A 288,358-nucleotide genomic window follows, 5' to 3' on the forward strand; every position below is an offset into this window, starting at 1 on the left:
GGGTGTCATCCAGTCAGTGGCGACTCTGTGCACAACAGGATGTCCTGTGCCATCCTCACAATAGTTTTGGATGTTTGGGCCAATTGTTGCAACCACTGTATGTTAATCCACCATTTGTTGAGTACCTTCCTCTTTCTCACTATCCCTCTACTAAGCATGATGTCCTTTCCCAGGGACTAGTCTCTCCTGAGAATATGAGTACATGAGATGAAGTCTCATCATCCCTGCCTCTAAAGAACACTTTGGTTATACTTCTTCCAAGACAGATGTGTTGGTCCTTTTGGCAGTCCATGGTACTTTTAATATTCTCCGCTGGCACTATAAATCAAATGCATCAAGTCTTCTTTGGTTCTCATTCCTTAATGTCTTACTTTCACATGTCTATGAAGAGATTGAAAATATTATGGTTTGGGTCAGAAGTCTTCAAAGTAACCATCTTTTCTTTTCAACACTTTCAAGGGGACTTGTGCAGCAGATACCCGGTGCAATGTGTCACTTGATTACTACTTCCAGGAGCATTGACTGTGGATCCAAGCAAGACAAATCTATGACAACTTCAATCTTTTCTCTATTTATCATGTTACCCATTGGTCTAGTTGTGAGGATTTTGGTCTTCTTTACGTTGAGTTGTATTCCATGCTGAAAGCTACAATGCCTGGCTCTTCATCAGAAAATGCTTTCAGTCCTCCTCACTTTCAACAAACATGGTGGTATCTGCTTCTTACAGGTGGTTAATAAGCCTCCTTCAAAAGCTTGATGGTATGCTCCTCTTCTTATTGAAAACACAACAAACGTCACCCACCAAAACCCACTGCTATCAAGTCGATGCTAGCTAAGAGAGGCCCTATAGGACAGGTCAGAATTTCCCCGTCAATTTCCAAGACTGTAACTGTTTATGGGAGTAGAAAGCCCTTTCTCCTCTGGTGCTGGCTGGTGGTTTTTGAACTGTTGATCTTGAGGATAGCAGCCCAATGCAAAACCATTATACTATCAGTATATAATCCAGCTTCTGATTATTTGCTCAGCATACACACTGAACTTAAGGATGGTGAAAGGATGCTGCCTTGAACTCGCATCTTTTCTGTTAACCACGCAACCTTCCCTTGTTCTGTTAGCACAACTGTCTCTAAAATATAAGGGGACCAGATTTTAGCATTGGTAAAGCAGGACCCTAGCGGGACACCAGTGATAAAACTCATATCCTGGCGAAATAGCCACATGGCAGCCGAAAACCGTATACCCTAGCTTGTCGTGCATTCTTTCCAAAAATTGGGACTTTAAAAAAATGTCGTGGGATGTGGGAAAAAATGTTAAAAACCGGGACGTCTGGTCACCTTACTCTAGATCCATGTACAGGTTTTGCAGGAGCACAGGAAGTGTTTCGGAGGTCTCATTCTTCTCAAGGCTGCCCACAGTTTCTATGATCCACACAGTTGAATGCCTTTGCATAGTCAATAAGACACAGGGAACATCTATCTGGTATTCTCTGCTTTGAACCAAGATCCATCTGACATCAACCACAACGATAACCCTCATTCCATGTCCACTTCTGAATCTGGCCATGGCCAGAATCTGTCAATGTACTGCTGCAACCACTGTTGGATGATTTTCAGCAAAATATTACTTGCATGGGATATTAATGATACTGTTGCATAATTTGAGCATTCTGTTGGGTCATTTTTTTTTGAATGGGGCAAATATGGATCTCTTCTAGTCAGTTGGCCAGGTAGCCATCTTCCAAATATCCTAGTATAGACCAGTGAGTGCTTCCAGTGCTTTATCAGTTTGTTGAAACATTTCAGTTGGTATTCCATAAATTCCTGGATTGTTTTTGGTCAATGTTTCCGTGCAGCTTGAACTTCTTTCCTTCAGTAGCATTGGTTCTTGCTCATATGCAACCTCTTAAAATGGTTGAATGTTGCTTTGGGTAGCATTACATTTTCACATAAAATCTTCCTATCCACGAGCATGCTATATTCTTTTGTTCATGTAGGTCTCTCTTGGTTTCTTGTAGTAATGTACTTTCTTTATACAGGTCTTCTGTTTCTCTAGCTAGATTTTTTTCTTAAGCATTTAATTTTGGATGGTTATTTTAAATGATACTATTTTCCAGATTTCCTTTTCAAGGCTGGTAGTAAAAAAAGAACCAGATCAATTTTCTATGTTGGTCCTGTACCCTACCATGTTGCTGAGTCTTTCAATTAGTTCCAACAATTTTCTTTTAATTCTAACAAATCACTTTATTGGGGGATCTTAACAGCTCTTATAACAATCCATACATCAATTGTATCAAGCACATTTGTACATATGTTGCCATCATCATTTACTAAATGTCTTCTTTCTACTTGAGCCCTTGGTGTCAGCTTTTCCCTCCTCCTTCCCCAAATTATTTTTATTTTCATATTTTACACCATCCGCTGTCTCCCTTCATCCATGTTTCTGTTGTTTGTTCCCCTGGGGTGGGGGTGGGGATGTACATCGATCATTTTGATCGGTTCCCCTTTCTTCCCCTTCTCCCCACCCCTCGTGGTGTCATTATTCTTATTATTGGTCCTGAGGGGTTTGTCTGTCCTGGACTCTATGTGTCAAGAGCTCTTATCTAGACCAGTGTACAGGCTCTGATCTGTAAGATAGAACTGGGGTCATGAGGGCGTAGGGAGGAGGAAGCACTAAAGAACTAGGGGAATGTTGTGTGTTTCGTTGGGGCTACACTGCACCCTGGCTGGCTCATCCCTTCCTTGTGACCCTTCTGTGAGGGAATGTCCAATTTTCTACAGATGGGCTTTGGGTTTCCATTCTGAACCCCCTCATTTGCATCAAAAGTTTTGTTTTGGGTCTTCTGATGGCTGATACCTGACCCCATCGACACCTCATGATCACACAGGTTGGTGTGCTTCTTCCACGTGGGCTTTGTTGTTTCCCTGCTAGATGGCTGCATGTTTAACTTCATCAGGCCTTTGAGACCCCAGACACTGTATCTTGTAATATCCTGGCACCATCAGCTTTCTTCACCACATTAGCTTATGCACCCACTTGTCTTCAGCGATCGTGTCAGAAAGTTGAGCATCACAGAATGCCAGTTATTAGAATGGAGTGTTTTTGTGTTGAGGGAGGCCTTGAGTAGAGGTCTAATGTCTGTCTGCTACCTTAATACTTAACCTATAAATATATGTACATAAACCTATATCCCTATCATTATATATTAATATATTTACAACTTTCTTTCCTACTCTGTTTTACTTCTTTGCCAATGTGTATTCCTTTTTCTTGGTTAACTGATATCTGTAAGACTTCCCGAACAAAACTGAATAGGAGTGGTGACAAAGGGCATCTTGGTCTGTTTCCCACTTGCAGTGACAAATGTTTTCAGCTCCTCTCCGCTGTCTTTGTACATATGCTCTTTAGTATGCGGACGATTTTCCCGTCTATTCCGGTTTAAGTGTTTTTATTAGGAATGGGTGTTCTGTCACATTTTTGTGTCAATTGATGGGATCATGTAGTTCTTTGCCTTGGTTTTGTGATGGATTACATTATTTTCTAATGTTGAGCTATCCTTACGTAAATCCCACTTGCTTATGATGTATTATATTTTTTGATAGACTGTTGGACTAACGGCTAGGAGTTTGTTAAGAATGATGACATCGATGTTCATGAAGGATACCGGTTTACTGTTTTCTGGCGATGTCTTCATGTGGTGTGGGTATCAGGATGATGCTCACTTCATAGAATCAACACAGGCGTTTCCCATGCTTTCCTCTTTGCTAGAACAGCTGTGTAGAATTGGCATCAGCTCTTCTTTGATGTTGGGTACAATTCTCCAGTGAGGTAACGTGGGCCCAGATTATTTTTGGTTGACTGATAAATTTCTTCTGTTATGGGTTTACATTAGTCCTATTGCTCTAAGTTTCCAAATTTGTTGGGAGGATAGTCCTTCATGGTATGCTATTGCTTTTTATTTGTTAGTTTTGTCGTGATGTTACCCTTCTATTTGTGTTGTACCTTTTTCCTATTTTTTCCATATTTGCCTGTGTTTGCACATTTTGAACACTTCTAAGAACATACTCCTTGCCTCATTGATTCTATTGTTGTTCTGTTTCATTTATTTCTCCCTTAGTCTTTTATCATTTCCTTTCTTCTGGGTTTGGATGTTTTGTTGAAGATGTTGGGTTAAAGGGTTGAATTTTGTCATGTTCTTGGATCGCTGTGCACGTTTGGTAGTATAAATTGCCCTCTTGGGTACTGCTTTTGCTGTGTACCGAAGGCTTTGTTATGCTGTATTTTCATTGCTATTTCAAGGATTTTAAATTTTCTTCTATTATTCAGCCACTTTCAAGCAGGGTTTTATTCAAGTTCCAGTTGATTTCTTCCTTGATCTTTTTAATGTGGATTTCGAATCGTAATTGTGATCTAATAAGATGCTGAGGCTTGCTTTGTAGCTTAACATATGGTTTATTCTGAAGAATATTCCATATGCAGCAGAAAAGAATATACACTGTATTCTTGGGTGGAGTGTTCTGCATATGCCCAGTTCTAATTGGTTGTTGTGGTAGTTACATAATCTGGTGTCAATTTGAGGATTCAGAGCGAAGGGATGGAGTCTAGCCTGTCAATCAGGTAGTTGTTTGAGGACCTCAATTGGAGGTGTTAAGGAGATAAACAGCTTGATAGATTACAGGTCCACTCCCTGCGAGACATCCCTGTGGAGAAGACACATGGAGCGGCTGAGCGAACCAGACCTCTGGAGTCAGAGAAGCCATGTGGAGATCCCTGCCAGCGCTGAGATGCTTACAATGCCACTGGATCCACAAGACTTCCCACCCACTGGCCTGTGATCTTCCTGCATTTGGCATCATTGCATATTTCGTGAGTCTGAACAGGATTTATAGATTGGTTTCAGACAAATGGGCTAATATCGGATTTATGGAATTGATCTGGACTGGACTGGGCTGTTTTCTCAATACTCAACTTCTCTTGTATATAAGGATCTTTCTTATATACATATGAATGTCTATGAATTCATTTCTCTAGTCTACCCACACTAACACAGTTGTGTTTAGTCCTTCTATGCCTTTATGGGTTTTCTTTCTAGTTGTTTTATGTTTCATCAGGAGTGGTGCATTCAAGTCTCCTAAAATGTAACTGTAGAGTTGTCTGTCTTCAGCTCTGCTAAGAGTCTGAGTAATATATATTTTGAGGCTCTCCCATTGGGTGGATAAATATTACGGCCATTTAATCTATTCTATAATGCTGTGCTTTCTCTCTTATGATGTTCCCTTAAGGCAGCCGTTCTCAACCTGTGGGTCGCGACCCCTTTGGAGGTTGAATGACCCTTTCACAGGAGTTTCCTAAGACCATCGGAAAACACATATTTCCGATGGTCTTTAGGAACCAATACACTGCTCCTTTACCCATTTCCTGGCCGGTCTTCCCACATGCAGATACACCCACATACAAGTACCCGGCGTGAAGACTGTTACCATTCTACAGCATGCTCCAAGACAAACTTTCACTTATTTATAATTAGAAATACATATTTCACAAGATATAATTACATATTTTTTGTGATTTAATCAGTTTTAATTATGTTCAATTTTTAACAATGAAAATACACCCCGCATCAGATATTTATATTAAAATTCATAACTAACAAAATTACAGTTATGAAGTAGCAACGAAAATAATTTTATGGTTTGGGGGCTCACCACAACATAAGGAACTGTATCAAAGGATGGTGGCATTAGGAAGGTTGAGAACCACTTCCTTAAGTTTTATTTTGTCACAAATTTTCATCACTTTTATGTAATATACACGTTAGCTATTTTTCTCTATCTCTTTTTAGTTCTATTTTTATTTTTGTGCATAAGTTGTGCCTCTTGTAGAGGTTTTTGATAAGCCTTTTTTTATCCATTATTCTGTCCTTTGGTAAATGTAATCCACTTACATTCATGCATTTATCGATGGAAATGACTTTATTGATGTCATTTTGCTGTGTAGCTGGCTTCTTTATTCTTTGTAATTTTCTGTGTTGAGTCCATTTTGTTTGTACTTTTTTGTCAATTTTTTTCATTGCTTGTTGTTTCAGTGTTTACTAAATTATCGTGATTTTATTTTGCTGAGATTAATTAATTTTCTTTGAGGTTACCTGTAATTTATTAACTTCTCCCTACATTTACGTCTATTATATCCTGAAATCCAGTTGGCTTCTTGTCTGTTTGAAAAGTTCTGTAATGAAACTGTTTACTTTGTAATTGTCTTCATTACAAATTGGTGTCTTTGGTTCTCTATTTTCAGGTTTCTAAGTTCTTCTCTGGCCATTTCTATACCTGGGTGGATTCCTAGGTGTGGTTGTCATGTATCTCAGGTTGTTGTCAATCGTTGATTCTCTGCCCAAAGAATTTCCTATAATATTTTTGGTACAGTCTTGTTTTTCACAAATTCCTTTCCTGTCTGTTTATCTGGATATGCTCTGGTTTTAACCTCATACTCGAGTGACAATTTTGTGAGTATCTGATCCCTGCTTAGCTTTTTCCTTCAGTCTTACCCGTCATCCCATTGCTTGCTTGCCTGCATGGTTCCTGTTGAGAAACCGGGTTGATCGTACTGGTTCCCCTTTGTATGCGATTTCTCACTTTTCCTGAGCTGCTCGCGTGATTCTCGTACCTGGTTTTGGAAAGTTTCAAATGTTTATGATTTTCTTTTGGGTTTAGTCAGCTTCTTGCATCCTTATCTCCTGTCTTTCATGATGCTAAGGAAGTTTTCTTCCAATAACTCCTTGGCGATTTCTTTTATGTTTTTCCTCCACTTCTTCCTGTTCGGGAATTCCTATCACTCATGTTAATCCTCTTTATGGTCGATCCATATAATTCTATTCTTTCCCCCACCCCCCAACTTTCCCAACCCCGGTAATCAACAAAGCATGTTTCCTTCTGTTTCAGGGTCTGCACAGACATGCAAGTAACAAATCCTTTTATCTTCTGTTGGTCTGAAGACCCTTTTTATTAACCTTTATTTTTGAAGGAATTTTTAGTTGTTTTCTTTCAAAAGTTTAAAGATTATTTCATTGTTTTCTGATTTTACCCTGCAGAGCCAAAGATTTTGTTGTTGCTTCTAGAGTGTTTTGCTTTTTGACTTTGTCTTTTGCTGTCACAATGTCTTTGGGTAGGTTTTATTTGTATTTTGCTTAGGGTTCACAAATTTCTGGATGTGTGAGTTAACAATTTAATTTTAGAAAATACTTGGCCACTACACCTTGAAAACATTGTTTCATATACGCTTTGTATAATATATGTCCTTTAGAATGTTGACAAAAATCCCTTGCATTCCTATTTTGGAGTTATTTTCATGATCCCCAAACTATAGATCCGTTCCTTTTGGGATTTCAATTATACATATATTAGACCTTGGATCTGTTCTATTGCTGCTGTGAAAAAGTACCACAATTCTAGCGGCTTAAAGAACATGTTTATTTTCTGAGTTCTATAGGTTTGGAGTCTGACGTGTGCTTCACCGAGCTATGATCAAGCGCTGCATCCCCATCTAGAGGTTCTAAGGGAGCATCTTGCTTCCCTGCCTTTTGCAGCGTCTAGATTGCTCACATTCCTGGGCTCCTGGCCTCCGTCACGTTCAAAGACAGGAACACCGGGCCAAGTCCTCATAGTTTCATCTCTGATTCTCACAGGCAAGAAAATGTCTCGACTCTTAAGACTCAGGTGATTAAATTGGATCCACCCAGATAATCCAAGACAGTTTCACATCTCAAGGTCCTAATAACATTTGCAGGGGCTTCTATTTTGTTTTTAAACTACGTACAATAACATATTCACTGCTTTTAGCCACGGGGATGTGGGGAAAGGCATTACTCTGCGTACCGCAGACCTTTTCAAAACGAGCGCAAACTTGCCACGCTGACTCTGATTCATAGCGACCCTGTAAGAAAAAGTAGAACACCCCTGTAAGGTTTACAAGGCTGCAATTGTCATGGGAGGAAGTGGACTGACAATTTCTCTTGCAAAGTGGCTGGTGAGCTCCAACTGCTTATCTTTTGATTAGCAGCTAAGCACTTAATGATCGAGCTTTCCCTACATCTCTTCATAGTGCCATGCAATTCTGTAGTGCTCTTTTCTGTACTTTGCCCGTTTAATCTGGTTATTTTCTATTTATCCTCGTTTGTAGATTCATTTTTCTCTGTTATTAAATGTAAGGATTTTTTCTTAAACCTCAGCTAGTCCCATCTCAACATCTTTCATGATTCTTTATAGATGCCAATTGTTCAAATTCTCTTGTTCATTAATTTTTTTGTTCTTGACTTCATTAACCATAGCTACTTAAAGTTCTTGTCTATTAACACCGATGTCTGAATCATATTTGGGGGCATTTCTACTATTTTTACTCTTGGTTTATGTTCTTCATATTGTCTGGCTTTTGACCCATCTGATTATCAAAGTCAAATATGTTCTTTCAGTTTTCACCCTTCCCTTGACCAGGCAAGAGTGGGTGCTGGTTACCTTCATCTAATCAGTCATCACGGCTGGGTTGTTGCCCTAATTTACCTTTAGGTTGTTGCCGTTAGTCTTCCCTCCAGGGCATTTCAACGTGGGCTGTTTCAGAGATTCATCCCCTTGGGGAATTTTAAAGTTCTAACATCTGATTTCATACAGTTGTGATAAACTGATCAGTGTTTTGAGATTTGTAGTGTTTGGTGAAGACCCCAAACCTGATAAATATCCTGAGTGGAAAACCAATGTGTGAGGTCCTCAAAGATCTCCACGAACTTCTGCACCGTACGGCCCTGCCGTCCTCCCCCACCCCCACCAGCAAGGGTCCTCCACAGGTGCAGATGCCCCAAGGTGCGAGTGAAGCGTACAAGCCAGTGTGCATGTCCACAGTCCCCACCACTCTCATTCTCACGGCAGTTGTGGGCTGCTGTCCAATGTATTGTATTTTTATTTTAAATATCACTTTGAAAGCCCAGGTGGGACTGCTGGTCTGCTGTTAGCTTCTCCATCCTGCCTGTATAGTTGGGCTTTAGATGTATCATGTAGTTTTGTTAAATGTAGTTTGGGAAATTTGTTTTAAGTGGAGCATTTAATGCATTTGAACACAGCACCACACTTCTTGTTCTACATCCAGAGACACAATCTAGGCACTTCTGCTACGTGCTTCTGTACTCTTCAGTCCAGGGGTTGGTAAAATTGAGATGGAGGAGCCAATCCTGCCCCTCACACAATGTAAAAATTATTCGAGGGCCATAAATATATTTTTACAAACAAATGAAATCACCATCACCTGAATAATATCCGTGAAAATTAAAAACTTTCCATTTTATTTCAGAGCCACATGTGCATACAAAAAGAGCCACACATGGCCGTGAGGTGCAATCTGCCGCACCTGGGCTAGCCCATTGCTCCGTCTCCCTGCCTGGCCACGCCCTGGTAACTGTCGCAGTCGGCTATTACCCTTCACAAAGAAGTGGCAAAGTGACAGCCAGTGTGAACATATGGTCCAAGCTCTCACTTACGTGATGTAAAAATAAAATAAGCAGACTACCTTTGTCAGTTAGTTTAAGTACTTAAGTCAAAATAAAACAGCTATCGAAAGCCTGCAAGCAGCAATCTCTCCCTGCGATGCCTCTGGTCCGAATGGCGACCATGAGCTTGTGGACAGACTGCAGCTTCAGAATCCCAATGTGGTAAAACGTCACCTAAACAACACTTGGCCGAAGACATTCAAATACATGTAAGAAAATGGGGTTTTGTGTCATGCAAACATAAGGAAAACAAAAATCTCCATTCGGCTTTGAAAATTAGGGTTTTACTTGACCACCTTATTTTAGTATATAGGTCAATATGGTTAAGATGATCAGAACCTTGGACAGCACCAAGTCCCCCCACCTCCCCTGCCCTTCCTCCACCCCTGGTTTTGTTTTAGGTCTGAAATACTTGGTTTCCCCCTCATCTTTTATGTTTCTAAAAACTATCTTAATTCTACTGCTTCACGTGTCAAAATGGATTCCTTTGTGTGCAGAAAATAATTTAGAAATATCCTCCTCCTGCCAAGAGATTACCTCTTTTGGGGGTAGTTATTCCAACATCTTTGTTTACTTGTTCAAGGATAGAAATTACGTAACAGCAGGGCATCCCAGTGCCGGGTGCTCTGATGAGAGTATTCGGTAGCAACGCCTTCTTAGCAAGGAGCCCCCAGATAAACATCTATGGAACAGTTTTTTATTTTAAATGTACTAATGGGTAGCTCAAATCCTCTCAATCCCCTTTTGGCAAAATGGACAAAGCTGAGCATATACACAGTCCTGCGGTTCTGAAGTTACTGCACGCCCAACATTGCCATCTGGGTGTCTGGTTCTGTAGTGGGAACCGTGCTGACCGGGACACCTATCGCAGATACCCAGCAGCACGGAACTGAAATGGGACAATGCGTGCCTTCATACTGTATCATCGTTCCTGAGGTGTTAACAGACGAGCCTGGGAACCTGTGGACTTGTTATCAAGCAGAAAGGCCTCCACTCCCCTCCCCTGCCCACCCCCTGGCGAAGGAGAGGGGCTGCCGTCACTGCTCTGGAAGGCAGCGCTGTGGTCACAATCGTGCTGTGCCCGCTCTCGCTCTCTTTACAGGCTTTGGGAGGCTGGCCTGCTTTTTCTTTCTTCCTAAGTGCCCGGCTGGGGTGGTGATTTACTCCTAGAAAGCACGTACAACAACGGCTCTCAGAAGGCCTGAGTGTCCCGGTCGCGGACAGGGAGCTGTTGTGTCAGAGAACTATCTATCCAGAGGCTTCGAAAGGCGGCCACAATGCCGCCATCAGCATGTTTTCACTGTGCAAGCCCCACATTTCCTATTTAGAAAACACATAGCAGCTCCCCCATTCTGTCCTCACACAAGGCTCCCTTTTATTTATCTGGGTTTGTTATTATATGGCTGATAGTGCCGTGTTTGTGCGATTCCACTGGTGTGCACTGAGGGAGGCAGCAAAGAAGTGTCTATTGCAAACTTGTTAAAAGGAAAAGGGGTCCCCGCTGTTCCTCCTCTGGCTGGGCTTCCACGTAGAGAATGGGATTTTAACTCATTGTGTCCCAGGGAGAATAGCTTCTTTGTGCAGTGTACGTTTTGTGGTGGCTTCTTTTTGGAGGGGCATCAGAGAGAGAGTGCTATTCACAGCCACGACCCTGACCCCGCTGACTGAAAGCTCCTCGGAGCCCTTGAGAGGACGGCGGGGCCGCGTGCAGACCTGCCCTTCAGCTTGCACATGCCGGGGCTGCCTCACAGAGAGAGCACCTGGAGCCCGGCGAGGAAACGCACCGCAGAGCTCCCCTTTGGAGCAACTGGTGTTTCTGTGAAACGTCTGGAGGAGCCTCTGTGACTGTTCTACTGCGGGGTGCAACCTGAGTTCTGCCACATCACTGCGTGGGGTAGGTTAGTGATGTGGCCGCGCAAGGACAGACTCCTGCTCTACCTGTGGTCCAAGTGTCCCCAGGCGGGTAGGGGCAGACAGCTCACACTACAGGTTACCCTGGAGAAGATAGTGAAGAACCACAGGTACACTCCTCCTTCCCCAGCGTCTGCAGCACCAAGAGGGCGAAGACTCAGGAGTTAACTTATGAGAGTACGGAGCGCAAGAAATCCAATTCAAGGACTGCTTAGCATGGGAAGAGTTAATGGTCCGAGTGTTCTCCCGCCCCTCTGGTCCCTGCCACATTCCAGAGGAGGGGAGCTCAATGACAAGGAGGCCCAGTCCCTAACATGAAGAGGTAGGGGTCTCTATTCTTCAGCATCTCTCAAATTAATTAACTGGAAATGAGTCTTGTCAATGTTTTGGAAAGGCAGAAAGGGTGAAAAGAGATTGCTAGAATTAATCACAGTGAGAAACTACTTCAACTGCCTGCCCGAGTTCAGAAAACCAGTGAGGGACGGGGGCGGGGGGGGGGGGCGTGGGGGAGGCAAGCTGACTTGCCATCCGAAGGAACACACTTGCAGCAAACACCCAGTCTCTGCCAAACAAGGGTGTGTCCCCAGGAGAAGACTTTATTCTCCACAGCCACGGCCAGTGCCATCTGTGACTGCAATGCACGCTGCGTCCACGGAGACAAAGGCAGACACACAGTCAGGTTTTCAAAGCAAAGAAGCAACAAAACACTTGTCTACTTACACAGTTAGGCTTATATACATTGAACTCTACTCTCTAAGAGATTACATGTTCCCGAATTTGTACTTGTAAAGCTTCACACACTTGGAATTTCACGAACTGTAGAAGATAAAGAATCAGTGAGACAGAGTCCAAAGCTTCGGGTCCATCTGGGTGGTTCACTAGGAAGACAAAAGAAACAAGATGGCAGGTATAAGCACTCTGTCTACAGGACGCACATCAGTCCCAAAGAACCCTTCGGTGATGGGGAACATCCGCGCCCGCGCGGTACACGTCTGCAAGGGTCTGTCTTTCTGTTTCTTGAAGCGATGACCACGAGTCATCACTGAGAGAGCTGACTTTGAAAGACACGCCGAGAAGCACGGATAAACTGTGAAAATGCATTTTATTCTTCTCCCTCAGAATAAGCTTGCAATTTTAACTCTCTAAGGAAATGGCAGCATAACAAAGAACTGCCTACAACAAAAAGTTAAGAGGGCACCTGAGAGCACTCCCTGGAGGGAGGCCTGGGAACACTCACCGGCTGGCTGGCATACTTCAGGATCAGCTTCTCACCCTGCTTTTCAACCTCGAAGCCCATCTTTGTGAGGGCAGACGCACTGGCCAGGCCCTGCTGCTCCATCTCTGCGATCAGATTCTGGTTCCGGCTGTTGTCCTCTGTGAGGTTTCGGATGGCATACACCACCCACTGGGTCAGAACTGGAGTCGGAGTGAAGGAATGGTCAGCACAGTGCCTGCCTTGGGAATTCTCTGGGGCATTTGGTACAGGGGATGAAACCCTGGCCAACGAATGTGGTTCTCTGCAGGATGTTCCCCAAGTGTGTATCCAGGGCAGGAAAACGTACAACAGGTGATCACATACGTGTGGGCGGGGCGACCTGCCCACAGTGGGCCTGACATCAGTGTACGATGGAACAGTGACTGAGCAAGCAATGGCTTAAAAGAAAGCTTCACACTGGCTGCCATTAGGTCAGTTCCACACGGGCAAAGAGCGAAGTCTGCAACCACAAGAACACACGCAGGTATACTTGTGCACGCACACGCGCACGCACACACTTTGCTGGGTCGTGATGGCACTGTCAGAATCCATCACAACATCCCATTCGAGTTAGACAGGGAGGCCACGGGGTCTGGCTCAAGCCGAGTTACAAACCAGAACGGGCTCCGAGGGGTCACTCCAAGGTGAACCATGAAGCCTCGAGCCTTAAAGGAGTTAGTGGGCTGGAGGGACAGTCTGTGCTCTCGGCCACTATTTGATCCTAACCCCCTTCCTTCCAGTGCTACCCCAGACCTTCTGGAAGGCCTCCTGTGAAGTGGACAGAAGATCATTTACAAGGAGCAAGCCGGTGTTGCCAACTTCTCACGGGCTTTCTTTACCGAGTCAGTAGACTGAACAAGAGCGGAGAAAACCTCAGGAAAGCCTGCGTTGCTCTGGTGTCTTCTCAGAAAGACTCGGTAAGAATAGCTCTCAGGCAGCATCTTCAGTGCTTGCGCCCACGGACCCCGGAGAGACATCGAGGAGGGGCCCAGCTCCCTGACCCAGAAAGATGAGCGCAGAGGGTAGAACACACGCTTTGCCACAGAAAGCCCAGGGCCCGCTGCTGGGGTTCTTTCTCCTGGTCTCTGCGGTTTCCCATCTGGCACTGCCAGGCTCTACACAGGTGAGGCTGTGTCCTTCTTCTGCTCTGGCATGGGTCCCCATCGCAGGACCAAGGGCCCACCCGGAGGGCTTTCGACCGCCCGGATGCGCCGGAGCCTGTGACTTCTGCTGACTTGGAAAAGAAAACACAGCCAATTCATGCTGTCATTGCTTTCCCTTTGACACGGTGACTTGCCCAGTAACACTCCACTGCTGTCGTCCAGGGGCCCCTGCACTGGTCTGACTCAGTGACCCAGGGACAATAGAAGGAAGCACACTGCTTCAGTCCTCCACTGTCCCAACGTTTAATCGGGACGTGGAAACACAGCCGCTTCTTCTTTTGAAAACTCTCTCCTGAGAACTGGGTTCATGTTTACATAGAAGCTCCTCAGTTTTATACTCAGCCATCCATACGCATTTTATTTCATCTCCTTCACTACACCATTGCGTGCCCGCACCCTCCCCGTTTCCATGCATCCTCCTTTCTCACCCCTTCTGGACTCTGACGTGGGTCAGTGCTGCCCCTTTGGTGGGTTAGTTACATTATGTGCAACACCCTAGTGCAGCAGTTCTCCACCTTCCTCATGCCGCGAGCCTTTCATACAGCCCCCCAACCATAACTTTATTTTCGTTGCGACTTCATCACTGTCGTTTTGTGACTGTTATGAATTGGACGACCCTTGTGAAAGGGTCGTTTGACCTCCAGAGGGGTCTCGATCCACAAGTGGAGACCCAATGCCCTAGGGTGTCTATTGCTTCTCTAGGGACCTGCCTGTTACTTGGCTGAAAACAGTGCCACCAGGGTGAGTTGAGTTCCAGACTGAAGGGTGCCACAGGGCCAGAGTCCTGGGGGTCCCACCAAGTTCCACCTGAAGAGAGAGCCTGGTCTCTCTCATTATTTGAGTTTTGTTCAAGATTCCTCCCAATCTATCCAGAGAACCTTCTAAAGGGACCCCTTTCTGAGAAGCTGTGGTGGTGGCTGGGCACCATCTAGTCCCTCTGGCCTCAGGGTTGTGGAGACTGGAGTGCATGCGGTCTGATCCATCAGAGGGCTGAGCCCGTCGTTTCCGGGGTCTTCAGTCTCTCCCGCTGTGCAGAGAGCACAGAGGAGCAGCAGTCTGAAGAGACTGCTAGTGACCGCAGCTAGTTTCACAGTCAGACCGCATCCCACCGTTTCAGGGCACTTGGGCCACAAGGAGCACTGCTGGGGGTGAGCACAGGAGGTACGTTTGTAGACCGGTTGTACCCTCTTTCTCGGTTGCTTGCTTATGGGAATGGCAAGTAGTTAAAGGGAAATCTCAGAACTGAATGGAAACGGGCTTGGGGTGGCTGCTGTCCCCACAGCTCAGCGCACCCCTCTCCCCCATCACATTCCCTCTGGCCCAGGGTGCTCTCAGTGCCAAGTGAGGAGCATGAACCCTCAAGGGCTTGGCCACAGTACCCCTGGGAGCCCCATCCCCACCCCTAGCCTGAGTCAATGTCCCCCTGTTTCTATTCATCTCTTGCCTGACAGGGTGTCTCTACCCTGCTCTGGGGCAGGGCCACGCCCATGTAGCTGCATCTGGCCTGGCAGCAGATGCTCTGTGAGAAGGTGTGCAGGATGAGCTTGCTAACAGGCAAGCTGGGACACCTTCCTTGAGGGCGGGGGGCAGGCAGTCTCATCAGCCCCACCCTGCCCCCAGTGCAGTGCTGGGCACTATTTGCTGGAGGTATAAATGGATGGATGCATCCCCACCTGCCATGTGGGATGGAGTCTGGGGCGTTGTTGCGGCCCCAAAGGCCTACGCACCCCTCTGGTCCTCAGGGTGGCTCCTGGACTTGGCCTCTTGTGGGCTGAGAGAGGAGGCGACAGAAAACGGAAAGAAGCACAGCTGGGCCAAGGAGCTGCACTCTGCCACTGAGGGGGCCGGTCAACCAAGCTGCATATGAAAGGGCCCTGTGGTCCAATACAGGGGTACCTGTGAATAAAAGACTCCCGACAACGGAACATAGGGAGCACCTGTGTGGGAGGGGGAAAAGCGGGCACCAAAGGGAGCGATGGGCTCACGGCATCCTGAGAAAAGGCTGTCTGCTCAGGCGCCTGATGTTCTGAATGAATCACTATTTCCAAGAATGTCAGGAGGTGTGGACTCTCGGCATAGCCACCAAGGTACACCTTACCCACCAGACACCATAGCCGACAGCACCATCATGTCTTCTCCATAGGTGATCTTCAAGGATGGGCAGTGATGGGAAAGCCACAACCACCTGAGTCACCACCTGCTTAGTGCTACAGACATTAACATGAAAACAATCAACGGCCCTAAAACCTGTTGAGTGTTTCTGAGTCCTAGTTCAGCACATGGTGCCTAGGGTCTCACATAGCTTGCAGGCAGCCATTGAGATACTGCAACTGGTTTCAATACACCTGGATCAACAAAGGAAGAGAGTCAGAAGAGGAGGAGGTAGCCTGTAAAGCTACTTGCCTGCTTTGCCATGAGATCAGAAGAACTGGATGGTGCCCAGCTACAGGTACTGAGTGTTCTGATCACAGGTTCTACAGAAGAATCCTGGTCCAGTGGGAGGATATCAAAACAGAACATCAACTTCTTGTGGAACTGGAGGATTTTCTGGAGCCATGGAGGCTAGATGAACCCCAGAAACGACTGTCTTTCTTGAGGTATGCCCCGATCGCTGTTCTTTCAACCAATGAGCAGATTAGCTTCAGTACTGAAGGAGGTCTGCCTGGAGTGCTGGGCTCCTTTCAGAGCTACTCAATGGGGTGGACTCAACAGATGCCTTAGGGGCAGTGAGTGTCTGTCAGGGCAGTGGGAGCAACTCAGGAGATGAGGGTAAAAAAAGTTTGCCCAGATCTAAGAATGTCACTGAATGGTATCAGTAGAAGTGGTTGAATTGGTGTGTGTTTTGCTATATTTTTCCTCAGCAACAACAGAAAATAAATGTTCCCAAGGGGCTTCAAAAAGATTGTGAAAAAAATTCCACTTTCTTTTAATTCCATTTGCCTACAAATCTTTCGAAGTCCTCTCACCTAAGAACAGACTGTTAAATAACCAATCAAACCCCAACGAGTCTCATTTCCTTGTGTACTGGGTGCCCTCGCTGGCTGGCCTGAGTGTTCCATCTTCTCCCAGGAGGTTTATTTCCACAAGCCAGGCTCACTGCTGCCAGCCCTCTCCTTCGGCAGGCACGGGCCAATGACCCCTCTCACCGAGTTTGCGGCCTGTGTTGTCTGGGTAGAAACGAAACCCCACACAAGGACCCTTGCGCCTGCCCGACCTCCGACGAGGACATCCAGCACGGTCATCCTGGACTCGGGTTCCACTTTTTGGAGTTGTCCTTTCCAGGCATTTCAGTCGTAAAGAAAGCCATCTTCCAACTTGGGTCAGTCCTGCCACACTGACCTCCTAGCTGCCCAGCCGGATCATGAATATGGATGACCTCCCTTGTTAGTGCTGAGAGAGGCCAGGACCTCGGATGGCGGGTGGGGACCCTGGCAGCCCTAAGTGTCACAGGGAGATTAAAGCTAGTCCCAGTTAATATTCACATTGCCCTCTTGTTCTCTCTCTAAAGAGACAAAAAGAGAGAAAGAGTGGGGGAGAAAATTAAACATCTTCTAAAGTCTCTAATCCCACCAACACTTGAAGTGTTTCATTGTGTGCTGAGCTTTAGAAAGGGCGCTTCTAACGTCTCCATAGCGACCACAAACAGAAGGCGGGAACCTGTGCACTGCAGGACTGGGGGTGGGGTGGGGGGCAGCCTGGGCAGCACAGGGAGGACCCATGGGGTCAGCGTTCCCCAGCACTGTGTCCCCACAGGCCCCAAGACCATGGAGGCTTTAATGAGCGTGTGGGGCGCCCTCACGTCTGAGCCTAGGGCATGTTTGTTGGCGAGATGAGAGTCAGCAGAACACTGAGCTGGGAGGCAACAGCAGAGAGGAGACATTCCACAAGGGCCTTACTGCTGGGCGGACTGACGGCCAAGCTCAGGTTGAGTCAGGTGAGCTCCAGCTTGAAGGGTCCTCGGAAGAGCCCGCAGAACTGTCCGTTATCAAAAACAGAGAGGTTGCTGGAAGGTCAGGTACTTTGCTCTACCCGCCACCCTCCCTCCTGTGGCTGCAAGACTTCCAGGGCCAGGGGTCAACAAATTATGGCTATTCTATATGGTTGGAAGCTCAAAATGGCTATTAAGTCTTTCCAATTTGGGGGTGGGGGGAGGAGAATTAAACAAAAAAAAATAGCAGCAACTGTTTTTTGGCACATGAAAGTGATTTTAAAATCAACATTTCAGGGTCTCCAAGGCGCTCAGTTGTGCATAAAAGCCTCTGCTCACTCTTGTCTCCCAGACACCAGTGTGGGGTTGAGCAGTGAGGCAGAGGCCCCACAGAGGTGGCCTAAGGCAGTCACAGCCTGGGCCTCCCAGAGGTGTGTCAACCTCGGCGAGGATGGCACGTTTGGGAAGGGCTGTTTCCTTGGAAGGGAGAGCCCTTGGCCGTTCATCAGAAAGAGAGGTTCACTCTCCGAGCCTCAGTCACTTTCAGCTGGAAATAGTCCGACACCACTCTGAACTTGGAAAAACTTCAGAGTCAAGTGCTCTGCTGGGGTCTGGCATCAACTCAGATGGGGGACACACAGGCAGCTCTGGGAGCCCAGAGGAGGCACCTGATCCCACCTGGAGGCCTGGGGCGGGGGTGGGAGGAGCGACAACTAAGATACGACTTTAAAGCTATAGGAGTGAGGCAGAGGAGAGGAACTGCCAAGGGGAATCACAAATCAGATGTTTTGCACCCTGGACCTGACTTAGTAACTCTGGACAATGATCGGTCCACTCTGAACCTGTTTCCTTGTCTGTTAGGGTGAGAAAGAGGGACACCACAGACAGCCCCAGGGCATGGAAAGTGCGAGTCAGTAGCTTAGAGGGGCTGCGCGGGTGGGAGCGACATGGGTGGGAAAGGGGGAAATCTGAACTGGAGACTCCACAGAGCACAGGAAAGGCTTGCCTTTAGGTTGTTGGAAGAATAAATAAGCCTTTAAAAAGCACTGGAAAAACTGATGATGTCGGTGAAAACTAGTTAAACATATGAAGACTGCACTTTGTGCCAACTTCCGAATTTGCATCTCTGTAAGTATCAGGCATTACACGTCTGTTTCCAGGGCACATGTTTACACACAGCACTTCTCAGGGGCCCGGCGCCTTGTGAGACCCTTCATGCAGCTGGGACACCCGGGAGCAGGGAAGCCCACTTCCAGGGGCTTTTCCAAAGGCATGCACCATGGCCTTCCAGGAAACAAGGCTTCCTCAGCAAAGTGTGTGCTTACCAAAGTACCTTTGCCAAACTCTGAAAGTGAGCTCCTCAGTCAATGACACAGCTGAGGGCTCTGTCAGAGCCCAGAGCAGCTCGCTGTTAAACGGCGCTGGCAATGTCTTCCACGGCTGACGACCAAACAACCTGCCCATGTGCCATTTCCTGGCAGCCGAGCAGGAGGAAGGGGGCCGAAGGGAACTGATTGGGCCTGGCTCCCGCCAGCGGCTCTCCAGCCCGTCCCACGGGTCCTCCCACCAGATGGCAGCCACCCTCTACAGATATGCTTTCTGAGGAGAACAGTGAAAGAGGCATTCCCGACCCACAGCCCGTGACCCCCCTCCACGGAGGCCCAGGCTGGAGAGGCTGGGGATGTGGAGCAAGAAGGGAGCGGGAAGAAGCAGGAGCGAGGGTGGGTCACGTGCACGATGGGCTTCCTCCCAGAGTGTCTCTTGACTGCCCGCCTGGGCGGTGTGCTTTCACTTTTAAGCTCATTTTATCCTGCCTTCACCAAAACCAACACCAAACTCGCTGCCACAGGCTCGATGCTGACACACGACGACCCTGCAGGACAGGGCAGAACTGCCACGGTGGGCTTCCGAGACGTTACGCCTCATGGGAGTAGAAAGTCTTCTCTTTCTCATGAGGAGTGGCTGGTGGTTTCGAAATGCGGACCTTGTGTTGAGCAGCCCCACTCCTGACACTACTCCACCAGGGCTCCTCCTGCCCTCACACATCCTGGCTCTCTCTCTCTCTCTGCTCTGGTTTGTCACCGAGTCAGTCCCTACCCTTCCTTCAGGGAGCTGCAGTGGCTGGCACACACCACCCTGGCTCTTCTTGGGGTAGCTGCACACCCTCAGGAACCACAGCAAACGACCCAGCATGGTGTCCTCTTCCCCACCAAACTGCTGGGCTATCTAGTGAATCTCCTGCCACGCCTCTAATGGAAAGGGAGGGAACACCCACCGTCCAGCCATTGCTGTGTCGGCCCTATGCTTGGCAGGACGTTGCAGAAATACCAGCTGTGTGTGTGTGTGTGTGTGTGTGTGTGTGTGTGTGCCCCCTCTAACTGCAGACACCCCAAATTGGTTTTAAAAAAACACCTAACAAAACACAAAAAGAAGCGCGTGGGGAATACCTGCCACGCGAGTGACTGTCGCAGGTTAAGCCTGAAGCATCGAGCTGGTCTGGTGCTCATGTTTCACATGTGCTGCATCAGGAGGAGAAGCGTCCCTGCCGGGCTGCCTTCCCCTGCCCGCAGAGGCTAACGGCCATGGCAACTAGAGCATCACCCTCACGGCCTTGCCATGAGGCCATTGGCCCCGTCTGCCCCTCCGTAAACTGACAGCTGGCAGTGAGGGAGGTCAAGCCTGCTCCATCCGTCGTTCCATCTCACACAAGTGTCGCCCCAGTGTCCTCATGCAGGCCTGCCCACCCTCAGCCCAATTCTGGCTGGCCACCCTTTATAAGCCCCAGATGTCCACAGCACGCACGCCAGCTGTCCCCCACTGCCCGCCTGCTGGGGCCATCGCTGGGCTCCCACTCCAAAGGCTCTGTGGCCGCGCAGTGGCTGTGCAGGTACCTCATGTCCACGGGCTGTTTTGGTAGTGAGGTAGCCCAAGGCACTGAGGCTAATTTTGTCTACGGCATGTTCTGGAACCACTTTACTGACCACTTGAAAGCGGAGCGTGGCACACAGCAGTCACAGTCTGGCATCGATGTCACATAACAGGTCTCAGGGTCAGAAACAACCAAGACCACTTCTGACTCAAACCACAGCAAAGGCTTCGGCAGAGCAGCTGCTCCAGCTGCCACTGAGCACACCGCAGCCCTGCTCAGGGTCACTGCCGAGTCTCCCGGAGGAGATGCCACAGGAGAGGCTCGTGCGCAGCAGGGGATCACTAACAGGGACCTGAGGAGCAACTCTGTCTGGGCCTCACAGACCCCTCTGTACCCAGCCTCCACCACAGCCTCCTGTCTGATCCAGCCTCCACCCTGCACCCAGCCACCACCACAGCCTCCATCAGACCACTCCTCTCTGTGGCTGGCATGCCTCTTCTGACTCTTCCCAGGGAAAACTTGCACACCTGCAGGCTGGCCTCCCCCAAGGTCCCCTGGCACACACAAGCAGGCACATTTCACACAGGAGCTGGGTGAATGTCACCTTGGTGCCTGGTTTTAGCCTCCATATGACAGGGAGAGACCAGAAGACCGGGGCGGGAAGTTGGACATTACCAAGTCAATGCCTGCAGGGGTCCGGCACACATGCCCCATGATGGCAGCCCACACAAAGGGGGTACTCTGAAAGCATCGCCTAAGGAAAGCAACAGTGCCTGTGCTGCCACCACAGGTCACTGCCAGGTGGGCTGGCCGAGAGGCTGCTGTGAGACCTCTCCCATCCCTGGAGCCAGAGCTCACGCTCAGGTAGCTCAGGGCCTCGTCACCAGGCACGAAGGTGATGAGCACTGTCCAGGTGGACGGTCAACCGCCCAGGCCAGGCTCCATGGAGGAAGAGGCAAACCAGGTGCTTGCCCCCACACCAGCCAGGTGACAGTCCACAGTGCGGGGATGTGTCTTGAGGTAAGGTCATGGCGTGCTCCTCTGGGTAACCCTGGTGCCCGTCTCCAGGCCTGCAGACCAACGGCTCTGTGGGGGTGGAGAGTTTCCCTTTTTGGTCACTGTGCCTCAGCAGCCTGGACAGTGTGGTACACCCAGGGCAGGCCCTCCCTAAGCAGTAGCGGATGGACAAAGGACACCAGGAAAGAATCCAGCATCAGACAGGGACAGTAGATGGAGGTGCGCATGGGAGAACCCCCGACAATCATCTCCTCTAGACCCGAGACACCAATGTCACGGGTCGAAGATGCTACAGCATCCGAGCAGAAGGAGGCTGAAGAGGCAGGAGGTCGCTTTGGGGACTAAGGTGTACCTGACTCAAGCCACGGCCTTTTCAATCACGGCATCTGCACGTGAAAGGTGAACATCAACAAGGAAGACTGCAGAACTGGTGCACCTGAACTGTGGTGCGGGGGGAGAATCCCCAAAGCACTGTGGCCTGCAAGAAGAACAAACGTATCTTCTCGGAAAAAGTACAGCTAGCACAAGCCTCAGAAGAGGCAGCGAGGGAGACGGCCCCACACATCTCGGGCATGTTTTCAGCAGGGAGGGGCCCCTGGAGAAGGGTGTCGTAGTTGACGACAGTAGAAAGCCCGTGAAGAAGACCCTCGACAAGATGGACCTGCACGGTGGCTGCAGCAGTGTGTTTAAGCATAACAATCGTGAGGATGGTGCAGGACGGCCACTGTCCCCTGGGTCGCTGTGGACTCAGCCGCCTCGGACGTCAGCAGCTGGCAGATGTCCAGCTGTGCTGAAGTTGTAGCAACAACATCACGTAGCCAGACTTCTAATCCATCTTCCCAGTGACATTCTGGATCCCCAGAGAATGCAGGCAGCTGGTGGCTGGGTGCACTCCTTAGAGAGCACCACTGGGTCCACCCACCAGGGGAGCAGACCAAATTGGGTCCTTTGGGGCACAGGAGTTGGAAGCCACAAACCTGGCAGGGTCCACTTCACTCCCCCACCACGGTGGTTCTGCTCACAGCAGCCCCGAGGGCGCACAGTTGGGAGTGAGATGGAGCGCATTCTGTGGGGTCATCTCAAAGGAAGGCTGCTCAGGAGACAGCCGGAAAGCTGTGCCCACATTCTTCCTGTGAAGACAGATGGCCATGCCCTGCTCTCAGCCAGGGGCTAAGTGACAATGAGCCTGAGGAGTCACCTACGCCCTGATGTGCACTCATGGCCTCACCTCGGGAAAGGGCAGCGTCCTCAGTGAGGACCAACCTGGAGCGGCCCTGCAGCCCATGGCGTGTAGGGATGGAGACTGAGAGTCTTTAGAAATGCAGACCTGCAGGTGGGACGACACCTCTCAGCTTTACCTCGACTTCTGAGTGCAGGAAGTGAGGGGCACCCCCATGGCAGTCCAGCAGGTAGCCCCAGAAGCAGCACAGAGGGCAGGGTATCCCTTTGAAGTCTCCCTTCAAGTCGGCTGGCTCTTTGCTAGAACACAGGGACGAGGCAGCAGCATTTGTGTGAGGGGCTGTTCAGACCCTCGAGTCAGACCCCCTGTCCTTCTGCTCCTCGAGGGGGTGTGGGGCCAGGGGCAGGGGCAGGAGGGGAGGAAGCAGTTGCTAGGAGCCGGCTAGAACAGGTCTCCTCTGGCCTATGGGGTGGGGGTGGGATGTTTGGTGATGCTTGGACCCAGGAATGGCACCAAGACAGCCCCTGATCCTCCAGCACTTCCTATTGACTTTTATCGGCAAGTAATTCTCATATCATACAATTCACTCGTCAGTCATGACCACAATCAACTTCTGAACAGTTCCTTTTTCTTGCACTCCCTCTATTGCCCCTCCATCCCCCTGAAACCTCCTCAGCGGAACCCCTAGGTCAATATTAACCCAGTGCCTGACTCCATAGGTTTACCTAGCTGGATTTCATGTGCCGAAAACCATAAAAAACAAAATCAGAACAACACCAAGCAAAACCAAACAGCCAACCAGGAGAAAACAGAAGGTAGCCTCAAGTGAAAAGAGAGCCCAAGACCATGAACACAGCCAGCACGCGCGGCTCAGAGGGAAGACGGCACACCAAGGTGCTACAGTTTAACCTGGCCACGCCACAGGCTCTGGCACTTGACCGATGACCAGGCTGGGCTCAGCTACTCCATCCTGGGGACACTGCAATCACAGGCAGCCAGATGGACAGCGAGCCAAGGGGCGGTTCAATGTGACAGTGGGGAGCACTGATCACCTCGCTCTCTCTGGCTGCCCCTGGGCCTCAGTTACCCCCTTGGGTCAGAGCTGGACACACTCTACAACAGGGGTTCTCAACCTTCCTAAAGCCACAACCCTTTCACACAGCTCCTCATGTGGTGGTGACCCCCAACCATAACATTATTTTTGCTGCTCCTTCATCACTGTCATTTTGCTACTGTGATGAATCGGGCGACCCTGTGACAGGGTCGTTCAACCCCTCAAAGGGGTCGCGACCCACAGGTTGAGAACCGCTGCTCTAGAAGCTCCAGGAGTTCACTCCGGGCTTTGTACCCAACACTGACACAGACCTCCCCCCAAGAAGCATGTTTGAGACAAACCCTGCCAAGGATGGGAAAACACCTGCAACTAGCCTCACACTGGAACAAGGGCCATGGGTGGGGACTGACCCCCATCACCCACAGCAACAGTCAGACGATCAGGAGGAAGCCCTCTCGGTGCCTATAGGCCATCCGGAGTCCTCTCCTGGGGAGAGTCCCCAGGGGCTACCCTTCAGAAAATCTCAAGTGTCTCTGTTCCCTGCTTGTGCTGTTTGCAGATGTGTCAGGGAGGAGCCTCTGTGGACCCCACAGGTACACGTCACAGAATGCGAACATCACCCCCGGTCTCTTTAGTGTAAGTACCTTTGAGTTAGGCTTTCTGTGCCTCGATAAGAAGTCCTTGCTGACTCCAGGATGAAGTCTTCTCTGGGACTCCTAGAAGGCCTTTGTTCTGTCTCTCCCTTGAAGGTCGAGCATTCCCTGTGAGTCCGAGTCAGTCCACAGGGTGAGCCGGGGGTACAGGCATGCACTGAGACCAGCCCAGCTTGTGGGGAAGAAATGCCCGTCCTTTTCTGTAGTGTGTGAGGGAGAGCTTCTGGACTCTGCTGTTGTATTATTACTTTCATTTGAGTTTTGTCAACCATGGGTAAGCATGTGCCTTTCTCACAGGATCGGAGCCCTGGTGGTGTAGTGGTTCATGTTGAGGCTGCAATCCGAAAGGTCAGCAGTTTGAAACCACCAGCCACTCCTCTGGAGACAGACAGGGCTTTCTACTCCCATCAACAGTTCAGGCTCAGAAACTCACAGGGACTGTTCTACCCTGTCCTATAGGGCCTCTGTAAGTCAGGACTGACCCACATGGCAGTGAGTTTGGTTCATTTTTTTCCTCATTGGACTAACAGTGATAACCCTATGAAATAATAGACTATCTGCACAGGAACACCAATTTGTTGAGAAGCCATTCGCTGGGCGCTTGGTAAACTTGGCATTTCACATCCACGGGGCTCCTGTGGGTGAAGGTCTCCTTGTACATATGGCAACAAAACCTGAGACCTTGCGTGCGAGTGGCAGGAGGTGGCCCTTGGTGTAGAGTGGCAGAACTTGAATCCGGGTCTCTCTGGCTCCAGAGCTGACTCTTGCTACCACACAACACTTCCTCAAACAGAGGGTGGCTGCGGTCAACACAGTTGGTTGTTATTCCTACGAACGGCTGCATTTCTCCAGGCAGTTACGCTGCTGCTTTCTTTGAAACAGGGCTTTAGATGCATAAGTAGAAGGGGGGCGGATAAAATAAGGGGAAAGAAAAAAACACCCTGCTTAGGCTCCTCTTCTCCCCCCACACCAATAAAAACAGTATATATTAAAAAAAAAAACCTCCAAAAAAAAACCCCACATCAAGGACAACCGATGGAAACACAGATCAAAAAGGAATGGCATGAAAACACTTCAAACAAAGTTCAGCTGTTCCTCTTTGGAAACAACAACAACACAGAGTCCCACTTGCCACAGTGAGCTGACAAATAAGAAGTGGCCGTGGGAGTGGAGCTGGAATGTTCCGGTGGCGTCTGCTACACTGTCATTACTGTGAGTGATCCCGAGCGAGTGGGGTGAGGCGGCAGCTGGGCCCTGGCTCAGCTCGTGGCCTGGCAGCAGCAGCGGCAACCTAGGTCCTCCTTCACACACGCCCCCCCTTCCCTGCAACCACAAGGACCTGTCAGTTTCCAGACACCTCTTTTCGGTGGGCGTTTTCGGCTCTCGTGTGCTCCGCTCTGCCAGCCTGACACTCCCAGACTCAGAAGCAGTGGTAAGGGGATGCCGGGTGGTTCCAAAGCAGGAGAGGTGTGCGTCAAGGAGGTAGCCTTGCACCCTCATTCAATCAGTACATGAGAGAACCATCTGAGAAGCTGGACCAGAGGAGGTAAAACACAGCATCGGGACTGGAGGAGGGCTTGTTCACTACCTGCAGTGTGCAGGTGACACAAGCTTGCTGGCTGAACACCAGGAGACCTTGAAGCACTTCCTGATGAAGCTTGAAGACTGCTACAGCCTTCGTCAGTCACATGACTTGGGGAGAAAAGGTAGGGTGCGATGGGCGCTCCGAGAACAACTGAACATTTCCACATTTGATTTGCACACTCAAGTGAGAGTCACATAGGATACGGTTGGCATGCGGGGTGGGGTTTGAGCCAACAAAGGACGTGGAGGACGAGGAGCCAACAAGACAGGAGAACACCAAGAGACAGCACAAACAAGAAAGCTGTGGATGCTAAGCAGGTGGAAGTGATTCGTTCTGTGGAATGGTTTTGTAGGCTGAGACGTTAAAAGTACCTGCTGCGTTCGGCGGTCCAGTCAACAGCAGCAGATGAAGGAGCCTCTGGACACAGAGATTTAACTCCCCTCCCGAGAGCAGAGGGATAGCTGACCAATGGAATTCCAGAAGTCAAAGACACACGAGAGGAAGTACTAGGCAGGGCTGTGATTCAGGATGGTGCAGGGGCTCTAGCAACTCCACGTCTTAGCAAACCCAAGGAAGTTGGTCCTCAGCTGGCAGCAGGATAAACAGAGTGTAGATCCTTCAGGAGTGGTGGTGAAAGTGAACAGTAAAATAGAAAGGTTGATTGTAGAAGTAGTTTACAAGTAAGTAACTTATCTCCCTATTCACAACCCCAACAGATTCCGGTGAAGTGGGGGGGGGGGGGCTCCAGTCAGAAAACAGGAGACGTAGGTGGGAGGTCAGACATCAAATGCTGAGATCACAGCCCAGTAAAGCACTGCACTGGGCACAGTCTCCCGGATCTCAGGAAAAAAGGGAGAAAAAAGATGAACATTCCCAAACAAGAACTGGCACTTCCCCACTGATGGGCTAACGTTAAAGGAAACGTTACAAGAAGGCCTTCAGGAAGAAGAAGGGACAGATATGGGGGTGGGTAGGGGTGGAGGACTATAAAATGTTAGTGGAAAACTTCCATTTTCTATTAAGATTATTTTTCACAAACTTTCTGAAGCCTTCTCATACATGTAAGAAGTAAAGTGAATGTGGTATACATGTAGGTAGATATAAGCCAGCATCAACTATATAAAACAATACTAGTAATATGATTGTTCTAAAACAGAATTAAAATTCATAAGAACAGATAAATTATAGGTCCTATATAGAATCATGTATTATCTGGGAGAAGGGGAAAGGGTTGAAAAACATTACACTTTGCTTAGGTAAGGATACATGCTGCAATTTCCAAGGGAACTATTAAAAGAATAGAAAAAACAAAACATAATTTTAAACCAGAAAAGAACCAAAATTAGATTAAAATAATCCAAAAGAAATTGAGAAAAGAAAAAAGTAAAAATAGAGAAACTTAAACATAAATGACATTAAATATGAAGGAGCTAAATGCTACAGCTGAAAGGAAAAGATTGGCCAAGTGGATTAAGATAAAAAAAATTATATGCTGTTTATAAGAGGCACATTTGATACAGAGAGGTTGAGAATAAAATAAGTGAAAAGGCTGTAAACAGGTAAATGCAAATGTATTGAAACTCGATGTCATGACCCAGTCAACTGATAAGACTTCCGTGACTGACAGCAGTGACTGCAACAGTCGTGAGGACCACGGGGTCACCACGGAAGAGACAGACATCATTGGAACTCAGAAGGGACCCAGCACAAACGGCTACCTGGCTTGTGACACAGAAAGCAGCCAAATACCACCAGAGCTCCCATTAATACGCAGGCCGCAGTGATCTATGTCATTTACATGAACAGAAACCAATACGAGAAGGCTGAAAAGGATGGAGGGTGGGGCAGGAGATGTCACTGCTCCATTAAATATCTTCAGCATTAAGAAAAACCAAAACAGATAAAACCCCGCAAAGAAGCATTATTTTTGATGAATAACAAACAGCCCAACATACAGAAGAAAAGACTAAAAAGAGTGACTGGGAGGGGATGAGGAGGAGTTGAGCAATGAGAACACCTGGCTGTGAGTGGGCCGAGAGTCAGGACCGGCACAGCCAGCTGCTGGTGTGGTTTCAATCTGTGTACAGGGGACTTCTGTCATGCTCACTTTGCCCCTGGTTCTCATGGTTACTAGGAAGAAGATGCAGGACAGGGTAGATGGCTGTCACTCTAGAGTCAGAGCTGACTCAATGGCAACCAGCACCAGGTAGAAACCCCAGGTAGTCATTTATGTCACACACCTGAAAGTTCTATATCTAAGCTACAGTGCACCTTCGTTGTTTACCACTGACCATCGTCCTTCCCTTGCTCTGATCCTAAGAATTAGGGATGACTTTCACATCTTACTGTACCTCGTTCATATGCCTTTCAACCCTGGGAGGCTTATACACAATTCCAAAGAAGGACAATCCTCATACCTGCTGTAGTATTTTACCTTTTTGTTATGATTCAGAGGGGACCCTGGGATCTCGAGAGCGCTTTGCTACAAACCAGCTATGTGTACGAATTCTGTCAAGCTGTCACTGCTGCCCAAACATGTCGCAGCTGCTTTTCTGACCGAGCTCGGCCTCCGCGCAGTGTCTCCCAGGAGACAGACAGACACGAGTTCAAACTCTGCCTGGCACTGTGGACAAGCCATAGGCCTTTCGGCTCACTTCCTCACCTGTACCTCAGGGTGAGGACAACCACGTCAAGACGTCCTGGGGGTGCAATGGTCCAGGGCCTAACTAGTCGAAAGGCTGGCAGCTTGCGTGCACTCCTCAGCGTCACAAGGGGAGGCCCCCTCCTGAAAGTCCATTCTGGGAGCAGAACAGTGAAGGGGATGCATGCTTTGTCCCTAAGAGCTCACCTTGTTAACCAGCAAAGGTACCACCGGCAATGGCATCTACCTATTCTGAATCTCACTGTTTTCCTGGGAGGCTAGGACTTTCCTGGGATGGTTTGGGGGTTGGTGGGGAAAGTATTCCAGAACTTCTCTGAGAAGCCAGGCCTACAGAATCTGATTTGAACGCTGTCACTGAACCTGGGGTGGCGCCGTCAGAGGTGCAGTCCTCTTTCCCAGACTGATCTTACAAGCAGCTGGGTTCGAAAGTCAGTTCGCTTCGCTCTTGCTCGTCAGATGGCACCAACAGTCAGGCACTCTCTGGCGAGTGACTTGGACACAGTTTGTCCTTAGGCCCCTTTCCCTCTTTGACAGAAAAGGCAGTGAGGCGGGCTGATTTCAACCCCCTCTCCCCTGCTCTCATTCTCCTCGGTCATCAGCTGGGCCCCTCACTGCTTCCAGGCGAGACGGCCCAGGCCTCACAATGGCCTCATTCATCCCTCCCCACTGCCAAGAGTACCAGGCCATACAGAGGCCGAAGGAGGCTGGAGCTCAGCTGGTCTCTCCCGAGGGAGGTTACCCTGAGACCATGAGCAGCAGGCAGGCTCTAGAACCTGCACAGGCCACGTGCCACTGGGACTCATTAGTTGGAGGGCTACTGGGGGCATGGGAAGACGTGAGCAAGCTCTCGTGGACACCACCAGCCAGGTAGGCCAGCCCAGGGGTCCTGCTTCCGCAACAGAGGGTAGTAGAGAGAGCTGCTCACAAACAAGCCCTCAGTGCACCAGGATGCTTCTCCCCTCTCGTCTTGCCGACCTGTCCATGGAGCTGAACACTCGATCCCCTCAAACTTCTCCCATGTACCCCGTGCTCCGCAGACACTGTGTGGGGACAGGGACGTGTTGTATTAGTCCCTGAGTTTTAAGGCACATTTTAGTAGCATGGAGGTTTGGAGGACACTAAGCATCTTGAAAACTTGCATAGGAGTGTTACTTCGGCATGAAACAAACGCCCACTTAGTTCTTGGAAACAGTCAGCCAGCCAACAAACATGCCGACCCCTCAGCAGGAGAGGGACTCACAAAGCAGAGGCCCGAGGCAGGGCCACGTGTAAGGATACAGGGGTTGTTGTCGTCGATGCCACAGCTGTCCAGGATCAGCGGGATGCCATCCAGGTCATTCACCTGGAACAGAGGAGACAGCGTTACCAGGGTGGCGGCCACAGCTCCTCCCTCTCTCCTCATGGCTACGGCGCCGCTGGCACACCCGTCAATCCCAGCACTGAAAAGCAGATGGTTAAGCAGAAAGTGATACTTCAGTCTCCTTTTCACCTCTCTGCACAACCGTGGAGGCGACTGGATAGAAGGCTGAAAGGAACACGTTCCACCATTGTTCACCGGGCTGAGTTTCAAGTGGCTCTCACACCCCCTATCTGAAGAATGAAAACACCCCACGGGGAGGCGGATTCCCTGTAAATGCTGAAAGAGGAAAAGCTTTCCTAATCGTGATTCAAAACCCCAAAGCAGTAAGATAAATGTTTAAATACGACTGCCGATTTCCCGGTTTCAAACTGGGAAGAGCATTTATAGGCCACCAGAGACAGAGGGTGCCCTGTTTTCAGGTGCCACCGGATCATGTCCTACCCATAGCGACCTTATGCACAACAAAACAGAACACTGCCCGCTCCTGCACTCTCCTTGCAATTATTCCGACGCTTTCAGCGGCCAAGGGGCCTCAAACTTTTTAAAACAGGGGCCAGTTCACTGTCCCTCAGATCTGTTGGAGGGCTGGACTGTAGTTAAAAAAACAAAACAAAACTATGAACAAGTATGTGAGGCACACTGTACATATCTTATTTTAAAGTAAAATAACAAATGGGGTAAAAACACCGGGCAGGCCAGATAAATGTCTTCAGCGGGCCGCATGTGGCCTGGGGGCCGTAGTTTCAGCCCACGGTGGCAGCCACTGCGTCCGTCCATCTTGTCGAGGGCCTTCCTCCTCCTTGCTGGCCCTCCACTCTACCAAGCATGGTCCCTCTCCGCGGACTGCTCTCTCCTCGACAACTTCAACTCTTCCTCCATTTAGCATGATGTTGCCTCTTGGTCCAGCTGTGAGGATTTTGGTCTTCTGTACGCTGAGTTGTGATACATACTGTGAGACACACACACCGAAGGCTGCAGTCCTTGATTTACCAGCAAGTGCGTCACGTCGTCCTCGCTGTCAGCAAGATCTTGTCACCTGTTTGTCGCAGGTTGTTAATAAACCTTCCTCCAGTCCTGACGCTGCCCTCTCCTTCATGTAATCCATCTTCTCTGAGGATCTCAGCGTACAGATTAAACAAGTATGGTGAGAAGATGCCACCCTGACACACGTTTTCTGATTGTAAGCCACGCAGTATTTCCTTGCTCTGTTTGTGCGATCCATGTCCGAGTTCCGCAGGAGCACAGTGAAGTGCTCTGGAATTCCAGTGCTTCTCGAGGTGATCCGCAGTTTGTTATGGTCACACCGTCCAGTGCCTTTGCACAGTCAATAGAAGACAAGGGAACATCTTTCTGGTTCTCTCTGCTTTGAGCCAAGATCCATCTGACAGCAGCAATGATAGCCCTCGTTCTACGCCCTCTTTTGACTCGGCCTGACCTCAGTAGTTCCCGGTCAATGTGCTGCTGCCGCCACTGTTAGATGATCTTCAAAACAATGTCACTTGCATGCGACGCCAGTGAGATTGTTCTCGTTTGAGCCTCCTGTCGGGTCACCTCTCTTGGGAATGGCCGAGCAGCTGTCTTCCGAATCTCCTGGCACAGATGAGGGAGTGCTTCCAGTGCTTCTCAGCTTCCTGACACATGTCAACGGGCGTTCTTGTCAATCCCTGGAACCTCGTTTTGGCTGATGCATTCAGTGCCGTTTGAACGCGGGCTATCAGCACCACTGGTTCTGGTTCACGCGTTACCTCCTAAAATGGAAGAATGTCAACTCATTCTTTCTGGTACAGTGGCTAATGCATTCTTTCCATCTTCCCTTAACATTTCCTGCATCATTCAATATTTTTCCCCATAGAATCTTTCAGATGGTAACTCCAGGTTTGATTCTTTCTAGAGCTCTTCCCTGGAAGTGCTCTTCCCTTTTGGGTTTCTAATTCCAGGTCTTTGTAACCTTCACTATAATATTTAGTTTTGTCTTCTCAAGCTGCCCTTTGAATTTTCTAGTCAGCTTTTAAGTTAATAATTTCCTCCACTTGCTTAAGCTCTTCTTTCTCTCCTTTTCAAGACCATTTGCTATCTTCATGACTGATGGTCCTTTTTCTTGTATTCATTTTATTGGGAGCTCCTATAGATAGACCATTCCACAGGCAATCAGTCAAGCATTACTGCACGCTTACTACCACAGTGAAGGACAATCGTGACGGCCCCCACAGCTCGTCAGGCTCTGTCATCAGTGCACAATGCTTCAAACCTGGTCTTGAGATGTTCCTGGAATTCACGTGGGATAAACTCATGGTTGCATTTTGACTCTCATGGACTTGTCTTAATTTTCCTTCAGCTTTATCTTGAACTTACATATCATTAAGTTGGTTTTGCAAAATTCTACCATGCGCTCTCCCTTCATTTCTATCATCAAGTGTGTATTTTCCAACTAGTGTTCCTCTCTCTCTGTTTCCAACTTCTGCATTCCAATCACCAATAATTATCAATGCATCTTGATTCCCGTTTGATCTGATCAATTTCTGATGGAAGACTTCTGTAGAATTCTTCAGTTTCTTCATCACTAGATTTTGTCGTTGGTACATCAATTGAAATAGTAATTTTACTGACTGCATTTCATTGAAAGCGGATAGGTATAATTCTACCAGTAGAGAGCATTGTGCTTCACGATTGATCTTCCGGTGTCTTTTTGATAATGAGCGTCACGCCACTCTTGAAGAGTGAGCCATGTGATTTTTGATTCAAATGTCTAATAGCAGTGCATTTCAGCTCACTAAGCCCGAGGATGTAGACCTTTATGAGTGCCATTTCAGTTTTGATCGCTTCCAATTTTCCTAGACCCATCCTTTGCACGTTCCATGTGCTGGTCATTAGCAGATTTTTGTAGCTATTTCTCGGTGTGGGATCTAGTAATAAAATTTGGGCCTGGCTTTAAAATTTGCTTAAGTAATCCATTTATATTGTAGTTCATAAAGATATTGGAGGATGATTTAAGGGGGAAATGGAAGGGAGCTTTAAGCATTGTGGTGAGAAGTAGAATGAAAAGCCCCCGGGTAACTGGCTTGTCGTCAGAGCACACGAACAGCACTGGCACCCACGGTGAGCGCCCCAGAGGAGGAGGTCGTGTGCTGAAAAGGGCACAGCGGGAGCCTCTACGGTCTAGTCAGCTGCAGCCACCCGAACTGGCACCCAAAGCACCCTGATACAGCCCACAGCCCCCACTTCGCCTCCAGTAAGCCACCAGCAGGCTCAAGCGCCAGCAGTGAAGTGTCAGAATGAGAAAGGGGTGGGAGTGCCAAGAATGTGCCCCGCCTGCAGAGGAGGGATGCAAGGACCAGCCTAGCACACAGGGATGATGGAGCAGTACCAACCGGCCCTGCAGTGCATCTCCAACACCAGCCCAAGCCCGGGCGGTGCTAGAGGCTCGCGTCTGTTGTAAGCACCAAGCGCGAGGCCTTCCTGACAAAGTGCCGCCTACCTGGACATGAGAGGAATGAACGAGACTTACACAGACAGGCACGCGGAGAGATTGACAAGCAGGTGTGGGAGTCCAAGTCTGGCTCTACCATGCATGAGTGGAAGGCAGAAGGGCCGACACTTCAAGGGGTGACTGTGGGTCTGCACAGTCTGACTAACCATGGGAGGGTGGTGTGAATACTTAATAATGGAGAGCAGAGGCCCAGGGCCAATGGTTGGTAACCTCTGTGCTCACTGGGGACAGTCAGTCAGTTGGCTGGAGCTAGGAGTGGAAGAGCAGCACCTCCCAGCATGAGGAAACCAGAAGGCAACTTCCACAGAGCTGAAGAGACCGCTATCATGTGTAGGAGGCCCAAATATAAGGTGATCAGACGTCAAATTGTATCCCGCTTTTGGCGGGATAGTCCAGATTTTTAACAATTTTCCCATGTACCACAGCATTTTTAAAAAGTCCCACTTTTTGAAAGAACGCACGACAAGCTAGGGTATGCGATTTTCAGCTTCCATGTGGCTATTTTACCAGGATATGAGGTTTATCAATGGTGTCCCGCTTTACCAATGTTAAAATCTGGTCACCTTACCCAAAAAGCCATTAATTTTCCTCTTATGACAGTGAGAAATAGAAGCATTCAGAATTTATTATTCAACGTAAAAGAACCATCGCACTTTCAAAAAACAAAATCTGAGAAATGCTGACTGGGTAGGCTGTCTTTGAAGGACAATGAAGGGATACTTGGCATGCTGAAACGTAAGCGGGCACTGCGAGCGCATTAATGAGCCCTTGAAACTCCTGCTCTGTTAGGGTTGGGGCGGAACAGAGGGAATGCTTTCATGAATAAATATCTTTTTGTCAAGTCACATTATAAAATACTAGGCAAGACCATTTTATAGAAATTCCTCAAATGTTTAGAGCACAAGCCTACTGCTGGTGAGTCAGTCCATTCCGACGCACAGCCGTCCTACAGGACGGGCGAGCAGACCGCCCGCTAGGCTCTCCAAGGCGGTGACCTCTGCGGCAGCAGGAAGCAACCCTCCTGTGGAGCAGCTGGCTGAGGGGTTCAAACTGCTGACCTTTCACCCTAAAAGACGAGTCACAGGGCCAGTCTCTGTTGAGGAGCCAGCGCAGCCAGCGCTCCTCTACCGGACAGCAAGCTGCGTTCACAAACCGCCATTAGCCTGCGCAAGTAGCATGTGAACAGGCGGAGAATTAATGGTCTGGTTAACTGTTTTGGCACGTCCTTAGCCAAGAATCACAAGGTTGGACAAGCTGGTCAAGGCAGACAGGTGCAACTCTAAGGATCCTTTCTAAGCTCCTGGGGGTGGGGGCAATATATAGGAAAGGGGGGGAGTGCGGGTGGGGGACATGGTCAGAACCCAGAACCTCAAATCTTCTGGTTGCTCTCAGGCTGAATGGCAGATACAAAGATCTGAAGGCAGGCAGGAGCACAATGTCCACACAGGACAGAATCTCGAGTTTAAAGGGATGGGGAGTCACTTCTGACATTTGGTAGAATGTGCTCAAAACACTACCAAGGCCCAATCCAAGCCCACTGTCTTTCAGTGGATTCCAAATCACAGTGGCCCAGGAGGGCAGGCAAGAACTGCCTGCAGAGGGGCCACAGACTGCTGTGCCTTCCTCCCACAGGCTGAGCGTACGTTCAAACCACCAACCTTTTTGGTTAGTAGCCAACTACTTGAAGCACAGCACTACCAAGGAACCTTCCAAGAACATAGTTCCTGGGGGACAAGAGAGAGATGGCCCTCTCCCTTCAGTCCCTCAACACCTTGGAGCTTGAGGCCCAGCGAGGTTCCTAGGTGAAATGGATAGTTCTGGATGGAACAGAACCCCACATCCACCAATGGCACCCCATTACCATGCCGCCCCACTTTGGAGGACACAGCCGAACCTACAATTTGTTTCTAGCTCGCCTTTTCACTGGTGACCTTGGGGCTTTCTGCCGTCATTAAAGCGGAATTTCTTGTGTTAAGAAGTTACGGCCCACCTTGTAGGCTTGTCATGAGGATCAGAATTAAAATTTATCACGGCACCCAACATATGCCTACAACACAAACAATGCCGTCTGCTTGTACAGCTACTTTTAGTCAGTTCCAAGACACCACAGACTTCCTTGAACACCACTCCTCAGAAGAGAGCTGGACCACTATTTGTTCTCTCGTTTCTAAAAAAATCATTATATTGGGGGCTCGTACAACTCTTATCACACTCCGTACATCCATCCATTGTGTCAAGCACATTTGTTCATCTGTTGCCATCATCATTCTCAAATCATTTGCTTTCTACTTGAGCCCTTGGTATCAGCTCCTCATTTTCCCCCTCCCTCCCCGCCTTCTTTCCCTCAAGAACCCTTGATAATTTCTAAGTTATTACTATTTTGTTATGTCTTACAATGTCTAATATCTCCCTTCACGGACTTTTCTGTTATCTGCCCCCCAGGGAGGGGGTTACATGGAGATCCTTGTGATCGGTCCCACTTTCCACCCCACTTTCCCTCCACCCTCCCAGTATCACCACCTCATCACTGGTCCTGAAGGGCTCAACTGTCCTGGATTTCCTGTACCATTGTACATCCTCTGGTCTAGCCAGATTTGTAAAGTAAAATTGGGATCATGATGGGGAGGGGGGGGAGTTGGAAGCATTGAAGAACTAGTGGAAAGTTGTATGTTTCATCATTGTTATACTGCACCCTGAATGGCTTGTCTCCTCTCCACAACCTTTCTGTAAGGGATGTCCAGTTGCCTATAGATTGGCTTTGGGTGTTCACGCTGCAATCCCCCTTATTCACAATGATATGATTTTTTTTGTTCTTTGATGCCTGATACCTGATCCCTTCAATACCTCATGATCACACAGCTGGTGTGCTTCTTCCACGTGGGCTTTGTTGCTTCTCAGCTAGAAGGCCACTTGTTTATTTTCAAACCTTTAAGACCCCAGACGCTCTCTCTTTTGATAGCCAGGCACCATCAGTTTTCTTCACCGTATTTGCTTATGCGCCTGCTTTGTCTTCAGCAATCCTGTTGGGAAGGTGAGCATCATGGAATGCCAGTTTAATAGAACAAAGTGTTCTTGCATTGAAAGAGTACTTGAGTGTAGGCCCAAAGTCCATCTGCTACCTTAATACTAAACCTATAAATATATGCACATAGATCTATTTACTCATCATCATATATAAATATATTTACATATGTACATGCCTGTATTTAGACCGCTATAAATGCCCTTTGCCTCCTAGTTCTTTTCTCTATTTCCTTTTACTTTCCTCTTGTCCCACTATCATGCTCAGCCTTCATTTAGGTTTCAATAATTCCTCTGGGTTACATTGCCCTTGATAAAGCCCTACCAGGTCTCCTACACCCTCCCTCAGCACCGATTTTGGATTATGTGTTGTTCCCTTGTCCCTGGGTTTGTTAACACCCACTTCCTTCCCCTCCCCCACTCTCCCATGTCCCCCTGGCACCGTCAGTCCCATTGTTTTCTCCTCCAGATTGTTTATCCAGCCTACCTTATTTAGATAGACTTGCAGAGATAATAACATGCACCCAAACTAGACAGAGCAAAACACAACCAAAAAACCAATGGCAAAGCCTCTGGGGTCTTAAAAGCTTGAAGGTAAACAAGTGGCCGACTGGCTGAGAAGCAAGTAAGCCCTCATAGAAGCAGCACACCAACCTGTGTGATCACGAGGTGTTCAGGTTCAGGGATCAGGTTTCAGGCATCAAAGAAGGAAAAATCTTATCATTGTGTGTTCACCTTCAAAATATGATCATGGAAGACAAATGGGTGCATAAGCAAATGTGGTGAAGAAAGCTGATGGTGCCCGGCTATCAAAAATATAGCGTCTGGGATCTTGAAGGCTTGAAGGTAAAAGTGGCCATCTAGCTTGAGAAGCAACAAAGCCCACATGGAAGAAACACACCAGAATGTGTGATCATCAGGTATCGAAGAGATCAGGTTATCAGGGATTAAGGGGAAAAAAATCATATTATTGTGAATAAGGAGGAGTGCAGATTGGGGACCCAAAGGCCATCTGTGGGCAACTTGTCATCCCCTGCAGAGAGGAGATGAGCCAGTCAGGGTGCAGCGTAGCAACGATGAAACATACAATTTTCCTCTAGTTCTTAAATGCTACCCCCCCCCTCCATCATGATTCCAATTCTACCTTACAAATCCAGTGGACCAAATGATGTACATTGGTACAGATAGTGACTGGAAACACAGGGAATCCAGGACAGATAAACCCCTCAGGACCAGTGGCAAGAGTGGTGATACCAGGAAGGTGGAGTGAAGGTGGGGTAGGAGGAGGGAGCTGATTACAAGGATCTACATATGGCCTCCTCTCTGGGGGACGAACAACAGAGAAGTGGGTGAAGGGAGACATCGGAAGTATTAGATATGACAAAATAATATTATAAATTATCAAGGGTTCATGGGGTAGAGGGGTGTGGGGAGGGAGGAAAAATGAGGAGCTGATACCAAGGGCTCAAGTAGAAAGCAAATATTTTGAGAATGATGATGGCAACAGATAAACAAATGTGCTTAACACAATGGATGTATGTACAGATTGTGATAAGCATTGTACGAGCCCCCAATAAAATGATTAAAAAAACAACACCACCAATGACAAAAAATGAAAAGCCTGTAAATACTTCAAGGTCTGTTTGTCAATCTTTAGGAGCATTTTCCAGTTGAGTCTGATGGCTTCAAAGTCTAATTTTGGTATTCCCTCAGGACTTTCTTGCTCTGTTCCCCTTGCTGTTCTGTTGCATGTCCTTAGTGTTTTGCCAAGTCAGATTGGGGGCCATTCCCACACTGTGTCTCCAGAGTTGTCCTCCATAGGGCCATGGGTCAGTCGTGTCTCATAGTGGGGCTGGCCATATGGTCCTTTCTGTGCATTTGTTGCTCTGAGCAGAGATAGCATCCTCAAGGCTTGGTGGGCCAGGATGTGCTCCAGTCTCTCTTCCTCCCCCTTTCTTTGCTCCCATGTGCTCTGATCAGACCTGTCCCTCTCCCTCAGCTGTAGCTTCAGTGCTATCCTCTGAAGTCAATTCTTTTGGGGGGAGGGGCGCTGTCTACCACTTGTTCTTAAGTGAGGCTCGAGTATATGAGGATAGACTTCTATAATCGCACTGGGACAGTGAAACCTGAGCAGCAAGGTGACCACTTAAGTCAATGCTGTGCTTTTTCCTGACTGTCCCATGAGTCGAGTGGGCCCTGGGGAGACCGACTGCCAATGTACTCTCCTCCTGCCTTCTTCCCTGGCAGGTGTACCCCAAGTCCCATGGAGAGAGGTCTTTGTGTTGCACTCATTTCCAGGGTACTGGTGCAGAGCTGGCTGCTCCTGGCCCCAACGCCAGAAGAGCAATTAATGTCCTGATTTAAGAGGCACAAAGTGTGCTGTAGGACCATCTCTCCACAGATTCACAAGAAGACGAGGCTAGTGCTTCTCAGCATGGCTTTCCAAGAGACTGATCAAGCCTCGAACAAAGGACAATGCTCTGCTTCCAGTCTGTAGGTCTTCAGTATCTGACAATGTTCTGAAGCTATGCAGGGTTTTAGCAACTCCTTTCTCCAAAGTGGGGAGCCAAGTTCTTCTTCACTGTCTGTTCTTAGTCTAGAACTGTGTTTCGTAACCTGTGGGTCCAACCTCTTTGGGGGTCGAACGACCCTTTCACCCGGGATGCCTGATTCATAACAGTAGCAAACTGACAGTGATGAAGTAGCAACAAAAATAACTTTATGGTTGTGGGGGTCGTCACAACAGAGGAACTGTACTAAGGGATCACGGTATTAGGAAGGTTGAGAACCAGTGGTCTAGAAGCGCTGCTGAAACTTGTTTCAGAAGTTTTAGGATTGCTAAAAGGACAAACTAGTCTGTCTTGGAAGAAGTATGGCCAGAAGCAAGGATAGCAAGACTCCGTTCTACATACTTTGGACATGCTCTTGGGAGAGACCAGTCCCTGGAGAAGGACATTGTGCTTGCTCAAGTGGAGAGGCAGCAAAGAAGAGGAAGGCCTTCCAGGAGATGAACTGACATCGCGGCTGCAACAACGAGCTCCGCGTTAAAATCCACTCGACAGCCAACAACAACAGAACAAAGGCATTAGAATGGCTGGGAGAGGCCTGGATATCAATCAGGGTGGAAGAAACTTCTCCAGGTGACTCTAACAGGCCGCTGAGATGAGGCGGAGCTTGAGAGAGCTGCCGGTGTCAGTGCTTACCACCAAGTCCATTCCAACTACATGTGTCTCCCCTTCAGGAGAGCTATTTCCAGCCCCCAAAACAATTCTCTTCCTTGCTCCAAGTGGTGGTCTACTTTTACAATGAACTTGACCGAGACATCGTCTACTATGGAGCCAAGTTCTACTCATGGCAACCCCTTCTGTTCAGAGAAGACGGCTCACAATGTTCCCAAGGCAATGACACGCTGGAAGCAGACTGCCAGCCTGTCCTGCCAAGGAGGCTCTGCCGGGGTTTGACCTAGCAAGCGTTTGGGGAGTACTGAAGTGCTCGATCGGTTGTGCCACTTGGATTACATTCCTATGTAATCACCATCAAACCAAGACAGGGACTATTTCCATCCTGCCCCCGCCCTTGCCGAGCACGGATCTGCCCTGTGTCACGGGAGGTGTACTGTCAGCTCTACCACCACAATAAAACCATAGACAGGAAGACTCTGCGTCTTTTCTTCGCACGCTGCTTGGGAGAGTCACCCATGTCGGGGAGTGGGATTGTGGTTTCTCTTCATTCCTGATCAGGAGCACACCAATGTGTGCATCCAGTTCTGTGTTGGTGGACACGACACGAGTTTTTCTAGCTTTATTTTTATAAAGCTAGGCACGACTAGCACTGACATCTACGTCCTGTGGTGGGCACACAGTTCCAGCTCTCGTGCGGGGTCCTGAGCAGAATTTCTGAGTTACAGGTTAAGTGTATGTTTAATGTTACAAGCGCTCACAAATCATTTGCTGACCTGTTTGGCCACTGCATTCCCTCTAACAATGCATTTATTTGTGTTACATCAGATTCTGCCAGCTTTCTGTTACTAGGCATTTGAGGCAGTACCTCATTGTGATTTTCACCTGCGTCTCCCTCATGACTAATGTCGAGGAGCATATTTCCAGGTGCTAATGGGCCCCCAAGGAGCCCTGGTGGTGCTGTGGGTTACCTACGGACTGACCTGCTAACCACAGAGCCTATGGTTCTTGCAACACCAACTCAGACACCTCAGGGAGGTCTCCTCTGTCCTTTATAGCACCATGAGCTGCAATCAACTTGACAGCAGCAGGCCTGGTTCCATGAGCCGCTGCGGCCTTCTTTTATCGCGTGCTGTGTGAGTATTTTACACATTTAATCCACTGTGTTGGCCTCTACAATTATTGAGTTATACACGTTCCTTCAACATCTCGACCGTTAGTTCATCCTACCGTGGTGGTTTGTGTGCTGCTGTGATCCTGGAAGTTCTGCCATTTATATTTCAAATACTAACAGGGCCACCCTTGGTGGACAGGTTTACATGGTGCTTCCATACTAAGGCAGATAAGAAAGAAGGAAACGGGGTTCTATCTTTGAAAATGTAGCCACTGAAAACATTACGAATAGCTACAGCGAGAGCACTGTCTACGACAGCGCTGGAAGCTAAGCTGCTCCGACGGAAACACACTCAAGTTTGACTGGAGGAGAGAGCTGCCTCCACAAAGGAGAAAATAAACCCTGAGGCCCTCAGTCAATGCCGACTCAGAGCAGCCCTCCAGGACCGGCGGAAAGGCCCCTGTGGGCCTCTGAGACTGCAACTCTTTCCAGGAGCAGAAAGCCTCCTCTTCTCCTATGGAGCAGCTGGTGGTTTCGACCTGCTGACCCAACATGTAACCACCAGCGCTTCTCCCACAAAGTAAGAGTCAACCTGAATGACACGGACAGAGCAAAGCCATTTGGGAAATGCATCTGGGGATGCGGCACGTCTCAAAGTGAGCTGAAACAGCTGCACGCATCCACTCACAATGAATGAGTAAGAGTGGATCCAGGAACAAAGCCATCAAGACTGCCATGGGACTCACAAAGATGGCATCGGGGCACTGGCGAGCTGCTGTGGATTGGTTTTGGCCAGCTGAGTAGTACAGCCATGTGGGTTACTGTGCCAGGAATGACAAATTGAAGAGCCAATAGTGTTGTATTAATAATCATCAAAGAATATTTCAAGGTCTTTCCAGGTGTACCGTGCTGTCAGTGATAGGATAACATACACATATATGTCTACGAAGATCAGTTAACATGACTGTCATTCCAATTCCTTCAACAACTAATGACAAAGATAAAGCAATCGAAGATTTTTACCAACTTCTCCTGCCTGAAACTGACTGAACATGCAATCAAAGAACACACTCATTAAGAAAATTAAGGCTGCAATGGTAGAAATGATGTCACAGGTAACACGGCATAATTTTGCAAAGCCAACAACTTATTCATCGCACATACCTTTTCCCAACAACATAAATGATGACTCATACATGTGGACCTTGGATGGAACATTCAAGAATCAAGTTGACTACGCCAGTCAGAACAATAGCAAGGTTAAGGGCAAAGTGGGGAACAGATGGTCAGCTGCTCCTAGAGAAATTCAAGCTGAAATATTAAAAATAAATAAATAAAACAAGTCCATGAAAATCAAAGTACAAACCTGGGTTTATTCCACCTTAACATTGAGACCATCTCTAATTCTTCTGTAATAGACCTGATGCGCTGAACACTGCTAACCAAAGACCAAAAAACCCGTGGAATGACATCAAGGACACCACACGTGACTACACCACACGTGACTACACCACACGTGACTACACCACACGTGAATACACCACAGGATCACTTGAAAGACAGAATGAAAGAAAAGGCCAAAATAACTATCAGAAAAGACTAAGACATTTACTCTTGAAGGTACAGTAGCTAAACCGAATAAAAGAAATGAAGTAAAAGAACTGACCAGAACATTTCAAAGGGCCGCTGAAGAAGATAAATGATTATAATGAAATGCGAAAAGACCAGGAGCTAGAAAATCAAAAATCAAAAAGGAAGGGCATACTAGGCATTTCCTAAGCTAAAAGAACTTGTGCGTGTGTGTGTGGGGGGGGGGGGGAACTAAAACCCCGAGTTGCATTAATGAAAAGATTCTAGTGAACAAGCGGCCATCTCGCTCAGAAACAAATAAGCCCACATGGAAGAAGCACACCGGCCAGTGCGATCACGAGGTGCCCAAGGGACCAGATATAAGGCATCATGCAAAAAAAAAGAGATATAAGTGTGTGTATGTATGTGTATATATGTGTATATGTATATATGTATGTGTATATATATATTATATTAAATGAAGGGGGAAGTGCAGAGTGGAGACCCAAGGCCCAAGTGTCGGCCAATGGAGATCCCCTCATAGAGGGGCTTAGGAGAGGAGATGGGTTAATTAGGATGTGAGGTAGTATCGATGAAGAACACAGCTTTCCCCCAGATCCTGGATGCTCCCTCCCCCCAACTACCATGATCCGAATTCTACCTTGCAGGGCTGGATAGGACAGAGGCTGTACACTGGTACATATGAGGGTTGGAGGTACAGGGAATCCAGGGTGGATGATACCTTCAGGACCAAAGGCGTGAGGGACGATGCTGGGAGAGTGGAGGGTGAGTGGGTTGGAAAGGGGGAACTGATTACAAGGAGCCACATGTGATCTCTTCCCTGGGAGAGGGACAGCAGAGAAGGGGGGAAGGGAGACCCCGAATAGGGCAAGATATGACAAAATAACGAGGTATAAATTACCAAGGGCATATGAGGGAGGGGGGAAAGGGGAGGGAGGGGGGTGGAAAAAGAGGACCTGATGCAAGGGGCTTAAGTGGAGAGCAAATGCCTTGAGAATGATTGGGGCAGGGAATGTATGGATGTGCTTTATACAATTGATGTATGTATATGTATGGATTGTGGTAAGAGTTGTTTGAGTCCCTAATAAAATGTAAAAGAAGAAAAGAGAAAAAAATGATTAGGGCAAAGACTGTACAGATGTGCTTTATACAATTGATGTATGTATATGTATGAACTCTGAAAAGAATTGTATCAGCCCCAATAAATTGTTAAAAAAAAAAAAAAAACCCAAAACTTTATATTATGGAAATTTCCTAACATAGGACATAAAAAAATAGCTGGTTAGTGTTATAAATTCCTTACCTGTTTCAACAATAATAAACATTTTGCCTGTCAAAAAAAAGAAAGTAACTGTTTAGAAAATAATGATGGCAACATATGTACAAATATGCTTGATACAATTGATGTATGAATTGTTATAAGACCTGTAAGATCACCCAATAAAATGATCTTTTAATTAAAAAAAAAAAAAAAAAGAAAAGATTCTAGACGCAGGACAGTGAAAGATGTAGGAAGCACAGGAGGAGGCAAGGAATACATAAAATCACTGTTCCGCAAAGAAATGGCCAGTGTGCAGCCACTCCAGGAGGAAGCATACGATTAAGAACTGATGTTATTGAAGAAAAATCCAAGCTGTACTGAAGCATTTATGGAAAATAAAGTTCCAGGAATTCACGGAAATCTTTCGACACTGAACAGATGCAATGCTGGAAGTGCCCATCCCTCTATCTAACCAACCAGCTAGAAGAGAGTGGAATTTGTGGCCATCCTAAAGAACGCGACTGAAGGAACGTAAAAACTACACAGTATCATTTACATCGCACAAGTAAGATTTTGCTGAAGATAATTAAATAATGGCCCCACCAGAGTACACCACTGCTGTCACAGGGATCTTATCGGAAAGCAGAGAGTAGCAGAAAAACGTTTACTTGTGCTTGATTGACTTATGCAAAGGCACTCAACTGTATGGATCATAAACTATGGATAACATTGTAAAAAATGCAAATTCCAGAACGCTTCATTCCGCTCATGCAGAACTTGCACACACACACCAGCACAACGAGGGTGGCTTCCCCTCAGGAAAGGCCCATTTCTCCACACTGAGACAATGTGCATGCTAAGCAACTGGTCTTCTGCCAACCCAGACTCTGTGAAGAACAACACAGCATCGACATTGGAGAAAGACTCATTAACAACCTGCAAATATGCAGATGGCCGACAGAAGAGGACTAATAAGCACTTAGTGATGAAGATCAAAGTATGTACACGGATTATACCTCAACATGAAAGAAAGCAAAAATTCTTCCAACTGGGCCAATACGCACCATGACAAGATGACTGAAGAAAAGATGAAAGTTGTCAAGGATTTCCTCTTACATGGCGGCACAATCAAGGAATCAAACCACACACGACACTGGGCAAGTCTACTGCAAACGGCCTCTTTCAAGTATGAGGAAGCTTCTAAAAGTTCACGAAAAATTGAATAAAAAGATAATCGAGTCTTCCCACAAAAACGTTGAAGGTTCTTGAGATCACAAAGCAAAGACAACCATTCAAATACTAAGGTGCACTTAACCAAGCCGTGGCATTCTCCATCACCTCATACACACGTGAATAAGGAAGACAGAGACAAACTGATGCCTTTGAATTATGGTTTTAGCAAGAAACATTAGACAGACCATGGACTTGCAGAAGAATAAATAAAGTGGTCTTGGAAGAAGTACAGCCAGAATAGTCCTTATAATTGCGCACGGAGAGACTATCTCCCGTACTGCAGACACGGTATCAGAGGCACCACGAGCCCCTGGAGAACAATGATTGATAAAAGTAGCACGTCGGTGAAAAAGAGGACGGGATGGAGTGACCCAGTGGCTGGACCACAGCAATGAACATGAACATGGCGGGGACCAGGTAGCCTTTCGTTCTGTTATGTAAAGGGTCCTTACGAGTTGAAACCAACTTGACAGCAACTAATACTAACAGGGTTTAGCAATAGTAATTTTATGGATAGTCTAGATTAAGTAACTAACTGAATCGTGCTGTGGATAATGAGTGCCAGGAAAGGAAACGGCCAGAGTCAACGCTGCGGTGCTGGAAATGCTGGACCAGAATCAGCAGCTGCCAGTAGGCAAAACTCATACTGTGACACAGAGACACCATCACTTCCGTGACATCCGTACCCAAAACGGAAATGCTGAATTTAATCACAGCAGGGAATGCTACAGAATAACTACCAATTGCACCTCAGCATCAGGTTGCTAAAGACAAAGGAACAGTGAGGACTCTCCGGGAAACGAAGAACAGCGCGGGTCTCTGATTGATCCTGCAATGGCGGGATACCGGCATACCTGGAATGAAACCTGCAGACTAGCTAACAGTATGTAGTATGATGCTGATGTTCTCCTTTCTGTAGTTGTACTAGCGCTATTTGCTATGTTCATGTGTAGGACTGTTTTGTGAAAGAGAATTCCAGAAGAAAGCCGTGGAGATCTTCTTCTGAAAGATGGCAGTCACTTTTTTTTTTTAACATTGAGTCTATCCCATCTAAATTTTTTTCAGAGAAAATGGGTTTTGTTTTTTTTAATAAATCATTTTATTGGGGGCTCAATACAACTCTTATGGCAATCCATACATACATCAATTGAGTAAAGCACCCTTATACATTCTCAAAATTCGCCTTTCACTTGGGTTCCTGGAATAAGCTCATTTTCCTTTTTTCCCTCCCCATCCCTCCCCGCTCCATGAACCCTTAATAACATAAATTATTACTCTATCCTATCTTACACTGCCCGGCGTCTCCCCTCACCCACTTTCCTGTTGCCCATCCCCCAGAGAGGAGGTTACATGTAGATCCCCAAGATCAGTTCCCCCTTTCTACACCCCCTTCCCTCCCGGTGTCGCCACTCTCACCACTGGTCCTGAGGGGTTCATCCGTCCTAGACTCCCTGTGTTTCCAGATCCCTACTGCAGCACTGTGCATCCTCTGGTCTAACCAGGTCCGCAAGGTAGAATTGGGATCATGGATAATTAGGGGGGAGGAAGCGTTCGAGAACTAGAGGAAGGTTTTGAGTTTCATTGTTGCTACACTGAACCCTGAGTGACTCATCTCCTCCCCACTACCACTCTGCAAGAGATGTCCAGCTATCTACAGATAGGCACTGGATCCCCATCACGCACTCCCCTCATTCATGGTGATATGTTCCCCGCCCCCCGCCTTTGTTGTTTGAAACTGGTCCCCTCGGCCCTTCATGCTCACACAAGTTGGTGTGCTGCTTCCATGGGGGTTTTGTTGCTTCTGGGCTAGATGGCCACTTGTTTACTTTCAAGCCTTTAAGTCCCCAGACGCTATATCTCTCAATAGCCAGGCACCATCAGCCTTCTTCACCACACTTGCTTATGCACACATTCGTCTCCAGCGTTTATGTGGGATAGGTGATTACACAGTGATGGTTTTTGTTCTTTGGTGTCTGCTACCTGGTCCCTTCAGCACCTTGTATTCACTTAGGCTGTGGGCTTTGTTGCTTCCAAGCTAGATGGCCGCTTGTCTGCCTTCAAGCCTTAAAGACCCCAGACGCTGTATCTTTTTGATAGTCTGGCACCATCAGCTTTCTTCACCATGTTTGCTTATGCACACGTCTGTCTTCAGTGATCATGTCGGGAAGGTAAGTATCATGGAATGACCATTTAGCTGAGCAAGGTGCTATTGTATTGAGAGAGTGTGAGCGAGGAGGCCCAATGTTCACCTGCTACCCTACTACTGAACATATAAATACATGCACATAGGTCTATTTCCCCCATAATCATAAATACATTTACATATGTACATGTTTGTATTTAGGCTTCTATGTATGCCCTTTGCTTCCTACTCCTTTCCTCTATTTCCTTACGCTTTCCTCCTGCCCTACTACCATGTTCAGCCTTCATTCTGGTCTCAGTAATTCCTCTCAGTTACCTTAAGACGGCAGCCATTTTAAATGGCCCAGCCCAGAATACATGGACTGCATGGGAACATAATGAGTTGGAGCCAATTGGATGGCCACTGGTCTGACTTCATTTTACAAAAGCCAGACACTTCCAGTCTCACAAAAAGGACCTATTTAAAAAAACCCAAAACACAACTCCACTTTACACTAAGGTAAATCACCTTCAATTAAAAAATGTACAAAAGCACTAAATAACTATATTCCCAAAATAAATATAAAATCGTCAGAAAGCCCACAAAGAAGCCCCTCAAGGTCTTAGCCATCAGAGAAATGGAAAGCAGACCCATGGTGAGGTGCACCGCTTCAATCCCACTAAGTGGCCACGTCAAAGGGCAGAGACTGGAGACCGGGTCACACGCACTCGCTGCCTATCGGTCCAGGATGCGGGGCTGAAAGCGGCCTGACTGGCCTCTGGCTGGGATTGAGTGGAAAGAGAAATCGAAGGCATGAATGCAGAACTTCAGGGGTTTTTATTGTTTTTTGTTTTTTTTATAATTTGAACTCACAGGCTTGAGAGAATTTGACTTTAATGTCTTTGGACTTTAATTCAAAATGAAATTTCATTTTTGATTTTAATACCTTCCTGGGAATTTAATAATGAGATAGTCAATATTCGAATATGGAATATCTCTTGTGGGCATTATTATTACAATGAATTGGGGCCCGTGACTGGAATTCATTACAAATGGAATACATTTTCTGCCTCGCGGTCAAAGTGATTTTGGAATTAATTTGATTCTGGCATATCATGATCCACTTGGGAGTCTTTGAGGCGGAGTCCCCACTTCCCACTATGCGAATTAGGGGTGGTACTGGCCGGCTGGTAGCTCCCACAGGCTAGGACTGGGCCCAGGCAATGCCTAAGGCATCGGCAGCAGGCAGGTGGCATTTTGAAAAGGCGACGATGCAGGAGTGGGGGGCCCAAAGTACCTGGCAGCGGCTGGTGGCTGTCTGCCTCTCTCTCAAGATCCTGGGTCTCCAATGGTGAGATAAATACCCCACCCACTCCTGCATCCCTTGTCCTAGATGCTCAATGTACACGTGCAAAGGAGGCCACAGAACTCCCCACCCCCATCCACCCACCTACTTTGGCGGGCAACTGACCCACCAACTAATAAGTCATCACTGTGAGGTAGCCCCCAACCTGCTGGGGCTGTGACACTTGGCATGCAGGGAGGGTGATGGGCATACATCCACACTGGCTGACAGGTCATATAACCAGGCCTCCTTATCACATGGGGCTCGAGTGTCCCTGGAGCAGGGCTTCCCACTGTGGGTGGTCCTGCCCCTGGGGGTGGGGAAGCATTGGAACCATCCAGAGGGGCCACACAAGCAGATCTTGACCTTTTTACACAAGTGTCCTAGGCAGTGACAGGATGGGACAGAGCTCCACTGTAGGCAGGTGGAGGTGGAGGAGGTGGAGGTGGTGGTATGCGTATGTGTGTACTGAGCCCTGCACAATGAGAATGAAGAGGGGTCAGCCCCTCAAAGGTTATATGGGCAGATCATTCACATGGAAGGAGCCAGAGGCCAGTGGCAAAGAGTCCAGCACAGAGTGACAGGAAGGGTAGGGATCTGGGAGAGCCTTGGGATATGTGGTGGGGAGAGTAAAGGGCAGTGCCTCCTCCAGTGTGGGTGCTGGGAGGCACCAGCCAGTCCCAGGGCATCAGAGTGGATAGGGTGGAAGGGGTGTCTGTGCTTCTCCATGACCAGGATGCAAATGGCTGTGGTGCTCAGCCCTTACTGTGACATGCAGCACCTGGGAGCTTGAGACTTCATGGAGGGGACGGGTCAGACAGCGGAGGATGAGGACTGAGTTGGGGGCATCCAACAAAGAGGCCTCAGGAAAGATACCACCTGCTGCTCCTAGGGTCTCGGTCCCTTCAGGAGAAAGTGCACAACGCCAGACAGTGAGCATTTCATCCCAGAGCTTCACAGCTCACCGCTACCGTCAACCCACTGAAGGAAGTCACCAGTAACTAAAACCACAGTGACACAACTTTGTTTTACAGTTACACCGGTCATCAGGTTCTGTGCACAGACAGTTCTTCAGGGTGACTTCCTTCCACAGACCCCTAACGACACTGTGAGCTGTGAACATTACACTCCAATAGCTCAGGGACACTCACAGACAGACAGACAGACAGACAGATCTCACCAAACTGAATAAAAACAATTAAAACGCCAACGGACTAATTCTGCCCCAGTCTGGGACATGAGCAGAACCTAGAAGACATGGAAGAGCAGCACACGAGTTCAGCTTCTCAAAGGCTGATGTTCAAACTTAGGTGCAGCACGTCTACCAGGGAGCCAAGAAAGAAAGAAGCCGGTGCAGCCTTGCACATGGGAGCTGGGAGTGGAGGACCTGGGAGCCCCTCAGTCCCCACATGCCCGCAGAGTCCAGGAACCAGAGAAAGGTTCTGAAGCCAAAGAGACTGAGAGTCCACTCCTGCCAAGGGGATCACTACCCTCAAAACTCCCTGCTGCCCAGAGAGTGGTGCGGACAAGCCCAACCTGAGAGCACTCTGGTGGGTGGATTCCCAGTCCCTCCCCACAACAGACACACACACACACACACACACAGTCATACAACTCAGCAGAAAACAAAAGCACTCTGAAAGCATGATTTGGAACAGTGCCTCCTGTGACTGCTACCCACGTGTCTGAACCTTCACCTTCAGTGATGCGCATAGACATGCGGGCATTGCTTACGACAGTACTGATGACTTCTGTTACCAGAGAAATTCCCCACAGAAGTAGTCTGCAAACGTGGTCCTATCTCTCTGACACATACCGCCAGATCGCATGCACACACACACACACAAATTGTGCTCTTCCAAGTTTTACAGGAGCTGGATAAGCACAGTGATTTTTAGTGACATTCCTTTGCCTTTTTAGTCTTGGAAAGGGTGAGCATTTTTTTAACTGCAGGTTTGGAAGGCAGCGCTTGCGGAGAAGGTCCACGGTGGGGTTAGTGTTGCTGGGTGGCACTGGCCTGGGCCCACCTAAGCACGCAGCATTTCCTCTACAGCGAGGGCATGGGGTCCTCCAGGACACTGGCCCAGGATGCCTAAGAGGACTGGAAGCAGGGTCCTAGGGAAAGCTGGTAGAGCTCTAGCATCGCCATGAAGGGGACCCGTGGGCCACCAGGGCTCTGGGGACCTCATGAAGCTGAGCCCTTGGAGAGTAGAGCTTAAGAGGAGATGAATCAAACACTGCTCATCACCTCTGAGAAAAGAATTTGGAGACGACTGATTGATACTAAGATCCCATGGCAAAAACCAGCAGGGTGATGTGACGATACTGACAGCGTTTACTGGAAAACCAAGCTCCCCAGTGTCCCGAAGTATGAAGAACAACACAACTAATAAAAATACCTTCTAAAAAAAATACCTTCTATACGAGCCAGTCAGGGTGCAGTGTAGCAACAACGAAACATACAACTTTCCTCTAGTTCCTAAATGCTTCCTCCCTCCCACCCCCCACTATCGTGATCCCAATTCTACCTTATAAAGCTGACTAGACCACAGGATGTACACTGGTACAGATAGGAACTGAAAACACAGGGGATCCAGATGAGAGTGGTGAGAGTGGCGATACCAGGAGGGAGGAGGGAAGGTGGGGGTAGAAAGGGGGAACCAATTACAAGGATCTACGTATAACCCCTCCCTGGGGGACGGACAACAGATATGTGGATGAAGGGAGACGTCGGACAGTGTAAGACATGACAAAATAATAATAATGTACAAATTTTTAAGGGTTCATGAAGGAAAGGGGGAAGGAGGAATAAAATGAGGAGCTGATACCAAGGGCTCATGTAGAAAGCAAATGTTTTGAGAATGATGATGGCAACAAATGTACAAATGTGCTTGACACAATTGAATATATGTATGCATTGTGATAAGAGTTGTATGAGCCCCCAATAAAGTGATTTTAAAAAAATACCTTCTATTTTCAACTACCAAATTCCACGAAGATCAACGAAACTTTGGAACATAACTAGCTCCTCTTCAGCCAGCACCTGTCTCTGAAATGAGCACAATTTTCTTGTGCATCTTTCCCCTGGCAGCTGGCTGAAAACATGGTTTAAATGATGAATGAAAATTAGCTGGTTTTTAATAAAGGGACGTGAATTTCTCCTGGCAAAACTCTTATGTGTGTGGGAGGGGGCTGTGAGAAGCTAATTCTTTTTCAGTGAGAAGGAAATGCCTGACACGTGGTCGAAACTCCCAGAGACACTTGGCGAGAAAACATTAACTCATGGCCTCGCTATGGAATTTGTCTGCTTCTGCGCTGACCAATTACGAGCCGCCCAGAAACAAGCGGGCCGGGTGTCAGAAAGGTATCCTCATCTGATGTGGAATGCAAAACATCTTCAAGTGCTTGGTCCAGGAAACAGGGCGAAGAGGCTGCCAAGGACGTCCTCCTCCCAGATGGGGCATTCCCTGTGCACAGGCCTGTCCCGCTCCCGGCCTCTCAGCCGCCAGGCACCTCCACCGCTGGTGATGACGGCTGAGGGCCAGAGTGCTGGAATCGAACCCGAGCCTGGCACTGCCAGCAGGTCCGTCACGAGAACTTAAGCAAGTCACACTGGTCTCCCAGGAGAGGGGAAAGAGTCAAAGGCTCCCTGTGAGCACAGTGTCCCTAAAGCAGGGGTTTTCAACCTTCCTAAAGCCGCGCAATCCTTTATTTAATACAGTTCCTCAATGTGTGGTGACCCCCGCCATCGCTACTTCATAACTGTCATTTTGCTACCGTGATGAATTGGGCAACCCTGTGAAAGGGTCGGTCGACCCCCAAAGGGGTTTTGACCCACAGGTGGAGAAGTGCTGCCCTACAGGGGCACAGTGAGAAGACAGCCTGTTTGTGCAGAGTGTGCCCAGTGCAACAGTGGGTCTCTACAGAACCTCACCTACCCTCCCAAATGGGAACTGGCCCCATTCCTTGTAAAATGGGTTGACTCACAGGCAAGGGGGGATGGGCACCATGTGATCGTGCCATTTCTCACATGGCTTTAACATTGTTCATCTCAGCAGAATGTCAAAAGCTGACAGGGAGGTATTTGGAGAGGCCTCTCTTTGGGGCAGAGGGTTAGGGAAAACGTGCAACTCGCTGGGGACGCCTCTCACGTCCTGGGTACACACCACGCCCTGACCCGAGGCGCATCCCCACTCCCCACGGACCGACACAAAGAACCTCCGTGCCCCTGCGCCTTCCACCTCTGCTACCTACAATGTGACTCTTCCCCACACCCATTGCAGTGTCACACTCCAGCGCCTGGACAAACAGAGCTCGGTCCTAAATATATTCTGCCTTTAATTTTTAACCTGGGATAGAGTCTCACCTGTGAATCCTGAGCATGGCCTTAACCCACTGTCGTTGGGCAAGTCTGACTCCCGGTACTTCTGGGGGGTCACACAGCACATTTTTTATGGAAGCAGATAGCTTCATCTTTGTCCCAAGGAGCAGCTGGTGGGCTTGAACCATTAACGTTTTGGTTAGCAGCCCAACACTCAGCCAACAGGACTCCTTAAAGAAAGCCTTTGAGAGCGTCTACTGGGGAGAGGGGTGGCGGGACCCACACACAAACTGGCTGTCCCTTGTGAGCCGCCCCTTGTACAAGGCCAAATGTGGTGCTCGGGACCGTGGTGCATGGCGGGCCACACTGCCCAATGATGGCAGAGCTCAGACAATGGCAAAGGTCTGGTCTGCTGAAGGGGAAAGGCCGGGGTATTTCCTGCCCCTGTAAAAGAACAAACGCCAAACCAGAGGCAGGAGCTGAGCTGACCTCAGGCACCTTTGGAAGACGGAGGGAGCTGCTCCCCGGGGTGTCCAGACAGCCCCATCTTTCTCCCGGATAGTACCTGCTGGATTTGAACCACTAACCTTCTGTTAGTAGTCCAACTGCTTAACCCGCTGTGCCATCCATGCTTCCCTGCTCGCCTTACAGCACCATGCAAACTGCAGGAGGGACTTTCTGATTCCCAGAAGGATAGCGGGAAGTGTGCTCGGGCCTGAGTATGCGCGGTGGAGAGTGCAAGAAGAGGCCCTGACACAGCTTGTCCTGGAGATGGCCCCTCACTGTGGTCGCCTCAGCCTCAGCACCCAGGGGAAAGAGGCTTCCAGCACGCACCCTGACTGTCTGCCCTTCAGGCAAGGCTGCCACCATGTCTCAGGGGCCTCAGGAGCTTCGTCGGTGGCCCACGTGACCAGGACAGCATGTCTCAGACCCTTGTTCCATGCGGACTTGTTTGCTCACAGCCACAGCAACCTGCCCATAGTGTGGCCCTTTCGTCTGTCCGCACAGACTCCAGAGAAAGCTGCTCAGTGCCACAGTTACTCCTCGAACCACAGTCAGGGTGGAGATGGGCTAAGGGAGAAAGAAGGTCCTGGGACGAGCAAATGCCACCACTGGTGCCCAGGGTTAGCAGGAAGCTCAGGGCATCTTGGGAAACAGGTGAGGGAGGCCATGTACAGTAGAGGCGGCCAGGGAGGCCACACTCAAGCATCCACTTTGTCTCAAGGGCAGCACGAAGGTTGACACAGAAAGCTGTGCTTTGAGAAAGCACACATATACCCACATATCTTATTTAAATTTTAATTGCTCATTTACCTGAATCAGTAAATAAGCAATTACTGACTCCAGTATTGTGTCCATTTACGAATCTTCAATGCACGGACGACTGAAGTTTCATGTGTGTGCACTTGTCTAAGTACCACCTAGAATAAAACTGGGAATATTCCAGTGGCCCGAGGCTCCTTTCTGCCTGCCCTGTCAAGAGCCCCCTTGGGGCCCCTCATATTCTAACCTCTGACCCCTTTGGTGGGCTTCAGGCCGCACAGCAGCCAATTGTTCCTCAGAGCTGCGCACGAATCCACCAGCAAGCAACCATGTGCCCCTTCACTGGCCCTGAACTCACTGTCACCAGAAGGGTGCAGACCCTGGGCTGCCCCGAGCACCTCGGAAGGACGGCCTGGCGAGCTCCTGCTGGAGGAGTTCACGGACAGCTCTGGGTGGGGACAGGACGCAGGGCCAATGCTGTCTCAAGCAATAATCTATTCAGACATTTGGGCTGCTTTTGTCCCTTATCATCCAGGGTGCTTTGGACACCCTCCGACATGTCTCTGGGCAGGCACAAGTACTCCAAGCTACAAACTTACTCAGGTGATTGTCACTTACCAAAATAAAAATTTGGCAAAAGCAAACAAACACCTCTTTTAATAATTTTATTGAAATTATTGGTGAGATAAGCTAGACTAAAATAAGACAAATGTTGTTGTTGTTGTTAAACTAAAAAAACCTCAAGCTCACTACCATGGAGTCCAGGTTGATTCAGGGCAAGGTAGAACTGCTTCTGTGGGTTTCCCAGACTACAACTCTTTATGGGAGTAGAAAGCCTCATCTTTCCTCCAGTGACTGGTGGTTTCTTCTAAATGCTGACCTGAGGTCAGCAGCCCAATGTGTAACCATGTGTCCTCAAGTCACTTCTGACTCACGGTGACTCCATGCACACAGAACAGAACACTGCAGATGACTCTGCACGTTAGCCGCATAAGGAAAGAACCTCCGTGTATCAGAATGAGTGACTTCATGGAGCACGGAGGTGCCCAGAGAATGAGGGCCACTGATGGCCCACAGGAGGCATGCCCAATACCGACCCACTTGAGTCTGTGGGTTCCTGCTTTTCACCAAACAGGGGCAATTATTTCTGGAGATACCATCTCCTCTCTCTGGGACCCGGAGAGCAGAGACTGGCACTCTTTCTAAGAGCCCCGCCTGTCCATTTGCTGGGCCGTGTCCTCCAAGGTTGCCTGTCTCCTTCCTGCTGCTCGGTAATCTTCCTTCTGCCTTCCAGCTGCCAGTCTCTCCTGCCCGCAGTGACTCTGAGCGCTATGTTTCTCCGAGGTGCCCACTCTGTCCTCCTGGTGCCTCCTGGCTCTTTGCTGACTTTTCATCTCTGCGCTCGTTGCAGTCCTGTTTTCGATGGCAGCTTTGAATCCTGGCCAGAGAATCCCCAAACCTATGTCTTCTGGGTGTTGCCAACTGATGGCTTTCTCCAACTCAGAGAGTCCTGGTGCTTGGGTTTCAGCTCTAGCCTCCATGCTTCGGGTATGATGCTACTGTACCTGGACCTGACATAAACCCCTGTCGGCAGCTCTACTCTAATGCCAGGGCAGTGGGCAGTGCCAGCTGGGGTTAAGGAGCAGGCTTGCCCCTCGACCTCCTCTGACACAGGTAGAGAGGCCTGGCTACTTGTGTGGGGTCACAGCTTCGTCTTCCCACTCGGCCTCCTCTGGCGCTGCACTGTGTGTGTGTGCCTCCATCATCCTATGCAGGTGAGGACAGGCTGTTGATGGGGTGCAGCCACATTTTTTCCTCAAGGTCTCTGGCTAAAGTAGGGCTGTTATTGTTCAAAAGCTGTCTGTCTTGTTCAACTGCCCTTCTCAGTCTGGGGCCCTTTCTGTCTGCACAGTTCATGTTCACAGGTAGCCGGCACCTGGAATAAGGACGTACAAGGCAGGGTGAAAGCCCAAGGCCGTCACCAGGGCATGGCTCTGTGGGCCCAGAAGTCTGAGCTGCTGGCCGCCTTTTGCCTCAGGGGTATGGTCAGAGTACAAGGAAAATTCTAGAATCCCAAGTAATTAGGAGTTGGGAAGGAAGGAGAAAAACTTAGTCCAATCTCTACAAATGAGGAAATGAGTCAAAAAACACTATCTCTGCCAAGGTTGGTGCCCACCCACCCCTACGCCACCCCGGGGCTCTGGGCCCTTTGGCACACTGTAGCCATTCGACCAACCTGGGTTGACCCACTGAACCCCTTAATTTGGCAGTGCAAAAACCTACTTGGCTCTTAGGCCGAAACACAAACACTAATGTAACTACATGAACAATACTTCTTGGATACAAAGAAAATGACTGGCTGCATATCTTGACAGGTTCAACTTTGTTCTTAAAACACAATCTCTGTTTCCCAGATGTTCACCAAAGCCTGGGGTTCTGGTCCTTTCCCTTCCTCTGCACACAGGGGCCCAAAGTTCCTCAGAACTTCAAGGGATCTTGGTTCTCGCTTACGGTCTAAGGAGAACTCGACACAAAATGCCAGGCGGGAACTCCGGTTCACACAGGACTGAGGATGGCAGTGGTGGTGCACCTCCTGCTCTCATCTTCTGCAGCTGTCGGCTTCCCATAAGGCCACAGAGGGGCCAGCATGTCACTTTTACTGAGCACCTTCGTGGAAAATTGTCATTACCTGTAAGCCATCGCCTCCTCTTTTTCAGGCTGACTGTACATTTACTCTGCGTGACATCAAGGACCCACTGCTCCCTAAAACCACAGGGAGAGTAAACATGGCTTTACAGCAAAGGGTCCAACTCTGATTCAAGGCTCTACACGGATTACACACAGACCACCCTCATAGGGTCGCCCACAGCACACAGCCCCACTGGGCTTCCACACGCAGGGCCCCGCTGCTGGTCCCTAAGAGGAGCATGCGAGGCTATCCCTCCCCTCACGGGACCCACCGCACACAACGTCAGGCCCATGAGGGCAGGCGTATGTGTTGCCTGAGACACAGTAAGCACATGATACGCAATCCTAAAATGACGGGGTATGACGAGGTGAAGGATTTTCACCAGACACACAGCACAGTGGTGGGACTGAGGTCCAAACTCCTGGCTGTGGGCTATCAAAACCCAAGCACTCGCAGCCCTTCTCCGTCAAAGACCAGGGAGTAAACATTTTAGGCTCTGCAAGCCTTCAGGGCCCATCACAACTACTCAGTACTTTGGGGAAACTGCCCAAAGCAAAACTGAAGAATGGATAGGGCTGTGTGCCAATAAAACTTTATTTACAAGCACAGGCCTGCAGGCTGACCTCAGCTATAAATACTTACAAATAGTCAAGCAAGGAAGACAAATAAAGGAGCCAGAGGCCACGGTTACAAAGTGGAGCGGACAGCCTTTGTCACCTCTCCCCCAGTTAGTCAGGGGATCTTTGTCTAGGACAAGGGGCCTCCAGGCTGCGTGTGTCCTGGGAACCTGTCAGGAGAGGCGCACAGGGGCAAGTCCACAGGAAGTTCATCCCTAAGCTGTTTTCACAAGAACACCTGAGATGACACGAGGCTGCGTGATCTGGGGAGAATGCAGAAACTCCATCTGGAGGACAGACCGCTGGGATCAGCCATTCCTGGGCTGGCAAGGAAAACCGCCTAACCCAAACTAAACACTCACCTGGTTACACGTGAGACTGCACATAGCTGAGCGCAGTCATCCCGGGGCAGGGTCATAAAGGGAACTATGCGCGCACTCCCAACTGGTGAGCACGCGTGTTTTTCTTGGAACAGAAGTGTATTTTATACATGAGATGAACCTGTGAGAAACACATACCTGGGGAAGTGTCTGAGCACACACTCCGCGTGACGAGTATTAAAACATGAAATATTCCATCATCATGAAAGAATTTGGGGTTCACAAAGGTTTAAACACCGCCCGGCTCCAGCTATGGCAACGACTACATAACAGAAACTAAACAGGACTTGAAGCTAACTGGATTAATCTCGATAATTATAGGCTAGTTCATCTAGAACAAAGACTGACACAGGCTCCCCTGAAGGCTGACCAGTTCCCGCCTCGGGCGCCAGCGCGAAGCCCCTTCCCTCAGGAGCCTGCTGCTCCTCTGTCAATAGCATCACCAGGTGGAGAAGGATACCAAGTCAGGGTTGTCTAGGACACAACTGCCACAACCATATTTGGCTCAGGAAGTTCAGCTCAGCACAGCGACTAAGAACGTCTGACTAAAGTGGCACGTGCAAGGAAGGAAGCCAACACCTAACTGCCTGGACCAGGGTCTCAAGAACCTTCCGGAGCCTCACACCTACCCCAGAGCCGCTGCTACACAAAAGACGGTGATCAGAAGGCAAACACTTCAAACGGTTTTAAAAACCGCTCAGCAGCAGCAGCAGCCGCGATTATTTTGGGGTAATGGCCGTATCTGTGGAGGCTCTGGTGGTGCCATGGGTTACAAACCAGGCCACTGACCACAAGGTTGGAGCTTCAAAGCCACCAGCTGCTCTAAGGGAGCAAGAGGAGGCTCCTACAGGGCTGCGCTTCTGCAAAGATTTCCAGGCCCGCCCCTCGGAGAAGAGGCGGAGCCTGTCTCCTAGGGCAGCTGTGCTCCAGGCAGACGCCACAGAGCCCCTGGGTTCCACCCGGCACAATCTAGTATGCATGCATACTGTTTCTCCAGCTTAGAACACTGGGCGGGGTGACTCCTGCCCCAAAGCACACACAGGTGAGCCCCAGCAGCAACATCAAAACCAAGTCAGTGAGGCCTAGCGTGTACACTCTCCCACCACGTCCCAGCTTCCAGGCTGGCAGCAGGGTCCCCACCCCGAGCACCCCAGGGAGGGAGAGCAAGCTGAGTGAGAGCTTCGTAGGGCCAGAGGGATGTGGACTTCCCTGGAAAGGGGGAAGCATGCAGGAAGGCAGACACTATCCCAGGCTTACGTCACAGCTGCGAAATCCAGTGACTGCTCCTGTTGGTGCCTACAGTTCTGCAAACGGAGCCACTGGTCTGCTTTGACCCCCAGAATGGGGCACTGCTAAGGCCAGAGTGGGGGCTCCCTCTGCCACCAGAAGGGCAAGAACTGCCACTCTCACTTCCTCCAGGTACCCTATGGCCACAGACAAATGCTGGAGAAAAGCCTCGACCATCCCTGATGCAGCCTGGGGCATCCTGAACCCCAAACCTGAACACTAAGCCCTAACCCTAATTCTAAGGCCTAAACCCAAACCCAGGAGAGGCACAAGAACCATGACGGCTGAAAGGACGCTCCAGCACCAACCTCAGTCAGCGGCAGCGTACGAAGACTCGACTGTAACGGATGCTGGCGAGAAACTGATAGCATGTGGAAAGCTCTGTGGACAAACGGAGCCAGCCCCGAGCCTTTACTGGGTCTGTCCAGCAGTCAACAGGGCCATTCTGGCGCAGAGCGTAACTGCTCCGTCGAGCTTTGGAGATGTAAATCGTTACCGAGGCAGCAGGCCTCAACCTTCTCTCATGGGGTTCTGCCGGGCTCAGTTGGCAGCCCAATACTTAACCCACAGACACCCCCAGGGCTCCATGCAAAACACCTTCTGTGCTTCACCACAGGTTACAGGGTGTACCCCGCCCTGGAGAAGGGCGTCATGGTGAGTAAAGGAGAGGGGCGTCACAAAGCGGAAGGTCCTCAAAGCGAGGGGCTGACACCATGGCTGCAACGATGGTTCACACAGGGGGAGAAGTGGGAGGAAGGCACAGGGCCGGGCAGGGCTTTTTCTACTGGGCATTATGGTCACTATGGGTGGGAAGTAACTCAATGGCAGCTAACAACACCACCCCTGACCTGATTCTAAGGGCAAGGGAAGTGGCCTTCACGAAGACCAAGGACATACCCAAGGGAGAGGCGGGCCCAGGCTCTGGAGTCACACCATGAGCCTGCTGGGGAGGCCTCCAGGCAGGCTGGCCACAGACAGGGTGCCCCACATGTCTCCCAGCTTCCAGATTCTAATCATCCCTTCGTTCTCAAGCTGGGAGTGAAGTGACACATTAGAGGCTGCGTGTGTTGGTGGTGTCGCTGTCCTGAATACACTGCAGACCCAGGCATAGGCAGGAAACATTTGCCAGAAGCGGAATCTTCCAGCACAGATACCAAATAACCTGTCATGTGACACAGATTCCACGTATCATCATAAAGTCACAGGAAGGAGAAAAAGGTGTCACGACACAGACAAGAACGGATCAGGCCTATCTGTGGCCGACCCCTACCTCGAACCGTCTTTCCAACACCAGTTTTGTTTGAATTAAACAAAAGGATTACTTCTGGCTATAATTCAAAGAGCAAATATACCAATGTTTGAACAGGGGGGAAAAAGGTAGTTAAACGGGGGACGGATGAGAAGCTTTCGGCAAGTACACACCCTTTCCTCACACCTAATTCCCAGCTTATCTTCCTCTCTCCTCTCTAAGAAGTCACTTGCACCCACAGAGGTGGTGCAGAGCTGGGGAAGGTGCAGGCGGCACAGGCCCCACCCAGAGCCCCACCTGGCAGGAAAATGTAGCCTTCCTGTCTCAGACTCCAGCCCTCCTTTGTCTAGAGAAACACACACACACACACACACACACACACACACACACACACACACACACTTTCTCCTGTCATCCTCCTCCTTGGCCAAGGATTCTAAGGTCCCTTGGACAAAAATGGGACCTCTGGGGACTGTGGGTCTTCACAGCTGCCTGTCAAGGAAGACTGAGAAATTCCCATGAGGAAGAGGGAGGCAGGAGGAAAAATAAGAAACCTCTCTTTGTGTGGGCCTCTCTCTTGTAAACCCGATGAGACTCCCGTTTCCCTTTTCAGGAACTGACACAGAGACTGCCTGCTGAGGGCACCCCTGCCACACAACACTGGGGCTGGGCAGTAAATGAGTCCCCCAAAATATGAGGGGCCTCACACAGCTTGTGGAAATGTCCTCAGGAGCTGGGAAGCGGTGCTGTCAGCCAGGCGCTGCTGAGGTTCAGAGAGCAGATGGCTGCAGAGAAGCGCATGGCCGGGGAAGGGCAGACTGCGCAGATTGCTGGAGAAGCCAAGAGGGTGGTGCCCAGGAGTGAACCGTTCGCCCCTTGAGCTGCGAGGAGAGCCTCCCTGTGTCTGCTTCAGCAGTGCGACGAGATGCGGTGGGTGAGGGGTGTCTGCCAGTGTGACTGCCTCATCCGGCTAGGCAGTCTTGCCCGCTCAGAAGTCTGCAGCCACCAGGAGTGTGCCCTCTGAAAGGCTAGCTAGCACATTTTCCCCGTGCCATCCTGGGAGAGGGCGGCTGGCCCGGAGGCCCCAGAAAAGGGAACAAGAGTCACAGTCTCGGAGCCCCATGGTCACACACAGCCCTGGCAGCAACGTCACGAAGGAGGCAGGTGACTCGCCTACTTTCTAATGCAACACCATGGGCCAGCACGTTGCCCGTTGAGCGGCTGACAGTGAGCACACATGCACATACATTTGCATTCACCCGCCCCTGCCCTCAGAAATGGAGGTGGCCAGGACACATGGAGTGTCCCCACAACAGTCAATTCTGCTGACCAGCTTCTTTCCCCAGAAAGAACTAGAAAGGAAACCAGCCGCTGCCAATGCACAGAAACACCCTGTGCCTGGACTTGGCCTGCTGGGAGCCGGGCCATCTCTGCCTGTCTGCTTGTGACTTTCTAAATGTCCTCGTTGCAAGTCCTAGTCAAACCTCCTCCCACCCTGAGGAGAGAGAGGGGCAGGGCAAACATCACAGCAGCATCCCTGATGGGCAAGACAGGGGCAGGGGGCTAGGGAGGACAGACTGGGCAGTAGGAAGCAGAATTCTGTCCAATGCCAATGTCCACCCCCCAGAAATCTATAAACTATACACACACTGGCTTAAAGCTAATGAGTGCGCTTCGCACGGCTTCAAGGTATCAGCACAGGCCCACAAGTAAGATGTATTTCTGTTTACAGGGAATGACCAACCAGAAACTGAAATGCAAAACACTGCTCGCCAGTTAAAAGAGCACCCCCCCAAAAGCTATAAACCAAGTACACACCAAACAGAGCCTGTGTGCCGCAAACCACAAAGCACTGGTGGAAGAGATCAAACTCAAACCGCTGCCAGTGAGCCGGCTCTGACTCACAGCGACCCTACGGGCACGGCAGAACTGCCACTGTGTGTTTCTGAGACTGCAACTCTTTATGGGAATAGGCAGCCTCATCTTTCTCCTGAGGAGTGGCTGATGGTCTCAAACTGATGACCTTGTGATTTAACAACCCAATGTGTAATCCACTATGTCACCAAGAACCTACGTAAATGGATTAGAAGGTTCAATGCAGTTAAGGTGCCAATTCTTCCCCAAAGTGTGCAGAGATAAGGCAAATCCAATTCAAACCTCAGCCAGATTCTGTACAGTTAGAGACCACTGTTCTAAAATGTAGACAGAAAGGCAAAGCAAAAGAGAGCATCTGCAGTAAAGCTGAGAGGATCACAACATGCCATTTTAAAGCTAGACTATGACTCTGCAGTAGAGTGAACTAAAAGTGACTTGGATCCAAATGAAAACCGTGAAACTACAGGAATGAGGTCACTAACACGCACAGCCATGCACACTGATGTCCACAATAGCAAAAACATGGAAACAACCAAAAACCCCAACTATAGAGGACTGGATAAACAAGCTCCGGTCACCCATACTGTGGAATTTTACATATCAATCAAAAAACAAGGATAACTCTCTTCAATACCACAGACATGGACAAAACTATAGAATATTATGCTTAACAAACTCAATCTTACAAAGAGAAATATTTATCATCACCATTGTTATAAACAAAAACAAAGAAGAAATTTGGTTTATACATTAAAAAAATAAGACTTTAATGACTATGAGGAGGCCTGGGATAGAGGTGGGAAGAGGGAGAGGGGGCTGAGGGGAGGGAGAAAAAGAAAATAGGGAAGGTTTACATGTAAAAAATACAATAGATGCATAGATAGATAGATACACAGATAGATGTTTCATGAAAAACACCAAGAACAAAAAACAAACCCTCCAGATTCCTTACCCCACAGATTTAAACATTTGTCTAAGTGGCTAAAAAGGAGGAAAATTAAACTTGGGAGTCTACTAGTTCATTACAAACAAACAAAAAAGAAAACCATGAAATGATAATAAAGCCTTTAAAAGAAGACCTTCATGCCCACAAGTTAGGCGAAGAGTTCTTGGAATGACATGAGAATAACAATCCAGAAAGAGGCGGGCGGGGGGAGCTCATAGAAACGTCACCAAAATTTTTAAAACCCTTTCCCTCTATGGGAGAACACTGAGGGGGACAGAGGCAAAACTGACTCGGGCACAAAAATGTTCAAATAAATACACAAATCCTTCTTTGACTAAGGGAAACACAGCATGCGTGGAGAAAACACTGCTTGTCTTATAGAAATTATATCTTGTACATAACCAGCCCCAAAAGGTCAACAGGAAGAAAATAAAGAACCCAACTTAAAGATGGGCAAAAGGCTGGGCCTAGCCACTCCCCAAAGAAGACCCGAGGGTGACCCACGAATACAAGAGGGCCCCACACTCACCAGCCACTGGCCCACTCTCATTCCCGAAAAGCCGAGCTCTTAAGGCTCTGACCTTTCAGACACAGACCACCTCCTAGACTGTCTTCAAGACACCTCTGGGTGGGTTTGAACTGCTGTCTTCCAACTAGCACATGAAAAGATGTTCGATATCATTGAACAATTAAAAAAACGAAACACCTTCTTGCCGTCCAATCCGTCAGAGCCTGTAACACAGAGCAGAACTGCCCTGGGAGATTTCCAAGACTGTAGCTCCGCAAGGGAGCAGAAAGCCTCTTCTTTCTGCTTCAAGGCAATGGGTGGCTTCAAACTATTTACCACGCAGTTAGCAGCCCAACGTGTAACCCACTCTGCCACCAGGCGCCTCTCGTTAACGAAGGTAAATGTAAACTAAACCACCCGACACCACTGCACACCTGTGAATTGGGGAGAATGACAGCAGTAAGGATGGGAGCACACAGAAGTCTGACTGCCTTACTGGTAGAAGTACCAAGTGGTACAGCCCTATGGAAAACAGCTTCCTGTAAAGTGAAGCACACACTTTAATTTCCAGTGCAGCCATCGCACTGTGGGATAGTTACCCAGCGGCTGCCAGGTGCTGTCAGATCAGTCCTGCCGCACAAGAGAATGAAACACGGCCGGGCCTGGGCCATCCTCCCCTTCCTTGCTGTTACGTTGCACCGTTGTTACAATCACTGTGCCCGTCTAATCTGTTCATTCCAGGCCTACTGTACGATCCTTCAAGTTGTGTGTGTATACATATGTACTTTAGAAAGGTGCAAGAAAGAATGAGAGAGAACTCGGACCCCTAGCTTTGCTTCAATCGATCCACAAAGCACGATGGGGAATAAAAATCGCCAGAAGGGCCCCTGGTGAAAGACAAAAGCCGGTTTGGAAGTCTGCAGCAGAGGTAGGGCCGAGCACCTCTAGATTCGCCCAAAGCGAAGCCCACGACCTGAGAGTCGAGTGAGGGGCAGGCATTCCACAGAGAAGAACTCTGGCTGAGGGAAGGCCTCCCACCAAACCCCAACAAGCAGTCCCTGGAGGGACTGAGCAGCAGAGTGGGAGCCTCCTGGGGGGAGAAGGCTCAGAGCACGCAACAGGCACTGAACTGGGTGTGTTCGGGGTGGGAGATGGGGCCCTGGAGAGAGGGATATTCCTCTGAAATGGAAGGAACGGGGAAAATGACTCAATCACGAGAGCCTGGATTTGGAAAAGCAAGCTGCTGACGTCTGGGTCAGATGGCTTCAACAGTGAAGGCAGGTGCTCTGACCACAGAGAGAGATTCCTTGTCCAACCTGAGAACTGAGGAAGACTTCAGATAAGCACTGTGAGGACTCAGGTGTACCTGACTCAGGCCTTGAGAGAGACATCACCTCAGATACAGCGAACGAGGAAGACCAGCAGCAGAAGCCCCGTGAAGCACGGTGTTGAAGAGTAGCGAGCCCGCCCTGGAGGCCAGAAGCACACACAGATCTGTGTTGGGAGAAGCACGGTCAGAGCTTTCCCTCCAGGCAAGGATGGCGAGACCGCAGCTCACAACGGTGGACATGCGACGAGGAGAGCGCAGTCTCTGGCGGAGGACGTCATGCGTGGTCAAGAGGAGGCAGACTCTAAAAGCAGAGGACCGACCCTGTGGCTGCAGGGCGGTGGCTATGGGCTGGACTCGACCTCAGCAGCAGCCTGCGAGAGAAGCAATGGGCTGCCTGTCAAGCACCGGGGCTGAGGGAGGGTGAAGACGAAGCCCGTTTAGACCCCTGACAAATTGGTCTTCACGCAGGAAGTTGGCACCGAGAGCCCATCCCATCAGTGGTACCATCTGGTCACGGGAACGTGCTTGCCCATGAATAAGTGTGACAGAAAGCAGTGTTTGGTGAAAATGGAAACAGGATGCTGAGGTCAGAGTGTAAAGGAGCAGGGGAAGGCAGGTGTGGGAAGAGGACCCACGTTACCCCTTTCCAGCCTCTGACCCAGCTGAGCCCACACCTGAAGGGACAAGGGTGACACCGAAGGCCAGACACAGGCCTTGGCGTGGAGTGCGTCCACTGGGTGTGCGGCCCGCAGGGAGGACTGGGAGGTAAGAGCTAGGTGGCCGGGCGGGGTAGAGCCCAAACTGCTCAGCGCACATGTCAGGCCTTCCGTGGCCTTGGCCAAAGTTTTATCCCCAACCTGACGCCTTGGAATCTCCTGGAACACCCCCTTCCCAGGAGCTCCCTCCTGACTCCTGGCAAATGCCTCCAGCCCTCCCCCAGGCTGCCCCCACTGGTCTCTCCCGGCCTGAGGGGCAGAGGTGAGGAAGGGTGTGTTACAGGCCCCTCCCACACAGCACAGCTGGAGCCATAGTCCCTCCTCCAGGAAGCAGCCCGCCCCACACTGCTCTCTCGCTGTGTGGCTGTGGCCCCCAAGTGGGACTGAGCTTCTTATCCTCCATGGAGCTTGGGAACACACAGGTTTTCATGCAGCTTCGGTCGAAGTCCCGGGTCTCCACAGGACCCATGGGAAGCCATGAAACGGCTCTGGACCCACGATGCACAGGGAAGCCGATCCCCTGGCTGTGGTCACGTCTGAGGCACAGGGCGTCAGGTCGGGGTGTGGGGGGGTGTCACATGGGCCCCTAAGCACGGTAAAGACAGGAGAAGACAGAGGTGAGTCGTCTCAGAGGGCAATGAGGTAGCCTCGGTCCTGACGGCCTGGGTGAGTCCTACAAGGAGCGTCGGTTCCTGTGCCCTGAGTCCAAGTGCTCACTGGCCTCCCATGCTCTGGGGCCAACTTGAAAAGCACCCGAGAGGGGCCAAGATCTGACGAGAGGGTGCTGGGAGTTAGCCCAAAGGCCCACCATTCCAGGAGGGCGCGTGGAACTAAGCTGACTGTGTCACGAATAAGAATCGTCTACAGACACCTATACATCAGATATGCAAATATGCGAGTCAAAGAGGTCCTGAAAAAATCCCACTCTCTTTTAATTTCAACTTTTCATGAATTTCTGAAACCCCACAATATGTGCATGTCGTTAGCATTTTGCTGACGGAAATAATCTACTTACCCATTATGTGGGTATTTACAAAGGTAAGTAAGAAACAGCACTCCTTTTCGGCAGCAGGAGAAATATCCATCAAGGCTCCTGGTGTCGTGATGCGAGATGCACTGAGCTGCTTCCCGAAACAGTCAGCAGTTTGAACCCATCCACTGCTCTGCAGGGGCAAGAAGAGGCGGCCTGCACCTGCAGAGACGTAGGGGCAGTCAGGCCCTCCAGGGCCCTTATGAGTCGGAATCAACTTGCTAGCAGTGGATTGGTTTTCAGTTCATACTCTGGGTAAGACCCTCTATTGTTAGATGCCATCACATCAGTTCCGACTCACAGAGACCCTGTGAACAACAGAGCAAAGCCCTGCCTGCTCCTGTGCCGGCCTCACAATTGTTCTCATGTTTCTGCCCGGGGCTGCAACAGCCCCTCCATTAGACACTGTCAATAGAGAGAAGTTAGAGAAACTACGCAACTACCAATTTGCCGGAGGTGTGCAAAGGGGACACAGTTCCTACAGCTGCTTCAGCAACGCCAGGGCAAAAGTTAGCCCTGGTACAGACGACAGGAATTGACTTCTCACTTCTGACCTTAAGTCTTCCCAAACCACATCTCAAGAGAGCTTCCTTCTCAGTTCCGTTTCAAGTGCCACTGCATCGTCTACAATGAATTCTCACTGCTCAGTCTCTTAGACCATCGAGTGAAAAACCCATTTAAATGGGACATCTGTTTAAAAAAAACTAAACAGAAAACTGAGCCAGAAGACATTTGGAGGCTCTCGGTTCCATGCACCATGTAAGAAAGGTGAAAGTGGGGCCACGCCTATCAGGTCTCCGACAGATTGGGTTCTTCTAAAAAGCCTGAAACATGAAAGTTTCAACCTCACTGCATTGAACTCGGCGACTGAGGAATCGCTCTGCCACATGGCCTAAATGCTCCCCCTTAATTAGACCGCGTAGGCACGCACCGAACGCTCTCTAATGACTAGGCAAAGTGGGGAGAGGGTAGGGACCAAACAAATCAAGAGCAAAGGGTTGCAGCGAATGTTCTGGTCTCAGGATTCACAAGGGTCCTCCAAAACGGAAGTTTGCAGAAAAAAAAACAAAACCCCACCAGCTGGTTTTCCGGGCCTGAACTCTCCTGTAAGGAAGGAGCACCGATGACCCTGGACTTTGACCTGCTTGTGCTTGTGTGGCATCTACTGTAGCGCACCGTGACTGACCCACTGGCACTTTTTCACTTACTCTCCTCCCTGTACAAGCCGGAGGATGTGTCACGTGAGACAATGACAGGAAAGGGACTGTTAAGCACGGGGCTGCTGACAGTTCAGGAACCAGAGTGGCCGGTGGGCTGGCACTAGGAAGAGATACAGCCTCAGAGACCCACGGGGCAGTTCTACCCTGTCCTACAGGGTCGCTGTGAGTTGAAGTCGACTCGATGGCAGTGGGTTGATTGGGGGATTTCATAAAAGTTACTATAGAAACACATTCCCACTGGAGAGTAGGCCTGTGTCCCCAGGACAGACACTCACTAAGCACCCAGCTCATCACTCAGACGCTGTGCAAACTGGAGCATGAGGGACAATAGGGCCATTTTAATCACTGCTCAAATACCCAATATCACTCCAAGACACCAAGAGTCTCTTAAGACATACTGCAGTGGTGATGGGACCTTTGTCCTCCACAGGGCAGCGGTGGGCAGGGGGGCTGCCAAAGGAAACGTCCCTCGCATTGCCATCCTCACTCACTCTCCCTTCATTCCAGTTCCTCTGGGGACACCTGTGGCAGGTGTCTACCTGGTGTCTCCCCCATCAGGGGACTCCTTTTAATGGGTGGGAATACCCTCAGGTTACCTTACCTGCCAGTAGGCACTTAACACTGTGCGTAACTAACTGGTGCAACATAGTCTTCCTCTAGCTTCTTACGCTGGTCTGACCTCCACTCTTTGGGGGTGGGGGTAGGATGGAGAGCGAGGGGGTTTGGAGGGTGGGAGGGAGAGGAAGTGAGAGTAAGAGTGAGTGAGTATGTGTGTGTGTTTCTAGACTATAACCTTTAGGAGGCTGATCGCCAGGGCTGCCCTCTGAGGAGCCTTGTGTGGGTTTGAACCAGTCACCTTGGGCCTCGGAGTCAAGTACCTAACTGTCTGCATCAACGGTGATGACATCATATTACTGCTATTGCTATTTTCATAAGCAGTAAGTAGTTATGTCTCCCAAGAAGGGTCTGCTGATGGTGCAAGTCTAGGAGAGACGCCATCCTTGCTGGGACCAGACAGACTGTTGTCCTCTGCCTGTCTCCGTGTCAGCTCCCCTCCGGAGGCCCCGGGCTGAAGAGGACAGCAGGGAGTACTAACTCCGGAGGCTCGTACTGCCTGTGCTCGGCTCAGCCGGGGACCCACTCTGCGGTCACTAGCCTGCAGCAAAGCCACCTGAGGGCCTGCACCCCGGGCCCAGACCACCAGGTGAGGGGTGGTCATGCAGGTTCCTGGGGCAGCAGGACCGCGAGGATGCGGCCAGTGCTCACAGGAAAAGTGGAAGGGAAGGCGTGTGGCTGTGTGAGCCGTCCCCGGTGAGGACTCCGGAGTCCACCTGCTCCTCGTTCCTTTACAGAGCCACTCTCCCAGCACACTGCGGGGCGAGCAGAGAAAAGACAGCCTGGGAGACGGAGTGCTCAGCAGGGGAAGTGCTGCGCAATACGCTGGGCACCTGGTGGTCCAAAGCCAACTGGCCCAGCCCCTCCGGTTGGGTTGCCCACTTTCCTGGCCTTCTCAGATCTCGGAGCCACTGAGGAGAAGATGTGTGACTGAACAAACACCACCCCCTCCCCCCCCATAGACACTGGACCCTGGCCAGGGAGATGGGACGGGATGAAAAGGGGTCGGATTTATGAACAGAGAACAAAGGGAAGCTGGTCCCATCCCCAAAGACCACTTACTCTACAGTTGGTTTGGCGGCAACTCCCCTGGCTCAGGTTGAGCAAGGGTAGGGAGCACTCTGGCCTGCCTCCTCAGACCCACTTTTTGTTGAGCACTGTGGAGGTTCTGGGCCAGACTGCCAAGCTTTTGTGAGGAACCTCTGGCTAGATATAATCCCCCAACCTTGTGGTTAGCTGCCAGAAACCTAACCACTGTGCAACCAGGCTTCCCACAGTCTTCTTCCACCTGTGCTCAAACCCCCACCCCCGATCTGTTCATCTGTAGTGCATCAGTGTGAGTGCTGGACTGCTAACCTCGGAGTCAGCAGCTCAAACCCAGCAACTGCTCCTCAGGAGAAGGATGAGGCTGTGGACTCCCACAGATTGTTGGCTGTGGAGCCATAGGCGCAGTTCTGCTGTCCCACTGGGTCCATGAGTAGCATGGAGTTGTTGGCAGGGTTTTGGATCAGAACACATCTGAATCTTCCTCATCAGCACCATGCCCCAGGCGTGGCGCTGCTCCTTGACGGGGCCGCGTCCTCCCCACCCCAAAGGCCGGCTCCCGGCATAGCACAGCGCTTGGCACTCAGGCCGCTTGATAAATGGGGTGTCCCTAACAATTGGGTTTGAAAGTTACCTTCCAAGAGAGGACATATACTGCCGATAAGCGAGACTTGGCAGTCTGAGTGATGTCTGAATTACATTCAGCCTGGCTAGCTCTGCAGAGATTGAAATCTCTTCTTGGACCCGCCCGAATCCCACTGTCATGATTTATAAGTCCATAAAAGCCCCATATCTGCTGGGAAGAAGAGGCAGTGAGCCTGGAATGCATGACACAGCCGGCAGGAGAATGCTTGTTATCAAGATTCCTGATGCCCCGAGCTCCAAAGAAAGGAGTTGTCACAGGAAGCTGTTCATCAGGCGCCTGCCCGGGAGACAAAGTGCTGCACCCGGCTCTGCAGGTGTCCTCAGCACTCGGCAGCGCTGGGTGTGCGCACGCACATACACATGCACGTACCAGCACACGGGGCTGGAGACCTGGAAGAGACCCAACTGATCATCACGCCCAGCTCTATGTAGGCACTCCCTGAGTGGCAGTATGTCATGACCACACAGCAGAACCACAGCAGGTCCAACTCCCTGGGGACTTCAGTGCCCACAGGCCAGGCCGTGCACCAGCACGGTCACACTGTCAGAAGGAAGCAGGACTTTCTGAGCTTGGGTATGGAGTGAGAGCAGCCCCATGGCAGGCATACTCAGTTCTAGGAGCTGCAGACAGTGGGTCAGGGGGTCTTCCCAGCAGCCCCTGCAGGGAGACCACAGCCCTTCCTCCTCTACGGATGAGGGAAGGGAGCCCGTCCTACAAGGTCATACCTGAGAGGAGCAAGCAAACCTGGACTCTGCTTTCACATCTGGAAGCTTCAATCTGAGCGTGAATGCATGTCTGTCGTCTGCAAAGTTGAACGTTACAATCTCCGACCAGTATTAATAAAATTAACAAACACTCTACAGAGTGCAAGCACTATAAATGTTAATGTAATGAACTTCCCCTAAGTAAGTACTGTTTGAAGACAGCGTCTCGGTAATTATCTTTCAAAGAGTCCAAGCAATACACCATATAAAACATGAAGTAGGAAAATGACTACTAAGAGAGCAGCACACTGTTTTACATAAGACTCCTAGTCATAATTTTAATGCAGGAACCAAAATTTCAAAGCAATCCGACTTAAGAGGTCAGTGCACTTAAAATGCTCTCATCTTGTGTGTGTGTGTCGGGGAGGGGGTACCCTATTCATGTTTGCAAAGCTAAACCAAAAGCGCTGCAATGGAGCGATCCCAGGCAGAGAGCCCACTGGCCTCAGGACTGCTCCGCAATCTACGGGAGCAGGCAACCTCATCTTGCTCCTGAGGTGCAGCTGGTGGGCCTGAACCACGGTCAGACCTCTCCTTGCCTGAGCAGTCCAGTGCTTAATCAATGTTTTTACTAATAATAGCTTTTCTTCCTCTAAAATGGTTAGAAATGGTTTTCAAGATTGAAAACAGATCCGTGGGGGGTGGGGGGCACCGACTCTGAAGTCTGACTTGATATGGGGGAAGGGTACACTCACTTCATCTGCACCCTTTCAGCCCAGGCTACCCCAGCCCCTCGGCACAACCACTCCATTTTTGTTTTTCAGGAGGAGGATTGAAATTCCAAAAACCAAGGACACATCCTCCCCTTCAGTGTATTTTCTCTGGCAGTCACCCCCACCACACCCCTCCACATCCACTGTCTCAGGATGTCTGTAGGCAGGGAGCTTCAGGTGACCAGTGAGGTCCTCCCAGACCACAGAGCAGATGAGGGTGCTACGGCCTGTCTCGGCCATCAGATTCCTCAGGGACTGGGATGCAGGGGCACTAGGAGCAGGAACAATGTGGTGTCAGCAGGATCCGATCCTCTGAATGGCCCTGGCGCCCAGGCTCTGGAAGCACCACTGCCTCCATCTCCGCCAGTCTTCAGGTGGCTGTTCTGTGGGTCCCCGTCTCTGACAAGGCCACCGCTCAGGGATGCTTGTGGCCCACCCAACCAAAGAGATGTTGTTATCAAGCAGGGCACTTCCTCAGCCAGGGGGCAAGGTCGTGGACTTTTCTCTGTGGCGGACGCAGTTCTGCCCCTCAGGTTCACATTGGCCACACGGGACTAGAAGGAAAAGCAACCCCAATCACCCTGCTGCCGTGGGAAGACCCGTTTCAAGTTTCTGCCAGAATTTTTCCAGTGGGGAAATTTACCAATGCTGCTAAAAAGGGCGCAGGCAATAGCTATGAATCATTCCCAGAAATCAATCTCCCGCTGAACCGATCATGCAAATATCTGAGAGTAACATGAGTTGAGTGCAGGTTGTAGAAGGATTTGTAACATAAGATATACAATAATACAAACAGCTCAAACTGGAATAGGCACACACACACACAAATGCTAAGAGTTGTCTCCTTTAAAACTGCAATCAAACCTCACTGGAAAGATTGTTAAAGCATTCATCACAACCATTTTCTTTAAATGCAACCGTTCATCTTCTCTTAATGACTAAGCACACAGACCCTCTCTGCACAAGTGAGCATACGCACAATCCACAGTTTTCCTGAATCAAGAATCCTTCTGGAAATGTCAGCAGTCGTGCAAGTCTGTACTCAGAATAAGAATTGTTCTGAATTAATCCAGTTAAGCACAGAATCGTGTTTTAAATTCACTGACAAAACCACCTTTACGTTCCAAGGAACACAGCTGTGCTCTGACAGACAGGGGTCACGAGCCACTGGCTCCGGTGGCCCGGCTCCTGCTGACAGCAAAGGTGGGCCCCAACCTTGGAGAGTGCAGCAAGAGATCCGCCAGCTTCCTGCTCGTGTGGGGAAAAGTGCTGAGGGCACTGCCAAGGTTCGCCTGGTGGGGGACTCGTGGCTTCCACTGACAACTGAGCACCTGAGCAGTGGGTCCTTTGTGGGCGCAACTGTTGCTGTTACTCTGTTGTTAGTGATGTATCTTTCCAGGTTCTGGAGTATGCTTAAATTTTTGTTTTTCTGGTCTAAACAAGGGGCCAACATAATTAATACCTTTCCTCCACACAGACGGAGTAGCTACGAACCTGAAGCTGATTAGGAACGGGAGCAGCACCAAGGGTGCCAGCACTCGGACTGCCTGTGCCGAGGAGTCATGCCTCCCGGCCCCCTTCTTGCCGGGAAAAAGGCAAAGTGCAGGAAAGGTCGTGAGGTGGGCAGCCTGGGGAGCCGGTGCCAAGCACGTTTCTCCAACCCCGTTGCATCTGTCTCCTGACCTGCCTATGAGAGCCGGCGCTCTGCAAGCACATTCACAGGACCCAGGAGAGGAGACTGGTGAGGCCTTCACACGGTTCCCCTCCAATGCATCTGCATGTGGACATAAATCGAATTAAAGGAGGGAAAGGACAGTTAATGATGCTATGTTAACATGCTGACACGCACCTGGGTGGGGTAGAGGTTGTGCTGCAGACTTTGTGGGGTGCTTGTCGAGAACTCCAGGGAGTGGCCCTGTGGGCAGCAGCAGAACCCCAGACAGTCTTCCTTCCTGGTATCTGGGTGCCAGTGCTCCTGAACATCAGCGTGCACTCTGGAGAGGGTGCCAGCCCTCATGGAGAGGCAGACAGAGTGTCCTGGCAGCACAGGGGCAGGGAGCTCACGCTCTCCGCCTGGCTCATCTCCAGGCCAGGTCATGGCCATCATCCTCTGCTCCAGGCGGGTCACCTCCTTTACCTGCCTGATGCTTCTAATTCGCCCGTCAGCTCTGAGAGCTCTGAGCCAGCACCCCCAGAAGGACCCCTGCTCCCCACACGCCCCTTGGCAGCCGTCTTTGCACCTGTTGCCCAACTTGCTGGGTCACATCCACGCCAGGAACACTAGCTGGTCCACAAGGTCCACCAGACAGCAACCCGCTGGCCAAGCCAGAAGTGTACACCATTCCCATCAGGGCTCTCACGCTTCCTCCTTCCCCTGTCCAGCAGCAGAGGATGGCTGTGAAATGAAACCCCACCCAGACGGAGATAAGCAACAGCCTCTGAAAGGTGGGGCTGGAGGAGGGATCAGATAGTGACTTTAAGGGCTGATGACAAAAAAAGCCTTTCATGAAACCTGACTTTGATCTTCTTAATTTTCACTTGCTGCTGAGAATTAAAACACACACACACACACACACACAACCAAATATGCTAAAGATCAGAACTATTTCAGATGTGTGACTGACAGTTCCATCAGATTTCTCCAGAAAAGGAGCGCGCCACTTACCATCACTTAAAGTGAGAACATTGCTTTTTTCTTCTCCTTTAACCAAAGAAATGAAGCCTGAGGAGACATGTATTTCATGAAACGTCAAAAGCACTTAGGCTGTCATGGGAGGGAGACAGAGAAAAAATCTCAGCCACTCAGGCACTCCTGGGAACCCCCCAGGCCCCCACAGAACACAGGACAAGCTATCAGTCTCGCCTTCACAGACGGTAAATAAAAAATGCCTCCTTCCTCCGAGGGGGACAAAAATTAATGCTCAATATACTGCACGAGACCCTTTCCTTCTCTGCTTCCTCATACCCAGGGGTGTGTCCGCACACCCCACCACCTGGCGCTGGCGATTACTCATTCAGATCAGCGAACATCTCCAGATCCAATGCTAACGCTTTCTCTTTCAGCCAGGACAGAGGCAGGCAGTGCCCCGTGAGAGCCCCCCACCCTGGCCAAGGGGCCGCACGGTGGACAGAGGAAGAAGTGGGCACACATCAAGCGTCCCGTCAGTCACGAATGAGCACATGCTCCAGACACAGGGGGAAAAGGAATCCCAGCCATGTGCCTCTTGCCTTCTGTCAGAGGCCTGTGTTCTTACCACTCGGACCAGCCCGAAAGGAACGCGTGGTCTCTGCAAAGAAGAGGAATTTTAGAAAAATGAAGCCATTTCTTCACCCTACCAGCCGGAGACCAGTCCTATGAACACTGCCATCTTCATGGCTCCACCTCTAACAGCTGACTCTTGAACCAAACCCAGGCTTGTTCTGGGACTGGTTAGAAGTGCGGGTCGCTTTCCTAACCAGTTAACCTATGGTCCCGGCTTCACCTTTAAAACAAGCTTTCTTTTCTTCTCTGGGTTATGGCTCACCCTATCAGATGCTAACTTTTCATCAACCCCAGGGGGAGCGCTTTGAAATGATCTGATTTCTACTACTAACCTACACCCTGTGCACGCTGTTTGGGTTCCCTTAGCTTTAACCTCTACTTTAATGTTATTACAATGATTCTCCAACCACTTCCTGTTCTTTGTCAGCATTCTTTTTTACATTTCTCACCCAGTAGGATTTTAATTGGTCTAGTAATAAGCAAGCGGAGCCTTGGTGGCGTAATGATTACATGCTGGGCTGCTAGCCACAAGGTTAGCAGTTTGAAACCAGGAGAAAGACCTTTACTTTCTACGTCTGCATGCTACTCCTGTAAGGAGTTATGTCTCAGAAATAGTGTCGGAGTCTGGTCCTACAGGGTCTCCACAAGTCAGAACTGCCTGGATGGCAGTGAGCCTGGTCTTTGGACTAATAAACATTGAAGTAAGTTTTAAAATATCATCTTTACCATATTGCATGTTCCTATTCAGGAACAAGGTATCTCTCAGCTTATGCACCTGAGCCCTGTACATTTCTAGGACAGCTACTGTGAAATGATTGGTCTCATAGTTAAGACACCCGTTCTTTCAAAATCTCTATTTTCCAGAAACAATAGCGGGGAATGCCAAGGAAAATGTCGCAGCCATGGTGAAAAACTGGATACTAGGCTTTTTACAAAGTGCTGAGTCACTTTAATTCCTTCCCCAATGTCTTAGCTGCTTAATATGGAATATAGAATGGTATTTCTCAGAAATGTGTGTGTTCATGAAGTGCTGCTGTTCTCGACCCTAATTTCTACAGAAATTGTACAACATGAAACCACCAGACCAGGATGACAATGAATGGTCCGGCAGTGAGGAATGGAGGGACCAATCAGGTCACTGTTAAGGCGAGCCCCTCTTCCCACCCCTCCAGTGTGCCCACGAGGAACTCACACTAAGTATGCCCACCAAAGTGGCCAAGTACTCCCAGAGAAAGTGTCAGGGGTCTCTCAGGGACACGTGGATACAGGTGGGCTTAGCCAGCCCTCCTCCAAGCAAGCAACTCAGCTCTGGTACACACTGGTCCCTCGGGGCTCTCCAGGAGAGTCACCCACAATCCTCACTTCAACCAACGAGGGGCTGGGTGCTGCTGGGTCTGAGACAGAGACGCTGGCCTCTGCTCTCCAGGAGCTTACGAGTGAGTGAAAGCTGCAGGGTATGACCGGGGAAGAGCGCCCCAGGGTCTGGAGCCATAGTGACCACAAAACTTACTGCACTAATTTCATATCATCACTCTAAGTCTTCCTTTCAAATAATTTTGTGCCTTTTCTGCAAAAGTATAAACAGAATAATCTATAACAAGACACAGAAAGGCGAACTTTGGAATAAACAGCAGACTATGTTCTATGTCTTAAAAAAATTTACAACAGCTACAAACAAGCCATGTTATGTGTCCTCTAGATAGGAATTTTAATTTCATTTACTGTAACAGGAACTGTAAGTTCAGGAAACTAATGGTGACAGCTTGATTTATGAATTTTGACATATTTCTGAACTGGGATTACATTACAAAGGTGTGGAATTCTATGCAAGCCAGATCTTGCCTACACTATGTTCAATCTTCATATCAATATGCTGAGATTCTGTGCAACTTGTTTCTGACAGGGAGAAGCACGTGGCCTGGTGGAGTCAGCCACAGCGCTGTAATTTACAAGATCTTCCCCCAGAAGAATTTGTTTCAAAGGACGACATTGAATCTGCAGCTCTGGGAGAAGGACATATCTGATTGGAGAACATGGCAGCAGATGAAGGTGGAGTAGGAGAGAGTGGAGCACATCCTGGCCCACCAGGCCCTGAGGATGATGGCCCCAATTATAGCAGCCAGTCCACAGAGAGGACCACATGGCCAGCTCCACTATGAGATATGACGTCCCTCACTGACCCATGGCCCTGCAGGGGACAGTACTGGAGTCACAGTGTGGGAATTGTGCCCAACCTGATCCCACCACACCGAGGCAGAGCACTGGGGGAATGCAGCAGAACAGCAAGGGTGTGGAGTGGCAAGGTCCCCAGGGAATGCTGAAAGTGGACTTTGGGGCCAGGGCATGATGCCCCAACAGACTGGACTGGAAAACCGTCCTAAGGGCCAACAAACAATCCTTGAACTAACTACAAGCTTTTCTTTCTTGATGTGTTTTGTTTTGTTGTCAGTGGATTGTTGTTGCTGTTTTGCAGTATACTGGTGCTTGGTTTTGCTCTGTCTTGTTTTTGTGCATGTTATTATCTCCGCAGGTCTGTCTAAATAAGATAGGCTGGATGAACTATCTGGAGGAAAAACAATGGGACCGACAGTTCTGAGGGGACATGGGATAGGGGGAGGTGGGGGGATAATGAAGTGGTATTAACAAACCCAGGGACAAAGAAACAACAAGGGATCCAAATTGGTGGTGAGGTGGGTGTGGCAGCCCTGGTAGGGAATGATCAAGGGTAAGGTAACGAAGAGGTATAGCTGTAACACAGGTGGGGACGGAGCATAATAGTGGGACAAGAGGAAAGTCAAGGGAAATAGAGGAAAGAGCTAGGAGGCAAAGGGCATTTACAGAGGTCTAGATAAACACATGTACATATATATAATATATATATATATATATATATATATATATATATATATATATATATATATATATATATATATGGAAATAGATCTCTGTGCCTATATTTATAGTTTAGTGTTAAGGTGGCAGAAGGACCTTGGGCCTCTACTCAAGTACTCCTTCAATGCATGAATACTTTCTTCTAGTAAATTGGCATTCTATTATGCTCACCCTCCCGACACAACAGCTGAAGCCAAAGCGGGTGAACAAGCAAATGTGATGAAGAAAGCTGATGGTACCCGGCTATCAAAAGATATAGTGTCTGGGGTCTTAAAGGCTTGAAGGTAAACAAGCAGCCATCTAGCTCAGAAGCAACAAAGCCCACATGGAAGAACACACCAGCCTGTGTGATCACGTGGTTCCGAAGGGATCAGTTATCAGGCATCAAAGAACAAAAAATCCTATCATTGGGTACACACCTCCATGATACGATCACTGAGGACAAATGGGTGCATAAGCAAATGTGGCAAAGAAAACTGATGGTGCCCAGCTATCAAAAGAGATAGTGTCTGAGGTTTTAAAGGCTTGAAGGTAAACAAGCAGCTTAGAAGCAACAAAGCCCGCATAGAAGAATCACACCAGCTTGTACGATGACGAGGTGTCAAAGGGATCAGGTATAAGGCATCATCAGAAAAAAAAAAATCTTACCATAGTAAATGAAGGGGGAAGTGCAGAGTGGAAACCCAAAGCCCATTTGTCAGCCACTGGAGATCCCCTTGCAGAGGTGTGTAGGGAAGGAGATGCAACGTAGCACTGATGAAGAATACAGCTCTCCTCCAGTTCCTAAATGCTTCCTCCCCGCCAACTATCATGATCCGAATTCTACCTTGCAAGTCTGGATAGAGCAGAGGATGTACACTGGTGCAGATAGGAGCTGGAGGCACAGGGAATCCAGGGGGAATGATACCTTCAGGACCAGGGGTGTGAGTGGCGATGCTGGGAGAGTAAAGGGTGAGTGGGTTGGAAAGAGGAAACCGATTACAAGGACCTACATGTGACCACCTCCCTGGGGGACGGCAACAGAAAAGGGGGTGAAGGGAGACATCGGACAGGGCAAGATATGACAAAATAATAATTTATAAATTATCAAGGTCTCATGAGGGAGGGGGAGCGGGGAGAGAGGGGAAAAAAAAAGAGGACCTGATGCAAAGGGCTTAAGTGGAGAGCAAATGCTTTGAAAATGATGAGGGCAAAGAATGTACAGATGTGCTTTACACAATTGATGTATGTATGGATTGTGATAAGAGTTGTATGAGCCCTCAATAAAATGTTTTTTCAAAAAGATTAAAAAAAAATTTTTTTTTAATTTACAAGATCTTGAAGGTGTCCTCAGAAGGGAGCGGAAGCAGATTGGGTATCCACACAAAACACACACTCTAGCCCTTCACTAGCGGACGATAATGGGGACACCGCCTCAGAAACTCTGTGGGGTTGCCTGACCCCCAAGAGATGCCAGTTCTTCAGACAAGTCCTCTGCTCTTTGCACTCACTCTGTGTCCTCCCAGACCCACCACCCAGAATATGAAGACCTGCGTTACACTTGGCAGAGACCTGCAAGACACTGCCCCCAGGTTTATCACAGGCACATGGAGGCATGGACATAGCTGCTCCTCTACAGAGACTGGTGGGGGTGGCGTGGGAGGTTGGGAAGAGGGATCAGGCAAGCATTAAGACACCTGAGGTACATCCTCCTGTTGGATCTCCCCAGCCCCAAGTAGGAGGTGCCAAACAATGAGGCAATCCTGTGTTGATCTAACTTGGAAGCCCTGTCTGGATCTCCAGGTATGTCCCAAGCTCCCTCTCTTTCATGGGCTCTTCCCCCACAGGGCACCAAGCAGACCACGCCAAGTCTAAAACTAAGGCTATAAAATCACAGCCAGCTTCATGAAGCAAAAATACCTACATGGGGAGCTACTGGTTCTCGACTCCCTCCTCCACTTCAGTCTACACACTTCTGCAGGTGGTCTTTCCAGCTCTCTAATCCTTGCTTGAAGACTCTTCCCCGGCACAGACAGCCCCATCTTTTCCCCATGGAGCAGCCACTAGCGGGCTTGAACCGCTGATCTTGCAGTTAGCAGTCTGACCAACTCTAACCTGACAGTGCCACCTGAGCTGCTTCTAAAAGTCTTCAAGAAATACTGTCAAATTCAAGTTTCATTCAAGAAATATTTACCGAATGACTACTAGGTGTCAGGGTAAATGTAGGAGGTGGAAACAATACAATGAACAAAAACAACTTTATAGAAAAGCTTGATCACAGAGCTTTTCCTAATGACTCCAGACGAGCAATGCACCGCAACGGAAAGACCTTAAGAACAGAGGTCCCACCTCCTGCCTCTACGGGCTGAACTTCTCCAGGAAGGGAGAGCTTCTCTCAAAAGGAAGTCATGCCCACCAGGACAGCGTGACACGGGTGTGGTAAACACACTAGGGTGGCCACAGGCGAGAGCCAGACACTGTCTCTCTCAGAGGGGGAGAAACCGAACTGCAAGTCACAGAGCCTCTGGCTGAATGGATTCAGGGGGACACTGTGTACAGGAGGGCCACCTCCCCCAGGACAAGCCCTGTGAGCCCATTTTGTTAAAAAGTGCTTTGCTTTATGGAATACAAAACAACAAACACGTGCAATTTTCTTTCCCTAGTCCAGCATTCATTTAAAGAATTTCTGACAAGAGTGTAAAAGGGAAGAATGGGGAAGTCAGAAGTGTCATACAAAGCAACAGCAGCAGCACACACCCAAGAGCATCGTACACTACAGGCCAGGCCAGCATCTCCATTTCAAGGCCACAGAGGATTCAGAGTAAATGGAACCAGAGACGCAGAGGGAAAGGTTATATCAGACAAACAAGGTAAAATTAGAAGTCAGTAAGCAGCTCAGATCCTCCCTACCCACTTTGGGAAAGGCCAGTCCAGTGACTCTGGTACAATTCCGCCCTGGAGTGGGGTTCCCTTCCACCAAGATTAAACCAAAACCACATTCACTGCCACCGTTCAATGCTGACTCACAGCAACACCATAGGACAAGGCAGAACTGCCCCAGTGCGTTTCAGAGACTGACACTCTTTTTACCACAGAGTGGCGAGTGGTTTCGAACAGATGACCTTGCAGTTAGCAGGCTAGTGTGTCACCACTGCACAGCTAGACGAGCTTAAGGGGAGACCGGGCAAGAGGGAGTTCTGAGCAGATGCCCAGTGTAAGACCAGACCTACGAGCACTAGTAAGTACTGCGCAAATGCAAAAGGAAAGGGAGATCATCGGGGTCTTTCCTCGCCTGATCCTGGATGTCTGCCTCTCACCCTGGCTCTTGCCACCTGCCCCTCGGGGAGATGAGCCTCCACATCCCAACTCTCTGGGGTGGCTCTGCTTGGTGTCTGTCTGTCTCTCTCTCTCTCTCTCTCTCTCTCTCTCTCTCTCTCTCTCCCCGCCTCCCTCCCTCCCATGGAAGTCACTGCCTCCCTCAGACCAGGAGCAATGCTCGCACAATAAAGGCCAGCTGAATGGAAGCCCACTCAGTCTCTTCGAGTCTCAGCTTCTTGGATTAGAACGTGATGAGGTCTCCGCACTGAGTTCCAAAGGTCTCCTGCCGGCGAGGAAGCTCTGTAACATGGAGAGAGGTGGACAAGTGCACTGCCACCATGGCCATCTCCCAGCTACAAAATGGAAAAGCCTCACGTGCCCCTGGAGACCCAGAAGGGCTTTAAAAGTTTCTGAGCAAACCTTGGCGGGTTCAAGACCTGTGCAGACCATAAGGAAGAGCCCAGCATGAACAGTTGTGTGGCTTTCGATTCAAAGACATTCCCTAAGTGCTCCTGGAAGAAGTCTCACAGGAGATATCCTACCTGTAGTACTCATACAAGGTCCCACAAGGTCAGGAAGGTGTGTCATGAGCTGAGAGGGCCACCAGAGTGCAGACTTGAACCATGGGGAGGCCTGCAGGGCCTGGCCAGCCCAGGTGGCCCTGATGTGTATGATCAGTCTACAGTCTTTAAAAAACCCATTTCACTGTTCCCCCAAACCTCGAAGAACCTCACAAATGAGCGGCACTGGGGGCAGGTGAGGTCTCACCTCTCAAGAGTGTGCACAGTCAGCAGACCCAAAGTTTACTTGGGACCGCCACCCAATCCTGAGGGACTTCTCTCTGCAATGTGGCTAAAAGAACCTGCACTGCAAAACTGACACAAGATGAAGTTTGTAAACACATGCAATACACTAAGTGCAACGCTGAACACATGGCAGATCCTAGACAAAGTGTCAGCCCTCCTTTTGATTCGCCAGCCTGAATGCGGTTTAGATGATACGAATCGCCCCTCCCTGCCAACCCCAAGTCGGCACTAACCCTGGCTAGAAGCGGGCCAGCCTACATAGAAAGTAACAAAAATTTTAATGGGCCAATGATGAAGACATGCTACCTAATCTTCCACTACCTCAATAAGTAGAACCAAAGTCACTTGAGCGCTAGTAACACCCACTTGGACTGAAACTACAAGAACAGAGAAACTTCCAGCACGTCCAGAAAGAGAATTTGATACCATCTTTAAAATCTTTGGACAAACAAAAAATTAAATAAATAAAAAAGAAGTAATGCTTTCAAGTTCAGGTCTTTTGTTAACGTAGGTGAGAAACGGGAAGAAACAGAGATATCCTCCGGCTCCAAGAACGAGCCCCTTCAGAGCCTCTGGAGTGTTTGCTCAGAGACCTGCGGGGCCATTAGCGACTGTGCACGTGCAGGCACACACCGTGGGCTTCCTGCGCTCAAGCCATGCTCACCTCCGCACAGCAGGCAGCACTGGGGCACACTCCATATTTGCTCAGGGATGCAACCTGAGCCTGACTCCACTGAGTGAGTTCATAAGCCTTTTAAGGGTGCCTACATTTTGTCCTTCTAAGTGGCCATCGAAACTAGCAACAAAAGAGCAGCTCAACCCGCACAAAAAACACCTCGCTTTTGTGCTCCTCAAGAAAGACAGACGTGGTCATTAAGTCATTGAAAAAGGTAAAGGGTTTCATTATCAACTTGCACTTGCAAAAAAAATGAGTCCAGTAATTTTCCAAGGGGAGATTAGGCGGCTCACTCCCCTATCTGCCTGGAAACGGCAAGCACTGCCTGCGAAGCACTCAGAGACCAAAGGGACAGACACACTGGCTGGCTCTGGGCCACGTACCGCTTCCTCCTGCCAGGGACTGGGAACTGGAGCACAAATTACCCCCACATTCGGTGTTTTAAAATGACAGCTTCATTCCTAATCTTCCCTGGATGGTTTCTGCTGCTCTCTCTTCAAGGACCTGGTTTCTGTTCCTTTTTGTCTCTCTTGAGTTGTTAAGCCCATTATTCAACACCACCAACAACCTTTTTTTTAATTTCAGATACTATGTTTTTCAGGCCTGAAATTTCCATCTGATTCTTTTATGGGATTTTCTTTTTTGCCTACTTGGATTTTCCTGTCATTTCACTCATTACAAGAATAGTTTCCTTTATATTCTTCAGTAAAAAAAAAACCAACAACAATCAAACCCACCACCATTGAGTTGATTCAGAATAACTGCTTAAAATCTTTGTCATTTTAAGATGATATCTGTCATCTTAATCATCTCCACTGGTTTTCTTTTCTCTAGAGATTCGGTTGTGTTTTCCGGTATGTCCAGGATTTGCAATGTCCTGGACATTGTGAAGGCTACAATGTGGTATCGCCCAAGAATACTGAATATATCAGACTGTCAGAAGAACACACTAATCTGTCTGGGAAGCAATGCAGCTGGAATGCTCTCTAGAAGAAAGGATGTGAAGACTTCCTATCATGTGCTTTGGACACATTATTACAGGGGACCAGTCCCGGGAAAAGGATATTACAGTTGGTCAAGTAGAGGGTCAATGGAAAGAAGACCCGCAGGGGGACAGACTGACAATGGCTGTAACACTGGGTTTGAACAGCAGTAACTCTAAGGACAGCGCAGGACGGGGCCGGTGCTCCTCTGGTTCTGTTGGACACAGGGGATGGTGAGTTGAGACCGACTCAACAGCATCTACTATAACAATGACAACGTGTGGAAACGCTGGATTCTATTCTATTCTGTTATGCATAAGAGTGTTGATGGTTTGTTTTAACAGGTACTTATCTTGAAGGTAAGGCTTAAACTGAAAATTCTGGGGTGGCAGTTCAAATCTCAGTTCAACTATTTCATCCTTACCTCAGCTGCGTGGGCCTGCCCTACGTGTGTGACTCAAGTATTCACCAAGGGAGTTGATACAGAGAATCTGGGACTTGCTCCCTCCTGCCCAGGATTCTTCCCTTGCTTCTTGATGGCTGAATTTGCCTCGAGCCCTGTCCTCTGATTCTTCACACTATAAAGATGGAGGTGCGCTCTCAGGACTGCACCATTCCCTTCTTCTAAGGGAACTCCAGCATATCCGCCTGTGTGTGTCTTTATGGAGCTGATTCTCATCTGGCCTTTGATGTGGTTATTTATAGGAGGATTAGTGCCATCGAAATTTAATGGAATATTAACAGAAGTAGATTTACCTTCTCCAAAGATTTACCTTTTTCTTTTCACAATGTGATAGATCAAGACTTTGGAATGACCTTGGCAAGGCAGGATGTGCCTGATCTGTGTGGCATCAGCTGGGACAACTGCTGGGAATCCACTTCCAAGATGGTTTCTTGCTAACATATTTGGTGCCTTGATATTCTTTGGCCAGTCTCTCTCTTTGACACACTTTGGCCATGTTGTCAGGAGAGACAGCCCCTGGAGTAAAGCAGGAGGGCAGTGAAAGAAGGAAGGCCCAAAGGAGATGGATGGGCATAGTCACTGGGACAATGGGCTCAAACGTAACAACAATTGTGAGGACCGTGTGTGTGTGTGTGTGTGTGTGTGTGTGTGTGTGTGTGTGTGTGTGTGTTTCATTCTGTACTGAACAAGATCACTATGAGCCGGAACTGACTCAAAGGTACCTAACAACAATGACAGTCTCTCTCTCTCTACTGTATCTCATCCTCCAGGGCTTTTCCACGAGAACTCAGCAATTCACACACTGTGTTCTCAGGAAAGCTACACTTCTCACACTGTGCCCTCGAAGAGGCCAGAAATAAAATCTAACAGAGCAATTACGGAATATGCCAACAGTGGTGCAGGCCCAGCCAACCATTTTTCTGGTCAAAGCAGTCAGAGGACCTGGATTCTAGGGGGTGCCAATGCTGTCTGGAAGAAGAACATGCAAAACAACAGGTATTCTTGTGGCCATTATTAAAAATTATAATTGGGCACAGACACATTCATTATCTGATAAAGCACAGCAAATGCTGCCGGAAAGGGATGCTACTTCAATGTGAAGCATGTGGCCTAATTCTCTTACCACATACTTTTACCATCCTACACATTATCAATATAATTACCTTTTTAGCTCTTTAGCACAACATAGGCTTCTAATGACAATCTACTTAGTTTCCAAAGACTTAATAAAAAAAATGAAAACAACTTTTGAAACACTAGACGAATAGGCTTATGATGATACCATCTAGAAGCATTAAGACACATGTAAATTAAGGATTTCTGGTTTTTTTGATATGATGATGATCAATAGTAATTCTGTGTGCTACACGATTTTTAGATTTTGTTTTTTTTCTGGTTGTTCTCTATGTGATATAAGAACACATTACAGTGCAGAGGCATAGGACAAATATTCACAATTTCAAAGAAAGGCGATTAGACAAACACTGGACAAGTGATAATAGGCAACAAAAAATTACAGAAATACAAACAGAACAATTTATTTATCTGTGGAAATAAAATGTGTATATGAACAATTAGCAAGCTACTTTCTAAGCATCTCCAACTTTCACCCCTCCAAAAGTGAGCGTATCGAAAATTCTCAAATGAAGCCATTTATGGCCACAGGCTACAGAATCATTTTACCTTATCTTGGTTCTCTTTATTCTTGTAGCACAGATTCCCAATCAAACGAATGAGATGAGACTTAAACCCATCGGCCACACTTGAGATGTCACGTTCCGCTTTGATACAGCCAGCAGCAGCAAAGAGGCTTGTAGTGTCTTTTCCAGCTATGTGAACCAGTCGTAAAAGATCTACAACAAAAAGAAACACCTTTTCTAAAGGAAAATAACTCTCCCAGACACAAATCTTTTCTAATGAATTAAAATGTGGTATTGAGAACTTTAGCTGATTACAAAAAAAGACCAGAATGATGAAGGCAACAAATGTACAAGTGTGCCCGATGGATGGATGATGGATGGATGGATGGATGGATGGATGATGGATGGATGGATGGATGGATGATGGATGGATGGATGGATGATGGATGGATGGATGGATGGATGATGGATGGATGGATGGATGGATGGATGATGGATGGATGGATGGATGATGGATGGATGGATGGATGATGGATAGATGGATGATGGATGATGGATGATGGATGGATGGATGGATGGATGGATGGATGGATGGATGGATGATGGATGGATGGATGGATGATGGATGGATGGATGGATGATGGATGGATGGATGATGGATGGATGGATGGATGGATGATGGATGGATGGATGATGGATGGATGGATGGATGATGGATAGATGGATGATGGATGGATGGATGATGGATGATGGATGGATGATGGATGGATGGATGGATGATGGATGGATGGATGATGGATGGATGGATGGATGATGGATGGATGGATGGATGATGGATGGATGGATGATGGATGGATGGATGGATGGATGATGGATGGATGGATGGATGATGGATGGATGGATGGATGGATGGATGGATGGATGATGGATGGATGGATGATGGATGGATGGATGGATGGATGGATGGATGATGGATGGATGGATGGATGGATGGATGATGGATAGATGGATGATGGATGATGGATGGATGGATGATGGATGGATGGATGGATGATGGATGGATGGATGGATGGATGGATGATGGATGGATGGATGGATGGATGGATGATGGATAGATGGATGATGGATGATGGATGATGGATGGATGGATGGATGGATGGATGGATGGATGATGGATGGATGGATGGATGATGGATGGATGGATGGATGATGGATGGATGGATGATGGATGGATGGATGGATGGATGATGGATGGATGGATGATGGATGGATGGATGGATGATGGATAGATGGATGATGGATGGATGGATGATGGATGATGGATGGATGATGGATGGATGGATGGATGATGGATGGATGGATGATGGATGGATGGATGGATGATGGATGGATGGATGGATGATGGATGGATGGATGATGGATGGATGGATGGATGATGGATGGATGGATGGATGGATGATGGATGGATGGATGGATGGATGGATGGATGGATGATGGATGGATGGATGATGGATGGATGGATGGATGGATGGATGGATGGATGATGGATGGATGGATGGATGGATGGTGCTAAGAGTTGTACGAGCCCCCAATAAAATGATTTAATAAAAAAGAAGACGACCACACTCGGGGCTATCGAGTCAATGCTGACTCGCAGTGACCCTGTCGGACAGGGTAAAACTGCCCCTGAGGTTTCCTGAGACTGTCCCTCTTGAGGGTAGTAGTAGGCTCCTCTTCTGCCCATTAAGAGATTACAATAAGTTACAAATATCTGACCTGTGTACAACCTGTAATTAGAAAGCTACCCTATTGATACTGAAAATTCCAAGTATAGACAATAGTTCGTAATAACATAGATGCTATTTCACCAAACAATGGAATTGTGACTGTATTATTATTTTAAGCATGTCCTAGTATATCTGGAAGTGTTTCTTTAAGGTACACTATCTATTGTTAGGCACAAACTGCACCAAACTGTCCTGACTGACATATTAATTCAACTGACAGATGGAGTGAAGAACAAAACTCAGTTAGGTTATTATACAGGCCTTCTGTTTCTGTATAAATTGTTTATTATACCTTTTCTTTACATATCAATTATGCAGCTATCAATTCATGTTTACAAAAAACCTACTACCCATCCATTTATGCACATCAATGACACACATACATCTGGCAGTAACGAACGCTGAGTTTCCAGATGAAACTAGCACTGGCTGTGATAGGCTAAGCTCGTGTGTCAATCTGAGCAGGCCCTACTCCTCAGCGGGTTGGCAGTTCTGTGATGATTTAGCCATCCTCCCTCCCTTTTGGTATCGGATGTAATTAATCTCCATTTTCACACATGCCCATTGTTGCCTACTGGCCTGGTCTTTGGAACTAAGCCATGTTGGCAAGTGCTGAGTGGCGGTATCCTATTTTTGAGAGATGAACCTTCGTGAGTGCACTAAACATGGCTGTAAGGCTTCTCTACAAAGGAAAGTTAGCTATCCCAACATCTTTACGAAGGCGCGCATCTAACGATGACAGCTCAGCTCAGTCTAAATATGATGGCCAACTGGAATAATGCACGCGTCATACTCAATGTTTCACACGCTCTCTCTTAACCCCCTGAAAAACTGATTACAGGCAAATATTATTGACCTTACTTTAGAAGAGCAATTGGTCTCAAAGAAGTTAGAAATTTAGTAGAGCTGAAATGGCAACCCAATTTTCTCCTGGCTCCAAAGTTCCTGTCGTTATATTTCATTTCCCAAGTTTATGGTGCTTTAATTTTCCCTACAAGCAATCATTCTAAATTTTAAAAAGTATATATGGTTCTAAATATTTTCACCAATAGCACATTGCTAATTCACCTATTAATCTAGATATAAAGTTATGTGAGGCTACACTACAGGCCCAGGCTACAGCTCATAGAAATACAGGGAGCTGAGAACAGGAGTGGGAGCTGGGGCTTCTGGGGTTCTACCGAAAGGAGCATGCTGTCTAACTGGCCCTGGCGCAAAGTGGGATTTTCAAAATGAGTACTCAACATCTTTGCCTCCTTCACTTGCATAGGAAAAATTTAATCATGTATATTAAAACTTAGAAAGGGAATGTGGCAAATGGCCATTATCACTTTAAGATTAAAACCTATTTTCAAATGTGTTTCGATGTAAAATGGATGTTCTTTCCTAGTGTGTGAGTCACCAGAATAAGTATAAATCTTTTTGAAATGGGAGAAAAAGGAACAATGAACACCATATTAATGGCTAACCACAGAGAGAAGACTCTACTTCAATTATTGTGCAAACAGACTTTTAGCAAACATGGTATTATTTCCAACAATAGCTTCCTGATACAAATACTTCATAAGCAGAATTTAATACATTATTACTATGCATCAGGTACTATGCAATATGACCTAACAATGTAACTAGGAACAATTTACAGACAAATTTTGGAAAACTCTGTTGCTGCGAGGTGCCATCAGAATCGTCCAGATTCATAGCACCCCCAAGCACAGCGAACAGAACACCGTTTGGTCCTGGGCCACCTCACAATTGTTCTTAGGGGTGAGGCCAGTATTGGGGGCATCATGTCAGTCCGTGTGGCAGGAGGCCTTGCTCTTTTCTGCTGACCCTTGACTTTCAATCAAGCATGAGGCGCTTCTCCAGGGACTGATCCCTACATGTCCAAAACACTTCAGATTAAGTCTTGTTGCCTTTGTTTCTAAGGAGCATTCTGGCTGCATGTCTTCCATGAATGATTTGTTTATTCTGGAAGTCCATGGTCTGTTGGTGGTTAGCATCATCGTTTTCTTGGCTGTAACGCCTAAGCTCTTACCACAACGCCATGATTCCACTGAAGGGATGCTGTTGGTAGGTGCCACCGTGCCAGTTCTGACTCAGAGTGACACCGCGTACACTAGACCAAGGCCCGCCGAGCTCTGTGCCAGCCATGCCACTGTCTTCATGTTTGAGCCCAGTGTTGCGGCCACTGGGTCAGTCCATCTTGTTGAGGACCTTCCTCTCCTTTGCTGCCCCTCTACTGAAAAAATGCCCAAAGCTCGTGAGATGAAGTCTCGACATCCTTGTTTTCAAGAAACATTCTTGCTATACTTCCACCAAGACAGACACTGATCTCATCTATGGTTACTGCAAATATATTCTTTGCCAGCAAAATTCAAATGCATCTTTAGTGTTTTTTATTCACATGCATATGAGGCAACTAAAAACAGCATGGCTTGGGTCAGGCTCACCTCAGTCCTCAGAGTAAAATCTTGCTTTTCAACACCTGAAAGAGGCCTTGTGCTGCAGATTCACGTCCTGCGATGCATCCTTTAATCTCGACTGCTGTTTCATGAGCACTGCTGGTGAATCCGGGCAAGATGAAATCATTAATTCCAGTCTTTTATCATGATGCTACCTACTGGTCCAGTTACTGGGATTTTTCTTTCTTTTAAGGTGTGATCCATACTGAAGGCTGGAATTCTCGGTCAGCAAGTGTGTTAAGTCCTGCTCACTTTCAGCAAACAAGTTTGTCACCTGCTTAGCGAAGGTTGTGAATAAGCCTTTTTTCCAATTCTGAAGGTGCGTTCTTCATGTAGTCTGGTTTCTCTGATATTTGATCAGCATATAGATTGAGTAAGTATGGTCTGACATAAATCCTTCTTTTTTTATTTCAAACCATGTATTATTCCGTGTTCTGGTCACATAACTGCCTCTTGAGCCATGTGCAGGTTCCTCCTGAGCACAATGTAGTTATTGTTCTGGGACTTCCATCCGTCTCAAAGTTAGCCATAGCTTAAGACACACGAAGTCGAATGAATGACTTGGCATAGTCAAAAACACAAGGAAACACCTCTCAGGTGTTGGCTGCATGCAGTCAAAGTGCATCTGCATCAGCAATGATATCCCTTGTTCCGCGTCCTCTTCCAATCTGGCCTGAGCCTCTGGCCGATTCCTATCTACGTACTGTTGCAACCATAGTCAGCAAAATGCTACGCAATGTGACATCAATGATGCTGTTCTATAACTTGTACACATTATTGGGTCGCCTTTCTTGGATCTGTTAGTCAGTTGACCAGCCCTCCCAACTCTCCTGGCACAGGGCAGAGAGGGAGTGCACCCAGGGCTTCACGAGCTTGCTGAAACATTTCATTCCAGGAGCCTTGTTTTCGGATAATGCCAAAACGTGCACCAGGATTTCTCCCTTCAGTACCACTGGTTCTTTTCCATGTTATTTCTTGCACTAGCTGAAGGTGAACTAGTTCTCTGTGATACAGTGACTTTGTGCATTCTATCTTCTCTTGATGTTTCCTACATCACGTTGCCCATAAATTCTTCTAATATTGCGATTCAAGGCTTGACCTTTTTCTTCAGTTTTTCATCTTGACATTTGCTATGTCCTTTCTTTGTTGTTTTCTAACTATATCTAGGCACATTTCATTATCGTACTTTCTTCTTCTTGGGCTGCCTTTTGAAGTTTTGTTAGCGCTTTGATTTCATCACTTCTTCCCTTTGCCTTTGCTGCTCTACGGCTACGAGCAAACTGCAGAGTGCTCTGCAGACACCGTGACCTGCTCCTTCTTTGTTGCCTCTGGCCTGACGCTGAGGTTGCTTCATGAGTGGTGGTCTTGATGTCCTCCCAACAGCTCCCCAGGTCGTCTGTGAATACTGTTCACCCTGTCGGATCTGCTCTGGAAATGCTGAAAGAAATTCCAGTGCGACACTCAGGGCTGAACTTGGCTCCTGTGGACCTGCTTTCCTTTTCTTCAGGTTTTCTTCGACCTGAATGTACGTGGACGCCATTGGTGGGCCGGTCCCACTCAGCCCCCTGGCCGTGTGCTGGCTGAGGATATTAAGTTTCTCCAGGGTCTCTTCCCAACAGACGTGGTCAACCTGATTCTTGTCTATTTCCTATCTGGTGCGGTCCATGTGTATAGGTGCAATGTACTTTTATTTGTAAAGGGTATTTGCAATGAAGCCACTGGTCTTGCAAAATTCTATTATGAGAGCTCGCTTCGTTTCTATCACCAAGTCCGTATTTTCCAACTTCCTCTTTTTTTCCAACTTCTTCATTCCAACTGCCAATCATTATCAGTGCATCTTGAGTGCATTGATTGCATGTTTGATCAATTTCAGACCAAATATGTTGGTAAAATTCTTCAAGTTCTTCACTACCAGCGCTAGTGGTTGGTGCATAAATCAGAGTAACAGTTGCACGGGCTGGGTTTCCTTGTAGGAAGATGCTATCGAATCACAGACAACATTATGCTTCAAGACAGATCTGGAAATGTCCTTTTGGACAACGCAACACCATTCCTCTTAAACATGTCATTCCCAGCATAGTAAACTGCATGACTGATTCAAAATGGCCACAACCAGTCCAATTCAACTCAGTAATGCCTAGGATATGATCTTTATGCAGTTTATTTCACTCTGATGACTGACAGTTTTCTTAGACTCATACAACGCACATTCCAAGTCTCAAGGGTTAACAGACACTTCCAGCGGTCTCATGTCCTTTTGACCCCCGCCCCGTCAGCAATGAAGGTCCTGAGGGCTTGCTTCTCTCCAAGTCATTATGGTCGACTCCACTTTGAAAGGCAGCTCTCCTTCAGCCAGATCTTGAGTGACTTCTGAGCTGAGGGGATCCTCATCCTCATCCGCTACTGTCTCTGAACAGGTTCTGCGGCTAGTCGCCAGGTTTTCCGTTATCTGACAACGTTTCGCTGCCATTCAAAAGGCTTTCCAGTGGCTAATCCTCAGAAGCGGACAGCCGATTGGTTCTTCAGTCTGCTCTTGGTAGGGAAACTCTGCCAAAACATACGGTATTCACTCCGAGTGACCCTGCTGGTAGGTGAAACACATCATCAGAGCGACACGCAAGCCACCTCAGCATCACAAGCTGAGAGGGAAGTGGTAAAAAAAAGTATTGAAAAATCTCAAAAATGTGGGGGGGCGGGGATGAGGAACTGATTCCAGGGGCTTAGGTGGAGAGCAACTGTTTTGAGAACGATGAGGGCAATGAATGTACAAATGTGCTTTACACAATGGATGTACGTATGGATTATGATAAGAGTTGTATGAGCCCCTAATAAAATGATTTTTTTTTAAAAAGGTACAAAATTTTTTTGTAATCTCAAAACTGTGTCGGTGAACTGAAAACTGAAGGTTTATGGAGCTTTAGATGTACATGGCTGTACAACACAATGGTTCTTGCTCCAAAGTAATCGTAAGTGCAGTCTGTCACTCACCGATCACTCTGTCCAGCAGGCCAGGGTAACCCTGGAGGTAGACGAGCAGGTCATTATTAGCAGTCATTTCACAAAGGACATCTAGAAGTCGGATTATCGCCCGAACCTCCTAAAAGAAAAACAGGCAACATAACTTTTAAGCATATTTGAAGCTAAGTGACTGAATTGGTAAAAATAACAACAGAATGAAATAAGAAATTATGAAAGAGCCAGTGCTTGAGCGAAATCTAAAAAGAGAAACAAAACTGTGAAAAACAAACCAGAAATGCTGCTCTCCCTGCTCACAGACATCTGCTAACAAGAATGCAAGACCGTGTATCATTATGTGTCGTCTTGGAACAAAGAGTCAAGAAAAGCTGAGTCAAGCAAAATCATCTTCCAACAGTGGAATGTTCAAAATTACTAGCTACATACATGACATTTATGCAAATATTTTCCTTTTAAAGCCTTGCCAGCATGTAAGTTCCACTTTAAAGATGCAAATAGCCCATGAAGTACATTAATTTCTTCTCCACAGGAATCCTGTAAAATGCTGAGCCTGAAGGAGCTCCGGCTGCAGAATGTGCATTCATTCTCCAAAACTCACAGCCACTTAGTGGCCAGCTCAGAAAGACCCTAGAAGACAGGGTAGAACTGCCCCTGTGGGTTACAGGCAATAGAAAGCCTCATCTAGCTCCTACAGAGCAGATAGTGGTTTTGAACCACTGACTTTGGGGTTATGCCCAACGCGTAACCTCTATGCTACCTGGGCTTCGGGAGTTGTTCATTAGTTCTGGGTAAACATATACAACATTCTGGTGGCTTTGAAGGATATCCTTACTAGCAAATCTTAATTCAAAAGGCTATCTACTAAATCAGAATCAGATAATATGACCAAATCTGCCAACAGCATGGTTTTTAGGCACCACCGCTACTGAGTAGACTGACTCCGAGCAATCTCCCCGTAGAGGGTTGAGGAGGCTGCAAATACTGACAGGAATAGATGGTGTCAACTTCCTCCCACAGAGAGGCTGGTGGATTTGAACCACTGACTCTGAGGTCAGCAGTCCAGAGCAGGCCCGACAGTGCCATCGGGGCTCTTCTTAGTAGCTTGTATATAACTTTTAAATGTGAATATTTTATAGACTCTGCACCCCACTTCTAAGTCCTCCGTATTGGGCAAAATGCAATAGAGACTATAAATACGTTTCAGTCATAAAAGGGATGTTAGTATCAACTGCCCCTGCAAAAATATATTTTTTCTTTTATTAATTTTAAATAAGTTTTATTGGTCTCTACTTAGGAGATTCAAATAAATCATTTTCTCTTGCTAATTCTGAACGAGCATTTATTGTTCACTATGAGATTTAACAGTGATAATCGAATATAACATTGTTACACCTCAGTCTAAATAGCAAGAAACAGCACACATTTTAATGCCTGTTACATACATTTTAATAACTTCCACTGGCTGATTAAAAAGTTAGAAAAATTCAGGACTAAGAGTTTGAAACTAATTAAAGGTTAAAAAGCCTCTTTCTACATAAAATGAAACCGTTTTAAGCCATAAAGAGAAATGAAGCTCGGAGACACCTTGGAAATACTGTGCTGGACCAAATGATGAAGTCAGTCAGACACAGAGGGATCAATATTGTATGGTCCCACGTACAGGTAGAAAATTTCTAGAAAAGACAAATCAACTGTAGAAACCAACGTTTATTCGTGATCCCCAGGCAGCGGTGGGAGGGGCATTACAGCTGAGGAGATGCTGTGCATCTTCTGTCTGGGATGGAAACATTGAGACACAGGTGGTGACGTGCTTCCAAGGCATGGTGGGTGTCATCAGCATCACTGACGTGCATGCTTACAAAGAGCTAACACGGAACGCTGTCTGATATACAGACTCTAGCAAAATGATATGGAAACTACACAGAAGTCCTCCTGGATAAATCAGTGAACTTCTCAGAGCTTCAGCAGCCCCTCTGTTCCACAGCAGGTAGGCCGGCAGCAGTGACCACCCCCTCTAACCACAGTCTCTGTCTCCAGATGCATGTGTACAGATGATCCTGGCTACTCTGTCACCCCAACAAGCAGGAAGCTCGCAAAGTCCAGCTTCCTGCTGGAGCATATCTGCAATATCTGAAGCTTCTTGAAGAGCCGCCCCAGGCCAAAGATGGCAATAACTGCAATGTACTGAAAACTCATCACGTTTTACACCCACGATTAAGTAATGAAAATTAAAGGAAATCATGATTTCCAATGCAAAGAGGCAGATTCCAGTAGTCCATTTCTGCTCACTAATGCCTATGCTACAGATCGGTCTTTATGAGTCCTATTTCATTTTCGATGACTTCTAATTTTCCTAGATTCATACTTAGTACATTCCATGTTCCGATTAGTGATGATGGATGTTTGCAGCTGTTTCTCCTCACTTTGAGTCATGTCCCATCAGTAATGAAGGTCCCCAAAACTTTAATCCATCCCAGTCCATTAAAGTCGATTCTACACTGAGGAAGTATTTGGCATCCCTTCCAACCTCTTTATAACAAGACAATACTCCACTGTTATCTATAAATATATCAATGGCTAATCCCTCTAAAGTGGACAGCCACCCATTCTTCCTAGTCTGTTCTTAGAATGGAAGTTCTGTCGAAACCTCCTCACCTTGGGTGACTGCTTGGATCTGAAATATAGCTTCAAGCAACACTCAAGCCACCACAGTACAAAGATGAGCGGTGGTGTAAGTACTATGCATGACTCGGGTTGTTCGGGAGGCAGTAGGGGGAAAGACACAAACATCACACAAAACTGAAGAGATTTTGAAATGAGGGAAAAACGCAACAACCGATTAGCCTCCTGTTCAGCTTGTCTATCTGGGTGCCTAGGCTTTTCGATGTCTTTGAGCGATTTTACACTTTGTAAGAACCCACTGCTGCAGCCACGGTGTCAATCCATCTTGTCCAGGGTCTTTTTTCTCACTGCCCCTCTACTCAACCAAGCCTGCCCTCCTTCTCCAGGGACTGTCCTCTCCTGAAAACATGTCCAGGTATGATGAAGTTTCGCCATCCTTGCTTGCCTCTAAGGAGCAGCACTCTGGCTGTTCTCCCAACACAGATGTTTGTCCTGGTGGCCGTCCAAATACTTTCAATATTCTTCACCAGCACCACAATTCAAGTACAGAGTCTTCTTCAGTCTTCCATCCAATGCTGAACTTTCACATGCATCTGAGGGGACTGAATACCATACCATGGCTTGGAGCAGGCACACCTTAATGCTCAAGGTAACATTTTGCTTTTCAATACCCTAAAGAGGTCTTATGCAGCAGATTGACCCAATGCAATGTGTTGTCTGGAGCTCGACACCCACTTCCGTGAGCATGGCACCCTTCACTCCTTCCTAGAAACCAGTTTCCTTCTAGTGTCACTGTCCTTCAGCATCACAAATTCCCATGAACAGTTCTTTTAGTGCTTCACAACAAGTCCTCTTTGCTTTAGTTAAAAATAGTTTTATCCCGCTTCCAGTTCTATAAAAACATTTTCTCTCTCCTTTTAACTAACACATCAACAGGTTTGATCATCCTTCACTAAAAGGAAGGCATTCCTTTGGATCCTGCCTTCCATGGTTTCTGATGAGAAGTCAGTAGTAACCCTTATCTTTGTCCCATGGTTATAGCAAATCATTGATTTCCGGTCTGCTTTTAGGAAGAGACCTCAATGAGGGTCCTTGGAGAGCTTTCCTTTGTGCTTATCCTGTTTGAGGATCACTGAGTTTCAGATCTAAAATGTTTTCGGCCATTGTTTCTTCAAATATTTTTTTCTGCTCCATTTCTCATTCTGGACTCCCAATTATACATATGTTAGACTGATAGTGTCCAAATGGTCACTGTTGAGAGCTGGTAATTTTTCAGCCCTTTTTTCCTCCATGCTTCCATTTGCAGAATTTATAGTTACATTATTAAATTCACTATCTTTGATTCTTATATTTGGACTCTTACAGACAAATGACTGGGACAAGAGAGTGATGTAAGTTAAGTATGGGAGAACACAGAGGTAAAGTTAATGAGGGGGAAAAAACCCTCTGAAATTAGTAGTAAAACTTGTATGGCAGACACTACACCTGCCTCCATTTTAGACAATACTAGTAATCAGTCACCATCGACGTGACAAATCGTGGTGACCCCATGACTGTCAGAGTAGCACTGTGTTTCATACGATCGTAATGACTGGGTTCTGTTTTTAGGAAGTAGATGACCAGGCTTGTTTTTCTGAGGTGCCTCTAGGTGAAGCTCCAACCTCTCGGCCAGCAGCCAAGTACGTGAACCACATGTACTACCCAGTACAGACTGAGCTTTCAATGAACAGGAAGGCAAGGAATGGAGGACCTCTATCAGACACCAATCTCGGAAGACACTTTGAGGCGGGATAAAAAATGATGGGAGATACATGAAAACATGAGAGTACACTGATAAAAACTCTGCAACACTCGTGTGCAAGAAGGAAAATGGTCAAGAAAAATAATCGCAATAGAACCGCCACTGAAGAAGCGGCAGAGACTAAGATTGTGGAGGTGAAGGGAAAAGCTCTGGCTACACCCTGCAGAGCCAGTATTGTCGAACACTACAGATCTAAAATGATACAGACCAGGGAAGCATGGGATTTGAGGAAACCACGGATGCTCTTGGAAAGACTGATTTCACTGGCCCAGGAGACCAGAGCCAGCAGGCAATGAGGAGTGACCATGTTTGAAGAAGTGAGCTGGGAAAGGAAAGAAAGTGAAAGCAGAGGGCAGTGAAACCAGCAGGCAGACAGGGCTGAGGGGAGACCTACACATGCTGGGCGCCGGTGATACTAAGTGCGACTGTGTCCAATAGAAGTTTCCATAAAAAAGAAAAGAAAATCCACCAAGGGAAAAATAGCATAAAGATGCCCAGAGAAGTTTACAAATTTACTGTCGTAGAGAAAGCATAAAGGCATGGCACCCGGAGGGTGCGAGAAAAACAACTCTAACTTCCAGACAGATGGAAAGAAGAAATCGATTTTTAAACCAGGGAAAGAGAGACATTCTGTATAAGGAGAAAGGAAACAGAGGTCACGTGCGCTAGCTCCTGTCCCTCAGGAACAGAAGATCAGAGTGATCCAAGGTAGGTTAACAGCATGACGAATAGCTGGGAATCTCCGTCGTGGACAGCATTCTGGATGAGGTCCCACGTTACTACTGGAAATATGCAGGGTTCACTATAAATACATCCACTGGAGCACAATTTATAAGTAAAAGCAAGCATCAGAAACATCCTATCACAGGGAATTAGACACATGTATTATGGTAAACTCTTTACATACAATGCAATGATGGCATTTTAAAAAGATAGTCATAATATACTGTTTGCTTATTCGTTCTGCAGGCATTTGCAAAGTGCCTACTATGTTCACAGTCCTACACGCATAAGTCAGAAATTCCTACCCTCATGAGGCTGATGGTCTGTTAAAAAGGACCAGGGGGAAGAAAGGAAATTTTTTTTAAAAAGCCTTGCCCTCAAGGAACTTACATTCTGCTAAACCGGAGAAGAAAACGGGAACAATCTGAAAAAAGTTTTATTTTTAAATGTGTAAGGAAATTTCAAAAAGTTCACATGAAAACTCCATTACCTTTTCATTCTATTTTTCCAATCAGGCCAATAAACACACGTGGGATTAAAAAAGTGGCAGTTTAATTGACAAGCAAAGAGATAAATGACTCAGTGAGCCTCGCCTTTCTGGCTCTTGCTCTCTGATGATCAGACCAGTGTGCAGCTGCCTTAGCTAGTGCTCTGCCTCAACTTGCGAGCTACACTACCTGTGGGACACCCAACCCGTGGACCGTGTCACTATAGTTTGAGGTTCCTTCAAGACCTGCTTCGCCACACTGCTGGTGTGTACATCACTTGAGCTGGGGACTGTCACACCCTGTCATCTGGCTGACTGTTGGTGACCCACCAGCTGTTTGTTGGCTGTGGCCAGACTGCCTATATTGCTCTACAGAAGACTCAGCTGTCTGCTTCCTTGACGTATACCCAGCAGCCCTTGTGAGTTGAAGGACTGCCTGTATATTAACTGTCTCATGGAACTAAGTTGAACTGAGCCCTCTGTACTGCTCTGTAGACTAATTAGCTGTTTATTTCTTCATGTTTTATCCATTTATCCATATATATATATATATATACATATTATCGTAAGTGTCCTGGTTTTGCTTCTCTAGAGAACCCTGTCTAACACACTCCCTTTTTGGCAAACACTAGGCTATAGTTAATTGTGTAATTAAAATAATAATCTTTAAAAGGATTCCACAGGCAAATCTACCCCTGGTCATTTGAGCCAGTAGCCTCTGTGGCCTCACCTCATCCTCAGTTTGATGCTCTGAGGTCAATTTTAGCACACTCCTGCAGTTGTCCACAAAGGCACCAGCCATCAGCTCTGCGTGGCTCAGGAACACGGGGACGTCATCTGTGGCCAGCGAGTCATCACTCAGGATCTTGGCTATCATGAGGTCCAGAAATGTCACCCTAGACACCAGGAGAGATTCCTACATGAGTCCGTGTTGCCCAACAGTACAAGGCTAGCAGTGTTTGCAACGGAGACTTTAAGGAAAGTTTTGTTTTAAATGCCTAAACTTGTTTTTAAGATTTAACTAAGAAAACTCTTTTTTAAAAGAAAATTACTGGGAGGGATGTGGGGTAGGGGTGGGGAAATAAAGGAAAATTATTATCAATTAACTAGTCACCAATTTTTAAATCCTGGTTTATTTTTTAGACTTGGCTGCAGAAACCAGAGATTTTTCCAACCTGTCCTTTTTATATACCGGTACTTTCAGAATGGAAATAATGCAGCATTTCTGAAATCATGTCAGTGGATCCTCTCACTTAATCCCCGCAGATGCTCCTCAAGGCAGGTGGCTGTCACCAAGTCTCCCGCTCTTGTTGCACACTATCAAATTTCCGACTCAGGGATCCTAAGGACAGAGCAGAACTGGCCCCCAACAGAAACTGTTCATCAAGTGTCTTCTTCCATGAGCCACGTGGGTGGATTTGAACTGCCAAACATTTGGTTAGCAGCCGAGCACTTAACTAATGCACCATCAGGGTTCCTTAAGCTTCTCGTAAGTAAGGTAAGAGCTGGGTACTACAAACAGACTCAGCTGCTGATTGGAAGGTCAGATGTTCAAGTCTACCTCGTGGTGCCTTGAGGGAAAGGTTTGGAGAAAGTCAGCCACTGAAAACCATGAGAGCACAGTCCCACTGACACACGTGGGCCTAACACGAGTCAGTTGCCTGGACAGCAGTGGTTTCCAGGGGAACCATGGTGGTTCTGGGGTATAGCACCCACGGTCCAGGAGGGGTGCCCTGACTAGTGCAGCATTAACCAGCTACAGGTGGGCTCCAGACTCCGGCTGGTGACTGCTTCCCCAAACCAGCCCACAGAATCCTCTGGATCCCAACAGTCCAATCTGCAGGCCGGGCGGGGTTTGGTCCCTCGTACATGGGGTCACCATCAGTTGTGAGCTGACTCACTGGTAGCTCAAAGCAACCCTATTCAAGACAAAGTCTCCACATTCTGATAGGAGTCTCCATCCTTAATGCCCGGCCTGCTCAAGCTCTAATCACCACCGGACACCATCCCTCTCCAGAGTCACCAACAGGACACTTGGTCAGAATGCAAATGAGAATACTTTCCGGAATCACTAACTGTAGTTGTACATCACAGTTCCCACCCCCTTTCCTAAGACAGAAAACAGGTGGATTCAACCGCAGTGAAGAGTCAAGCAAAGGGGCTATGCATGTGGACAGTTATGACGCCCCCCCCTTCTGCCAGTTTGGGTACATGGTGATAGAAGTCCCACCAATGCACCCTGGAAGACCTACTGGAGGAGGAGCCTAAGACACCCTACTCACTGGTTTAGTCATCTAGGCAGAAACCCCAAAGGCCGTTAGAGAGGGCCAAAGCCACGGCTGTGAGAGCCACGTGGCAGAGAAAAGCCACATTGTGGGGCCCCTCTGGCGAGTACCGCTCCAGACCCGGATCATCGAGTCTTCCTCCGGTGGAGTCCCGGGGGGTTCCAATCGCCAACCTCCCACTTCCGCGCTCTCAGGCCTTTAACTGCGATGGCCCTAGGGCTGCTGGTCAGAGTTCAGCTGTGTAACACTCTCACATGGGGTGTGAAATTCCGGCTTTCCACCTCAAGTCCAGTTCCCACAACTGCTCTTGGACACTGAACCACTAGGACACTGAAATTTCACTTCTAGTTCACACACTCAGTCTTTGAAGTTGGGATTCTGACGGCAAAGAGTACATGAAAGGCTTTAGGGCAGTGGTTCTCACCTTCCTCAGGCCACCACCCTTTCACACAGGTCCTCATGTGGTGGCCCCCCAAACATAACATTATTTTTGTTGCTACTTCATCACTGTCATTTTGCACTGTTTTGAATCGGGAGACCCCTGGGAAAGGGTCATTCGACCCCCAAAGGGGTTGCAACCCACAGGTTTGAGAACTGCTGCTTTAGGATAATATTTTACAGCCAAAAAAAAAAAAAAAACACTGTATTTTGAAGTTAGGTTACTGCAGGCTACCATTTTCAAAGGCAGACATCTCCCATCCTGGTATGGTGGCACTGTTATGAGAGGAGGTGGGTGGTGGGCCACAAAGACTGGAAGGGAGAAGGTGACTGAGCACAGTGGGTTGTATGCATATCCTGGGTTGGGATTGTAGAGATAAAGTATTCCTAATTCAATTCAAATCTTGACCTCTCCAACAAATGGTCGGCTTACATTCTAGCAATTACCAACACCATCTTTTCCAACTACTACTACTCCTTCCTCTGTTTCCGACTTTTGTATTCCAATCCCCAGTAACTACCAATGCGTCTTGATTGCACGTTTGATCAACTTCAGACTGAAGACATTGGTAGAATTCTTCCATTCGTTCTTTCTACTTAAGCTACTACCCATGTATAACTGGCTGAATGGTGGCCTACACAGGTCAAGAATGTGCCGATCCCTGGAGAGAAAGCTAAGTGGGAGGCAGACAAGTGTTAGGAAATGGACCTTGTGAGGTCTGAGTCATCAATGGGAAGCAGGAGACTGAGTTCAGGCGCCACTTCACGGCCTTTCCCAGGACGGACGCCTCCGCCCAGCAACCCCACACTCCTGACCTGGAAGCCGTGAAAGGACACAGTCAACTCCACAGGCCACTGCGAGGACTAAGTGACAGTGGCAGTTTGTTACCTTGTAACAGCAATGTTCTCGGGAGGAAAGGTTAAGGTCCTGGAAAGAGTACAACAGTTGGAGTGGTGACAGGAGTGACATTGACAGAAGTGGTAGCAGAAACATTAACACATGCACTCCTCCCCTATCGACCTGGTCAGGTTCCAAAGATGAGCTTTAAGCAAAAATCATCACAAAGGAATGCCTGTGTCAGATCACAAGATAGGAGGATAAATATGCCATCAGGCCAGTGCCAAATTACAACCACCTAGAAATGCCAAACCACCCGACACACACCTTAACTACTTAAGCAGGGCAGTTACTGTCACTGGGCACCTCGGAGTTGGAGCCTACAGGTGTACATCGCTAATGCCAAAACTAGTTGGGTGGATTTCCCCCTCTTGCTATCAAGGTGCCTGTAGGAGAAGGAGAAGGGAAGTGAGGAGCAGGTGTATTAGCAGCAGCAGCAGCTCGCACTGACTGGGCAACAGTCCCATGACAGGCACTGGGAACTTCATACGAATGCCAGGGAGCGAGCACAGCAATGTCTTGGGGTGGCAACTATCGCAATCTCAGGCTCCAGGTTAGCTAACTTGTCCCAAGTTGTGAACAGTGGCCCCACCAGCAGCAGCTGCTCTGAGCAACAAGGCTACACCTGCAAACCACAAAGGCTCTTCACCAAGAGCAGCTGGTTTGTTTGCTAACCGTCCTCCCACTCCTTGCAAAGGGGGCTGGGGCACTGCAGGCATGCAGGCTCTCATGTGCTGAATCACACCACGTCCCAAGTGTCCTCACTGAGAGATCTGCCCAGACAAGCTGGCAGCTCCTGGGTGAAAGGCTCAGCCGGCTCAGACTGCACACTGAAAGGAGCTAGCGTGACCACACGGCTCATTGGCCATGCACACTCAGGCCATCTGATGTGGCTGACTCCCACTCTTGCCGATGAGTCCAGCAGCCCACCACAACCAAAATCAACCCCCCTATTTACAAGTTTATTCGGACTCGTGGCGACCCTGGAGGACAGAGCTGGACAACCCCTAGTTGCCAAGGCGGTACTCTTCATGGGGCAGACCGCCTCCACTTTCTCCCACGAAGTAGCCAGTGGGTTCAACCGTCCACCAGAGGGTTATCAGCTTGACACCAAGCCCCCAGGGGCCCATTCTGCAGCACACAGCGCTGTTCTCCCGCAAGCATCCCCTGAACACTTCTGCATCTAACAGCTGGGCATCCTCCCTCAGGAGGTTGAGCCCGGGGCGGCTCTGAGACAGGTACTGCTGAGAAACAGCAGGGCAAACTTTCCCAGCTCTCCTGAGGGCACAAGGTGACACCATTCCAGATGCCCCAGGGAGAAAGGAGCTCACTGCACACCCTGCTGGGCAAGATGAGAAGCTTCAGTCTGCTCAAGAGTGACTCGGAGCCTGGCCTACAGCTCAGGCTTGGGCCTGCCTCTTCCCTCAGCACCTCACCTCCACGCACCAGCACCACCGTGCCTCCCTGGTGGCCCTGGGCAGCAGGGTCACCTTATCCTCTCCACAACATGGACCACCGTCTGGCACGTTTACCCACTTCTTTGCCCAGTTTTACCCTAACCACTCGGAGGAGCCTGGTGGCACTGGGATGAAGTGCCCATAGCCGCCCCAAAGGCCAGTGATTGGAAGCCCCAGCAACTCAATGGAAGAGAAGTCCTGGTGATCTCCCACAAAGGACAGCCCGGGAAAGGGGGCGGGGTTATCACTTGCAGCTCTACCGGTCTCATGGCATTGCTTGCAGTCAGAACTGACAGGATCGTACACAACTGCTACTCTCATGAGAACCAGAGGGAGTCTGCCAGGCGCGCTGGGTCCACACTCAATAAATCACTGTTGAAAAAAACAAAAACCCTTTGCTCCCAACCTCAGTGCTCTCTTGCCACGAAGACCTTTTATTCCAACCACGTTTCAGTGTCCCCAAACATGCCCAGTGACGCCCTCAGCTGGAGCATGTCCCTCTCTTCCTAACACAGCCTGGCAGAACCACGCCCCTCCAGTGGGCCTCCTCTTCCTGCAGCCCACTTACTGCCGGGACCCCAGTGGCTCCTCCGCCTCCCTCGTCATCCCCCAAACCCTGACCACCTCAGTCTAGGGGGCACCATTCTGCTTCCTCTCCCAAAAATTCTTCCAAGGTGTCAGAGTTCCAGTATCCACACACATCTCCCCTCCCATCTCCCCGGCAGGCGCTGAGGCTCTCAAGGGCAGGCACCTCCCTGAAGAACCTGTGAGTGGTCTGTCGTAGCAGACTGTACACACAACTGACTGAAGGAAGGAACCCACTGAGCAGGGACGAGTGTGGCTTCTCTCTGCCACGGGGCCCCATTTCCAGTCATACAACGGGGTCAAACAGATCCCCATAGTTGCCTGTAGCCTTTAAGTGCTTCCAGGTGTGAATACGGACAATTTCCAGGGCCCCCGGATCAAAAGCACAAGTGTTGAGCCAGCTCACACCCACTGCTGGGGAACCAGCCACACAGACAACTAAGATCAAAGCGAGGCGGAAGCACACAATTTTGTTCTTCATCATTTTTATGTTGCTGTTGAATGCGTCCTCACTGAAACATGGCACCCACCTCGTCTGCAGCCCCGCCCCGTGAATCACTGTGCTGCACCGTTGACCACGCAAGGAAACCTACCACCCACCCCTCAGCAAGCACTCGGAGACCCCGTGCCAATAGTGAACCCACCTGGCCTTTCAATCATGTGCACAGGACACTAGTCCACACGGAATCCCCCAACACTGAAAACCACGCTGGTTTCAGCCTTACCTTTCTTGGTTGCTCAGCTTAGCAAACATGGCTTTTACTAATTCCGGGTCTTTCAGAAAATGGTCCGTGACAACCAAGAACCTAAGAAAGAAAGGGGAGACATTTGGTTACTAAAAACACAGTCGAAAAGGACAAGGCATTATCGACTCAGCAGGCTTATCTCACACATCAGAAGACTATCATCTCAAAGGGTAGAGGGAAGTTTACCCACAAATTTTCATTATCAGCCAAAAGAATTGGATAACCCTCTAGCTATTTTTCTCAAATTTCACCTCTGAAAAATTTAATGCAATGATTCAAGCGTGCTCACGTGGCAGAGAGGGCCTATGAGCTTAATAGCTTTTATCTTAAGTTTTGGGGGAAAATGCATCACTGTAGTTTAAAAAGCAGAATAAAATTTAGTTACAAGATCAAGTACAAACAGAAAATCTATTAAACCTTTTTGGTGAGACTTTACCAATGAAATGGTCATCCTGATGCAAGGGGCTTAAGTGGAGAGCAAATGCCTTGAGAATGATTGGGGCAGGGAATGTATGGATGTGCTTTATACAATTGATGTATGTATATGTATGGATTGTGGTAAGAGTTGTTTGAGTCCCTAATAAAATGTAAAAGAAGAAAAGAGAAAAAAATGATTAGGGCAAAGACTGTACAGATGTGCTTTATACAATTGATGTATGTATATGTATGAACTGTGAAAAGAATTGTATCAGCCCCGATAAATTGTTAAAATGAAAAAAAAGAAATGGTCACATCTTCCCTTTTATTTGAACATGCCCCCCCCCCCCCGCCCACGGCAGGGACATGGTCTTGGTCCCCAGCTTGGCGTCTCGGGTTACCACACAAACACGCTTGCCGTCAAGCAGTGCTCTCCACGCCGCACTGAGAGATCAGCACACGGAGCGCCCGGAGGCAAAGATGACGGGCATGTTTTCTTCAAAGTGCCACTGTGACAACTAGACTGAAGCGTTTTATGAATTGTGAATCTCCTTTACCAGAGGGCAGCTGAAGGAAGGACCTCAACTCCAGCAGGAACGCCTGACAGCCAGGTCATAGTCCCACCAGGGCAGGGCACAGCACGCAGCGAGCCTGCTGCAGACACAGGAACCTGCTTAGCCGCTTATGAACAATTAAAATGGCAGTATACCGCTCTCAGACAGTCAGATGAAAGAGATTCACCACCACAACATGCTGGCCCTTCACAGACAGGCCAAATGGCCTCACACAGAGTGCACCTCTTGCTTCCGTCACGCCTAGAGCAGCTGACCACCATTTTGATGCAAGATGTCTAAGAATACTCAAAACTGTCAAACTGATCTCCCAACCAACTTAAGGTAGGAATGGACTATGGAACAAAATGGAGGTGGAGACACCAATGAGAACATCTCTCTCACCCACTGCATTTCCTCCTCCCTTGCAGACACAGTCAGGTGGCCAAGAGCAGGTTGTTATGTGAAAACCAGTAGTACGCAAAAGAGGCCGATGACTACATCACAGCACAACGTCGGGGATGGCTATAGTATTACATAATTGCCAAACCCCTGAGAATCCTAGCCAGGCCAAGCTGACACATAACCTTAACCATCCCAGCAGCGTCACTGGCACCTCAGCATCTGTCACTGCCAGATGCTGACGTACAGTCAGATAATAGATGGTTTACGGTCATAAACTCAAAATTCCAGATAATCAGAGAGTGGGTATCCAGCTATCAATACATGGATTGGTAGTTGTAGTTGTTGTTAGGTGCCGCCCAGTTGGTTCCAGCCCACAGCGCCCCTCTACCCAGCAAAGGCAACACTGCCCGGTCCTGCACCAGCCCCACAGCGGTCCCTATGCCCGAGCCATTGTTTCAGCCACGGGTCACTCCACCTATAGAAAGGTCTATTCTTCTGTCAACACCTGTATCAAGAAGCTTTCACTTTCCCCACTGAAGGGCCTTCTAGATCATCTTACTTCAAGAAACTGAGCTTTGGGGTGAAGTTGCAGTATCTAGTAATCTTCCTATTTAAGAAAAGAAAGAGGTTTTCTGCATCGTCACGCAGCAAAGGCCCATGGTGGAAATGGAAGAAACTGCATGGTCCTTTTCAAAAGGCTTGCCTGTTTCCCCTCTGGGTGTTTCTCCAAAGGGACGAGGGAGCAGGTGGGTCTAGAAGAGGTGAAGGCAAGGATGCCACAACCACTCCTGGCTCCAGCTAGCACGACACCCAGTCGTCCGCAGTCAGCAAGCAGCTTCTGCAGGGAGTCAGAGTCAACACTCTAGACTGACGGTCACACAGCCCCGCTGCGATTCCTCACCCCTGCCAGCACACGGCACACCAGCCACGGGCAATGCAGGGAGCCATGGAGTGGCGGCCCCATCAACCCTCATTTACACAGACAGGGGTGGGCTGGATTTGGCCCGTGGATCGCAGCCTGTCAACTCCCGTCCTGGAAGACCTAGATGGGCATGAGGACCAAGACAAAGGACAGGGCCTGGGGGTAGGGCCTGTTCGTTCTTTACACTATAGCTATAGATAAATCATAAACAAAATGCCCAGTTTCTGACAGTGCTCAATACAAGGAAGAGTGAAGAAATAGAAACTGGAGAGGGATGGGACACTATTTGAAAAGGCGCTAGGGAAGGGCTCTCTGGAGACACCAGCAGGCAAAGACTGAAGGGAAGACAGCTGTAAAGAGAAGGCAGTGGGAGGTAAGGTTCAGGGGAGGACAAACCCCGTGGGCATTAATGAGCAAGAACCAAGACAGAAGACCACAAGGTCAGTAGGCCCGCGGCCATGTATGGGCCCTGAGGAAACCACTGGAGGGGCTGTTTAAGCAAAGGAGTGGCATGATTCAGAGGAAAACTTTAAGAAGGGTACTCAGGCCAAGAGGAGAAGGCACTGCAGTGGTCTGTCTAGAGACGCCAGCCCTGGGGCTCTGTTGGCGGAGACTGTGTGAAGGGGTCTATCGTGGTGATGGGCTGATGAAAACAGGTGAATGGGAGCAAAAGAGAATCAGGGTTGACCTTTAAGTTCTGAGCTGGGAAGGTTCTAGAACCTCAGCAACTGGGCAAATGGTGATGTCGATTACTGAGTGGATACAGGCTGAGACAGCAGTTGGCTGCTCAGGTGTGGACATCAGAAGCTTGGCTGTAGCGTCGATAAACAGGAGGTGCCAATTAGAGGCATACACCAGCTGGAGGGTGAACATATGATGTCTGGAGCGCAGCAAGAGGTCAAGGCCAGAGATAACACTGGGAATCATCCACTTAGAATGTGGCATTTGACGCTGAGGCACTAGATGAGGTCACCCAGGGAGCGAGTGATGGCAGAGAAGCAGTCTGAGCACTCAATCCTGGCTTCCTCTCTGACTTCTGGCGGCCATGACGAACACGAGACCACAGGAGGCAAGAAGTCAGCGGGGCGTGAAACCAGCACAGGGGAAGAGCGGTGAGTCAAAGGTGAGGACTGATGGCATCTATGAAGCCCTGGGCCCATTATACTAACTGGGATCCACTATACCAAGAAGAAGAGGGCCCTCAGTTACGTAAGCCAGCCCATCAACTGCCCTGTGCCCTCCTGCTGTCTGAGCAGTGCACAATGTAACGTTTCATACATACTCTCCTGCCGAGGACACAGTAGCAACACTGAATCTTGCCAAGAGGCTCAGTATGCAGAGCAATGACCATTACGCTTATTTTGTCTAATGTCTGTACACTACTTAGCCCAACAGCAGACGTTAGTGTGCATAAAGCAAGAGCCATCCTGCAACCAAGACGATATTGGCCTTGGAGTGAAAATGTCGCATGGAAAGAAATGAGACAATTCAAGTGTTGCTAGGTGCCATCAAGTTGGTTCTGAGTCACAGAGAACCTGGATAAAACAGAAGGAAACTCCACCCCGGTCGAGCACCATCCTCCCAATTGTTGCTTCTGTCTAAGCCTATCCCGACAGCCACTGTGTCAGCCCAGCTCAACCAGGAGCTGTTGCTTTTTTGCCAATTCCTCTACTTTACCGAGCATGATGTTCTTCTCCGGGGACTGGCCTCTCCCAACAGCATGTCCCAAACTCGCGAGACAAAGTCTCACGATCCACACTTCTAGGGGTCACTCCGCCTGCCCTTCTTTCAAGACACTCGTCCTTCGTCAACACCATGATCCAGAACATCACCTCTTCCCCGGTCTCCCGTCGTCACGGTCCAGTTTGCTCATGCATGCGAAGTGACTTGGAAAGACGACGGTGCGGGTTGGCCTTCAAAGCGCTATCTGCTTTTTAACACTTTGAAAGAGGCCTTCTGCAGCAGACTTGCCCAACGCAAGAAGTCAAATACAACCAATGAGATCAACGCTTTATTTACGATTATAATGTTGCTTTTATTGTGTGGCCCTCCTGTCTGTCCCTGAAAATTACTGAATATAACTAACTCATGACATAATATAAATGTTTAAGCCTTCAGAACCTGGCTTCCCATCCTGTCTCTGCTAGACAGTGTTTGGGTCGCCTTGGTCAAGCTGGTTTACCGCATGGGGGGTCAGGTTCCTCGTCAACAAAAGGTGGCAAAATATAATCCACCGGAGGTAAGTTAATGTGGAAATGAGATCACACAGGAAAAGCTTCCATCTCAGAATCAACAAATCCCTCCTCCCTTTCCCCTAACGTGTAATTCAGAACTGACTCCCACCTATGTACCAATGCAACGTTACGGGCCTGCAGAGTTAGATGGACTCCCGCGCCCTCATCCCCAGGGTTATCTGAGAGCATGAAACAGCTTCCAATCCTACAGACTGAAGCCAGCCGAGCCTTTCAGAAGACTTCTACTCCAATCATTCAAACTGAGGCGTGCCAAGACCTTCTCGCCTACGCTTTCCTGTGGCTCTGGTGCACCTGGCGGCACCGAAACCTTCTTCCTCTCTACGGAAAATAAAACAAGAGGAAGGCAAAAAAAAAAAAAAAAACCAGACCTGTGGGCTGTGAGCTCGTGGAGTTCTGCACTGGCTGTGAGTGACTCCGCATTGTTGGGGAGGGTGAGCAAAGTGTGGGTTTTCACTCAGCTGAAGCGAAGGGTCGCTATTTAACACTGACAAATAACAATTTTCACTATTGACTCAATGCTGAGTTCCTCTCACCCAAGTCACGCACCTCGGCACCTGGGCTGGCTTCTGACATGAGTCAGTCACAGAAAGTTCCAGTCTTCTTCCTCTCTGAAACCCACTGGGTGAGCTTTGCTAACTTGAATTCCAACTTTCCTGAAGCAGCTTTTACACAGTGTCCACTGTGAGCCAGTGGCTATTATCCCATGCTGTTAAAACACTGCACACACTTAAAATGTAGATCCAAGCTAGCTAACAAATGTGGCAGATCCGCACAGAAGTCTTTTCTCGCTAAGCGATGCCGATGGCTGGTCCTGTGGTGTGGATGAAACGCTTCACCACGATGGAGATGTTCTAACACAAGCATGTTACTCTGATGTACCAAGTTCAGCGTTGGGGAAAATTTAAGTTTAAATACAAAGACATGTTCACAAACATGACAGGGCTTCACTGTGTTCATGGAAAAATTCCATTATCTTTTCGTTCCACTTTTACGTGAATTTTTGAGGGCCCCTCATTAATAATTGAAAAAAAACTACGTATAAGTTGAATAGACCGATAAAAGCTTACACTGAAGTAGGTCAAGTTCCTCATTCTGCTGTGAAGAACAAGTGAGATCCCGGTGGCCCCAGGCTCACAGGGGCCTGGGACAAATCTGTGCCCTAGCCACACAAGAGGGGTACTGACACAAAAAATGACTTTACGGACAACAAAAACCAAAAACCCCAAACTCGCTGCCACTGAGTCAATTGATGACCCCACAGTGACCCACACAGCAGCCAGAACTGCCCCGTTGAGTTTCCAAAGTTGTCCGTCTGCATGGAAGCAGACGCATAAAGCACTATGCTACCTGGGCTCCTGCTTCTGACATCCTTTCTTGAAGAAAACCCTAAAGAAGACTGGACTATAAGGGAAGTTCCTGAATAGATTCAGGGCACATACAAAAAGTCAACAGCCAATGTGAAATCGCTAAGGAGAAAGACTGAGAACATTCCCCCTTGAAATCGGAACAAGACAAGGGTGCCCGCTCCCACCACTTATATTCAATATTGTATTAGAAGTGCCAGGAAGAACATACGACAAGAAAAAGAAATAAAAGCTATCCAGGTTGGAAAAGGAGAAGTAAAATTATCTCGACCCATAGATGATATGATCCTAACTATGAAAAAATCTCAGAATATACTAAAAAAAAATTCCAAAGCTAAAAGAAGAATGGAGCAAAGTTGCAGGGCACAAGGTCAACAAACAAAAATCAGGTGGATTTCTATATACCAACAACGGAAAACCTGAGAAAGAAATTAGGGAAGCAACTCCATTTGGAATAGCTCCTAAGATAATAAAATACCTAAGAATAAATATAACCAGAAACATGAAAAATTTATAAAATAGAAGTATAAAACATTGCTAACAGAAATGAAAGAAGATTTAAGTAAGTAGAAAGATATTTTGTGTTCATGGGTTGGAAGATTTAATATTATTAGGATGTCAGTATTATAGAAAGTGATCTATAGATTCAACATAAAACTCCAACAGCCTTCATAAATTTGTAGAAACTGAAAAACCAATCCTCAACTTCATATGGAAAGAGGTCTTGAAACGCTTAAAAGAAAAAGGGACTGAAAGGGAAGGCCAAAGTAAGAGGACTCACGTTTCCTGATTTTAAAACATACAACTACAGTAATCCAAACAGCCTCGCACAGGTATTAACAACAAACACAGACGCACAGACCAATGGAACACAGTAATGAGGGCAGAAATAAGCTCATGCATCCACGGTCGATTGAGTTACTTAGTCCATTCAATTGGGAAAGACTCCCACATCAGAAAAACGAAAACAGGACCCATGCCTCACACCATGCAAAACGACGTTCAGAACTTCAAGGAACTACCTCAAAGTATACAAGTCTGAAAGAACAAGCAGGGCAACACTGGCCGAAACGCCCTAGCTTTCAACAACAGTCTCTGACAAAACAGCAGCACAGCAGCAGAGATACAGCGGGCTTTGGGAAACGTGTGTCCAACAGCACATACAAAAGAGTGAAAAGAAAAGCTTCAACTGAAAGAGTGACCACACGGCAGACATAAGCCTAATGGACAAAAGCTATGTAAAACCTTGACAACAAAAAGGGAAACAATCCAGTTACAAAGTGGGCAGAGGACTTGGACAGAAATTTGACTCCAAGACCATTCGAGTGGCCAGCAAACACATAAAGGCCACCTGTCCCCAGCTGTCTTCAAGATGCAAAGATCAACAACAAGGAAAGCTGTCACACTTTCACTACGAGACAACAAACTACGAATGCTGGGGAAGATGTGGGAAACCGAGAGCCTCAGCCATTGCTGGTGGGAATGTGAAATGGTAGCATCGCTGTAGAGGCAAGTGAGGTCACTCTGCAGAACAGAAACAAAATAACATTTAAAAAATCCACAATAACTGTCACCAAGTCGACATCGACTTATTTTGACCGTATATGACAGGGTAGAATTGCCGATGAGTTTGAGACTCTTAAAGCTGTTTAGCAGAGTAGAAAGCCCGGGCTTGTTCCCTCCGAGTTGGCCGGTGGTTTTGAAATGCCGGCCTTGGCAATCACAGGCCCGCGTTTCACCACTGTACTACCAGGGTTCCATTTGCAGAATCTCCTCCTGTTATTATTTTCAGGTAAGTTACACAACAGTGAAAAGTTGAATTGGCAAAAGTTGTGTGACTGATAAATTTTAAAATGCATAACAGATTAGCTGCTGGGCCTACTTATATACAACCAAAATCTTTGTGGGGGTTGGTGGCTTGGTCTGGAGGTTTGGGATAATGGTTTCATGTTACATCCCAATTACCAAACTCGAGCTCCATGCCATCAAGCAGGGCAGAACTGACCCTGTGGATTTCCCAGTTATTCTGCCTAATCGTAGATTCAGTGCTTTAGCTCAACTTCTGAGTTCATGGCAAAATGCCTGGGGCGGTCTTAAACTCCTCCAAGTGAGCAGCAGGCCACAACAACTCGTCTCTATTTATCTGGAGCAACAAAGGGAGGAGGCGAGACAGTCAGGACTAGGAGAAGGATATGGTTCGTTTGGCTCCCTGCCCCTCTGGCCAACCGCCTCCTTGGCTGTGAGAGCAGAGAACTGGAGAGTAACTGGCTACCACTGCTGAGCATCTTGAGCAAAGAGTCTACTGAAGAACCCTGGTCCAAAGGAGGAAATGACAGGACAGAATTTCACATTCTCATGGACCTAGAAGGTGAGTGAGCCCTGAAATGATTCTCCCTGAGTTACACTCTTCAAACCCTAGGCTTCTTAAAACCACTCATTGGCTTAAAGGTGTTCTGAACACTAAGCTCGATGAAGAATTATCTACATCGGAGTCACTGTGCTCTATGAAGGACTATCTATAGGGAATCAAACGGACAACAGATTAGGCAGGAACCTTGGGGGGGTGTTTACGTAACTGGGGAGGAACAACTCAGAAGAAGAAGGTAAGAATGGCTGCGCAAGCTGAGGACTGTACTCAACAGAACTAGATCTGACACTCAGAAACCGGCTGGGTATAATCTAAATAACAACTTATTAAAGTTTAAAAAGAAAACATGCTATGAATCTATGAAGAAGACCTCAAGTGTATCTTACTAAGGCAACAAAGTCCATCTGAAAAGCTACATGCTGTATTTTTCCAACTACATAACATTCTGGAAAAATAAGACTCAGAATGCGAAAAGATCAGTGGTTACCAGGAGCTCAGAAAGGGGGGCAAGAGGGGGTGCACAGGCCATTGTGAGGGCAGTGACTCTGTTACGCCAGCCTGGAAGGCTTGGTGAGCAGCCCAGTGACTGCTCCGCCCAGGACTCCCTGAAGAGTCCAAAGACACCCCCGCCAAGACACACCATAAATTACTCATGAAAGACCAAGAGGGAAATCTTGCAACCAGCCAGGGAAAGGCCACAGTAGCTACAGGGAGAACAACGTGAGCAACACTGACTCTCTCATCTCTATGAGCACCCACAAGGCACCCATTATCCTCTCATCTTCGATGAGTCATCAATTGCTGCCACAAGGGCCGAATCTGTATACCTGGAAGGGACTTTCCAACTTTGCACATCACGTTTTCAAATATCCTCCTCCTACTTCAAGGCCCAACTCAAACTTCCTCCTCTCCTCCTCTCCCACAAGGAACTTTACTGATTGTCATTCTGTGTTCAAGATCAGCGTTCAGATTGGTACTCGCGGATCCTGTCTCCCCAAGCCTGTCAGCTGTGAGGGTGACCACGAACAGTCTGCGTGCACACAGCAGCATACAGCAGCATGACAAGAATCTGGTTTTCTGAGAGAGGAGCGGCACCTCTGAGCAGAGGACAGGTGCTAGCAAGCACGTCTGTCAGGTGTAGATACTCACGGCCACTCTGACTCGGGCTGCATTTGGTGGGCTTCGATGACCCCGATGGCGACATTGAGGTTCTCCTGCAGCTCGCGCATGCGCTCCGCATTGAGGGTTGTGAACATGATCATCGAACAGTAGGCCACAATCTTTTTGTCATGATGGTTTAAGCAAGTGCTTCAAAGAAAAGAGTTACAGTCTTAGCCCCATTTAGCAACATGATGAACTGTGAATACAACATCATCATAATCGTCTCATGAATAATTCAGTACATGCTGACAAATTTTTAAGACTTTGATAAAGGATAACAATACTCTGAAATGGACACATTATATATGGTAAGAAGATCTCATATAAAACCAGACACAATTACAAATATTCAATATTAAAGTAGTGGAAACTGAGGACTTGGGGGGGGCACAGGGATTTAACTCTCAGAGAAAAAGACTACCGTATGTACTCAAGTATAAGAGGAACTGAGTATCCAACGAGGCACTTAATTTTACCACAAAAACGGCATTTTAAAATGTGCTAAGAAACTTGGCTTCTACACGCGTATATACGGTAAGTTGGTATCTTGATAAGGCAGGAACATGCTCACTCTCATTAAAAAGAAAACTCAAAAGATGAAAAGTGGTAACTCGGTGACTACAGACCTCCTCTAACTGAGACAAGAGGCAGAGAGCCCACAGCAATCAACAGACTGGGAGTCAGGAGGCTCCGTGAAAGCCACGGCTAATTCTCCAGTGTCAATTACATTTTGGGCCATGCACTTTGACAGGATTTTTCCCCCATTCAAACTTCTAACCCTCTTCTGAGCGGGGATATTCTCCTCACATCACAGACAAGGAACGTGGAAACTGAGGCTCCGAGAGACTGAGTATTCTCCTCCCAGGGGCACAGAACCAGTAGCTGCCACAGCTGGAATGTGCCTGCGATGCGGCCTGTGTCTCCCACACGTCAGAAGTACAGGCGCATCATCCCCTGTGATGTTTCCCGATACAACAAAAGGTCTGCAGTAGCAAGACTTACTCAGCCTGTCTCGTCAGCCCTGCCTGAGGAGCAAGGGAGAGAGCACAGGAAAGCGCCCGGGAACAGTTCAGACGTCCCTGACTGCCCCACGCTGGCTCAAAGGCCTCACCTCTGTTTTTCTAGGATGCCGGAGTTTGCTGCACTGTAGTGGTTCGTTTAAAAAGAGCCCTGGCAGCGCTCTAGAGGAAGTGTAGGGTTGCTAACCACAAGGTCAGCAATTCAAACCCACTAACCACTACCTTCCAGGGGTCATGTCAACTCCAAGGCTGTGCACTTGGGGGGCTTAGGGTGGGATTAATTGCTAGACCATGATATGCTGGTTGGCCCCTCCCTCTCTCCCCCAAAACAAGGAGCTAGGAATTCACCTCGCTTACCTCTGGGCTAGAGTGGACTCAAGGGCCCACGACCACCGCACTGAACGTGAAGTATGGTGGATGCCCAAATGCGTTAAAGAGAAAACCAACATCCACTGAGCCAAATCCATAGGAAGACGCCTTCAAAATGCAGTAACTGCTCTTTCTGAAGCTGAAACCCTGTCATTATTTTCTTCTGCCTGGTTCATTATTAACGTAAGAGTAACAGGTATTTATATGCCCTCAACCCTAATTATTTTGCAAGATCTTGAGCACCAATTACAGGCTACAGGGCTAGAAGTACCAAGAGGGCCCATCTGGCCCTAGCCCCATTCTGCCTCAGTGTGGCATCTAGAAAGAGAGGAGGCTGTGGCCCCAGGGAGAGCTTGGGGATCCAATGCTATGTCAATTACCTGCCATAAGCTTCAGCGCCCTCAACAAACAGAAAATGTCAACTCCAGGCACTTGGACAATAGCTGCTTCTACCACCACTGTCACCAGTGACTGGCAAAAGATCCTAGCTAAGCAGCCAGTCCTTCCACGCCTTCCCTGACTGCTGTTTGCCTGTCTTGCCTCCATTGCCTGCTGCCCTGGGCCTCTGGCTTAATTCCTTATGAACCACAGGCTGGCTGTCCACCAACAGAAAAAGTACCCCACTCCAATCCAGCTAGGATGGCGTGGCTACTCAAATCTTACCTTTCTTCACACCCAGAGCACTGTGGTGAGCATATCCCAAGGCGCTCAAACACTAGACCAATGAACTGCCCAGACTCAGTCAGAGCTCCCAGGTCCTAGGGTGAAGGTCTCGTCTTGTACTTTCAGTGTAATTATTCCTATGTTCACTGAAGGAAAGCTCGCGACAGACGTACAGCTCAGTGAACTTCTCGTATGTCTACAGTGGAGCGACCCCCACTGTAATCACAAGGGAACACGCCCCACCTTCAGATGCCTCCCTCGTGCCCTCTCCCAGCACCTCAGAGCGACCCCACCCTGGCTCCTGCCCCCAGAGGTTAGTCAGGTAAAGGGGGCGGGGGGTACCAGGACCTTCTCGGCACTCAGGGAGATTCGGACGGGCATACTCACAAGAAGAGTTCTGGGAACGCGCGCGCCCACACAGCAGACTGGGACTCCTCATTCCGCGAGGCGACGTTGCCTAAAAACTGCAGGCCGCAGCGGAAAGCTGAGGACAGACCAGAGCAGAGCAGAAACGAAAGCACTGTGAATAAAATCACGTTCTGGATGCATGGTGAATAAATTCATCTGGACACGAAACAGTCCTGTTAAATGGGGATTTTTTTTTTTAAAGTACGGTGTCCCCTTTGCTACAATGTTAGTATTCAGATGCCTCGGCAAATCAAGACACATTATACGATGTTCAGTAACTTCTAAGACAGTTAATGTAGACACATATACACCTGTGGTGTACATATGGAAACCAGTGGCTAATCTATGCATAAAAGGAATACAAACTCCCAGGAACAGACAGTGACTCTTGGACTAGATCTCAAAAAAACCGAACGACACGCTATTTCTGCCACACAGAACTAAAACAGTTGAAATAGTGCAAGTTAAATAATGGAAATAAGACACTGGGCAAGTGCCAGCCTAAACAGGAAGTCACAGACCAGTTAAAATTAGACATAAGAAACATTACAGCCAGCAGCATTACTGGAGTTTGGGGGGGGGGCATTTCCAGATGATTCCTCAGTATCATAAATGATGAAGTGCTCAGTGGCAAGCCAAGAGGCTGGCAGTTGAAGACCATCCAGAGACAGCGGAGAAGAAAGGCTAGAGACTGACCTCTCAAAGGTCGCCCTCTGACAGCCCTGTGGCACAGCTTTCTCCTGCCGCCTGCATCACCCAGAGTCAGGGTGGGCAGCGAAGTTCTTGATGCTTCATGTGAACCACGGTCTGCATGTTCCACAGGCAGGCTGGCAGGAAAATGCTCTAGCTGCTGCGTGTGCTGTTGAGTTGACTCAGCTCCGCCTCAGAGAGCCTGGATGTCATGACGACCCAGGAGAAGATGGAGACACAGAAAGTCCGTGTGGGCCCACGTCAGGCAGCCAAAACTCAGAGTCAGCCTGCAACCACACTCTGATGAGCGAAGAGAGTGAATCTTTTGGCCATTTCTTACTAGTCAGGAATGCTGGCTACAAAAGTAATAGAACTCTGTACTTCATGGTAAACAGATACTGCCTCCAACCTGAGTGCCCACTCAACCCCACCCCCTTCCCCAGGATGACCCCATGCCAACTCTCCCACCCCCCTCTGTCCACCACCACGGCTTTGCCCTCTGAAACCCAGGACCGTGCCTGGGTTAATACTGCTGCTAGGGCAGGAGCCTAGGTCCTGCGAGGGAAGAGGGCATCTGTGGAACTAGACACCAGCATGAACACAGCACCGAAAACACAATTCATAAGGTCACAGCAGAATCCTAGCAAAATTCACATTTACTGTTGGCTAGGTGGATGATCTCACTCAAGCCATAACAACCATGCAACTCACCACCATCAAGTCAATTCCCACTCAGGGGGACCCATTAGGAGAGAGAACTGCACCTGTGGGTTTCCAAGGCTGTACATCTTTACGGGCGCAGAAGCCTCAGCTTTCTCCCAAAATGCACCTGGTCGTTTACAACTGCTGGCCTTGCAACTGGCAGACAATGTGTAACCCACAGACCACCAGGGCTCCTTCAAGCTGACCGGGTAGCCATTAATAAGAACTCCATGGTCCAAATGTCTGGACCCAAACTCAGAGGTCATTTGCCTAAGGTTATGGAGTCTGTAAGCCAGAGTACCAGTGTGGCCAAGAGGCAGTTCCGGACCAGAATCGAGGGCCTCACGAGCAACCAGAGATCGACTGCAGGTGCCAAGAAGGTCTTTCCCTGAGGAAAGGGCTTCCCGCCCCGATGTTTCAAGAAGGCATTTTAGGGACCAGTGGGTTGCCATTTCTCAGTCTCGGCTTTCGTAACAACAACGGGAGAGCCTGCTGCTTGAGGCCCCGAGGGGTCCTGCCTGAGTGCAGCACAGGCTCCTAGCAGATTCCAGAGGACCAGTGTGTGACATGTCCGAGCTGTTCTCTCAGGGGGGACATAAATGCAGCAAGTGACCCCCAAAGAGCTGAGACGCTGCCACCACAAATCAAGACACTGAAAGAAGACATGTTATCATGGAACCCACAGAGCAGGCCACAGAACTGACAGGCACACACACAGACCCAGGCAAGCATGTCCTGGGAGACAACAAACAAAACCCAGAGGGTGAGTCTTCCGCAGACAAAGCACAGAGGCCAGGACGCTTCCTCTTTGACTTTTGTTAGTTTTTAAAATCATTTTGTACTAAAATTACATAAAGCCTTTGAGGGAAAAGAACTTCATTTTTATTCTACTAAGACATCTTGTGGTGCGGTGAATTACTTGACATGGCTCTTCCACCCAGTCTGACTGGACCCCACCAGATGCCGAGGCAGACCCCGCACGTGGGGTAGGTCTCCTCTTTTCCTGAGGGGTGGGGTGAGAGAAGGTGGAGGAAGATGCTGATTGGATGAGATGGTGCAGCTGGAGCGATGGTTAACAAGGGTCGCCGTGCACCCTGACTATGAGAACGTGGGGTGCTAACGTGGGAGCCAATGGGGATGTAACAAGCGGTGGCAGCAACAGAAGATGGAATCCGCTCCATGGAGAAAGGCCCGGAGGGAGGTGCCTGCACACTGAAGCTCCTCGAGGCAGGGTCGGGAAGCTGTGGCACCTGGCAAATGGCACAGGAAGGGCAAAAGTGGAACCAAAAGCTGATGGTAGAGTGGGTGGCTAGCCGCCCAGCCCACAGAGCAGTGGGTGGAGTGGCTTCAGGCAGAAAAAATGACTTACAGAGCTGGGAAGGTAGGTCTACAGACACATGGGAACTCGGAGCGGAGCACCTTTGGGCTGAGGCTTATGGTGGAGAGAAGTGTTAACAGGGCTTGGGGACACTTGCCAGGCCCGGGGCTGAGAGAGGCCTGCCTGAGGGCACAGCTGAGGACAGGTTGTGTTGAACAAAGAACTGTGCCTTGGGCACTTTTGATTTGGGGACTGCAGCCTGCTAACTTCTCTAATAAATGCATGATCATTGAGTGCTATTATCTGTGAGTTAGTTCTCTGGAGCCACTGCAGTGAACCAAGAACAAGCTGAGAGGTAAAGCCCCGAGGGAGGGGTGGCTGTGTCAGACAGGGTGGTAGAGGAGGAGAGAGTGGAGGCTTGTCTGACCCCGGTCTGCCTCCGAAGAGTCTGTCTTTGGGCTGATGTGGGAAGTATCCGGGCCCCTTGTGAAGTCTGAGGCTGTCAGAGGACGCCTCTGTGACATTCCCACGTGCCTGACATTTCAGTATTTTAGAATATTAATCCTCAGACGATGCTTGTAACTTTTCAATCAACACACACAAAGGTCAACAACAGAAGTAGTTCTGAAAGTCAACGGACCCGACAATTCATCAGGCAACAAAAAATTAGCGCTTTGAATCAGAACACAATTCTGAAAAGGAAAGGTTTGAAGATGCCCTGGAAGCAGAGTGAGCACTCCAGACAAGGACAAATGACAGTTTATTTTTACCAAACCGGTTATCAACCGATCTTTATGTAAATAGTGCAAACGTTACAACGCTCCTCAAAAATGCCAACATTATTTTTACAGATTAGCACAGAATAAAAGCCAAAAACAACATCAATAACTCAATTAAAATAACTCAGGCTTGTGTTTATATAAATTTGATGAGCATAATATATTCGTCACACCACTGCAATTATTCCCTGAAATAATACTCTAACTATTATTTTGACGATGTAATTACAGTTCTTACCCGAAGGGTAGTAACAAAAAACTGGCATAGACACCCAGCTGGAAGTTCACCTAGAATAAGGCTCTCACAGAGAGACTGGGGAGAGAGAGTCAGCGCTGCTTCAGGAGACAGAACGCGTGTCGCAGGTTCCCCGTGCTGATCCGGCATCACTGAATCCAAATGTCACTGTTTATATACAGATAAACTAGAGGGACTTCATGAGCTCCTTTTTTCAAAACGGAAGTCAGAAATATCATTTAACTTCCACTTTACATAAGACATGCATCCAACTTCAGCAATAATACACACATCCAACTCTACCCATGAACACACATCCTCTCCTCAACAGTCAGACAATTAAAACCTTAATGCAGACCTACATAAATAAGGAGCCAATCTATGTTCATCGATGGAAGGTCAAGATTGTTAAAATGGCAACTCTCCCAAAGTTGATCGAAATAACCCCTACCAAAATAGCAGCTTTAGAACAATGTTTCCCAGGAATTGACTTATTTATCAGGTGATCAAGTAAAAGTCCTAAACCTTTTTGAGAGTGATGAACAAAAGTGAAGGACTTGCACTTCCCAAGTCCAAGTGGAAAAGCTATTGTCATCAACACAACGCGGAAGCAGCAGCACAGCCAAAGAGACGAAGGGACAGACTCAGCCAGAAGAAGGCCTGCACATTCACTTGTCCAAAAGGACACACAGGTAACCCAATGTGGGGCAAGAGTAGGCTACGATGTACCTGGACCACTGAACATCAGCACACCCTCACACCAAACATGAAATTCAAAGAACATGAAACTATACTAAATACAAGTATGCTAAATAAAAGTGGCAAACAGAACTTTTAGGAGAAAAACTTTGTGACCTTATGGGCAGAGTTCTTAGATACAACCCATAAAAGAACAAACTGGATGGCCTGGGATTGGGTGCAAATGAGCACGAGGGTCCCTTTGTGAGGCAACGGTCTGAGACTGGATTGTGGCGATTTGTGCACGACTTGGTTAATTTACTGAAATCCATTCACTTGTAGACTTAACCCCCAAGCAAACCCACTGCCATCAAGCCGCTTACCACTCATCGCAAGCCTACAGCACAGAGTAGAACTGCGCTCATGGGTTTCCAAGGCTCTAACTCATTAAGGCCACAGAAAGCCTCCTCTCTCACACACCCAGAGCAACTTGTGGGTTTGAACTTCTGACCTAGCAAGGAGCAGCTCAGTGCACTAGCATGAGCTAGTCCAGACTCCTTTGTAGACGATGAAGGTGATATGGGACTGATATAAAATGTGTCAACGGATGTAAATTGTGTACGTGGTGTTGAAGATGCCTCAGCAAAGCTATTAAAAACTAAATGGACAGAACAGCAACCACCTGAGTTGGCATCAGTTTCCGTACCATCAACACACTGTCTGGACAATCTGCCCCGACTGGTGAGAGGGGGTGGTACTAGGTGCGTCCAGCCGGTGTGACTCAGCGAGCCCAGTACAACAGAACAGTCACGTGCCCTCCCGCAGACGGGCAGGTCTCAAGTGAGAAGTCAGAGGGCTTTTACTCACCAATGACAGGATGGCTCATAAAGCCTTTCTCTTTCAAATGTGTCATTAGATCACCTCATTGCAGCGGAAAAGAGAACGGCAGCATTAATACTATGGGGAAAGGCACATTCGGTTTGTCATACTTGGTAAAAATTAAATGTGCGCTGGTTTCCCTGGGGTGCAGTGCTTAGTCTGAGAAACCCAGAGCTGCAATTCTGCCCTGCCCTGTCCTGTCGGGCCACTGAGGGTTTCTGAGGCTGTGGCTCCAGATGGGGGTAGAATGCCTCATCTCTCTCCAAGGTACAGACTGGACAAGGGAGAAAGGAGAATGGCTGAAACTTACCTTTGTGTCAATTCCTTAATATTTCACTGATGAAGTTTCCCTGTCTCATGAAATACAGAATGTGAGCTTTCCACTCAAAGGCCTGATTTTTAAACCCTCTGCCAGCCCAGGAGTAAGCATTGCACTGCATGTTACCTGTCAACAGGGATTCCTGCTCCGTCTGCAGCTCACGGAAAAGAAGAATCAAGTCAACAGCAACAGCAATCGTATCCAGGTTTCTGGGTTATAGTTTAAAAAAAAAAGAAAAAAGTTAAATACATTGGTGTTCTTAAAACTGCGTTTCAAAAGATGACTCGATAAAGGGTACAAAGGCTGCTGGGTTAACAGTGCCTGGGGTTGGCTGGCTAAGTCCCCCAAAGACGTCCCGTGACTCTTTCACCTTTCATGGCAGTGTCGTCTCCATGGGTTACACTGTTCTTATAGGAGGATGTTGGGTGGGTCTGAAGCAGAGAGGAGGAGGAGGACAGGCAGAAGCTGAGCCTCGAGAGAATGAAGCTACTGCTGGAAAAGAGCTGTGGGAGGTGTTGTGTCAACTTGGCTAGATCAGGGTTCTCAGTGTCTCGGCAGTTTTTTAAGAGAGCTCCCTGCCGCTGAGTTGATCCTGACTCACAGCAACCCTAAGGGGCAGAGCAGAACTGCTTCACAGAGTTTGAGTCTAAATCTTTACAGAAGTAGATGGCCTTAGCTTTCTTCATCAAGAGCGTGTGGTGGGTTCGAACTGGTGACCTGTGGTTAACAGATCAATGGGTTAGCGACTATACCACCAGAGCTCTCTGGTTTGGCCATCAAGACCTAGTAATCCCTCATGATGTGATCGAGCACAATGACATTAACTTCAGAAGAGGCTCTACTGTGAGCAGTCAATCTGTTTTAAGATTACAGAATGGGATGCGACCCCTCACTCAGGTCACAGTCTGATCAAAGATTGAAAGGAAGTGTGCTGAGGGCGTGGCTGACTTTCTATATAAGTGAATGCTGTGGAAAAGCCTGCTTCCTTTTCCCTGGATCCTGCACCTGGCTCACTAACCTCTGGTATTGGAGTGTGAGCCAACACTTGCCATTGTTGCCTGCCCTGTATTCATTTGCCTCTCCAATCCCAAGCCTGACCTACTAATCTTGGCTTCATGCATTGCCTGTGGTCTTCCATCAGCCGGGAAAACCCTCTCGTTTAACATCTGACCCATGGACTTGAAACCTGCCTGGACTCAGACTGGTTGACTTCTACAACCATGTGGGCCATTTTCTCCATAAAAACGCAAACGCACACACAGAAGTGTCACTTGACTGGGCTCTCTCTAAAAAATCCAGCCTTTTAGAAGCTGAAAAATATGAAGGAACAAATTCTCCTGTGGAGTGTCTGAAAGGAACGAAGAAGCCCTGACAACTCATTTCAGATTTCAGAATTCCAGAACAGTAAACTAGTAAGTGTGTGTTGTTTGACGCCACTGGGTTTACAGTGACCTTGTACAGCTGTAAAGGGAAATGGATGCCGAGTCTGGTAGCAGGAATGGGATGCTGCTGCAATCAAGACCTAAAAGCGAAGTAATTATGTTGAAACTGTCAATGCGGAGAACTGGCAGAATTCTGAGGTGCACGAGAATAAAAGCTTAGATTGCCTTGAGCAGTCTGCTGGCAGACACAAGGATGCGGAGACAACAAGAAGCGTGTGACTGGAGTGGGAGGAAAGGCCAGTGGCAGAAAGCCGAGCTCGAGTGTGCAGTGCAGTTGTGCAGAACAGTCAATGTACAATGCAGGATGTTTACCTGCAAACGTTTCAGAGCAAAATACAGAATAAAAGGGCAGCCTGGTTTCTTCGCTGAAAAGGAGCCAGTCAATGATGGCCTGGGTTAACTCCCAGTCTGTTCCTATCTCAGAAGATGCTACCACCGGGAGATGCACTATCAGGAAGGCAGGCTTCGAAAGGCAAGCCGACCATGTCGTCAAATACCCTGTGCTCACTCCCCAAAGGATCAGAAGGTCCCAGTACTGATCACAGGACTCTTGCTGTGGATCAGGCATGCGACTCTTGAATTCCCCCCCCCCCCCTCACACACACACACACCTCAGTCACCTCAGCGTACACCAGGAATAGGGATGGGATGGGCCAGGCAGGAGCTGTGAAAGACTGTCTTGTCGAACGCTGGAACGCCTAACACCTACAGGCGGCCTGCAAGGAGTTGGAGGCTATCACAGGAGCGGACACGCTGCTGACTTGGACCCAAAGGGGCAGAGAAAGGGAATGAAAGAAGGCTGTCAAATTCAAAACTTCCACATGTAAGAAATAAAACTAGTCTACTGAGAACGTATGCTAGCCTTTAAGAAAGAGGAAGGACAAGACAATGTGCACAGAGTGGAAGGCCCAGAGCACGGGACCCCAAGTATAAGGTGACCAGACGTCTGATTTTTAACAATTTTTTCCACATCCACGGCGTTTTTTAAAAGTCCCGAATTTTGGAAAGAATTTCCGACAAGCTAGGGTACACGGTTTTCGGCTGCCATGTGGCTATTTCGCCAGGATCTGAGTTTTATCAATGGTGTCCTGCTCGCGTCCCGCTTTACCAATGTTAAAGGTTAAGACGCCTCACAGTACGTGCAGGCCCAGAAGCCTGGTCGTTTGCACAGGTGGATTCCGGAATTGCTTGACTTCTATTTCCCTTCCTTTCCCCCTTTTGAAGGAGAATGTTGTTGGCTGAACTATCTCATGCCCGTCTCACATGGTAATATGGCAGCAAGGAACTTGTTTGCTGATGTAACCGATGAAGAGGAAATTTGCCCCAAGAGGGATCAGAGTCTCACTCACGATTTTTAGATGATTTAGGCAATGGGGTTGGTGCACTTGACCTAATAAGACTTAGACAAAATTTTAGACGTGAATGGATACAGTAATGAGTGAAAATGTGGGGACCTGGGGATAAGGAACTCTGGGGGCAGAGTGGACTGAGTGCACGTTGGGCTGCTGAAGCAGGGGTCGATGGCTCAGACACACCAGCACTCTGGGGAGAAAGATGAAGCTTGCAGCTTCGCTGAAGATCTACAGTCTCAGAAGCCCACAGGGTCATTTCTACTCTGTCCAATAGGATTGTTACAAGAACGGATTTGATGGCAATGAGTTTGGGGTGAACTTAGGAGGCTGGATGGCACTGTAGGTTAGGCATTGAGCTGCTAACTACAAGGCTGGTGGTTCAAACCCACTCTGCTCTGAGAGAGCAGGAGGCAGCTGTCTGTTCCCATAAACACTGACAGTCTAAGAAACTATATATAGGGTCACTATGAATCAGAATCAACTCTATAGCAGTGAGTTTTGAGGAATGTGGGATGGGATTGAATATTTTTTTTGAATATGGGACAGACGGAAATCTCTGGGAGCCCAAGGACAGACTGTGATAGGCCAAATAATGGTCCTCCCAGAGGTATGCAGCTCCTAAGCCCCAGAACTTGTGACTGTGTTGCCTTAATGGCCAAAGAGATTGTTTAGACGTGATCAAGTTAGGAACCTTGAGATGGGGAATAATTCTGGATTGGCTGATAGGCATAATGTAATCCCAAGGGTCTTTTTAAGAAGGGTCAAGGGACTGGCAGATGTTACACTGCTGGCTTTGGACAGAGGGTGCAAAACCCTGAGTCAAAGCAAAACCCTGCAGGTCTCTAAAGATGAAAGGGCAAGGAAACTTCTCCACGAGAGCCTCCACATGCAAACACCCTGCTGATGCAGTGACACCTAGCCAGTCACTACAACTCCAAGATAATAAATTTCTATTGTTGTAAGCCATCAAGTTTGCAATAATCTGTCCTAAGAGCAACAGAAAACTAATCGTTTCCTAGTTTCTGCACTTCTCTCAATGTCAATTAGAATCAAATCAAGATATCCAATACTAAAGAATGCTCATTTGAATGGGTGAAATTCCAGAAGCCCGTGGTAAGCCTTAGCCCTAATGGAAAGAGCCTACCGGGGCAGGGGGTGGGGGGGACAGGGGCAGTGGCACATGGCCAGGGCCCTCTCTTCCTCCGACAAGGCCCGGTGGTCGGAGAGCCACTGCATCTTCTCTCTCCTTCCGTCTGACTGGTGGCAAGAAGTTTCTCAGCAACTGTCTCCCAGCAAAGAGCCTGCTCCGCCTTGCTCTCATGCACGAAGGGGTTCCCAAAGGCAAATGGCTGGTTTCTGTGTGGCCAGTAAATTTGGAGTGGTTTTAATCAATTTTAAAGGTTGGGGGGGTGTTGGGGGGGGTCCAAAGAGGACCCTAATTCTATGAAAGATGAAAATTTCATCAAGACCCCATTTCTATGTTCAGAAAATACAGATTTATTGGAATCCAGCCATATTCATTCATTCATGTATTGTCTATGGCTATTGCTACAATGCAGGAGTTGAAAAGTAGCAGCAAAGATCTCTAGGCCTTCACCGAAAAATATCCAACCAGCCCTGCAGAGGGGATTAGGTTACATGCAGAGCTAACCACTTTGAGTTATTTTCTGGAATTTCATATGACTCAGATTGTTTGCTTTGCTCTATTACACCCTGTTCCATCTACCGTTGGCAAAGTCCAGCCGAAGCACAACACTCAGACAAAAGATGTAAAAAGATCTTGGCCCTAATGGCATCACCCTGTTGATTAACATTTTTAATAGCTTAAAATAAATACCAGAAAAATGTACATTGGTTGCAATCTGAACCATGACCAGCTTGGAAATGCTGGCTTCAGTTAAGGCTGGCCACAAAGTCCTTAGCTAGAATTTTTGCTATGCTTCTGACTAGAAAATGTCTTTTCCCCTGATGACGGCCCAAATGGCTAGAATTGCCCTCTGAAAATCAATAGTGAATAATAATACAACTCTACACAGTAAGAGGCAGAAAATTAAGCACCCCTTTTAAGTGTTTATTTCTAAACCCACCATAAAGTGCCTGCAATAAAGATATCATGACCTCTATAGAAATCAATCTTGGCCCTGATGGCCCAGCCAGGGATAGGTGATATAAAAGAGGATATTATCATTGTAAGAGTGGGTATTATTATTTGTCCTATTGTTTATTTTTATAATGCTTGCATATATATTCCTGCTTTTTTAATCAGTAAAGAAAACAAGAATAAACTATCTTAAAAGAACATTAAAATGTTCACAGACATATTCTGTCACTGCAAGGCAGAGGCAGAAACGTGCTATTTTCTGAGCATACCACGTGCCCAGGTGTTATGTGGCATTTTACATACATAATCTCATCCCTAGCAATCCTGTGTAGACTCGTCGTCGTTGTTAGGTGCTGTCGAGTCAGTTGCTACTCGTAGCAACCCTCCACACAAACACAGAATGAAACGCCAACTGGCCCTGGACCAGCACCACTGCCGTTGCTACGTTTGAACCTATGGCAGCCACGCTGTGTTAACCCATCTCATTGAGGGACTGCCTCTTTATCGCTGTTCCTCTATTTGACCAAGCATGTTGGTCAGTCCTGATGACATGTCCAGAGTATCAGAGACAAAGCCTCAACATGCTTGCTTCTAAGGAGCATTCTGACTGTACTTCCAAGGCAGACTGGTTTGTTCTTCTGAGAGTCCATGGTCCGTTCGATATTCTGCACCAACACCACGATTCAAATGTATCAATTCTTTGATCTTCCTTAATTATCATCCAACTTCCATGTACACATGAGGCAATTAACAATATCAATGGTTTAGGTGGGGCACACTTTAGTCTTCAAAGTGACACCCTCAGTGCAGACGTGCCCAATGCAGTGCGTCACTGGGTTTCTTCACTGCTGTTTCTTGAATACTGATTGCAGATTCGAGCAAAATGAAATCCTTGACAACTTTTATAATGTCATCTCCCTTTACCATGATGTTGTCCACTGGTCTGGTTGTGAGAACTTCTGTTTTCTTCACACTGAATTATAATCCATACTGACAGCTGCAGTCCTTGAACTTCATCAGCAAGTGCTTCAAGTTCTCCTCCCTTTCAGCATGTAAGGTTGTGTCATCTGCATAGCAAAGGTTCTTAATAAACCTTCCGCCACCATTACAGAAGGGTCTCGAGGAGAAGATGAGTCTGTCAGGGTGCAGTGTAGCAACGATGAAACATACAACTTCCCTCTAGTTCCTAAATGCTTCCTCCCCACCACGATCATGATCCCAATTCTACCTGCCAAATCCGGCTAGACCAGAGAGGGCACGCTGGCACAGACAGGAACTAAAAACACAGGGAATCCAGGACAGATGAACCCTTCAGGACCAGTGGTGATACTGGGAGGATAAATGGAAGGTAGGGTGGAGAGGGGGAACTAATTACAAGGATCTCAATATAACCCCCTCCCTGGGGGATAGACAACAGAAAAGTGAGTGAAGGGAGACATCAGACAGTGTAAGACATGACAAAATAACAATAATTTATAAATTATCAAGGGTTCATGAGGGAGGGGGTGGGGACAGAGGAGAAAATTAAGGAGCTAATACCAAGGGCTCAAGTAGAAAGCAAATGTTTTGAGGATGATGGCAACAAATGTACAAATGTGCTTGACACAATGGATGGATGGATGGTGTTAAGAGTTGTATGAACCCCCAATAAAATGATTTTTTTAAAAAGAAGTTATGACTAAATAAAACACCTTTGCTGGGAGAAATAAATAAATAAACAAACCTGCGTCCAATTCCTTCCTTCCTTCTTCATATAATCCAACTTCTCTATTTGTTCAGCACACAGTCTGAATAAATCTGGTGAAACTACGCAACCCAGATGCACACCTTTCTTGAGTTTAAATCATGCAGTATTCCCTTGTTCTGTTCTAAGGGCCAACTGTTGGTCCATGCACAGGTTCCATGAGCACCATGAAGTGTTCTGGAATTCCCATTCTTCTCAAGGCTCTCAATGGTTTAATATGATCCACACACTCAAATGCCTTGTCAGAGTCAACAAAACACAAGTAGATATCTTTCTGGTATCCTATGCTTTCAGCCAAAACCCATCTGCCACAAGCAATGATATCCCTTGTTCCACATCCTCTTCTGAATCCACCTAGAATTCCTGGCAGCTCTCTATTAATGTACTGTGGTTGAATGATCTTTAACAGAATTTTACTTGCATACAAACTGATGATTTCTGTATTCTACTGGGTCACCTTTCTTTGCAATGGGCACAAATATGGCTCTCATCCAGTCAGCTGGCGAGATAACGGTCTTGTACATTTCTTGACATATAATAGTGCGTGCTTCCAGTGCTTCACCGGCTTGTTGAAATAGTTCAATTGGTGTCCGTCAATTCCTGAAGCCTCGGTTCTCACTAATGGCTTCAGTGCACCTGGGGCTTCTCCCTTCAGTGTTACTGGTTCTGGTCAAATGCTACCTCTGGAGATGGTTGAAGGTCACTCAGTTCTTTCTGGTACAGTGATTCTGTATGCCTCCATCATCTTTTGAAACTTCCTATATCTTTTGGTGCTTCCTGCATCGTTCATCATTTTGCTCACAGAATCTTTCAATATTTCAACTCAAGATCTGAATTTCTTCTTCAGTTCTTTCAGCTTGACACATGCTGGGCATGTTCTTCCTTTGTGGCTTCCTAAATCCAGGTTTCCACACATTTCTTTATAATACTCTGACTTCTTGGGCTGCCCATTTATCTGGTCAGTTCAGGTTTGAGGCACTGTCTGCCCTGTTCTACAGCTGAGGAACTGGCTCCCTAGCGGGGCTCGTCTACTTGTCTGGGACCACGTGGTGACAGAAGGCACAGTTGCACAGCCCGAGGGCCAGCATGTGTCCTGGGAGAGTGAGGGCAGGCAGCTTTGGGGTTTAAATTCTAGAGTCGGAGGGTTTGGAACCAGAGAGAGTGTTCCTGGGCGCTCTCAAGGAGAGTGACTCCAGAGTAAGTTAGTGATTTCACCTCTCTGCATCACCGTTTCTTCTTTTGTAAAAATAGACAAGTGTAGCGACTCTGCCCTAAGGATTGAACAAGATGCTGGAAGTAAAGCAGTCGGGACCAAGCCTGGCGCTTGGGAAAGGCTCGCCAAGAGCCCACCTCCCTCCCCAATGAAGCCAGCCGAGCCCAAAGCCAGCAGTCTCTGGTCTAAGGCTCGACCTTCTCAGCAGCTGTCTACTCAGACAAGCACACAGGTAGCAGTCTAAAACGAAAGAATCTTCAGGATTATCCAGCTTCCGTGGCGGCCCTTCTCTGCTTTGCAAACGGATGGCAGGTCCAGTTCAATTTTGAAGTCAAAGCTTTCTGCCCCTCCCTTTTGATCTTGAAACGCTCATTAATCAAACGAAAGCCTCGGGTGCAGGGCTGTCTCGGGCAGCGGCAGGTTTCTGGGCCAGCGCGCCTTCCCTCAGCCCAGCTGGGGCAAACTGCCCTGGGGCCTCTGTCTACTTCAAGTCCAGGACAGTCAAGGGGAGCACCCTCTCGGTGGCTCCAACTTCACCGCAAGGCAACATTTTTCATGAAAAGCTGACTTCGGAGGAAGGGGCTCATGCTGAGAGTAATGGGGGTATAAACAAGCGTCGCTCATCTCGAACTGCTGTTCACGACGTGCACGACCCAGGAGTGTTGGGCAGTGAAGGTGTGCGACTTCACACACTCTCATGGAAACCAAGGCTTCTACAGCAGGCTCCTTGTTTCGGTAACTAATGACACGATTAGAACATTTACAACTGAGAAATGCAAGGTCCTGTAACTGCAGGTATATCTCACCCCAGGGTCAGAGCTAACTCCAACATGAGCAACTCTACAGGACGGGGGGAAATGCTCTTTAGGGTTTCCAATGCAGTACGATTTTACAGAAGCGCGGCCTCAACTTTATTCCATGGAGCAGCTGGTGGGTTTGAACTGCTGATTGGCACCCCAATGCTTAACCCACTGCAATAACAGAGCTCCTTAAAAATGTATACCTATGTACATTTAAAGAGGCACAATTCCTATTCAAAATGAAACACGTGAAAACACATCAGGAACATGAGTAAGAAATCGAAACAGCCCCTGATGTCAAACACGTGCTATTGTGTCACACACTATTGATTGCAGCTTAATTTCAGGGTCTCCTATGGCAAGATATGGAATGCATTTCCCCCTCAGAGATGAGCAAGGTGGTCTTCTAAGAAGGGTGAAATCATGACACCAAAACCTTCCCAACCAATCGACCAAAGATGAACCGGCCTGGATAAGAGCAAGAAACATGGCTAAGGTCCAAGTATAAGGACAAGAGCCCCACCTGATGGAATCCTGGTTCAGGGCGCACTCAATGCAAGCATTGCGGAGACACCGGAAGCACTCTGTGATGAGCTGCAGGCTGGAGCCCAAGTTTTCTGCCTGGGAGGGCTCTCTGCAGGCCAGCTCAATATCATGAGAAGACTTCTTCAGGATACCCAGGACTCTCTGGAAGATACTGCGGGGTGCTGTCTCCCTGAAAGAAGATAAAAATGGGTATTACTCAATGGATGGGTGGAGGGATCGTGATAAGAGTTGTACGAGCCCCCAATAAAATGATTTTTTTAAATGGGTGTTACTAACTGGGGGGGAGGGGTGGAGGTGAAAAAAACATCTAATTTCCAAATGTCTTCTTCAGAAAAGTGTCTATCACAACATGTAAGTTGGTAAATTGGTATTTTTGATTCCAGCTCCTCAATTTACAACACAAAGTAAAAGATCTGCCGCGAGAACCAGCTCAGGTCAGTCACCCTATGAAGTCAGTCCTGTCACATCCCCAGTCCAGAGTTGGACTCAAGGGGTCCACTTCCAGTGACAGCCCAGATCCCAAGCGTGAGTGCCCACGCTTCTGAATCTGCCCTTCCCTTGGGCAAACAGACTGCCTTTCATGTTCCACCCAGCAGGCCTAAATGTGGCCTCTGTCACCCGGGATGAACGTCAAGTTTGGTCCTGAGAGACAATATTCATAAAAGATGCCTGAAGCCAAGTCTGCCATCCGATCCCTAGCTACGGGCAAAGCTGTGTAACTATCAAGTGCCCACTCCTTACAATATTAACTTCCTGGGCGAGGGAAAGGGGATTGACAGGGAGAGAAAAGACCCCTGAGGAGAAAGATGACCTGGGGCTGTCCCCTCGGGGCATCTCAGTTCCCACTCCCCCGAGCATCACCTGGACTGCGTATCACTCCACAGCTATGAAGATTAAGATAAGAATTTTTTGTGCAACATGGCACCAAAATGCACGCCAACTTCCTCATTCCAAGAACCCCCTAAAGAATGGGCAATCTGTTAGGAGAAAGGCGATGCCGGAGCAGGAGTAGAGGGCTGGGCCATGTAAGAAATCCTCACCGATTATTCTGACCCGACACAGTTTTGCCTTATGCCCCCACCATGGAATCTGACTCCTACACACCCCACCTTTTACCCCAGACGAGGCTTTGCCTACAACCGCTGTGGCGCTGTCTTGGTTGTGTGCCACCAAGGCGACTCCAGCTCACGGGAGCCCTATAGGACAGAGTGGAACTACCACAGGGTTTGGGGGGCTATCAACGTGTTGTGGTGGCTCACCAGGTCTTCTCTCCCACAAAAAGGCCGGGTGATTTTGAACTGCTGACCTTGTGGTTAGTCCTTAACACTGCACCACCAGGTTTCTTTACTAATGGAACTGTGCGCGTTCTGGTGCTGGGTCAACAGAGTGAACATCTCCCGGACACGGCATCTGGGGAGACACGTCCCTAAAGCCCTGCTACTACCAGTACAGAGACTCCCAGGGCTGTGTTTTCAGGTCGAAGCCACATAAACCACCTTGTTTATCATGTTCTCCTCAATGCCTAGCCCTTTAACAAGCCCAGCGCCAAATGTACAATTAACCTGATATTTTCTATTCTCTGCAATGTCCCCCCTTTTCCTTTAACTTTTTTCATACAGATTTCTCATTTGAAATAACTCAGGCATGCTTGTGAAAGTTGGGCACTGGTAAGGAAGACTGAAAAAGAGTGGATGCGTTTGAATTGTGCCGGAGAAGGGCATTCAAAGTGCCATGACCACTGTAGGACAAGCAACTCTGTCATGGGAGAAGTGCGGCCACAATGCTCCCGGGAGCTCGTGTCACATACTCTGAACATACTGACAGGAGAGAGGAGTCCCTGGAGAAGGACATCGTGATTGGTAAAGTAGAGGGACAGCGACAAAGAGGAGGCCCTCAGCGAGACAGACTGACACAGTGGCCGAAACCAGTGAGCTCAGGCATAGGAGTAGCTGTGAGGATGGCGCAGGCCTGGACTGAGTTCCATCCCTGTGGTACATAGGGTCGCTATGGGTCAGAACCAACTCTGTGGCACCTAACTACAACAGGCTTGTTTTAGACAAGAGGCGGCGTCTGGGTCACAGAACCGCACAGTGCAACAGTGGCGCGCCTGCTCCATCTGCAGCTCTGAACCGCTCTGGGAGCACAGAGCGCTCAGGCTCGGTAACTGGACCAAAACCAAAACAAGAAAGGCCAAGAGCAGCTGTCCTCCTCCTCGACAAGTGTCTGAGCAATGACACCATCAAGCCAGCTCCCGTGCACAACAGAGCGGACACTGACTACTAACCCCTCCAAAATGGCTTTCCAAAGGAAAACACCTTACCGCCATCAAGTCAATTCTTATTCATAGTGACCCTCTAAGACAGACCAGAACTGCCCCTCTGGGTTTCTGAGACTGTAAATCTTTAGGGCAGCAGAAAGCTGCATCTTTCTGCTAGTGGGTTTGAAATGCTGACCTTCAACGGAGCTTTAAGGAGAAGTAAACAGGTTGCAATGGAGCCCTGGTGGCATAGTGGGATACCCACTGGGCTACTAACTGCAAGGCCAGTAGTTCAAAACCACCCATTGCTCTGTAGGGCAAAGACGGGGCTTTCTACTCCTGTGAAGAGTCACAGTCTCAGAAACCCACAGGGGCAGTTCTACTCTGTCCTATAGGGTCGCTATGAGTCAGAATCGCCTAGATGGCATAAGTTTGAGTTTGGGGAAACAGGTTGCAAACATGAGTTTGCTAAGAAAACAATCAAGGGTTTAAGATCATTGGGGAAAATGCCAAGAGTTTTATAAAAATTCACCATAACAAATCTACCCCTATCTGCTCAAGCAGCATAAAGTTTAATGACATTTATTATTTAATCTTAGAGTCAACAAAAGTAGAGCTCTGACGATTAAAATGATGCATGCCTCTTTGAGCTATTAAGATGGCTAAGAAATGTGCACTTATATCCATAAAGAAGCCAATATGATTTCTCTTAGATCTTTTGCAATTTACCTCTCCCATGGGTACTGCTCACTCCCTTCCCACGGGGACCCATCTTCCCTGATTCGTCCTCTGGGAATTCTACCCTGTTTCCCTAGGTTGTTAGCTGGCACAAGGAGAGCTCTGCCACCCAATGATGGGAGATGAGAAACGCTGGGCAAAGTTCTGAACAGCTATTAACAAATTCACAAACGCTCCTCTTATGAATGATTTCCAATAGCACATGTTACTTTGTCATATAAGCACCGTCCCTCTATCCTTCATTACACTTTAACCAAAAGGAACATGTTGAACTGAGCTCAAGGAAAAGATGGCTGCCATCCAAGTCACGATGAATAAGTCACTAAAGGGTAGTCATGGCACCATCCATTTGTGCACAACAATTTGCATTTGCAATGTAAACAGAAAGTCGTTAGGGGTTGTGATCACTGTCGCCCAAGCAGCCCCTGGAAAGACCACACACACACCTCAGATTCCCACCCCCAGAATGCTCTTTCTACTCTGTCCCCACCCAATCCTCTGCCTAGAGGAATCTTTCGTTTTCCTCTCGGGCCTTATGGAAAGAAACTCAGCTCCAGGGAGCTGCCTCTACTCCTCCAGGCAAAACGGCTCCCCATCTTCCCACTCCACAGGCAGCCTTCTATTCCTACACCTGAAGTAAAGATGTGCCCGTGTCTGATGACTGTTACTCACCCATCTGTCTCTGCAGCTAGCCTGAAAGTCCCCCAAAGTTGGTGGTGAGTCACCATATTGGTTCAACCTGAACACACATGGCGCCAAGACCAGGAGAGTGGCTTCTGGTCCCTGACCCCAAAGCTCTGAGCATGTCCCTGAGCGTGCCTCAGACCAGCGCCAGGCTCACATGAGCAGTGAGGGTGACGCGCTCACACTGCAGCGACAAGCAAAGGTGGAGGCAAAGCGCAATCTCCGGCTCGCATCAATGGGATCACAGAGCCTGGACTCAAGACACTTGCAAGGTGGCAAGATTCTAAGATGTGACAATGAAGTCCCCAGCTTAGGACTGATGTTTAACAAACATCAGGTTTCTCCTTCCCTATTAAATGATGTGATGAGCTTAATTGGGGGAGAGTAGAAATAAAGGGGCAAGGAGCCTGCCCAACTGCATGCATTCTAAATTTCTTGAGCTGGACGTCCATGTCTGGATGTCTGGAAACCTTGGAGACGGCTCCGGGAAGTCTTTCCTCAAGTGCCACACACACAAAACAACCAGCTGATGATTCCGTTCAACAGCGTCTCCTACAGCACAACACCTGCACCAGTCGTCAGCCGAACACACAAACCCTTGTAGCCAAGAACACTACAACTCTCTTCCCTGCTTGATAGTTTGCAACCACTTGGCATTACAGACCCAAATTTAAAAAAACCAACTCACTGCTATCGATGTGATTCTGACTCCTAGTGGCCCTGGAGGCCACGCCGGAACTGCCCCTGTGGCTTTTCCAGACTGTGACTCTTTTAGGGAGCAGAAATCCTCCTCCCCTCACCCCACACCCAAGACAGATGCTAATTTACTCATTTCGTAAATCCGAGGCTCTGTGTCAAGAAGCACATTGCAATGACGTGTCATGATGAACAGCGATGAACTGGCTCAGGAAGCGCGGCACTCCTCCTCATTCTACAGGTGAGTAACAGTAACAAGGCGGTCACTTCTGCTTTCACCAGGCCAACCAAAAATACCCACAAAGACTTTAGAAAGCGTAGCTACTTCATTCACAGAGGCAGAAGGTACTTACAAGGGCAGTTAAAATTCAAGCGTTAAGACATTCCTATGAGAGAGGAATGCATACCCTGAAGACAATGTAAATGAAATGTTACATTACAGAACACGCCGCCGCCGCCACCAAAAAAAAAACACTTTGAAATTTTGACAAAAGGTGGAACTTCAAGTTTCAACAGATCTGCAGGTTTACTCTTGGCATGCCCTGTTTGAGTAAAATTACAGCCAAGGATCAGTGATCCTATGCAACTAGCTGCATGGCCAAGCCTCCAGCGAGACTCCATGGCTGACAGTGAATTCTCCGGTGGGTGCTCTCAGCGAAATCAAAGTAAGTGCTAATTCCCAGAATGCTACAAGTGACGTCTTCATACTCCTTACAAGAGTTACCCTCAGACCTTAGCCTTCCTTCAAAACTGGCATCATGAGGTTTGGAGGCGTTCAGCCACTGTCACTGAGAAAAACTGTTAAACTGCACACTAGTGTAGGGCAGAAAATGCCGACCACTGGCTGTGATAACAAACCATAGCCCTCCCTCCTGCTTTCTGATTTGACTGGGCTGGAGTGACCAAAGCAGAAAGTGAAAACATCTCCATCTCCGGACAGAACGGCCTGAGGCAGAATGTTGAACTTCATCTCTGCAGACCTCAGATCTCTCCTTTTCACACTCCTCTTCCTGCGGTAATGTGGTGGGTGACGTACTGGGCTGCTAACCACAAGGTCATTAGTTCAAACCCACCAGCTCCTCTGAACGAGAACAGTGAGGCTATGTGTTGCCATCAAGATGGGAGAGTCTCAAAAGCGCTATGGGGCAGTTATACTCTGTGTAATAAGGGTGCTATGAGTCAGAATCAATGGGCCGGTTTTCTTCCTGGTTTCTCCCCTGTCCCTGAAAACCCAGCCCAACCCAGTTTGCTGGACAGGAGAGTGAAGACCTCAGGCTGCCGGGCCAGAGGGTTGGTCACCCTCCTCAGTGCCGCACGGCAGCCCACGGCAGTCAACACTGGGTTCCTATCAAACTCTTCCTGTGATATTGATGTCAAAGGTTCAGATCACCTTGGTGAATCATGAAATAGTAGGATTCTTTGGGGTTTCCTAACCCTCCCAACTTTAAAAATGTAAAATCCATTCTTAAATTATGAGCCATAGAAAAATAAAACATTTTAAAAAACAGGTGGCGGGTCAAGTCCACGGGTCCTCTCCCAACCCAAAACCACTCCATGCCTCCCCAAGGCCATGGTCCTCACCACATCTGAGCTTCATCTCTCATCAGAACAAACACAACAGCAGCAAGGTTATAATGATCTGAACAACACTATCAACCAACTTGACCCGGCTGATGTTTACAGAATGCACCACCCAATGCCAGGAAAACCCAAGTTCTTCTGAAGTGCATATGGAACATTCGCCAAGATGGGCCATGCTGTGGTCTGTAAAGCAGATCTTAACAAATTTAAACGACTGAAGTCACACAAAGAATGTCCTCTGACCATAACAGAATTAAGCCAGAAATCAACCCAGAAGGCTAGCTAGCATATGCCCAAATATTTTTAAATTAAACAGCATAAATAACCCAATGGATCAAAGAGACTCATGACGGGAAAAAAATAAGGTGTTTTTAATTGAACAAAATCAGAAAAACTGAAAACACATTAAAAACACCACAGGGCAAAGCAGAAGCCGTGCTTACAAGAGGAATGTATGACATTAATTGATTGTACAGAAATGAAAGGGTCCCCTATCAATGGCTCTAAGCTTTCATAAGAAGAAGTAAGAACAGGATGGGTACCTCAACAGCAGTAGAAATGAAATAGTACAGGGCAGAAGGCAAAGGAACTGCAAACTGAAAAAGAGGCAAATAAAGATGAAAACTATGTATTTGAAAAGACCAAGAAAACCGTAAAACTTGACAGGGACAGACCATAAAGTAATCTTTTGGCAAAGCCAAGAATAAAATGAACCCACAGATATCGAAAGGCTAAGGGGACATTACAAACAAGTAAATCCACAAGCTCAACAACTTAGATGAATGGAACTTAGAACCAATCCCTTGAAAGACACAACTACCAAAACATAATCAAGAAAAACTATTTCACTCAAAAGACTTGCCGCTATTAAAGAAACCAAATTTGTAGACTAAAACCTTCCAATATACAAAACTTCATGCACTGATGACTTCGAATGCAAACGCTACCAGACATTTAAAGGAAAGGCAATACTAATTCTACTCCAATTCTTCCAGAAAACGTAAGAGGCCAGAAAACTTCCCTCATTTATGAGGCCAAATACCAAAAACCTGGCAACATTACAAAGAAAAAAAAAAGAAAACACAGGCAAAAATCCTCACCAAAATATGAGCAAATTGAACACAGCAATAGACAAATGGGATAATGTATAGTAGCCACTTGAACTTTACCCTGGGAATGAAAAGCTGGTCCAAAGTTAGAAAATTAAACAATGTAGTTCACTGCTACCAACAGAGGAAATGATAACACTCTCACTGCCACAGAGTTGACTCATAGCGACCTCACAGGACAGGCTACTATGACTGCCCGCTGAGCTTCTAGGGCTCGGAACTGTTTACAGCAGGACAAAGTCCTGTCTTTCTCCTGCAGAGTTGGTGGTTTTGAACTGATGACCTTGAAGATCGCAGAGCAATGCATAGCCACTACACCATCAGGGCTCCTTTGAATGTCTACTAAATACAAAAAAAAATCCATTTGACAAAATTCAACATTCTTTCATAAAGAAAACAACTCTTAGCAAACTAGAAATAGGTAAGAAATAAGTGATAAAGGATATTTACCAAAAAAGTCTAACCCTGACATCGTACTTACTGGTGAGAGAATGGATGCTGTCCCCCTAAGATGGGGAATAACAACAGCTGCCACTACGGCTCCTGCTCAACACCCAGCAGGCGTCCTCACTCAATGTAGTAGGTAAGGGAATGAAACAATGCATCCAAATGGAGACAAATAAAATCCAGGTAGATAATTTCCAAGAATCCAAAAATACCCCAAAAACCTATTTAAATTAATACATAAATTCAACAGTTATTCAAGAGAGAACATACACTATCAACTGTATTTCTGTATACTTGAACAATTGGATTTTGTAAACTTTACCACTTAAAACAGTAAATACTTGGATATAAATCTAACAAGAGACACATATGCTGAAATTTTTAATATACAGAAGAAAAATATCAAAGTTCTAAGAAAACAGAAATATATCATGAACAAGAATCAATGTTTGCCAAAAATTATAATTATCTCCAAGCTGTTCTACAGATCCAATGCAGCCCAATGAAAAAATCCTAAAGGATTTGATGGCAAAATTGACAAACTTCTAAAATTCACAAAAACAGCAAAAGATCTAGAATAGATCCAACCCAATTTGAAAATTGTCAGCACTCAAGGTTGAGCCATCTGCCTGGTTCAGGTGGTTAATAAGCCTCCCTCCAATCCTGATGCCATGTGCTTCTTCACATGAGCCAAGAGCGTCTCTGATGATTTGCTCAGCAGACTGAGTATGACAAGAGGATATAACCCTGCCACACACGCTCCTGATTTTAAACCATGCAGTATTATTCCCTTGTTCTGTTCCCACAACTGCCTCTTGATCCATGTACAAGTTCCACGTGAGCACAATGAAGTGTTCTGGAATTCTCACTCTTCTCAAAGTTATCCATACGTTGTTAAGATCCACATAAGTTGTATAGTCAATAAAACATAATATCTTTCTAATATTCTCTGCTTTCAGTCAAGATCCACCTGACATCAGCAACAATATCCCTTGTTCCATGTCCTCTACTGAAACCGGCCTGTATCTCTGGCAGCTCCCTGTCGATATACTGCTGCAACCATTGTTGAATGATCTTCAGCAAAACTGTACTTGAATATAATATTGTTGATATACTAACTCTGTAATTTGAGCATTCTGTTAGGTCAATTGTCTTTGGAATGGGTACAAATATGGCAGTTGGCCAAGTAGCTGACTTGCAAATTTCCTGACACAGGAGTGAGTGGTCGCAGGGCTTCATCACTTCAGTTGGTATTCTGCCAATTTCTGCAGGCTGTTCTTGGCTAATGCTTTTAGTACAGCTCCAGCCTCTTCCTTCAGTGTCATTGGTTCTTCTTATATGCTCCCTCTTGAAATCGGATTTCACGTTGAATGTCGACCTGTTCTTTTTGGTACAGTGACTCAGTATATTCTGATACGGTGCCTGCATAGCCACTGATACATCATCCTTGAAAAGAGAAAACTACACGGACAGGAAATAGAATGGGTGCCGGGAATTTGGGGGTGGGGGTGCGGAGAGTAGACTACAAAGAAACCTTATTAAAAAGTAATAGTTGAGCACAGAACCCAAGATGATGATGAAGCAGCAAATTACACATCCACCTGGAAGAGCTAGTGGACGGCAAAGGCAGATCTAGTCTGTCCTGGGGAAAAGGGAGAGCCCGAATGCCAGCCAGTGAGCAAGGGCAGAGCAATGTGAGTCAGAGATAGGATGGAGCTACCATGCACAGGCTCCACAAACCATCAAAAGGATTTCAGTTTTTATCCTGATGTGAAGTCACTGGTATGTTCCAAGTAGAGAAGTGACATCACTCAGCCTACATTTTAAAAGACCACTCCCCAGCTGATCTGTGAAGAACTGATCACACACACAAGAGAACTGATCACAGGGGTAGAAAGAGGACCATGATACCAGTTAGGAGACTATTGTGAACCATGGATTTGCTGTTTACTGAAATGTGGAAGGCTGCACGTGGGTGTCTGGGGGGGGGGGGCTCTCATTTGGTTCTAGATTTGTCAAGTTGAGGAACCCATTCAAAATCCAAGAGAAAATGTATAGTTAGAGCTTTACTGGACAAGTGTGACTGAGTTAGAAAGGAGAGTTGCAGGTAGCCACATACAATGGATTACTGTGTAAGTCCAGGTTGACTAGAGAAACAAACCTAGGGAGACTCATATGTGTATGAGAAAGAGCTTTATATGCAAGAGCAGTTAAATATTGAGAAAACATCCCAACCCAGTTCAGATCAAGTCCATAAGTCCAATATTGGCCCATATGTCTGACACCAATCCATAAAGTCCTCTTCAGACTCACAAAATACATGCAATGATGCTGAATGCAGGAGGAACACAGCCATTGGTTTGGAAATCTTGTGGATCCAGTGGCGTAAACATCTACCTCAGTGCTGCCAGGGGTCTCTACGTGGCTCCAAAGGTCTGGTGAATCAGGGTAGGTCCATGTGGCTTCTCTTAGCTCCCAGGGTATAGAGCCACGTGTCTTGTCAGTAGAGCATTTCTCAAGGAGTGAACAGAGAGAGAGGTGTCTCCCACCTCCAAGGAAGAAATACAGCAGTTCCCAGAATCCTCAGGAGGCCATACCCACACACAGGCCTCACTGGTTATATCTTGATTGACAGACCAGACTACCCCTTCACTCATAATCCTCTCAAACTGACACACCAGATTATGTAACTACCACAAATACTTTTATTCTTGTTCAAGAAACTAAACTTGGTTAAGATCAGAAATGTGAACATGAAGAACAGAAAGGAACAGTGAACTAGGATCAACAACTGTCGGCCCTAAGTGGGGTACAGGATAGAAAGGTAAACGGCATAGTCACCATTGAATAGGTTGTTTAAAACAGAACTTCTATAGGAAATGCAGTTCTAAGTGATTATGAGGGGGAGGCAGAGCATGACGATGTATAGTAGAGACGGGGTGGAGGTCAAGCTCATAGATGACAAGTCAAATAAATAAGAGGCCAGGGAAAAGGATATCACATATAAAATACTGAAATAACCAAGACCAAAGATATGAGAGACGAACTCTGGTGGCACAGTGATTTGAACCCACAAGTCACTCTGCTGGAGAAGAGACCTGGAAATCTGTTCCACAAGGGTTACAACCCAGGAAACCCTATAGGGCAGTTTAACTCCACCCACAGGGTCATTTTGTTAAAAAAAAAAAATCCAAACCCATTGTCATCGACTTGATTTTGACTCACAGTGACTCTCTATAGGGTTTTTCAGAGATGATAAATTTTTACACAAGTAGATAGTCTCTTTTCTCTTGCAGAATGTCTGGTGTATTTGGCCCAGAAACCTCATAGTTAGAAGCTCAACACCACCAGAACCCCTGCAGCATCACTAAGTTGGAACCGATTCTACGACTCCCAACAATAAAAACAACAAGATATGTAAGAGTAACATCGAACTAGGGCTAAATTCTTCCCAGAATGAGGTGCAGTTACTCATCAATTTTTTTCTTTTCACTCAAAAGTGGTGTAATCGGTGTTATGGTCTGATAACATGGGATTAGAGTTGGAGGGGTTTATAGACGAAAAGGTCTGAAAGCAGCAATAACAATCAAGGCCACTGCCTACAACATCTCAATACAAGTAGCACACGGCCTCTATGAGAACCCGGCTCCCACGTGTAAGACTCCCCACTGTAAAAGGCATGACCTCTGAGGGGAGCTACGTTTCACTTAGAGCACAGGGATGCGAGGATTGTTGGGAGAAGTTACGGAGACAGGGGCCTCTGCTGGAGGCCCAGGGGAAGGAGGAGGAGTTGGGGGGTTAGGGAGTACATACAAAGCCTGAAAGGGAGGGAAGGGCACAGAATGGGAGAAAAGGTACACAGTTAAGGAAGCAGCTTGTAAAAGTCCTAACAACAACCTGTTGAGCTTTTATCTTGAATGATCTGCAGATCAACCTGGGGAGGGTTGATGTCTCTACAGCATTGATTGGTTTGTTTTTCATTTTTATTTATTTTTGTATCATATAACATTGATCATGAACCAACGAGAGAAGAACCAGGAAAGAAGGTTCTCCCAGATTCCAGTGTGAAGAGGCGGCACCAAGACTGTGAGGCAGAGCAGCAGGCTTCCTGGCCCACAGAACAAAGAGAGCTTTGGACAGAAGGCTGGCTTGTAGAGAGTGGGGTGCTTTTGGGGCATTTAGCAGAGCTTAAGGAACTTGTAACACTTTCCCTAACAGGGCAGAAGCCAAGGACCAAGCGAGACCAGCCTGCCAGCAAGGCTGTAAAGCAGCACTGTGGCAAAAGAACTGTATCCTCAACCTTTTGTGACCTGCTAGCGTGCTAAGAAACCCCATCGTGACAAGGAGTGTCTGAGTTTTGGGTGGCCACTGCACAGATGGGCAGCTCAGCTGAGAAGTACAGTGGGTGGAATGGTCCGTGTCTGAACAGGGTAGAACAGACTGAAGGGTAGAGGCATGTCTCACCTGTGCCTCCTGGGAATCATCCTTGGGCAGCTTGTCCTTCTTCATTCTGGAGCCAGAGATCAGATATGGTTTCCACACCATTTCTTCACCATCCTATCATATAATTGTATATCTTCCCCTTTAAGTCAGTCTTCCCATAAAGTTTTTCAATTTTTAAAAAGATGACAAGAGCAGCTAACACTTAAATTGTGTTTAATATGTACCAGGTACCATTCTAAGCACTATACACGTATGTAAACTCCTTGGTGTGTGCTGTAATGAGAACAGCTTGTTTATAGGTGATTTTGTGGGGTATGTGTGTATGATCTTCACATCCACACAATTCAGTAACATGTTTATCATATATAAGGCACCCTTAACTCTAGCATGACTTCCCTAGAGTTGCATCCAGAGAGGGGTTGGGTCAGTTTGGGTGTCTTTTGCCGTTGCCCCACCCACAGTCTAGCGCATCCAGGAACCACTACAAAAGACTGGAAGAAGGAGCAAGCTAGTCACAAGTCTAACTGTATTTATTTTGATGTGCTGGTTCTCCCTTCCTGTCGGCATTATCCGTTTAAGATAATGAATGTGTGGGCTGGCTTCCACTGACCACTCTGGGTTGTGAAGTTGAGTCAGAACACCTTACCCAAGAGTTCCATGTGGTGTTCCAGCTCATGGCATAGGTAAAAATAAAGGGAACTGCCATCACACTAAAAGAGTTATTTTTATAGCAAAACTTAATTGATGCTCTCTCAACAAAGTGGAGCTGAATCATGGTTGAGTCAAGCTACCATATGGCATCCTTAGCTCGCTGACAGCTCATGTGGGCTTTTGTCGTGGGTTTTTTTGCCCCGTCTTTTTTTTCTTTCTTTCTTCTTAGTGTAGCCAAAGACACTCCGGCTGGCCAGAGGCTTAGTAATGTTCGGGGAAAACCTACGTGTATGTGTGTATACACAGATGGATAGGTTTATTTTGGAGTTCTGTGGTACACTGACCTACAAATTACCTAATCTGCTTTCTTTAGGAAGGTTAGTCAACATTTTTATGCAAGTAATTAAGAATAAAAATCATTTTTTAGCCCTTGAAATCAGAACCATCTAGGATGTTGTTAATTTTCAAACCCTCTCAATAGTCTTTCTTCAATACACTCATTTTTAGATCTAAAGATTTAAGAAAATTAAATGTCTAACAACATAGTGGTAATGGTAACGTGTTCATTTTGTGTCAGGTCTTAAACTAGACCCTGAGGATAACAGAAATCAATAAAAATTCTGCCCAGATTGTACCCATTCTAGTGGGACTGACTTCAGAAAATACAAATAACACTCTTACATCCTTGGAAAGAGGTAGGTACACAGGGCTGAGGGAATCCTAGGGAGGGGCACGTAGGTGGTCAGAAAAGGCTTTCAACACAGATGGCAAAACAATCATGAGATGGAATTGGTAGCATTAGGGGCTATTACTATTATTCATTGGCTCTCTATCCATGCTAAGAAACAGTATTCTTGTTACAGCCACTGGATCCTCTTGTTATAGATACAGTGTAACATTTACCAGGTACACAAAATGGGCCAAATGCTATGCTAGGATATTAACAAGAGCACTCTTACCTCAAGAGAAGTTATTATAAAATGACAAGTGCAGTAAGGGAGTTCAAACTTCAAACATCTCTCCATTCCACACACTACAATTGGGTTAACTGATAGAATGTTTTTGTGGGAGAAAAAAAGAAAGACACAGTAGAACCAGAAAACAAATACTACCTCCACTCACCAGGAAGAGAAACTCAGTTAAAATCTGTCTTAAGAGGCCAACATGTTCACAATGGAGAGACTAATGGCAACCTTATTGGATTTCCAAGACTGTCCACCTTGATGGGAGCAAGCTCATCTTTCTCCTGTGGAGTGGCTGGGAGGTTTGAACTGTTAACCTTGCAGCTAGCAGCCGAACACCTAGCCTCCAGCACAATCAGGACTCTTTAGAGTGGAGAGACGCAGCCTACAACTCAATTCCGACACGGTGTTGGGGGTTGAAAGCTCCCTATACATTGCAGAGATCAGAGCCACCATGGGCAAGTCAGCACTGAGAATGAAAGAGCAGCAGTCAGTGCAGCCCTGGGGAGAGGGTGTATATGAAACTGCACGCCTCCAACATCAGGAGAAAACCAGAGAGAAACACAGATAGGACCTGGTGCATGATGTGTGCAGCTCCATGACCAAAGACGCCATATTCCCAAGGTCACGATGAAGAAAGTCATCTTAGACCAGGTTCACTGGCACACACAGGTGGAGGAGTTGGGGGGTTGGGCTCCTAGGTATAAATCTGTGAGTTCTCAGGTCTGACCATAGATAGTCATACCCACCCCTCACTTGTCAACACAGTTAGGGTTCAAAAAACAGCTAAGTTGTTATGTAAAAATCGTCATTGTGCAAAAATCACAGGTAAGCACATCAGATGACAAAAAAAAGAATTATTATTTCGTTACACCACTGCCAAATGACATCATTATAAAACTGCCAGCTACTGAGTATCATGGCCAAGTCAAAGTGACAATTCACCTTAATGGCACCTTGCACTTTGCATCTGTTACTGTCAAACATGCATGGCATCAATGTGCAAAATGGTCAGGGAGATATGAGGAGCCCTGGTGGCATAGTGGTTATGCTTTGACCTGCTAACCATAAAGCCAGCAGTTCAAAACCACCAGCCGCTCTCGAAAAAAGATGAGGTTGAGGTTTTCTACTCCTGTAAAGAATTATAGTCTCAAACTCACAGGGGCAATTCTACCATGTCCTATAGGGTCGCTATAAGTCAGCATAGACTCCAAGGCAATGATTTTGGTTGGTTTGGTCATAAAACAAATATTGGGTAACAAGAGAGAAAACATGTAAGCAGTAAGTGTACAGGTGAACAAAGGCTTTTCCTGGGGGCTTCAGAAGAGAAATCCTTCCTAACCAGTTGAGCCACGTGTAGTGCACTATCATCCCTGGAACGAGTCTACCAAGAGCTCAGCTCCCAAATCGTGTCCAGAAGTGCCATCACCAGAGACGTGCACCATCCTAGACATGCAGGCCCAAGCCCAGAACAGATGGTGGACAAGGGAGTCATTTATTCTTTGTCATCTGGTGTCTCAGGAAGTCTGGACTGTGGAAGTGGGCAGTCCAAAACACAGCCAGCCCCTGGTTCCTTCTGACCCACAAAAAGACCAGATGTGTCAACTCAACTTCTTACACAGCATGAGTGTGGGCGATCGACTCCCTTTCCCAGGGTGTCATGAGCAAAAGTGCATCTCATAGCAGCTGGTGAGCTACCAGCATGTCCCTTCTTTACTGCCCTAAGCACGTGTAACATTCCCAGGAGCTGCTTAGCTAAGAGTGTGCATTGTACAGCACCTGGCCAAGCCCACTTCTCTACCTGGTTCCCTGCAGAGAGGAGTCCCTCACTAACAGCACAAGGAGAATGGATGCAGAACCTCAGCCCTGCGTCGGATGCAGGCAGTTACCTGCTGACCATGGGGCCACCAGCACCCATACGTGAAGTTGCCCTTGCTCGGCCTCCTCTATGGGAGTAAAATCTTATTCATGCACTGCATGTGTGTCGTGTTTCTGTTGGTGACTCTGGAGCCTGGAACTTGACTTGACAGGTTAATACAGAGAGCTATGTCGATAACTTGCCAAGATGAAAATGCAAAAGGAGAGAGAGTCCAGGAGGGGAAATATAGCAAACATCCCAGTCAAGGTGCAAACTAGGGATTCAAAGTGACTGACATCAAGGTTGGTCCCTCTTGTGTGCTTGCCAAAACTCTATGCTCTGCTTAACTGGTGAAGAAGCTTCCTGTCAAAAGCCACATGCATGAGCTCATCAGGGAGTCCTTCAGCCCCAGCCCAGGCAGGCTTTCAGATAACAGTAGCCCTGACTGGCTAAAAGCTCCAGAAAGCCACACCCACCGAGCAGCAACCAAATTCCTGCCCTTCCTGAACTTGACAAAATCATCAATGTTCCTGTGAGATCACTTAATGCTTTACATTTTGAGAAAAGACAACCATCTTAGAGCTTGTTGATTTTGCCAGTGAAAGGCACAGGCACTTGTTCAGATCGTCTGTGATACATTCTTCCTGAACACACAGGACTTCAAAAATGTTTGTGGAAAATCTAATTAAAAGAGAATGGAATCTTCCCTCAAAGGTTGTGCATCTTTCACGTGTATCTCTGATCTGTATTGGTCAATATATTAAAAAATAAACATACAAACAAAAATACTAGGAGAAAAACTAATGAAGTTCAAATTTCCTGTTATATCTTAAAATATTAACAAATCATTTTTTAAAAATCAGTTCCCAATATACATTCAATATAAAGTCACCTGAATTCCTCATTGAAGTGCCAGCACTAAGTTAGTTTCAGATAGCCATTTTTAATTGGAAAATTGTCTGTCTTTTTATATCATTTCATATTGTTAAAATACCTTTATTTTCTAATTAAAACTTTTTAAAATCTTCAATTTTGGCAAGAAATTACTCTGTTTCCTTTTAGAGTTGAGGGAAAAAAATGTTTCTATTGACTGAGTTATATCTGCTTCTGACTTGTACCCTCCAGAGTCAGTTTCAAATGCTTACTAGAAGAACTCTGAACAGAAGCTGAAATGAAATTGAAGGTTTTGAGTATTGTTTTTTAACTGAAGGGAGAAGTCCAAGCTGCACCGAAGGCACTGGCAAAAGACAAAGTTGCAAGAACTGACAGAAGACAAACTGAGATGTTCCAACAGATGGCTGGCACCCTGGAAGCACTTGCTCATCTAGGCCAAGAAATTTGTAGGCTATCTGGCCAAAGGACTAGAAGAGATACATACTTGTGCCCTTTCCAAAGAAAGTTGATCCAACAGAATACAGAACTTATCAAACAATGTCATAAATGTGACATGCAAGTGAAATTTTGCTGAAGATAATTCAAAATAATTAGTTGCAGCTGTACATCTGCAAGATATTGACAAAAATCCAGGTCAAATTAAGAAGAGGGTGTGGAACAAAGGACAGATCTTTGCTGAAGTTGGAAACACCATAAAGATGTTTAATTGTGTCTTACTGAGGCGGTTAAACATTCAACTGTATGGATCATAACAAATTATGCATAATATTGCAAAGAATAAAAATCCCAGAGCACTTCATTATGTGCATGAGGAACTTGCACATCGATCAAGAGGCAGGCAGCCGTTCAGGCAGAATGAGGGCTATGTAGGTAAATTTTAGAAAAGGCCCGTGTCTGGGTTAGATCAGGTTGTTCGCCATTGTATTCGATCTCTATGCTGAGCAAATAATCCGAGCAGCTGGATGTCCGGAGGGGGAAGAGGAAACACTGGCTAGGGGGAGAGTCCTAACAGCCTGTGATAGGCAGATGACACGGCCTCTTCTAGAGCGTGAAAGCCCTTAAAAGCCCTGATGATGATCCAAGACCACAGCCTTCAGTGTGAATTGCACCTGGACATGAAACGAAAATCCTCTTCAGTGGACAGAGAAGCAGCGTCCTTGTAAACAGCCTGGCGCTGCACGGGTTTCCTTTTCCTTAGAGCCGCCAGCAATGCCCATGGAAACGGAAGTCAAGACATGATGTAATTTCCTGGGCAAGCCTGCTACCAAAGACCTAGTTTTTAAGAGGTCACTTTGCTGACCTCAACCATGGCCGTGTCAATCACCGCATATGCAAGCAATAGCTTAGCAATAAGCGAGGAAGACCTAACAAGCGAAGCCTTCGCCCTGGGAGCACAGGTGAAGAATGCTGAAGACTTTGGACTGCGAGAATGAACAAATCGGTCTCAGTGGAAATGAGGATGATGAGCCTTCATCTGTGCACTTTGGACATGCTATCAGGAGGGACTAATCCCCAGAGGAGATCCTGCCAGGGAAGGCAGAGGGGTCAACAAAAAGTAGCCCAATCACAGACAGACGGACCCGAAGCTGCAAAAATGGGTGCAATCAAGCACGGTGAGGATGACGCAGGACTACACAGTGTTTCATTCTATTGCGTTCACAGGATCATTAACAATCAGAATGGACTCGATGGCACCTAACAATTTTGAAATTTGTCAAACCTGCAAAAAATTACCATAGAATTTCTAAAAAGAATCACTATACATTTCAGTTCTTTTCACTCCCGACTGACCAGCGCCTGCAGTCGTCACAATGTCACTGTCTGCCTGCCAACGAAGCACCCTCCCAGTCTCTAGAGACTTGAGCCTGCTGCAGTCCCCACATCAACCCCACAAAGACAGAGTTATTACATTAGCTATTAACCCCTGAGAAAAATAAGCCTCTGAGAAATTAAGAAACTTGCCAAAGTTCACTCAACTAGTGGGTTGCAATATTTGAATTTGAAAGTAGGCCTCAGCCTCTCAAACTCCCTATTCTCTGAAACCCACTACCCGAGCCCAAAAGGTAACAATACTTCACACTGGTACAGAGGAGGGAGTGGGGAGTATGGTGGAGGAAATACAAAGGGTTCCTGCATTATTCCAAGGTCACAAAAATGCAAAGAGCAGAGGAAAATGCTCCTTCCAAGTAAGGAGAGCTCTGGTCCCAAAGTACTAAGATAGCATCTTACGGCACCATCACTGCAATACACGCTCAAAAGCTCCACTCAGCTACAATCTTCAGTGGAAGAGGAACTAAAATGCCACAGCTGCTACTTGTGTCCCTCACCCTTCCCAGATCATCAGCTGTTTCCTACTTTTGCTAACTGAAAGCGAGGAGAACTTGAAGCACTAGCTGATGAACATCAAGGACTGCAGCCTCCAGGACGGATTACAGCTCAAGGTAAAGAAGACTGAAATCCTCACCAGTGGACCAATACGTAGCATGATCAACTGTGAAACTACTGAAGTTGTCGAGGATTTCATGTTTCTTGGTTCTACAATCAACACTAATGAAAGCAGCAACAAAGAGATAAATAAAGAAATTGACCCATTGTACTGGGTCATGGCATCTGCCACACAAGACCTCTTTATAAAGTAGTGCAGAGAAAGGATTCCGCTTTTGGTACTTTGATGCACCTGACTCAAACTATGGTATTTTCAATTTCCTCGGATTCATATGAATAAGGAAGACCAATTATAGTCCTGGAGAATATTCAAAGTACTATCGACTGCCAAAAGAACAAACAAATCTGTCTTGGAAGAAGTACAGCCAGAAAGCTCCTCAGAGACAAGGATGGCAAGACTTCGTCTCATGTACATTGGACACGTCAAGAGAGATCAGTCCCTGGAAAACGACATCATGTTTGGTAGAGGGGCAGAGAAAAAAGAGACAGACTCTGGGCAAGAGAGAGCATCACGGTGGCTGCAACCAAGGGCTTCAACGTCAGAACAACTGTGAGGAAGGTGCCGGTCCGGCCGTGTTCTGCTGTACTCAGACACTGCAAGTCGGAACTGACTCAATGGCCCCTAACAACAACACGCTTTGTCTAGGCAATTCATTCCCTCGGTCAATTACCTCAGCCAGGTTCTGGAAGGACAGGAGAGCATGGCAGGCCTGGGTGGGAAGAGGGCGAAGCGGTCAATAAGCACACAATTATGATGGTCAAGAATGCCTGCTTTTGTTTTTCTTTTTTTACAGAGAATTCTACAATTTAAAAAGATGGTTTTATCAATGATAATGCAACTAATAGGCAGAAAAAGCCAGTGATACCAATTCAAAGTACTTCAACCAGAAAGGCCAAGATTTAGAGTGTGTGTGTACGTGTAAAATAATGTGCATGCAATAGAATGAGGCATCTTTTCTGCAAAGAGAAATGCAGATCTTAACTGTTAAGGCTCCCATGCGTTGTGGCAAACGTGTTCAACCAGCCGGCCAATACCTCTATCAAGAAAGCTCCTCATGCTGTTTCTAGCCAGCCCCAACCTCCTTTGCCAACCACCACTCAGCTGGGTATCACCACTCATTAGCTCTGCTTACTGGTAAAACCATAGCGTGTGTTCTGCTTAAAAGATTTTACTGTGTTCTAAGTCAAAGTTTGCACCACAAATCTGATTCCCATTCAACAATCCATACACAAATCATTCGGTGATGCTGGTTACAATCCACACAACGTGTCAGCCCTCTCAACATTTCCACCCTCCCTGCCCCAGTTGGATCCATTCCGTTTCCCTGCCCCTCCTCCTTGGCTTCTCGTCTTTGCTTGTATAAATGTTGACCATTTGGTCTCGTGTAGTGGACGGCTCTGCAAAGCACATTCCTCCCAGGTGTTCTTGTTTGCTTTGCAGGACAATCTATTATTTGACTGAAAGGTGACCTCAGGGAGTGGATTCAGTTCCAGGTTAAAAGGGTATCTTAAGGCGATAGTCTCAAAGTTTCTTCTAATCTGTATCAGTACAGTTAAGTCTGCTCTTTTTATAAACCCAACTTTCTATCTACATTTTTAACCCAACCTGACAGACATTTTACAGTGTCCCTTGTCCAAATGGCAGATGATGGTAGCCAGGTACCAATTAGTTTTTTTGGTCTCAGGCTGTGGCTCATGTGGGCCACTAGTTCGATGGACTTTCTTTCTTGACTCTTTGGTTTCCTTTACTCTCCTCTGCTCTGAATGGGAAGAGACCAATAGCTGTATCCGTTTGTACTGCCTGGCTTCTTTCATCCTGCATATTTTTGAGATCCATCCTTATCAGTGCATTAAACTGCAGTTCTTTGTTTAATGCAGAGTAGTTTTATCCATTTTTCCAATGAGACAAATGAGTTGTTTCCACTATTTGGCTATTTTGAATAAAACTTGTATATGTCTTTGTGGCTATCTAGTTTTGTTTTTCTTGGATAAATGCTTGGGTGATAGGTAGGTACATATTTAACTTTACAAAGCATTATCAAAGTCTTTCCTAAAGCAGTTGTATATCACTTACATCCCCACCAGTACTGTACCGAGAGTTTACCTCTGTACCCTTTCTCTAAAAATGGCAATGTTACATCATTTTAATTTTAACCATTCTAGTGGATATACAATGGTTTCGCACTGTAATTTTACTCTGCACTTCCCCATTACTATATGTAAAATAAAGAACTCTTTTGTTGTTCTTTTAATTGGGTAGTCCTTATATGATTGAAGTGTACAAATATTCTATATATCCTAAAATAAACCCTGTGCTGGATGCATGTTTTAGAAAGACCTTTGCTCAGTCTGCAGAGAAGGTGGCTGGGAGCAGAAGGCAGCTCAGATGTGCAGGAGTAGGTAGAGAGGGCACGCTCCCACTAGGGTCTTTTAATGAGAGGACATCTCTAGCTTTGATCAAGTCTGTGAAATAGCACAGATCCTCAAAATAACTTTGCCCAGCGGTTATCATCATGCTCATTTTCAGGAAGAGAAGCAGTTTTAAGTCCAGAGACACTAGGCCAGGACGTATATCCAGTCCACAGAGCCCCATGTGACGGCTGCGCTACTCTATCACAGCCAGACGCCTGTCGTAGCATCAAACATCTGGCAAGGATCACATGACTCGTTTTCTAAGATTTTATCAAAGAGTAGTATCTTTTGTTCCACTAATTTGCTCACTACTTTCCTCAATCTGTTTTTGCTTTGTCTGGTGTGTTCAATTTGCTTCTCTGAGACCTCAGTTTACTTCACTTTGTGTCCCATTCACCACATGGCCCTACTTCCCTCTGGATCCATGCAAACTGCCTGCCTGCTCACTCTAGGTAATAGAACTAAGCCCTCTAGAAGTTTCCCACGAAGGGGACTCCACAAGGGAAAACACTAACCCCAGAGTACTGGGACTGGAGGAGCCCTCTCAGAAAAGCTAGACTTGGGTCCAAGTCTCCAAGAACTCTTAGTGTACCATGTGATTTGTCCAAAGACACACATAGAAACAGTGACAGAAACAGGGTCAGAAGCCTGGCCTTATTAAAACCCTCCTCCAAAGTTCTTTGCACCACGACACAACTCTCTCTTTCAAGAACAAAGAATCAGTTCACCAGCCCTGGTCTCCAAACCCTGGTGACCTTGCACAAAGCAAGGACATGCCCCATGAGGAAGCAAAACCGAAACAAATTCAATGTTATCGAGTCAATTCCAACTCACAGAAACCCTAATAGACTGAGTAGAACTGCATCTATGTTTTGTGAGACTGTAAATTTATATGGAAGTAGAAGCCTCATCTTTCTCCCATGGAGTGGCTGGTGGTTTTGAACTGCTTACCTTGTGGTTAGCAGCCCAATGCATAATCCACTTAGAGCTCCTCTCGCCCAAGGGGAAATCAAGCCAAATTTGGGACACATCCTCATGACCTCACACCCAATAATGCAAATGGCACCCACATCCTGTCCATGAAGGTGATCTTGTCCATCTCACAATTATCTTTATGAATCAAGCACTTTCTTTGTTTCTGAAACTTAGATAGGTCTTGAAAGGTCTTGCTGCCTCTAGCTTCACCCTAATTTACGCAACACAAGTTAACGAGATCTAATGCCAACTTACATCAATCTCCTGATAAACACCTCACAATGGAGTGTCAAAAAGGTCACCCTACCAACTATGAAAAGAAACTGACATTTACATGTCTACTCTGAACCAGACACCTTACATGCAGCCTTTAATCCTCTAAGGTGTTCTCTGAAATTGGAGTACTTTTTGAACTATAGTTTGCCCACCTCTCCTGCTCCACAAGTAGTCAAAGAATCTGTGGTAGTTACATAATCTGGTGTCAACTTGAGACTATTAAGAGTGAAGGGGTGGAATTTAGTGTCAATGAAGTCACAGCTTGATAACCTCATTTGGAGGCGATAAGGTGATAACTAGCTCACTGGAGGCCAGACACACATTCTCTGCTTTGTCTTCCTGCTGATAAGACACATGGAGCTATGCTAGAGCCCTTGAGTTGAAGGAGCCACATGAAAACCCATGCCAGCGCTGAAATGCTTCCACTGCCACTGGATCCACAAGACTTTCCACCCACTGGCCTGTGATCTTCCTGCATTTGGCATCACTGCATGTGCTATATGAATCTAAAGAGGAATTTACAGACTAGTATCAGACATATGGGCTAATATTGGGCTAATGGACCTGAGCTAGACTGGGCTGGGATGTTTTCTTAATATACAATTACTCTTTGATACAAAGCTTTCTTATACACATGAGTGTCTCTGGATTTGTTTCTCTAGTCAACCGGACTAACCGAATCCAGAGTCCTTCTTGGCCCATCAATCTACCCAACCGTCTATCTACTTGTTTCCTCTGTGCTTCTTACACATAGCTCAATAAAGAACAAGTTCGAGCTGGATTGTTGATGTTAAGTGTCAGCAAGTCAGTTCCCACCCAGTGACCCTATGTACAAAAGAACTAAATGCTGCCCAGTCCTGCTCCATCCTCACAATTGTTATGTTTGAGCCCATTGTTGGCAGTCACTGTGTCAATCCCTCTTGTCAAAGGTCTTCCTCTTCTTCGATGTCCCACTACTTTAGTGTCCTTCTCTAGGATCTGGTCCCTCCTGATAACATATCCAATCCACATGAGATGAAGTCTCATCCTTGCCTCTAAGGAGCATTCTAGGTGTACCTCTTTCAAAACATATTTGTTTGTTCTTTTGGCAGTCCGTGGTATTTTCAATACTCTTCACCAACACCATAATTCAAGGGCTGAATTCTTCTCCGGACTTCCTTAGTCAGTGCTCAACTTTCACGTGCATAAGAAAATAGCACCGTTTGGGTCAGGAGCACCATAGTCCTCAAAGTAACAGCACTGTTCTTCAACACATTAAATGGGTCTTGTGCTGTAAATTTGCCCAATGCAATGCATCCTTTGATCTCAACTGCTGCTTCCATGCGTATTGATTATGGAGCCAAGCAAGATTAAATGCTTGACAACTTCAATCTTTCTCCATTTATCATGGCATTACCTACTAGTTCACTTGTGAGGATTTCAGTCTTCTTTACATTGAGTTTTAATCCATACCGAAGGCTGCAATCCTTGTTCTTCAACTGCAAGTACTTCAATTCCTCCTCATTTTCAGCAAGCAAAATTGTGTCATCTGCAATCATGGTTGTCAAGAAGTCTTCTTCAAATCCTGATGCCTCATTCTTCTTCATATAATCCAGATTATCTGATTGTTGACAAATAGAATGAGTAAGCATGGTAAGAGGATACAACCCTGACACAAACCTTTTCAGATTTAAAAAAAAAAAATTCTTTTTCTAAATCATTTGATTGGGGCTCTTACAGCTCTTCCATTTGATTTTAAACTATGCAATATGCCCTTGTTTGATCACATGGCTGCCTCTTGATCCATGTACAGGTTCCACAGGAGCACAATGCAGTGTTCTGGGATTCCCACTCTTCTCAAAGTTAGTTATGGTCCAGACAGTCAAATGACTTTGCATACGTAAACACAAGTAAACATCTTTTTGGTATTCTCTGCTTTCAGCTAAGATCAATCTGACATCAGCAATGCTATCCCTTCTACATCCTCTTCCAAACCAGTCTGAACCTCTGGTAGCTTCTTGTCAATGTATTGCTCCAACTGCTGTTGGATGATGATCTGCAAAATTTTACTTGCAAGTAGTATCAATGATATTGTTCTACAGTTGGAGCCTTCAGTTGGGTCATGTTTCTTTGGAATGGGTACAAATATGAATCTCTTCTAGATAGTTGGCCAAGTAGCTGCCTTCCAAATTTCCTAGCATATGAGTAAGTGCTTCCAGGGCTTCATCAGCTTTTGGAAAGAATTCAATAGGTATCACAACAATTCCTAGAGCCTTGATTTTGGCTAATGCTTTCAGTGCAACTTGAACTTCTTCCTTAAGTATCATTGGTCCTTGCTCATAAGCTATCTCCTGAAATGATCAACTAGTTTGTTTTTTGTATAGTGACTCTGTATCCGTTCCATCTCCTTTTGATGTTTCCCGCAGCATTCAGTAATTTGCCCATAGACTCTTTCAATATTACATCTCAAGGGTTGTATTTTTACTTGAGTCCTTTCTGTTTCAAACTGGGTTAGCAAGGGCCAGCACAATCTGAACAGGTCTGGATTTATAAGATGTAGGTATATCAAACAATAACTTGAACAAAAAAAGTTACATGTCAAAATCCAGGAATGGAACATTCAGAAGAGGTAGTCAGTGAGCCCTTTCAAGAGCCAGACTGGGGAGACTGAATTATTGCCAGAACTGTGGCTAGAAGCGCAGAACAGTCAGTCACCATCTTTGAACCAGGCACCACTATTTCTGACGATGCCATTCAAGAGATTTGGTTGATTTAATACACAGGTTACCTCAATCGGGAAGAGATAAGTTTCTAGTAGGGCATCAGACAGTAATTTTTCCAGTAATCTTCCAGTTGACCCACATTTTACAAATGCAGGCCCATTCTGGTGCCGCTTCATTGACCGTGAATGAAGCAGTAAGAAATGGTTCAAGGCACTAATTTTCACAACCTTCCTCTCTCTCTGCCATCAACTTGTTGCCAACTCATGGTGACCCTATAGGACAAGGTAAAAATGCTCCTGTGAGTTTCCTATACTGTAACTCTTTACCAAAGTAGAAAGCCCAGTCTCTTCCTCAAAGCGACTGGTGGTTTCAAACTGTCAACCTTTTGGATCACAGCCTAAGGCAGAATCACTACACCACCAGTGCTCCCAGCATGCTCAAAAAATGAACATTCATCTTTGTGCCCTCACCCACTGGCCAAGAACTTGGTTTATAATAAACCAACAAAAACCGTTCACTGCCATCAAGTTGATTCTGATTCCCAGCAACCCTACACGAAACGGTAGATCTGCCCCTGTGGGTTACATACCACAGGGATACACTGTCTAATTGTCTTACCACAAATCTGTACTGGGGAAAGCAAAAGGCTTCATTTTCAACCCCATTACCTGGTGCACAGTGAACCAAACACAAGTGTGTTAAATAATATTGCATCAGCACACACATTTCATTGTTGCGACTACTGTGTGCCATCAAACAGATTCTGAAATGCTGCCCAGTCCTGGGCAATCCTCACAATTGTTCTTGTATTTGAGGCCATCGACACAGCCACTGTGCTAACCCATTTTGTCAAAAGTCTTCTGCTTTTTAGCTACCCTGCTGTTTTACCAAGCATGATGTTTTTCTGCAGGGATTGGTCTCTCCTGACAGCATATCCAGAGTATCTGAGATGAAGTCTCACCATCCTTGCCTCTAAAGAGCATCCTGGCTGTATTTCATCCAAAACAGGTATGTTGTTCTTTTGACAGTCCAAGGTACTCTCACCAGCACCTTCACCAGCACCGTAATTCAAATGCATCAATTCTTCTCCAGCCTTCTTATTCAACTTTCAAACGCATCTGAGGCCATTAAAAATGCCATGGTTTGTGTCAGGAGCACCTTAGTCCTCAAAGTGACATCATTGCTCTTCAACACTTTAAATAGATCTTGTGCAGTAAATGTACCCAATGCAATGCATCCTTCGATCTTTCTCAACTGCAGCTTCCATGAGCATTGGTTGTGGAACCACGCAAGCTAAAATCCTTAACAGCTCCAATCTTTTCTCCATTGACCATGATGTTACATACTAGTTCACTTGTGAGGATTTCAGTCTTCTTTACACTGAGTTTTAATCCATATCGAAGGCGGCAACCCTTGATCCTCATCTGCCAGGGCTTCAAGTCCTCATTTTCAGCAAGCAAGGTTGTGTCATCTGCATATCACGAATTGTCGAGAAGCCTTCTTCAAATCCTGATGCTGCATTCTTCCTCATATAATCCAGACTCTCTGATTATTTGTTCACATATAGACTGAGTAAATATGGCAAGAGGATGCAACCCTGGCACACACATTTTCTGATTTTAAACTATGCAATATGCCCTTGTGTTGATCGCAACTACTGGTTGATCCATGTACAGGCTCCACAGGAGCACAATGTAGTTTTCTGGAATTCCCATTCTTCTCAAGGTTATCCATAGCTGGTCATGTCCACAGTCGAATGCCTCTGCATAACCAACAAATCACAAGTAAACATCCTGTTGATATTCTCTGCTTTCAGCCAAGATTCATTTGACATCAGCAATGATTTTCCTTCTTCCATGTCCTCTTCTGCATCTGGCCTGAACCGCTGGCAGCTCCTCGTCAATGTACTGCTGCAACCGCTGTTGGATGATCTTAGTACTGAGGATTTAATACACACAACCTCATTTAATCCTTTTAACAATTCCATGAGGGAGGTAATATCCAGCATCTTCCTCTTTATAAAAAACCCATCAAAGACGGCACTATTCAACTGGTACGGAATTGAGAGTCCGAGAAGAAGTGAAGTAATAAAACTAGCAGTGACTGAGGGCCTGACACACTTTATGTATTCATATGCATTACTTCATTTGTTCCTCTGAACAATCTAAAAAGGATGTTTTGTATTAAACGGCAATCTGGAAGCAAGTCATGGAAATCTTGGTGAAATCCGGGTACACGCAGCTTGGACACCCCTGCGCACCTTCTCTTTCTCACTCGAGCCAGCTGGCCTCTCGGTGGCCGCAGCAGGACTGAGTGGGCCTTTCTTTCCATGGCAGTCCTGGCCAGTGTCTTTGGAAGCCCCCCAGAGATTTGCCTCCTTGGGCTGGCCACAGCTGGGTTCTGGGGTCCGGTGAGGTGGTGCCCACACCCCACCTCTTCAGGGGGGCTCGTCCTAGCCAGGTCACGGAGAGAGCGGGGCTCATACGGCACCCCATCCCCCATCACCGCCCCCGCCCCCACCTACGCCAACACCTGCTGACAGGTCCGCCCACCTGGCACCTGCTCCCAGGGTGGACCAGCGTCCCCACCCGGACAGCGTGAGCACACACTGGGGGCCAAGACGCTGAGAACCGCGCGGGCTGGAGACCCCATCCTCGCGGTCGTGGCGTCCCCAGCGCTGGCGAGCAGAGGAGCCGTGGCCCGAGGTCGGGGTCTGGGGACCCGGGGAGTCGCCCCCCGCCCGCCCGTCCCGCGGCCATTACCGATTGCGTTGCTCCTTGAAGAGCGCAGTCAGCGCGCGGAGAGCCTCCAGGTCCTGGATGGGCGCGGGCAGCATGACGCCCGACAGCCGGGCCGGAGGCAGCCTGGGCGCCGCCATCTTGCCGCTCGCAGCTCGCCGGGGCCCCGCAGCGGAGGCGGGCAGGGGGAGGGGCGGAGCCGAGCGGGCCGCGCGCGGAGCGGAGCGGAGCGAGCCGGCGGCAGAGGCGGGGCACGCGCAGGAGGTCGCCTCCGGCGGAGCCGAGCACGGAGCGGCGCAGAGGGGGCGCAGGCCGGAAGTCCCGCCTGAGGGAAGGGGGCGCCTGCCGGAAGTTCACTTCGCTCGGAGGGGCTGAGGATGGGGATGGGAGGGGGGAGCGGGTAACGAGCGGAAGTCGGGTCTGAGGGGAGGGGGCGCCGGCCGGAAGTTCAGTCGGAAGGGATTGGGAGGGTGGAGGGGAGAGAGGAAAGCTGAGGGGAGGGGGCTGAGGCGGAAGTTTCCTCCAAGGAGAAACAGAGGCGCCGCCAGAGGAGCGCAGACTCCTTACGGAGCACCCCCTGGCCCGGAGGGGGTGCTGCAGTCCGGCGTTTGTGTTGAGGGGCTGAGGTTCCCGCTGAGGAGCTGGGCATAGGGAGGGTGGGCGCTCCACAGGCCCGGGAGGGGGACCACCACAGGGTCTCTGCGTGGCGGGGGCCGAGTTTACGCTGAGGTGCCGAGCAGAGCACCCCTGAGCTGACGGCCCAGACCCCGCGTGGGGATAAGGACTCCGGCCCAACGTACAGAAATCGGAACGGCCCGTCACCAGCTTGCTTGCCGGACTCAGACAGCGCATCTGGGGTTCTTTTGGTCCAGTAGTGGATTCTTGATCCGGCTGCTAACTGCAAGGGAAGCAGTTCAACACCAGCAACCTGTCCATCGGACTAAGAGGAGGCCTTCTACGCCCGAAAAGTTAGCAGCCTCAGAACCCCACAGGCGCGTTCTCCGCTGCCCTATTGGAGGCCTAGCAGACAGAGGGCAGTGAGTGAGGATTTCGAACTCTTCGTCTTAGGAGAACACATTGCGCCTGTCCATCAAGGCTCAAAATGTGGTTAGCAGTCGAGGGGTAAAATGCACAGTAGTAAGGAATGGAATCCTTTGGACATACTAGGTGAAGAGACCACTCCCTGGAGAAGGGCATCGTGCTTGGTAAAGTAGAAGTTCAGCATGAAAAGACGACGAGCATCAAAGAGATGGACTAGCACAATGACTGCAGCAATGGACTCAAACAACAATGATTGTGAGGATGGTCCTGGTCTGGACACTTGTCATTCTGCTATATAGAGAGTCTATGAGTCTGAAGAGAGTCTGGTTTTTGTCCTAAGCATAGGCACAGGCTTCTCTGGCTGGGATGGATAACTTTTTTTTTTCATTCTACCTCCCTTGATCATTTCATGTATACTGTCTTTCAATAAGTAATATTGCCAAGTCCGTCGGGTGCTGGAAATAGAGTGATTCATGAGATGTCCAACTTGAGAGTTCTCACAGAGTATCGAGAAGAGTGCGGGGGAAGGAAAGCTAACAAGTTGATAATTGGTGTGCCAGAAGACGCCGTGGTTGGTAAAGTAGAAGGGCAGTGGAAAACATGACCCTCAACAAGATGGACTGACAGTGACTCCAACATAACAATTGTGAAGATGGCACAGGACTAGGCAATGTTTTGTTCTGTTGTGCACGGGCCACTATATGTTGACCCAACTTGACTGTACCTAACAGCAACAACATGATAGACTAGAGAAATCGCTGTGGAACTACTTCAAATATGTAACTCAATCCATACCCGCTATCTGCAGATTTCAGAGTGTTTTTACTATGGTATGGATGGTGTGTTTATTGTAGGGCGCATCTAACATTCTGCTAAGTAAAATGTGAAGACACAAACATCACCAGAGCATACAGGAAAAATTAATCTCATCAGCAAGTTATTTGTTGGTGTCATTCAGTCTCACCATTTAATTGATTATATACATTCATCTTAAAAATGCTTTTTGAATGTCTACTATGTGCCAGGCGTTAGATCACCTAGCAGTACCCAAAGCTCTTCAAAATGCTGACCAATCCTTAGGACAACACATCTCCGCATTTTTCCTTGTGCATAGATAGTAAAATCTATAGACATCAACCCTCTGACCACATCTACTCTTCCTCTTCCATTGTGTTTCAACAATGGTGACTCCTGGTACATCACTCGGCAAAGTACCCTCTGGCCTCAGGACTTTGCACATGCTGTTCTTTGACACACAATACATTCAGTGCTCTCCCCACAGATGCCTGCTTGGCTTCCTTCCTTCCTTCAAATATCTGCTCAAATGATCTTTCAGCGATATTCTCTGATCTATTCAAATTTTTCACATCAGTACCAATTGCCATTGAGTTTATTCTAACTAATTGCAACCCCATGTGTGTCTGAGTAACACTGTGTTCCATCGGGTTTACACTGTGTTAGGATTCTCTAGAGAAACAAAACCAGAATGCTAATAATTTTATATATATTTATACAGATAGATAGATATATAACATAAGAAATCAACAGTTAAATTATAAAGCAGTACAAATGACTCAGTGCAACTCACTCCCAGGAGACAGCTGTGAGACACCGGCAGCCCTTCAAGTCTTGAGGCTGCCAGGTAGTCCTCTGTAGAGCAATTCAGGCTATCCGGGCACAGGCAGCAAACAGCAAGGCAGGTCACCAACAGTCAGCCAAATGACAGGGTCCGACAGTCCCCAGCTCAAGAGATGTAAATTCCAGTGGTGTGGCGAAGCAGGTTTTGAAGGAACCTCAAATTACAGTGACACAGTCCACGGTTAGGTGTCCCACAGGTAGTGTAGCTTGCAAATTGAGGCACAGAACAAGCAAGCCAGCCGCACACTGGTCCGATGATCAAAGAGCAAGAGACAAGAAAGGCAAGGCTTGCCGAGCCATTTATCTCTTCGCCCTTCAATTAATCCCACATGTGTTTATCAGCCAGGCTGGCACAATAAACTACCTCACATTGACTGACTGGTTTGTTTTTTTTAATCTTTTTTTTTTGAGGATTGAAGAGAGATATTTTATTTCTCAAGTGACAAATAACATGTACAGTTGAATATAAATTAATGACCTTCTTTTACACCAAAGCCAGGTCCTTTTGGTGGTTCAGTCAAAGTAGTAAGACCACCAGCTGGCTCACAAGAGAAGCGTCCACTCCTTGACCCAGGTTTGGGAATTTTTCCAGCCTTAAGCTCATCAATTATTTCTTCAATATCCTTAGGTGTCAAATCCTCATAGTAGTGGTCATTGATTTGAACCATTGGTGCATTTACACAGGCACCTAGACATTCCACCTCGATAAGAGTAAACAGTCTATCAGGTGTAGTTTTCCCAACTTTTATTCCAAGCTTTCTTTGAATGGCCTCTAGTACGCTGTCAGAGTCTGGAAGCATTCAGGGTGTAGTAGTGCAGACCTGAATGTGGTACTTTCCAACAGGTTTTTGCTTATACATTGTATAAAACGTTGCTACGTCATATTCTCTCATTGGGGTGACTTGGAAATCTTCTGCAACCTTGTTCGTAGCAGAGATGGGCAGCCATCTCTTCTGTCTCTGAGCTAGATCCAGGACTGGAAGTACAGCTGCTGCCTTGTGGCCTTCTGGATAGTTTTTTACAATTCCCTCTATTCTCTTATAGTTTTCTGGTGGGAAATCAAATGGAGTGTCTGGGTTATTCTCAGGAGTATCTCTGTGCACAAACAAGGCTCTTCCAGCTCCATTTTGCACAGCTGTCTTAAACAAATTCCTTATATGGCATCCCCACTGGGCGCCAAGGCCGGCGTCCCCCGCCTAGAAGACCGCGAAGAACATGGCGGGCCACGCAGCTCATACAACTCATCACAATCCATACATGCATGCACTGTGTCAAGCACATTTGTACATTTGTTTCCCTCTTCATTCTCAAAACATTTGCTGTCTACTTGAGCCCTTGATATCAGCTCCTCATTTTCCTCTCCCTACTCTTTCCCCCCACCCCCATGAACCCTTGAAAATTTATAAATTATTCTTTTTTGTCAGGTCTTACACCGTCCGACGTCACCCTTCACCCACTTCTCTGCTGTCCATCCCCCAGGAAGGAGGTTATATGTAGATCCTTGTAATCTGTTCCCCCTTTCTCCCTCACCTTCCCTCCACCCTCCTGGTATCACCACTCTCACCACTGGTCCTGAGGGGTTCATCTGGATTCCGTGTTTCCAGTTCCTATCTGTACCAGTGTACATCCTCCGGTCTAGCCAGATTTGTAAAGTAGAATTGGGATCATGATAGTGGTGGGGAGGAAGCATTCAAGAACTAGAGGAAAATTGTATTTTTCATCATTGCTACACTGCACCCTGACTAGCTCATCTCCTCCCCGCAGTCCTTCTGCAAGGAGATGTTCAATTTCCCACGAATGGACCCAGGGTCCCCACTCTGCACTCCCCCTCATTCACAATGCTATGATTTTATTTGGTCTTTGGTGCTTAATACCTGATCCCTTCGACACCTTATGATCTCACGGGCTGGTGTGCTTCTTCCATGTGGGTTTTGTTGTTTCTGAGCTGGATGGCCGCTTGTTTATCTTCAGGCCTTTTAAGACCTCAGATGCTATATCTTTTATAGCTGGGCACCATCAACTTTCTTCATCACATGTAATTGTGCATCTGTTGTCTTCAGTGATCATACCAGGAAGGTGAGCATCTCAGACTGCCGAATTGTTAGAACAAAGTGTTCTTGTGTTGAGGGAGTACTTGAGTAAGGGCCCACTGTCCATCTGTTTCCTTAACACTAAACCTATAAATATATATACATAGATCTATTTCCTCCTCTTAATATATAAATATGTTTACATATGTACATGCCTGTATTTAGATCTCTATAAATGCCCTTTACCTCCTAGTTCTGTCCTCTATTTGTTTGTACTTTCCTCTTGTCCCACTATCATGTTCAGCCTTCATTAGGGTTTCAGGAATTCCTCTTGGTTACATTGTCTTTGATCCAGCCCTGCCAGACCTCCTACACTCTCCTTGCCACTGATTTTGGATCACTTGTTGTTCCCTTGTCCCTGGGTTTGTTAACACCCACTTCCTTTCTCCTGCCTCCCCCTCTCCCATGTCCTCCCGGAACTGTCATCCCATTGTTCTCTCTTCCAGATTGTTTATCCTGCCTATCCCTTCTAGGTAGACATGCAGCAACAACAATATGCACCATCACAAGACTGAGTACAATGAAGCAACAATAGAAATTGAAACAATAGCTACAATAACAACAACCCCTATAAGTAGTTCACTGTCTAATTGTTGTCCTTTACAAGTGCTTTCCAGTCGAGTCTGATGGGGTGCCATGCCCTGGCACCACATCTATCCTTGGGTACTTCATTGCTCTGCTCCCCCACCCCCCACCCCACTACTCTGCTGTACGCCCCCAGTAGCTGGTTTTGGCGTAGTGGGCTCTGGGTGGGCACAATTCCCACCGTGTGTCTCTAGTGTTGTTCCCCATGGTGCTATGGGTCAGTGAGGAACGCTGTGTCCCGTGATGGGGCCAGCCCTGTGGTCATCTCTGTGCATTGCTCCTCAGGGCTTGGTGAGCCTGGTTGTGCTTCACTCATTTTTTTTTCCCTTCCCCTCCCCCTCGTTGGCTCCTGTGTGCTCTGATCAGACAAATCCCTCTCTTTGAGCTGTAGCTTCAGTGTTGTCCTCTGAAGTGACTTCTTCTGGTGGGAATGGCAGGCGGTGCTGTCCACTTAGTTGCTAATGGGGCTGGCCCCTCAGGCCTCTCTATCAGTTCCCTGCTTTATGTCAGTGTGTTGTGTGCATTCTTGTTTTGGAGCACCAAGTTGGAGACTGGTCCCTCTTTCCCTGCGGAGACACAGTCAACACCCTCCTCCTGTTACACTGGCTGACTATTGGGAAGCAGATCAACAGGCCAAGTTATCTCTGGATGGACTCAAGCCTGATACCTTTCTGTTAGCAGCTGAACACAGTTATACCACCTAAAGACTCTTGGGTTCCCCCCCCCCACCCTTGATAGCACTTAACATTCTATAGTACACAGTTTACTTAACTGGTTTGTTTCTTTTTGTCCCACTATTAGATCAAAGGTTCCACGAGGATAGTTTTGTCTTTTTGTTTAGTTTTGTATCTCCAGTACCTAGAAAGTCTTACTGTGTGAGCATAAATATTTGTTGAATAACAAAGGTTGTTTGTTTGTTTTCAGAGAAGAGAAAGTAAATAGCATGCCTCAAAGTACAAAACCCCAAAAAAATCTAAGAAAAAAAGGAGGAGTAGAAAGAGAAGAAGGCAAACACTATAAGGCAGAAGATTTTAAAAGAGAAAGACTGACATGAAGAAGACAGAAGACAAGTAGAAAGGCAAGTTTGAGAAACAAGGAAATTACCCGAGTCAGATGGTGGCTGTTACTGACCGCCTGGAATCGACGAGGGGGTTTCAACCTTGACTGAAGTGACAGAAGTAAGTTAATATTTTACTTGGGCTAAATGGCATTTTTTGTATTCTATAACTATTTGCCTTAGATAAACCAGAGGAACATGCCACTAATGTTGATTAAACTTCAGATGAAATTTGCGATATAAATTTGTTTCTTTAAAAAAAATGGTTTCTTACAGCCACTGCAGAAGGACTGGATCAGCAATGATTCGGTAGCTAAGAAAGAAGAGAGGATATCAGAAAGGGCAGAATTTTTAAAGAGAGAGTAGAGATGTACAAGGCAAAAACCAACTTAGACCAAAGGACATGGATTTTGAGCAAGAGAAGAGAAGGGATACATGAATATCGGTAAAGATGAGCGATAGATACATAGAAAACTTCTTGTTTGTGCTGGCCTCACCCACTGCAACATGCTTCTAACCAGCTCTGCCTAGAATTCTCTCCCTCAGAGGTTCATACCCCGTACCAGCTACCCCACCAAATCTCACAGGTCAGGAAAATCCTCCGGTGACACCTCTTCTTTTAGCGAATCAGCCTCAGGCTATAGACCCGTGTCTGTGTGCCCATCCTTTCCTCAGCTGGGCTTCCCTAGAGGCCGGGGCTTAGTTTCTTCACCCCATCCAGCACTACGCTCGGAATAAGCTTGTGCTCGACATAACACTGTAATCGTTGAACCGAAAACTTTGGGTATTAAGGGAAAAGGGGAGAAAAAAACAATAGGCTAATATAATTGTTAGGAGCAGAGAGCTGAAAACAGTAACTTGCGCACCAAAGTGTACCCACCCCTGTTTTTGCAAATCAATTTCATCGGAAGCAAGCACAGTCACTCATTTACGTCATATCTGTGGCTTGCTTGGGGGCTACGACAGCAGAATGGAATGGTTGTGACAGATTGTATGGGCTACAAAACCCAGCTTATTTACTACTTTGTCCCTGCTAGAAAAAGTTTGCCAACTTCTTCTTAAGGCATGGACTTTGGAATCCAACACGTTTGTTTCAAAACACACTAGAAAGTTATAATCACTAAGACTCTGTGAAATTGACCCAAGGGTAGACATATAGATCAATGGAACAAAATATAAAATACAGAAATAAGACCACACTTAGTTGGTCAGTTTGTTTTTTGACAAAATTACTAGCCGAATTCAAAGTGGACATCAATGAGATGCCATGTCCTCATTAGCAGCCCAGCGCATGGCCACTATACCACCAGGGCTCCTTACCCAATAGAAAGGCGAAGGTTAAAATGACAGAGTGCTGAGAAGCAACTGGAATGCCTCCATTGGTAGTGGGTGTGCAAATTTGCATGGCTACTTTGTCGAGCGATATGGTGAGCCTTAAAAAGTCACACACACTCTTAAAATATGCACCCGCATTTTCACATATGTCCACACAAAGGCATGTATAGGAATGTTCATGGAAGCATTCGCCTTCACATGCTACATTTGTAAGCAACCCAAATGTGCATCCAACGCAGCGGGGATAAACAAATTGTGGTGTATCCCGACACTGGAATGCTACGCCAGTGACTAAAGAGCATGTCAGCATATGCAGCCAGGTGGGTGGTCGTCAAAAACGGCATGCTAGATGGGCGGCAAGACTGCATCCTACAGACTTTGGCCATGTTGTAAGGAGAGACTAGGCCCTGGAGAAGGACATCATGTGGAGTAAAGCGGAGGGGCAGCAAAAAGAGGAACGCCGCCAACAAGATGGACTGACACGGTGGCTGCGACAACAGGCCCAAGAGCAGGAACAATTCCGAGGATGGCGAGGGCCTGGGCAATGTTTGGTTCTGTTGTGCATAAGGTCGATACGGGTCAGAACCGACTCAGTGACACCACACAACAACAACAAATGAAAGGCAGCAAACACAAAAGATTATGTACTATATCATTTCACTACTGTGGAATTCTATTAGAGAGAGATGGAGAAGGAGCCCTGGTAGTGCACTGGTTAAAGTGCTCAGCTGCTAACCAAAAGGTCGGTAGTTCAACCCCGCCAGGTGTTCTAGGGGAGAAAAGACCTGGCAATTGGTTCCCACAAAGATTTCCACTTAGGAAACTCCCTGGGACAGCGCTATTCCGTCATACCGGGTCAAAATGGACCGGATGACTTACCACCACACCACATAGTACTGGGCACTAGAGAGCAGCTCAGAGTTGGCCCGGGGGGCAGGGGAGAGAGGAGAAGGTTGGGCGTGAAGGAGCAAGTAAGTGTGAAGAGCGAGGGCACTGCTCTATACCTTGACCGTGGCGGCTGCCAATTGTACACACTTGACAGCATTCATCAAAGTATACACTTCCAAAAGATTAATTTCACCACAAAAGTTCTGTGGGAAAAAAATTCAATGAACAACAACAAGCCACGTCTGGCCACAGTGCGGAGGTAGAGGCAGATGTGGCCACCTTGAGAAACAGCCAGACACCGGGCAAATGGCAAAGCCTGCTGCTGTCACGTCCATTCTGACTCATAGAAACCATTTTTTTTCAGACCGTGAAAAAGACCAGGTGGATCAGCTTGGAGGAGACAGAAATATATAAAGTGATCCTGTGCAAACCGCAGCCCAAGGAGCAGCGGTCTGGCCGAGCAGGACCGCCTCACTGAGTGGAAGAGACCAAGCTCACAGTTTGTGAGCTGAGGTGGCTGGAATTTTCAGAGGGGGGAGTTCTGCAGAGCAAGGACTGCAGGCCTCAGATAGGCATCTTCTCGAGTCTCTGACTAAACATTAAACTGTGTGCAGGATGAGAGTCCATGAAGCAAGACAAAGAATGACTAGCAGAGAATTGCATGCTTAACCGGTCCCGAGCTCACACGGGGGTTGGGAGATGTGGGGATTCTGACCGGTCAGACATGTACACCAACATTGATGAGGCTCCAAAACGTGATTATGAGTGAAAGAAGTCAGAAAAAAAGAAAAAGCTACATGGATGAGTGATTTCATTTATATAAAATTTCCCCTGAAAGGCAGAAACAACACAGATGCAGTCTGCCAATCGCTGTTTGTCTGGAGTGGGGGGTGGCGGGGGGTGGGGGTGGGAAGAGGGTTAGACTGAAAATGAGCACAAGAGACATTGGAGGCAGAGTGGGAAGGTGGTGGAAATGTTATAAAACTGTGATATTTAAACAAACAAATACACGGACCAAAATATATCAAACTGTTAAATTACAAAAACTCTTGGCACGTTCCTGGACCCTGGTAGCTAGGGAGTTTCTGAGTCTGACAGCAAGTGACCATGTGGCCACTTCTACCCACCATGAGCCAGAGTCTATCATGAGCGTAAGAGGCAGAAGATGGAGGTGGCACATCTGGGATTGACTGCTGGCAGGACCAGAGACAAAAGATAAGCTGCACAAATAATTAACCAAAACTCTTATGTCATCTGACACTGATGCACTAAGGGCCTGTCCCTCTCTAGGTTCCCGCCTACCTATGTCCATAAGGGCCAGGATCCTTACGACCAGATGGAGAAGGCCATGCAGCAAGCCTGCTTTGCAGATGGGATTGCTTGTGCATGTGTTTCTGATGACCGTTCAAACAGATGACCACAACTTTAGTAGCGCAAAACCATGCGGGTTTGTCCTCCTACACTGTGGGAGGTCAGAAGTCTGAGTTGTGTCTCCTTGGGCTATTAGTGAGGTGTCGACAGAGCCATGTTCTTCTGGGAGATTCCAAAGAAGAACCCATGTCCTTCTTTTTTCCAGCTTTCCAGGCCATCCACATCCCTTGTCCTCCATATCCCGAGCCAGCAACAGTGAGCTGTGTCTTTCTCGGTCTTCGTTTTCATCATCATATCTCCTTTGGTGTTGTTGACACTGTTTCTCCTGCCACTTCCTTTGACTTATCTGGACCCTGTGATCACCATTGGACCCACCTGGGATAATCTAGGATAATCTCCTCATCGGGGACTTCAAACGGAGTCATCCAGCTCAACCATCTGCTGAGAATATACATTTCCATTCCCCACTACCATTGAGTCAATTCTGACTCACAGGGTCCCTACAGGATAGGACAGAACAGCCCCTGTGAGTTTCTGAGACTATAACTGTTTGTGGGAGTAGAAAGCCGGTGTCTTTCTCCCAAGGAGCAGCTGGTGGTTTTGAACTGCTGACCTTGCAGTTAGAAGCCCAACAAGTAACCACTAGACCACCAGGGCCAGATTTCTACATTTTAAAAAGATCTCCGGGTGCTTCATATAGCTCCTCCAGTGGTGTTTTCATACATGGGGACACATACATAGGGATCTTTTTAGAATATAGATTCTGCTTCAGCATATCTAGGGTTGAAATGGTGCCCTGGTGGTGTAGTGGGTTGTGCTGGGCTGCTAACCACAGTCAGCCATTCAAAACCACCAGCCATGGGAGAAAGATGAGGCTTTCTACTCCTGTAAAGAGTTGTAGTTGGCACTGACTCCAAGACAGTGAGTAGGGTAGAAATGAAACTTTACAGTAGACCAAACCAGAATGAAGCAGTTCAAAGCCCTATCTCCATCTCAAGATCCCGATTGGCAACCTTAATTCCATCTTCAGCCTTGCTATGGAATGTAACCTGCTCACAGGCTCTGGGTATAAGAATGATCTTGATAAGGGGCCCATTATTCTGCATGCCACACTGGATAGATGGGTGCGAGCCCAAAGTGGACTAGAGTTATGCTGTCTAGCCCATTCTGAGATGGCTCTGAAAGACAACAACGAGGTAGAACTCTCAAGAGGAAGAGCTTAGAGTGGTGCGCCTGGCCATGAGGAAAGAGGTGTGGCCCAGGCTGGATTTATGCAGCTTCATGGGCAGTAGCAAATGGCTTGACTGCATGGTTCGAGGCCCGGAAGAAGAAATACCACATTTCGAGGAAGAAGAGGTGAGGAAGAAGCGTATGGATGCACCTACCAGAAGAGGCACCAAGAATGAAGCTCTGCGTGTCACCTGTCAAGGCCTGTCAGAGCATACCCAACAGAGAGCACGCAGTGGACACCCGCAAAGACTGGGTCACAGCACTTTTTATCAGGTGCCACCTTGAACTGGCACGACTGTCTGATGGTAGCCACCATGGCAGAGTTGAAAGGGACACTGGCCTCAACAGCACGGGTGCCCACGCTCTGCAGCCAACCTACCCACTGCTCCTGTCAATACCAACCTGCCAGCCACTAAGATCCATGCTGAGGCCCCAGTATGGCACTTGGGGGCTCCACTGAATCTATTCTACCCTGGTAGAGACTGCCATTATTCTGGAATATTCCACTTATGAGTTGGCTTTTCTCGTCCACAGGCTTCCAGCTGGCACCCCTACTGAGAGTTTACCTCTGATACCAGCACAGCAGCCAAGAGACACTTGTTTAGCCAAGGAGATGCTGCGTACACCACCACCAAGAAGCTGCTGCCTGAAGAGGGCTGGGACAGCCGACAGCTACAGCGCCACCTGGACAGGGGCGCCCTCTGGGAACAGGGTGCCATGCTCCAGGACACCACTCATGCTCCAGGTCAGAGGTTCTCAGCCCCATGGCTTCCAGATTCATTTTCATTCTTGAAGTAGACTGAGGATTCAAAGAGCTTCTGCTTTGGGGATTTGAATGGGTCCGTATCTACCACTTTAGAAGTGACACCCATGTTTCAAGTATAAATTTCATTTTAAGTGGCAGTAATGACACTAGGACATGCTACCACGAGTAACATCTGGTGAACGAAAAAGAATTGCTATTTTTCAAAATTTTTTTAAATGGGCCAGAGTGACACTATTGCACTTTTGTTGTTGTTGCAAATATCCTTACTGTCTAGCTTAATAAACGGCAGCTGAGTTGTTGATATCTGCTTCTGCATCCCATTTGTCCCCGAATCACAGGTCATCTAACCTCTGAATACTGAGAGTGTAAAAGAAAACGAGTGAAGGACGTCTTACTAGTATTATGAAACCAACTTTGCCCTTCCATCCTCCCAGAGGTCCCAAGCCGTCCTTTGAGGACTGTTATTCCAAACCAATGACTGTTATCTGGTGTGCTGTTTCCAGCAGGCAGCGTTCACAGGAGTAGTACATTTCTACTGGAGAAGCAAAGCAGAATTTCGTACCAAGAAAGTGAGGTGTAGCCCTAACAAACATCTAAAATACAGAAATGGTTTTGAAATTGGGTAACAGCCGGAAGAATTTTAAGGCCCCTAAGATGACCCCTGCCAGTCTAGTGGTTAGATGTTGGGCTGAGATCCACATGGTCCACAGTTTGAAACCACCAGCCACTCCACGGGAGAAAGGTGGGACTTCCTACTCCCGTAAACAGTCTTGAAAACCCACATCTGGGGAGAGGGCTGCTGTGGGTTGGCACTGATTCTGTGGAAGGGGGTGTAATAGGGTCACTGTGCGTCAGCATCAACTGGATGACAACGAGAGTGTTTTTTAAGAATAGGGAAACTCATGGGACACTTATAGGACAGAGTAGAACTGCTCCTGTGGGTTTCCAAGGCTGGAAATCTTCACGGAAGCAGACAGCCCAGCTTTCCTATACAGAGCAGCTGGTGGGTCTACACTACTGACCTGGCGATTAGCAGCCCGATGCACAATCCACTAGACCACCAGGGCTCCAGAGTCAAATGGGTGGCAGAGAATCGTACAATCCTATTGCCCTACTTGGAGCAGATGAGTTGGTAAAAATGATGATGTCCATTAGAGACGGTTCTGTTGCGGTCTCCGGAAGCACTGAGAACTGTAATGAAAGTGTCTATCCCAAACGAAGCATTGCTAGGAATGCAGGTGCCGAATGTACCGCTGGAGGGACTTTAAAAGGTGGTGATGAGCGTGTGACTGCACATGCAGGGACGGGGCTGATAGAGGGCACCGCAGGTATGTGATGGCATGGCAGAGACGTGTCCGGATTATATTGAAAGGTTTGGTGGAAGGTAGAACTTGTAGGTGATGAGCCTGGATATTTGGTGGAGGAAATTTCTCAGCAAGATCTTAAAGAGGCTTCTCCTTGCCACTTACAGCAAACCGCCAGAAGGGAGAGATGGAGCGACACATGAATCATGCAAAACGAAACCAGAACTTGAAGCTTTGGAAAATTCTGCTGTACAAACCAAGGACACGTGCTCGAAATTCTCACCCAGGGCTTGGTGAGTCAGTCTTTTGTGCGGAGATTAAGCCTGTGACTGATGGATCTGGCCTAGTACCATGGGAGAAAACAAATCAGCTTAGGCAGAAGGGGCAGCGAAAGATCAAAAGGAAAGAATGCTGTCGACCTCTGGGGATTTTACTGGCAGGAAACAGGCCAGAGTAGCCACTCGGTGGTAAAGGAAAGGCCCACGCCTGGACAGGTTTGAGGGTTGGAAGAACCGTCCAAAGGAGAAGGGGAACAGAACTGTCTCAGTTCGAAGCTGTCCAGGACTAGGTCCCAAAGGGTGGTGCCATGGCCTTCTGAATGCCAACGACTCAGAAAGGGACCACCTTGGTCCAGAGTGTAGGGCTGCTAGGTGCTAAAGCCAAGAGGATGGAGCTACAGTTCCCAAGTGAGGGGAGGAGGCTGCCATGCCCCCAACGCAAAAGAACTAGTGCTTGCCAGGGCCCAGGAAGTGGGGACACACACAGATGTACCAGGAGGATAGGGTCTCTCAAAGCTGAAGGAGCAGAGTTGCCGACCCAATGGTCCCGGAAGGTGGAACAGGAGGTGGTGTCTGAGGGGCAGGGCCCTTGCCCGGATGACCCCAAAGAACAGAGGACCCTTTTCAAGTCTTGAGAGCGAATGTGGATTGTTCTGCTGGGTTTGGGGCTTGCTTGAGGTCTGTTATCACTTTGTCCCCTCCATTTCCCCCCATCTCTGCCCCCATTGTACCCCAGGGATAAGGCTTTTATTTATTTACTTATTTATTTTGGATATAAGACTTTTGAGAGGATGGGGTAGGATGAGTGTGTTCTGTGTGGGGGAAGGGCATGCTTTTTGGGGAGCAGGGCCCAGAGGTGGAATGTTATGGATGGAATCGTGTCCCCCAAATAGATGTGTGGCACCTCCTTACTCTCAGGCTGTGGTTATAATCCCATTTGGGAGTTGTTTTTGCTCGGTTGGTTTTTGTTATTTTAAGAGGCAGTATTTGTGTAGGGTGTGTTTCAAGCCAATCCCATTTAAAATCAAATCATCCTGATAAGAAAGCAAATTCGGCAGAGAAACAAGCAGAGGTGGGAGCGCACAGCTACCACCATGCCACACGAAGACACGGGCCAAGAAGCAGAAGCCGGGGAGAGACAGGCATCAACAGAGGGAGGGGACAGTCTTGGGGAGCTGGCGGCCTGACTTCGGGATTCTGGCCTCTGAGACGATGAGAGAATACCTTCCTGCTTGGGGTGTTTCAGTTACAGCTGAGCTGATGCACAAAGACCACCACCCAGGCCAGCAGAGGTGCTAGCTGAGGGTTCTGGGATGCTAGACCTCCAGGAGAGTGAGTCGGTGCCTGGTGACCAGCTGCAGGGGTGGGGACCGGGGCAAGGTTCAGTCCTCGAGCAAGAGCCCCGTCAGCATCCTCCCAGACTCATCAGAAGCCAGTGGCCCCGGCGGCACCAGTACCGTGGGCAGACTGTGGTGGTTCCTGTGGCCTGCCCACCCGCTGCCCACTCCTTCAGGATGGAAGCACTCACTTGTGCAGCTGCTCAGGGTTGACAGCTGGCGGCTTGCAGTTGACCTGGGTTTCCAGCAATTGCCCTTCTGCTACAGAGAAGCATGCTGCCCAAGATCAGGTCTCCTTCCTGGAGACGACTCACATCCAATGACCAGCTAAAGGGCCACCTCTGCTCCAGATATCCTCCTGGGGGTGGTGAAGACCTTTCCGGTGACCGCCTGGGAGCCCAGTTTCTCCCCCTTTGCTTTGTTTACTTCTTGTTGGTGTTGACCCAAATCTTTTCATCAGCATCACCTCCCTCGGAAGCCCAACCTGAGACAAGATAGATGCTCCACGATTGTTTGTAGAACAGACTTGAGCTGTCTACACTGCGGTGTCATCTCTCTGCCTCCCATGACAGACCCACCTGAGACACCTATCTGGCACAGGTGTGTGTGAGGCTGGGTTACCTCAAGAAGCAAAACCAGTGACCCTTGTACGTACTGGATGTAGAAAGAGAGTGCTATCGAGAAATGGCTGACCCGGTTGTAGAAAGAGGTCAATCCAGTCCAGTCTGGCTTCTTCTGACTTGTGGAGGCTGATAAGCAGGAAGGAGGATGATGAAGCAGAGCCAGCAGGGGCACAGGCTGGTGGATGCAGAGGTCCAAAGTCGGCTCAATGAATCTACCATCAATAGTCCACTGGCAGCTCCTGGGATCCACAGGCCATGCAACAGGTGATGGGGAACCAGACGGCAAGGTCCAGAAGGTGAAGGGCCAAAGAGGACTAGACTCTTCTACTCGGGATCTCTCTCTTACAACAAGGCTTATGACACCAAAGAAGTGTCACCCAAGTGATAGACTGGGCTCTGCCCCTACGCTTACCCAGGAGTGTCTAGTTGGCATAAGCCTAACTATGCAATGCGGCTGCCTTGCGAAGGAGGGCACCTGAGCCTGGGCAATCAACCGCACCATCCCGGCATAGGTGCAGGTGTCTCTTCTGAGACAGGGAGGTGATACGTGAGACAGGAGGTGTCCTCATTTCCTTATGTTACCACAGCAAAAACAATCGTGTCTGGCAAAGCCGGACACAGGTTGTCTCACAGTCTGGATGTCCAAGCCAGGGTCTCCGTGGTGTCAACACCTCTGCGGCCACTTCCCTATTTTCTGGATCCTTCTGTGGCCACTCTCCTGTTTTCTGGTGTCTGCAGGTGGTCTGTGGCATTCCTGAGCCTGTAGACGGGTCTTCCCGTGAAGTCGTCCTCCCGTGTGTATCTCTGTGTCTTTTCCTAACTCAGAAGTGATTAGGCGGTGGGTCTGAGGTGGAATTCTCATCTTCCGCATGCGTTTCATGCTTGGCATTGCACTGTCTGTCAGTGGAGGGGTGTGTGTGTGTGTGTGTGTGTGTGTGTGTGTGTGTGTAGGTGTGTATGACTGGGATGCTGAGGAGGTTTCGGTGGAGCTTCCAGACAAAGATGGATTAGGAAGAAGGGCTTGATGATCCAATTCCAAAACTCAGCCAGTGGAAATCCTATGACTCCCAAAGATCCGATCTCCAACCCAGCGTGAAGCAACACAGACCAGGCGGGCTTCCCTTCCCCTGTGCATGGAGTCACCCGGAGTCGGAGGGCTAACTCGATGGCAGCTGATCCTACCACCAGCACCACCCCACCAGTATGCCCTCATTAACATAACAAAGACCCTCCCCCCTCATTTCCGAATGGGATCATATTTACAGGAGGATAGGGTTGAGGACTCCCACAATTCTTTTTTGGTGGGGAGAGCCCATAGCTCGACCCATAACAAGTTCCTTCAGTGTGACCTCTCAGAGAGGTCCTGAGGACCGTCCTAAAATACAGTCTCCTGCCCAGTGTCTCTGCCACTGGCTCTTACTCATTTGCTTATTGACTGTCTGCGGGTCTTTCTAAGGCAGGAGCTTCCTTGGGGTAGATGCCTTGTCTATTTTCGTCACCATTATCTCAGGGTCAGTCAGGGAGTGCAGCTCACACAGGCACGAGTTGGCTCCAAACAAAAAGTGTTTCCGCACGTCTCCACGATCAGTGGACGGCTGCAGACAGAGTCTCTCAGCCATATGCGTGCCTTAGCCTTGTTGGGGGGCCTTCAAAACCAAAGCAGTTCGTGGACACCGTGGCTTCCGAGGGGCCAGTTCAAATCAAAGCAGAGAAGGCAGCTCAGAAGGACATGAGTGAGTCCAAAGGCGTCCTCTCGGAGGACAGCATGACCACAGAGAGGAGTCTCAAGAAGCAGGCTTAGGAAGCAATCTGCAGCAAATGGAAAAGGTTAGGAAAGAGACGCCGAGGAACTGGTTCCCATCCCGACTGCACCCCTGCTTGTTCTTCGAGGGTAGCCGGGCCTGTCCTGTGGGAATGCAGTTAGAAAACCCTACCCCATCTGTCCTACAGCCCCGATCTCTCTTTCAAACGTCTTTCTGGTGCCCGAACCCAAAAGAACATGACGCGTTTCTGAGAAACACAACGAGGGGCCCTTGAGGGTGGCAAGATCGTTGTGTTGCTCCTGTGCCAGTCAGAGAGTGCTGAGAATTCTGCAGGACAAGGTCAAAGAGAGGGGAACTCCACCCCCAGAAATACATGGAGTCTCTCCCATCAACCTAAGGGCAGCGCACAGGTCAGGAAGCAAAAGCATCCCATTGTGATGGGATAGTTTGGTTCCCCAAAGGCTTCCAGGGTTTTGTAGCCACGCCTGTGGACCATCTTCCCTAGGTGCTCTGTGGGTTGAGAGGGCACACTGCATTCGGCCACTCACCAGGTGTGGTGCCCTGGGCCATCAGGGCCCTGCAAGCTGAGGGTGGAGGGGGTGGTTGTGGGGCTCCAGGATCATAACGCATGCCTGTGCACACAGAAAATGCATTCATAGGGGGGGGGGGGTGGAGAGCAAATTCTATGAATTATTGGAAAATGAAACATTACAATAGAATCAAATGAGATGAAATCATCATCATCACACAGTATGATAAGTTGTCATGCAATACATTTGAAAATCTAGAAGAAATAGATCCATTTCTAGAAGTGCATTGTTTACCTAAGTCACCACAGACTGATGTGGGGAATCTCAACAAGCCTATAACACAAGAAGAAATAAATCTAGTCAGAAAACAGCAAAAAACAAAAGCAAAAAATGTCCGGGACCAGAAGGTTTCACTGGGCAATTCCTCTAACCATTTAAAACAGTGGTTTTCAACCTGTGGGTCGTGATTCTTTGGGGGTCAAAGGACCCTTTCACAGGGGTCGCCCGATTCATCACAGTAGCAAAATGACAGTGATGAAGTAGCAACGAAAATAGGGGTCACCACAACATGAGGAGCTGTCTTACAGGGTCGCGGCATGAGGAAAGTTGAGAGCCTCTGATTTAAGAGAAGAGTTCATGCCAATCCTACACGAGCTGTTTCCAATAAACAAATACCACCAAACTCATCCTACAAAGTGACCGTGCTTTGATATCTAAGCCAGGCGATGACATCAACAGAAACAGAAACGACAGACCAACATCGCCAATGAATATAGACAAAGGGTGACATTGAGAGCAACAAAGTATGGCTGCAGGCCCGGTGCCACCCCGTGGTGGGCTACAGATCAGACCACTGTGTGTCCACTGGATGGTTTTCCGATCCACACACTGGGCCTTTCTTCTGTCTTGCTCAGGAAGCGCTGCTGAAACCAGTTCAGCGTCGAAACAACACAGCCCCCTCCACAGTCAGATGGGTGCTGGCTATGCGGGTGGAACTTTGACTGGGATTCCAACCTGGGTCTCCTGACTGGAAGGAGAGACTTCTACCACTGAGCCCCACACACAGTGATGCACATGCTTAGGCAGGGGAGCACAGGGCTGGTGGCGTCTAGTTGGGGACCCTGGAGTAAAGTTGGAAGCCGAGCCCAGAAACGGTGGCCTCGCTGAGTGGAGCACGGGGGAGCAGCGGCTTTCCAGGGCCACCGCAGTGTGGGTGTGGGATCGGTCCATTGGCAGGCGCACAGACACTGGGCGGACAAGACAGGTGGTTATGTACGCAAGCCCTTGGCCCAACTTCTGACAGAACGAGCAGGGCGGAAGGACAAAGGGACAGCAGAGTTGAGGGCCCTGGTCCCAGCCAGGCTGACGATGTGGCCCTGGTGGGGGGGGGACCGTTCCCTGGCTGAGCCCAGGGCAGGAGCCCAGGAGGAGGTCAGTGAGGAGGTGTGGTCACTTGGAGGCGTGAGAGCTCTGGCCTAGAGGAAGCTGTGGTCAGAGGGTGGGTCTTGGAGGGGGCTGGAGCTGTCCTCGTGATGACAAGGGCCAGGCCGTGGGCAGCGGCCGCCAAGTGGAGGTGAAGGTCACCAGAGGAGGTGTGGGAGCGTGGCACGGACCCGCCAGCCTCCCCCGTGGATCCCCTGGGCTCCCTCCGGGCAGGGTCTCTGGGGTTCATTCTTCCAGGGGACCCCTCGACTCGCCTCCCTGGGGCTTACCTTGTGCCCCCGCCTCCATCTTTGATGTTTTTGCTGTGTCTCCACCCTGGGGGCCCTCCACCCCTACTCACCGAGCAGTGTGTCTCCAACAGACAGTATTTTCTTTACTCCAAGCCCCCTCCCCCTTCCTAACCACCCTGTCATTGTCTTCCCAAGCCCCCAATTTTTCTGTCATTTGCTTCCTCTCATTCTTGGCTGAGTTTTTTGCTCCCACCATCGAGTCCACTGTGGGTTCTCATGAAAGAGCATGTCCAGCGGCCTTTCTGGGCCGAGCCCCTTCCTGTCCTTGAGTTTCAGGGCTATGAGGCCACTGATGAGTTGTCATCACCGGGCGGAAGAGTGAGGGTCCAAAGGTGGGCTGAATCCAGGTGGCGGGTGGGGAAAGAGGTCGGGAAGAGGCCAGGAAATGGGACAGAAAGAACATAACCTGATCACCACACAAACATGGGGTCCCCACTTCTGGCAGCTGCAATCCAAGGCAGCGAATGACAAGCAGTGCGGGGGATGAGGTCTTATGCATCTTGTACTGGCTGGGGTTGGACATTGGAGCGTCTGATACATCGGCCCAAACCCTGTGCATGTAAGTTCCCTCCCAGAAAACAACACCATCTGGTCTCTAGCCTACTTGACCCTGGCTGGTGGAATAAGCCACTGGACTCTTTGTCCAAATGACCTTCAAGTCTCTGTGTTCCCATCTGTAAAATGGGGTTACCAGTATCTGCTTTGATGTATACCCCAAACCCAAACTCACTGTCCTCGAGTAGATTCCAACTCACAGCGACTCTATGGGACATGGAGGGTAGAACCCATAGGGCCGTATGTGAGATTCGGAGACTCTTAACTCTTTACGGGAGAAGAAAGCCTCATCTTTCTCCCACAGAGTGGCTGCTGGTTTTGAACTGCTGACTTTGTGGTTAGCAGCCCAACACATCTGCCACAGAACATCTCTTAAAAGTGTTCCCAAGCAAAGATGTTACTCTGAGCACTAAGATGCACCTTGTCCAAGCCATGGTATTTCCATCGCCTCATATGCGTGCGAAGGTAGGGTGTTGAATAAGGAGTCCGAAGAAGAATCGGTACATTTGAATTGTGGTGCTGGAGAAGAACATTCAAAGTACCAAAAGGACAAACAAATCTGTCTCGGAAGAAGTACAGCCAGAATGCTCTCTAGAGGCACGGATGGGGAGACTTTGTCTCATGTACTTCAGACATGTTGTTGGGAGAGACCAATCGCTGGAGGACAACATCATGCTCGATGAAGGAGAGGGGCAGTGAGAAAGAGGCAGGCTCTCACCAAGATGGATTGACACCGTGGCTGCAACAATGAGCTCAGACATAAGAACAACCGTGAGGATGGCACAGGACTGGGCAGTGCTGGGTTCAGGTGGACACAGGGTCACCATGAGTCGGTGCCTTCTCCGGCATCTAGCCACAACCATGCCTGTGGGCATGTTGTACGTGTGTGGTTGCACCTTGCTCTGCCGGTGGAGGCTGGCCACTGCTCTTTCCAAAAGCAGCAAGATGGGCTCTCATGAACAGATATTAACAGAGCTTTCAGACTAAGACGGACTAGGAAGAAAGGCTCAGTTATGCACTTCTGAAGGTTAGCCCATGAAAACCTCAGAGTCGAACATTGTCCAGCTCACCACGGGCTAGAGGAGGAGGATGAGGGAGAGCTTTGGTGCGATGGACGGGCACCACAAAGGCAGGGCGGGTCTTTACATGCCAGCGATTGGGAGGGTGGCGTAGGATAGGTCACGTTCCCCTCTGTTGTAAACCCAGTGGCTGTGCATTGGGCTGCTAACCGTAAGGTAAGCAATTCAAAACCACCAGACTCTCCTTGGGAGAAAGACGAGGATTTCAACTTCCGTAAAGAGTGACAGTCTCAGAAACCCCCAGCGCCAGTTCTACGCTGACCTGTAGAGTCGCCATGACTCAAAGTCAGCGAGTGTGGTGTTTTGGTTTAATTATCCAGCTACCCAATTCCCTCTCAGTGCCAGACTTGGACCGCCTGCCTTATCCCACCATGTAGTTGCCCATATCCCTTTTCCCCAAAATGTGTGCCCATCTCTGTCACCTGCCCTTCCAGATGGCCAGGCCGTTAAATGTCCCTGCTGAACCCCACAAGGGTGACTGTTCATCCAAAGAAGTCACCCCCACCTTCCTCAGGCATCTCCCAATGTTGTTTCTGTTGCTGTGACCACACCACCCCCAACACACACACACACACACACACACACACACACACACACCTCTATTGCCCCGCACTTTCCCAAACCAAACTCTCAGCCACTGAGTCAAAGCCGACTTCCAGCGACCCTGTCAGACAGGGTCGAACTGCCGAGAATCACTCTTTCCAGGCGCAGAATGCCTCATCTTTCTTCCTCAGAGAAGCTGGTGGTTTTGAACTGCAAAACATGCGAAGAGCAACCCAACTCTCAACTCTGATGCCACAAGGGCCCCATCCCTCAGCACTGCCCTGCAGGAAAACAGAAAGGCAAGGAATTGAGGATGGCACCAGTTTCCACTTGGGCTTCCGGGAGAGGAGACAGGGTCCAACCACACAGGATCCAGATGGCAAGGGGGAGCAGGGGTGCCGGGCTTAGGGCAATACTCATAACTTAGGAGAGTTCAGGTGTCCCCTTGCTCCTGGGCAGGTGTGTCTGGTGCCTGCCTCCCCGAGAGAGCGCATGCCTGGCCCAGCACCTGCACCTTGGTCAAGGCCACTGAGACAATGCAAGTCAATACTGCCGGTTCCCAGCCCCGCCGGCTGCACCTCACCTCCAGAGCATGCTTGGTCTGAGCAAGTTCTATCAGACGAGGCACAGTTTGCGTTCTCCACTTGCATGCTTAGAGGCATGATGGGTGGGGGGAAGCGGGGGTGCTTCCCCTGGTTAAAGCCATTTCTCTTTCCTTCAGCAAAGCCAGCCCCAAGCACTGCACTCTTCTGTCTGCTAAGCCACCTGTGTGGAGACTTCAGAGATACAAGATGCCCTAGGCTTGCAACCTTCAAGGTGAGACCCACTCACCCTGCAGGTGCTAGCAGCTGACTGGAGCCGGGAGTCCACAGGCATCGGGCCTGGGGAATCAGGGGCTAGAACCACCCCAACCACCCACTCCCAGCCCCCGGCAGCTGGCCGGAGCCATGGCTGGCTGCTCCACGGGTTCCTTTTGAACCTGCTCAAAACCCTGAGTCACACTGCCCTGTGGTAGCCACCCTCACCCCACCCGGCCAGTGTCAAGGTTTACAGAAAGCTCCCTGAGGTGGAGGCCGGGAGAGAGGAGGGGAGGCCACCCCGAGGAAAAGGTCCGAATGTATGTTCCGAGAAGAATGCTTTATGTTGTTGCTGGAAGCAGAGGGGAGAAACATGCAAGTTTGCAGACAGCATCTCGCGGTCATTGGAGACGCCAGAGCGGCACCTAGTGGCGATCCAGGGAAGTGCTTCCTGTGACAGTTTAATCCCGCTGCTATGGTGGGGATGCTGACCCTTAGAAGCCCTGTGAGCTTCTGAGACTAATTCTTCATGGAAGCAGAAAGCCCCGTTTTACTCCCCAAGAGTGGCTGGGGGTTTCAAACTACTGACCTTATGGTTAGTAGTCAACACATAATCCACGATACCACCTGTGCCTCTTCCTGTTAGTGCTGAAAGGTGGTTTTAAATGCTGGGGACCCCAGGAGGGCCTGGCCTCGATGCTGCTCAATCAGAGCCATGTTGCCTTCCCCACGGTGGACCTGGAGCCACTCAGAGATGAGGACAGTGCCAAGCCACACAGGGGCTGCGACCCCATCTTCAGAGCTCTCTGCCCTGGGTTTTGAGGGGTGGGGCACAGCGATAAGCAGATGACACACCTTGCTTGCTGACAGGGAGGAGGACTAGAAGCACTTGCTGATGAAGGTGAAGGGTGGCAGCCTTCAGTGTGGATTGCGTGCGACTCAATGTAAGGAAGACCCAAATCCTCACAACTGGACCAATAGGTGATAGCATGATACCTGGAGAAACCGTTGAAGTTGTCAAGGATTTGTCTTGCTTGGATCCACAGCCAATGCTCATGGAAGCAGCAATGAAGTGATCAAAAGACACACTGAATTAGGTACGTCTGCTGCACAAGGTCTCTTTAGATTGTTGAAGAGCCAGGATGTTACTTTGAGGACTAAGGGGCGTCCTACCCAAGCCAGGGTACTCTCCATGTGCATGTGAATTGTGGTGCTGGAGAAGAATACTGACAGTACCATGGTCTGCCAAAAGGACACACAGGTCTGTTTTGGAAGAAGTAAGGCAAGAGTGCGCCTTAGAGGTAAGGATGGGGAGGCTTTGTCTTACATACTTTGGACATGTCAGGAAAGACCAGTCCCTGGAGAAGGACATCATGTTTGGTAAAGAGGAACGGTGCTGTAAAAGAGGGAGGCCCTCAAGGAGATGGGTGGACACAGCACACCTCATGCACAGCCAGCACCTGTCTGTCAATGGCAGCTGGCATGTTGCTCTGATGGGGGCTACAGAAGACATCGGGAGCTCAGCACAGATCGGGAAGAGGCTGGGTCTTAAGCCATGGTCCAGGAGCTTCAAGGGGCACGGGGTGGGGGTAGGGTAGAATATGCATGCCCTCCTTACTGGTTCTTCTACACTGTGTTGCCCAAAGTGGGTGTTAGCACCCCCTGGGGACCACTTAAATGCTAGCAGAGGCAAGGTGGCCAACAGAGCAGATACCTACACTTTAACTTGGTACAAAAGGCGTCCACTGCCAAGGGCACGCTGAGTCATTTGTCTCTGTAAGAGGGGCCGTAGGTCAAATAGGTTTGGGAACCTCTATTCTAGAAAGCTCTCCTTGAGCCTTTGTCAAAACTGACCCCTCTACAATTTTGCTCCAATGTGCCCATGTTCAGGGAGCCTCCGGGGCTCAGTGGATGAGGGAGGGATTGGCCTTCTCACGGAAATGCTGGTGATGAGAACCTGCCAGCTGGTCCTCGGGAGAAAGACGAGCAGACAGCTTCTGTCAAGATCGACAGCCTCTGAAATGCTACCGTATCCTACAGGGTCACACTGAAGCAGGATCAGCAGGTAGTGTGGGCTTAGTTTGGGCGATTTATTTTGGTTTGCTCTGTCTTCTGATGCAATCCAGAATAACTTCCCTCTTCCTCTTTTTTTAACTCGATGGCTGAAAACAGCTTCCATGTTCCGTGAGATATCGTCAACGTTGGACAAACTGTGTCCAATTTCCTTTGTTCCTTAAAGAAGTGGTTCTCAGCCAAGGGTGATTGCTCCCCAGGAGGGGCATCCGGAAACGGTCTACCTCTCACACCTGGAGGAAGGAGGGCTGCTACTGACCTCTAGTGGATGGAGGCCAGCGATGACACATTCTACTAAACTCAGGTCAGCTTCCTGTCCCAGGCACTGCAAGGAATTGTTTCCAAGTGCTCAGGAGCTGGTTCTGACTTTCATAGCTACCCTCCCTACCAGAGAACAGAACACCACCCGGCAGGGCGCCGGCCTCACAGCGCAGCTAGAGTTTCAGCCCATTGTTGCAGCCACTGTGTCAATCCATCCCCTCGAGGATCTTGCTCTATTACACGGCCCCTCTACCAAGCCCGATGTCCTTCTCCAGGGGCTGGTCCCTCCTGACCACAGGTGCAAAGTATGGGAGACGAAGTCTCGCCATCCTCACTTCTAAGGAGGATTCTGACTACTTCTTCCAAGACAGATTCGTTTTTTCTTCTGCCAGTCCGTATCACCATCGAATCCATTCTGGCTCTATCTCGGCTCTGTGAACTTTCATGGGAGGAGACAGCCTTATATTTCTCCCGCAGAGCGCCTGGTAGGTTTGAACCACCAACTTGTAGATAGCTGTTCTACATTTAGCTAGCGGGCCAACAGGCAGTGAATGATACAATCAACATCCTTCATCAACACCATAATTCAATGGCATCCGTTCTCCAGTGCAAGCTGTCCTAAGAGCTGGAGAGCTTCAAGACTGCTCACTGCCTGGTCCCTTCTTGGACACCCTTTCCCCCTCAGGGTTTCTATGGCGATGCAGTACCAACTTGGCCTGCTTCTGTCTCAGGACCGCAGGCATCTCTCAAAAATGTGGGGAGGGGGTAGGGGCTGGAGGAGAAACAAAATAACTGCCTTCGAGTCAATTCAGACTCACATCAACCTTACAGGACAGGGTAGAACTGCCCCTGTGAGTTTCTGAGGCTGTCACTCTTTAGGGGAGTAGAAAGCCTCATCTGTCTCCCTCGGAGCGGCTGGTGGTATCGAACTGCCAGCCTTGCGGTTGACAGACCAATTTGTAACCCACTACATGGCCAGAGCTTAAAGAGTAGACCAGCAGTATTAGCAACCCTTAGCCTTATGTTGTTTATGAACAACCAAGGTGTGTGCGCAAATGTGCACCGACCCAAACCAAATCCAGACCAGGGGCCATCAGACTGGTTCTGTGACCCGGTTGGTGTGTGGCAGTGCAGAATGGTGCTCTGTGGGGTTTTTATGGCAGTGACGCTCCGAAGCAGATCTCTAGGACTTCTGCAGAGGCACTCCTGCGCAGGTTCCAACTGCCACCATCCCCTTTAGGTTCGTAGCCTAGTGCTTAACTGTCCGAGCCCCCCAATGCCTCCCAATCAAAATGAGGACCATATTACCAAGCTAAACTATTGCCGACGGCATGAGTAGAAGAGGAAGACCACCGATAACCACTGAGGCAGGCGGGAAATCACCTGGGACGAATTCTATTTGAAATGCACGCCATGACCCGAGTAAGCCCAGGGTTGGTTTGTTTTTGTTTTTTTAACCATTTTCTTTGCACAAAGGCACTGGGAAGGCCGGCTAAAGCCCTCTAGAGCAGATAGAACAAAGAAAGGTGGAGGGGGGGGGTTGTAGTGAATGGGGAGAAAGAAAACACACACACACACACACACACACACGACGCCTTTCAAGTAAAATATGAACGGCGAGCTCAGAGCTCCCTAATTATATCTTGGAAGGGAAGCTTTGTCCTGGTGACATTCGGCATCATTTTTCAGCAGCTCAGGTTCCCCTCGAAGAGTTTTCGGAAGTTGCATGATACGGAGACATTGTTTCCAGACTGGCTGCTTGACTTCTGCAGCGCAATCAGATACAGAGGTCAAATCCCCGTCGGCTGCGCAGAAGGATCCCTGCCTGCAACTCACTCCAGCTTTGCACACACGGGGCTGCCGCCCTTGGGTTCGGCGCCCATAAGCCTCAGCGTATTTACCGAATAAACCCGAGGAAGGGGTGCTGGGAGAGAAACACTCTTTCGGATGTTCTGTTTAGAACCAAACCAAACTCACTTCCCTGGAGTCCATGCTGACTCACAGCGACCCTACCGGGCAGGGTAGAACTGCCCCGGGGTGTTTCGGAGATGTCACTCTTCACGGGAGTAGAAAGCCCTGCTTTTCACCGAGGATCGGCTGGTGATTTTGAACCGTTGATCTTGCAGTTAGCAGCCCCCTTCATAACCACTACACTACCAGGGGGTCCCATAACAGTTAACTAATAACTCAGTGTCATCAAGTGGATGCCGACTCAGAGTCAGACTCTAGGACAGAGTAGAATTACACTTGTGGGTTTCCGTGACTACCGCTTCGCAGAAGTAGAAAGTCTCATCTTTTTCTCATGCAGCGGCTGGTGGTTTCGAACTGCTGACCTTGTACCTCTATGGCACCAGGGACTAAACCAGACACCTCCAAATGCTAGCTCTGGGTTCCTCCTGCCTTGCCCTGAATGTTAAGTGCTTCACAACTGAACAGATATTTTAGGCTGAATGCAATTAAGTTCCCTTGGCCAGGCTGAACTTTGATTTGTAGGTCTCTGTTTGTATGCCAGGGAAGACTTTTGAGGGCCATATTTGTATATGGGGGTGGGGTGGGGTCAAGACAGACAGACAGCTGCCCTCCTTCCGGAGCCGGGTCTTCATTCCTGGGGAGCTCGGAGGAATAATATTATAAATCACATGTCTAGTGAAGATGACATAGCTTAGTAACCCTTGCCTTAGGGAACCTGTCCAATTTGTCAGTTAAAATCCAGTCTCCTGATATAAAGCGAGCCCGTTCATGTCGTGTGAGGGCGAATTCCCCACGGAAGAATCTCCTCGGGGAGGGAACAATGGCGGGAACGCCAGTAATCTAGGTTGGAATGTGGGGACCTGGATGCCGAAAGCTTGGGGTCCTGGCCTCAGTTTACCGTGCTCTGTGCTGCTGGCCTGATGAGCAGGAGACGAGAAGGTGGAGGTCTTGTTGCTGAACCTGGGGGCACAGGTTGGAGTGTGCTTCTCTGATGAACAGGGTGAGCTCATGGGAAAGCAGGGAGCTAGGTGAGAGGAGCGGGCGGAGACAGCCCGTTTCTATGGACATTTGGGCGTGACGAGGCCTTCGCAGAAGAATCGATGTGTTTCGATGACGGTGCTGGCGAAGAATACTGCAAGTCCCATAGGCCGCCAGAAGAACAAACATACCTGATCTAAATAACATAGCTGGGGTAGCACATCTGGCATGTGCATGAGCCCTGGGGGTCCCCGGAGCACATTTTTACATACCAGGACTTAACCATTATTAAGCTCTTCTGTTGCACGGGGTAAATAGGCTGCACAAGACATCTTCAAAGTGTTGAAAAGCAAGGAGGTTATTTCGAGAACTAAGGTGTGCCTGACCCAAGCCTTGGTGTTTTCCATCACCTCGCATGCACGAGAATGGTGGGCCGTGAATGAGGAAGACCGCAGAAGAATCCAGGTGTTTGAATGCTGGTGCCGGCAGAGGCTAGTGAAAGTACCGTGGTCTGCCACACAGACACACAGATCTGTCTTGGAAGAAGTCTGGCCAGAGTGTTCCTGAGGGAAAAAACCAGCAAGACTTCACCTCACCAACGTTGGACAGGTTGTCAGGAGAGACCAGTCCCTGGAAGAGGACATCGGGCTTGGTACGGCAGAGGGACAGCGAGAAAGAGGTAGCCCTTCAGCGAGATGACGGACACAGTGGCGGCCACCAAGGCTCAAATGTGAGGGCAATGGTGCGACGGCTCCGGACAGGGTAGCCGGGGTTCCGTTCTGCTGAGCATCGAGGCGCTGTGGGTAGAACCGACTTGGTGTTCCCTGACAACAGCATGTGCAAAACACCCCCATGAAGGATTTCAGTCCCAGGACAAGACTGGCAGGATGATAAACTGAGTATGCAGGAAGTCAGTCCCCTGCTGACTGGGTCCTCTGTCCCCGCCAGGGATTGTACACGGGAGCAAGAGACTGGTTCTGTCGGCAAGTGCTGTGAGGATGGGAGAGAGACAGGTGCAGAATCACTGATGTGGTGAAAGGACTAGTAAGTAAGCACAAAGAAGCCCATGCTTACCTTACTGATTGGCACCTAACAACAATAAAGGCCAGAGCCAGGCTTTTGATTTTGAAATCACTCATTTGATGATTCTGAAATAGCTCAAGTTCTGAGAATGCGCCCAGGGGGACCTGGTGGGCAGCACACACGGAACTGGTGCTGACCCAGGGCACCTGGTCCATGACTCAGTAGAACCGCTCCTAGAGTTTTCCTGGCAGCCATGTCTACTGAAGCAGATGGCCACGCCTGTGTTCCAGCGCGCCCTGTGGTGGGTTTGAAGCACCAACCTTTGGGCTAGTCATGGACCTTAACCCTTCGAGCCTCCAGGGACCAAAACGTTTTCAGGAGTAGCCTTCAGGGCATTAGTCAAAGAGCACGATACACAGCCAGCTCCACAGCCGTGGAGTTTATCCCTACCCATAGCGACCCGTAGGACATGGCACCCTCCTCTCTGATCTTCACCGCCAGATGCTCCATGGGGAGAAGTGGGAGGGCTATTAGTCAGAACCGCCTCATCAGTGCAGAGGGTTTGGTCCATGCAGTTGGCCGTTCTAGAAACCTGTGGGATCCTGCACGGGTTGGTGTCTGACTCTTCTTCACTCAGCAGGGTGTTTTCAGGGTTCGTCTGCGTGGCTGCCTGCACCAACCAGCATGCACTCCTCTTGGTGGCTGGGGGGTGCTCCACACTCTGTCCTTTGCCCCTGAGGGGCCCTGGGGTTGGCCCACCTCGCAACTCCTGTTCTCCACCGCTTCCTGCTGAGCGTTTGGTTTGGGGTCTGGCCGGCAGCACCAGGGGCCCCGTTTTGCAGACAGGATTCCAGTCTCTGTCCCCAAATCTCAGAGCCTATTGACAAGTGTGTGGCTGCTCCTAACCTGTGTGCCCATTGGCTGAGGGTGAGCCTGGGTGCAGGGTGCTTGTTTGTTTAGAGACCCTCTAAAGCAGTGGTCCTCAACCTTCTTAATGCTGCGACCCTTTCATACAGTTCATGTTTGGTGACACCCCCCCCCAACCATAATATCATATTCATTGCTACTTCATCACTGTCATTTTGCTACTGTTATGAATCAGACAACCCCTGTGAAAGGGTCGTTTGAGACCCCAAAAGGGTCACGACCCACAGGTTGAGAACCGCTGCTCTAAAGTTTCTGACACTGCAAATCTTCATGGAGCAGACAGCCTCATTTTTCTCCTAAGGAGCAGCTGGTGGGTTTGAGCTGCCACCTTTGTGGTCAGCAGCCCAATGCTTAACCCACAGTGCCAGAGAGGGAAGCTCACTGAAGGGCTGTGCTGTGCCCTCCCCACTTGCCAGACGCAGAAGAAACAAAATCAGATTCCTTCCTTACTGTTGAGGGGCTTATGGGCCCTGGAAGCCCCACACCTGGTGGCATAAAACTGACATACCAGGTAGTCATGGCCATCATCTTGAAGGAAACAGATTGCCAGACCTTTCTTCCTTGTCACCACTCTGGGTGGGTTCAGACTTCCTGAAGGTTCACAGGTGAGTACATGCTACTTATGTCACCCAAGGGTCCTTTGGAGACCTAGACAGGCCTGGAGGGTCAGGGACAGGAGCTGGGGGGCAGGCGGGGAGGGGTCTTGGTAAAGCACTGGTCCTTCCTTGTACTTCCTGATGGGGCTGGGGCCCCGGGGGACCTTGCTTCTGTTGTAACCATGTGCTGTCTAGTCCTTCTGGTTCTCAGCGACCTAGAGGACAGGGTGGATAGAAGGAGACGCCCCCCCCCCACCTTGTTCTCCCACAGAGCAGCCGGGCAGGCGCAAAGAGACCCCCATTCTGTTAGCAGCCCAGTTTTCCCGTACATGCCACCAGCTTCTGTGAGACGTCTTTCCACCTCTTCAAGGCCCCCTTGGGGAGCCACCTCTTCCAGGCTGTTTTCCCTGCTTCCTGCCTCTGCCCTGTCACAGGAACTGCTTTCCCTCTGTCCATCTCCTGGTCCCCAAAGCTCTCCACATGCTGCTTCCTCCCCTCCCAGTGGCCCTATACTCACCTCCCCCTCCCTGCCGCCCTCCATCTCCCAGCCCCAAGAAGCAACCCCCCAAGCTCAGTCAGCCAGCAGTGAAACTGCGACCAGCACTCTGTCTGAAGGACTGGGGGACTCTGGGGGAACCCTACAAGTTGAAAGTTCTGTGGGGGCTCTGGAGGCCTATGAGACCTGGGGCAGGGGGTCCGGAGCCTTGACTGGGCTGGCCTGTTTCCCTGGCTGCTGTAGCCCCAACTTTTCCCAGAAATCTACTCTCACTTGCTGTTCCCACCCTCCAAGGAGGTGTGGGGACCATCCTGACTTATGGTGAGGAGGTCGGGGCACACAGATGGGGGGGGCAGCCTGTGGGGGTCACACAGCTAGAGGACTGCAGCTCCAGGGGGCTCCTGCAGACAGCTCATATGCCTCAATCAGCATCCCTGCCCCCAGACCTGGCTGCCCCCATCAAGTGGGCTGGTACTGGGCAAACTCTGGGGTGGGTATCTGCAGTCCAGGGGCCAGGACCAGGTAGAGGAGGGAGGGCGGGAGTCTGAACTGGGGGTCCGAGGTCACAAGGGAGGATAATTTGCTTTGGACAGCTCATCTTCATGGGGACCCCCCACCCTCCCAGACTGGGTGGTGGGTGGTGGTTACAGGAGAAAAAGCTGAGTCAGCAGCCCCACCTGAAATACTAGGAAGGGAGACCCCCCCCTGTGTTGCCGCAGCATGTCTGGGGGCGCACTTCTGGCCTTGGCTGTACCCTCAGAGGCCCACCCTCTAGCCATGGGCAGGTGCCTGGTAGGTTTGCTCCTGGACTTGCATTAGCCCACCTCCATAAACCCCCTCAACATCCCATCCCACCCCTCCCAAGTCTGTCCAAGTCCTGCCCCTCTGCCTATGCCTAGTCAGGCCACTGCCAAAATCTGTGGCTCGGGCCACGTGAGCAGGCCTCTCGGAGCTGTTTGAAGGGCTGAAAGAGGCTTCGTGGTGGAGTCAAAGTCTCCCCCACACCTTTCAAGTCACTAGCAAAACCGCAGTGCCGACCAAGAAGCAGACAGCCAGAAGCACCCCAAAACTCACCGGTACCCCTCCTTTTGGCCTGGCTCTCCACTTTCTTTGATCCCTTAACTGTCTGAGAGGGCACCCTGGCTAGAGATGGAGGCACTGGGAGGGGGTGGAGGGGATGGGGGTGCCCAGTGCTCCATGGAGTGGCCGCGGGAGTGTTTGCTCTCCGATGAAAGAGGACGTTTGAGGGCTGAGTCAAGAACGGGTAAGGAAGCCGCTCCAGCTCTCATCAATAATCATATTAATGAATTAATGATTTACCCGCGTTCCATATGTCTGTTTGCTCTGCGGGCCACAAGCCCGCCCCGTTTCCTTAGTAACCCTGACATCAGACTAGACGCCATCTCTCTGGGCATAAAGGGTCTCCTCTCAAGAGAGGCTCGTGGCGCTCTCTCGGTCTGCGCGGTGTTTGCCCAAGGGGGCATGATAAATGCCGATATTCTAGAGGAGTGATTTTTCATCCTTGCCATGCCTTCCCGTTCCCATTGAGAGCTGACATTTCAAACACCTCCTGCATCAACAGCTAATTCCACCGCCTTCCTTTCCCACAATCCCTTGAGCCCTAACCAAACACCTTGCGCTCAGCGGCCGGTGTCCTTTCAGTGTGTCTGTGTGTGCACGCACACACACATGCACACATGCGCTGACACACTCAGGGGCTACCTTCTTCTCTCGCTTGGCTTGGCTTGAGTCCATGTTAGCACGAGGGATCATGGTCCAGCTAAGATTCCGTGGCCAGGATGGCCAGAAAAGGGTGCAGATGTGTAGAGAATTGAGAGGCACCGGCAGACCTGGACGGGTTCCACTACAGCAGTAGAAAGCCTTGTCCTTCTCCCTCGGAGGGGCTGGTGGTTTTGAACTACTCATCTTGCCTTTAGCAGCCCAAAGAATGACCACTGTGTGACCAAGGCTCCTGTTCTTTGGTCGTTGTCTTGCATTGGGTTTGAAAAGCCCTGGTCACAGTCACATTCCCTGGGGGAAGTTCAAGTCCATCGAGAAGCACCTTGGAAGACAAGTCTGGTGACCTTGTCTGATAGCCATTGAGAACTGTACAGAGCAGCACGGCTCACTGCTGATTCCACCGGCTGCCGCTCCTTCAGCCTCCACGAAGGAACTTGCCACCATGCCTACCCATACCTGGCACTCACCCCAGAGCAGAAGTTGGACATTGCCCATCGCATTGCAGCTCCGGGCAAGGGCCTCCTGACTGCAGATGCGTCCACTGGTAGCATTGCCAAGCGGCTGCAGTCCATTGGGACCGAGAACACCGAAGAGAATCGCCGCTTCTCCTAGCAGCTGCTGCTGACCGCTGACGACCGGGGGAACCCCTGCCATGGGGGCGTCACCCTCTTCCATGAGCCTCTCTAGCAGAAGGCGGATGACTGGCTCCCTGTTCCCCAAGTTATCAAATCCAAGGGCGGAATCGTGGGCATCGAGGTTGAAAAGGGTGTGGTGCCCCTGGCAGGAACAAACGGCGAGACCACCACCCTAGGGCTGGACGGGGTGTCCAAGCGCTGTGCCCAGTACAAGAAAGATGGCGCTGACTTTGCCAATGGTGCTGTGTGCTGAAGATCGGCGAACATACCCTTCAGCCCTCGCCATCGTGAAAAATGCCAACATGCTGGCCCGTTGTGCCAGCCTCTGCCAGCAGAATGGCATCGTGCCCGTTGTGGAGGCTGAGATCCTCCCCGAGGGCGACCATGACCTGAAGCACTGCCACATGACACTGAGAAGGTGCTGGTTGCCGTCCACAGGCCCTGAATGACCGCCACGTCTACCTGGAAGGCACCTAGCTGAAGCCCAATATGGTCACCCCCCGCCATGCCTGCACACAGTTTTCACACGAGAAGATTGCCATGGCAACTGTCACCGCGCTGCACCGCACTGTGCCCCCTGTTGTTATGGGAGTCACCTTCCTGTCTGGAGGCCAGAACGTCCATCAACCTCAACACCATCAAGTGCCCCCTGCTGAAGCCATGGGCCCTGACCTTCTCCTACGGGCCAGCCCTGTAGGCATCTGCCCTGAAGGCCTGGGCGGGGGGTGGGGGGGTGGGGACGGCAAGAAGGAGAGCCTAAAGGCAGCCCAGGAAAGTCCTGGCCAACAACCTCGCCTGCCAAGCAAAGTACACTGCAAGTGGTTAGGCTGGGGCCGCAGCCAGCGAGTGAGTCCCTCGTCATCCCTAACCATGCCTGCTACATGGAGCTGGTGTGAGGCTGCCCCGTCAACACTCCAGGCCCCCCGCCCCCTCCCATGCCCACCTCTTGATGGGAGGACACCTCCTGGGCTCCAGGCCGCGCTTTCCTCTCACTCTCGCCGCCCTTGTGACAGTGGTGTGCGGTGTTGTCTGTGTTTGCTAACTGCATCGCCTTTTCCAGCTCACTGCCGATAAACAACGATTTGAGGCGGGGGCGGGGGGTTAGAAAGGAAACTGTACAGAGCACAGTTCTGCTCTACACCCGGCACACAGGTGGCCGTGAGGCGGAGTCGGCAGTACGAAGACTGACCATGGTCCAGGTTAGACTTAGTGGCAAGGACGACCAGAAAAAGGAGCCATTGGCTTCTCATCAAACCAGACGAGCGTGCCGAGACCTCAGTCCTGGGCCTTGGGAAGTCCATCATTAAAGAGAGAGAGGGGTTCAGGTGGTGGTCCTGGGTGGGGTGGGGTGAGGGGGGCAGTGGCAGACACAGTGACAGCGAAGGCAGCAGAGCTAGGAGGCTTTCAGGAGACGGCCAGGCCCACCAAGGGAGGACACTGGGCACCTTCGGGCAGGAGGCTAAGCCAGGGGTACAAGTCAGGAAAAGATGTTGTTTTATGGTCAATGTCAGATTCTGGAGCTATCGATTCCCTCCCCCACATGATCGAAACTCACGAGAGGCGATTGATTCACCATGTGGGTTGTGTCCGCCCACTCCTCTCCCAAGGGATGTCCAGAATAGACCACCAAGGGACCACGTCTTAAGCACAGCGGTAAGCTGGCTTTGGGGGCTGAGGTTTGGGATCTGAATCCAGCCCTCGCCGTGTTAAGGTTCGAGATGATTCGAGCTGGTTAACCAGAGGCATGAAAGCTCAGCTTGGAAGCCTTCCTTTCTCTGGCTGTCAGGCGTCCTAGTTTCTGGGAACCAGGGACTCTTTAGGAGCCTTGGTGGGGCTGTGGGCTAGACATGGGGCTGGTACCAGCAGGTCGGTAGTTCAAGCCCACCAGCAGCCCCATGGGAGAAAGACGAGGCTATCTGCTGCTCCCATGAAGATGTACCTTTTCTGAAAGCCTGTAGTGGGTCATTATGAGTCGCAACTGACTCGATGGTTGGTTTGCTCTTTTGGTTCATGGGGCTCTGAAGTGTTCAGCTGAGAAAAGGTTAGAATCTTTTGGATGGAACTGAGTTGCTCTGAAACTCAAAGCATAAGAAACCACCCAAAGTGTCCATTGTTTTTTTTTGTTTTGATTTTTACCAAACCTGGCCCTGGCCCATTTAAAGTTTGAGGCCTTGGCACTTTATGGTCCTACAGAAAAATGGCACAGTGGGGCCACCTGATGCCCCTTCGCTTTATAGATGATTATCAGGTGTGGTGATAGTTAGGTTATTGTGCCAACCGGGCCAATAGGAACATGTGGTATCAATCAGGTCGCAGATTGATGAGAGGACAGAGAGATAAGTGGCTCTGCAAGGCCTGCCCTCCCTCTCTTGCTCCCTGGTGATTAGACCAGTATGCAGCTGCTTTAGCTAGTTCTCTGCTTCAACCTGTGAGCTACACTACCTGTAGGACAGCCAACCTGTGGATCGTGTTGCTAGAGACTGAGGTTCCTTCCAGACCTGCTTCACCACACTGCTACATTGCTAGAGCTTGATGCTGGTGGATCTCATTGCTTTGCATTGCTTGAGTTCAATATCCCATCCAGCTCTTTTTCTTTAAGCTCCCGAGCTCCTGGCTGTGGCTGATCCACCCTGCTGTTTGCTGCCTCTGGGCAAAATCTACCTGCCTTGCCTGAGGGAGGACTCTGCTGTCTGCTTCCTTGACCTTGGATCCAGCAGCCCATGTGAGTTGAAGGATTTTCAATATATTAACTGTTCCACGAAAGTGAGTTGAACTGAACCCTCTGTCCTGTCCTACTGTCATATTTCCTTCTCGCTGCATAAACCTATCCTCTTACATATATAAAATCATAAGTTTCCTGGTTTTGTTTCTCTAGAGAACCCTGCCTAACACAGGTGCTGTCCAGTTGTTCCAACTCACAGCGACCCTATGAACAACAGAGCCAAACACCACCTGGCCCTGCCTCATACTCACAATTGTTCTTCTGTTTGAGCCCACTGGTGCAGCCACCATGTCAATCTCTCTTCGTGAGGTCTTCCTCTATTTCGCTGGCCCTCTATTTTACCAAGAGGGATGTCCTTCTCCAGGGACTGGCCTTCCCTGACATGTTCAAAGTATGTGAGATGAAGTCTCACCATCCTTGCCTCTAAGGAGCATTCTGGCTGTACTTCTTCCAAGATAGATTTGTTTGTTCTTCTGGGGGTCCACGGTCCTTTCACTAGTCTTCATCAACACCGTCATTCATATGCGCCCATTTTTCTTCAGTCTTCTTTATTCAATGTCCAACTTTCACATGCATATGAGACAACAGGGTCAGGCTCACCTTCATCCTCAAAATAACGTCCCTCCTCTTAACACTTTAAAGAGGTCGTGGGCAGCAGATTTGCTGAATGCAATGCATTGCTTGAGCTCTTGTCTTCATAAGCAAGGAGAAGATATCACAAACTCATGCCAAAGGCTGGTTCCTAGAAGATAAACGTCAGGCATCCTTTCTCTTTCTGACCTTCTTATGGATTCTGGATTCAATCATTCATTGCAGTCGCCTCACAGACCACACTCACAGAGATGGGGTTCATTAGAGAAGTAATGGGTTACAATTCAGGATCAAGAATGTTCAGGATACAGTTCTTCGGTCAGGACAACTTCTCAACCATGTCCAGAGTCAGGCTTTTTCCTGGCCCTTGGCTCCTTAGTCCAGCCTCTGCTCTACTTGTGGTGGTGCTACACGCTCTTTAATTCCATGCATAGGTGCTCAGAGGTGCGCCACTCTACCAGGACCATCCTTCCCCAAGGTGCTCCGTTTCCTCCCTCAGTGCTCCAGGAAGCCTACCATGCTGTCTCTTGCAAGGCTTCTGGTTCTGTTGCCTCTGCTGTCATGCTGTCTCTGCCACTGCTCCTTCTCATCACTCACCATCTCTGATGTTTCAGGTCACCTCTGTCCCCAGCTTAGGGCAGCCCACCTGCAGCAAGACACCGGGAGAATGAACCCTGAGCAACGGCTGGCTAGAAGCAGATCCAACAACTATAATTGTGCTGTGCTGATGTAGAATATCAAGTGCACCATGGCCCAGCAGAAGAAAGGAGCTTTCCAAACCTTTGAAGAAACCAGTTGTGGTCATTATATAATCTGTTGTCAATTTGAGGGGATTAAGAGTGAAGGGGTGGAGTTTAGCCTGTCAATCAGATAGAAGCTTGATGACTTCATTTGGAGGTGCTAAGGAGATAAATAGCTTACTGGAGGCAGGACGCAGGCTCACTCCCCATGAGACACTTCTGACGAGAAGCCACATGAAGCTACTCTGACGCCAGCCAGAGCCCTTGGAGCTGGAGGAGCCATGAGATGCTTACAGCACCACTGGATCCTCAAGACTTCCCACCCACTGGCCTGTGATCTTCCTGCATTCAGCGTCATTGCATGTGTTTGCGTGAGTCTAAAGAGGAACTTATAGATTGGTATCGGACATAAGGGCTAATATCAGACTTGTGGACTTGATCTGGACTGGGCTGGAATGTTTTCTCAATATCCAACTGTTCTTGTATATAAAGCTCTTTCTTACACACATATGAGTGTCTATGAATTTGTTTCTCTAGTCCACCCAGACTAACTCACCAGTCTTAGAAGACACACAACCAGGGCGCCTCTGGGAAACGAGGCTGGCGAAACTTGGGCTCACTCACTTTAGACACTTCATCAGGAAGGACCAATTGCTGGGAAGGGAGGTCACATTTGGTGATGTCGAGCATCACCAAGAACAAGGGAGCCCCTTGGTGACTGGGATTTCGACAGCAGCCACAATAGCAGCTCAAACTGCCAGTGATGTCATGAAGAAGGGAGAGAGATGAGGCCGTGGGCTCTGTAAAGACAGGGAGTTTGGAAAGCCTGTGCAGGGTCGCTGTGACTTGGAATCGACCCAGTGGCAATGGGTTTGGTTTGGGGTAATGCCACCTTTAAGAATCCTGGTGGACAGGCTGTGAGGACGATGTTCCTAATTACAGTAGCTAGTGGACAGAGAGGACCACTCGGCTGACCCCACTATGAAACATGACGCCCCTCAGTGACCCATAGCCCTATAGGGGGCAACACCAGAGACACAGTGTGGGAATTGCACCCGATCGGTCCCGCCACACCGAGGCAAAACATTAAGGGGGTACAACAGAACAGCAAGGGAATGGAACGTCGAGGTCCCCAGGGAATGCTGAAGGTAGACTTTGGGGCCAGGGCGTGGTGCCCCAACAGACTGGACTGGAAAACACTCCTAAAGGTCAACAAACATTTCTTGAACTAACTACAAGCTTTTCTTTCTTGTTGTGTTTTGTTGTATTTCTTCATCATTAGTTTGTTGTTGTTGTTTTGTTGTATATTGTTGCTTGGTTTTACTCTGTCTTGTTTTTTGTGTGTTATTATCTCTGCAGGTCTGTGTAAATAAGATAGGCTGGATGAATAATTGGAGGAGAAAACAATGGGACTGACAGTTCCGCAGGGACATGGGAGAGGGGGAAGTGCGGGGAAAGGTAGTGGTGTTTATAAACCCAGGGACAAGGGAACAACAAGTAATCTAAATTGGTGGTGAGGAGGGTGTGGGAGGCCTGGTTGGGCATGATCAAGGATAATGTAATCAAGAGGAACTGCTGAAACCCTGGTGGGGACTGAGCATGATAGTGGGACAGAAGGGAAGTCAAAGGAAACAGAGGAAAGAGCTGGGAGGCAAAGGGGATTTATAGAGGTCTAGATAAAGATATGTACATATGCAAATATATTTATATATTAGGCTGGGAAAACAGATCTATGTGAATATATTTATAGGTTTAGTATCAAGGTAGCAGAAGAACATTGGGCCTTCACTGAAGTACTCCCTCAATGCAAGAATACTTTCTTCTATTAAATCGGCATTCTATGATGCTCACCTTCCTGACACAACCGCTGAAGACAAAGTGGGTGAACAATGAAATGTGGTGAAGAAAGCTGATGGTGCCCGGCTATCAAAAGATATAGTGTCTGGGGTCTTAAAGGCTTGAAGGTACACAAGTGACCATCTGCATCTCAGGACACTGATCCACCTTGGGTGGGGGGAGGGTGATCTGTGGTTGTAGGACTATCCCTCCATCCTCATCCCTTGGGAACTGGTGTCCCTGTGCCTGGCCAGCCTGATCTTCCTGCTTGCCTTTCTTCAGCATGCCCTCTGTGAGGCATGGAGGCTACGTCCAACCTCTTCAGGCTCCCAAAGCTGAGTCAGACAAGTCTCCACCCTCCGTCTCTTTCCCCCTACTCACTTTACTTCTTGGCTGGGTTAGATAATTCACGGCAGTGACCACACAGAGCTCACAGACAATGCTCATGATCCCGGGGCTTAATAAGGAAGTTCTCAGGTTACAGTTCCGGTGAGAAATGTCCAGGACACAGTGGTTCACTCAAGACAGGTCTCTCTTGAGCCCATATCCTCTCAGCCTGGCCTCAGCCTAGCTCAGGCACAGTTAGAAAGCTCGTTGAGGGCTGCCACTACATCCCCACAGGGTATGCCACTCTGCTCTAAGCCTTAACCCAAAGGCTCTCAGCTCCAGCTCGTGGGTCAGCAAACCCAGCTCCCCCAATTAAGTGCACAGTGGCATCCACTCCATAAGCCAGCCTCCTGCCCAAGAGCTTTTGACTCTCTTTGATCTGTGGGCTGGGAAGTCCACTGCTCTTAGGCTCCCACTCAAGGTCTTGCTCTGGTATCTCTGGGGCACAGCCATCTTCTGGATCCAGGAGGTTTGTTATGCAGGGGTTCTGGGGCTCAAAGGAAGCCCTCTACTCCCGGCTCTTCTCTCTTCCTGGCAGTGAAAACCCTCCTTTCTGCTTTAGGGAGGGTTCCTTTTATGCCCTACTGGCTGGCCATCCTCATTAACCCTGCTCACAATCACAACCAATTCACATCATCCAATCACTCTCTTCCCCGACCTTCTTACGCAGCCCCAGCAGGAAAAGCAGAGAGTTCTGGTGGGAGGAATGGGGGGGGAAGGAACCAGTTTGCCTAATTGGCTGCCTTGCAGTGGGTGAGCCGGAACATGCACGGAGTGGCCCGCACCTGCTAATGATCAGCCAGGCTAGGCCCCGGGACACGCAGGTACCGTCTTGAGGCAAATCAATAGAAGTACATTCTTGCTGGGTGGTTGCCAGTGAGGTCACAGTCCCAGGCTCCTCCAGGTAGGAAAATAAACACAGGGCCACCCGCCCCCACCATGGGAAGGGTTCCAGGAGGCCCCCCGGAGCGCAATGGCCCTCTTTTTCCGTGGCCTGTTTAAGGGCATACGGAAGCACTTTGAAGGTAAGGTTACCTAGAGGAATTCTTAGATGACTTGCCCCATGGCCCACTAGGAGGGGATGAGACCGTCTGCTATGATTCTTCTGGTGGGCATGGGCTGAGGCGCAGGCGTGGGTTCTTGGACTGTGGTCCGGTTGGATGGTGGAGGACAGGGTGATGAGTGACCAAGGACCTTCCTTCCTTCCTTCCTCCATGCTGCCCCCTCCTTCTCGGCCTCTGCTTGCCTCTGATATAGTCTTCTGATTCGGGTTCCGATCATAGCTGTGGACCAAATCTCACTCCTGGTCTCTGGACACTCCTTTCTCCCGGTAGCCAGCTCCTGTTTCCTAAATACGTCAATTGTCTACAGCCCCTCCACCGGCCCCACCAGTGCAATACCCTCTCCAACCTCAGTCATAGAAAACTGGTTGACAGAGTAACGCGTCAGGAAGGGTATCGGCCTAAGGGTTTTCATTTGCACCTAGCAATGAGGAGGCGAATTGAGACCCCAGCTGCGGCAATGGGCTCGAGCATGGGGACAAGGGTGAGGATGCCGGGACCAGGCAGTGCTTCCTTCCGTGGCGCACAGGGTCGGCATGGGTCAGAGCCTAATATCAACAAGCAGCTCAGAGGGACACAGACTGCCACCTCTTCCTTCCGTGGAGCAGCTGGTGGGTTTGAACCATCCACCTCTTCATTGGTAGCCTGGTCCTTAAACCCTGTGTCAGGGAGCTGCAATAAGGGACCACCAAGCCCGGGCCAGGCAAGGTGATTACAACGCCAAGCAACCCTGTGGGGAAGGGTAGCCACGCACCGTGGGGTGTCCCCTCGGTCCCCACAGAAGGCTGGGGGGCCAAAACCCTGACATTTCCAGCAGCAGGCACCTGACAAGGACTGGGAGGAGAGGATTCTTAGCTGCTGAGCGGCTGACCCTGCTTCCTCTGGTCTCTGTGGCCATGATGCCCCCAGGGCAAGGCCTGGCTCTGGCCTCCCAGCACAGAGCTCAGGGCGCTCTGAGCACCAGCAAGTCTGCAGGACCCAGGGCTCCCCGCCCCACCCCGCCACCTCCTCCAGCCCTTTCACACAACACCAAATCCTTTCTCTCTCAATTCTTTGTCTGCCACCGGGAACCTTCCCACATGCCTCCCAGCCCTTCCCCAGAGACAGACCACGTGTTGTTCTCCTAATTGCAATTGGACTCATTTGCATATGGCTTTTCTCATTATAACACCCGGAACCCAAGGGGACTCTGTTGCCTAGCAACCGGGACCTGGCTGGCTGTCCCCAAGTCTGCTGGTCTAGCTCCAGCTGTGCACAAGCCTTCCCCTATTCCCTTAACTTCCTCCCACCCCCACCCCACCCCCCCACCCCACCCCGCCGCCCCGCTGCCCCCCAGGCACAGCCTGCAGTCTCCAGCATCCGGGGCCCCTTCTGCACACACTCACAATGGCTCCCTTGGAGTTTGAGACCCTCCCTTGACACAGTGAGCCCCTTACTTCTCAGATGCCTGCTCTGTGGAGCCCCTGATTGGGGGGCGCTGAGCCAATTCTGCCTCACAGCTCTCCACCCCACCCCCACCCCAGTGTGGCAGGGCAGAGCTGTGCACCCAGAGATGTTCAGAAGAAACCCGCTAGCTAGACCTTTCTTCTGCTGGTCTTGCGAGTGGGCTCAGTGCTGCACGTTTCAGCAGCTTGTGGACCCTTCCCACCACCCGGGGAGGCCTGCGTGTGTGCTTGGGGGTCTCCTGGGTGTGAGAGGGCATGGCCCTGTGCAGGGAAAACAGCTCCACGGAGTTTTCAGTGACTGGCGTTTCAGAAGCAAATCACCAGGCATCTCTGTCCACCCAGAGGCACCACTGGGTGAACAAATCGGTGGGGCTCTGACTTCCAGAGGAGCCCTGGTCGTGCACTGGGTTAAGTGGTGAGCTTAACACTGAAAGGTTGGCGGTTCAAACCCACCAGACGCTCCGTGAGGCCTTTGCCAAGGTTCCACCCACTTTTTGAAGCTCCCTCGTATTTGTGGCCATGGAAGGGAACTGACATTTCTGTCCTCTCTGCTCCAAGGGGAAAAGGTGTGGCAGCCTGCTCCCGTGAAGACTTCCAGCAGACCCAAAGCCCATCTGTAGACAATTGGACAGAAGGGTCACAAGGAGGAGAAGAGCCAGTCAGGGTGCAGTATAGCACTGACAAGACACACAACTTTCTTCTAGTTCTTTAATGCTTCCCCCGCCCCCCACCAACTATCATGACCCCAATTCTATCTTACAAATCCGGCTAGACCAGAGCATGTACACTGGCACAGATCAGAGCAGGAAACACAGGGAATCCAGGACAGATAAACCCCTCAGGACCAATAATGAGAGTAGCGATACCAGGAGGGTAAGGAGAAGGTGTGGGGGCGGGGGGAGGGGGAACTGGTCACACATATAGCCCCCTCCCAGGGGGACGGAAAACAGAAAAGTGGGTGAAGGGAAACATTGGACAGTGCAAGACATGAAAAAATAATAATTTTTAAATTATCAAGGGTTCATGAGGGAGGGAGGGAGGGAGGGAGGGAAAAATGAGCTCCTACCAAAGGCTCAAGTAGAAAGAAAATGTTTTGAGAATGATGATGGCAACATATGTACAAATGTGCTTGCCACAATGGATGGGTGTATGGATGGTGATAAGAGCTGTGTAAGCCCCCAATAAAATGATTAATAAAGAGGGAGGGAGACTTCCAGCCTGGGAAACGTGCTGCCGCGGTTCTCGCCAGCCTGGAGTTGCTGGTCTAGCCCAGGGGTCAGCAAATGTTGTGACAGGAGACCTGACCCTGTCCCTCGGGACGATTGAAAAGCCGTAAGTGTATTTCTGCAAACACATGCAATCCTCGTTATCTGAATAGCATCTTTTTAAATGTTCAGTTTTACTCCGGAGCCACACGTTCATACTGAAGGGGCCGCATATGACTCAGAGCTGCAGTTTGCCCACCCCAGTTTCTAAAGGAAGGGACAAGTGTGACACGAGAGTCATCGTCCGAGACTACACATCGTGACAAGGTCTAGAAAGACGGGTGAAAAGAGAAGGCGAAAGGCGCCGTGTGTGTGTGTGTGTGTGTGTGTGTGTGTGTGTGTGTGTGTGTGTGTGTAGGACTACGCTCTTGGGGTTTTCAGTGGTTGCCGTTTGGGAGGGAATCACCAGGCCTTTCTTCCGAGGTGCCTCTGGGTGGAGGTGGCCCCTCCAGCCTCGGGGTGTTTAACCTTGGCATCGCTCAGGGAGGACACCTGATGGGGATTGGGGGCGGAGTCAAAATAGGTACCTCAAGAGTAACATTTTGACCTAGACTTGTGGGAGTAGGTGCTGGCCAGAAGAAGCTTGGGGGGTTAGGTGTGTGTGGGGGGTGGGGGGGAGACAGTACCAGAGTGAAGGAACAGCCCAGGCAGGTGGAGGAGAGGGAGGTTTGAGAGGTGGGGACACTGCTGCAGTAGCCTAAGCAAGTTCTACTTACTGCCTCGGGCACCCCGCCCTGTGACAAGCCCTCTCTGCTGGGAACTGAGGAGCTACCCCACTTCCTTGGGGGAGGTCAGCAGGGTTTGGGCCCTGCCTTGGCTGCTTATGAAATTGACTGTCAGCCGGTCTCCGAATGGCTGGTGCTTGCAGCCCACCCAGAGGAGCCCTGGGGCACAGTGGTTGCCTGCGGGGCTTGTTGGGCAGGGTTCTCTAGAGAAACGAAACCAGGACACTTAGGATTATACAGAGAGGACAGGTTTACACAGCAAGGAGGAATATAAGAGCTAATTAGTCCACACAGCAAGACAGAGGGTTCACTTCCGTGGAAGAGTTAATCTACTAGATGTCCTTCAACTCACATGGGCTGCCGGGTCCAAGGTCAAGGAAGCAGACAGCAGGGTCTTCCCTGGGGCAAGGCAAGCAGAGTCTGCCCACAGACAGCAAGCAGCAGGACAGGTCACTAACAGTCAGTAGCTCAGGAGCTTAGTGAAACAGCAATGTGCACACCAGCAGTGTGGTGAAGCAGGGCTCGAAGGAGCCTCAAGCTCTAGCGACATGATCCGCGGATTGGCCTGGCCCACGGGTAGTGTAGCTCACAGGTTGAGGCAGAGAACTAGCTTCAGCAGCAGCACCAAAGCGCCAGCACGCTCTGATCACCAGAAAGCAAGAGACAGGGAGGCGGGTTTTGTAGAGCCATTTATCTTTGCCCTCAAGCAAACTGAGACTTGATTAGTCCCACATGCTCCTCCTGGCCAGGTTGGCACAATAAACCTACCTATCACAGGGCTGCCAGCTGCAAGGTTAGCAGTTCAAACCCACTAGAGGGAGGAGGAGGAGGAGGCTTTCTACTCCTGTAAAGAGTGCCAGTCTCGGAAACCCACAGAGGACAGTTCTACCCTGTCTTATTGGGGTGCTATGAATTGGCATCGACTCGGGCCACGCGGTTTTGTTCTGCTGTACGTGGGTCGGGACCGACTCGATGGCATATCACCACAGCAAGAAGGAGCGCCAGGTAAGCACTGGCATTCACTGAAAGTCCTATAGCTGAGCACCCCCTCCCTGCCCCCGGCTGCCCTCCCCCTCTTCCCTGTGGCTGGAGCGGAGGGGAGACTGCCCATAAGTTTAGTCAAGATTCCAGCTGCAGAAACCCCATGGAGGGTGGGGGGGTGGGGGTGGGGCTTCTCCTCTGTCACAGGGCGTCACCAGGAGTCGGACAGAAGTCGGTTTTGTTTCCTTTTGTTGACTCCCTGCCCGAGGACCACGGCCCTGAGGGTCATGCGCGAGCCGCCTTTCCTGGTGCATGAGGACTGCCTTCGCTGGCTCTTTCCCGGCTCTGTTGGCTTGAGTTTTCAACGCGATTGCTTACAAAGAGCTTCTTGTGGTGGAAATACTCAGAGGGAAACAGACACCATCGCAACAGCGTCTACAGGCGCCATCGGGCCACCATGGGGACACTTGTCCATCAGGCTGGGCCACCACTCGGTCCACCCTTGCCCAGAGTACTCCGCAGCCAGTGACACGCCTGTGGTGCTGCCGAAGCAAAAGGCCCCTCCCCCGGGAAACCTGCTTGCTGCCTATTTGCTTGTTGAGCGAGGTCTTCTCAGGTGATTCTTCTTGACCGATTGTCACTCGGCGTGCTCTTTTTTGGGGTCCATGCACAGGGTGGTCATGTGCCGCAGGACCACGTGCTCAATGATCTTCACGGGCCACCATCCGGCCGCCAGGCTGCGTCCGTCACGTGGCCACCATGCACACAGCTCATGGGCTTCTGTGAGTCGCCCCACCTCCTGTCAGAGGCCACCCTTCTCGCCTCTGCCTGTTCCTTATGGCTGCAGGCGGAGGGTCAGTGCAGACGCGATGAGCACAAGAGTCCAGGCATGCCCTGGGGAAGCGGCCCTTCCGACTGCAGGGAATCAGCCAGAGAGGTTCTGAGAAAGGCCAGGTCCTTGTCTCCTGGGAAGCTGCACGGCATATGGTGCCCCTGTTGGATTGGGGAAGGGAACTCGAGTTTATTTCAGAATGAGACCATTGGGTGGCTGCCGGGGTGGAGGAAGCACCCCGTTGAGTGGCTGAAGGGGCGGCCTGCATCGTGTTGTTTAATGCAGCTCGGTCCCCTAGCAGTGCCCCGAGTGGAGGTGTGGCTGAGAGCCGGCCAGCACTGGGCCACAGATGCCTCCGTGGAGAATTCTAGAGCACAATTAACATTGGCAGGAGGCTGAGTACGTCAAAAGGTAGGGGCTACCCATCACCCTTTTGCTGAGAAAAAACACCGTGCAGAACTCTGCTCCGGTGTCGTCCTGTAAGACCGAAATGCCATCTTTGTTTGGGGTGTGTTCTCTTATGATATGCCCTTTATTTTTCACTCAATCCCTGGTCGTTGATGCCTGATCTCACCAAGGCGATGGGATGGTGTCCCCAAACAGGGTCAACTAGAAGAAGAAAGATTTCAGGAAGAAGGTGGAGGGTGAAAGGAAATTGCACACATCAGGTTGGTCGGGCATCCTGATTCAGTTGGACGTCAGATGTAGTTCTGAGCTGCTCACTCTCATGGACCATGGAGTCGATTCCAACTCAGAGCAACCCTATAGGACAGGGTAGAACTGCCCCTATGGATTTTCTGAGACTGTACATCAGTATGGGAGTAGAAAGCTTCAGCGTTCTCCCATAGAGCAGGCTAGTGGTTTCAAACTGCTGACCTTGTGGTTAGCAGCCCAACAAGTAACCCACAACTCCCCCAGGGCTCCTATTGTGGTAATTACATCATTTCATGTCAGCTTGATAAATCGAGTGCAGGGGTGGAGTTGAGCCTGTCAATCAGGTCACAGCCTGATGATGTCTCCTGGTGGATGTGATCTTCTCATGAGGATTCTGGGAACTTCCTCTCTTTCTCCCTGGAGGTGGGTCACACTCTCTGCTTCATCTGCCTGTGGAGGAGACCTGAGTGCGCCACGCAGTGGAGACCTGCGGAGACAGCCTGTGATGCTTCACTTCCACTGCATCGGATCCACAAGAATTTTCACCCGCCGGCCTGTGGTCTTCCTGCACTTTGCATAATTTTGAGTGGCTATGTGAGTGTGAAGAGGAATTTATGGACTAGTATTGGACATATATGCTAATGTCAGACTTATGGACTTGATCAGGACCAGGCTGAAATGTTGTCTTGATATACAATTACCCTTTGATATAAAGCTCTTTCTTAGACACCCATGAATGTCTTCTGGATTTGTTTCTCTAGTCAACCTGGCCTAACGTACCGATGATTCCCAGGACTCAAGAAGCAGAGGATGCTTTTATTAGTTATGACCAACTTAAGTGGAGTGAGTCATAAAGAGCTTGCTGTGGAGAAAGAAAGACAAGGCTATATGGGCATATGTAAACGCTATGTTTGCATTAAACCGGAAACCGAAAAAGGAAGGAAGGAAAAGCCAAGACAGAAAAACGTCTCCCGGGATGCTCTTGTTGGTCAGTTAAGGAAGCCAGCTTCTTCTAGGTGTGGAAGCCTTCTGGGGCTTCTCCAGTGTTGCTGGGCTGGTAAGTCCCTAACCACAACCCTGTTTCACTCGTCCCTGTCCTCCAGGCCTGGGCTGCAGGAGCTGTGCAGTAATTATTTGCTCAAGAAGTAGCCATGGAGCGTGAAGAGACGTCTCCTGAGCGCTCACCAGAGCAGGTCCCAGGTGTGATAGTTAAACTTGACTGGGCCAGGAGTCTCAGTCGTTTGGCAGTAAACCCCATGATGTGATCTCACACAATGTAATCAACTCCATGATGTGCTCTGCTGTGAGGAGCCAAGCAGGTGTGAGAAGGTGGGGGTGGAGAACTTCCCCCTTACTTAGGCCATAGACCTGACGCAATTGGAAGACAGTCTCCTTGGGCTTATGGCCGAATTCCTGTATCAGGGGTGCTGCTGGAAAGCTAGCTAGATGCTGGGCCTTGCACCTAACTCACTGACTTCCAGTTCTTTGGACTTGAGCCAATGACTTGCCATATTGCCTGACCCAGCCTAGGAGCCATCAGCAGCCTGACATCTGATCTGCTAGTGTTGGATGCACTCGCCTCTGCTTCCACCAGCCTGTGGCTTTCCTGCCTCATCTTCCTAGTTCCAAGTTGTTCAGCCGCCACAGCTACTTGAGTCAGGAGACTCCAGTATGACGAGCTAGCAGAGATGCCGCTGAGCATGGACCATCATCTCAGCTACACGTGCCTGCCTCTCTGACAATCCCCCCTCCCCCCAGTGCAACACCCTGAGGGCACTGAGTGTCAGCATTTGGTGGCATGAAAACAGGAACTGAGGATGTCTGGAATGTCGAAGATGTAGTCCAACCATTATTAAATTCATCAGAGGCCGAAACTGAATTCTTACTCACCAGAAGAACACATGCCATCAACAGGTCCCCATGGACACCAGCCAGCATGGGACCCTCTTGGACCTTGGTTCCATCAGCATGTGGTCCAGGGGCACCTGGGGATGTCTCTGCTCCTAACTGGGCTTGGAGACTGGTGTGCGCAATTCAAGTTCTCAAAGCAATGCTTCTGGAAGGGTTTTATGAGTCACTGTCATGGATTAAAGTGTGCCCCCTTCCCAGGAAGTATCTACTTGGCTAGGTCATGATGCTCAGTATTATATCATTATCCTCCATGTTGCCATCTGTTGAAATCATCCTCCTTGTGTTGTAAATCCTCACTTCTATGACAAGGATGAGGCAGGATTAGAGGTGGTCATGCTAATGAGGAGAGATTCAAGCTACAGGATTAAGTTGTATCTTAAGTCAATCTCTTTTGAGGTAGAAAAGAGATTAAGTAAGTAGAATTCAGAGGAACCCAGTAGTGCCCAGGATAGCTGGGAGTGAAGTCCGTCCTTTGGACCGAGGGTCCCTGTCCTGAGGATCTCCTAGACCTAGGGGAGGATCGAGGGAGACACACATGGAGAGCTCCCAGGAGCACGGGGCCCAGAGATGTTGGAAGGACACAAGCACTTTCTCCTCGATGTGACACAGAGAAGACCTCCCTCAAGAAGGCACTACGAATTCGAACCTCCAGCCTCCTGAAGGGTGAGAGAGTAAGTCTCTGTTTGTGAAAGCCATTCCCATGATGGTGTTTCTGTTAAAGTGGGGCGAGCGCTAAGACAACGGCAACAGGAACCGCCGGGGAGAAGCCATTTCTACCTGCTCATGTAGGGGGACAGCACGGACACCGTTCCGTCTCAGGCCCCTGGTGCAGCTGTAACACAAAGACCACAGTGGGATCTCTGCTCCTCCTCGTGCGACAGACAGCCGCCTCTCCCATTCCTATGCAGTCCCAGCCGCATCCCCGAGACACGATGGTGACGGTCAGAGTGAACGGATTCGGCCGCATTGGGCGCCTGGTCACCAGGGCTGCTCTCCTGTCTGGCAAAGTGGATGTTGTTGTCATCAATGACCCCTTCATTGATCTGAACTACATGGTCTGCATGTTCCAGTATGATTCCACCCGCGGCAAGTTCAACGGCACGGTCAAGGCTGAGAATGGGAAGCTTATCGTCAATGGGAAGGCTGTCCCCATCTTCCAGGAGTGCGATCTGCCAACATCAAGTGGGGCGAGGCTGGTGCCGAGTATGTCGTGGAGTCCACCGGTGTCTCCACCACCATGGAGAAGGCCGGGGCTCACTTGAGGGGCAGTGCCCAAAGGGTGGTCATCTCTGCCCCTTCTGCTGATGCCCCCATGTTTGTGATGGGCGTGAACCACGAGAAGTACGACAACTCCCTCAAGATGGTCAGCAATGCCTCCTGCACCACCAACTGCTCAGCCCCCCTGGCCAAGGTCATCCAGGATAATGTTGGCATCATGGAAGGACTCATGCCATCACTGCCACCCAGAAGACCATGGACGCCCCCTCTGGGAAACTCTGGCGTAATGGCCATGGGGCTGCCCATAACATCATCCCTGCATCTACTGGCGCTGCCAAGGCTGGGGGCAAGGTTATCCCGAAACTGACTGGCATGGCCTTCCGTGTCCGTCGTGGATCTCACCTGCTGTGTGGAGAAAGCTGCCAAGTGCGATGACATCAAGAAGGTGGTGAAGCAGGCGGCTGATGGTCCCCTAAAGGGCATCCTGGGCTGCACTGAGGACCAGGTTGTCTCCTGTGACTTCAACAGTGACCCCCACTCTTCCACCTTTGATGCTGGGGCTGGCGTTGCCCTCAACGACCACTTTGTCAAGCTCAGTTCCTGGGATGACAATGAATCTGGCTATAGCAACAGGGGGGTGGACCTCATGGTCCACATGGCCTCCGAGGAGTAAGATCCCCCCCTGGACCACCAGCCCCAGCAACAGCACTAGAGGAAGAGAGGCCCTCAGCTGCTGGGGAGTCTGCCCCCAATTCAATCCAACACACCGAGAATATCCCATCAAGACCCCCTGAAGGAAGGGGAGGGGCTTAGAGAGTCCGACCTTGTCATGTACCATCAATAAAGTACACTGTACCCAGAGGTGGGGGGGGGAAAGATCACAGTGGGGTGACACTCAAGAACAGATGTTTATTTTCTCACAGTTCAGGAAGCCCACTCAGGGTCTCAGCCTTGCTGATGCCTCCCTTGTGGGAAGTCCCTCGACTTCTTGCCCTCACACGGCGTCTGTCTTCCCTCGGGTGTGTGTCGGTGTTGGATGGGACCTTTCTGTCATTCCGCTCTGGGGTGGGCAGGCAGTGTCTACTGCCTGCTCTTGAGAGCCCAGATCAATGAAGCGCGGGCTGCTAACCACTAGGCCAATAGTTCGAAACAACCAGCCACTCAGCAGGAGAAGATGAGGCTTTGTCCTCCCGTAGTTCCAGTCTCGGAAATCCACAGGGGCAGTTCCACCCTGATCTCTAGGGTCGCTTTGAGTTGGGGTTGACTTGCTGGCAGTGAGTTTGGTTTTTGAGCTTGAATGCATAGCAGAGAGGAATGAGCATGGAGGAAGCACTTGCTGAGTGCCCGGCAGAGGGGAGGGGCCTGGATTACGGAGTGGATTGAGTACCTGGCACAGAGGAGAGGGCCTGGATTAAGTAGTGGATTGAGTACCTGTCGTGTGCCTGGCACAGAAGAGAGGGCCTGGATTAAGTAGTGGATTGAGTACCTGCCGTGTGCCCGGCACAGAGGAGAGGGCCTGGATTAAGCTCCTGCTATGTGAACAGCAAAGGGGAGGAAACATGGATTAAGCACCTGCTGACTGCACAGCAGTGGGGAAAGGACATGAATTAAGTGCTTGCTGTGTGCCAGTGTGGGTGGGGTTGGGGAAGGGTGTCCAGGGAGCATATTCTTGGGAATCTGAAGGTTTTATCCAAGGTCTGTCTGACATGGTCATTAGCTGGGGCCTGTAACTACTCAAGAGATAGGCATGAATAATTTATCCTTGCTGATCAGGCATCTGGTGTCCGGACTGGACTCGAGACTCAATCCAAGGCTGTTGACTGGTGAAACAGCAGCTCTGGGTAATTGTGGGTTGTTTTTTTGGTTTTTTTTTTTGTTGTTGTCTATTTAGGCGGCTGGAACCTGGCCACTACCCATCCCCCACCCCCATCAGAGAGCTGTTAGCAGAGGTCTATGACGTCACTAGTGTCTGGGTCCTACTCTCCATACGAGCTTTTCCACTCAACCCTGTTCCATGACCTCTTGTCCCAAACTGCTACCACCACCTGGAGATGGAGGCCAGAGGCCAGAGGAGGCCAAATGCCAGTCTCAGAGAGATGAGGACCAGAGGGAGAGGGTAGTCAGAGGGTGGAGGGAGATGATAGTGTGCCAGCAGAGGGAGATGCCGGTCTGAGGATGGAGGCATCAGGCAACTATTCCATGGCCGTAAACAACCATACTTCCATACTTCGGACACGTCGTCAGGAGACTCGTCCCTAGAGAAGGACATCGTGCTAGGTAAAGTGGAGGGCAGCGAGAAGAGGCAGCCCTCGATGAGGTGGACGGACAGGTGGCTGCAACAATGGGTTCGGGCACAGGAACAGCTGTGAGGATGGCGCAGGAGCGGGCAGTGATTTGTTCTGTTGTGCACTGTGGGTCAGAGCTGACTCTGGCACCCAACGACAACAAGGGGCTTGGCTGTGCTGACCCTGAGCCAGGCATCGTGATGTGGGTTATTTTCCCCTGTCCTCCACCTGCCCTTTCACAGGGATTCTTAGGAGGAAGGTACTCCCTCAGAGACCAAGGCACATGTATGTCACACAATCCTCACACAAGTGTGCCTTGGGGTGCGGGGGCAGTGATTTAGACGAAAGAGCAGTGTTAATTAGCTATTTATACTTTCAGATGGGGCAGGTACATCCATGACATGTATGATGCAGCACTGTTAACAGGTGATTCCGATTCACAGTCTGTAGCACCCTTTCACCCCCACCTTTCCCGGCACTCCTTGCTGTCATCCAGGGGCAGGGTGGCCAGGCCATGAGTCCACATATTGCTCCATCATGCAGAGGGAGAGACTGAGCTCAGATGGCAGGGGTCCCAGGACCTGCCATGGTGAGACTCCAATCTGGCCTTCCCGACTCTCTGGGTCAGGCAGGGATAGCACCCTGTGGCTCCACCTGCGTGTGCTTCCCCAGAGTGGAAGCTCCATCCATCCATCCATCATGGCCTCCATCATCCATCATGGCCTCCATCATCCATCCATCCATCCATCCATCCATCCAGGACCATCATATCTTTGCAGCTGGGTCCCACCTGCAGACCATGCCCCCTCAAGAAGGACTCTGATCCACCCGCCTTAAGGCACATGCTCATTTGAGTGCCAATCAATGGCAGCAGGCTTGGCTCAGCCGACCAATGGAAGCTCCATCTCAAACCCATATTCAAAATAGGGGCAGGGACCTCTTCCAGAAGCATATGGGCTTTTAACCTCCCTCCTTAGCATCCTGCCCAGGACCCCAGGAAGGGTTTGAACCACCCACCTTCTGGTTCGCACATCAACACCTAACCCGCAGAGCCACCAGGGCTCTACGAGAACACCAGCCATGCTGACCTCCCAGGGAGCCCACAGGGAGAGGAGACCAGGGGCGGTGGCAGGGCTGGGTGGCTGGGGCAGACTGAGGAGCCAGAAGGGACTGTGCCCGAGAAGACGGGATGGAGGCAGAGTCCAAGGAAGGTCAGAGGGCAGGTGTGTGGAACCAGTGGGTCTCAGGCTGCCGGGCCTTCTCCGGACTCCTGGCCTCGACACCAATGTGCAGGGTGGCGTGGGAACATCCAATAAAGCCATTTGTCCCTGTAAATCCAGTCCCCATAAACCCAGCCTCTCCCCGTAAACCCAGCCTCTCCCCGTAAACCCAGTCTGTTCCTGTCTGCCCTGACACAGGGTTTAGAAGAATGAGATTTGAATGAGTCCCTTCTCTGTCTCTGTCAGTTGAGTGCCTCACTCTGAACCCCTCTGCTCGGCTCGAAAACGGGCATGTGGGCTGACAGAAGAACGGGTGAACGCGTCTGAGAAGCAAGCACAGCGGGACTTCATCTCACACACTCTGGACAACACGTTCTCAGAAAGGGCCCGTCCGCGGAGAAGGACATCATGCTTGGTGTATACTGAGGGGGTCAACGGGCAAGAGGAAGACGCTCAGCGAGATGGATGGACACCGGGGCTGCAACATAACAGCGAGTGTGAGGATGGTGCGGGACTGGGCAGGGTTCTGTTCTGCTGTTGATGGGGTCGCTAGGAGCCAGAGCTAACTCCAGGGCACCTAACAACAACAACAACAACAACCATGCCGACCTGGCCGAGCTGCCATGTGGAGGAGAAGAAATACCACTTGCCAAGAGCCCAGCCTCTGCCTGGGGGACTCCTTTCTGGGGGCTTTGGGGGTGACTGAATGCCCATGGAGGGCACCGCCAGAAGTGGGTCCCACAGACATGGGGCCTGGAGACGTGCATTGTGGGGCTGAGCAAGCAGGCGGCGGTCTCGAGTCGTACTTCTCAGATGGAGGTAGGGGCACCTTTCCCCACGGCCCATGCTGAGACCCTGGCTCAGAACCTGGGAGGAGGCAGGAGGGGCTCAGGCCTCAGACTCTCAGCTGGTGGAGACTCCTGAATGAGAGTGGGGGTCCCTTCTGGGAAGAGTTAACATGCACAGCCATTGTGGGGACCACAGAGGCATTTATTTCCCATCTAGAACAGAGGAAAACCATTCTTCTGTTCATGGACACACTTGGGCCATCGCGACCCTCCAGCCGGCTAGTACTGGATCTTGACGAAGGCTATGCTTGCCTTTCTTCCATCTGAAACAGAACTGAAATCGACCTTCCAAGTGCTCCTGAGGAACTTCGCTTTGGGGATAATGTATCTATGGCACCTGCTGTCTGAGAGCAGCCTTGGCTGTACAATTTGGACATGAAAGTACCAAAATGTTAAGTTTCACACCACCAGGGCCAGAACTGGTCTTTCCACGACATTTGGACTGGCTGCCCTGGAGGGAGCATGCCTTCCTTTTCTTGGTCCTGAGCAAACACCCAGCCCACAGGCAGAGAGAGGGAACAATAGCTAACCTTGGCATTAAAAATAAAGACAAGCAAGGTTTTAACCAAATACTTGAGTCCCTGCACTTGTTATTTAAACACCACAGTAGATCAGATAGACTTATCATTTGGCCCAGATTAATACGTTGTCCTAACACTACAAACAAATACATGAAATTAAAACATGTCTGGATGGTGCACAGAAGCCCAAGCAGCAGTGCTCTTGGCTACGACTTGGCCTGGAGGCACAGCCTTGGCTGCAACACGGACAGGCCCTCAGAACCAGTACTCAGAGACGAAGATGTGGACGTTGACGACATTGCGGTGGGAGACCACACCCCCGATCACGTAGTTCATCTCCAGCTTCAGGATGGCGTGGAAGGGGCCCACGATGGGCCGCACCTGGCGCACAACACCTGGGGAGAGAACAGAGGTGGCCCAGCAGTGAGAGGGACTGCAGAAGCACTGGGATTTCAGGTGGAATTTCAGGGCTAGAGCTGACATCTCCTGCAAGACATCCTCTCCAAGTGGTCTCACCACCCCCCGCCACTGGCCACAGTGAGCTTCCTACTTCTGGATGCAACCATTCCACAGAGGCCCACTGGACTGTGGGGGCCCTGGGGGGACAGCTGTGGTTCGGCCCCAACTGCTGCCCTCTGAGAACCAAGATTCCTCATCTGCCCTCCTCTCCATAGTCACATCGCTCTGAGGGCTTAAAGCTCCTGGAAATGGCCTGGCCTGACCTCTTGTTGCTTGCCATCCTCAGGAGCTACCAGAAGGAGGTTTCCTGTGTTTGCTGGACCACACCAAGGCATCTGACCGTGTGAACCGTAACAAGCTCTGGGTAGCACGGTCAAGAATGGGAATTCTAGAGCGCTTCATGATGCTCTGGAAGTATCTGGACTTAGACCAAGAGGCGATTGTTTGAACGGAAAAAAGGGATATGTGAGTTCAGGACTAGGAGCAGGTGTGTGGCAGTGAGATGATTTCATGTCAACTTGAAGATGTAGGAAAGTGTCGGGGTGGACTCTACCTCGTCCGTCAGGTCACAGCCTGAAGGTGCCTCTTTGGCTGTGTGGCCTTCTCATGAGGAGGATCTTGGGAACCTCCCTCTCTTTCTCTTGTCTTCCTGTTTTCTGGGACTCTGCCGCTGACCCTGAGAGCTGCTGGAGCCCTGCCGTGTTTCCGCTGACCTTGGAGCCACATGGCTCTGTGTCGACCAGTCTGTGACCTTGCATTTGGCATCATTGCACGTGGCTGTGGACGAGTATCGAACTGACAGACATGAGGTGGACAGGGCCGGGACGCTTCCTTGGTATGTCACCACTTCTTGCTCTAAAGCTCTTTCTTATCCACACATGGGTGTCACTGGGTGTCACCGCTTCTCTAGCCAACCCAGTGGGCACCTGTTCCCCTCCCTCCTACCCATCCTGCCCAGCTCTGACTCTTGGGAGGAATGGTGACAGACCTGACCTCTCCAACCCCACCCCATGACATCCGAGGACTGAATCCCTCTCACCAAGGGGAGAAGTCTAGACTCCCCATGTGACATGCCCTGGGGCCATCGGGTCTCCATCCGGTCTTCTCCCCACCTCTGGCAGGTGACACTGCCTCGATGCTCAGTGTCTATGATAACAGGGAGGCAGGTTCGAGTCTGACGGTGGCTGCGGCGCTGGGAGCCAGAGCACCCGCACTTCAAATGCCAGTGGGGTCACTTGGGGTGGACCTGTGTCAAGGGAGCTTCTAGAGTAAGACTAGGAAGAAAGACCTGCCAGCTCCTCCTGGAGAGGACCCCCTGACAGCCCGATGAGTCACAGCAGAGCACCGTCTGACTCCCTGCACCCGACACGCCATCAGGAGGGGCTGTCACTGCACAGGGAACATCATCTGCGATGACGCAGAGCGAGGCCCTCGGTGGGACACGGGGCTCAAGACTGTCACGGACTCTGACAATGGCGCCAGGCTGGGCTTCCTCCTGTCACCCAGAACCGGCGTACCCTGAGAATGGTTACCCCTCCCTCTCAGGCATTTTTCTGGCAGATCATCATGCTCCGTACTTTCTTATAGTGAAACACTAGCCAAGGGCGCCGACACTTCCCAGTCCCTGGGTGGCAGAAAGGAGCCCTGGTGGTGCAGTGGGGACAAGCTGGGCTTCGAGCTTCAAACCCCCATGCAGTTCTGCGGGAGGAAGCTGAGAGTGGCAGTCTCTGAAAGGTGCGGGGGCAGTTCTCCCCTGTCCTGGAGGGTCAGTAGTCGGCATGGACTACAAACCATGAGTTTGGGTTTGGGTTTGGACCACAGAAAAGGCGCGGCTTGGCCGGGGCGGGTGGGAGAGCGAGCAGCCCCAGGCATTTGCAGGCTCCCAGGCTGGTTGTTCCACACACAGACTGAGGAAGTATGAGGAGAGGGGGCCATCCTGGCACCCACCTCTCCTGATGGTAAACCAGGCGGTCTCTTGGTCTGTGTGTAGGTTCTGCCTGGGCACGGGGAAGTGCTCTGCCATTCCCATCCTTGGATGTCCAGTCCGTTGCCAGACACCCGTATTGGCCATCTCTGTCAACTAGTCAGGCCCTGCTGGCACTTCCCGTCCCTGCAGGGCACTCACAATCTCCAAGAGGATTCCCAGGCACTAACTGATTAGGCCTGGGCATGACCACCCCCAGGGACCTCCTTTCTGGCCGTCAGTTTCCCCAGAGACCAGACATTGCAATGGCCCACTGTGGGTCTGCCGCAGACGGCCCACCCGTTCAGCTCAGCATTCCCTGTCAGCAGGGCGAGTTGCAACTAGGTTAAGTGCTGGACTTTGGTGGACATGTTGGCCAGCAGGGATGAGATGGGCTGGGGCAGTTGGGGCAGGCTTCTGGGAGGAGGCGCCCTTGCCAGCAGAGAACACAGGAGCAGAGCCTGCAGGGTCATGTCCAGTGCCTGGGGCAGAGCTGGTGGCCACGTGGGGAGCTGGCACTTGTGACTGAAAGCCCTCTGACTCACTCACTTCCATCCAGTGCATTCCAACTCCTAGCGACCCCATAGGTCAGAGTGGAACTGCCTCTGCAGGTTCCCACGATCTTTACAGGAGTAGAATGCCTCATCTTTCTCCCACAGAGCAGCTGGTGGCTTTGAACTGCTGACCTTGTGGTGAGCAGCCCAACACAGAACCACTGTGTCACCGCCCATCTAAGAGAAGGAAGGCATCATCAACTCAAGGGCCGATTCAGAGGGGCTGGGGAAGAAGGGACGCCTGGTGGCCTGTGGGCGGCTAACCACATGGTCAGCAGGTAGAAACCACCAGCCGCCCATGGGGGAAAGTCGAGGCCGTCTAGTCCCAGTCAAGAGTTACCGTCTTGGAAACCCACGGGGCAGTGCTACCCTGCGCTAGGGGGTCGTTATGAGCCAGAATCAACTTGAATGCAGCGAGTTTGTGTGAGGAAAGAAGCAGCCGTGGAGTTTACCGAGTTACGCTGCTAACCGCAAGGTCATCAATTCAAAACCACCAGCTGCTCCTTGGGAGAAAAATGAGGCTTTCTACTCCTGTAAAGAGTGTGGGAACCCACAGGGGCAGGTCTAGTCTGACCAATGGGGTCTCAGCGAGTCGGAATCAACTTGGGGACAGCGTTTGGTTTGGGTTTGAGAACAGGAGGGGGAATGGATGTGGGAGACTCGGGGGGAAGTGGGGTGAGCGAGGGGTCATGGTAGCACCTGCCATCAGAGATGTGAAACCAAGCAGGTTTGACCCCGGCTGGGAAAGTGAGACCCTTCACCTAGTGCACAGTAGGACTGACAGCCTGCCCTCCAGCCATGTTCTCCCATGCTAGTGCCTGTCCACAGTTGAGGACAGAGTGCCCGCTGCTGCTCATGCCTTATCACCAGACTTCTCATGCGCCAAGTGCCCCTCCGGTCGCAGTCCCAAGTGCCAATGGGGCCTTCCAGAGCCCCACTAGCTCTCGGCCGAGTGCTGCGGGAGCTGCCCCTGTGGGGGACACCCCAGGCCCCCAGGGATGCAGGCTGCTCAGAGCAGCCTCTCCAGCCAATGTGGGGAGAACCTGGCAGCTCCCGGCCCACAACATCAAGTTCATGCTCAGGAAGAGGAGTGTGTGGGGAGGGGGGGGAAGGGAGGGGAATGTGGCGTCCTCCCCCTTTGCTCTCAGAGCTTCTGTTTCAGAAACGGAATGCCCGGGGCACGCTGCGCAGCAGTGGGGTGGAATTCCAGGCTGTTCTCTGAGCAAACAGGGCTTCAACACTGCTGATGGGGAGATAAGCGGCTGTCAGCACCCTTTCTCTGCCTGCCGCCCGGCGATGACACCACAGTTATGTCTCCTGGGAGTGCCCATGACCGAGTTCAGCTCCTGGCAAAGATGTGGGGTCACCACTTTCAGGTGCCAGCTGTGCCCTCCCCCCTGGGCAGTGTGCACTTGGGGTCCTGAATCCAGAGACTCCCCCATACCCCTGAACATATGCATATACACACACATACATGTGCACACGTAGTATGCCACAGATACATAAGCACACATTCTGCATATGCATGTGTTCATATATAGTGTACTATACAGATACATGAGCACATATCATACACGATACAGATACACACACATGGCATACATAGCACACAGACATGTGCATATCTAGCATACTATATAGATACACACAGGCACAGAAAGTATACACCTGCATGTTCACATATAGTATACTAGGCTGCTACACATGTATATACACATACAGTGTATTAGACAGGCACACATACATGAGTGCATACAGAATGTGGTGCACACTTACATACATGGGCATATGCAGTACAAACACGCTTGTGCATATATAGCGTCCTAGACAGATACACATACATGTGCACATATCGCACGTTATGCAGACACACATGCACATATAATCACATGTGTAGTGATGATACAGTGTATCGTGCACTAAACAGGTACACATTCAAAATTCACTGCTATTGAGTAGACTGTGACTCACAGTGACCCCATAGGACAGGCTAGAACGGCCCCTGAGGGTTTCTCAGACGGTCACTCTTTACAGGAGTAGAAAGCCCCGCCTTTCTCCTGTGGGGTGGCTGGTGGTTTTGAACCTGCAGACCTTTCAGATAGCAGCCCAACGCATAGCCACTACACGTGGGCACAATGAGTACACACACACATACATGTGCGCACACAGTATAGCTTATTCATGTACATATCCACAAGCACATGTCACACACTATACATACACACACGGACACACGTGCACACACATCCATGTGCACAGATAGTACACTAGACAGGCACACACATGGGCACTTACAGTGACTCCATCTCATTCACTCACTGCCACCGAATGAATACCAACTCATAGTGACCCTACAAGACCAGGTAGGACTGCCCCTGTGAGTTTCCAAGACTGTGACTCTCTCTGAGAGTAGAAGGCCCCGTCTTTCTCTCACAGGATAGCCAGATATGCATACAAAGTCCACTGTATGTGCATGTATTCTATACACAGACACATCTGGTACACCACATAGATCCACATGCACATACAATAATGGAGCATTTAAGACCTGGAGTTAGAAATCCCAGAGGGAAGAACAAGCTTGGCACATCTTAAGGTGAAAGAACTAAGGAAACAATTCAAACCTCAAGCTGCCACACTGAAGGATCCTATGGGTAAGAGATGAGCCCTGATACCGCTGTTGGGCTGCTAAGCACAAGGTGGGCGGTTCAAACCCACTTCCAGGGAGAAAGATGAGGCTATCTGCTCTCATAGAGATTTATAGTCTCTATGACGTCCCTCACTGACCCATAGCCCTACAGGGGACAACATCGGAGACACAGTGTGGGAATTACACCAGATCGGATCCTACCGCACTGAGGCAAAACACTAAGGGGGTGCAACAGAACAGCAAGGGAACGGAGCAGCAAGGTCCCCAGGGAATGCTGAAGGTGGATTTCGGGTGTGATGCCCCAACAGCCTGGACTGGAAAACACTTCTAAAGGCCAACAAACAGTCCTTGAACTAACTACAAGCTTTTCTTTCTTGTGTTTTTTGTTGTTGTTGCTGTCATTGGTTTGTTGTTGTTGTCTTGTTGTGTATTGTTGCTCAACTTTGCTCTGTCTTGTTTTTGTGCATGTTATTATGTCTGCAGGTCTGTCTAAATAAGATAGACTGGATGAACAATCTGGAGGAGAAAACAACAGGATCAACAGTTCCAGGAAGACATGGGAGAGGGGGAGGTGGGGGGAAAGGTAGTGGTGTTAACAAACCCAGGGACAAGGGAACAACAAGTGATCCAAATCGGTGGTGAGGGTGTAGGAGGCCTGGTAGGGCATGATCAAGGGCAATGTAACCAAGAGAAATTACTGAAACCCAAATGAAGACTGGGCATGATAGTGGGACAAAAGGAAAGTCAAAGGACATAGAGGAAAGAGCTAGGAGGTAAAGGGCATTTATAGAGGTTGAAATAAAGGCATGTACATATGCAAACATATTTATATATGAGGACTGGGGAAATAGATCTATGTACATATATTTATAGGTTTAGTATTAAGGTAACAGAAGGACAGGCCTCCACTCAAGTACTCCCTCAATGCAAAAATACTTTCTTCTATTAAATTGACATTCCATCATGCTCACATTCCTGACACAACCACTGAAGACAAAGAGGGTGCATAAGCAAATGTGAAGAAAGCTGATGGTCCCTGACTATCAAAAGATATAGCGTCTGGGGTCTTAAAGGCTTGAAGGTAAACAAGCGGACATCTAGCTCAGAAGCAACAAAGCCCACATGGAAGAAGCACACCAGCCTGTGCGAATATGAGGTGCCAAAGGGATCAGTTATCAAACATCATCAGAACAAAAAACCATATCATAGTGAATGAGGGGTGGGGGAGTGCAGAGTGGAAACCCAAAGCCCATTTATAGGCCACTGGACATCCCCTTACAGAAGGGGCTCAGGGAGAAGACAAGCCAGTCAGAGTGCGATGTAGCAACGATAAAACATACAACTTTCCTCTAGTTCCTAAATGCTTCCTCCGCCCCCACTATCATGATCCCAATTCTACCTTACAAATATGGCTAGACCAGAGGATGTACACTGGTACAGAAAGGAACTGGAAACACAGGGAATCCAGGGCGGATGATCCCTTCAGGACCAGTGGTATGAGTGGAGATACTGGGAGAGTGGAGGGAGGGTGGGTTGGAAAGGAGGAACCGATTACAAGGATCTACATGTGACCTCCTCCTTGGCGGACGGACAACAGAAAAGTGGGTGAAGGGAGACGTCGGACAGGGCAAGATATGATAAAATAATAATGTATAAATTATCAAGGGTTCATGAGGGAGGGGAAAAATGAGGAGCTGATGCCAGGGGCTTAGGTGGAGAACAAATGTTTTGAGAATGATGAGGGCAATGAATGTTCAAATGTGTTTCACACAATTGATGTATATATGGATAGTGATAAAAAGTTGTCTGAGCCCCTAATAAAATGCTAAAAATAAAAAGATTTACAGTTTCAGAAACTCGATGAGAGGCTGCCGAGTTAGAATGGACCCGACAGCAGTAGGGTTTCTTATTTATGGTTGAGATATTGTGTGGCACGCAAAATATCAAAAGAAGATGGAAGGAATACACAGAGTCACGGAAACAAAAGGAAGTGGTGGACAAACAGCCAGCTCAGGCGTCCGCGTGTGAAGGAGAACTGGTGTATTACAGGAAGAAGCCCAAGCTGCAATGAAGGCCTTGACAGAGTGCCAATGGAGATGTTTCAACCAACAGACGCACCTCCGGAGGGAAGCACTTCTCGTCTATGCCAATGAACCTGGAAGACAGCTACCTGGCCGACTGACTGGAAGAGAGCCCCACCTGTGTGGCTGCTCTTAAGAAAGGAGATCTAACAAAATTATCCGGCAATACCATGAGTATCACATGCAGTGACATTGTGCGTAATTACGCGCACGAGAATGAAAACCCGGTTGTAGCAGTGCATCAACAGGGAATTGCCAGGAAGAGGCCGTGGGATGAGAGCTGACATCAGACGGATCCTGGCTGACAGTGGAGAGTACCAGAAAGATCCTGGCCTGGCTTTTATGCACTATGCAAAGGCATTCAACTCTTCACGATAACAACATTATGGACAACAGTTTGAAGAATGGGAAATCCAGACCACTCGACTGCTCACGCAGAGCCTGTACACAGACCAAGAGGCTGCTGTCTGAACAGAACAGGTGGAAGCTGCACGGCTCAGGATCGGAAAAGGTGTGCATGGGGGCTTGTTCCGTTTCACCTCACTTATTCGCCTGTGTGCCAACAAATCATCCCAGAGGCTAGACCACACGGAGAACGCAGCATCCGGATTGGAGGAGACTCATTAGCCACCTGGAATGGCACCCCGGTGGCACAGTGGTGACGCCCTGGGCTGCTAGCCACATGGTCAGCAGTTCAAAACCCCCAGCTGCTCCTCGGAAGAAAGACGGAGCTTTCTACCCTCATGAAGAGTTCAGCCTCAGAAGCCCACAGGGACAGTTCTACCCTGTCCTGAGGGGCTGTTGATGAGTCAGGTGGCCTCTGTGACAGTTTAGCTTGCTGGAGTGCGTAGAGGTCTTGCGGCCTCTGCTGGCGAAGAGCACATACGGCAGCCTTCAGTGTGGCTTACACTTCAACATCGACGTGACCCAAATCCTACAACTGGATCAAGAAGCAGCATCCTGCTAAAAGGAGACAAGAGTGAAGTTGTCCAGCCTTGAGTGTTACTTGAATCTCCCATCGATGTCCGCAGCAACAGCGAGCAAGAAGTCCAGAGATGCACTGCAGTGGGCCAATCAGCTGCACCGGACCTCTTCTTAAAGTGGTGAGGAGCAGAGATGTCACTCGGGGGGATCAGGTCCACCGAGCACAAGCTGTGGTGTTTCTAATGTCCTCTTATGCCCAGGGAAGCTGGACAGCAAGAAAGCCAGAGAAAGAATCGATGCATTTGAACTATGGTGTTGGTGAAGAACACGGAGCTATACTGTGGACTTGCCAGAAGCAGAAGCAGATCTGTCTTAGAAGAGGTACAGTCAGAATGTCCCTCAGATGTAAGGATGGCAAGACTGTCTCAGGGACTTTGGACATGCCGTTAGGACTGACCTGCCCCTGGAGAAGCAAATCATGCTTGGCAAAGAAAGGCGAGGGTCAGCAGCGTCGAGGAAGACCTTCCACGAGATGAGCTGACCCAGTGGCGGCGACCAAGGTCTCAAACGCAGGAACTGATTGTGAGGCTGGCGCTGGCCAGCGCAGGGGGTCCTTCTGCTGTGCATGGGGTCCCTCGCTCTGGGCACCTCCCAGCAGAGCAGCAGGCCAGCGCACAGAGACAGGATGCGTGACGAGCGAGGAGCCTCTAACGGAGTGAGATGTGTAGCAAAAACATCCGTGATTTTTTCGGTCCATCTGCCCGTGCGCTTCGTGAAGTCCCCTCATACCGCTAAGAACCCGGGTGGCCTCAGCTGTGGACTTCAAAGGTTTCCTTTAAATGACATCCTTGGTCATACTGCAGTTAAGTGATTGGCTGCTTTCCAAACGGTTGGTGGTTCAAACCTACCCAGTAGTTTTGTGGGGGAAAGGCTTGAGGGTCTGCCCCTATCGAGCTCCCAGCCCAGGAAACCCTCTGGGCAGCCTGACTGAGCCACACGGGGGGCGGGGGTGGGTGCTGGAGTCGGAATCCACTAGACAGCACTCAACAACAAAAATACATGTGTGTGTGTGCACATGCACGCATATAAATGTGTGCACCCATCGCTGTCTTATCCGGACCTCATCATACTGCGGTGGCTGATGTGTGGCTGTGTTGCTGGACGTACCCCGCGCGGTCACTCACGAGTCAAATACCAGCAGGTGCCCCCGGTAGACGGTTCCAGTGGACTAAGAGCAGACGAGGGAGAAGAAAGACGTGGCTCATTCCTGAGGGATGAACCCTGAAACCGCTATGGACAGAGGTGCAACACTGAGAAAGCACTCAGCGCTCAGCACAGGGCTGGGGAGGAGACAACGTGGACGACGCAGAACCATCCGCCGAGACCCCCCTTTGCTGGCGAGGCAGCCTGGCTCAGCGTGAAGCGAAGCTGTGCAAACGTCCATTCATAACTGGAAAGTGGGGCGTACAAAGCAAGAATAGGGAACAATTGGAAGTCATCAAACATGGAATGGACACGAAACGATGGTCGGCCTGGATATTAGTGAGCTGAAATGGACGGGCACTAGACACCTTAAACAGACAACCCTATGGTTTACTGTGCCGGGAAGGGCACCTTCGTGAGGCACAGCATCACGTTCATGGGCAACAAGGACATTTCTCGGGCTATCTTGATAGGAGGATGTCTCTACGTCTACAAGGCTGACCAGTTCATAGTCAAGCTCATGTATCAACCACTAAAACCAATGATGAAGAATTCTACCAACAGCTTCCAGCGGAAACTGATCAAATATGGAAGGAGGATACATGGATAATCACTGGGGACGGGAATGTACACGTTGGAAACAAAGAGAGAAGACCAATAATTGGAAAATACAGCCTTGGTTATGGGAATGAAGCTCGGGAGCACATGATAGGATTTTGAAAGACCCACGACTTGTTCATCACAAATAGCTTTTTTTCAACAACACAAAAAGCAACCGGAGAAGTGGACTTCTCCAGACAGAATACACAGAAATCAAATCAACTATATCCGTGGGAAGAGGCCATGGGAAAGCTCAGCATCAGCAGCCCAAACAAGGCCAGGGGCCAACTGTGGAATGAATCATCAACAGTTCATAGGCAAGTTCAGGTTGAAGCAGAAAAAAACTTAGTCTACCAGAATCCAAATGCCACCTTGAATATCCCACCTGACTCTGGAGACCACGCCGAGGACAGAGCTGACACACTGAACACTCCTGACAGGAGACCACATGAGCTGTCGGATGACATCGAGAACATCGTGCAGGAAGAACGCAGAAGCTCATTAAAAAGACAGAAAAGGCCAGAGTGGGTATCAGAAGAGACTCTGACACTTGCGTTTGGATGCAGAGTGGCTAAAGCAATTGGAAGCAGGAGCTGACAGATCAATTTCACAGGGCAGCTCGAGACGGCCAAGTCAAGCATTCTACTGGGATGTGCAGGGAGCTGGAGTTGGGAAACCAAAAGGGGAAGAAATGCTGAACATTTTCAAGCTGAAAGGGAGCTGAACTTGGCGTCAAAGCTTTGCGTTGCAATCCTGGAGAATCCTATGGGAATTCATGCTTGCCTTGGCCTGAGCTACCTTCAGGATGTCGGTTGGTGCAGGTTCGCTATTGTGGCTGTTGTGTATTTTGTGAGTCTTCCAGACGATGGGAATTGTGGTCCAGCAGCATAGAAGATGTAGTGGTTGCATAATTCATTGTCAATCTGAGGTTCTGAAGAATGAAGGGGTGTTTAGCCTGTCAATCAAGTCGCAGCTTGATGACCTCATTTGGAGGTGCTAAGGAGATAAATAGCTTGCTGGAGGTGCGACACAGGCTCACTCTCTGCAAGACATGATTGAGGACGACAACGGGCCTGATGGAGCTATGCTGATGCAGCCAGGACTCTGGAGCCGGAGAAGCCACGTGGAGGCCCCTGCCAGTGCTGAGGTGCTCACACCGCCACTGGTTCCACAAGACTTCCCACCCACTGGCCTGTGGTCTTCCTGTACTCAGCCTCAGGGCATGTGTTTCGTGAGTCTGAAGAGGAATTTCTAGTTTGATATAGCACATATGGGCTAATATTGGACTTACGGACTTGATCTGGCCTAGGCTGGGATGTTTTCTCAATATACCATTGCTTTTTTGAAAATGATTAGGGCAAAGAATGTACAGATGTGCATTATACAATTGATGTATGTATATGTATGGATTGTGATAAGAGTTATATGAGCCCCTAATAAAATGTTTAAAAACAAAAAAACAAAAACCTCTTTCTTAAACACACGTGAGCCTCCCTGGATTGTTTTCTCTAGTCTACCTGGAGGAACAGAGAAGGCAATGTTCTGTTGTCATCCGTCGGGCGTTCAGTGACTTTTCATTGATCTCCGGAAGTGGACCGCCTGGCGTTTCTTCCTAGTCGGTAAGTTCCAATGTAGCCTGACTCCCATGGATGAGCATGGTGGTATCTGAAACACTGACAGCATAGCTTCCAGCACCTGGCAACACCCAAGCCCCCACAATACGACATACTGAAGGAATGGCAGTGGCAGAACTGACAAAACTCCTGCCATCGAATCGATCCTGACTCACAGCGACCCTGCAGGACAGGACAGAACAGCCCCTGCGGGTTTCTGAGACTGTCACTCTTTATGGGAGGAGAAAGCCAAGTCTTTCTCCTGCAGACCGGCGTGTCGGTTTGAACTGCTGACCTTGTGGTGAGCAGCCTAACATGTGACCCACTGTGCCCCCAAGACTCCAGAAATGATGCCAGTATATGAAGAAGCGCTCTGGATAGACTGGCATGGACTCTCAGCGGAACCCTCAGACTAGCTCACGGACAGCCTTGGACAACAGGAGGGGGCGCATTCGTTGGGGGTCTTCGCAGAGAGCTGGGATCTGGAAAGGGCCTTCACCTGGAGCTCCACATGGTGGTGATACTCTGGCCACAGCCTCCACCGGGTCTGGCATCAGCTGTGAATGGTTATGGGTCTTGTGAAAACGCTCTCCTTCCCCGATAAAGTTTCAGTGTTGGTAAAAAAAAAAAAAAGAAGAAGAAGCGCTCTGATATTTGTGTGATAAGATTTTCAGGTAACGCCGGGCTGGGTTCCGGGATGACTGAAGATGAGAATATGTATTAAATGTCGAAAAGCATTTCATCTTAAAACAGTTGTCAAGGAATGCCCTGAGTGTGCGGGAAATGGCTGGCATCTCAATACATTATTAAGGCCTTTCAGGAAGTTCAGTTTCTTTATGGCTAAAGCAAGGCCTGCATGCTAACGAGTCAGGCTGTAAACAGCTCAGTGGGAAAGAAGAGAAACACTCAGAGAAGGACAGACCTTGGTGAGGAGGGGGCGGGGGAGGCGGGGGCTGGACTACGCTGGCTGAATGACTGATGCTGCCCACACTGGGCCCGGGGTTCTCCCTGTAGCTCTGCATTTAAGGAGGACGGCCAAGCAGATGTTGGTGCTGAGAGCACAAGGAGGTGGCCCAGGGGCACCTACAGCAGACGCTCAAAGTGTGCATGTCCTCCCCCGACCCCTTCCCAAAATCAGCTTCTCAAGCTGTCCCCTCAGACCTCAACTCCAGGCTGACTCTCCAACTCGTCCTACAGCTCTGAGTCGGACCAGCTCGATGGCACCTGACAGCCACCACCACACTTAAATCAGTGCCTCCCAGGCCACGCCCATTTCGTGCCCCTAACCCTGCGGCCTGGCCATGCTTCCCCGGAGCTCCTGCTTGGAGGACCTGTGTCCTCCCTTTTCAGGCTAATTCAAGCATAACTTCCATGCCCTTGCCTCCAGCTGGACCGAACCCAGCATTTCTCCCAAGACAACTCTTTCTTCACAGCTTTCTGGGCAATCAACCATGCACCCATCTAGTTATCTACCCAGCCATTCCTCAATCTATCCATCCACTTACATTTATCCATTTACTCATCCATTTGTCCCCCATAAGTGACATCATAGCCAGTAGGAAGCCTCCTTGGGGCCAAGTTCTACCCACCCAATGACTCCACTTGCCATCTTGTGCAAGCTAGACACCAGGCTCATCTCATCTTGGATGAGCCGCCCCTGGTCGTCCTTTATGTCACCTGCTACCTTGGCCCTGAGCACTGACACTGCATCTGCCAAGGTCAATGCCCCCCCCCCGCCCCCCGGTCAGGGGCAGCCTGTGCACTGTGCTCCTCTCTGTTTCGCCTGGCCCTTCCCCGGGGCTGGGGCAGGCCCCGTGTATGGAGTAGGACGAAGGGGGAAGAAGAAAGGCGTGAGACGGGTGAGGGAGGGAGGGGAGCCGAGGGAAGTGGGAGGGAGTCCTGGAGGCGCCACAAGCAGAAAGGCCACAGTAACTCTGTCGGTCTTCTTGCAGAGACAGGGGCCCTGGCAGGCTCAGGCAGCAGGATGCGCCCCCACCCTGCCTGGCCTGCTCATCCGGCCGACCTGCTGGGGTGTCTGCTGCTCTGCCTTGCCAGGAGCCCCAGGAAAAATGTTAAAAAAAAATTTTTTTTTTAAAGGGCCAAGATGCTGAGTTCAACGGCATTAATCTTCCAAATCCCTGTCCGAGGCATTCCTGCTCCGGGCCCCAGACACTGCTAGTAGTCTCCAGCCGGCGTGTCTGCGCCTCTTAAAGATATAATTAAGTCTTTTTTCCCCCTTTGAAAAATGCAGACCCCTCGGGCGCTTCACCTTCACGTTTTGCCTCCACTTTATAAGTTGCAGCTGACATTCAGCGATCCAGGAGCCGGGACTTGGAGAGCTTTGTCACCTCGCTGGGGCCATGCTCCACACTTCTGGGCCACCCCCAGCTTCTGCTGCCTGCGGCTGAATGTGATAGGTCATCAGTGCTCTCAAATGATGCGGGGCAAACACACATCTGCAGGGAACCTGACCATGAGAGATTCAGGCTCTTCTGCGAGCTTGGATCACAGCCTTGGCTTCCTCTGTGGCCCTGCCACTGACTGGTTGTGTGGCCTTGCACAAGTCACCCTCCCTCTCTGAAGCTCAGGCTTCAGCTCACACGTCCTGCAGGTCTAACGGACAGAGGGCAGAAGCGTCTCGGACAAAACAAGATGACAACTCAAGGGATGAGACCCTGTGTTGGGCCGACGGGACCGGGGCTGGTGTTTGGAAAAGCAGAGGACAGACCGTTACAATGGAAGAGCCACACGCCACCATCAAAAGAGGAGTCCAGAGCCGTCGGCGCCTACATGGAGTCAACAGCTTTCTTGGTGACCATCTGCCTCTCCACTTCAGCATCAGGCCCGTGGGCCTGCTCTGTATGCTCGGGACACAGTCGGTCCTCGGCTCTTGCTCTGACCTGGCCCCTAGGAGACTCCACAGATGGTTGTTGAGTGAATGAACCAACGTGGCCATTGCCGCCACCATTGCCTCTGACTCATGGTGACACCCTGCGTGTCACCGAAGAATCGTGCTCCACAGGGTTGCCAACAGCGGCTGTTTCGGGAGGCTGTCGTAAAACCAGGCAACGTTTCGCCTCCTTGGACATGGGAGTCTAGACTTTTTCTATGTATATAGTTAAAACCAAGTGGCCAGCCCTTCGACATAGACTTCACCCACAGGAACCCAGCTGCTGTTGGCAAGACTGCATTGGGTGTGAGAGGAGGATGTGCCTGGTGGGGCTCTCAGCTCTGGGGCTGTTTTTTTCCCAAAGCAGATTGGCAGGCCTTTCTCCTACAGCGCATCCGAGGGGACTTGACCCTCTGGCCTTTCGGTGGATAGCCCAGTGCACTTGCCACATGTAGCACCCAGTTCTCTCGTGCACAGTTCACAATGTTGGGTATTATCACCCCAAAACGAAAATCCCAGGATTGAATGGGCGTGGTCAAGGGTGATGGCATTCTCAGGGGTCTAGACCAAGGGGCAGGAAAAAACGAGCCCTTGGCTTCCTGGGGTGGCCACTGCGGGGAGGATGGTGACTCATAAACCTGAAGGTGTGGCTAAGTCCCTGGAACAGACGCTGGGAGCTCCGGAGAGCCACGTGGTCTGATGGCAACTGCAGCAGCCAACCAGGAAGTCGCAATGGTCCAGATCTCTGTTGACCTTGACAGGAGTCCTGTGACCCTGCAGGCCCAGCCCCACATGAAGAGGAGGGAGCATGTAGAGTCCAAGGAGGGGTGGGCCAGGAAAGAAGCCCCACAGCCAGGGGCAGAGGTGAGGACTGGCCGGCGCCTTGTGCCAGTGCTTTATCCAGGCCACCTCCATCCCACAGGGGGGAGAGACACCCACCTTTGAGACTCGGGGAGGATATGAGCTCCACCCCCACCTGCCCACGTGTTGCTGTGATGCTGGAAGCTGAAGTCCCTGAGATTCCAAACGCTGGCAGGTCCACTCGTGGTGGACAGGAGTCAGCAGAGCTTCCAGACAGACACAAGCCGGGTGATCTCCTTCCAGAATGTACTCAGTGGAAACCAACCGCTCCCAACGGAATGCTGCCTGATACAGCCTTCAGGGAGGAGCCCCCAACTCTCCCAGGTAGTTGCTGGGAGAGGCCTTTGAACTGGGCACCATGGCAACAGAAGGAACCGCCCTTCACCGGAAGGCACTGGGTGTGCACTGAGGCTGCTGCAACGGACTCGGCACACCACTGACCATGACAATGACCAGGCCACAACGAAGATCCAGCCAGGCTTTATCCCACTGTGTGTAAGGTCACAGTGACCACCTGGACAGCCTCGGGCAGCAGCAGCAGCAGCAGCAAGAGGCTCCGCGAGCAATGTGTAAAGCTAATGGCAGTGGCAGATCACCAGGCCTTTCTTCTGAGGCACCCCGGAGTAGCTGAAACTACCGACCTCTCAGTTTCGTGGCCCAGCACTTTATCGTCTGTGCCACCACGGGACCCGCTTTCTGCCCTTAGCCGAGCCGTACACTCAGGGCAGACGGCGGCGAGGCGTTTGCAATTTTCCGAATGGTTCTGCCCCTAATTGGCAGAGGGCGGACTTGCGTTCCCCAGGTCTCATCTTTTCCATCGGTCCAAGAGACACTCAGGTGAGAACAGGTGTTGGTCGAGCAGCATAGTTCAAATACCAAATGTCGCCCAACGTGTCTCAGCAGAACCGCCCGCTGTCCGTCTCTCGCGCAGGCGCATCCTGCACCTCCTACTACGGGCAGGGCAGCTGTGGGCAGCGTCCTTTCCCAGGATGACCATGCAGAGAAGCACCGGCTCTGGTCCTCACCTCTGTGTCGTGGTCACTGGCATTCCACAGCGAAGGTCCATACGCGCCTTGGCATCTCTTCTTGTGCCCAATCCCCCTGTCAAGCTGGTGGCCTTGTCAATGATAGTCTGTGGAGGCGCAAGGAGGACTGTGGGGGGGAGGGGTGCGTGTGGTGGACAGGCTGGACTGCTACCTGCAAGGTTGGAAGTTCAAGTCCACCAGAGGCACCTCAGCTCTGACCACCCTCAGAGCAGCGTTCTGTTCTCACAGAGAGTTGTCTGCGATGGGGGCAGCTGGGTCGAGGTGGAAGCAGGGCTCTGATAGATCAGCTGCCGAAGACCAGGACCTTGAAGCTAGCCACTGTCCTGCCCAGGCCTGGTCAGTGTTCAGGAAGGTTCCAGAGAAGTTTCCTCCATTGCAGAGACTCAACTCCCCACCTTCCTGAGTCCCAGGCCCACACCCACATGGTCCCACTCACAGCGCTCCGTTCAAGCTGAGACCCCAAACACAGACCCAGCCTCCTCCCCAAAACCTGGCCTCTCAGCGCCCCAGCCCTCGAGATTACGTGTGGTGTCATACTCCTTGTTCAAGATCTTCTTCACCCTTCACACTCATCACTCAGCCCCCTGGCTCCTCCTCACCCTCTCCCTTCCCGCCCCAGCTCCCAGGGACCCTGCCTACGGCTTCCTCTTCAGGCCTGCTATGCGCGCCCCACGCCCCCCTGCAGCCAGAGCCAAAGTCTACATGCCACTCTCCCCAAGGCTCTCAATGCCTTGGCCCAGTCAAGGAAACACAAGGAAGTATCTTTCTGGTGATCTCTGTTTCCAGCCAAGATCTACCTGACATCAGCAATGATAGCCCTTCTTCCACATCCTCTTCTGAATCTGACCCGAACCTCTGGTAGCTCCTTGTTAATATACCGCTGCAACGGTTGTTGCTGGATGCGCTTCAGCAATTGTCCTTGTATGTGATGTCAGTGATACTGTTCTGTAATTTGAGCATTCTATGGGGTCACCTTTCTTTGGAATGGGCACCAATTGGGACCGCTTCCTGTCAGTTGACCTAGCAGCTGACTTCCAAATCTCCTGACACAGATGAGTGAGTGCTTCCAGTGTTTCTTCAGCTTGTTGAAACATTCCAACTGATGGGACATCAAAAAAGCCAAAACAACAAAAAACCAGAAAAACAAACCAAACTCACTGCCATCGAGAGAGTCAAGGGATGCCAGGTGCGATCCTGGGTGATTGGCCCCCAGAGCGGACAGAGAGCAACCCCCTCCCCATGCCCTGACCGACTCCCTGGCATCCTGAGTCTGGACTCCTGGTTTGCAGAATTGTGGGACCATCATTTCTGTGGTTGAGACCCACCCCCACCCAATTTGGGATGCGCTGCTAGGAGAGTCTTAGGGGATTAGGGCAAGATCTCCACGTTCTACATGAGTGCATGGGGTGGCGTGTACCAGTCGATCCACACTTTCTTTGTGTGAGAGAAAGAAGATGCAGGTGACAGAGGGGGAACTGCAGCCTCCCCTCTCCAGGAGCCACCAAACCCCAACCCAAACTCACTTCCATCGAGTCGATGCTGACTCATAGCGACCCTATAGGACAGGGTAGAACTGCCCCTGTGAGTTTTCCAGACTGTGACTGTTGACGGGCATAGAAAGCCCCATCTTTCTCCTGAGAAGCAGCTGGTGGCTTCGAACTTTGGACTGTGCTGATCGAAGTCCAAAGCATAACCACTACGCCACCAGGGCTCCCTAAGACCCACAGTTTGATGGAAAAGGCAGTGGCTCTGATGGTGTTTGCACTGGTTCATTCGGCGTCCATACTCTCCCTCCAGGGCACCTACAGGCCCCATAGCTTCCCCCACAGTAAGCTCAGCTGGGCCTGAAGCCCTTGTCCCTGTCTCTGCTCCTCAGGGTCTGGGCCGAGGGAACGTGGAAAAGGTTTGTCTGCTTCTTATCCCCTGTCCTTTCCACTCCGAGGGACCCTCCTGCCCTGCCCCTGGCAGTCACCTTGACAGACAATGTGGCCGCAGCTAGGGTGTGGCCCCAGGGCGGGGAGGGGCCTCCCAGAGAAGAGAAGGTTCCTAATCCCAGGATTTGCAGTGAAAGCTGCACGGGGCCATCACTCATCGCGGGGCATGGGCCGCTGAGATGTTGATTTTAGGAGACATTTCTGCATCTCGCTGGAAAGGCACGCTGATCCCCAGCCAAACTTCCCGGAATGGGCTACCAGGCCAGATTAGCAGCCCACATTTAACCCTTTAAGGCACAACAATTCTACAGAGGGTATCTGGACCCTGCTGGCTTGGGGCTGCTGGTGGTGACTCAAATTGTGGAGACAGATGGCCGAGTAAGTGAGTTCTCCAGCCTGGGCCAAGGTCTTTCCTGGCCAGGGCAGGGATACTGCTAGGTGGGTGGCTTTGCTTACCCACTCCTATGCACAGAGGCTGCTTGCCCGATGTGGACTAAGCTGGGGAGGATTGGCTTGTGCAGTGCACAACACACCCAACTATCTATGGCAGCCCCACAGCCGACTGCATCCACAGGAAGTCAAAGCCCACCCCCCAAAGAGCAAGAGAGTTCAGCCACAGGCACACAGATGGCAGGGGGCTAGGGAAGCTGCATCCTCTCTGAGCCCTGGGTGTTAATTTACCTGCCACCACCCAGCACAGGCCCAGCATGGCAGTGGAGCTCCAGTGTGCTTGTTGAACAAACACGGTCATCCTAGAGTCAGGCTGGCCAGAGCCCCACAGCCCAGGCAGAGTGACGGGTCCACTGAATCACCCTAAGTCACTGGAGTCCCCAAGGAGAACATAGCCTGACACTGACCTGTGGGGTCACTGGTTCACATGCCCACGTTCTCCTGGCCCTCGCAGACTTGCAAGGTGGGTCTGTCTGATGACTGTGGTTTTACTGAGAAGCATGCTGAGGCTCAGAGAGGTTAAGGGACCTGCCTGAAGGCACACAGCTGGGAGCGGGCCTACCTAGCAGAGACCAGCTATGTACAATTCTCCCTAGAAAGGGCAGCCCAGGCACCAACACAATGAATGTGTAAACTTGCCATCGGGGTACCATTCATAAGAAAATCTAAAATGCTCTTTCAAAATGAACACATTTTAAATGACTTCACACACACACACACACACACACACACTCACCTCCATAGATACCCCTCTCCCACACCTGCACATGCATAGCTCCATAGACACACACACACACACACACGTGCGCGCCAGCGCGCATTGAGACCCAAAAGCTTTTTTCAGAAACAAGCCCACAGGGCTGAGTGGGACCTGATTTCTCCCCAGATCTGCAGGTTATAATTAAAACACGTCTCTGCCTGGCTCTTCAGCCATCTTCCTACGCCATATCCCGCCCCCAGCACCCACCTGCAGCAGCCAGCCCCTGACAGAGCAGCCCTCCCTTGCGGCCGCCACCCGGGCAGCCGCTCCTGCCCTTGGGGCTGTTGGAGGCCAGGCCCCTTCCGGCCCCCAGGGCAGTGGCCCCTGGTGCAGCTGCCTGTTTGAGCCAGAGCGTGTTGGCACTCGCAGGCGAAGAACCCAGGGGCCGAGGGCCTGGATCATCCTTCCATCGTTCACCTGGAGGGGCAGCAGGTGCCACCTGCCCCTGCCACCTAGCCTGACTGCTACACTTCTGCCTCTACTGTCCTGCCTCTCCCAGGGCTGTCCAACCCCCAACAGCCCAGCTACGTCCTTGTCACCAAGCACATATGAGGTGTTCAAGAAATGCCACCGGAGGAGGGGGTGCACTGACTAAGCACTGCTGGGTCCTTGGCTGCCTTCCTCCCCAAGCATAGCAGGCAGGGGGCCAGCATGGTCACCACCAGCTTCTTGCCCAGGACATTCAGGACAGGATGGGGGGAAGGGATGTTGGCAGAGAACCCAGAGCCATCCCCCTGAGACAAGGACTTGCATCTAAGCACTTGGACGATGGTGCTGGCAGAGAAGACTGAATGTACCGTGGACGGCCAGAGAAATGAGCAGCCTGTCTTGGAAGAAGCACGGCCAGAGCGCGTGCTCCCTGGCGGCGAGGATGGTGAGACTTCCTCTCATTTACTTTGGACACAGTCTCAGCCGAGACCAGCATCGTGCTTGGTAAAGTGGAGGGATGGCCAAAGAGGAAGGCCCTCGACGAGCTGGATGGACCCAGTGGCTGCCACCATGGGCTCAGACACAGGAACCATTGTGGGGACGGCGCCGTGTTTTGTGCTGTTGCACATGGGGTCGCTATGGGTCGGAACCAACTCGATGGCACCTAGTAAAACCAATCTATCAGCTTGTCCACCTCGGTGACTTGTGTGCTGCTCTGCTGTTAGCACTTCAGATACCAGCAGGGGCCCTGGGGAGACCCATTTGCCTGGAGCTTTTAGACGAAGACAGTAGGAAGAAAGACCTGGTGGTTGGTTTCTGAAAATGAGCCCATACAAACCCCGTGTCTCACCAGCAAGCACCGTCTGATGCGGGGCTGGCAGGTGAGACCCTGGTTTGGAAGGCCCTTGACACCCACAGTGGGCACTGCGACCCACAGGCACACACCACCATCATGAAGATGGTGCCGTGCCATGCCCACCAGGCTGGGCTTCCTCCGTTGTCTGTGTAGGAGCCAGAGCCAACACAGTGACCACTGAAAGCCTCCCTCCGCCACCACCACACAAGCCAGATCTGGGCTTCCTCCAGGATGCTCAAGCCCTCGCACAGAAGAGACAGGACACTGGCTTAGGTCTTTTCAAACTCAGAAAAGCTCACCGCCATCAGGACCATTCCGAGTCACAGCGACCCCGTAGGGCAGGGCAGAACCGACCCCGGGGGTTTCTGAGATCATCACTCTTGACGGGAGTAGAAAACCTCATTTCTCACTTCCGGAGCGGCTGGTGGTTTTGAACCTCCAACCTTGCAGTTAGCAGCCCAACGAGTGATCCCTTTGGCACCAGGGCTCCGTGCAGGTCTTAGGAGGCCCGCAGCCAGGCCCCTGAGCCCCTAAGGCTGAGCTGCCCTGTAAAAGCAGAGGCCCTCTGGCCGCTCTGCACAAGTGAAAAACCACAAGGGCCCTCCCACCCAATGTGGCCGGGAGGGCAAAGGACCAGGGGGCACTAGTGTGGTGACGCCAGAGGAGGAGCGCCATCCCGTCTCAGCCAGGGGCTTTGGGCGGTCATGTTGGCAAGGATAGACAGCCTCAGCTTTCTCCCGGACCACCCACCTTTTGACCTTTCAGCAGGCAGCCCAATGCCTGGCCCAAAAGAGAAGTTTTCCAAATCGCAGTTCCAGAACATTCCACCGACCCGCCTTTCCTGTGGGGGGGCCACACTTCCATCGCTCGAGAAGACGGTGTGCCCAAGGAGCCCACGCAGTGGAAGCGTCCACATCTCGTCAGCCCAGAGCCGCAGGGAATCACTCTATACTTGCTGTTTGTGGGGACCTTGAGCCCCGCCCCCAAGTTCCCACTCCACGGGAGTGATGTTTCAGCACCTGTGAAAGTCACACACCATCTGCTGCCCCGAGGCCCAGGCTGGCCATCTCCGGAGCACAGTGCCATACCACCTGCCTTGCTTTGGAGAGACAAAGCCAACCTGCAATATGGACAGATGTTTTTCTCTCCCCAGAGAAGTCCTTGCGGCCCACGGGTTAAGCGCCGGCTGCTAACAGGTTGGCAGTTCAAATCCATCTACAGTCTCCTGGAGAGAGAGAGTAGTCTGCTCCCTTAAAGACAAAAGCAAAGTGCACTGCCTTCAAGTCGATTCCGACTCATCCTGGTCAGACGATGACCAGAGGGTGTCCAAGGCCTGCATCTCTGAAGGAGCCGACGGCCACACCTTTCTCCAGAGGAGCAGCTGGTGGGCTCGAACCGCTGACCTTGCACGGGAAACCCAATACCAAAGAGCATGAGAGAGCTATGATGACCTGCTGTCCGGTGCCATCACGTGGGTGCAGAAAGTCCTGACTCGGACAACAGCATGGAACCTGCGTGGTCCTGCACTGTCCTCACACTTTTACCTCGCCGAGGTTCTTCTCTCCATGTGTTGACCCTCTCCTCCACCAAGCATGGTGTGTGTTCTCCAAGGAGACGACATGTTCGGTGTGTGTGAGACCAGGTCTCGCCGTCTTCCTCCTAAGGCTCAGTCTGGCTGTGCTTCCTTCAAGATGGATTTGCTCGTTCTTCTGGGAGCCCCCATATGAGCAGGCAGGGGAGGACCATTCCATGCATCCTGCTCCGCGCAAGAGGTCAGTCTGAAAAGACTGCAGACGGTCTGATTCCAACGGCAGGACGTTCTGGGAAAGGCGGAATTAGGAGGCCGAGGAGGAGCCCTGATGGGCCAGTAGGGATGGGGCTGCTAACCACATCAGCAGTTCAAAAGCACCGGCTGCTCCTTGGGAGAAAGAAGAGGCTTTCTACTCGCGTAGTGTTGCGCTCTCAGAAACCTGGGTCACCGTGAGTATGACCGGACTTGATGGCAGTGAGTTTGGTGTTTGGGATGAGACTGGGGAAGAGCAGGGACTGCCTGGGGCCAGGGGAAGGGACAGACAGGTGGCTCCTTGGGCACTTTTTTTTAGGTCAGGGGACCAGTTCTGCATGACACTGCGTTGGTAGGAGCGTGGCAATGTGTGTCTCTGACCATAATAAGGCTGGATACCAGGAGAACCCTCTGCAAATGACATTGTCATCAGGAGCCCGGCGAGGCAGTGGGTTCTGAGCTGGGCTGCCATCCCTAGGTCAGCAGTGGTCATCAAGCCTGCCCCAGCTCCAGGGGCTCTTACAGACAAGCTGGACAGAAGGAGACTTCTTGCACTGTCTGTTGAATCATGGATCTGAGTTGTTACTGTTAGGGGCCGTCAAGTCTGTTCTGTCCCTTAGTGACCTTATGCACAACAGAACAAGACACTGCCTGGCTCTGGGGCATCCTCAATCGTTCCTATGCGTGAGTCCTTTGTGCAGCCAAGGTGCCAATCCATCTCCATAAGGGCCTTCCTCTCTGTCGCTGCCCCTCTGCTTGACCAAGCATGGTGTCCTCCTTCAGGGACCGGTCTCTCCTGACACCAGGTCCAAAGTATGTGAGATGCAGTCTCGCCATCCTGGCCTCTAAGAAGCCCTCTGGTCATACTTCTTCCAAGACAGGTTGGTTTGTCCTTTTAGCCGGCCGTGGCACTTTCAATATTCTTCTTCAGTGGTACAGTTCAAATGTATTGATTCTGCTTCAGTCTTCCTTACTCAATGTCCAACGTTCACATGCACATGAGGCAATGGCGAATACCACGGCTTGGATCAGGTGCACCTTAGTCCTCAAAGGAACATCCTTGCTCTTCGGTGCTCTAAAGAGGTCTTGTGCAGCAGATGGACCTCATGCAACCCATCTTTTGATCTCTCACCTGCTGCTTCCCTGAACACTGACTGTGGATCCACACAAGACAAAAATCCTTGACAACTTCAACCATTTCTCCACTGGTCATGTTACCCATGGGTCCAATTGTGTCCACCCACATCTCAGGTGGGGTGGAGGGTCTCCCTGCTCTTCGCTGACCAGAGTGTGCTTTTCTATCTGGAGTCTCTTCCTCCCGGCTTCTAAGGAGACCAGGAAGTTTTATTTCTTCAAAGGGTCTTAGAAGACCTGTCATTCTCCTGGTGGGTCTTCCAGGCCCCCGCCAGCACCACACCTGGGACGCATCAATTCTCCTTCTGTCTTGGAAGCGGTGGCCTTGAGTCAGGATGGACTGGATCAATGTCTAGAGGTGCCTGGTGGTGTCGGGGGTTTCATGTTGGGGTGCTCACTGCCAGGTCTGCAGTTCAACTATTCCGGAGCAGTGATTCTGAGCACTGCCCTTTCAGGCTGCGTGTCTCGCTTCAAGTGCTGGGCTGTCGGGAGAGAGAACATTGCCCTTTCCAGGCAATTCCTCAAAACACCTAAATCTACTCTGCTCTTCAGTAGCAAGTAGTGGTGAAGGAGCCCTGGTGACATAGTGGTTGCTGGTTGTGCTGCTAACTGCAAGGTCAGCGGGTCAAAACCACTAGCAGCTCCACTAGAAAAACATGAGGCTTTCTGATCCTGTAAAGGGGGATAATCTCAGAAACGCACAGAGGCAGTTCTACCCATCCTATAGGGCCACCATGAGTCAGCATTGACTCGATGGCAGCAAGTTTAGGGTCTTTGGAAACAGATGTGAGTTGGGAAGTGGCGGGGGCCCAAGGCTCTAGGGTTCGCTGCAACTGGGAGAACCAGCAGGGCCAGGGGTGGCCCCTGGTAGCGCTTCAGTCTGGTGCACACACTGGTGACACATAGACCGCACTGACCCAGAGTCCCCATTTCCCAGAAGTCATTGCAAGGGAGTGATTCCATCAGACCCCTTCCTTCCCTGGGTGGCCGCCAGCAGGGCTGGGCTGAACCTGGCGAAGCAGGCCTTTGCAGTGGCCCCAGCCTCCCTCGGGCGCTGCAGGGGCCGGTGTACAGGCCTCAGAAATGCGGTCTTCATCTCCCCTGACAGCTGATGAAACAGGAATGCGGCAGAGGCCTGCGAGCGGCTTCACAGCTTGATCCCGGCTCAGCGGCGGGTTTTCAGGGACACATTAGGGCAAGCATGGCCCTCTCGGCTCTCTGCTGACGGAGGGAATTCTCTTCTTCTCCTGTCATCTTGGCAAGACAGAGCTGGAGGCTCCGCAAGGCGGCCCAGTGGCACAGGTGGCATGGGAACTCCCCCATCCTCACCCCCACCCAGCTGCAGGGAGGGGGCCAGTCAGTTGGCAGCCCTCAGCATCCAGAGTGCCAGTGTTGTCAGCCATGTTCGTTAGTTTCCTCGGGTTGTTTCCGACTCATGGGGATGCGGGGCAGAGCAGCGCCCCACACATGGCCTTCGTGGCTGTCACCGTTCTGAGTCCTGGTGGCACCTTGGTGAGACACCCTGCCACCAGCCAAAAGGGCAGCGGCTCCAACCCACCAGCCGCCGGTGGAGAAGACGCCGTGGCCGAGCCTGCTTCTGTACAGCCTCCGTCCCCCAGGCCATTCCAAGTGGACTGGTGGCAGCAGGTTTGGGCTTTGTTGGTTCAGCTTGACAGGAGCAGACCTCCACGGCATTCACATCCCTAGAGCCTCTGAGCAGGCTCAAACCACTGACCTTCAGGTTGGCAGTCAGGCACACACCATGCCTGCCACCTGCGGACCCCCTCCACGGCCAAATGGCGCCACCTTGAATCACTGGGTGTCCTTTAGACATTGGTCAGAGCCCTGGGTTAACACACGAGGCCACAGTCACAAGGTTGGGGGTCCTAGTCCACACCGAGGTGCCTTGGAAGAAAGGCCTGGTGTTGGAACAGTGGGATGAGCCGCCAATGGAATCTCTAGGGATCGTGGCTCTTTGCTGACTGGCCATTGACTGGACGGCAGTGGGTTTGTTGGTTTGTTGCTCTGAGTCTGACTGGGGGCAGAGGCAGTGACTCAGTCAATGTGGCTTTCCTATATGTCCAATGCGAAGAAAGACAACCCAAGAAGAATTGGTGCATGTGAATTGTGGCGCTGGAAAGGATTCTGAAAGTACCACGGACTGCTAGCAGGAAAACCAGAAGTCTTGGAGGGAGCAGCTCCAGTGCTAGACTTAGGAGCTATGCCATGCTCCTGAGAGGCAAGGATGGCAAGACTGGGTCTGACATGTCAGGAGTGACCAGTCCCTAGAGAAGGACATCGTGCCTGGTCCAGTGGAGGGACAGTGAGAGAGAGGATGGACGGACACAGCGGCTGAGACTATGGACTCAGGCACAGGAACCATTGTAGGGTGGCACGGGATCAGGGGTGCTTGTTCTGTTGGACATAAGGTCGCCTAGGCCGGAACCGACTGGTGGCACCTGGCAACAACAACTTGCAGCCAAAGCCTCTAACGCCCACCAACCGACCTTTCCTTGCGTGGGTCTGGGAAGAAGGTGTGGGAAAATACTGATAGGATTCACCTGGGAGGAGTTGTGAACTGGATTCCCTGCAGTACCATCCTGCTGTGTATAAAACGAGCCCTCTGGGAAGCAGGAGGAGGGAGTTCATGACCAGCAAGAGCCAGGAACGCATCTTCTGGACCCGAGATCCCTATGCAGTGAACCTCGTGGCTCCGGGTGACAGCTATACCGTCAGAGGAGCAGCAGCAGGACCAGGAGCCAGAGCAGGGCACAGAGTGATGGGCTTCCTGACCCACAGAGCAGGTCAAGCTGAGGGCTTCTGTGCAGGAGGCTGGCTTGCAGAGTGGGGGACCTCCGGGCACTTAATTGGGGGCATTGAACTTGCTGACCCATGGAAGTGGAGCTGAGGGCCTTGAGGCTGCAGCTGACCATTGAGTGGGCCCTTTGGGCATCATAAGCAGTCCTGAGAGAACTTTGTGACTTTGATTCTGATGAACAACTCCCCTGAGCATTTCTCCCTGGTCGTACAACTTAATAACATTTGAGTAAACCCTCCCCTCCTGAATGTTGTCTGAGTTCTGCGTACCTATTGCAGTGGAGATTAAGCTCTCGGCTGCTAACCGAATGGCCCTGAGGAGGAGCCCTGGTGGCCAAGTGGTTGCGCATTGGGCTGCTAACTGCAAGGTCAGCAGCTCGAAACCACCAATTGCTACTCAGAAGAAAGATGAGGCTTTCTGCTCCCGTCAAGCGTTAAACGGTCTCAGAAACCCACGGGGGCAGTTCTGTCCTGCCCTGTAGGCTCATGATGAGTCGGCATTGACTCGAGGGCAGTGTGTTTGGTTTAGACAGACTCTGAGGATGAAAAAGCCCGAGGCTTGGCTCTGGTTGGGAATTCAGTGGGAAACCCTCGTGGGGACAGTAGCACTCTGTCGCAGGAGGCTGCCATGAGCCAGCGTCCACTCAAGAGCGCCAGCAGCAACAGAGAAGAGGGGGGCGGGGCAGAAACCTGGCCTGCACTCTGCCAGGGTCTCCCAGTCCCACCCAGAAGCTCTCCAGACTGGGCACCCCCAAGCTGCCCGAGGACCAGAAGAGGCCCAGGTCCCACCTGGTGGGTGGCAGGGCCCAGCAGCAGCCAGGGCATGTCCTGGGCCGGGTGGACTTTCAAAGACCACACATACAAGTCTTGCATGACCAAGGATCCCTAGCTGCTGTTTGCTCCCCCCAGAAGCTCAGGCTCTGCAGCTTCACCCCAACTCCCTCCCCAGAGGATCCTCTGCTTAAGCAGTACCCCCACTCCATTCCTGGGGAGCCCTTGCCTGCAGTCATGCCCATACTCATTCTCCAGGGAGCCTTCTGAACCTGTACCCCAACTCTACTCCTGGGGAGCTCCCCACAGCTGCATCCCTACTCTATTCCCAGGGAGTCCCTGCAGCTGCACCCTCACCCTTCCTGGGGAGGACTCTGCAGCCACACCCCTGTATTCCCAGGGTGCTACTTGCCTATGGCTGTACCTCCTATCTTCCTGGGGAGCCCTGCCTAAAACCACACCCCCATTCCATGTCTGGAAGCCCACTCTCCCCTCACACCCAAGGGCTCCAGTCTGCTGGCTCAGCCCCCACCCCTCTGGCCCAACCTCCCCCACCCCCGAACCCTCCTCCCAAGAAGGGTCTGGTCTGGCAGAGACAAGGTCTGAGGAGCAGCCCAGCTCAGCCACGCCAGGATTTTCTGCCCCAGTGGATGGGAAGCTGAGAGAGAGGCACTCCCAGCTGCCTCTGTTTGGAGTGGACACAGTCTGTGAGACACGCTGTGGCCACAGCTCTGCACTTGGCCTGCCGGCGGGGTCACCCAGGGAAGGGTTTAGTAGGGAGTCTGGCCCCCAGGAGCCCCCTGTAAAGGCTGGCCACTGGCCTTTGATGCTGCATAGCATTAGAGTGCTCTTTGTCAGGGCATCTCCCCTCCCCCAGAGCAGAGTCCCGGGCAAGGGCTGCTCATGTTCATCTTGGCGCTGACAATGCCATCTCCCAGGGCCTGCCACAGATGGTGAGTGAGAAATGTGTGAGTGAGTGCAAAGGTTGTAGGACTGCAAATACAGACACTAGGAGCCCCCAAGGGCAGGCCCCTCGGCGGCCCACACCTGCAGAATCTACACCCACCGCGGGGTACAGGAGCTGGCTTCCCTCTCCCTCACCCAGTGGGCAGCAAACCCAGGATCCTCCTCCCTCCTGTCTGTCTGCTCCACAGGACACTGAAGTTCCCTTAAGGTTCATGTCATCCAAACCTCCCACTTTACAGCCACTCAGGAACCTGAGGCCCTGAGTGGGCAGCCAATGAAAGCCAGCAACAAGTCTGAAGGCTGGTCACAACCCAACTGCGAGCTCTTGGAATCCCAGCCGAGGCTAACCAGCGACCATTAGTTATCTAATTACCACAAGTCATCGTTAAAAAGACAGAAAGAGCAAACAGGACCAAAGTGGATATCAGCAGAGTCTCTGAAACTTACTCTTGACTGTACAGTAGCTGAAGGCGAGGGAAGAAAGGATGAAGTCAAAGAACCAAACCAAAGAGTCCAAAGCATGGCTCAAGAAGACACAAGAGAGTATTTTAATGAAATGTGCAAAAACCTGGAGTTAGAATACCAAAAGAAATGAATGGGGGGAAAAAAATCAAGCCCTGAGTTGCAATGTTGAAGGAGTCTGTGGGTAAGCTATTGAACAACACAGGAAGTATCTAAAGAAGACGGAAGGAATCTGCAGAGTCACTGTGCCAAAAAGAATCCATTGACATTCAATCATTTCAGGAGGCAGGATATGATCAAGAACCAAAGGTACCGAAGGAAGAAGTCTAAGTTGCCCTAAATGCATTAGTAAAAAACAAGGCTCCAGGAACCGATCGAAAACCAGTTGAGATGTTTCAGCAAATGGATGCAATGCTGAAAACACTGGTCCGGGCCTTTGGAAGACAGCTACCTGGCCCACCCACTGGCAGAGATCCACATGCGTGCCCATTCTGAGGAAAGGGGATCCAACGGAATGTGGAAATTACTAAACAATATCATGACTATCATAGGCAATTATGTCATTATGCATAATTATGCTGAAGGTAATTAGGAAACGGTTGTACAAGGCCTGGGAAATGCCAGAAATTGAAGCTGGACTCAGAAGGGCATGTGGAACGAGGGCTACCATTGCCCATGTCAGATGGATCCTGGCTGCAAGCAGACTACCAGAAAGACGTTTGCCTATGTGCTTAACAACTACGCAAAGTTGCTTGGCTGTGTGGATCATAGCAGACTGTGGGCCACCTTGAGAAGAATGGGAATTCCAGAATACGCCCCTGTGTGCAGGTCGAACCTGTACCCAAACCAAGAGGCAGTCGTTTAAACGCAAGAAAGGGAGCCTGGCACATCTCGGAGGCATTCCAGGCTCAGACCCAGGACACTGTGGTAAAGGGAACATCACAATGAGGCAAGTCACTCGCACTCTGGTTTCCCGTGTGGGATACTGGCTATACAGTGGGCAGCTACCCTTAAGGTCAGCAGTTCAAAACCACCAGCCACTCCTTGGGAGAAAGATGAGGCTTTCTACTCCCTCTCAGAGGTTCTGTCTCAGAAACCCACAGGGCAGCCCTACCCTATGCTGGAGGGTCACTCTGAGTCGGCCCTGGCTCGCCAGCATCCCGTCCTTGGCTCTGATACAGCTCCATTTGCGCTGCCCTGGCATCTGTTGGGTGTACCACAGCATTGTTATGAAGTGTGAACCATTGTGAGAATGACCCCAATGCAACCCTAAGAAGGAGTGGACACCCGCTGCTGGAACAATGGTGCCCAGACTCTCTTGACCCACAGTTGCCAGGAACCTTGCATTCGCAAAAAAAAAAAAAGCCGGACCCCCTGCGAAGCACAATTAGGCCAAGTGCAACAAACGAGCTGCTTCCGAACCATGGCCGGGGTGCGGCAGGGCTGTATCCTCACACCCCACTCAGCCAATCTGAGCAAACAGTCCGAGAAGCTGGGCGGCCTGGAGGCGACCGTGGCGTCAGGACTGGAGGAAGGCTCAAGGTAGAAGTGACACCCCCTCACCTGCCGAGAGCTTAGAAGCCTCGACAAACGGAGAACGAAGATCCCAAACTTTAGCTCCCACGTGGATGACACCTCAACACAAAGCCAACCAACATCCTCACAGCTGGACCCAGACGCGGCATCGTGAAAAAACGGAGACAGAGATGGGCGTGGTCAAGGCTTGCGTGGTCCTGGGACCCACCCTCACTGCGCACGGAAGCAGCAGCCAAGAAACCAGTGGCGCACTGCATTGGGGGAGCAAGTCTGCTGCACACGGACTCCTTAAAAGATGCCACCTGAGGACCCTCGCGCGCCAGGCCATGCCCATCGCCTCCCGTGGAGGCAAACACGGGACGTCAATAAGGACAACTGAGGACGAATGGGAGCCTTCGCATCGCAGGGCTGGGGAGAGCGCTGAATGTGCCACAGGCTGCCAGCAGAACAAGTGAATCTGCCTGGAAGGAGAGAGAAGCAACCTTGGAAGGAAGGCGGAACAAGACGCTGCCACATGCTTTGGGCATGCGCTGAGAAGGGTAGATAAGGTCTCCACGGCGACAGTGGAGAGGTGGCTGCCGGGACGAGTGGAGATCTGTCTGTCGTCCACGGGTCGCTGTGGGTTGGAACTGACCCCGTCAGTCCTTTACATCAAGACGAGAGCACTAGGGAACGTCCTTGCAAGATGTTGAGCTACCTTGCAAGAAGCAAACGCAAGAAACTCCATTTCGGAGAAGAAATAAAGCATGACATTTAGGGCCAGCTGAAAAGTTGAGTCTGTCAAGAGCCAACAGGTGGTCTCAAGAAGCCACCCCAGAAAGTCCGGAGAACCCCAATAGGACCAGAATGACGCCAAGGAGCCAGCTGAACTGCCAATATAAACCTGGGTAGAGATACTGACCTTTTAGAGAGCTAGGAACCAAGGAGACATCAATTCCCGCTCCCTCCAACTTTCCCCGCGGGGGTGCACCGGTGAAGGCAATTTGAAACCGTCAAAGAGCGGTTACATAATTACTGATCAACAAGGACGACGAATTAGCAGAGGAGGCTGGGAGTGGGCAGACCCAATGACTCAGCCATGTTTACAACATGCAGACCCATTTTAAGAGCGAATTTAGCAGAGGAGGCTGGGAGTGGGCAGACCCAATGACTCAGCCATGTTTACAACATGCAGACCCATTTTAAGAGCGTGTAAAGTTGCTATAAACGGCTCTCTGGCAACAAGGGAATGAAGACTCCCATACTGCAGCTGCCCGGTTACAGCACACGGGGATGATAAAGTCCAACAGTGCCACCTAGCGGCCGTGGCACCAAACGGCTTCTGTGTGGACGTACCTTCCCATCAAGACCTCACTTACAGAAGCGGGGTTCTCAGAGTCAGGGACACCCCTCTCCCATAACGTGCCCCCACATCCACCCCACCCCCACCACCCAATTCACAATGGATAAACTGAGGCCCTGGGGAGGGCAGGGGCTAGCTCTAGTCTGCTCGGCCGCTGAGAAAACGTTTAGCATCTAAATTGAAGGCCCGAATGGTAGGTAGAACTGTTTACTCAGGCCCCACAAACTTTAAAAAGTGACTCTTCAGGACATGACAATGAGAGCGATCATAGGGCATTTCCAGCCTCAATCTCTCCTGCCACCCACCACCCACCCCACCCCACCCCCAGCTGGATGGAACGAGTGTAGCGCCCCCCCGCCCCCACTCTCTAGCTTCTCTGTCCTCGGTGTCCCTCTGCCTGGTTCCTTGTCCCCACTCCTCAGCCCAGGTACCCCAACCCTAGGAAGTGCCCCTGCCCATCTTGTGCCTCAACTCTCCTGTGTGCCCAGACTCCTCATCTCTGGGGTAGAAGGGCAGCTGGCTCCACACCCAGAGGGGCAGTCAGTGTGAGGGATGTGGGGGACCTTGAAGGGCAGGGCGAGTAACGCTAGCTCCAAGGCCAAGACTTGAGGGAAGGGCCTGGGGCTCCAGGAGAAATAAGACCTGCTGATTTAGGCTCCTCGGCTAAGGTATGCCTGTCCAGGCCATGGTATTGTCAATCACGTCATAGCATGGTAAATCAGACTTTGAATAAGACCACGGAAGAAACGGTGCATTTGGGTTACGGTAATGGCAAAGAAAAGCACCCCGGACGGCCCAAAGAACAATCAAACCTGTCTTTTAACAAGTACGGCCAGCGTGCTCCTCAGAGGCAAGGATGGCGAGACTTTGTCTCCCATACTTTGGACATGTTAGCAGAGAGGTCAGCCCCTGGAGAAGGACATCGTGCTTGGGAAAGGATCAGGGCAGCGAAAGAGAGGAAGGCCCTTGACAAGATGGACTGACACAGTGGGTGCATCAGTGGACTCACACAGAGGGACAATTGTGAAGATGAGGCTGGCCCGGCCGCTGCTGAACATCGGCCTGCTGTGAGTTGGGACAGATCGATGGCGCCACCAGGCCCTGGAGTGGGGGTGCTCTCTGCGTGCGATATCATTTGAAACTCATGCTTGGGAGATGCAGAATGCATTTCATGCACCCATTCTTTTAGACAGGGAGACTGAAGTTCAGTGGAGAGTCCATGGCACGGCCTGAACCGTGTCCCGAACAGGCGGCCACTTCTAGGCTCCTAGGCCCTGAAGGACTGAGGGTGGGGATAGGAAGGGGGACCCAAACAGGAAGACAGAGGGGCTTCTAAGTGAAGCTGGGCCTCTCCGGTCACTCACCCACGGTCATGCCGTCCATGTAGCGCTTGATGATGTCAAAGGATTCCCGCAGGTTCCCTTCCGTGATGTCAAAGATGATGTCGGCCTGGTTGGCAGGATACGCGGGCGTGATGGCCCGCAGGAAGACGATCTCTGTAAGGAGAAGCACAGCGTGACAGCTGGGTTTGTGTCACACCTCTTGCTCGGCAGCACGGCCGCAAAGGCCTAGGCTAGTCTTGGCCCATGACGAGACCTAATACAATGTAGTCAACTCCACAGAGGCAATTGCAGTGAAGAGCCGATTAGGCTGGAATGCAAGTCCCCTTGCTCAGGTCACAGCCCTAATAGAGCTTCCTAGGGGTGTAGCTCACTTCCCATCTAAGTGGACGCTATAGGGAGCTTGCTTGTTTTTTCTGCTGGATCTGGATTCTGCATCGAGTTCACCTCTTCTTAGACTGGAGCCTGCCATCTTGCCTGTCGACCCCAGGAGCCATCAGCGGTCTGCCATCTGGCCCAACCTGCCAAATGACTTGCCAACCTGGTATTCTCTGGACTCTGCAGCCCCAAACCTGGCCTGCTAACCTTGGGTGGATGCACCCCTGCGCCTCCAGCCTGTGGTTTCCTGCTTCCTGGTTCATCAGCCTAGCAGCTACTTGAATTGGGAGAAGCTTCCAGCTTAACATCTGACCCAAGGACTTCAACCAGAATGGACCGGACTTATTCCCTTCTGCAAGTATGTGAGCCATTTTCTTGATATAAATCTCTTTCTGTCTCTCTCTCTCTCTCTCTCTCTCTCTCTATATATATATATATATATATATATATATATATATATATATATATATATATATAATGTATATCTCACATAAGTATATATGCATATGTATATACATATATCTATGTGTTTATATTAAATATATGTGTGTATCTACACACACATACATATATATACACATGTGTAGAGAGAGTGCACACACCCTGGTAGTATTGTTGTTACCTGTTGAGCTGCTAGCTGCAAGGTCAGCATTTCTAAACCACTAGCCACTGCACTGGATAAACAAGAGGCTTTCTAGTCCCATAAAGAGTTAGTCTTGGAAATCACAGGGGTAGGTCGACCCTGTCTGGGAAGGTCGTTATGAGTCAGGATTGACTTGAGGGCAGTGAATTTGGTGTGTGTGTGTGTGTGTGTGTGTGTGTGTGTGTATTTCTCTACAGAACCCAGTTGAACACACAGCGTGGACAAGGCACCTCAGAACACCTCTATGCAGGACAGCATGGGCTAGATGTCCCCAAACTCGCCCAGGACAGGCTGGTGTGGGCTGGGCGCCCTGGAATAAGCCCTGAGCGGTGGAAGCCAGGGCACCTGCATGGAGCAGATGACGAGCCCCTGAGGGGCCATCAGGCGCAGGGAAGAATACTGAAGGTCCCACGAACGACAAACACATCTGCTTTGGGAAAAGTGCAGCCCACAGACTCCTTAGGAGGGAGGGTGGTGGGACCGTGTCACATCCCAGGACATGCGGTCAGAAGAGACCAGTCCCTGGAGAAGGACGTCGTGCTTGGTAGAGCGGAGGGGCAGCAACAAAGAGGAAGGCCCTCAACGAGATGGACAGACACAGCAGCAGCACCAACAGACTCAGACACGGAGAGGACGGCGCAGGTCCGGGCAGTTTTGCACACGGCCGCTAGGATTCAGACCCTTCCCAGAGCATCTAACTACAACAGGAGCCCCAGGGTGGGTGTCTTCTCTTCTCAGTCTGAGGAGATTCTGGGTCACCCTCTTCCAAGAGGATGGGAGCTGGAAGTGGGGCCACTCACTCCTTCCTGACTACCACCCCCTTGGCGGTCTCTCCTGCCGCTCTCCACACCCTCTCGGCTCGCGCTTACGGTCTGGCCTGAGCTCTCCCATGATCCTGTGTGGCCTTGTCCAAGTGCTTCAACATGAGGTCCTCATGTGCCTTCCGCGAGAGGGTGTCTAGAGGCACGGCCAGCACCGGGTACCTAGAGGCATGGCCAGCGCCTGATGGAATAGGGTGCTAGCTTGTGACCCCAAAGGTAAGGTGATCAGATGTCCCGGTTTTTAACAATTTTTCCCGCGGCGTTTTTAAAAAGTCCCGCTTTTTGGAAAGAATGCACAAGTTAGGGTACACGGTTTTTGGCTGCCATGTGGCTATTTCGCCAGGATCTGAGTTTTATCAATGGTGTCCCGCTTTACCAATGTTAAAATCTGGTCATCTTACCCAATGGGCCTGGCAGGTGGCCAGTACACCAGGGGCTAGGTGGCTGGAGTTGGGCCATGCATAGGACTTTGGGGTGCCTGGTCTACTCAGACCTACCAGGAGGTCCCTGCCCAGTGGGGACACTAACCAGCCCTCACAGGCTCCTTGCCCCCGTCCCTCTGCCCCTCAGGGAGCACAGTGATATTTCTAAATACCCTCATCGGCTGTCCCTTCCCCCCGCCGGCCCCAGCAATGTTGCCCAGAGTCTCAGGGTCAGAGTCCCAGCTTCAAGGTGGCTATAACATCAACATGGGTTCACAGCGCCCCCGTGTGTGAAACAGGCGAGTCGTGGTCCAGGAGGCCCCAAGGGCTAGTTTTGGGGAATCAGGTCACCAGTCCTCTTTTCCGAGGTGCCTCTGGGTGGTGATGAAGCTCCAACCTCGCAGGGAGCAGCTCGGCTCATTAACTATCTGCACCCTGATGGCGTAGTGGTTACTTGCTGCCAATTGCGAGGCCAGCAGTTCAAAACCACCAGCTGCTCTGAGTGAGAAAGATGTTCCATAAAGAGTTCCAGTCTCGGGAGCCCACAGGGGCAGTTCTACCCTGTCCTACAGGGTCACTGTGAGTCAGCATCGACTCAATGGCAGGAGAGTGCGCCCCTCTGCTCCCCCCACTCCTGGGGACTCAAGTTAAGGGCCTTGCTTGTCCTGCAAGCCCATTGCCAAAGGCTTACCACTCGGCCAAGCCAAATCCAATGAGGTCCTCAAACCGTCTGTCCGTCCCCCCCCCCCCCGATATACAATGGTGACCTGTAAGGACCAGGAGCTGACTGGGGACCCCTGCCAGCATCTTGGGTCCAGAAACCCCCATTGACCTCCAGGCCTTCCCAGTCCTGCTCTGTTCCACACAGAACCACGATTCCTAGCCACTGACCACCAGCCCCAGCGGAAGCACCCTCCTCCAGGAAGCCCCCCGACTCCTCGTGCTTGACTAACGCTGAGCTCTCTGTGGAGCCATTGTTGCTCCTAAGGACAGGGGCCGGGCAGACGTGGCCCCGGGTTTCCAGGGCGGAGTGTCTGGATGCGGGTCACCAGGCCTGGCTTCGGAGGCACCGCTGGCTAAACTCCAATCTCCAACCTTTCATCTGGAAGCTGAGAGCCTTCGCTGTCTGCCTCACGGTGGGAGGGAGAGGCCCCACCATGAGGAGAGATGCAGAATAGAGAGTGGGGGGAATGGGTCAGGTGGGGTGTTTTGCCTTCTTGGGACAAGGGAGAGGGCTGAGGGCCGGGGTGAGGGCTCTCTCTCACACCCCGCCAAGCTCTATGGAGTTCGAATGGCCTCTCCGGCTCAGGTGGAGGGCGCCCTCCCCAGATGGGCCTCACCTTCAGGGCGGGTGAACTCCCGGAAGGTGGGCAGCGAGATGACGGTGTGGGAGATGGTGTGCACCGGGTCCAACACGCACGTCACGTCATTGGGAAGGCAGGACTTCACACAGCGGACGGTGTCCGTCTTCTCTTGGCGGAGCCTGTAGGGGAAGGTGGACAAGGTCAAGGCCTCCCCTGAACTGGGCTCCCCAGTCAGCACCGGGCCACTCTGCACAAGGCTCTGACACGATCAATGGAGAAATAAGGAGCGGTCAACTATTTCATCTTACTCCGCTCTCGGTCCACAGACCTGGAAGGAGCTGTCAGGGGACCACACGAAGTATCGCATTGGACAGAGGAGCCAGCTGCTCTAAAGAGCTGTTTAAAGCGTTGGAAGGTGAAGATGTTGTTTAGGGGATGAATGCACCTGCTCCAAGCCAGGGCATTTTTGGTCACCCCAAAGGCGTGTGAATGTCGGACAACGAGAAAGGAAGAAGACCGGAGGGGACTGGAAGGGTGCACTTGCAGTATGGAGTTGACAATGAATGTTGGAAGGACCGAGGACTGTCCTGGAGGAAATACAGTGAGAATGCTGCTTAGAAGCAGGAGCGACGAGACTTCAAGTCACATGCATACACTGAACACGCTATCAGGCCGGACCAGTCCCTGGCAAAGGACAGCGTGCTGGAGAAAGCAGAGGGTCGGTGAAAAAGAGGGAGACGCTCGGCGAGACAGATGGACACCACGGCTGCAGCAATAGGCCCAATGAAGATTGATTGCCAGGCGGGGGCACAGGACCGGGCAGTGTTCTGTCCAGTTGTCCATGGTCAGTATGCGTCTGAACCCACTTGGTGGCATCGAACAACACAGGGAGCCACAGCACAAGAGGCAGGTGTGGATACCGCCGGAACTTCAGTCCCAACTTATATCATGGGGTGGGCAAGGCTCCAGGTGGCCCTGCTGTGGGACACCTGCCCCAGGGACGGCTCTGTGGGGCAGCTGAGGTGGGGTCCGACAGCCTGGCCACTCCAATGGAGACATGTCCGGGTCCTTCCTGAAAACTGGTTCCCCGTGCGCTAGCTGCAGCTAAGCAGAGCTTTGACCCTTGACAAGCTTCACACTGAGCTTCCGTTTCCACCACAGACATTCACTCACTCACTCAGCAATTATGTCCGAGTGTCGGGGGCCAGGACCACCCAAGCAATCAGGAGAGTGCGGGACTGGCTTCACCAAGCCAGGGGCAGGTGGGGAGTAGGGGTCATAGTGAGGGATCGACGTGTCAAGTCCTCGTCGTCAGGCAGCAGGAAGGAAGGAAAAACAGTGGGAGGTCACGAACGGTCCGCGTCCCAGGCACTGTGCTGGACCCGACTCATAAAACATCCTCATCTCAGAATGAGCACCAGGAGAGCGCACGACCCAGAACGGAGGCAGAGTGGAAAGCCTGCGGAAGGGAGCGCCTGGGGCAGGCGGGAATCTGTCCGAGAAGGACAACGCAAAGATATCCCCACCAGGAACCATGGTGGTGCTGCAACCTGCAAGGCCAGGAGTTGAAACCACTAGCCACTCCAAATGAGAAAGACGGGACTTTCTAGTTACCCTTAGAGAGTTCCAGTCTCAGAAACCCCTGGGGGCAGTTCTACCGCGTCCCGTAAGGTCGCTGTGAGTCGGCACCGACTCGATGGCAATGAGTGTGGTTTTTGGAGACAGAAGTAAGCAAGAAGGTGTGGCACCCCGTCACAAGCGGGAAGGTTGGAAGAGCAGGAAAAAGCAGGCCGGCGTGTTGATTTCTGGCTCTTCCTGTTGCAGGTCACCTGTAGAATCCCCACCTGGGTCACAAAAACTTTCTCAGACACCTCGACACCTCTCCATGAGCTGCAGACCAGCCTCAACCCGCTCCTTTGTCCCCATAGTTGGCCCTACCGTGACCTCCACAGCAATTGTGTCCTTGGACGTCTTTAGAGTTTTATCACATAAGGTTGCATCTCTAGACAGAATCCTTGGACCTGCCCATTCAGTTACTTTGGCTCTCTTTTAAAGTCTTTTTTTAAAAAAAAATCTTTAAGTTTCCCATTATATTGAAAGTACCGTGGACTACTCAAAGGACAGACTGATCTGGCTTGAAAGAAGTACGGCCAGAGTGCTCCTTAGCGGCAAGAATGGCCAGACTCCGTCTTCTACTTTGGGCATATTGCCCAGAGAGACCAGTCCCTGGAGAAGGACATCACGTCTGGTAAAGTGGAGGGGCAGCAAGAAAGAGGAAGGCCCTGAAGGAGATGGACGGACACCATGGCTGCAACAGTGGGCTCCGGCACAGGGCCCGTGGTGAGGGTGGTGCAGGCCCGGGCCGTGCTTCGTTCTGCTGTACATAAGGTCGCTGTGGGCTGGACCCTACTCGATGGCACCTAGCAACAAGATCCTCTCTATTCTTTATTCTGCCAAACAACGTACGTGCTAAAGCATCTCAAGAGTTTGTCCTGTGGAGTCTCCCGAAGTCTAGATTTTGTCAATGCATGCTCATGGTACAATTCAGCATGTCCCCATCCTCGGGAGCTGGCTCCAGAAGCCTGACCAGACCCAGGCTCTGTCCCTTCGGTGGTTAGCAGCCTGGTGTATAGCTACCCCGACCACCGGGGCTCCTTCTGTCCCCTTGGCAAGATGGTAGATGGCAATGTATGCTCTATCAGGAGACACATGTCTGGGTTTCTTACGCGATGGGCTGCGATCCTCAGGGTCGGCAGTTCGAAACCACCAACAGCAACTCGGGAGAAAGACTGGGCTTTCTACTATCGTAAACATTTACAGTCTCAGAAACTCACAGGGGTTGAGGGGAAGCTGTGAGTCAGCACTGAGTGAGTTTGGTTTGGCTTTGGAGCTATTGATGCTAGAACTTCAATCCAATGATTCAACTGAAATTGCAAAATGACAGGAGTCTGATCCTGTCCTTATATCTTTTCCATTTATTATATGAGGGCTTCAACTATTACAATTGTTATCATTTACGGAAGCTCAAATGTCCTCATCTTGGGCCAGTGGAAAATTCAAGTTTGCACCTATTGACATAAGTTTTCGTCATTCGATCATGTCCTTGCTCCCAGGTAGGACAAGTCATTGCCACCTCATCTTAAATTTTCATTGATTTCCCCCGTTTCCATTCCTTTTTCCCTTAACCCTCTGAACTTTGTCCTTAGGTAAAGGCTGAAGTGGTTGATCTTACATGGTTGATAATGCTCAGGTGAAGGCCCTCACTAGCATTGCTGTTTCCCTTCTATCTAGACGCATCTGTTTGGCTGAAAATTGAGCCATGCGGGTGAGGTGAGCTCCAGGCCTGAAGAGTAACTCAGGACCTTAGTCTTGGGGGTTCCACCAGTCTCTACCCAACCACTGATCCTCGTTTCTTTTATCTGATTTTGAATTTTGTCCCATATGTACCTCCACTCCATCCAGGACCTTTCAATGAGATCGTTTTCAGAGCAGGTGGTGGTGATAGTGGGGCACCATCTAGTTCTCCTGATCTCAGGGTTGTGGAGACTGATGGTTCATCAACCCATTGGACAAATGTTTCCAAATGTCTCTTAATTGCCATCAGTCTTTACTGCTCCAGAAGAGGAAAGGCCGATAGATGCTCACAAACTTTTAATACCCCAGCCACTACTCACCAAAGGGTAATGTAGGGCATTATCTTTGTGAACTATGTAGTGCCAATAGATGGTGGTGGTCCCCAAAACGATGTTCTTGAGCCCTGAGGCCCACAAGGTAGTACTCATTGTTCCAAACCTGGAATCATTCATTTCCCCAAGGTGGGATTATTTGTGTGTTTTGTGGGTGTGTTAGTAGAAAACTATGTTTCAAAGCCATAATCTAGACACGAGGGATGCTTAGTGCTACTGGGTTGGTTATTATTTCTAGCCCTTTCCAACGGACATTTAAAAATGTAAAATAAATCATAAATTCACACTGATATTTCCAATTCAAAACAAAGACCACTGGATTTTCTTTTGTTGTTGTTGAATCTCTAATATATTACAAAGGGATCTCTTTTCTTTTACAGCAGTGGTTCTCAACCTGTGGGTTGCGACCCCTTTGAGGGTCAAACGACCCTTTCACAGGGGTTACCTGATTCATCACAGTAGCAAAATTACAGTGATGAAGTAGCAACAAAAATTATTTTATGGTTGGGGGGGATCTCCACAACATGAGGAACTGTATTAAAGGGTGGCAGCATTAGGAAGGTTGAAAACCACTGTTCTACAAGAAAAATCCTAGTTCCAAAGGATGCAGGAATGATAGAAGATCCCATAATTACTTAGTTTATCCCCTACTGCACACATGATATCAATGCCTAAGTTACTACTATTAACACAATTGTGATTGTCAGGTGCCAGTGGGTTAATTCCCACACATAGCAATGCCAGGCACCACAGAAGGAACTCTGCTTTCATTACTGAGACTAATGAAGTTATTTAGGGCAAATTCTCTCAGTTCTACCCACAGTTCTTAAATAGACGTACTATGTCTTCGTGATTTCAGCATATAATGACTCAGACCATGCACTCTCTCCCTGATAGCACTCATTTAGCTATAGTCTTACACATTAAATGCCCACAGGCTTTTTTTTGCAGGGTGGTAATAGTTTGGTCCATGGAAGCCCATTTTGCTGGGTATAAAAGATCGTGGCCCATATCATCCATGTTAAATCCATCACTCTGGCATAAATTGATGCTGTCAAAAGCTCTGGTGTTTTCTCCTCCTAACTTACTTGCTGTTTTTGCCTAGCTGCCCAGAGGGTTTTTTCCCTTTTCTTTTTAGTCCAACAATTTTACCAAAACATGTTTGGGATTGCTTGTGATGGGTTGGCGTTGCCAAATCCAAAAACAAAATGAAAAACCTACTACTGTCAAGTTGACTCTGACTTATAACAATTCAAAAGGGAATATGAAAGGAGTCCTGCCTGGTGGCGCTGCCAGGGAGGAATTGGACTGCCAACTGCAAGGTCAGTGGTTCAAACCCACCAGCCAGTTCACCCCTCCCTTAATTTACAACTTTGAAAACCCTATAAAGACTCTCTCTGAGTCTGAATCCACTCAGTGGCAATGGGCTTACAGGATAGTTGAGAACAGCCCCATCAGATTGTCAAGGCTACAAACTTTTACAGAAGCAGGCTGCCCATCTTCTCCCCATGCTCTGGTATGGCTGATCTTCCCGTCAACTTCTGAATGCCTTAACCACTGTATCTCCAGGGATCCTTTAATCTTATCTGGTATGTGGAATTATTTTTTTTTTAATTTCTGGAAAGTTTCCTTGAGTTATCATTTTTAGTATATTTTTTTCTCCCTTCTGGGTTTCTTAATGCATGTTGGATCTTGGTTATCTTCAATATCTGTCATTTCCTCTTCAGGTCTCCTCATCTCTTTTGTCATTTAAACAAGTGTTTCTTCTTTCCAAGTTCTATTTTTCTTGTGTGTAGACTCGCTTTGTGGGCCTTCAAGTTTAATGTCTATTTTTGGAATTGCGTTTTCTAGGATTGTTACTTCCTGAGTTCTATCACACCATTTCCTTTTCCTTGTTTCATCCTGACTGGCATCCCCCCTCCCCCCCCCCCATGTTTTGATCATTTTCGTAACACTTTTAGTTTGTTTTGAAAGAGAAGTTGCCGTTCGACCTAGTCTGTAGGCATGCGTGTTATTACCCACAGGGATGTCATTCTGCTTCTGAATTTTTCTCTTCTAATAATTTGTCTGGAATCACACCCTGATACTTTACGGTTGATCATGTTTATGTGAAATCGATTTTCCTGAAACTTCCGAAGGGCGTTGTTCTGACCTCACAGAGAATCTATATGGGGCAGCTGGGTTTCTGACAAACCAGCTGCTGGGAGTGGATTCTGACTCCTGACACCTCCGTGTGTGTCAGAGGAGAGCTGTGCTCCATAGGTGTTCAGTGGATGGCCTTTTGGAAGTAGATTTCTTAGCCTTTCTTCCAAGCGGCCTCTGAGCGAACTCAAACTCCCCACCTTTCAGTTAGCAGCCAGTGTGCTAATTGTCTGCGCCATCCAAGAACTCCAGTTTTCTGATATTTTCCCCCTTTACCGTCTTCTCCATTGTCTCATTTCTACTCAATTTTTTATTCCATTTCCAGCTCTCTCTACCTCAAGTGTGAAGTCCTGATCGCTGGCGCAGCCTCAGAATTTCCTGGAGGCTAGTCTGCTAGTCCCTTCAATCCCCACAGTGTATACCTGCTACACACGGATCACTGAGTGAGCAAAATGCCTCCCAGTTTCAGCTGCTAGCCTCACATTGGTTCGCTGAACTTTCTAATGATTTCCTATCGGTTATTTTGATTTTCTCTGATCCCAGGACCATTGCACACTCCATTGCTTCCTACTGCCTTCTCCTGCAACCAAGGTCAGTACAAATAGTATTTGGGAGTTCAGGAAGACACCTTGGCATCTCATTTAGATCCAAATGTTTTCCCTGCATTTTTCTACTTTCTTATCTAACTGTACTGGGGCTAGGATCCAAAAGCTTCAAAAGCTATGCCTGTACCTTCCCAGACTCTGGGCTAGACATTTTGTAAGCTGTTATTTCTATTGCTACATGCCGCCAAGTTGGCTCACACATCTGGCAACCCTGTGGATAACAGAATGATGTGTGGCGTGTCCCTGTCCATCTCTCTTCGTAGCAGACACGCTGGAGCCCACTACGCCAGTCCTCACGGAGGTCTTCCCCCTTGTCGCTGACCCTTTACTTTATCAAACATGGTGTCCTTCCCCAGGGACTGGTCCTTCCAAATCAGAGTAAGCAAGAGGACATCTCACCATCCTTATGTCTACGTATATTTCTAGCTATACCTCTTCCAGGACAGGTGTTTTTCCTCCTTCTGATTGTCCGTGATGTAGTCGACATTCTTCGCCAGCACCATAATTTACCCGTGTCCAGTCCTCTCTGTTCTTCCTTATTCAGGGTCCAGCTTTCACATACGTGTGAGGGGATTGAAAATGCCATGGCTTTTAGGTCAGGCACCCTTCCTCAACGTTCTTCTCAAAGTGGCAATGTTGTCCTTTAAGATTCTGAAGGTCTTTTCTCTCGGATTTGCCCAATGTCATATGCCATTGATCTCTTGAGCACCGGTTCCCTCAATCCACTCAGTCTTTACAGCTCTGAACCAACCTAGCTCGCCTCCTTCTTCAGTTCGCAAAATGCCCTGATTGGACTAGGGGGTTCTAGAACGGAGCCTGGCGGTCATTGCTAAGATGAAGCAAGAGTATCAATCTGTCTGGCAGGAACGGATCTCAGGAATTCCGTTCTCCTAACAGCAGTTGAGGCATAAGGTAGCACATGGACCCCAGAGCCAGGCTGCCTGCTGTGAATCCCGATCCCATTAGACACCAGCTGTGGAGCCTTGAGAGATTTACTAACACTGTGTCTCCGTGTCGTAATGAAATGGGATTCATCAGAGTACTTGCCCCAAGGGCGTTTGGGATGAATGAGTTAATGCTTAGGACACACCCTGGGCCTGACAAGCACTCCTTCACTGTTAGCTGTCATACCTGTTATTATTGCTATCAGTATTGTCATGATACTGATGACGATTGTCCTTTCCCCTGGGGAGTTTGATTCATCAGAACGATACAGCCAGAGGAGCACAGGCCTAGCTAGCAGTCAGAGCAATGGCAGAGCCATATACCAATGACCTTGGGCACATCCAAGCCCCCTGGCCCGTGCTCCTGGGTGCCACCGATGGTTAAACACTTGCCCACGAGACAACATAGTTGAAACCCACGCAGAGGTGCCTCAGCTGACAGGCCTGGAGATCTGCTTCTGAAAGGTCCCAGTTCGGAGACCCTGTCGTGCAGTTCCACGCTACACAGGTGGGGTCTCCTAGAGTCGGGTCCACCTGATGCCCAGCAACCGTTTGTAGGGCGACGTAGAGCAGAAAAGAGACAAGAGACTTCAAAAAGTGTGTGGGCAAATGGAATGGAAAGATAACAGGAGTTTTCCATGAACTTTTGGAAGCCCCCTCCCCGGCCCCTGCATTGCACGCTCTCCCTCCCCTAGGTCCTCCCTCCCACTGTCGCCTGGCCACAAGAAGGAACTGTCACCTGACCACAAGATGGAAAGTAAACACGAGTGCAGGCCAGGGAAGGGCTAGACCAACGCTGGGTGGTTACTGACAGGATGCGCAGGAGAAAGACTGGGAGACACACAGAGGCAGGTCTACCCTGTCTGTCCCAGGGTCGCTGTGAGTCAGACTCGACTCGAAGGCAGCGGCTCCGGCTTTCTAAGACACTGCTCGTGTGTTTTCTCATGTCATCTCCCAGGGAGGAGGCCCCCTCACGGAGCTCTGAAAGGAAAGGGACTCAGCCAGAGTCCGCACACTCGGGAGAGCAAGGGCTCCGGGGGCTCCTGTTCTTTCTCAGCCACACGATGGAGGGCCCCTGCTGGGCAGCCTCCCAGGCCTGCGGGCAGACACAGGGCATTCAGGGCATGGCGGTGCCAGCCTCCCCCGTGTTCCCACGGGAACACACACGCAGGGATGCCTTAGAATGGAGGCCACCTAAGAGGTGGGGACTTCAACATGTCCAGAAAAGCTCAGGCAGAGCTGAGTAGGTTCATGGTAGGAATGTCGGCCAGGGGCCTCCTGGGAAGCCTCGGCGGATTATTTGTCTGTTTCTCCTCTTAATATTCCTATGGACATGAGTGAAAGGAGTGCTTCTTCTGGCCTGAATGATCTGACCAGGAGGAAGGGCTGACTGAACGCAGGGCTGGAATCCCTGCTGTCCTCAGAGAAAAGATGCTATTTACAAAGTCTTGGAAATGCTCCCATTCATCCATCCATCCACCAACCCAGCCATTCAACCACTCATCCAGCCAGCCATCTGTCCATCCATCCATCCATCCATCCATCCATCCATCCATCCATCCATCCATCATCCACATCCTCTGTCCATCCATCCATTCAACCTCCATCACCCAAACATTCTCTCGTCCACACATCTGCACACCCATCCACCCAGGTTCCCTCACAGGTTCCCTGAACTCCACCCACAGGCTGATCGTCCTCAAGTGGCCAAGATTGCCGAGGTTCACCAGACACAAACCCTGTCTTCAAAAAGCCCCACCCAGCGGGGACAGCAAACACGTGACAACCCTAAATTTCATTAGCTGCTGTCAAGAATGATAAGACCAGTGGTTCACAACCTTCCTAATGCCAAGACCCTATAATACAGTTCCTCGTGTTGCGGTGACCCCCCGCAACCAGAACATTATTTTCCTTGCTACTTCATCACTGTCGTTTTGCTACCGTGATGAATTGGGCGACCCCTGTGAAAGTGTTATTTGACCCCCAAAGGGGTCGCGACCCACAGGTTGAGAACCAGACCAGTCAATCTTGTCTGACCCCCCCACATCACAGCAACCCATGACCACAGAAGGAAACCCTGCTCACTCCTGTGCCAGCCCTGTGGTCAGTTGGCATCAGGCCACTGTCAGTCACCGGGCTCTTAGAAATGACCAGGTCTTTTTAGAAATGACCAGGTCTTTCTTTCTGGGCCATCTGTCTGAAGCTCGGCTGCTTGCTCACACCTGCTCAGTATCAATAGCAACACAGAAGCTGCCATGACGCATTGGCCGGAGACGTCAACCCATGTCTCCCTGATGGAAAGGCAGGATGCTCCTGCTGGGTCGCCCCATCCCCGCCCATCAACACACCCACAAGGTGGGTGCTTTGCAGGAGTGGGCCGGGGGGCAGGGCTCACGGAAGCGCAGACCTTGGAGCAGTCTCCAGGGAGAACAGGAGCTGGCAGAAGGCCATTCAGTGACAGGCGGGCAACCCCTCTCACTCCCACAGGCAGTGGAGCTGGAGACCTGGGACACAGAAGGGGTCCGTGAAAAGGCTGGCAGAGGCCAGCTCAGGAGGGGCCTTCCCCTGCTAGTGGCACAGCCCCCTGTATGGGCTCCAGAGAGGCTGTAATCCACCCTCTGGCTTCAGCCCTGGAAGAGGAGGAGCCGGAAGTTGATTCTGACCAGAGGTCACCGGGAAGAGGCCTGGAGGACATGGTTAGGACATGTGTGTGTGCTCCGTGGAGGGTAACTGTCGCCTGGCCATAGGCACCAGCCACAGAGCGCCTCTCCCTGACCACAAGACAGTGCAGGGCCCCCGTTAAGTGCCTTTCCAAGAAGGCCTGTAGAACGCAGTCCTCGATCCACTGCCATGTCCTGCCCCGCCCGCTTCACATTTCTGCTTTGAAAAGGCCATCGGTGCTAGGAACACACTAGGCACACAAGAGCCAAGGTTAGTGTCAAGGCCCCCCATCTCCTCACCAGACACCGGCAGAACACCTATTGTGTGCTGGAGACCCCCGTAGCAAGCAAGACCTCACCTTCTTGTGGCCTGCAGGATGGGGGAGGGGGACAACAGCGAGCCACAGATCAGCAGGGCCTTGAAGGGAAGATGATAGGAGAATCAGAGTAAAATCACCCAGAGGGCCCAGGGAGCCTTCCTGGAGCCGAGGTCTTCCCAAATTGGGGCGCACAGGGGCCTGGGGCAGCCAAGAGCTGAAGGGCGGCCAAGTTCCATCAAGTTGGGCCTGGGAGGCGTTCTGAGGAAGTGTTCTGAGGCAGTCTGGATTGGATCTGAAGGGAGGGAGGTGCCACAGTGTGACATGTGTTTAGAAAGGATCCCTCGGGCTACAGAGCTGAGCGAGGGCCCTAGGGAATGATGGGGTGTGGGCGTGGGCACAGCATGCTGGGAGGCAGTGGCAGTGGGGAAGGCCCACGCTGGCAGGCTTGCAACAAAGGTATAAGCAGTGCTTGGTCAGCAAATGGGGGTCAGATGCCAGCCGTGTGACTGTGAGCAGACCACTTCTGGAGATGCCCTCCAAGCAAGCAGTGGGGGACAATGCAGGGTACCCAGACACCTCACTCCTCTGCTGGCCCGGCCTCCTCTGGCCTGGGGCCGAGCCCCTCCATGGAGACCACCGGCCTCCTCGGGGCCAGAACTGTGTCCAAGAGGCCGTGACGTAGCGGCAGCCTTTTCCCACCACAAACCGGAGCTTCTTTTTCAAGAGTCTGAGTTCCCCGCGGGACACAGCCATTCTGGCGTGGTCACATACTCCGTCCGGAAAGATTTACAGCCGTGAAGATCCCGGCGGGGGGTGGGGTGGAGGGCAAGGAGTGGGCAGTTCTACTCTGACCTATGAGGGTGGCAAGAGTGAGAATTGACTGTACAGTGGTCAGTGGGGGTGCTTCCAGACAGCACAGCAAGAAATTGGTAGGCACCAAGCAGGGGCCAGAAGAAACCCTGGGTTCGAGACCAATGACCTTGGACCAGCCCTTTCCTTTCTCTGGGCCTCCGTTCCCCCATCTGTTGGCGAGGGGGAGGGGCTGAGCGAGGCCACCACCTCGGTCCCCTGGGTCAACAAGTGGAGAGGCAGAGACTGGAAAGAAGGCCCAGAGACCCTATCGAAGGGACCCGTTCCGTGGGCCTCAGCCTGCTCTGACCCGAAATCCAGGGAGTGCCCAGGACAAGGACCACTGAGCATTGGGGTCACCTTATGAGACCCACGCGCTGGCCACGCCTTGTGCATGCCCAGTTGCACCAGCTGGGCCGGCTCGTCTCGGAGAGAGAAGCGCGCACGAACCCACACCCTCCCGCAACAGAAGCCAGGCAGTGAAGCACGCAGGCCACGTGGCCTGCTACACTTTATTCAGATCCAGGGAGAGTGTTGGGGGGCAAGGTGGGGGGGTGGGGAAAGCGACCAGGGGCCACGGCCCCAAGCAAGCGCTCAGAGCTCAGCGGAGACAAAGATGAACAGCTTGGCCACAAAGGAGCTGACGGTGCCGTGGCGGGACAGGTCCATCTTGATGGTCAGGAGCAAGTCCCGGGGCTCGGGGACCGGCTTGGTGAGGGCCACCACGCCACTGTGGTGGTTCACCTTCTGGGTGGTGAAAAAGCCCTCCTCGTTGCCGCTGGTGATGGCCAGCTGCACGCTGTCCCCGGGGACGGAGCTGGAGGGGCCCATGCGGAAGACCACGGCGGGCACTTGGATGTTGGTGGGGAAAGAGAGGTAGTAGTAGGTTATTCTCAGAGGCAGCTTGGGACACTCTTGAGGCTCAGGGCAAGGCAAGCGCTCACAGCGGCTGCAAGAAAGGGGGGCAGAGACAAGAGGTGCGTTAGGGCGCATTCAGCAAGCGAGAGGGCTACGAGGCAGGAGAAGCGGGGGTGGGGTGGGGGTGGGCTCGGGGGGCCTGCACAGGCCTCCAGCTGCCCCTTGAGGTCATCAGGTAGGTGGGAGGAACACCCCTCACTCACCTGGGGGAGGTGCTGTGGGACCTCAGCCTTGGACTCAGGGATGACCCGCTTCCAACACCCTCGGGGAGGCCGGGGGGCGGGGGACAAAGGTTGTGTCCCCCATCTCACCGGCCGAGCCCCCACCCAGGGACACACTTCTGGGCATTTGCTGCCCTCTGAGTGTCGTCCAGGACCCTGGCCTCTTGCCCGATGGTGGACAGGGTCATAGACAGTGCGTGAGTCTCGGTAAATAAGGCGAAAAGTGTCTCCACCCGAGCCAGCAGGCTGTCCCCCAGATGTGGAGGGCTTGGCTCCTCATCGTGCATTCTCCTGAACACCTGCTACAACCGAGCTAAGAGGGTGTGCCGAGCCCCATTCTCTCCGATGAGGAAGCGGAGGCCCAGAGAGGTGAGCGGCCTTACTGAGGGAGGGAGGGTTGTGTTTGGGTGGATCCCTGCCCCCAGCTCCCACAATGCCACGAAGCCTCGGGACCCAGGGCCAGCACCCCCTGTATGGCCACAGGGCCGAGAATGGTGACAGGGACCACTGCTATCTGCCTGACAGACGGAGCCTGTGATGGTAATTTCCCGTGACAAGACGGGGACAGATTCCCACCTTCTGTGACAGAGGTGGACATAGACTCCAACTTCCAACAGCGGAGTAAGCAAGGTACGATTATCCTTGGACAGCAATGATGAGCAAGTTTCACTTCCCGTGCCAAGACAGAGACAGGGTCCCACTTCCTGAGACCAGAAGGAAGCAGGCTAACTGCCTGTGACAGGATGGACACAGATTGTGACTTCATGTAAAAGGAGACGGATCCTCACACCCCGTGACAGGGGACAGCCAAGTCTGGGGAGACTTCATCTTCTCAGAGGAGACCAGCAGTGAGGACCCACAGGGAGGAAGGCCCTGGAGAGATGGACAGACACAGCGGCTGCCCCAATGGGCTCAGGCGTGGGAACGATTGTGAGGATGGCGCAGGACTGGTGGGGGTGGGGTCCATTCTGGTGGGCATGGGGTTGCTATGGGCACCTAACAACACGACCAGCGATCATGAGTTCTCATTTCCTGCGGCAGACAGGACAGCTTCCAACTTCCTGTGTCGGGATGAGGGCGGGACTATCTTCCTAGGACAAAGCGGAAGCAGATTCCCACGTCCTGTGACAGAACAGGAGGCAGCTCTAACTTCCCGGGACAGGACTTCCTGTGACGAGGCAGGGGCAGGTTCCAATTCCCCGTGACAAGATAGGAGACAGATTCTGACTCCCTGTCGCAGGACAGTGGGAGCTTCCAAATCCCTGTGACAGGCGGGGGACAGGTCCTGCCTGTGCCTCAGGAGTCCCTGGCCCGCCACTCTGAAGCTGGCCGTGGGAAGCAGAGGCCAGGGGGGAGCCTCCCAGAGCTGGCAGAGCCCACCCCCCAGCATTCACCATCTCCACCAGGTCTGCCGCCTGGAGCACCCACCCTCTGTGCCCGACCTCGCCACCCTGCCACGGGTCCCTTTCAGCGTGGGCCCCTTGCCTGTGCTGAGTCTCTCGGTCTTACTTTACACCTGGCCTTCATCAGAGTGGGGTCTTTGACATGGCAGTTCCAGGCTGTGTGTCAGAACTTAGAATAAAAATCTTATCCTTCGCCCAGTCACTCGCCATTCGGAGCGCTCGGACAAAAGGCCCTGGGAGGGAGCCTGTGCAGGTCAGAGCACTGGGAAGGGCCCAGGGGAGATGCCCTGAGAACTACCCTGGCCCCAGCGAAATAGGTGTGCCCCACGTGCAGAGAGGGCTCAGGGAGGGGGCTGTTCCCCCGCAGCGGAGTTTCTCCTGGGCTCCAGCACCAGCTGCCAAGTCTGGGGTCTCCTTCGACTCGGTCATTTCCCTCATCCTAGAACAAGGCAGTGGCCACCACTGGGTTCCAGAGTCAGCCTGCCCTAACTGAAAGCCTTTATAAGCACACACACACCCCAAACCCATCATACACACACACATTACATGTGTACACAAAGCTCACACACACTATACACAGCACCCATTTACACACACCAAACTAATACCCTCTATATACATACCACATATGCACACACAGATCACACATACACACTCTACACACCACACCCACTAGACACGCATACCACACACATCGCATACACACACTCCATACACCAGATACACATCACTACACATTTCACACACACTACACACACCACATATACACAGCGCACACACCGTGCACTGCACATACATGAACCACTGTATTTACTACACACATCATTTACTACACATACACACACCACACGACATACACACATACCACATACTTGAAGCGAACACACCACTCACACTCCAAAGTCAAAGTTAAACTCACGGCCATGGAGCAGACTGACCCACAGTGACCCCTACAGGACAGGGTGGAACTGCCCCTGTGAGTTTCTGTGACTGTGACTCTTTGTGGCAGTGACATCATCTCCTGTCAACTGGCGAAGGGGTGGAGTCTAGTCTGTCAATCAGCTCACAGCTTGAAGACCTCATTTGGGAGGGGCAGAGGGAGATAACTAGCCCACTGGAGGCCAGACACATGCTCACTCTCCACTACACGCTCCTGCGGACAAGCCACATGGAGCTTCACTGATAGCGCCAGAGCCCTGGAGCTGGAGGAGCCACGTGGAGACCCACGCCAGTGCTGAGATGCTTCCACCGTACCTGGATCCACAAGACTTCCCGCCCACTGGCCTGTGATCTTCCTGCATTTGGCATCATTGCATGTGTTGCGTGAGTCTGAAGAGAATTTTATAGACTGGTATCGGGCATGTGGGCTAATATAGGATTTCTGGACTTGATCTGGACTGGGATGTTTTCTCAATGTTCAATTACTCTTTTATATTCACTCATATTAAGCTCTTTCTCATACACACTTGAGTGTCCATGAATTTGCCTCTCTAGTTGACCAAGATTAACACATTCTTTATGGGAGCAGAAAGCCTCATCTTTCTCCCGAGGAGCGGCTGATGATTTTGAACTGCTGATATTACGGTTAACAGCCCAAAGCTTAATCCACTACGCCACTCATACTATACTTACATGTCACACACACCCACACACACTTTGTTCACACACATAAGCAAACATCACATACATGAGCCCTCATCATACTACACACACATACACTACACACACGCATCTCACACCCACCCACATCCCCATACATGCTAAATTCACACACCAAACCTCATCCCACAGACACACACTCAAGTGCACAGTACACGCCCCCAGTTCTCCACAGGGGGAGGGGGGAGGGCTGTGCTACTTCCCCCTGAGATCTGCACCCCATCCAAGGACGACTTTCGAGGCGCCCTATGAAAGCCTTAACCCGGCCGGCGGAGAACGTGAAAAGCACGGGGTGTGTGCACTGCTCAGCCCCGCTCCCAGGGCCGCCACATGCCAGAGCGGCACACCCTCCCCAGGAACCAGACCCTGGTCATTCCCGGGAGCTCCCCAAGCCTCCCTGAGGCTGACTCAGGGTCTTAGGGCCATCTGACTCCTAGCAGACCACTGGCCCACGATGCGCGACCCCTCTGCCTCTCGAGTTCCGGGATGCCCTCCTGTCGTGGGGGCCTGGGTGCCACCAAGTCAATGCTGACTCAGAGTGACCCACGTGACAAGGGAGAACTGCCCCCCCCCCCCGGGGATCTTCCAAGGTCATTATCTTTAAGAGCCCGGTGACACTTTGCATTCAGCATCGGGCTGCTCACCGCCGGGCCGCTGCTCCATCAGTAAAGCCATACAGGCTCACGGGGAGTTGTTGTGACTTTGGGGGTGGGGCTCGGGGATTCATCTTGGTGGAAGGAGATCTCCAGGCCTTTCTTCCTCAGAACGACTGGTGGGTCCGAGCCACCGGCCTTAACCATTGTGGCTCTTCAAGTCTCTCCTGCTCCATGCCCACTTTATTAGAACATTCCAGAATTGACAGCACTTCAGAGCTTAACTACTGCATGAGACCAGCTGCCTGACAGAGGGACACAGCACATACCCCTTGGTCCATCTCAGTCAGGATGGGACGGGTTGTCTCGTCGAATCTAGTTCACAGGCTGGGCACCAGCACCCCGTCACCCAGACGCCAGAGGGCATGCACCCTGGGCTCTGCATTCGGCGCCTGTTAGACTGAGCTGCACACTCAACAATAGCCGTGCCCTGATGGCTCAGCTCCACACCCTCAATCAGGACACCCAAGTCCCATGAACACACAGTCACGGGCAGAACCAGCGACAAACAACCACACCTTCCAGGCGTGTCCTCAACCAAACGCACCCGCCATCTTGGCCACACCGGCTGGCCATCTATATTTCTCTCTGCTGGGCATCTCTGAGTCCGCTGCTCTTGTCATTCTGGAAACCAGCCTCAGAGACTGGCCAAAGCAGAGGGGACGCCAAGCGCCCAACCCTGTCTGTCTGTCCACCCTCAGGCTAAAGTCATCCCCCTAGGGGAGGAAATGGTCAAGGTTCTGCCGATCGAGAGGATGCGTCTATCCCACGGTGGGCCTTGGTAGCGGAGGAGACCCCTCTGAGGGTGGGAGGGAGTCACGTGGTCAGGTCCTAGGGGGCTTGCTGCATTGGGGAGGCTGGGCCTGGCGCAGCTGACCCAGACAGGGAGGAGGAGGAGAACCTGCAGGCCCAGGAGAGACTCACACAGGGAAGCCTAGGATGGAGGAGATGGGGGTGCAGATGAGGAGGGAGGCAGAGGGGGCAGGAAAGAAACAGACAGAGACTCTAACTCCTTCCTGTCTGGGCTCCCTGAGCCAGTGTGTCCTGTGACCTCCTGGTGCCACCACAGAGCTGATGGGCGCTGTCCTCCCAAACACAGCTCTTTCTGGTTTTGAAACCTCGTTCCAAGATCGGGAAAGGACAGTCTCCTCGAAGACCCTCAGAGGACAAAGCAAAGGCGACATCAAACCAGGGCCATCGGCAGATCGCGACTCACGGCACCCCTTGGGGTGGCGAGTAGAACTGAGCTGGAACCCCCACCCTGTCGGCTCCCCCCATGGTCCTCAGAGAGGCCAAGGGGATGTCACATAAAAATGTCAAGCCCCTCTGGTTAGGGCTGGCTGGTCCCCCTCCCTGTCACTTGTCAGTGACTCCTAGCCTGGAGCAGTCCCCCTCAGCTGAGTCAACCCCTGGGGACCATCAGACTGAGGGGTCCAGGCCCAGGCCGGCTTCTTCTGCCCGGATGCTAAGCTTCAGACTGCTCCCTGCCTCATGACACGAGTCAAGAAATGAGAGCACTGCTACCAGAGGGACCCCGAAACCCCTGTATGTGAACATCATGTCCCCTCATCGTCCTCTCCTCGCCCCTGCACCTGTCTCTCCCAGTAGAGAGGCACCACCTCCATCCAGGCCCCCCGGGTGGTACACACGGTTTGCACTCGACTACCATAAAGGCCGGCGGTTCCAGCCCACCCGATGGTCCCACGGAAGAAAGGCCAGACAACCTGCCTTCTGGAGAGATGAGAGCCAAGGAAGGAACCACTGGATGGAAAAACAGTGTGTTCCCTATAGATCCTTCACCCAAATCACAATGAAAAAAAATTACAAGGAAACCCCTCTGCTCGCTGTGAGTTAGAACTCACAGCAAGATGGGGGTCACATAGTGTTTGGGGCCAGCAGCGGTTCCATGAAAAGACTGCTTGCTTCTATCACAAGGAAGAGACGAGCCAGTCAGGGTGCAGTGTAGCACCGATGAAACATACAAACTTCCTCTAGTTCTTTAATGCTTCCCCCCACCACTATCATGATCCCAATTCTACCTTACAAATCCAGCTAGACCAAATAAGAGTTGGAAACACAGGGAATCCAGGACAGATAAACCCCTCAGGACTGATAATGAGAGAAGTATTACCAGGTGGGGGGGACGGAGAAAGGGGAAACCAATCACAAGGATCTACCTATAACCCCATCCCAGGGGGATGGGCAACAGAAAAGTGTGTGAAGGGAGACAGTGGACAGTCTAAGACATGAAAAAATAATAATAATTTATAAATTATGAACAGTTTATTTGGAAGGGGGAAAAATGAGCTGATACCAAGGGTTCAAGTAGAAAGAAAATGTTTTGAGAATGATGGCAACATATGTACAAATGTGCTTGACACAATGGATGGATGATGGATTGTGATAAGAGCTGTAAGAGCCCCCAATAAAATGATTTCAAATAAAAGACTTCTTGCCTTCCACGGGAGAGACCTGGGATCCATTCCCGGCGAAGGCACGTGGTGCAGCCACCAGCTGTCTGAAAGTGGAGGCTCGTGCGTGGCTCGGGTACTGGACAGGTCTCCGTGGAGCTGACGCACTGAGACAGACTAGGAAGGAAAGGCCTGGCCACGGGTTCTGTAACGCTCACAGCCACTGGAATCCCACGTGGAGCAGTTCCATATGTACCACATGGGGTCATCACATGTCGGGACCGGCGGCAGGGCCGAGGCCTTTGTTATTCCTTTTCAGGAGACTCTGAAACCTCTAATCCTCAGGACTTTCCAAACCAGGTGTATCTGGTAGAATGGGACCCAGAGGGGCCAGGGCACCACCCAAGGCCTGGCCCCAGGGAACGAGGGAGCCATTAAAAAAAGCATCCCAGCATGGCCTCAGGGATCAGGTGCCAGTCATGACCCTTCACAGCCCAAGACTGGCTTGTTGGATCTGGGGTGAGCTTCGGGGACACACAGCAGAGAGGGGCCCCACAGGAACCTTCACTCACAGGGAGGTTGGAGGGCCGCTCCTCCCCCAGGTCAGGAACCAGGGCCCTTACTAAGAAAACACTGAGCAGTGACACAAACACGAGGGGACGCCAGCCGACTGACTGACTGACTGACTGACATACCCAAAGCCTCCCTTCCCAGAACACAACGGACCTTTCCAGAACACCAGGGCAAGCCCCAGTGTTTGCAGTCAGAACCTCACCCCGTCTCTGGCTCCAGCCCACTTCCCCAGTCTCTGCTCACCGCTGGCCACTGGGTGGCACCTGTGAGCAGGCGTTCATAGCCCAAACCACTGCTTTCTGGTCATCTGGCTCCCCGCGACCCTGTAGGTCAGGGTAGAACTGCCCTGTGGGTTTCCTGTGGGGCAGAACGCCTATCTTTCTCCCGATGAGCAGGTGGCAGTTTCCCACTGCTGACCTTGCAGTTAGTTAGCAGCTCAAGGGCTTCTCTGAACAAAGACACTGCCAGACGGCAAGGGGACACTCTGGAATGACTCTCATGACGGCTAGGACTCAGAGCCGTCCACCTGCTCTGGGAGGACACGGCTTGGACCAGGGACTGTGCCCAACTTCTACCTTGCCCTTATCAGAATCCCCGCTTTGCGTGGCTAAGAAGTCTGATGAAACTGCAGCATGGGGGCACGCAGCCACCTGACACTTACGGGCCACCTACCGGGCAGAAATGCAGCGCCCAGGTTTGTCCCCAACCCCCCTCCTCCCCTATCACTGTCCTGTGTCCACACACCCCCCCCCGCTCCCCTCCCCTTCCTGCCTGCTCCAGCCTCCTCACTGCTGGGACCTTTTCTTCCCCATTAATCCCCTGGGTCCACACCCCAGGCCAGTCCTTCCACCCTACCCACACCTCACTTCCAGCGCCCCCCAACTGAGCATTCTAGAACTAACTCCCCGGTAACTACCTGTTGCACTCCGAGCCAGGGGTGGGGGCATGCACACAGTAGGCATTTGGTGAGCTCATCCCAAACAAGCAAATGCTTTCTCAGCAGTGTGTATGTGTGTGTGTGTGTGTGTGTGTGTGTGTGTGTGTGTGTGTGAGAGAGAGAGAGAGAGAGAGAGAGAGAGAGAGAGAGAGAGAGAGAGAGAGAGAGAGAGAGAGAGAGAGAGAGAGAGAGAAGGCCCCCATGGCACCAGGAGGCAGGAGGCAGTGTGGGCAGAGCTGGTTCTGCTGCCTCGGACTTGGGAGGAGGTGGGTACAGACACAGCACCAGGGCCTCCGCCTCCTGCGTGGGTCTCCGGGCGCATCTAAGTTCCAAATCAGACACAGTAACCCATCCTCCAGAGACCCAGGGCCCCGAGCCACCAAAGGTCAGGGAGCGAACAAGCTAGCGCCTGTGACCAAAGGCCAGAAGGCCTCTCAGTGACTCCGCACCCCCATCACTGCCCACTGGGAACTGTGTGACCACGGGCTGCTTGGTATGCTGCCTGCAGCAGACCCGGGCACAGTCAGGCCAGGTAGGAAGCCGGGTGTGTGTGTGGGGGTGCTTTTTGACCAGACAGAGCTGTTGCCAGAGGAACATGCAGGCTCGTTGGGGAGGAGGGTGTAGCCAGCAGCCAACACCTCTAGAGTTCAACAGAAGACACAGGTTTCAGGGGAGACCAGAGACATCTGAGCACTGGAAGCCAGGCCGAGCCCGGGCAGTCACCCTCTGCTGAGCAGGGGCACCTCGGGGAGGGCCAGCCTGGCTCCCCGTCAGGCTTGGACAGACTTTAGCAGGTAACAGAGCCACTGAGAGTCTAATGAGAGACGACACACACTGGAGACCTTGGACACATGACACCTCGCTACATGCTCCCTCTGCATCACTGGGGGAACTTTCCGTGCTGGGTCAGTGGGGTCACAAGGCACGCTCCTGAAGCAGGTCAGCCCTGGAGCTGTGTTTAAAACCACGGCGGCCATCTGAGACTGGCTGGGGTCTTCTAGGGGCAGAGTGCCGTGGTAAGGGCCAGGCCTGCAGGCTCCCCTGAGGAAGGAGCTCGGGGCACCCCCATAGGGCACTATGAGGCTGGGGAGAGTAGGCATACAGAGACACAAGCCACACGGTAGGAGGTGAGAGAGCGAGGGAGTGGCCAGGCTGGGTCCCTCGAGAATACCACCCTGACAGGTCACGTGGGTCCGCAGCTCGTGGCTGTCCAACAGGGAGGGCGCCACCACTTCTGGCTCAGCTGGGGAGATGGCCCCCACTCTGGCCTCTCTCTGGTCTCACTGGGGAGGAAAGGGGGCTGCCCAGGGGTGAGCCCGCTGACCTCATTCAAAGGCACAACCTCGCCGGCCTGAGGGGTCTGAGACTAGAAGCACTGATCTTCCAATGCGGAGACCTCAGAGGGGGCTGGGGCCTGGGCCCCAGAAAGGCACCACAGAGCATCAGGCCCGAGACCGAGGGACTTACGTGTCTGCGGAGCGGCGGTAATTCGGGGGGCAGGTGAAGGAGAGGCAGCGGAAGCCGCCCTGGATGTTGAAGCAGGTCTCGTTGACCGAGCAGTTGTGGATGCCGGTCACGCACTCGTCAACATCTGCAAACAAGCAGAGGCCGGGGCTCAGGAAGCTTCCAGACACAGGCAGCCCGACCTCCCACCAAGCAGGACCTTCAGGAACTGCTCTGCCCTGGCCAGCCCTTTGGTTCAAGGGCATTCATGTTGATGGGATGTCACCTGGACGTACAGTCAGGAGAGGATAGACCGGCCCCTGGGGAAGGACGTCACGCTTGGTAAAGTAGAGGGGCAGCGAAGGAGAGGAAGGGCCTTGACGAGATGGACGGACACGGGGCCTGCAACAACGGGCTCCAACATAACTGTGAGGATGGAGTGTGCGGGACCAGGCCCTGTGGTGTTTGTTTGGATCCGTGCCCGGGGGCAGGGGGTGTCTCTGTGTCTGGGTGCAGGAACCCACCCGAAGGCCCCAACAACACGGACTTCGTATTCACATTCCTTGACTGACCCACGCCGTCCTCACAATTCCTGAGGCCAGTGGTCTACTGACACCTTCGGGAGACGCTAGGACACCTGCCTAAGGGCACCCATGTCATAAGTGGCACAGCCAGACAGGCTGGCGCCCGGTGCAGCCCCAAACGACCAGCCCCTCCTTCACTTCCTCACGCCGGCATCTGACCTGTCAGGGCTCGCCCCAAATTACAGGGGAGTGAATGGAGGCCCAAAGGGGCCTTCAGAAAGTTTGCGGAAAATGTGATGGAATGATAATGGCATTTCCCCAATGGCAGTGACACCATCTCCTGTCAACTTGAGAAGGGGTGGAGTCTAGCCTGTCCATCAGGTCGCAGCTTGATGACCTCATTTGGAGGCACAATGGCGATAAACAGCTCACTGGAGACCAGACCCACTCTGCCTTCTCTTTCTTGCATATGAGACACTCAGAAAGCTGGAGGAGTGTTGAGATGCTTCCACTGCCACTGGATCCACAAGACCACCTTTCTACCCACTGGCCTGTGATCTTCCTGCATTCCGCATCATTGCATGTTACATGAGTCTGAAGAGGAAATTACAGACTAGTATCAGACATATGGGCTAATATCGGACTCTGGACTTGATCTGGACTGGGCTGTTTCTTAATTACTCTTTGACATGGGAGGTCTCTGGATTTGTTTTTCTAGCCAACCCAGACTAACACACTCCACGAGCCTCTTGAAGTGCCTCCTCGCTATCAACCAGGAGAAAGATGGATCTTTCTGCTCCCATAAAGCTATGGCCTCGGAAACCAGAGGCAGTTCTACCCTGTCCTATGCACCGGGGTCGCCGTGAGCAGAATCAACGGCAGTGAGTCACTCAGTGTCTGTAGGAGGGGATGCCAGTTCAGGCCAGACCATCAAGGGCATGATAGGATAGGAGTCATCCCTCCTCTCACACACATCCGGGGGCAGCAGACGTGGGGTCCAGGGAATACCCAGGTAAGAGAAGCTACAAAGAACATGCCCTAAATCAAGGGGATATCTTCCTGCCGAGTCTGAGAGGACGCAGACCTGAGGCCAGGGGGAGGAGGCCTGATCAGGACCAGGAGAGGCGAACGCAGCAAACCGATCGAAGGTCTACACAAGCCCCTGCCTACCCTTGACCACAGCCCCCTCTCGAGGACCCACAGAAGCAGAACTCAGGATCCACGTAGGGGGTTCATGAGGGACAGACTGGGTGACTCCAACCCCTGTGACTGACTGTGTTTCAGGGACAGTGAATCAGGATGGTTCTGGAACCTTCCGTTTTTTTATGTCTCAGTGAAAAGGCACAGGAGGCCAAAGTGCCCCTCAGAAGCAGGCACCAAACACAGGTCAGACGTTCCAGGCCCCTCTCAGCTAGCCCTTGTGGGAGCAGGGTGGGGGGCGGCCAGGCCAGGCCCTCACAGCTGTTACTGTCCACAAACACAGGCTTTGAGCTTAATGTTCTCATACCCTATGGGGTGTTGAAACTATGTGGTGGGCCCTCAGGATAGCGGGCCCCCCCATCTGGGGCTTGACATTCCTCACTTAGCCCTGGGCCCACATTAAGAGCTGAATGGGGAGGCAGGAGGCCCAGGAAGACAGGGCCACATCCCAAGAGCTGTCTGCCCACCCTGGCTTCCAGGAGGCAGCAGAGGTCAGCTGGTGAAGAGGCAGGTATGTGAGAGCCAGATGGGGGCAGGACACAAAACCCCTATCTCCCAATGCCCCTTAGTCTGAGTGGCTCCCGGGGCAGTTTGTACCTAGCACCCCAGTGGAGCCCCGGCGGCCCTCAAACTCACCTTGGCAGTTGCGGCCATTGGAGGCCAGCCTGTAGCCGGACGAGGGGCAGCTGCACTGGAAGCTTCCGGGGATGTTGATGCAGCGGTAGGAGCAGATGTGGCCCCCAGTGGGCAGGGCACACTCGTCGATGTCTGGAACAGGAAGATCCACTTGTCATCCCACAGCTGGGCAACCAGCATGGGACCCGCCCCTAACCCCATGCCCCTAGTCCCTGCCAGCCAGTGATCAGGACCCAGGAGTTCACTTGGGACTGGAGCGAGGAGGTGGGTCCAGGCCCATTTAATGGAAGGAAAACGGGGGTAGAGAGAGAGGAGGGAGAGCCTGGGATCACACAGGTTTGTGATGCAAAGTGTTTTGTCTTTTTTTTTGGGGGGGAGCAGCTACACAGAGTGGGGAGAAGCCTCAGAGCTTCAGGAGGGGCACAACAGTAGTGGGCACCCTGCTGTGAATTTATCAACAGCCAATCACAAACGGCCAGTGAGTCCTGGGATTCTACCCTCTAACAAACATCTACCATAAGCAGATGCTAGAGGACCGGTTACCTGGGCAGGAGGGAAGGGGAGAGGGGAACCAGCGTTTGGAAAGCAGTGAGGGTTTGCTGAGGAGCCCCTGGTGGTGCACTGAGCTAAGCAGGGGGGACTGCTAACTGCAAAGTGGGCAGTTCAACGCCACCAGGTGCGCTGTGGGCGAAAGCTGAGGTTACCTGCTCCCTTAGAAATTCAGTCTCAGAACCCCCATACACGGTTGTTGAGAATCAGAATCCACTCAATGGCAGTGGCCTTATGTGCATCCAGCACGGGGAGTCTTGGTAGCAAGGTGGCTTAAGGGTGAGGCTGCTAAGCACAGAGTGGGCTGGTGAAGCCCCCCAGCCACTTGCAGAAGAAAGATGAGGCTGTCTGTTCCTGTAAAGACTACCAGTCTGGGAAACCACAGGCAGTTTACCTTGTCCTAGAGGGTCACTGTGGGATACAGGAAAGTTATTCCCCAGGTTGCCCCCCCACGTGATATGCCAAACCTAAGGTGCTGCTTGCTAACACATGGTCCATGGAATACGCTTGGAGGTCAGATACTTAAAGGGGTTATCAGCCATCTAGGGCACTCAGACCCTATTGTCTGTCCCACCCTAGGTGGGGCCCACTCCCTGCTGATAATGATATGGATTGAAGGAGAGCCCAAAGACAAGGTCCAGCCAACTCAGGGAGGATCAAGGTTAGGCTGCCACCTTGACTTTAGAGTCCGCCCATCTAGTCACATGTACACCCCAAGCCTGTCCCCCTCCTGTTGCATGTATGCCTATAGTACAACCCCTTCCTGTCAGGATGTAATTGGAGGGGGGGCGGGGCTTGCACGTCCAGGAAGTATACATAAGCTGTGATGGGAAATATAGTTGCTTTGTCTGTACAGACCTGGCTGCTGTGGCCGTCCCAGAGGTGAGAGAGTGCATGCTTTTTTTTGGTTTAATGTCTCTTTAATTTTATCCCTCAATTCCACAACCGCCCCTTGCACCCATTCCATTGTGGGGGTTGATGCCCCACAGGTCGCTCAGTCAGAATCCACTCAGTGGCAGTGGGCTTGATTTTGGTGATTGAACGGTTGACACCAAACACCCCTGGATGGATGCATAACACAGTTCCTATACTCGGAGTCACTGGTTACATGTCCCTGCTCAACGTGTTCCCTCACGAAGCGATCACTGAAGATACGGGTACTACAGCAAGTGTGGTGAAGAAACCAGATGGTGCCCAACTATTAGAAAGAATAATGTCTGGGACCTTATAGGCTTGTCTCAAAACAAGCAGCCCTTTAAGTGAGGTATCAACTAAGTCCACATGGAAGAAGCACACCAGTCCATGTGATCTAAGGATGGCACATAACGAAAACCAAATCCAAAGGAGGGGATGGTTTCAGAGTTTAGCCTGAGAACATCTAGTTTGCAGAAGGCTATGGATGCCATTGGAAGCCCAAAATCCACTTGCAGGAAAGGGCTTAAGTGGAGAGCAAATGCTCTGATGAGGGCAAAGAATGCACAGATGTGCTTTATACAATTGATATATGTATGGATTGTGATAAGAGTTGTATGAGTCCCTAATAAAATGTTTAAAAAAAAAAAAGAATTTAGCCTCTGGTGAATCCCCTCTCAACATAGGCTTTGGTTGTGGATAGTCTTGCTATCTGACAGAGAACATTGTAAAAACACTATGGCAGATGTGGTCGGGTTAAAATTATATATCTTATCAGTTGATCTCCCTTTTGACCCATTTTTAAAGCTGTTCCAATTTTTTCATATTTTCTGCTTTTTTTCCCAATTGAGGTTTTTCTCTGTTTTGTCACGGTCGTTGGTGTTTGTTTATTCCTGTTTGTTTCCTGTGTATATGGAACCTGGGGCAGAGACATTAACTCATGGATGATCGACTAGCGACCGGGGAGGGGAGATGGGGGAAATGGAGAGCTAACCACTAGTACAAGAGGAAAGGTGTTCTGAAGTTGATTGTGCTGGTTGCACCAATTTCCTGAATACGATTGAACAATTAAGTTGTACGACACGGGAAGTATATACATGCTGATGAAACTATTCTTAACAACGTCGACTTGGCAAATGTCGAGTTACGCATCCTTGAGCACACACACAACAGTCTCAACTGTTACCGCGTGACACAAAGAGCGCACTGAGCACTTTAAAGCGCTGTCTCCACGGACCAGGCAGACAACAGCAACTGGAAAGGTTCAATGGGAACCTGGGGGGGCAGGACGTTTATGCCGACTGGGAAGGAACGGCTGGGAGAGGGAGGGGGAGGCTGGAGGCACAGCCTGAAGATTGTCCCTGTCATTAAGTTGTCCACTGAGAACTTTGTTCTGCTGTGTATATTTTCAACAGCAACAACCAAAATTCATTTTTATGAAGAAAAAAAAGTAATAACTCCCAATCATCCTAATAGTTGGCTATTTAAGCATGAAACAGCGTTTAACACATGATTCTAATCAATCCTCCAACAACCTGGTGGGTCTGGGTTAATTGCACATGTTCACTCAAAAAAAAAAAATCTCACTGCCACTGATCCCGACTCTTAAGGACCCTACAGGACAGGGCAGGACTTCCCCTGTGGGTTTATGAGACTGTCACTCTTGATAGGAGTAGAAAGTTTCGTCTTTGTTCTGAGAAGCGGCTGGTGGTTTCCAACTGTTGACCTTGCAGTTATCAGCCCAACAGGTAGCCACTATGCCACCAGGGCTTCCTTTAACTGCTCATGTGAGAGAGAAGGAACTGGTGGCTCAGGTCTGAGGACAAACTCAAACTCTGCTAGCTCCTCCTTTCCCACTCAGTGCAGCCCTACAGGACAAGGAAGAACTGCCCTTGTAGATTTCTGGGACTGGAAGTCTTTACAGGAGTAGACAGCCTCATCTTTCTCCCTTGGAGCAGTAAGTGGATTCCAACCACCAACCTTGGGGTTAGCAGCTCAGTGCGTAGCCAACTATGTCACCAGGGAGCCCTATGTCTGGAGAGAAGCTGCCAAAAAGCTAAACATGGGTGGTGCTTAGCAGCAGAGTTCTGAGTGGCTCTGAGGCCTGTAGCCCTTGGCCCCACGTCACCACCCACCCTTGATATCTGGGCTCAGGAGACCCTCAGAAGGGAAATTGAGTCATGCTCATTGTGGTAGTTACATAATCTGGTGTCAATTTGGGACTTGAGAGGACTTGAGAGGATTAAGAGTGAAGGGGTGGAGTCTAGTCTGTCAATCGGGTCATAGCCAGTGAGGCCTCTGTGTGGGCATGGCCAACTCCTGAGATTTCTGGGAACTCCTGGATTTCCTGCTTGGAGGCAGGAGAGACTCTCTCTTGGCTCATTTCCCAAGAAACATCCCTAAGGAGAAGACACATGGACCTACCCTGATGCAGCCCTGGGAACTGGAGGAGCCACATGGAGACCCCTGACAGGGCTGAGATGCTTCTATGGTTACTGACTCTGTACCAACTGGCCTGTGATCTTCCTGCATTCAGGATCATTCCATGTGTTTTGTGAGTCTGAAGAGGACTTTATAGATTGGTATCAGACACATGGGCTAATACTGGACTTATGGACTTGATCTGAATGGACTTGACCTGGACTGGGCTGGGATGTTTTCTCAATACTCAACTCCTCTTGTATAGAAACCTTTTTCTTATACACATATGAGTGTGTCTGAATTTGTTTCTCTAGTCCCTCAGTCTAAAACACCCATGCACCACTGGGGCTCCATATTTATTAGGGAAAAATTCAAGGGGTGAATTGCTTCCTTCCAAACCTCACTCAACAGTGGGTCAAGGGTATTCCAAGAAACCTTAGCTAGAAGTAACACTAAACACCAACCTGTCTGGAAGGGTGGGAAGCAGGGGGGCACTCAGGCCCAAGGAAGTCCTAGTGTGGGGGAGCAAGGCCCAAGGAGCGCCCTCCCACCCACAGGGGGCACCCTTACCTTCACAGGTAGCGCCGTCCACATCGCTGAGCTGGTAGCCCCGGCGGCAATAGCACTGGTAGGAGCCGTAGACATTGGCACACTCCTGACTGCAGGGGCTATTGAGGCACTCATTCACGTCTGGAAGAGATGGGGCAGCCCCAAGGTCAACCTCACAGCAGGGGCTCACATCCCAGCCTCCCAGCAGCCAAAACATGCCAAGGGGGCAAGGGCAGACCTGGTGATGATGGGATTGTGTCCCAGCAATGGAGGACACAAAGGCGGGTAAGAATCCTAACCCCTAACCCTAGGGCTGCTCTCATTTGGAAAAGGGGATTTCCTTCTGAAGCTGATGCAGCTGTATCAGGGTAACTCAAAGAAGCCAAACTCACTACAACCCTATAGGGCGGAGTAGAACTGCCTCTGTGGGTTTTGAGACTGTAACATGTTACGGGAGTAGAAAACCTGTCTTTCTTCCTTAGAGCCACTGGTGGTTTCAAACTGCTGACCTTGCAGTTGGAAGCCCAACTCATAACCACTGTGCCACCAGGGCTCCTGTATTAAAGTGGATGGTCCTAAACCTAATCATTTTGGAGACAGAGAGCGAGCAGATTAGAAGCAGGGACAGGCAAACACAGACACCCTGTGGAGACCACCCAGGAATGAAGAATGCAGGCCAGAGGAAAGCTAAGGTAAGGACCTTCCCCCAGTGTGGACAGAGGGTCTTCCCCAAGAGCCGGCCCTGAATTTGAATGCAGCACCTGCTGGACCGTGAGAGAAAAACGTTCCGTGGTATTTCTGTTAGTGCAGCAGCACTAAGAGACTGAGACCCCACCATTCTCCCACCCTGCCCTTCAAGCGAACACACACTTCACATGGAGAAGCAGGGTCCTGCCTGAGGCCACCCTGAGGTGGCTTGGCTCCATGCCCAGTAAGTGAAGTGCGGCATCTTCCCCCCTTCCCTCACCACCCATCTCCCTCCAAGTCCCCAGTTGGCCTCAGATCCCAGAGAGAGCTCTCCTTCTCTAAGAAGTCTGACCCTGCCCCGCTCAATCCTCCCACACACTTCCTCAGCGGAAGACAGGACCGAAGGAGGCCCTCTAAGTCCTGGCCAGGACATCAAGCCTCCTCCTCCTTCAACCCTGGGAATGAGGATCATCTCTTCCCATGCCTGGGGCAGGGGTCAGGCCCAATCTAGCCTCCACCCCACCGTATTTCTAACCACTGTGACTGGAGCCCATGGATTTCCCAAAGAACAAACAGATCTGTCTTAAAAGTAGTCAGGATGTTCCTTAGAAGCAAGGATGGCTGTAAGAGCCCCTAATAAAACAATTTTTAAAACCACTTTAATTAAAATTTTAAAAAAAGGAAGCAAGGATGGTGAGACTTTGTCTCCTGTACTCTGGACATGTTGTCAGGGGAGACCAGTCCCTGGAGGACATCACGCTTGGTAATGTCCAGGGGCAGCGAAAGAGCAAGGCCCTCGAGGAGAAGGATGGGCACAGTGGCTGCAACAATGGGCTCAGACACAGCAATTGTGAGGATGGCCAAGTGCCAGGCAGTGTTTCCCTCTGCTGTGCAGGGGGGCACTAGACTCGGACCAGGCTCATGGCACCTAACAACATCAGCTGCAGCCCCACCCATGCAGGTGCACATGACCCACCTGTGGCTGGTGTGTCCGAGACTGCACAAGGTCTGCACCCCCTGAAATATCTACCCTGTGGCTTTAAGAGGGAGCCCTGATGGTGGTGGAATGGGTATGTAACGGGCTGAGAACCACAAGGTAGCAGTTCAAAATCACCAGGTGCTCTGAGGCAGAAAGATGAGGCTTTCTACTCCCGCAATAATTTAGTTTCCGAAACCCACAAAGGCAGTTCTGCCCCTCTCCTATAAGGTCGCTACGAGTAGGGATCTACTAGGTGATGATACCACACTGACACACCTGGGGTAGGAATGGAGGCACCACAGGACCAGCCACCGCGGCAAGAAATGGGTACACCCACTCCACTTATCTAGGAGGTGGGGGGGGAGTTGCCCAGGGGATGGCAGCTCGGCACACTGGGTAGGGGTAAGTAAGGGGCCTCTGACATCCTCCTGGCCACCCTATGGGATGCCCTCACCTTAACTGGCTGGCAGCTACCTGAGGGTAGCCCTGCTATTCATACAACTGGCCCCGCCTCTGCCCTGGCCACGCCCCCACCTCAGCAGACCTAGGCCAGTCACTCCAACCTCGCCCACCCCTGGCCCCGCCCCCACCTCCCGGCCCCACCCCGCCCTCACCTTCACAGGAACGGCCATCTGCGGCCAGCCTGAAGCCGGCCGTGCAACTGCATTGATAGGAGCCGGGTGTATTCTCGCACTTGTGGCCACACAGGCGGCCAGGGTAGCGTCGGCACTCGTTGATGTCTGCAAGCACAAGAGGGGGCTCCAGACCCGGCCCAGAATGGCAGCCGTGTGGCTGCAACCCTCACCTCCCCTGCAAATGACTGATCCCAAACTTGGTAAGCCGTGGAGTGGCCAGAGCACACCACACTGGCCTGCCTGCCCGCCCCCCATCAGAGCACCTGGGCACGAATGCTAGCCTGTCCTTAAACTGGCGAGAAGAGGCTCAGCTGGGGCCAGCCCCTACCCCATCCAGGGATTCCTGGTCTGGGGGGATGGGCTCGGTCCAGAGGGGTGTCCCCCTTCCTGGTGGTTCTCACACCTGGTGGATATAGCCACACCTGGAAGGGAGGCGGTTCCTCCCAGGTAGCTGCCCGCATTTGGGGCTTTGAGGTGAGGCAAGGACAAGGAAGGGCCCAGCATTGAAGGTCACTCAGCTATGGTACCCTAAGCCAGACTCTTTGGTCCCCACCCAGCTAGGTCCCCAGGCTCCCGGAGGTCTACGAGGACACCCAGGCACAAAAGGGAGAACTACTGGACACCCACATCCTTAGATGTGTGCCCTCAGGTCCTAAGAAGGCCTGCAGGGCACCCACATACTCGGCAGGGGCACCCCAGTCCTCAGGGAAGCCTGCAGGATGCTCACTACCAGCCAGGTTCCCCAGACCCTAACAAGGCCTTTCAGGCACCCACGTCCTTAGCAGGGGCACCCTAGCCCTAAGAAGGCCTGCAGGCCAGCCACGTACCCACACATGTTCTGCTGATGCCTTCAAAATAGTAACCAGACTTGCATTCACAATGGAAAGACCCCGGGGTGTTCACACAGAGGTGTCCCGGCCCACAGGGCTCCAAGGGCGGCGCACACTCGTCCACATCTGCACAGGAGACAGACACGTTTACACCCGGGCAAGAGAGGGGCACCACTCCCTCCCTCCACTCCGCTTTCATGGGATGCCTACTGTGTGAGGGTCCCATGCCAGGAGATAGCACTGCCCGGAGGAAGCCCCTGCTCCTCCCCCTGGGAACCCAGCCCATGCTCCACAGCCCCTCAGTTCTGACTCTCATTTAGAGGACAGGTTCTGCCACTGTGGACCCCAAGATACATGGGAGCATATGGGGCAGGTTCCAGGCTGAGGGACACAGGGGAAAGGCGGGGCTTATGTGGGGAGTGGCTTCAAATCAAGGCCACGTGAATGAGTAGATCTGCCCACAGGGATTCCCAGGAAACCGGTCATATGGTGGGTGACTTGCCAGCCTGCTAAGTTCAAGGTCAGCAGTTGGAACCCACTGGCTACTCTGAGGTCCAAACATGAGGCTGTGTGCTCCGGTAAAGACGTACGACCTCACAAACCCTATGCAAGGTCACTGGGTCCGTGGGGACTTGACGGGGGTGGGGGTGTGGGGGGGTGCGTGTGTGTGTGTGTGTGTGTGTGTGTGTCTTTACATCGCCATGTTTTTTCCCCAGGGCTGGAGGTTGGGTTTAAACCACTGACCCTTTGGTTAACAGCTGAGCCCCCAAACCAAATCCACTGAGGTCGAGTGTATTGTAAGTCCTGGATCGCTCCCCACCCCACAAGAGACTAGGACTGCCCACTGGGACTGCCCACGGAGTTTCTTAGGCGAGGGGACATCTTTATGGGGTTGCTTGCCAGACCCCATGGAGCGGCTGGGTGGATTTGAACCACCAACCTTGCCATTGCACACTTCACCACAGTGTCAGCACAGGAATAAGGGCAAATCCGTGCAAAGTCTGGTGGGGAGGTTTGTGCATCAGGAGCCAACTCGGAAGGACTGGACTCTCGCCACCGCCTGGGCTGTGCTCTGCGGCCACTGGGCAGCTAGTATGGGGTGGAGAACGCAGGAGACCCCTATGGGCCTGCAGGGTGCCAGGCCTCCAGTTGGGGATTGGCCATGAACGGGATGGACCAGTGGGTATGCCCGGTTTGGGGGGCTCTCCTCTGGAGTCCCAGGAGCGGGGTGTGTGTGCCTGGAGCAGACAGACACCTGGATCCCAGAGTTTGAAAGTGTAGACCCACCGACACAGCGGGTGCCCTCCTCATTAAGGTGGTAGCCTCGACCACAGTTGGGCACGTTCTTCTGGCACGTGTACGAGCCCTCTGTGTTGATGCACGTCTGCCCGGCAGGGCAGGGGGCACTGATACTCAAGCACTCATTGATATCTGCAGTGGGAGAGACAGAACATCAAGGTCAGCTTCGCGGGGCCTCTGGAAGCCAGTAGGCAGGTCCTCTCCTCTCTGCACGCGGCCCGTACCCCCAGGCCACAAGGCAACTTCCGCCAGCTGGCCTCCTTATAGTGCACCTCTCGGCCCTCTGCCTGCTTTGAACGCTGAAACACCTCCACTCTCCCCAGCAACCAACCCAGGCTGGCCTGCCGGGCTTCTCGGCCCTTCCACAATGCTCATCAAGTCCCCCGCCCTGAGTCCCAGCCCTGTCACAAGCCCTGAGGACGCTCAGTTGTCTCCCTGGACCCAGCAAGTCCCATGCCACCCTGTAGTCTTGTGATGGATTGAATTATCTGCCGACAAGGTATGGTAGAGTCCTGGTCCCTGTCCCTCTGAGCGTGACCCTGTTTGGAAACTGGGTTTATGTAGCTGTTCTCAGTGAGCGAGAGGTCATACGGGCTTCCTAATCCTACAGAAGTGGTGACCTTAAACTCCCGTGAGCTGCTCCCATAAAGATTACACAGGCTGAGAAACCCTCTGGGGCAGTTCTACTCTGTCCTATAGTCATTGTGGGTCGGATTCGGCCCAGTGGCAGGCAACAACATCCCCATATGATGGCGTACCCTAAAGAGAAGTGAAGTCCTAAAGAGACGAGGTTCTGAAAAACACACCGTGAAGGAACCTTGAAATCCTGACTGAAACAAGCCCATCGCAAAAGGGCCAAATGACTAAGGTGCACGCGACCCAAGCCGCGGAATTTCCCGTGGCCTCCTAGGCAGGTGAAAGTTGGACACGGAATAAGGAAGGCCGAGGAAGACTCGATGCAGGAGAACGATGGTGCTGGAGAGGAATATGGAGAGCATCACGGACAAGCGCATCTGTCCTGGAAGAAGTACAACCCAACAGCTCCTTAGGGGCAAGGATGGCGATGCGTGTCTCACCGGCTTTGGACATGTCAGGACAGACCGGCCCCTGGGGAAGGACGTCAGGCTTGGTGAAGTGTGGGAGGGCCAGCGACAAGAAGGAAGGCACGACACAGTGGCAGCAACAAGGGGCTCAAACGCAACAGCAGTGGTGAGCCTGGCACAGGGGAGGCAAGTGTTTCGCTCCAGGGTGCACAGGGTTGCTATGGGGTGCACCGGACTGGATGGCACCCAAGGACGCCACCACCTGCCCGGGCTCTTTTAAAGAATTGTCTACATGGAACCAGCTGAGAGCAGCCACTGAAAAGTCAGACGGGTAGCCTGCGGGAGCAGGGCGCTGGCTTCCCGGTGGTGGAAGAGTTTGGCGCAGGACACGGAGAATGGATGCGTAACTTCCCACGTGCGGCCAACACCACCGCCGTAGCTCTCGCACTACTGGTGACGTGACGTGAGTGCTGCTTGGCGCCTTTCTCACGGGATGCCTCGAAACGTTTGAAGAAACGTTCAAATGAAAAGATGACAGAATTCCCCATGAAAAATCCATATGTGAAGAGGGAAAAAAAGTGATTTCAACACAAACTTCCGTTTTAGTAGGAGATCGGTCGAGGTTTATTTAGGAAAGGCCGAAAAAACTCACTTCCACTGGGTCAATTCTGACTCAGAATGACCCCATGGGACAGAGTGGGACTGCCCCTGTGGGTGTTTGAGATGGTCGCTCTCTAAGGGAGTAGAGAGTCTCCTCTTTCCCCCATGGATCAGCTAGTGGCTCCTGTCTGAAGAATCGATGCCTCTGACTATGGTGCTGGTTAAGATGGTTGAAATTACCAAAGGCTGCCAGCAGAACAAACCTATCTGTCTCGGAAGAAGTACAGCCAGAAGGCTCTTGAAAGGTGAGGACAGCGAGACGTCGTCTCACGTACTTTGGACATCTCATCTGGAGGGACCGCTTCCTGGAGAAGGACAGCGTGCTTGGTGGAAGGTCAGTGAAAAAGAGGAAGCCCCTCAACGAGAGAGATGGACAGTCCCAGTGGCCGCGACAATGGGTTCAAACGTAATACCCGTCAGGATGGCGCAGGATCCCCTGCACACGGGGTCACTATGACTCAGAGCCAAGTGGATGAATGGACAGCACCGGACAACTGGCCTTGACCTCTGAAGGCTGAGCCCTCTCGAATAAGAAAGAGATGAGCAGTAACGGGGACAGTGGTCTTTTAAGGGGCCTGCCTGTACCGCGGGTCAGAAAAGGCTCTCTGACGTCAGGGGCAGGTTCAGCCAAGCAAGGGCAAGGAAAGGCTGCCAAGTCTGGACCCAAATGCTGGCACTAGGTGGCTAGCCTGAGTGACGCCGGGACGGACAGCTCCTCCCTGGCCAGGCTCACCCACGGTTCCGCACATCGCTCGCTCCTTCCCCGCTGACCGCCCTTGTATTTTCCAAACCCTTTCTTTAAGCCTGAAGATGGGTGGCGGCAGGGGACTGGCTCCCCTTGACCCAGATGCTCTGCGGCTTGCAGAGTAAGGATGGTCCACCAGGGAACGATCGGCCTCACTTGACAGAGGAGAAGGAGGTTCAGAGAGGGAAAGGAAATGGCCTTAGGTCCTCCGGTTCGAAACCAGGCGTCTGCCGGCTCCAGAATACAAGATCTTTCAGCTCGACAACTCATGGCCACCCCATGGGTGTAGGAGGACTGGCTACGAACTCTTCAGTGCCTGCTTTCCAGCAAACAGATAGCCAGGCCTTTCTTCTGGGGTGTCTCTGGGCGAATTCAAACTGCCGACCACAGCGGCAAGTGTGCTAGCTGTGGGCACCACCCCGGGCACTTGTTGGTTGATATTGTGATTGGTGCTTGGAGTCGATTCCGACTCACAGCAAACCTATGTCACCTTGTAGAACTGCCCCACAGGGAATTCTGGGTGGTGATCGTAGAAGCGGATCACCAGGCCTTTCTCCCGCAGAGCGGCTAGGCGGGCTCAAACCACCACCCTTTCAGCTAGCAACCTTCCGAAGGCTTCACCCCCTGCACCACTGAGACTCTGTTCATCTGCAAAAGGTTAGCAAACGATGACCCTTGGGCCAGATCCTGGCCCCATGAGTTTATTTATACTTTCTGTCTTGGGGCAGCCACGTTGAGAAATTCGGCACCCGACATCCTGCAAGTGCCGCGATACCTCTCATCTGACCCTGCTCTGTGTCCTGTGCTCCCTCTGACCCGCTCAAGGCAGAGCCTGCTGGCTGGACCGGCTGGACCGCCAACCACCCTGCAGACAGAACCCTTGCGCCCGGCAGCGGGGCGCCTTACCAATACAGTTGCCTAGAGCATCTTGTATAAAACCATTCTTGCACTGTAGCTTGGGTCTGCAGCGGAAGGATCCCAGAGTATTCTGACAGATAAAATCGGGGAGGCAGTTATGAATACCACTCTCACATTCGTCAATATCTGGTACATCATAAAAAAAGGAAACGGTTAGCAAGCATCCTGCCAGAAGCATCGTACAACACTTTTAAAATCACACACATTTTTTCCCTAATGCTCATTTACCCAGAGTCCCGGACAATCCCCTAGACAGCTCGACACTACCCAGAGTTCAAGTTCACATTGCTAAAGACCTAACTGCTGCCTGTCTCCGAATCCCTCTGGGGGCTCTTTCTGGCAGAATAAGTAGCCCAGGTGCTTCCCTGGCAGATGTGGGTTTTGTCGCTGCCAGCTGAGGGCTATGCCAACTGAGGGCTATGTTTAGGGCATCAAAGAACTGGCTCAGTGGCATAAACCCGGCCCCTGAGCGCGCCTTTGTTGGGAAGTCTTCACGATATTCCAAATATGAACAGTGATGACTGTACTTCAGATTAAGACCAGGCTGCCTTCCCTTGAAGTTCATGATGTCAAACATTCGAATGATGGAGTCTCAGTTGGCTTGGCCAACTGGCTTCTCGAAGTTCAAAGCCCACAGGCATGGAATGAAATCAAGAGAGGAGGGGCGGGGGGCAGTGTTGGGGGAACCACCCCACAGGACAGGGAAGAACCGCCCCTGTGAGTTTCTGAGACTGTAACTGTTGATGGGAGCAGAAAGCTGGTCTTTCTCCCAAGGTGGTTTTACACTGCTGACCTTGCAGATCGCAGCCCAATGTAGACCCACGATGCCACCAGAGCTGCTGGGCTGAATGGATGCCACTCGAAAGCCCACAGCTGTCAGAAGGGCCTGGCTGCGCGGGCTTCTGCGCAACGTTTTCGCACAGGTTTGCAGAAAGGCAGAAAACCAGGCTCTAAAACGAGGTGGGACACCTCTGGCCCACAAGCCATAGGAGGCCAGAGAGAGCATAGTAACCAGCTCACATCACACACCTCACCAAAGAGAAGTGGTTTTGGCCAGCATGTTGGGGCTGAGTTCATGAAATGTTGGCCCAGAGAGAGTGGGCTAGTATCCAAGTTGATAATTTTGTGTGGCCTGCGAATGATGTTATAAACAGCCAAATGGCAGGGGGAAAAGGTTCCCCACCCCTGTTCTGCAGGATCCACATTACAGCCTTCACCCCCAGTCAACGCCTGGGTCCTGGCAGCGGCAGACAGAGAGGCCGGCAGCCAGAACGGCCCGGTCTTT

At 50.1% G+C, this 288,358-nt stretch overlaps 2 protein-coding genes and 3 pseudogenes across 3 annotated transcripts in view; 2 read left to right on the plus strand and 3 right to left on the minus strand.

The window, feature by feature from the left end:
• Positions 1 to 12,013: 12,013 nt before the first annotated feature.
• Positions 12,014 to 159,871, minus strand: ATXN10 (ataxin 10). The gene is made up of 12 exons (XM_075553501.1): positions 159,610 to 159,871; positions 131,695 to 131,886; positions 122,646 to 122,728; positions 116,899 to 116,995; positions 114,449 to 114,607; positions 104,997 to 105,077; positions 99,339 to 99,504; positions 92,988 to 93,096; positions 85,791 to 85,960; positions 30,082 to 30,145; positions 12,675 to 12,853; positions 12,014 to 12,315 (listed from the first exon to the last, which is right to left on the minus strand). The coding sequence occupies exons 1-12, from the start codon at positions 159,723 to 159,725 to the stop codon at positions 12,313 to 12,315; spliced, it is 1,419 nt and encodes a 472-aa protein (XP_075409616.1). The 5' UTR covers positions 159,726 to 159,871; the 3' UTR covers positions 12,014 to 12,312.
• A 2,863-nt stretch (positions 159,872 to 162,734) lies between these two features.
• Positions 162,735 to 163,481, minus strand: LOC142450618 (NADH dehydrogenase [ubiquinone] flavoprotein 2, mitochondrial pseudogene; annotated as a pseudogene).
• Positions 163,482 to 188,106: 24,625 nt separating this feature from the next.
• Positions 188,107 to 194,016, plus strand: LOC142450620 (fructose-bisphosphate aldolase A pseudogene; annotated as a pseudogene).
• Positions 194,017 to 208,910: 14,894 nt separating this feature from the next.
• On the plus strand, positions 208,911 to 209,869 carry LOC142450678 (glyceraldehyde-3-phosphate dehydrogenase-like; annotated as a pseudogene).
• Positions 209,870 to 213,670: 3,801 nt separating this feature from the next.
• FBLN1 (fibulin 1) overlaps positions 213,671 to 288,358 on the minus strand; it is a 97,007-nt gene continuing 22,319 nt past the window's right edge. The window contains exons 8-17 of one of the 2 annotated variants that reach the window (XM_075553503.1): positions 287,062 to 287,199; positions 283,696 to 283,839; positions 282,406 to 282,534; positions 281,558 to 281,683; positions 279,299 to 279,418; positions 274,847 to 274,978; positions 272,511 to 272,634; positions 251,099 to 251,241; positions 247,519 to 247,650; positions 213,671 to 214,465 (exon numbers count right to left, since the gene is read on the minus strand). In XM_075553503.1, the coding sequence (XP_075409618.1) occupies positions 214,326 to 214,465; positions 247,519 to 247,650; positions 251,099 to 251,241; positions 272,511 to 272,634; positions 274,847 to 274,978; positions 279,299 to 279,418; positions 281,558 to 281,683; positions 282,406 to 282,534; positions 283,696 to 283,839; positions 287,062 to 287,199 (1,328 nt within the window). In that variant the 3' untranslated portion in view covers positions 213,671 to 214,325. Of the gene's footprint in view, positions 214,466 to 247,518; positions 247,651 to 251,098; positions 251,242 to 262,748; positions 263,218 to 272,510; positions 272,635 to 274,846; positions 274,979 to 279,298; positions 279,419 to 281,557; positions 281,684 to 282,405; positions 282,535 to 283,695; positions 283,840 to 287,061; positions 287,200 to 288,358 lie in introns of those variants that run through there. The other variant, XM_075553504.1, reaches the window with a different exon arrangement.

Source organism: Tenrec ecaudatus, chromosome 6 (assembly GCF_050624435.1).
Source record: "Tenrec ecaudatus isolate mTenEca1 chromosome 6, mTenEca1.hap1, whole genome shotgun sequence".
Classification (NCBI taxonomy): Eukaryota; Metazoa; Chordata; class Mammalia; order Afrosoricida; family Tenrecidae; genus Tenrec; species Tenrec ecaudatus.

What these genes read in the sequence shown, in the direction of transcription:
- ATXN10 (XM_075553501.1), bottom strand. Translation starts at nt 159,725, where the DNA reads ATGGCGGCGCCCAGGCTGCCTCCGGCCCGGCTGTCGGGCGTCATGCTG. An exon ending in AGCATCAAACTGAGGATGAG is followed by an intron (nt 93,097 to 99,338) that starts GTGAGGCCACAG and finishes TTTTTCTTTTAG; the next exon opens with GAGGTTCGGGCGATAATCCG. An exon ending in CCTGCTGGACAGAGTGATCG is followed by an intron (nt 85,961 to 92,987) that starts GTGAGTGACAGA and finishes TTTTTGTTGTAG; the next exon opens with ATCTTTTACGACTGGTTCAC.